At 36.9% G+C, this 223,272-nt stretch overlaps 1 protein-coding gene across 8 annotated transcripts; it reads right to left on the bottom strand.

The window, feature by feature from the left end:
- Nucleotides 1–44,217: 44,217 nt before the first annotated feature.
- On the bottom strand, nt 44,218–155,890 carry ERBIN (erbb2 interacting protein). 8 transcript variants are annotated; one of them, XM_059916493.1, is made up of 26 exons: nt 154,870–155,890; nt 120,220–120,267; nt 114,509–114,706; nt 111,972–112,089; nt 96,679–96,757; nt 95,111–95,200; nt 92,632–92,688; nt 88,197–88,260; nt 86,116–86,190; nt 83,941–84,085; nt 82,561–82,633; nt 81,822–81,951; nt 81,383–81,498; nt 79,819–79,888; nt 72,803–72,902; nt 69,410–69,531; nt 68,222–68,395; nt 67,194–67,379; nt 63,012–63,126; nt 61,047–61,230; nt 57,715–59,263; nt 50,854–50,973; nt 48,297–48,425; nt 47,114–47,206; nt 46,544–46,618; nt 44,218–45,740 (listed from the first exon to the last, which is right to left on the bottom strand). In XM_059916493.1, exons 3-26 carry the CDS (start codon nt 114,695–114,697, stop codon nt 45,633–45,635), a joined length of 4,161 nt encoding a protein of 1,386 aa, XP_059772476.1. In that variant the 5' UTR covers nt 114,698–114,706; nt 120,220–120,267; nt 154,870–155,890; the 3' UTR covers nt 44,218–45,632. The 8 variants fall into 8 exon arrangements, with proteins under 8 accessions (XP_059772476.1, XP_059772477.1, XP_059772475.1 ...); XM_059916494.1 differs by having other exon boundaries at nt 48,297–48,506; nt 67,281–67,379; nt 154,870–155,889; XM_059916492.1 differs by having other exon boundaries at nt 48,297–48,506; nt 68,234–68,395; nt 154,870–155,889.
- Between the last annotated feature and the right edge of the window lie 67,382 nt (nt 155,891–223,272).

Genomic DNA, 223,272 nt, shown 5'->3' with positions numbered 1-223,272 from the left:
TTGCCACTATAAAGCCTGCCACCAAATGCAGTTAATTGCCACTTGACACTCACAGATGGGGTTGTGATAAGAGTCTGCAAACAATTGATTTATTACGGTCTCTGTGCAGTCAAACCTCTCTGCTGATGATAATCTGTATTTGCAGCCTCTCCCCAGCACTAGCATCACTGCCTCAGCTCCACCTCAGATCATCAGGCATTAGATTCTCATAAGGAGCACGCAACCTAGATCCCTCACATGCGCAGTTCACAGAGGGTTCGCGCTCCTATGAGAATCTAATGCCGCCTCTGATCTGACAGGAGGCGGAGCTCAGGCGGTAACGCGAGCAATGCGAGCGGCTATAAGTACAGACAAAGCTTCGCTCGCTCGCCACTCACCTCCTGCTGTTGGCCCAGGGATTGGGGACCCCTGCTGTACAGGATTCTAGTACTGAAGCTGCCCATGCTGCAGAAGCACGGTGGTGGGCAACCACCTACACTGTAGCAGCTGGACTCTGGTGAAACCTTTCCAATTGCAATGATTCTCCATCACCCCCTATTGAAAAATTTTAACATTGTGCCATCTGGCAAAGAAAAATTATTTCAAAGGCTCATCTTTTACACAGAGTTGACAATCAAGGGTAAATTTTGAGTTAAGAGACAGTAGACATGTCTGTCCTGTAATGTGTGGTCATTATGTCCCTGCTCAGTTTTTTTTAAATTCTTACTTTTGTGTTTTAGCTTGCTTTCTAGGTGTTGCCCCTCTGTCTGCATAGACTGATAGTCAACCACTGATTAGCCCAAGGCGGTGCTAAACCACCTCAAAGCAGTAAGGTTCCCCACAATTACCAATGGATTTGTATGTGCGTTTATGAGTATATTCAAAATTCAGGAATCTTTAAGATTTGTCCCAGGTTTTACTTCTTACCAGGCTTCTAGGTCTCCCCGGGCATGCTTGCAGCCTACCAATCAGCCAGAGATGTGTAGAGAACTTGTCTAGCCTCTCTATGGCTCTCTTATTGCCAGGATATGTCCCTATTATATGTCTTGCTGGCCACTCCTCCCAACTAGAACCATAACCTAAGATTAGCAGAATCATGGACTCTGCCCATTCATTTTCTATCAGGTTTGCTGCTTTTATTGACCACACTATGGGGTGGCATTTTCTGTCCTCTGTTCCAAATCAAGTCATCCAGCTCTGGCAGTGAAGCTGCTACTTTCCACAGCCAGCTCCACCCTGGTAGAACATCTGTGCCATTGGAGCAGGAGATGGGATGGGGTTGGGAATGGGAACAGCCCCAGGCAAGAACCCCACAGACTCATATTGCTCCTACCTGAGGTTCAGCGGTTTTTCATAAGTAAGCACTTCTCAATTTGTTTGTCTTTAGTTAATTTTCCAGAACCCTGAAATGGCTGGTTCTGACAATTTTGTCTAGTTGTTTACAGGGGAGAGCATTTGCCAACCTTTTTACTCCACCATGGCCAGAAGTCTCTGCTGGTAGACCTTAAGATGGAGATTTATTCACCTCTGAGAATAATTTCATGATAAATATCTGTCATTACTGTGAGGCTCCTAAGGAAGCAGCAGACACATAACCAAGCTCTAAAAAGCTGAACTGAAGATTTAAATAACACGACTCTCTCTCATTACATTCCAAATTTTCCATGATTTACAAGTGAAGAAACTAAAGCACAGAGAGATCCACTCAAAAAACATTTGTTGAGCACTGACTTTATATCAGACACTAGTCTAGGTTCTGGGGACAGAATAGTGAACAAAATAGTCCCTACGCTCATGGTAAAATTTTAGTGAATTAAATTCTGGAGACTAAGAAACTTGTCCAAGATCACATAACCAGTGAGTGATGATTCCAGTCTGTTTGACTCCCAAGCTCTTCCCACTTCTCCATAATGTCCCTTGTCTAAGTCTGTTGGGTTGCTATAACAAAGTACAATTGACGAATGGCTTAAAAAAGAAAATTATTTCTTATAGCTCTGGAGGCTGGGAAGTCCAAGATCAAGGTACCAGCAGATTCAGTGTCATGATGAAGACTTCCTTCCTGGTTCACACATGACCATATTCTCACTGTGTCCTCACACGGTGAAAGAGACATGGGAGCTCTCTAGGTTTGCTTTTATAAGGGCACAAATCCCATTCATGAGGGCTCCACCTTCATGACCTAATCACATCCCAAATGCTCCACCCCCTAATACCATCACACTGGGAGTTAGGATTTCAATGTATGAATTTTGGGGGATACAAACATTCCGTCCTTAACACTCCTCAGCAATAACTTAGGTGTGAATAATGCTTTTCAGCATAAAGTGAACTTTCAACAATTTTACCTTGTTAGATCGTCAAGGGAAACCTGTGATGTAGAAATTTTAATGAAAGTTAAACAGAAGCATAAAAGAAGTATTTAAAAAGAAAAGCATACCCAAGACTTAAACACAGGCTTTCTAACACCTAATTATTTCCCTTAGTCATTAAAACATAATTTTTAGAGCAAAAACCTTATTTGATGAAAAAATTTTTGAATAGGTAATACATGCATATAATTCAAAACTCAAAACCTACAAAAGGGTATATAATTCAGTTACTTAAATAGGTACTCAAAAAGGGAAGATATAGTTTAAAAGTCTCTCCCAACCCCTGTTTCTCAGACACCTAGTTTCCCTTTCGTGGGAGAATAAATTGCATTGCTTGTTTAACATCCCTCTTGGCCAGACACTCAACTAGGTGCCTAATAGGTCCTAACAAAAGTAACTCAAAGTAACCACATACACATAGTACAGTGTTAAGACCAATATAAAGAGAGTTGGGTTTTTTAAAATTAAAACAATACCTGTTTATTTCTCAGTCATGCTATCCATCCAATGTGCCAGGGAATTCTGTTCATTGTAGTCCCCAATGTATATGAATATAATCTGACATGCGAGATAGCAGAGGGACGATTTCTTAGCCTTTAGTATAGAATGTGGTCTTCTAATGAACTGAAACAAATTAAAGGAAAATATTTTCATCTATTTCAATAAGCTTTGGAGGAAACATCAAAGAAACATTTATTAAAACCTCTAAGGAATAAACATTCTTATATAATTTATTCCCACAGAGATTCATAGGAATATTTGTAAATTTTAAGGGCAGAAATTTTATATTCTTACCCTGGTTGACTATTTAGACCTAGCTGTCCTTCTTGAAAACTTAACAGAATAATAAAAATTGAAGCAGAATTTTCCACTATGAAATACTCAAAGTTCTTCACTCTGCTGTCAGGAAACTGTTACTAGAGATGCAACATGGAATGCAACATGGAATGCAACATGTTAAGGAATGCAACATGATAAGCAATGAAATTTTTAGTGCAATAAGCAGAAGAGTCAAAACGTCCTTCTTTGGCAATGGTCTGTTTGTGTTCACAGCTTGTCATGCTCCCCAAATCTCCACATGTTCACAACCCAGAAGCTCTTTGAACCCCATCCTTCTGGGTTTTTATGGAGGCTTCATTACATAGTCATGATTGATTGAATCATTGGTCATTGGCATTGATTCAACCTCCAGCCCCTCTCTCCTCCCCAGAGGTGGGTGAGTGGGTGGGGGGGGCACTGAAGTTCCAATCCTCTAATCTCATGGCTGGGTTGCCTGGCAACCAGCCCCCATCCTTAGGTTACCTAGATGCTTTCCCCAAAGTCGCCTCATTAACATAACAAAAGATACCTTTATAGCTCTCATCTGTTAAGAAATTCCAATGGTTTTGGAGCTCTGTGCCAGAAAACAAATAAATGTTTCTATTATAAATCGCAGTATCACACCTACCCTAACAAGAGATTTGTATATCTAACTGCCTCCTGGTCATCTCCCCTTGAACGTCCAAAAAGTTGTTCAAACTCAAAATGTCCAAAAGTGATCCATTTTTATTTCCTGATGCCCATATCAAACTTGCTGCTCTTTTGCACTTGTCAACCTCTCAACTTGTATATATCCCTTCCAACCCTTACCCGCCATGCACCTTATACTTTAGCCTTGTCAGGCTACGTCTACTTCCTACAAGGTACCCTACTGTTATTCACATTTGTTGCAGAATGACTTTTGCACCACATAAGTGACTTAATGCAATTCACAGTTCATTGTCCCTAACCCATTCCTGTGAGTTAACTAATGCTTGGCACTTACTGCTGCATGGACACAAAGGAAAAGATTGATGCCCTAAACGCTCAATTCCCCATTCTCTCACTCCTGAATCCTGGCTAGAAGGCTATCTGGGTTCTGACAATTCTTCCTTTGCAAGGGATGCCACTTTCCAGAGTTAAAATGTTACTTGTGCCTCTGGACTCTGGCTTCTCAGATCCCAATCTCACTCATCCCTGTGAAAATTGGAGGAGTGAGGTTGGACCTTAGGGCACCATCCTACCAGGATGAATACTGTTCTAGCTGTAGCCACCCAGCTCCTGCTCACAAACCCTCTCCCCAAAATTGATACAACAGAAATAGAAAAAAATAGCTCTCATATATTTCCTCATATGATCTATACAGGAAACTGGGGGGGGGGGGGGTCTCATTAGCAATGGTATAACTACTTTATGTAGGGAGACAAGTTCAATAAACAAAAACTTTCTTCTGACTTATGAGGACCAGTAAACATTTATTTTTTGATTCATGATACATTTTAGCAGAAACATACTCCCAGTTTTGCTCCAAACATTATTACAGCCTTAGCTTTTGTTTTTCTGAGAGTAGAAGAACATTTATAAAAGAAATAGGCATACTCAGGCTGATGCTTTCTTTATTATTTTCCTTCTAAAACGCCGAGTTAGGTAACCACAAAACAGAACTTTAATAAATATCTTCCAAAGACTATTTGCCTTGCTTTCACAATACTGCTTCCTTGATCAGGAATGCTGCATCAGTTTGATGGGGCTGCTACAACAAAGTACAATGGCTCCCCCCTTATCTGTGGTTTCAGTTATCCAGGGTCACTGCAGTCTGAAATTATTTAATGGAAAAGTCCAGAAATAAACAATTCATAATTTTTAAATTGCATGCCGTTCTGAGTAGCATGACGGCGTCTCACACCATCCTGTTCCATCCCTCCCAGGATGTGAATCATCCCTTTGTCCAGCATATCTCACTCAAATAGTCACTTAGTAACCATCTTGGTTATCAGATCAACAATCACAGTGTTGCAGTGCCTGTGTGCAAGTAACACTTATTTTATTTAATAATGGCCCCAAAGTGCAAGAGTAGTGATGCTGGCAATTTGGATATTCTCTTACTGTGCTTAATTATAAATTAAACTTTATAATAGGTGTGTATCTACAGGAAAAAACACAGTACAATATAAGGTTCAGCACTGTCCTCAGTTTCAGGCATCCCCTGGGGATGGACTGTATCCCCCATGGATGAGGGGGGACTACCATACCACAAACTTAAGTGGCTTAAACGATAGAAATTTATAATCTCACAGTTCTGGAAGCTAGAAGTCTGAGATTAACATGTCAAAAGGCCTAATCTCCCTCTGAAGGCACTAGGGAAGGACCTGTTCCACACCTCACTTTTAGATTCTGGTAGTTCCTTGGCTTTTGGCAGCGTTAACTCCAATATCTACATGGTATTCTCCTTGTGTGTGTCTGTGTGTCCAAGTTTTTCCTTTTTATAAGAATACCAGTCATATTGGATTAGGGGTTCATCCTCTAGTATTAAACCTCATTTTAATTACATTGACAGTGACCCTATTTCCAAATAAGGTCACATTTTGAGGTACTAGGGAATAGGACTTCAACATATGAATTTAGTGGACACATGGTTCAACACATAAATGCCTTCCCTCATTTGTTCACCTGGAAATGCCTGCTCGTTTTTCATGGCTCACAGCATCTTCTGTGAAGCCTTTCCTATCTCCTCTGGGGATTATCAACAATCCCTTCCTTTGTGGCCACACTGGGCCCTGTGCTACCTCTATCGCATTTATTTATTTTCTAACCTTTCTTCCCCTACTAGACTGTAAGTTGCTTGTGGGCAGGGACCTGTCTTGCTCATGTTTCACTCCTTAGCTTCTAGCAGAGTGCATAGCACATAATTAACGCTAAGTAAATATTTGCTGATTGAATGGATGAGTGGATGAATTGGGTATAGGCCAACTTAAATAGGAAAGAAAAACAAGCTAAATCCCCAGAATCTGTTTCAAAGAAAGAGATGAACTCACAGAACTTGTCCAATCGGGCTCGGCATTTGAGAGAAACTTGTGCTGTTCCTCAACGTAAATTCTCGTGGATCTAGACCTATCCAACATAGTTACCACTAGCCACATATAGCTATTTAAATTTAAATAAATTAAAATTAAATACAATAAAAAATTCAGCTCATCAGTCACACTAGCCATATTTTTTTTAAATAAATTTATTTATTTTATTTACTTATTTTTGTCTGTTGGGTCTTCGTTGCTGTGCGTGAGCTTTCTCTAGTTGCAGCGAGCGGGGGCTACTCTTTGCTGTTGTGCGTGGGCTTCTGATTGCGGTGGCTTCTCTTGTTGCAGAGCATGGGCTCTAGGCGCGTGGGCTTCAGTAGTTGTGGCAGGTGGGCTCAGTAGTTGTGGCTTGCGGGCTCTAGAGCACAGGCTCTGTAGTTGTGGTGCATGGGTTTAGTTGCTCCACGGCATGTGGGATCTTCCCAGACCAGGGCTCGAACCCATGTCCTCTGCATTGGCAGGTGGATTCTTAACCACTGTGCCACCAGGGAAGCCCCACACTAGCCATATTTTAATGTTCAATAGCCACTTGTGGCTATTGGTTATCATATTGCACAGCACAGATATAAAACGTGTCCATAATTTCAGTAAGTCCTATAGGACGGTGCTGGTCTAGAAAATAAAATACTCTCAAGGAGATAGTCCTTCTCAAAGACACAATTCAATTTAACAGTATTAATTCATCTTTTCCTATAAGACAGTACATGTTTGGTGTCAGCAAGAAACAGAAAATGAATACGATTACTGTGATCTTAAGGGACTCACCATTTATTAGTTCAGTGAATTTGTTTAAAAATGTTTTACTAAGGAGAAATTTGTTACATTTGAAAAATCATCTACCAAAGCAAACAAAAGTAAGGAAAGCTCAGGAAATGTTTTACCAATGAATAGACAAAATGCAAGAAACATTTAACAAGGATGTAGAAGAACTAAAGAGGAACCAAGCAACGATGAAAAACACAATAAATGAAATTAAAAATACTCTAGATGGGATCAATAGCAGAATAACTGAGGCAGAAGAAAGGATAAGTGACCTGGAAGATAAAATGGTGGAAATAACTACTGCAGAGCAGGATAAAGAAAAAAGAATGAAAAGAACTGAGGACAGTCTCAGAGACCTCTGGGACAACATGAAACGCACCAACATTCGAATTATAGGGGTCCCAGAAGAAGAAGAGAAAAAGAAAGGGACTGAGAAAATATTTGAAGAGATTATAGTTGAAAACTTCCCTAATATGGGAAAGGAAATAGTTAATCAAGTCCAGGAAGCACAGAGAGTCCCATACAGGATAAACCCAAGGAGAAACACGCCAAGACACATATTAATCAAACTGTCAAAAGTTAAATATAAAGAAAACATATCAAAAGCAGCAAGGGAAAAACAACAAGTAACACACAAGGGAATCCCCATAAGGTTAACAGCTGATCTTTCAGCAGAAACTCTGCAAGCCAGAAGGGAGTGGCAGGATATACTTAAAGTGATGAAGGAGAAAAACCTACAACCAAGATTACTCTACCCAGCAAGGATCTCATTCAGATGTGAGGGAGAAATTAAAACCTTTACAGACAAGCAAAAGCTGAGAGAGTTCAGCACCACCAAACCAGCTTTACAACAAATGCTAAAGGAACTTCTCTAGACAAGAAACACAAGAGAAGGAAAACACCTACAATAACAAACCCAAAACATTTAAGAAAATGGGAATAGGAACATACATATCGATAATTACCTTGAATGTAAATGGATTAAATGCTCCCACCAAAAGACACAGACTGGCTGAATGGATACAAAAACAAGACCCATATATATGCTGTCTACAAGAGACCCACTTCAGACCTAGAGACACATACAGACTGAAAGTGAGGGGACGGAAAAAGATATTCCATGCAAATGGAAATCAAAAGAAAGCTGGAGTAGCAATTCTCATATCAGACAAAATAGACTTTAAATTAAAGAATATTATAAGAGACAAAGAAGGACACTATATAATGATCAAGGGATCGATCCAAGAGGAAGGTATAACAATTATAAATATTTATGCACCCAACATAGGAGCACCTCAATACATAAGGCAAATACTAACAGCCATAAAAGGGGAAATCGACAGCAACACAATCATAGTAGGGGACTTTAACACCCCACTTTCACCAATGGACAGATCATCCAAAATGAAAATAAATAAGGAAACACAAGCTTTGAATGATACATTAAACAAGATGGACTTAATTGATATTTATAGGACATTCCACCCTAAAACAACAGAATACACATTTTTCTCAAGTGCGCATGGAACATTCTCCAGGATAGATCATATCTTGGGTCACAAATCAAGCCTTGGTAAATTTAAGAAAATTGAAATCGTATCAAGTATCTTTTCTGACCACAATGCTATGAGACTAGATATCAATTACAGGAAAAGATCTGTAAAAAATACAAACACATGGAGGCTACACAATACACTACTTAATAACGAAGTGATCACTGAAGAAATCAAAGGGGAAATCAAAAAATACCTAGAAACAAATGACAATGGAGATACGACGACCCAAAACCTATGGGACGCAGCAAAAGCAGTGCTAAGAGGGAAGTTTATAGCAATACAAGCCTACCTCAAGAAACAGGAAACATCTCGAATAAACAACCTAACCTTGCACCTAAAGCAATTAGAGAAAGAAGAACAAAAAAACCCCAAAGCTAGCAGAAGGAAAGAAATCATAAAGATCAGGTCAGAAATAAATGAAAAAGAAATGAAGGAAACAATAGCAAAAATCAATAAAACTAAAAGCTGGTTCTTTGAGAAGATAAACAAAATTGATAAACCATTAGCCAGACTCATCAAGAGAAAAAGGGAGAAGACTCAAATCAATAGAATTAGAAATGAAAAAGGAGAAGTAACCACTGACACTGCAGAAATACAAAAGATCATGAGAGATTACTACCTGCAACTCTACGCCAATAAAATGGACAACCTGGAAGAAATGGACAGATTCTTAGAAATGCACAAACTGCCGAGACTGAACCAGGAAGAAATAGAAAATATGAACAGACCAATCACAAGCACTGAAATTGAAACTGTGATTAAAAACCTTCCAACAAACAAAAGCCCAGGACCCGATGGCTTCACAGGTGAATTCTATCAAACATTTAGAGAAGAGCTAACACCTATCCTTCTCAAACTCTTCCAAAATATTGCAGAGGGAGGAACACTCCCAAACTCATTCTACGAGGCCACCATCACCCTGATACCAAAACCAGACAAAGATGTCACAAAGAAAGAAAACTACAGGCCAATATCACTGATGAACATAGATGCAAAAATCCTCAACAAAATACTCGCAAACAGAATCCAACAGCACATTAAAAGGATCATACACCATGATCAAGTGGGGTTTATCCCAGGAATGCAAGGATTCTTCAATATACGCAAATCAATCAATGTGATACACCATATTAACAAATTGAAGGAGAAAAACCATATGATCATCTCAATAGATGCAGAGAAAGCTTTCGACAAAATTCAACACCCATTTTTATGATAAAAGCCCTGCAAAAAGTAGGCATAGAGGGAACTTTCCTCAACATAATAAAGGCCATATATGACAAACCCACAGCCAACATTGTCCTCAATGGTGAAAAACTGAAACCATTTCCACTAAGATCAGGAACAAGACAAGGTTGCCCACTCTCACCACTATTATTCAACATAGTTTTGGAAGTGTTAGCCACAGCAATCAGAGAAGACAAAGAAATAAAAGGAATCCAAATCGGAAAAGAAGAAGTAAAGCTGTCACTGTTTGCAGATGACATGATACTATATAGAGAGAATCCTAAAGATGCTACCAGAAAACTCCTAGAGATAATCAATGAATTTGGTAAAGTAGCAGGATACAAAATTAATGCACAGAAATCTCTTGCATTTCTATACACTAATGACGAAAAATCTGAAAGTGAAATTAAGAAAACACTCCCGTTTACCATTGCAACAAAAAGAATAAAATATCTAGGAATAAACCTACCTAAAGAGACAAAAGACCTGTATGCAGAAAATTATAAGACACTGATGAAAGAAATTAAAGATGATACAAATAGATGGAAAGATATACCATGTTCCTGGATTGGAAGAATCAACATTGTGAAAATGACTCTACTACCCAAAGCAATCTACAGATTCAATGCAATCCCTATCAAACTACCACTGGCATTTTTCACAGAACTAGAACAAAAAATTTCACAATTTGTATGGAAACACAAAAGACCCCGAATAGCCAAAGCAATCTTGAGAACGAAAAATGGAGCTGGGGGAATCAGGCTCCCTGACTTCAGACTATATTACAAAGCTACAGTAATCAAGACAGTTTGGTACTGGCACAAAAACAGAAATATAGATCAATGGAACAGGATAGAAAGCCCAGAGATAAACCCACGCACATATGGTCACCTTATCTTTGATAAAGGAGGCAAGCATATACAGTGGAGAAAAGACAGCCTCTTCAATAAGTGGTGCTGGGAAAATTGGACAGATACATGTAAAAGTATGAAATTAGAACACTCCCTGACACCATGCACAAAAATAAACTCAAAATGGATTAAAGACCTAAGTGTAAAGCCAGACACTATCAAACTCTTAGAGGAAAACATAGGCAGAACACTCTATGACATACATCACAGCAAGATTTTTTTTGACCCAGCTCCCAGAGAAATGGAAATAAGAACACAAATAAACAAATGGGACCTAATGAAACTGAAAAGCTTTTGCACAGCAAAGGAAACCATAAACAAGACCAAAAGACAACCATCAGAATGGGAGAAAATATTTGCAAATGAAGCAACTGACAAAGGATTAATCTCCAAGATTTACAAGCAGCTCATGCAGCTCAATAACAAGAAAACGAACAACCCAATCCAAAAATGGGCAGAAGACCTAAATAGACATTTCTCCAAAGAAGATATACAGATGGCCTACAGACACATGAAAGAATGCTCAACATCATTAATCATTAGAGAAATGCAAATCAAAACTACAATGAGATATCATCTCACACCGGTCAGAATGGCCATCATCAAAAAATCTAGAAACAATAAATGCTGGAGAGGGTGTGGAGGAAAGGGAACTCTCTTGCACTGTTGGTGGGAATGTAAATTGATACAGCCACTATGGAGAACAGTATGGAGGTTCCTTAAAAAACTACAAGTAGAACTACCATACGATCCAGCAATCCCACTACTGGGCATATACCCTGAGAAAACCATAGTTCAAAAAGAGTCATGTACCAAAATGTTCATTGCAGCTCTATTTACAATAGCCAGGACATGGAAGCAACCTAAATGTCCATCGACAGATGAATGGATAAAGAAGATGTGGCACATATATACAATGGAATATTACTCAGCCATAAGAAGAAATGAAATGGAGGTATTTGTAATGAGGTGGATGGAGTTAGAGTCTGTCATACAGAGTGAAGTAAGTCAGAAACAGAAAAACAAATACAGTATGCTAACACATATATACGGAATCTAAGGAAAAAAAAGAAAAAAAGGCCATGAAGAACCTAGTGGCAAGACGGAAATAAAGACACAGACCTACTAGAGAATGGACTTGAGGATATGGGGAGGGGGTGGGGTGAGTTGTGACAGGGTGAGAGAGTGTCATGGACATATATACACTACCAAATGTAAAATAGATAGCTAGTGGGAAGCAGCCGCATAGCACAGGGAGATCAGCTCGGTGCTTTGTGACCACCTAGAGGGGTGGGATGGGGAGGGTGGGAGGGAGGGAGATGCAAGAGGGAAGAGATATGGGAACATATTGTATATGTATAACTGATTAATTTTGTTATAAAGCAGAAGCTAACACACCATTGTAAGGCAATTATACTTCAATAAAGATGTTTTAAAAAAAAAAATGTTTTACTAAGGAGAAATTTGTTACATTTGAAAAATCATCTACCAAAGCAAACAAAAGTAAGGAAAGCTCAGGAAATGTTTTACCAATGAAATGCTTTTTTACTCACTATTGGATTATTAAGTTGACAACTTAGATACCTGTAAAGGTCATGGTTATCATGCACACACGCTGATCACTGTGTCAGAGGTGGAATAGGGCCACATTTTGATTTAACATACCTGTGTCCAAACTGAGACTTCTTAAATAAGTGTTTAAGAAGAATTTAAATACACATTTAGGGAACTCCCTAGCGGTCCAGAGGTTAAGACTCGGTGCTTTTACTGTAGCCGTGGGGTGCGGCTAAAAAAAAACACACATTTAGTATTTAGCTGTGTTCTAGAATCTTATGAACCACAGTTAAGTCAAACTAAATTACATTTTTTTTTTTTTAGTTTATAAACAACCTCAGGAACACCTTTACTACAAACCATCAGGTCAGATGGGAGCTGGGATCTAGTGAAAAGCTAGGGAAAAACAGTTTTCCAATGACATATGGCAGAGCCCCCTCAGGCTTATAATTAGACCATAATAAAACCGAAGGTCACTTTATGTGTCACAGAGGGTGTTTGTGCAAACATTCAAGATGATCACACTGAATTCAAAAATGGATACATTTATTAACTTACAGATAAAGTTAAGGACATTGGGGAAATTAAGAGAAACCATTTTGTATGGAAAATAAGTAAATTTCTTGCATAGTAAATTTGAAACCATACTTATAGAAATATTTCAATCCTTTTCAAAAGACCCACCTTAAATATCATATTTGGTTTTGAATTATATACAATGCCTGCTTTCCTTTTTCCCAGCTTTATTGAGTTATAATTGACATAAAACATTGTGTACATTTAAAGTGTACAAAGTGTTGATTTGATACACATATATTGTGAAATGATTTATCTCCCATAGCATCAGCTAATGCCTCCGTAACATCACCTAATTACCGTTTTTTTTTTTTTTTTGTGGTAAGAACATTTAAGATCTACTTTCTTTATTACATTATTTTCCTGTTTTTTATTTTTTAAATAACCACATGTTCTAAGTGTACATTTTTGTCAAACTTTGCAACAGTTATTTCATACAGATATTTAATACTTAAGTTATTGTGTACTTTCTTGATAAGTATTCTGATTTTCAAGGATTACTTTTTTGGATTATCAAAAAACACGTTTGAATTTAGCATTAAAAAAAAACTTGGCAAACTTTCAAGTATATGAAACAGTTTTATTAATTACAGTCACCAAGCTGTACATTAGATCCCCAAAACTTATTTGTCTTATAACTGGAAGTCTGTACCCTTTCACAAATATCTCCCCATTTCCCCCACCCCCCTCAGCCCCTGGTAATCACCATTTTATCAATGTTTTCTGTTTCTATGTGTTCGGCTTTTTAGATTACATGTATAAGTGATATCATACAGTATTTGTGTTTGTCTGACTTATTTCACTTAGCACAGTGCCCTCAAGGTCCATCCACATAGTCACAAATGGCAAGATTTTCGTCTTCCTACTGGCTTCTTCCACACACACATACACATACACATGTATCTCACATCTTTATCCATTCATCCATTAACAGACACTGAGGTTATTTCCGTATCTTGGCTATTGTGAGTAACGCTTCCATGAACGAGGGAGTGTAGATATTTTTCAAGATCCTGATTTCATTTCCCTTGGGTATATACCCTGAAGAGAGATTGCTGATAATTTCTTAAGGAGCCTCCATACTGTTTCCCATAGTGGCTGCACAAATTTACATTCCCACCAACATTGCACAAGGATTCCCTTTTCTCCACATCCTCGCCAAAACTAGTTATCTCTTACCCTTTTGATGACTGCCATTCTAACAGGTGTGAGGTCATATCCTATTGTGGTTTTGATTTGCATTTCCCTGATGATAACTATGGTTGAGCATCTTTTTATGTACTTGTTGGTCATTTGTATGTCTTCTTGGGGAAAATGTGTATTCCATTCCTCTGCCTATTTTTTAATCATATGTATCTTTTGCTATTGGGTTGTATGAATTCCTTATATAATTTGGACTTTAACCCCTATCAGATATATGATTTGAAAATATTTTCCCCCATTCTGTAGGTTGTCTTTTCACTTTGTTGATCATTTCTTTGGCCTTGAAAAAACTTTTTAGTTTGATGTAGTCCCATTTGTTTACTTTTTATTTGGTTGCTTATGCTTTAGGTTTCATATTTTAAAAATCATTGCCATGACCCATGTCAAAAAGGTTTTTCACTATGTTTTCTTCTAGCAGTTTTATTGTTTCAGGTCTTATATTTAAGTCTTTAATCTACTTTGAGTTAATTTTTGTGAGTGGTATAAGATAAGGGTCTAATTTCATTCTTCTGCATGTGGTTATCTGGTTTTCCCAACACCATTTATTGAAGAGAGCTTCCTTTCCCTACTGGGTATTCTTGGCTCCCTTGTCAAATATTAGTTGACTGAATATGCGAGGGTTTGTTTCTGGGCTCTTGATTCTGTTCCATTGGTCTAGGTATCTGTTTTTATACCAATATCATACTGTTTTATTACAATAGCTTTGTAGTATAGTTTGAAATCAGGAAGTGTGGTGGCTCCAGCTTTGTTCTTCTTTCTCAGGATTGCTTTGGCTATTTGGAGTCTTTTGTGGTTCAATACAAATTTTAGGACTATCCTATCTCTGTGAGAAAAGTTCATTAAAATTTTGATAGGGATTACATTAAATCAATAGATGGCTCTGACTGGTATGAACATTTTAACAATATTAATTTTTCTAATACATGAACACTCATATCTTTCCATTTTTTGTGTGTCTTCCATTTTTTTATCAAAGTCTTGTACTTTTCAGTGTATAGATCTTTCATCTCCTTAGTTAAAATTATCCCTAAGTATTTTATTGCTTTTGATGATATTGTGAATGGGATTGGTCTCTTTGTTTCTTTTTAAGATGTATTGTTATTGGTGTATAGAAATGCAACTAGTTTCTGTATGTAGATTTTGTATGCTGCAACTATACTAAATTCACTGAGTAGTTCTAACAGTTTTTTGGTGGAGTCTTTAGGATTTTCCATATTTAAGATTATATCATCTACAAAGATAATTTCACTTTTCCCTTTCTGGTGTGAATACCTTTTATTTCTTTTTCTTGCCTGATTTTGCTGGCTAGGACATCCAGTCCTATGCTGAATAGGTGTGGTGAGAGTGGGCACCCATGTCTTGTTTCTAATCTTAGAGGAAAAGCTTTCAGCCTTTCACCATTGAGTATAATGTTGGCTGTGGGTTTGTCATATATGGTCTTGATTATGTTAAGGTATGTTTCTTCTATACCCAATTTGTTGAGTGTTTTTATCATAAAAGTATGTTGCATTTTGTCATATGCTTTTTCTACATCTATGGAGATGGTCATATGATTTTTTTCTTTCATTCTGTAATGTGGTATTTTTGATTTTTGTATTTTGAATCATCCTTGCATCCCAGGAATAACCCCACTTGATCTTGGTATAGGAGCCTCTTAATGTGCTGAATTTGGTTTGAATTTGTTTTACTGATATTTTGTTGAGAATTTTTGCATCTATGTTCATCAGGGATATTGGCCTATAGTTTTCTTTTCTTGTAGTGTTCTTGTCTGGTTCTGGTATCAGCATATTGCTGGCCTCATAAAATGAATTTAGGAATGTTTCCTCCACTTCAGTTTTTTGGATGAGATTGAGAAGGATTGGTGTTAATTCTTCTTTAAATGTTTGGTAGAATTCTCCAGTGAAACCATATGGTCTGGGCTTTATGTATTGGGAGGTTTCGGATTACTAAATCAGTCACCTTACTAGTTATAGGTCTGTTCAGATTTTCTGTTTCTTCATGATTCAGTCATGGGAGTACCTATGTTTTTTAGAAGTTTATTTCTTTTAGGTTATCCAATCTGCTGGCATATGATTATTCTTCTCTTTCCCAAGTCAGTTCATAGAATCTAGAAGAGGTAACTGCAGTGCCCAGAAAGGCTGGGGAAGCTGGTGGCTCACCCCATTCTGTTTTTCCTGGCCTGGTGAGAGGAACTCTTTCTAGCTGGCAAATTCCCTCTTGGTGCTGAGCTGCGCCGGCTTGGGGAATGGGGTGATGCAGGCAAAATGAAGCTGTTTTCCTCTCCCTTTATGGGGCTATTCTCAGGTCTTTTGGTCCACTGTGCTGCTAAAATTTCTTAAGTGAACTCCAGGGCTCTTCTTGTTCATGGATAGTTAGCTCTTTGTGGGGGTTTGTCAGGGGAGCCCGTGGATGGGGTCTCCTACATCACCATTTGGGCCTACAATTCCTGCTTTCAACTTCTCTGCTAATTGTTGTTGGTCAAATATTTGCTATCATGTTTGATAATGACTGACCCGAGATCACTTTTCCCCCTTAACATTTAGAAAGACCACATAACAATTACAGAAATTTTGGTAATAGGTCAAGGACTTTCTACAGAGCCACATTCCAGTCTTTATATAACATTTCTGTAGTGGCAATCATGGGGTACATATAATTTTATAAATTGCCTTTTCCACTTAATGTGATGTTTATCTATGTTGCCTTCCTATTTTTCTATGTTGCTTTCTAATCTTCCTAATTATCATTTTAATGATTTATACAGTAGACCAAGTACTTGGTTTATTTAATTAATTATTCTCATATTATTGCCCATTTGGGCTGCTACAGTTTTTTGCTTTACATGTAGTACTGCCATGAACACCAAAAGAACTTCATAAGGTTCAGTGACATGAGGGTTCTCACTTTTGTCTGACAACGACCAATTCAAAAGCCAATATTCTAATTTTTACCCTGTCTCTTTTATATTTAGCAGAGTTTAAAGCAAATTAGACAATACAGGCTTTTCAAAATTGTCTAGAATTAAATAATATCCACATTATTTATTATTATAGAAGGCTTCTTTTTCTGGATTTTCAGAATGATGGAAAAATTTAGTAGATTTTTTTTTTTTGTTACTGACCAAAATAAAAGATGCCTAGGGAATCTTAAATACAAATAAATGAACATTTTATTTTTCTAAAGTACTAATCCAGTGGAATCTTTCCCTCTGTTTAAATGTTTCAATACACATTAGCTTTTGCCAATGTATTTTATAATAAATGCTTGATAAATGAAATTCTTAGCTTATTCGTATTAGTATCTTCAAAGCGGTAGCACAAATAATGATATTTAAAAATGGAAGATTAGGTACTGCTGTATAACGTTTTCTTAACACAGTAGCAAGAAAGTTTTCAAAACTATTGAGGTAGAAAAGCTGATGTTCTGTACCCTGACATCTGTACGGTTGTCTAAGTAATACTTGAAAAACGTAACAGGTTAAATCCAATTCATTTTTAAACCATGAACACAGTGATTAAAGTAGAGATTGTTTGCCTTTGTTCCTAAAGATAATGAAACATGCTATTGGGCTGTAAAGAAACTGAGGATAGAGAACAGATGGGATTTCTGGCAAAGGGCAGGCAAGTCTGAGTGTCGGCAGCAGGAGCCGGCTAATGCTCTAGCATGTGGTGCTGATAATACCTCAATCAATTAAAGAAGTGCCATCCAGGATTTGCCAGTCAGAAGACATCTTAACTAATTTTTTTAAAATTTTTTAATTTAATTTTATTTATGTTTTTATACAGCAGGTTCTTATTAGTTATCCATTTTATGCATATTAGTGTGTACATGTCAATCCCAATTTCCCAATTCATCACACCACCACCACACCCGCCACTTTCCCCCCTTGGTGTCCATACGTTTGTTCTCTACATCTGTGTCTCTATTTCTGCCCTGCAAACCGGTGCATCTATACAATTTTCTAGGTTCCACATATATGCGTTAATATACGATATTTGTTTTTCTCTTTCTGACTTACTTCACTCTGTATGACAGTCTCTAGATCCATCCACGTCTCTATAAATGACGCAATTTTGTCCCTTTTTATGGCTGAGTAACATTCCATTGTATATACGTACCACTTCTTCTTTATCCATTCGTCTATCAATGGGCATTTAGGTTGCTTCCATGACCTGGCTATTGTAAATAGTGCTGCAATGAACATTGGGGTGCATGTGTCTTTTTGAATTATGCTTTTCTCTGGGTATATGCCCAGTAGTGGGATTGCTAGGTCATATGGTAATGCGTTTCTTTTTTTTTTTAATTTATTTATTTATTTATTTATGGCTGTGTTGGGTCTTCGTTTCCATGCAAGGGCTTTCTCTAGTTGCGGCAAGCAGGGGCCACTCTTCATCACAGTGCATAGGCCTTTCACTGTCATGGCCTCTCTTGTTGTGGGGCACAGGCTCCAGACGTACAGGCTCAGTAGTTGTGGCTCACGGGCCTAGTTGCTCTGCGGCATGTGGGGTCTTCCCAGACCAGGGCTCGAACCCGTGTCCCCTGCATTGGCAGGCAGATTCTCAACCACTGTGCCACCAGGGAAGCCTGGTAATTCTATTTTTAGTTTTTTAAGGAACCTCCATACTGTTCTCCATAGTGGCTGTATCAATTTACATTCCCACCAACAGTGCAAGAGGGTTCCCTTTTCTCCACACTCTCTCCAGCATATGTTGTTTGTATATTTTCTGATGATGCCCATTCTAACTGGTGTGAGGTGATACCTCAATGTCGTTTTGATTTGCATTTCTCTAATAATTAGTGATGTTGAGCAGCTTTTCATGTGCTTCTTGGCCATCTGTATGTCTTCTTTGGAGAAATGTCTATTTAGGTCTTCTGCCCATTTTTGGATTAGGTTGTTTGTTATTTTAATATTGAGCTGGATGAGCTGTTTATATATTTTGGAAATTAATCCTTTGTCCGTTGATTCATTTGCCAATATTTTCTCCTATTCTGAGGGCTGTCTTTCATCTTGTTTGTAGTTTCCTTTGCTTTGCAAAAGCTTTTAAGTCTCATTAGGTTCCATTTGTTTACTTTTGTTTTTATTTCCATGACTCTAGGAGGTGGATCAAAAAAGATCTTGCTGTGATGTATGTCAAAGAGTGTTCTTCCTATGTTTTCCTCTAAGAGTTTTATAGTGTCCAGACTTACATTTAGGTCTCTAATCCATTTTGAGTTTATTTTTGTGTATGGTGTTAGGGACTGCTCTAATTTCATTCTTTTACATGTAGCTGTCCAGTTTTCCCAGCACCACTTATTGAAGAGACTGTCTTTTCTCCATTGTATATCCTTGCCTCCTTTGTCATAGATTAGTTAACCGCAGGTGCGTGGGTTTATCTCTGGGCTTTCTATCCTGTTCCATTGATCTATACTTCTGTTTTTGTGCCAGTACCATATTGTCTTGATTACTGTAGCTTTGTAGTATAGTCTGAAGTCAGGGAGTCTGATTTCTCCAGCTCCGTTTTGTTCCCTCAAGATTGCTTTGGCTATTCGGGCTCTTTTGTGTCTCCATACAAATTTTAAGATTTTTTTTTTCTAGTTCTGTAAAAAATGCCATTGGTAATTAGATAGGGATTGCATTGAATCTGTAGATTGCTTTGGGTAGTATTGTCATTTTCACAATATTGATTCTTCCAATCCAAAAACATAGTATATCTCTCCATCTGTTTGTATCACCTTTAATTTCTTTCATCAGTGTCTTATAGTTTTCTGCATACAGGTCTTTTGTCTCCCTAGGTAGGTTTATTCCTAGGTATTTTATTCTTTTAGTTGCAATGGTGAACAGTTTTCCTTAATTTCTCTTTCAGATTTTTCATCATTAGTGTATAGGGATGCAAGAGATTCCTGTGCATTAATTTTGTATCCTGCAACTTTACCAAATTCATTGATTAGCTCTAGTAGTTTTCTGGTAGCATCTTTAGGATTCTCTATGTATAGTATCATGTCATCTGCAAACAGTGACAGTTTTACTTCTTCTTTCCCAATTTGTATTCCTTTTATTTCTTTTTCTTCTCTGATTGCCATGGCTAGGACTTCCAAAACTCTGTTGAATAATAGTGGCGAGAGTTGACATCCTTGTCTTGTTCCTGATCTTAGAGGAAATGCTTTCAGTTTTTCACCATTGAGAATGATGTTTGCTGTGGGTTTGTCGTATATGGCCTTTATTATGTTTAGGTAGGTTCCCTCTATGCCCACTTTCTGGAGAGTTTTTATCATAAATGGGTGTTGAATTTTGTCAAAAGCTTTTTCTGCATCTATTGAGATGATCATATGGTTTTTATTCTTCAATTTATTAATATGGTGTATCACATTGATTGATCTGCATATACTGAAGAATCCTTGCATCCCTGGGATGAATCCCACTTGATCGTGGTGTATGATCCTTTTAATGTGTTGTTGGATTTTGTTTGCTAGTATTTTGTTGAGGTTTTTTGCATCTATATTCATCAGTGATATTGGTCTGTAATTTTCTTTTTTTTGTAGTATCTTTGTCTGGTTTTGTTATCAGGGTGATGGTGGTCTTATAGAATGAGTTTGGGAGTGTTCTTCCTCTGCAGTTTTTTGGAAGAGTTTGAGAAGGATGGGTGTTAGCTCTTCTCTAAATGTTTGATAGAATTCACCTGTGAATCCATCTGGTCCTGGACTTTTGTTTGTTGGAAGATTTTTAATCACAGTTTCAATTTCATTACTTGTGATTGGTCTGTTGATATTTTCTATTTCTTCCTGGTTCAGTCTTGGAAGGTTATACCTTTCTAAGAGTTTGTCCATTTCTTCCAGGTTGTCCATTTTATTGGCATAGAGCTACTTGTAGTAGTCTCTTAGGATGCTTTGTATTTCTGCGGTGTCTGTTGTAATTTCTCCTTTTTCATTTCTAATTTTATTGATTTGAGTCCTCTCCCTCTTTTCCTTGATGAGTCTGGCTAATGGTTTATCAATTTTGTTTATCTTCTCAAAGAACCAGCTTTTAGTTTTATTGATCTTTGCTATTGTTTTCTTTGTTTCTATTTCATTTATTTCTGCTCTGATCTTTATGATTTCTTTCCTTCTACTAACTTTGGGTTTTGTTTGTTCTTCTTTCTCTAGTGCCTTTAGGTGTCAGGTTAGATTGTTTATTTGAGATTTTTCTTGTTTCTTGAGGTAGGCTTGTATTGCTATAAACTTCCCCCGTAGGACTGCTTTTGCTGCATCCCATAGGTTTTGGATAATCATGTTTTCATTGTCATTTGTCTCTAGGTATTTTTTGATTTCCTCTTTGATTTCTTCAGTGATCTCTTTGTTATTTAGTAACATATTGTTTACCCTCCACGTGTTTGTGTTTTTTATGTTTTTTTCCCTGTAATTGATTTCTAATCTCATAGCGTTGTGGTCAGAAAAGATGCATGATACGATTTCAATTTTCTTAAATTTACTGAGGCTTGATTTGTGACCCAAGATGTGATCTATCCTGGAGAATGTTCCATGTGCACTTGAGAAGAAAGTGTAATCTGCTGTTTTTGGATGGAATGTCCTATAAATATCAATTAAATCTATTTCGCCTATTGTGTCATTTAAAGCTTGTGTTTCCTTATTAATTTTCTGTTTGGATGATCTGTCCATTGGTATAAGTGAGGCATTAAAGTCCCCCACTATTATTGTGTTACTGTCGATTTCCTCCTTTATAGCTGTTAGCAGTTGCCTTATGTATTGAGGTGCTCCCATGTTGGGTGCATATATATTTATAATTGTTATATCTTCTTCTTGGATTGATCCCTTGATCATTATGTAGTGTCCTTCCTTGTCTCTTGTAACATTCTTTATTTTAAAGTCTATTTTATCTGATATGAGTATTGCTACTCCAGCTTTCTTTTGATTTCCATTTGCATGGAATATCTTTTTCCATCCCCTCACTTTCAATCTGTACATATCCCTAACGTCTGAAGTGGGTCTCTTGTAGACAGTGTATATATGGGTCTTGTTTTTGTATGCATTCAGCGAGCCTGTGTCTTTTGGTTAGAGCATTTAATCCATTCATGTTTAAGGTAATTATCGATATGTATGTTCCTATTACCATTTTCTTAATTGTTATGGGTTTGTTTTTGTAGGTCCTTTTCTTCTCTTGTGTTTCCCACTTAGAGAAGTTCCTTTAGCCTTTGTTGTAGAGCTGGTTTGGTGGTCCTGAATTCTCTTAGCTTTTGCTTGTCTGTAAAGCTTTTGATTTCTCTGTCAAATCCGAATGAGATCCTTGCCGGGTAGAGTAATCTTGGTTGTAGATTCTTCCCTTTCATCACTTTAAATATATCATGCCACTTCCTCCTGGCTTGTAGAGTTTCTGCTGAGAAATCAGCTGTTAACCTTATGGGAGTTCCCTTGTATGTTATTTGTCGTTTTTCCCTTGTTGCTTTCAATAATTTTTCTTTGCTTTTAATTTTTGTCAATTTGATTACTATGTGTCTCGGCATGTTTCTCTTTGGGTTTATCCTGCGTGGGATTCTCTGTGCTTCCTGGACTTGGGTGGCTATTTCCTTTCCCATGTTAGGGAAGTTTTCGACTATAATCGCTTCAAATATTTTCTCAGGTCCTTTCTCTTTCTCTTCTCCTTCTGGGACCCCTATAATGCAAATATTCCTGCATTTAATGTTGTCCCAGAGGTCTCTTAGGCTGTCTTCATTTCTTTTCATTCTTTTTTCTTTATTCTGTTCCATGGCAGCAAATTCCACTATTCTGTCTTCCAGGTCACTTCTCTGTTCTTCTGCCTCAGTTATTCTGCTATTGACTCCTTCTAGTGTATTTTCTAGTGTATTTTTCATTTCAGTTATTGTATTGTTCACCTCTGTTTGTTTGTTCTTTAATTCTTCTAGGTGTTTGTTCTTTAATTCTTCTAGGTCTTTGTTAAACATTTCTTGCAGCTTCTTGATCTTTGCCTCCATTCTTTTTCCGAGGTCCTGGATCATCTTCACTATCATTATTCTGAATTCTTTTTCTGGAAGGTTGCCTATCTCCACTTCACTTAGTTGTTTTTCTGGGGTTTTATCTTGTTCCTTCATCTGGTACATAGCCCTCTGCCTTTTCATCTTGTCTATCTTTCTGTGACTGTGGTTTTTGTTCCACAGGCTTCAGGATTGTAGTTCTTCTTGCTTCTGCTGTCTGTCCTCTGGTGGGTGAGGCTATCTAAGAGGCTTGTGCAAGTTTCTTGATGGGAGGGACTGGTGCTGGGTAGAGCTGAGTGTTGCTCTGGTGGGCAGAGCTCAGTAAAACTTTAATCCACTTGTCTGCTGATGGGTGGGGCTGGGTTCCCTCCCTGTTGGTTGTTTGGCCTGAGGCGACCCAACACTGGAGCCTACCCAGCTCTTTGGTGGGGCTAATGGCGGACTCTGGGAGGGCTCACGCCAAGGAGTACTTCCCAGAACTTCTGCTGCCAGTGTCCTTGCCCTCATGGTGAGACACAGCCACCCCCCACCTCTGCAGGTGACCCTCCAACACTAGCAGGTAGGTCTGCTTCAGTCTCCTATGGGGGTCACTGCTCCTTCCCCTGGGTCCCAACACACACACTACTTTGTGTGTGCTGTCCAAGAGTGGAGCCTCTGTTTCCCCCAGTCCTGTCAAAGTCCTGCAATCAAATCCCGCTAGCCTTCAAAGTCTGATTCTCTAGGAATTCCTCCTCCTGTTGCCAGATCCCCAGGTTGGGAAGCCTGATGTGGGCCTCAGAACCTTCACTCCAGTGGGTGGACTTCTGTGGTATAAGTGTTCTCCAGTCTGTGAGTCACCCACCTAGCAGTTATGGGATTTGATTTTACTGTGATTGAGCCCCTTGTACCATCTCATTGTGGCCTCTCCTTTGTCTTTGGATGTGGGGTATCTTTTTTGGTGAGTTGCAATGTCCTCCTGTCGAAGATTATTCAGCAGTTAGTTGTGATTCCGGTGCTCTTGCAAGAGAAAATGAGTCCTTCTACTCTGCCATCTTGAACCAACCTCTTCTTAACTACTTTTTCTTAAAGCCAAGAGCAACTTCATTATAACCCACTATGTGGCCAAGCAGCCAATTTACGGTTCACTTTTGACAGTTGGCTGATGTCAGTTTTTTGAAGAATGTATGTTCATGCTTGGGAATGTTGCTAATGTGAAATGTTGTAATTTGTACGATACCGAGTCACCATCTGAACAGCACCCGCATAATTTATTCATCATCTATAGATATTTATGGAACTCAAATGCTGAGTGCTTTAATATGTACATAACAAAACTTTTGTTTTCAAAGCTGATTATGCTGCAAGTTAGCATGGGGCTTCCTGTGAAGGTCCATAGCTCTTCCTCCTGCAGCTTTCTTCACGGCATTTATCACTTTCTTTTCATACTCTCTCCCTCAGTAAAAACCAAAGTCATCTTTACAATGGCCTGATAGGCCCTACACAAATGTCCCATATATATCTGATCTCATGACCTATTTCTCTCTGATTCCCTTCATGCATGGATGAAGTGTAAAATTCCACTGTAGGGCAACAAACAGTCCTTTCTACTGTGCTGAGTACCTACTGCAAAACCAGTATACCAGAGTGGATATAAAAGATTCTTCCATCAAGGGGTTTCCAATAGTTTCGGAAACAAGACTAAATAATACACATGACAATATGTGAATAAATAAGTTGTTACTAAATTTTGTGGTATAAATTTTAAATACTAAGTTCTAGGAAAGTTCAGAGTTCAGATAAGGCATGATGAGGACCATCTCCTTGTGTCCAGTTACCATGATGACAATAACAAACTGAAGGCCTCTAACTCTTTCTCTCTCCCACTACTTTTCTTGAGTACCAGGTGGGCATTTCTAAATGCTCCAAAGTAAGCAAGTGCAAGACAATTTATTATTCCTGATTTCAGTTAGTGGCTTCACCACCTATTCTCCAACTCCAGCCAGAACTTGGAAGTCACCCTTAATTTTGCCTTTTAACTGCCTCCTCACCCCAGTCTGCATCTTGTTAACCTGGCCCTTCCTAAGTATGTTCTATATGTAGATCCCCTTCTCTAAACTTCCATTTCCAGTACCTTGGCTGGTGCCAATGTCATCTCTGTTTTGGGTTTTACAACAACCATTTAACCATGTCACTAACTCTAAGCTGTTTACCCCAGCTACTGCTACCCCATCCGTTTTATATACAGCAAAGTGATCTTTCTAAAGTTCAAATCAAATGATTTATTTCACTCACTATTGTTCTCAGAATAAAATCCTTTGCATGACATCAATGGTCCTGTTTGTTACACATCTTTCCCAGGTGATATTCTGGATGCTCTCAGGTCTGATGGAAGGGAGTGAGTGCTCTTCCTATCACCAAATCTAACAAGGCCCATTAGGGCCAGTATTAATCAAGTGGGTCTGATCAAAGGGAGTGGAGTGGGGTCGGGGGAGGAGAAACTTTGGAAATGTGGTTCTAGGCACAAAGCCAAGACCAGGGTTTAGGCTCTTAAACAGGCTCCACGCCAGCACTGCTGCGTAGTGTTAAAGGGGTCATGGGAGCAGAAATAGAAACTGAACTATGGCCAGATGTATTAGGTGTCTATTGCTGTGACTACAGACTTATCAATTTAAAACACCACACACGTATTATCTCACAGTTTCTGTGGGTCGGGAGTTCAGGCACAGCTTGGCTGGGACCTCTGCTCAGGGTCCCACAGGTTGTAGTCAATGCGGCTGGGCTGCATTCCCATCTGGAGCTTGGTGTCCTCTTCCAAGCTCATTAAGGTTGTTAGTAGAATGTAGTTCTTTGCAGTTGTAGAACTAAGGCCATCAGCTCCTAGAGGTTGCCCCTCTCCATAGGCAGTTCACAATATGGCCACTTCTTCAAGGTCAATAGGAGAGCATCTCTCTTGCTTCAAGTCTTTCTTTTAGAGAAGGCCTTGTGTCCGCCTGCCTGCCAGTCTGTCTGTCTGTCTGGCTCCTGACTCTAACATATCTCTTTAATTCTGTAACTCCTTCATCTTATTATCCCTTCTTCTCTCATACTAGCTATAAAAATACATTATGAAAAAATATTTTTTCTTTCCTTTCTTTCTTGATAACATGTTGAATGGATAACATGTCATCCATTAACTATTACTACTCCTATTTCACAGATTGGGAAATGATGCACAGAAATGTTAAAGAACTTCCCTAGGTTCACACAGCCAGGGCTGGCCAAATGGTAGCTCTGGAATTCAAGACAGCTGGGGAGGGGAAAATTGGATAACCTATGTCCTACTCACAGTGACCCTGAAAGAATGCATGGGAAGGAGCAGCTGGAGACAGAAGTTGACTTTCTCTGTAGAGGTGGACATGTGGGTGTCAAGAGAGAGGGTATTGACAGTAATGATGTCAACCTGGGGTTTCCTCTGAAATGTGACTAAATCTCACTGGTGCTTGCCATTCAAACAGTATCTACATGACAGAGACATTGCGATCACATCCAGTGTGAGGCTCTTGTTACATGGAGGATCTATGAATGCCACCCTTTGGAATGAAAGAGGGATTATGAAGGACAAAACAGTGCACTTTTAACATGATCTAGATAGAAAAAAAAGGGCATGCATATTATACTTGTGGAGTGCATCGTTAGAAGGCATAGTGTAAGCAGCTTTTGGCAGGAAAGAGCTCTTTGTAGGAAAGAGCTCCCTGTAGGAGGCACTCTTTTGTCTTGGCACTAACCTTAAACCTGGCATCCCTATGCTCTACTCATCTCCAGCCCTAGCACACCTTTCAAATCTTTTGATCACACAATACCTTGCCCAATCTGTTGGTTCTTTCCGTAGATCAAAGAAGTAGAAATGAAGAATAAGTAATTAACAGATGACCAAATCGCTTCCCTAGATTTCCCTTCAGTAATCTCATGAGCAAACTGTGTGAACAAGATAGCATCTAAAGAAAAACCACAAGAGGTCAACAAGCCTGCCCACAAGCCTGCACACAGTGGGGGATGGTGACGACTCTGACCCCTTATCCCAATAATTTACTGAGATTATTTCCCTTTTTCCTTTTAAAAATTTTCATGGGGCTTCCCTGGTGGCGCAGTGGTTGAGAATCTGCCTGCTAATGCAGGGGACACGGGTTCGACCCCTGGTCTGGGAAGATCCCACATGCCGCAGAGCAATTAGGCCCGTGAGCCACAACTACTGAGCCTGCGCATCTGGAGCCTGTGCTCCGCAACAAGAGAGGCCACGATAGTGAGAGGCCCCCGCACTGCGATGAAGAGTGGCCTCCGCTTGCCACAACTAGAGGAAGCCCTTGCACAGAAATGAAGACCCAACATAGCAATCAATCAATCAATCAATCAATCAATCTTTAAAAAAAAAAAAAAAGTTTTCATGGCCAAGCAGAGTTGATTTCTGGGGGACACCAAGTCCATCATCTCCCCAGATTGCTGGCATTCTGATTAAAGGCAACTTTCCTTTCTACTAACATTTTTCTCTCTCTCGTGTATTGATTTTCTAGCACCGAGGTGCTGGACCTGACTTGGTAGCGATAGCAACTTCATTAGCTTGCAGAATAAGGATTCAGAAAGACCTCAGTAGATACAAATGGTAAACCTCAGCTCACAAAGAGAAATTTAATAGTAATAAGCATAGGGTTCTGCCTTTGGACTTGACCTCTTTCTTTTAAATTGTGGAAAAATTAAATTAAATCACATAACCATTTTTAAGTGTATATTTTGGTAGTGTTAAGTTTATGTTGTTGTACAACAGATTTCTAGAACTTTTTGACTTGCAACATTGAGACACTATATTCAGTCAACACTAAATTACCCCTCCTCCCTTCCTTTAGCCTTGGTAACTATATTTTCTGTTTCTATGATTTGACTACTTTAGATGCTTCATATGAGTGGAATCATACAGTATTTGTCCTTCTGTGACTGGCTTATTTCTCTTAGCATTATGTCCTCAAGGTTCGTCCGTGGTATTGAATATAACAGGATTTCCTTCCTTTTAAAGGCAGCCATAGTATTCCACTGTTTGTATATACCACATTTCTTTATCCATTCATCTGTCTATAAACATTTGGTTGCTTCCACATTTTGTCTACTGTGAATAATGCTGTGATGAACATGGGTGTGCAAATATCTCTTTGAAATCCTGCTTTGAATTCCTTTGGATATATACCCAGAAAGGGATAGACAGATATATATACATATCCCCAGATTGCAGGATCATATGATAATTCTATTTTTAATTTTTTAGAAACTTCCATACTGTTTTCCATAATAGCCGCATGATTTTACATTACCCCTAACAGGACAACAGAGTTCCAACTTCTCCACATCCTCTTCAACACCTGTTATTTTCTGTTCTTTTGATAGCGGCCACTCGGTGGACATGAGGTGGCATTTCATTGTGGTTTTGATTCGCATTTCCCTAACGATTAGTAATGTTGAGCATTTTTTCATGTTCTCATTGGCCATTGTTATGACTTTGTTTAATTAACATTTTTAAAGTGGATCACAGAATGGTGAGCCAAGGTTCAACAAGGATCACAAGAGAAATTGAAATAGAAAAGTTTATTACAGGTTTTGGAGGAAGTAAACTGCATGCCTCCAGGGGTCACAGAGGGAGGTCAAGGCAGAGTGCAAACAGAGAGGCAGAACTTGGGGCACATGCCTTTATTAAAGTCTGTGGGTGGAGTGCTTTGGGTTTCCTGGGCTAGGGCTGGATCAGTCAATTCAGAGCAAAGGAGTGGGGTTTCTATAAGCCCCACAGGGGTCATATCTAAAGGGCACATAAGGCATACAGGCACTGGGAGGCAGGGAAGAATTGATCATAGGCTGTTGGGGAAATCATATCAGGACTTGTATTTCCTTGTGACTTTGTGGCTGCAATCTAGGACATGGGCTTGCATGGGGAGGCAGGCAGAATTTATGGTCCCTGCAGGCCACTTGACCAAACAAAATGGATGCTGAAGCAGCAATACCATGGAGTAGCTTAGCTAAACACTCAGCCATTCTTGGGAGAAATGTCTATTAAAGTCCTTTGCCCACTTTTTTAAAAAATTAATTAATTTATTTATTTATTTATTTTTGGCTGTGTTGGGTCTTCGTTTCTGTGCGAGGGCTTTCTCCAGTTGTGGCGAGCGGGGGCCACTCTTCATCGCGGTGTGCTGGTCTCTCACTGTCGCGGCCTCTCCCGTTGCGGAGCACAGGCTCCAGACGCGCAGGCTCAGTAGTTGTGGCTCCCGGGCTTAGTTGCTCCACGGCATGTGGGATCTTCCCAGACCAGGGCTCGAACCCGTGTCCCCTGCATTGGCAGGCAGATTCTTAACCACTGCGCCACCAGGGAAGCCCCTTTGCCCATTTTTTAATTGGGTTATTTGTTTTTGTTGTTGTTGAGTTGTAGAAGTTCCTTATATATGCTGGATATTAACCTCTTGTCAGATACATGATTTGCAATTATTTTCTCCCCTTCCATATGATGCCTTTTCATTCTGTTGATTGTTTTCTCTAATGTGGAGAAGTTTTTAAGTTTGATGCAGTCCTGTTTGTCTATTTTTTATTTTGTTGCCTGTACTTTTGCTGTCATATCCAAGAAATCATTGCCAAATCGAATGCTATGAAGCTTTCCCCTGTTTGCTTCTAGGAGTTTTATAGTTTTAAGGCCTTACATTTAGGTCTTTACTTCATTTTAAGTTAACTTTTATATAGTATAAGGTAAACGGCCTAACTTTATTTCTTTTGCATGTGGATATCCAGTTTTTCCTTAACCGTTTGTTGTCCTTTCCCCATGTGTAGTCTTGGCATTCTTGTAAAAAATTATTTAGCTGTATATGTAAGAATTTATTTCTGGTCTCTATTCTGCTCCATTGGTTTTTACATCTATCTTTATGCCAGTCCACAGTTTTTTTAAATTAATTAATTAATTTTTGGCTGCATTGGGTCTTTGTTGCTGCATGCAAGCTTTCTCTAGTTGTGGTGAGTGGGGGCTACACTTCGTTGTGGTGCGCGGGCTTCTCATTGTGGTGGCTTCTCTTGTTGCGGAGCATGGGCTCTAGGTGTACGGGCTTCAGTAGTTGTGGCTCGTGGGCTCTAGAGTGCAGGCTCAGTAGTTGTGGTGCACAGGCTTAGTTGCTCCGCGGCATGTGGGATCTTCCCGGACCAGGGCTCGAACCCGTGTCCCCGGCATTGGCAGGTGGATTCCCGACCACTGCGCCACCAGGAAGTCCCACAGTCTTTTAATTACTGATGCTTTGTAATATGTTTTGAAATCAGAACATCTGAGGCCTCCAACTTTGGTTCTCCTTTTTCAAGATAGTTTTGACTATTCAGGTCCCTTGAGATTGCATATGAATTTTAGAATGGTTTTTCCTATTTCTGTGAAAAATGCCATTGGGATTTTGATAGGGACTGCACTGAGTCTGTAGATTGTCTTGGGTAGTATGAACATTTTAACAATATTATATTTTCCAAGCCACAAGTACAAGGTGTCTTTCCATTAATTTGTATCTTCTTTGATTACTTTCAGCAATATTTTATACTTTTCAGTGTACAAGTCTTTCACTTCCTTAGTTAAGTTTATTCCTAAGTATTTTATTCTTTTTAATGCTTTAGTAAATGTGATTGATTTTTGGATCCTGCAACTTTACTGAAATTGTTAGTTGTAATAGTTTGTGTGTGTGTGTGTATAATCTTTAGAGATTTTGATATGTAAGATTATGCCATCTGCAAACAGAGGTAGTTCTCTTTTCTAATTTGGATGACTTTTATATCTTTTTCTTGTCTAATTGCTCTGGCTAGAACTTCTAGTACTATGCTGATTAGTAGTAGTGAGAATGGGCATCCTTGTCTTATTCCTGATCTTAGATGAAAAGCTTTGAGAGCTTCACCATTGAGTATGATGTTAGCTGTGGGCTCTTCATAGATGGCTTTTATTATATTGAGGTAGTTTCCTTTATTCTTCATTTGTTGAATATTTTTATCATGAAAGTGTGTTGAATTTTGTCAAATGCTTTTTCTGCTTTTATTGTGATGATCATGTGGTTTTGGTCCATTTTATTAAATGTGGTGTATTACAGTGATTATTTTCATATGTTCAACTATCCTTCATTCTAGGTATAATTCCCACTTGGTCATGGTATATAAACCTTATATATGTTGTTGAATTTTGTTTGCTAGTATCTTGTTTAGGATTTTTGTGTCAATATTCACCAGGGAGATTGGTCCATACTTTTCTTATCTTTGGTTTTTGTACAAGGATAATGCTGGCCTCATAGAATGAGTTTGAGTGTGTGCTCTCCTCTTCAATTCTTTGGGAGCATTTGAGAAGAATTGGTATTAATTCTTCTTTAAATGTTTGGTAGAATTCTCCAGTGAAACCATCTGGTCCTGGGCTTTACTTTACTGGGAGGTTTTTGATGACTACTTCAATCTCAATCTCTTTACTAGTTATAGTTCTGTTCAGATTTTGTTTCTTCATGATTCAGTCTTGGTAAATTGTATGTTTCTAGGAATTTATCTATTTCTTCTAGGTTATTGAATTTGTTGGTGTATATTTGTTCATAGTTATCTTATGATCCTTTTTATTTCTGTGGCATTAGTTGTAATGTCTCCTCTTACATTTCTAATTTTAGCCACTTGGATCTTTTTTTTTCCTTAGTGTAGCTAAGGTTTGTCAATTTCATTGATCTTTAAAAAAAACCAACTCACGGTTTCATTGACTTTTTTCCTACTGTGTTTCTTTTTTTAAAATATAAATTTATTTATTTACTTTGGTTGCACTGGGTCTTCGTTGTGGCACGTGCGCTCTTCGTTGTGGCGTGTGGGCTTCTCTAGTTGTAGTGCACAGGCTTCTTTAGTTGTGGTGTGTGGGCTTCTCTAGTTGTGATGTGCGGGCTCTAGAGTGCGCAGGCTCAGTAGTTGTGGTGCACAGGCTTAGTTGTGGTATGTAGGATCTTAGTTCCCTGACCACAGATCGAACCCGGGCCCCCTGCATTGGGAGCACGCAGTCTTAACCACTGGACCACCAGGGAAGTCCCCTTTCCTATTGTGTTTCTATTCTCTAGTTCATTTATCTCTGCTCTAATCTTTACTATTTGCTTCCTTCTGCTAACTTTGAGTTTAGTTTGTTCTTTTTCTAGTCCCTTGAGGTGTAAGATTAGGTTGTTGATTGGAGAGATTTCATCTTTTTTAATTAAGCATTTACCATTATAAACTTCCCTTTTAGTACTGATTTTGCTGCATCCATAAGTTTTCATACCCCATTGGTTGTTTACGGATGTATTGTTTAATATCCGCATTTTTGTGGATTTTCCTGTTTTTCTTCTGCTATTGATTTCTAGCTTGATTCCACTGTGATCAGAGAAGGTACTTGTATGATTTTTTTCTTAAAATTTCTTCTCAAATTTAAGATTTATTTTGTTGCTTAACATGTGGGTCTATTTTGAAGAATGTTCCATGTGCACTTGAGAAGAATGTGTATTTTGCTGTTGTTAGGTGGAGTGTTCTATGTTTATTAGGTCTGATTGTTTCATAGTGTTTTTCAAGTCTTCTGTTTCCTCACTGATCTTCTGTCTGGTTGTTCTATCTATAACTGAAAGCAGGGTATTGAAGTCTACTCCTATTGTTGTTTTACTGTTTCTCCCTTCAGTTCTTGCAATGTTTGCATCATATATTTGCGAGCTCGAATGATAGGGGCATATCTATTTATGATTGTTATATCTTCCTAGTGAATTGACCTGTTTATCTTTATATAAAGACCTTCGTTGTCTCTCATGACTCTTTTTGTCTTAAAGTCTATTTTGTCAGAGGTACAGCCACTCCTGTTCCTTAGGTTCCTGTTTGCATGGAATATATTTTTGTACGCTTTCACTTCCAGCCTATGTGTGTTCTTAGATATAAAGTGTAAACAGCATATAGTTGGATCTTTTTTATCCATTCAGCCAGTCTATATCTTCTAATTGGTGCATTTAATCCACTTACATTTAAGCTACTAGTAGAGGACTTACTATTGCCATTTTGTTAATGGTTTCCCATATATCCTATAGCTTTTTTATCCCTCCTTTCTTCCCTTGCTACCTACTTTTGTGTCTCATTGATTTTAACTTTTTATAGTGACATGTTTTGATTCCCTTCTCATTTCTCTTTATGTATATTATTTAGATATTTTCCTTGTGGTCATCATTGTAGTTAAATTAACTATAAAAGTTTTAACGATCTATTTTATACTGATAACACCTTTAATTGTATATAAAAACTCTACTCCTGTATAGCTCTGCCACCCCTTCTTAATGTTATTTATGACAAAAATTAGCTCTTTTTATACTGTGTATCCATTAACAGAGATTTATAATTGCTTTTGTTTTAAAAATTATTTACCAGATATTAAATGATTTACACACCTACATTAAATAATACAAGGTTCTATATTTGTCTATATATTTTCCTTTACCAGGAGTTTTATATTTTCACATGGTTTTGTGTTGCTGTTTATCATCCTTTCACTTCAAGGACTCCCTTAAGCATTTTCTGTATGGCAGGTCTAGTAGTCATGAACTCCCTCATCTTTAGTTTATCTGGGAAAGTCTTAATTTCTCCTTTGGTTTTGAAGGACAGTACTTGGCTGGCAGGTTTTTTATTTTAGTACTTTTGAATATATTATCCCACTCCCTTCTAGCCTGCAAGATTTCTACTGGGAAATCTGCTTATAATCTAAAGGAAGCTCCCTTGTATATGGTGAATCATTATTCTTGGGCTGTTTTCAAGATTCTTTGTCAGTGTCTTATGACAGTTTGATGTGTCTTGGTAAGTCTTTAGATTTATCCTAGTTGGAGTCCTTTGAGCTTCTTGAATTTGTGTGTCCATTCCTGTGTCAGATTTGGGAATTTGGGGCCCATTATTTCTTAAAATAGATTCTCTGCTGCTTCCCCTTTCTTCTCCTTCTGGCACTCCAACAATGCATATGTTTTTCTGCTTGATGGTATCCCGTAAGTCCCTCAGGCTCTCTTCATTTTTCTTTATTGGTTTTTTTCCTGTTCTGCCTCAGTAATTTCAAAATCCTGTCTATGAATTTGCGGATTCTTTCTTTTGCCTGGTCAAGGCTGCTGTTGAGTCCCTCTAGTAAATTTTCTTTCAGTTATTGTATGCTGTTTCAGAATTTTCATCTGATTCTTCTTCATCGTTTCTCTTTGTTGATATTTTTTGTTCATGCATCATTTTTCTGATTTTATTTAGTTGCCTACCTGTGCTCTCTTTTAATTCATTGAGCACCCCTATAATGATAGTTTTGAATTATTTGTCTGGTAATTCATATATCTCCATTTCTTTAGGGTCACTTTGTGAAGATTTCATTTGTTCCATTAAATGTGCCATGTTTCCTTGTTTCTCTGCATGTTTCTTGTTGGGATTTTGGCATTTGACAAATCTGTCACCTCTTTCAGACTTGCAGTTTTGTTCTGTATAGGAAGGACTTTCTCCATTCAACCTGGTTAGAGATTCTGGAGACCTCTCAAGCATTCTCTGTGGATGCATTCTCTCTGGGCTTGTGTGTGTAATCTCCTAAATGAAGAGTTTAGCTGGTTTCTACTCAGGAGTTCTCCCTCTTGTCTGTCTGCACTACTGGGACTCTCTGGTGGTATAGTAAGCAATGATACCACTGTTTACTGGAGCTCCACATGTCTGTCTGTGGTACTGCACTCTGGTGTGTGATAATTGTCTTTGTTCTTAGAGATCTGCAAGTTTGCACCTTGTTCCTGCCTGTGCTTGGATTCAGGCAAGAAAGAAACCAGTCCCTCATACGGCACCCACTAAAAGTCAGAATGTTAGGTGTATGGGCTTCCCTGGTGGCACAGTGGTTGAGAATCCATCTGCCAATGCAGGGGACACGGGTTCGAGCCCTAGTCCGGGAAGATCCCACGTGCTGCAAAGCAACTAAGCCCATGCGCCACAATTACTGAGCCTGTGCTCTAGAGCCCACGAGCCACAACTACTGAAGCCCATGCACCTAGAGCCTGTGCTCCGCCAAGAAGAGAAGCCATGGCAATGAAAAGCCCGCGCACTGCAATGAAGAGTAGCTCCTGCTTGCCGCAACTAGAGAAAAGCCCGCGCGCAGCAACAAAGACCCAACACAGCCAAAAATAAATAAATATATTAGAAAGAAGAATGTTAGATGTATGTCCTACCCCTTTCTCTCCCCAGGGAGTAGATGGGAGTTGGGGGTTTCCTCCCAATCACACTGCACAGCATGAAGGGCTCTGGCAAAATAAAGTGTCCCAAATTTTCCTACCAGGATTTGATACGGTTGTTTTTGCACTTGCCTGAGGTGCAGGAATCTTTTAACTGGTTTCTTTCTCTCTCACATAAGTATTTGACCCAAGCACTGTTGTTAAATCTGTGTCTCCACAGAGGAATGAGGGTCTAGGGCTTCCTGTTCCACCACCTTGCTGATAACATTCTGGGCTTGAGCCTCTTTTAAAGGTCTTATCTGATTAGGTTGGGTCCATACAGGATAATCTCCCTTTTGATTCATTCAAAGTCACCTAATTAGGTATCTTAACTTCATCCACAAAATCCTTACAATTATGCCATATTCTATTGATTAGAAGCAAGTCACAGGTTCTACCCATATTCAAGGGGAAGGGATTACACAAAGATGTGGACATCAGGGGTCAGGAATCATGGAAACTATGTGAGAATTTTGCCTATCACACTAGTCCTATCTTAGTTGGTGGTATGGGTACTTACAGAGAGGCTAGAGCCTAACCTCAAGTGCTTCCACGACCTATATTAAATCTTGGCATAGAAGTGTTTTCTGACCCCACTTACTGGTAAAAATGGGACTCTTGTTCTGATGCCAGCCTCTTCTCTCATTAGCTAAGGACCTGACAAAGGCTAAAGGTACATGAGGTAGGCTCTTATAAAAGATTTTATTTTCCAGTAAATGACTACATTTAAATTTCCTGGTGCTTCACAACCCAAGAGCTTCACTCCATCATTCCCTGAACGTTCCACGTCTTCTGAGCCTTTGCTTGGGAAGTCTTAGGTATCACTGAGTTGTACAAAACAGAAACCCACTCAACTGAGCTTCAGAAAAACATGAGAGGATTTTTAGTGTGGATCTAGAGGAATCGCTCAGAATCCAAGAATATTAATTGGGTTTTATCAGTAACTGAAACCAGTAACTGGAAATCTCTCAATCTCTGTGTAATGTTACCTTCTGGATCTACTTCATTCTTTCTACTTTTTCAGCTTCTCAAAGCATACAACAGAAAATGGCTTTGTTACAACAGAAATTTTAGCACCTACTTACCATGTTTATACAAGTCTAGTACCTGCTCTTGTCTAGAATCACTACCCTAATTTCACATTCTTGAGAAAGAGAATCTAATTAGTCCAATTTGAGAAAGAGGTACAATCAATTACGACCAAGGAGATAATGGTCCACCAGGTTGATCTCAGCTAAAGCCTCTTATTAGTTCTGTAAAAGTTTTGTTAAATATATAAATTATTTTCTACATTATCATGTGTGGAAAAATAAATTTGTTCTCTATTTTTCAAATATCTATATTACATTTATTTACTTATTTATCTAATACTTTATATCATGTTAGATTAGCTAGAATCCCACTACAGTACTGAGTAGTTGTGGTAATGATCAGTATCTTCCTTTTCACTGTGTTTAGTGGGAATGCTTCTACAATTTCACCAGGATGTTTTTTTGATTTACCTCCTGACCCATTAGTTGTTCAAGACTATGTTGTTTAATGTCCACACATGTGTGAATTTTCCAGTAAAGGTGTTATCAGCTTAAAATAGACTTTATATCTCTACGATGTTTTATGGGATCTTCATGGTAAGCACAAAACAAAAATATACAGTAGATTCATAAAAGATAAAGGAAATCAAAGCATACCACTATGAAAAATAATGAATTCCAGTGGTACTGGAGCAGTTTTTAATCTAGGGCTAATTGTCCCCCATTACTGAGGCAAGACTATTCTGTGTACTCTACCTGATGCCTATGAATCATGAGGCTTTCCACACTTGCTGATGGAAATGGGCATTTTTATTCACTTTTTGTGAGCACAGGGCACTGTTACCTCAAATCCTTTCAGGCAATTTTTTATCCTGCCCTGAGGACTTTCCTCACACATGTGCTGATCAGTACTCAGCTGAATTGAAAACGGGGACCCTACACAGATCTCTGGAGTTCTCTTTCTGTGCAGCTCTCTCCACTTCATTATTCTGCCCTGTGAACTACACCTCCCTTGGTGTCCTGGACTCTTGAGCTCCACCTCCTCAATTTAGGGAGTCTGCCAGGCTTGCCTGGGCTCCCCTTCCATGATCCATGGCCTGGAAATACTCTCAAGGTAGTAGTAAGCTGGAGACAATCGTAGACCTCACCTCTTTTTTTCCCCCTTGTCCCTCAGGGATCACTGTCCTTCACTGCCTGATGTCCAGTATTTGAAGATCATGATTTCTTATATTTTATCTGTTTTGGGTTATTTTAGGAGGGAGGATAAATCCCTCCTGGCCAGAACAATCAGTACCAACAAACTTACTCCGAAACACACATGGAAAAATAAAAATGTACATATACCCGAGCCAATTTTGAAAAATAGGAGCAAAAAGGGAAGATGATTCTCTGAGTGTTATCCCCATACCATAAGCATCACCTAGGAACTTGCTAGAAATGAAAATTCGTGGGCATCAACCCAGACAAACTTAATCAGAAGCCCTTTAGGTGAGGCCCAACAAGCCCTCCAGGTGACTGATGTGGCAAAGCTTGACAATCACTGATATATACATATATATATATATGAAGTTTTAGTTAAAAAAGAAACATAGTACATAAAAGCAAATATAGAAAAATCTTAATGGAAGACTCTAGATGATAGATGTTCCTTATAAAGCTTTCAAATTTGCTGGAAAAAAAGGTATAGGTATAAGAACAGAAAAACAGACCAGAAGAACACTATAGAGAACTCAGAAAGTCTGTGTATACAGAGGTATTTGATATACAATAAAGATTGCATCACAGATCAATAGAAAGAAGTAGGCCTGTTTAGTAAATGATGTAAAGAAAACAAGGAGTTGATCCCAACATTAGGCCATATACCATGGTGGACTCTAAATGGATTAAAATCTAAATAATAAATATATATATCTAGTAGAAATGTGAGAAAATAGCTTTTTGACTCAGCAATGGGGAAGGCTTAAGAACAATAAAGCATAATGATATACTTTATTGTTGACAAATTGATAGATTCGTCTTCATCTATGTTAAACTTTTTTGTAAACAAAATACACCATAAACAAAGTTAAACAGACTGGACTGGGAACACATATTTGCAAATGTCCAAAAGGAAAGGAGAGTAATATCAGGAATGGACAAGGAAATACTACAAATCAGCCTTGAAAACATCAGAAAAATGGGCAAAGGGAATAGGACAATTACAGAATGGTAAATCTTAATGGCTAACAAGTATACGTACTTGTCAAACCACGGGTAATTAAAGGAATGAAATTTAAACCAATGTCAAAATACAATGTTATATTCATCAAACATGCAAAAGTTAGACAGTCACATAGTACTATTTGCAAATGTGGGGAAATGAGATCCATGTTAAGCTAGTGAGAGCATAAACTGGTGCAGACTTTGTAGAAAGTACTTTTAGTGGTATTTTGTGAAATTAATAGTATCTATGACCTAGCAATTGTACTCCTAGGTACATATTCTAGACAAATTTTTACACAGGTTCAAAAAAATGAAATGAGGATACTCACCACTGTGGTGTTTATGGCAACACGGGGTGAAGTGGAGGCATCAAAATTGTTCATCACTATAAAAATGGATAAGTCAAATGCAGTGGAGTCAAACTATAGGTATACACATCGTGTGACAAAAAAAAAAAAAAAATCTAGAGCCTGTTGCATTTACTTGTATAAATAAAAAACACACATAATACTGAATGTCTATTCTTTGTATAATCATTATTCACCACATGAATTCCAACTTAGATTTTTTCTAATATTTTACATCCACATTATTTATTATCAATACTAAGGACACTTATTTCTGCTCTACTACAAGTGGTTTTGGTCACATTATTTCTTGGATCCCAAATTTACTTTTGAGATTAAATTTTCATTTTATTCCAATATTTCCCCTGGTACTTCTTCTGGAAAGGCTATGGTGGGAGGTAAATTTTGAAACCTTGAATTCCTGAAACTGTATTTTGCTTTCAGACTTAAATAACCTTAAAGTTTTGGATATATTGCTTTACTGTATCCTTGCATTCAATGATGCTGATGAAAATTGTTAATCTGATTTTGTTCACTTTGCAAGTAACTTCCTTCACATTTTGGAACTTTGCATGGTGTCCTTTATACCTGATCTGAAATTTCACGAAGATCTATTCAGAAGTGTGTTCATGTTACAGTTTTTGTTCAGTTATGAATGGACCCATTGATCTGAGGACCTATGTTGTTCTTCAGATCTAGGACATTTTCAGTATTTTTTCTCATTCTGTATCTATCTCCTGCCTTCTCCCTTTGAACTCCTATTGGATCCAAGTTGGAACATGAAGACTTTTCATGTCTCACTTCACACTATTTAATTCTTTTGCATTACATTTTATGGAACCCAAATCTAAGAGAGAGAGCTGATTTGCTCTTTAGGTGTACACTTCCTACTTAGCACAGTTGTTGAATTTGTGACAAATTCTACTTTACATTATGAAGATATTTAAATACTTTCATAAGTTTCAGAAGATACTGCTTTCAAATAGTGATTTCTTTGGTGACATTCTTCATGGTGTTGCTTTTCTTCAATTGTTCAGTAACTTTTGTTGTCATTGTAGTATGAGCTTAACTGCAGTAAGCGAATAACCTTCTCAAACTACCTGCACTGATGGTGGGTGAAGGCGACATTACACTGGGTAGGCCACGCCACTTCAAAATGGCTGCACTGTTTGTTTTTTTTTTTCTAATCTAAGCATCCATACTCATTGCTCCTGCCTTGGGCCAGACATCTCCTGCACATTGCTTGGCATAAAAAAGGTGGTTGTCCTAACCAATTTCTCATGATGCAGCACCCATCACTAGAACTCCTGCTTGATCCACTGTGCTGTCTCTACTTCTGAGGTATCCCTGAAGCCAAATTCACCTTTTGTGATAGAATCTTCTGGCCCTATCTGCTCTGTCTTCCAACAATTCCTTGAAGTTTATCCAGTGCACACCTTTACTTTCTAAAACTTTGGAAATTACTTTCACCTATCATAGTATTAAATAATCTTTTGTCACTTCTAGGGATATGGATGGGAAGGGGAGCATGAAGGATGAGCCAGTGTGCAACCTTGAACAATTTACTTTGGGAGATAAGCCTGCACATGGTTCTTGGGAAAACAAATGCTCCTTTGAAGGATGATCCAAATGTGAAAGAAATGTTTTAATATCCATTCTGGGATGGCATTAGTTCTGAGTATTAGGTTTGGCCCTTCATGAAGATGGAGAGCCCTACAGTCATCTACCTTAAGAACTCATGCTCCACATACTAATTTTTCTTCAATTTTATTTCTTCATTTTTAGCTTATTTTTCTTTAAGTTTCCTGACAAGGAAATTAGTTGGGAAGAAGAACACATAAAAAAAAGATCCTTCTAAAGCTCTGCCTTGGAGGAACAAAATTGGTTTGATTAAAGTAAGGTCAGTTGAGGAAAAATATTTATTGACAATGTTCTTCATACAAAACAAAAATAGCTTTATTGAATCACAGGGTTGGGGGGAGGAGAGCATAATTTTATAGCTTGTATTTTTTCATTTATGAGTGATACATGAGCTTTTCATATTTCATCCTGAAATCAGATTGAGGGCTGACTGAGAAGCTAGGTTGGCCAGATGAAATCCCATGAAAGATTGTTAACTGTCCCTAGTTGTTATATTTGAAAAGGGAATTATAATAGTAGCATCATTTTTCAGCCTCTTTCTTGAAGAAGAATCCCATAGAGAAGTTCAGGAGTACCTTAATCATTCTCTAAAATAAGACCTGAGGAAACTCTACTGAGGTATTTTCCCCAAATAAACCTTCTCAGTTTAGAATGCTGCTTGGATTTTAGGACTGTACATTTTTGGAGACCGTAAATTTTAATTCTGCAAATTGCTTCACAAAGAGAATGCTAAGTCCTGAAAAGAAAATGGCATTCTCTTAAGATTTTTCCAAAGCTATAAATGACTGTGTTTGCACCCCCCTGGGCTTAAAATTCTGCAGAGGTAAAGAAACAGCAGCTTTAGATATAAGATGGTCAATCTTTTCTGAATTCTATTATTAGAAACAAAAGGATTACCTAAAGGTTTGAGCTGGCTACTTATATAATCTAGATTACCTTTTAAAAGTAATTGCTTATTCCACTACTGGGCATATACCCTGAGAAAACCATAGGTCAAAAAGTGTCATGTACCACAATGTTCATTGCAGCTCTATTTACAATAGCCAGGACCTGGAAGCAACCTAAATGTCCATCGACAGATGAATGGATAAAGAAGATGTGGCACATATATACAATGGAATATTACTCAGCCATAAAAAGAAATGAAATGGAGGTATTTGTAATGAGGTGGATGGAGTTAGAGTCTGTCATACAGAGTGAAGTAAGTCAGAAAGAGAAAAACAAATACAGTATGCTAACACATATATACGGAATCTAAGGAAAAAAAAAAAAAAAAAAAAGGCCATGAAGAACCTAGTGGCAAGACGGGAATAAAGACACAGACCTACTAGAGAATGGACTTGAGGATATGGGGAGGGGGTGGGGTGAGATGTGACAGGGTAAGAGAGTGTCATGGACATATATACACTACCAAATGTAAAATAGATAGCTAGTGGGAAGTAGCCGCATAGCACAGGGAGATCAGCTTGGTGCTTTGTGACCACCTAGAGGGGTGGGATGGGGAGGGTGGGAGGGAGGGAGATGCAAGAGGGAAGAGAAATGGGAACATATTGTATATGTATAACTGATTCACTTTGTTATAAAGCAGAAGCTAACACACTATTGTAAGGCAATTATACTTCAATAAAGATGTTTAAAAAAAAAAAAAAAAGTAATTGCTTGTTCCCTTGTTCATAATCAATTATGTGTATTCATTAACTCTTTTAATGAAACAAAATTAATTTTGATTTCAATATATGGTTCGTAAGAAATCTATTTACTATACATTAAACCAAAAGGATAAGCTAATAAGTACTTCAACAAAGAATGAAAAAAATACTCTTTCAAGTAGATGTGACTGATCACCAATCCTGAACTAAAAAAACATTTCCATCCCACAGGCTTCCTTCAGAAGTAAAAAATAAGGTAAACCTACACTTCTTCCATACCCAGAAATACAAGGGATTAAATGTTCTTAAAGAATTTTTCAAGTATATACACAGCTTCAAGTCCAAAGAGGTCAGAAAAATATTTACAAATATGTAGGGAATTTTAGAATTTCATGGACTCAGAGGAACCAATGATTCCTTAATGAATCAGCATAAAACTTCAGTTTGTGTAAACAATTCTGTGCTGGACATAAAATTTTTAACGGTTTAAAATTTTAGGGTGGTCAATTTTAAATGCTGTTACTAAAAATAAGACAGTTTTGGTTTTGATGGTTTGCTACATAATACTTATTAAAAATAAGTATGTCGGGACTTCCCTGGTGGCGCAGTGGTTAAGAATCCGCCTGCCAATGCAGGGGACATGGGTTCAAACACTGGTCCGGGAAGATCCCACATGCCGCGGAGCAACTTAGCCCATGCGCCACAACTACTAAGCCTGCGCTCTAGAGCCTGCGAGCCACAACTACTTAAGCCCACTTGCCTAGAGCCCGTGCTCCGCAACAAGAGAAGCCACTGCAGTGAGAAGCCCGCGCACCACAACGAAGAGTGGCCCCCGCTTGCCGCAACTAGAGAAGGCCCGCACACAGCAGCGAGAACCCAATGCAGCCAAAGATAATAAATAAATAAAATAAAATAAAATATTAAAAAAATAAATAAAAATAAGTATGTCAATTATGGGCATGGGCCTTAACTACAGATTACTCAATAACATATAAACTAAAAATGTCTTTTCTATTTCCTCAAAAGATTTAAATTATTACTCTTTTATTCAAATTTTGAAATTTTATCATTACCAAAACAAAAATTCTAATGAAGAATTCTTGTTATTTAATTTTAATTTTCCAGTATTTTAGAAGAAAACTTTGGCTATTAATTTAAGTGCAAAACTATTTTGCTATTAGTTTTTTAAGTTATGTGTCATGTTACTCATCTTGTAACAAACTTTCTTACTTGACTTTGTGTTACGAGAACATTAAAAGTTTTTTAAATTAACTAGAATAAAATACTAGTGCATATAACATTTGTTGCACTTGTAATATTTCAATATAATGTGCAAACAACTAATTTAAGGTTAGATCATTGATGAATCAATTGTTCTTTGTGGCTTATTTCCTTTTCCAAAATCACAGTCTGTGTATCTGATTCAAGGTAAAGAAGTTGAAAATGTCAGAATTATACCTATTTTTTGTATTCCTTATTAACAGCAGAATGTGACTGTGAAAAGTTGATTGAAACCAGTAAAAAATGATTGGAGTAATTTTAGAATGCCAAAATTAATATTTTAAAATAAACTATGAATAAAGGGAACACCAAGGCTTGTCTTAAAGAAGCTGTTTGTCATTTTTTAAAGAGATTACAACACACATACAATAAATGAATTTTATCAAAATACAGCACATTTTTTCTACTATATCCATAAAAATCAATTACTATGTAAATAGTACTGAAAATCAACTAAAATGAGTTAAAATTTACAAAGAGTTGTTAAAGGGCTTCAATCAATATTATTAAAACTATACAGTACAATAACCAATTGATAACATCTTGAAAGAAGTGCAGTATTGGAGTTCACATCTTTTTAAAAGTACTGCCTATTTACTCTGACTAGCAAGAAACAAACGAGTCCAACTCACTTTTGCAAAAATAATGTAGATTGCTGTTTTCGCTAGTCTTATAGAAGACTTAACCTTAAAACAAGGTTGAAGAACAAAGCATAACAGATTCAAAATTCCAAAATTATACTTCTTAGTAATTAAAAATGAATTGCAATAACTGAATATTGCTCTAATGAAACGCTCGGACTAGCCTCGACTAAAAACAGTTATTGGTCTTCTATGGCACTTTTTTCTGGTCCAAATAACCATGCATTAATTCTTACCATTGCATGTCACTCAAATTTTATTTGATTACATAGATAGAACAAAAACAAAATTAATGGTCTGAACAAAATTAATAAACCTCTATCAAATAATTGTTACACTAACGAGGAACAAAGGCAGTTGGTGGTAAAACACTATTACACTGATACACTTAGAAACCCTTTAAAGACTCTGAAGTGTCGAGTTCACATTTAATGTTACCTGTAGGAACAGCCCTTTATCTGAACACCATTACACACTGGTAGGCCTCAAGGACCCATCCCTTTGCTCTACAACTCTCCACAGCAATTCTCTATCACTGTGCCAGTTTCACAAACTTGCTTTGGTTTCCTAGCTCCATGCGTACTGTTTCCTTTTACTTTACCAAGGCAATGTTGAGGCCAAACAAAATCAAGAGGCTTTCCTAAATCTTCTTACATTTTGTGTTACAGCAACACAATCTTAAAACTGGCCATTTCAATTTCATTTGTTGCTTAAAATAAAAATTATAAATTAAGATTAAAATGGAGTACTAATTATAAAACAGATTGCAAGTACCACCATTTGCACAAAATCAAGGAATTTCTGCATCACGGAAAATGCATGGACCAAAAAGAAAAAAACAAAAAGAAGGAAAGAAAATGCATGGACATGCATCTACAGAAGAGTTAAAAATTTCCTGTGACTAAAAAATTGAAACTTGATTCACTAGTAGCAAATGTAGAGTAATGGCTATGACAAGAACAGATCCTGAAGAGCTCATAAAATGCAATTATTGTCTTTTTTATTTCTTTAAAAAGACATCACATTTTTTATTGCATTATTCTATTAATAAAAACACATTAACAGCTGTTTTTTTCATTCTTTGCTTCCAGATTTTTATAGGAAATAACTGTTTTAATCTGGCCTTGGAAAGTGAACCCACCAGCACCACCTTCACCTACTCACTCTTCAATTCAATATGCACATAGCGAAAGCCAACACTTCAAATCTCTTGCCCACATAAAAAAAAGTTTCAGCAGAAAAACACTAATACCAGTTGAATAAAAATAAGGGCATAAAAGCTATGAGATAGATAGCTCTGCCATCTGTCTCTGGGCTACAATCAAGGCTAACTAGAGCCTTGCACAGAGTTCAATCGTGTGTATGAAATCCAAAAATAAACCTACACTCTATACAAAAACAACATACATTTGTTTTTGTAGCCTTGACTGCTATGTTTAAAAACCTAAAGTTTTATATGGTATGAATTCAACAGTCTCCCCTATATACTGTACAGTGGTTCTTTCCCTCTAACCACAAATTCCATTATCTCATTAATGTACAAATTTGAACATATTTGAGTTCTTTATATATAAAAATAGTCAAAATATTAATTTCCCCTGCAAGTATCTTCCAATAAATCTTGCTGTCTCTCCATTTTTTAGTCCACAGCTCTTATGAGGAAACCTCTCGTACAATGATGAGTTCTACTGTGTTCTGGAAAGTTTTTAGCAAGGACACTGCTTGTCCATGTTCAATATTGATAAAACTGTAGCCATTAGCCTAGAAGAAAGAAGAAAAAAGCTTAAAAAAAAATTTCATAGTCATTTATTTGCATTTGTGCATTTAAATTTCTGCCAGGTCACAAACCTGGCAGAAAATAAGAATCACTTTGGCAATTTAAAACAACATCTAGACTCCTGGGCCCTACCCCATCTCTATGGAAATAAAATCTCTGAAGGTGGGACCCAGGAACCTGTATCTTGCCCACATTTTCAGATGATTCTTACGTAGCAACCTGACATTAGGAAGCACTTGTCTAAGACAGTGTCAGACATGGTGTTGTGTGTATACGCTAAGGTGCAACTGAGGTCACCAAGCTGCTAGGGTAGTAGAGGTCAAGGCCTAGTCTTCCCATTGCCTAGGAGTCACCAGATCAAGGACACTACACTTCTTATAATTTAGGCTAAACATTTAATGATGTTTTACTATACATCAGACACACAGTTCTAAGTGCTTCTTGTGAATTAAATCCTTTAATTCTTGTAACACACAGAGGAGATTCTTTCATCATCTTATTTTAGAAGAAGTTAACATTCGTAAACTTAAACAAAAGGCTAAGATATATTCAAAAAATGCTAAGGTTTATTTAAAAATATCAGTATGATCTTCCAAGGTACAAGGTGGAAATATTTTAAGCTATGAAAGCACTAGAGAGCAGCCTATAAGAAATGCCACTGTTTTCATCCACAAGTATTTAAAGATAACTTCATAAAATGCTTACTTTCAAACCTGGCATTTATAATCCCTTGATGAGGAGGGCAGATGTTATAACAAAAAGTAATAAAAAAATGTATCTTAGTTACCTGAATAATTTTATCACCTGGTTGCAATAATTTTGATGCTGGTCCTTCAGGCTGTACCCTTGTTACAAATATACCCTTTAATAACAACAAAAAAGATAATTATTTGATGGAAAGCAGTATGCATAAATAAAAGAGTACCAAGGAGCAATCTTTTTTTAAATAGTATGCAAATATTTGAATTGTGGTGCAAGTTTTCTCCCTATCTCCTCTGAATAATATTGTGACCACGCTATGTTATTTGTGCTTCTGGTAATTCGTACTTTAGTGATTTTTATTAAAGTGATAAAAAAAAAAAGTTACTTCTACAGATGTGAAGAAAAGTATTAACAATTAAAAAATCACTTCACAATATAATGAACATTAAAAATTTTTGGTTAAATTTGTAGTCCTCAATTAATTTGAGCTGATCACATTTCAAAACAAAAAACTGAACAATACAGCGGGAAATCACAAGTGATGTCTGTGTAGATCTATATAAATATCTGTTAGATTTTTTACTTATGCATAAAAGGTACTCATTTTGTGAATAAAAATTAATGGGCATTTCAAGGATATATAAACAAAACTCACATCATCATCAGGTCTGAATGGGTTTCCTCTTCCCCCAACCCCTCCTGATATGCTAAATCCAAGTTCTGGATCCTTGTCAACTCTCACTCGAATCTGAGTTAATATGAAAATAAACTTATTACTAATAACAGAAAAAGCTACAATACAATAATAACCACACTGGTAAATTAAGTTCAAGAAAACATAAATATGTAAGAATTCACCTAAAATAAGTATTCGGGCAGATGAAATGAAACTACAACGTGAAATATTATGTTAATGAGTTAGTGAGTTAAAGGCACAGCTGGGATTATAAAGCATAGCTCCTAAATTAATCTATTGCTATCTTATGAGGATATGCAACCAATTAATGTTGACTTTATATATTTTGGACAGCACGGACTTTAATGACATAGAGCATACACACAAAACATGTATTTTATTATCAGTTTCCATTTGTAGAACATCTAAATTACATAGTATTTCTGACTACTGGACGTTTCATAAGACATCTAAAAGATCCCTGGGTGGTTGTTGGATATTAACTCATTTCCTAAATCTGTTTATATGCTTCAAAGGAGTTGGGATTGATGATCAATCAATACTATTTTTTACAACCAAGCTATAGAAAAAGATGCAAGAACTAAACTTTTGTTATAAAACACTCCCTTTTCCCCAGAGACCAAAACAAAATGAATGAAGCATTTGTTCTCTAAGTTTCTAATAATATTATTTTATTAATAAACTATCAAAATACATGAATATATGACTGTCGACATTTTATGTACTTTGTAAGATTTAATTCGCAAAGTAGTTTGGAGACTATAGTCCAGTTTCAAAAGCTAACTATCAAATAACAATTAGCAAACTATAATACGCCATTCAAGTTTAATGGTCTACTATTTTTATTCCTGAAGAAGGTCTGATTACTGGAGTATCATCATCAACCAGTTTTGGAAAAACCACCACCTTAGGAAAAAAAAAATCATGCCCTCAATACTATCCTATGTCAATTAATCAGAACAGGGGGGATCATACAGTCAAGTTAAACCACAAAGTTTAATACCTTATAAACTTAACATGAAACCAAGCCATTAAACAAAACAGTAAAAACTATGTTAAAATTCTGTATGGATTTATTGTTATAATTAAATAACCTATAAAATACATTAAAAGCTTAGTCTCATATTCCAAATATTCTTACCTCTTGCCTTGCCAGTTCATGGCCTTGTCTAGGAGAACAATGGGGCTGTGTGTATGGAGGCTGGTGGGCCACTTTCAGCATCAAGTAATCAATTAGTTGTTCTCTAGAGGGATGCCTTGCCACAGATGCCTGAGGAAGGGGGTGATGTATTTGACTATAATTTGCCTGAGGCCTGAGAGGCTGGCCCATCTGTCCATTACTCAAAGGCATCTAAGAAAAACATGAAGTCTCTTAAAATGACCAATAATAATGCCTTGTTACAAATATTTGGATTTTCTTCTTGGAGCAATACAAAAGCACTAGAGTTTAACATTCTAAATCACACAGTATCATGCCATGTGTGCCATTTTTACTAATTTTACACTTTTAAAAGAAAAAAACCTGTTAATGTCTTAATTCTAAGCTTGCCTGAGTGCTCGCTAATAGAGTCACTCTTTAAAAGTTTCTAATTAAAGTACATCATATCTACATTTAAAATTATTTGCTTTTCTGTAAGCTTAACCCAATGTTAAAATGGTAAACAGTATGTCAAATTTTAAAATTTAAGTAAGCCCATTAAAAGGGCATCTCTTCCCATACTATAATCTCTCACATATACTCAAAAGATGCATTTGCTGATGCTTTTCTTCAGAATGAAAGTATAAGTAGTTTTGTGGTAGAAGTTTTTCATAATCTGAGTATATTCTTCCACCTCTATTCCTTCCTCTCCAGAATTAAAAAGCCAATCTATCTATGCAGTAGAAAACTGATTTATTCCTCGTGTGTGTGTGTGTATGTGTGTGTGTATCAAGTTAGGAATTTTTAAACTCTCTAAGTATTAATTCCATAGACTGTTAATCACAAAAATTAAAACTTGATATTTTATTTTGCTTTTCACAAGCTAAACAAAAAACTCCAGATTATTCTGTTGCTGTTAAAGAAATATCTTTGTCTTAAAGTCTCTTGTTTTTTAGACTTAAAAATAACCTTTATGGAAATGTGATAATAGCTTACTCTGTTAGTGTGAGGAATCTATCTGAAAAATAAGAGGTTATATTTACATTACAATATTTGCATATAAAGAAATTTTTGTGTAGAAGAGGAAATAAGTACATTTAAGCGATTCAGTCATTTAAAACTTCATTGTTAACTATTAACCCACACGGAAATTACAGAAAAACTGTGATGATTTGAGTCCCATTTCCCTAAAATTATCCAAAGTAGAAAAGTTTGGGAAAACACTATGGCAATAGTTTCAGAACTATGTATCTTCTTATGTTCATCTTGCTGAGGAATACAAAGTTTGGTTTTGGTGAGTAATATTATTACTTAAAAAAAAAGTTCTCTTTTTCACTGTATTATACCTGAGAATTTAGTTAATTCTGAAGCCTGGGAACATACATGGGTGTTTCATGACAGGGCACAAAGATATTATTCTCTCACAAATTTTATGTTGGTTGGAGAGAAGAGGTGCTATATTATCTCTTTTTTAAAAAAATTGTGGTTGTTTCCCACTTGATCACTGTAGATTTGAAGCAATTAATCCACCTAGGAGTACTTAAATAGTTGTGCAGTTATTTTATTACTTTTGCAAAACTCTGTAGACATGCAGATTTAATACCTTTATTCCTACATGCAGATTTAATACCTTTCTCCTGGGGAGAATACTCCAGACAATAACTACTTCTGACCCATTCTTAAGACTCCCTTACACCTAGAACTTGGACATACCTGAATGTGTAGAACACATTCTACATCAGTGTTAAACATAGCCATGGAATATACTAAACTATGATTAGCAGATAACTCAGGAGAATAAAAAACATAAAACAAACTCAGTAACCCAAACCATAAAATGGATATTAAAAAGAAAAAAGAAACTGGATAGCAGAAAAAGAAACTCGACAGCAATTAAAAGAAAAACAACAAAAAAAGGGTAAAATAAATAAATACGTACAAACTTATATGGCTGGATTCCTACTCTCAAGAACAATGTAAAAGCTTATATAATACATAACTATGCTTCACAATTATAACTGGTTATACTAGGGATATGGGCTTAGTTAAGATGAAGAACAGCTGAGGAAAATACTAAAATTATCTATCCAGCATTGGTGACAAAAAAGTAAACTAAATGAGTGATGCTTTAGTTATAAAAGTAGTAAGAATACAACCATCATCTATTCTACCATATACAAAAGTCTTTCAAGGTGATTTCTAATTACATTTAAAGTATGTTAAAATGCCTTCATCCTCCAATGAAGAATTTAAGACAGGTTCATATTTAACTCTCCAGAGAGTTTTACTATCAGGAATGCCAAAAAGTAGGAGATACTACAGAAATCCAAAGATAACAAAATGATTCTTCAGTGTGGAAGAAATCATGGAATAAACTAAGAAACAGCAGAGTGAAATTTTATTTCATATTTCTCAATTATTAAAAAAAAAACCTTACTAATCAAGAGGTAAAGGTCCTCAAAAAAGCATTTTCAGCGTTAAAGCATATATGATATTTCTAGTTCAAAAGTTGTAAAACACAGTAAGCTCACAGATACTACTTCATTCCCTGAGCACCTACTTTCATCAAGCTGTCTGGAAGAACATCTTTGTGACTAAGTGTAGCTGACGGGTAGTTCTGCTGTCCTGAAATGAATATATCATCTTGACAAGGATCTCCTGCACAGGATGTCTGGGGATGCTTCAAATGAGGGGGAAATAAAAAATAAACAAATAATGATCTTTAAGATGTGAAACCAAAATGATGATGACACTTGAGAGGAGATACTGCTAGACAACGGAAAGATGAAGAACCAAATCAAACATTACCATCATAACTACCATCGATATTAGCACCTTTATAATGGGTGTTAACTAGATTTATTTATTTATCATTGTGGTAATCACTTTGTAATACATACCTATATCAAACCGTCATTATGTATACCTTGAACTAATATAATGTTATATGTCAGTTATATCGCAATAAAACTGGAAAAAATATTAGTACCTTTAACAGTCTTTCAAAGTTACATGGCAAAATGTTTGTTCGTATAATGTGTGAAAAGTACATATGAATATATACTGTTAAGATATTCCTTTATAATACTTTTAGTTTTATTTACAGTAATACCTAGCTTTTAACACTTCGAGCAATAAATTTAGTTATTAATCCAAGTTAAGAGTCCCAAATTTTAAGAGCAACTAAAATATATGCACTCCTGTTGAGCACAGCAAAAAGTTTTTCGGTAAAAAAATTAACTGCTGTTTTTTTTAACAGCATAGTGTCACCCAGGATTTCCTTATTAATGATGAGCAATATCAATAAACACACAGTCTTATAAAACTTGCTTTAGCCTAATTCTATCATACTAATATCAGCTCAGTATTTTCAAAAGCACTGCTCTGATGAAATGCTTTTAAATTTTATTAATTAGAGTTCATATTTTTATACATCAAATAACATCCTAACATTACAGTTTATCTCACTGATACCTTTAGAGACAAAACAGACTCAATATCTCATTATCTCTGAGTATTTCTTATAAATATGCTAGGAAGCAAGATGCTTATTTTTCATCTTAATTTAGTTCTAAACACACCTAGCTATATTTTAGAAAACTACAGAGATTGTGATAAATAGCAGTATTGTTACCTTCAAAACAGTGTATGGCTGGCAACACATATATGCAAACTACATCATCATGTCGAAAAAAAATAATCTGAAATCCAGTTCATTATGATATGCCACAGGATACATGTAAATCTAAGGGCTTATAATTTAGTCTTAGGAACCATATCTGCAACAAAGCTATCATGTGCAGTTTGTTGCTAGTTCAAACCATGGCTTAGCATTTTTAGATGTAGTTTGATCTGATTTTGTTTATTTATACAATGAATACTTTATTTTCCTTTTCCGTTTCTGAGATGTGCTTTCAGAATGCATAATAATCAACTCAGCTCACAGCTTGAAGTTTAAACTCAAGCGTGAATGTATGACTATTTCTTTAAATGAACAAGTGCATTATGGATGAAAAAGTTAAACGCAACAGACTCAAAGACTCTGACTTGAATAAAAACAAGCAAAAGATATTACTGTTCAAGAATTTGTAAAGAACAATTGTTCCACATGACTATAAAGATTATCCCTGAGCTAATAAAAGCCCCCGGTCTTTACCCCATGGCTTCAGCTGGAATGAGTGCCAGAAATGCAAGGCTTACTTGCCATCATCTCCTCTCTGTTTCAAACTGCTAAGTTACAAAACGATTGTTGCCACTATTATGTAACACAGAAACCAGGTGGTGGCAGGTGACAGAAGGCAGAGCAAGATGGGTGAGGCCCAGCCAGAACAAAGTGAATCGAGGATACTGCTCCTATCCTAGAATACAACAGAGTTAAGCCAGGAGTATATTAAAAAGTAGTAGGAGATTGGGGGTGGTGGGGAAGGAGACACTCAGGAAAAAGCAAAGGATCCAGAAGCAGGGTCACTATGGAAATAAAACTATGGGGGAGAGAATACGGCTTTACAAAGGGAGAAAGGTCTTTTCAGGATGGAGGAAGAGGGGCAGAGGAAATATCCACTTAGAGGCCATGCTACCACCTCAAGTTGTCACAGAAAGAAAAATCTTAAAACAGCCACGCAGAGTTGTTCTGTTCTTTCTCCTTTTCTGTCATTCTTATCCCCTACCCTTAACTTTCATTAAAAGAATAAACCTTTCTTCTTCCCCACTAATGATTATGTGGGTAATAAAGGATTTGGGTTTTGCCTTTTCACTGGTACTTAATGCAATTTCTCCAGGCTCACATTTAATCATATTCTGCAAATTATGATTAAACTTAGTTACAAGTATTTATTTGCCAACCCTCAATCACTAAAGTGAAAATTATTCTTTCCCACAACCCCTCTGTGTATTACACATGCCATAGCCTTAAAACCTTGAGTTAGGGAGAGGAAGCTAATTTTAAGAGAAAGCACTGCGAAGAAAAAGAATTTTTCAAAAAACCTCTTAGATTCCTATCGCTCACCTCTTTTTATATAAGAGCTGACTACATCCTTAGTTACGACCACAGAAACTTAAGAGATAAAAACTAAATCAGCTTTGCAGAGTTTCAGAACTAAGCCATGGAAGAACTGGGGGGTAAACAAGATATTTAACCCACAGCACAAATTTATTTTCCAGAATTGTTAAAACATTAAAATGTGGGTTTTCTTCCTCTTCTATGTACTAAAGGTACTGATCTCCTACAGGCGCTCACTCGAAACATGTGCCCACCAGAGCCTCTTCCGTCTGCAGTACTCAAGGCAAGACTGCCTTGGCTGCCACGCAGACCCCTAGAGCTGCCGTAGTGAAAGTGGCTTACAGCAGTACAACTGCAATTAAAGGACCTGGACAGCATGCTCTGAATAAAGAGGGGCAGATTTAACAGAGATTAGTGTAGCGTGCAAAATTCACAAGACATGTTATGTACATAGACATATATACAAGTAACCCCGATACCACGCAGAAGTATCAGGCAACACTGAATTTTCAGTGCCAGGCAACACTGAATTTTCAGTGCCATTGAAAGAAATTGGCACTATTTACCATATATTTACATGAAAACATACATGTACACACATAAATTATATGTAAACCCAACCATTCACATGTTTAAACACCAAAAAAGAAAGTGCAAACATACAGCTGCTTTTATAATGCTGTTATTTCTTTTACTCCTAACATACCTTATTAGAAGGTTGTCGGAAGATAGGAATTGATGTTATACCCAGATATATCTGTACGTATGTAGTTACACACAGAACACAAACTAATTTCTTTATGAAGACAAACTTCACCAACATTCAGTTATTTCTAAGTCAAAATGGGTTTCTAGAGAGTCTGCTTCATTTTATAGAAATTAATTCTGTCTTATTAAGTAAATGGAGAGTTTAGACATACATAATACAGCACAAAATATATTTGCAAAAAAAAATACCTGGCTCTTGGCTACTGCAATTTCTAATAAAAATTATCTTCCACATTTAGGAAAATGTCTTAACATCAAAGAAAAGTTTAACATACACAGAGAGTTTTAGGATATAACATTTAAAAAAGGCTCCTACTGCTTTACAATTACCAGGAAAAAAATTTCAATAAATCTAGAAAATGCACATGTAAAACTTTTTTTCCCGTTCAAATAGGTAGATATTAAAGATTATTATATTTTAGTAGTTAGTAGTGGCTTTGCTGCTTAAACTTGAAGAACGCTTCAAGTTTCACTGATGGAATCCTTCCACGACTGGGTTTACTATAAATGCCTAATTGCCAATCCCAGAGCTGCCTGAGAAATGTACTTCAATAAAAGCACTGCCTGATTCTCATTGTTCCTGCTTGTTTATTCCCAGAGTTAACTACTGTTCTTTCACATGTGGATGCTTTTAGTCATGTCCCTAAACTTTAAGGGTCTGATGGTCAAACCGAGAGAAGCCATATTTTGGGCATGACTTATTAGTAAGAAATCCACAAATCCACAAATACTTGTTATGACATTTACAACAAGCATTTATATATATGTTATGACATATATAATAAGCATTTCTGTATTACTCTTAGGAAATACAGATCTTCTCCAGATTATGAAGTTGATCTCTAATACCAAGAAACATTAACGTGACATTCCAGAATGAAAAGATTCTGTAAAATTACAATGTACACGTTTAGTTATTTTGTGGATTCTGAAGTAAAGACTAAAGAAAAAAGTTGAATTTAACAGGCCAGGCCTGTACTTTCCCAAACCATCTCACAAAGAATAAGGATTTGGCAGAGGCAGTTCAGAGGTTCCCCAAACACCTGATTAGAATGTAAAAATAAATTATACACATAACCACACACACAGAGAAACATTTCAACAACACACCCTCACGTGTTACACACAGTTTTAACGTGTCAACTTGAGTGGTCTGATTGACCCTTTTTAATAATATGTTGATCTTGGAACAAAGCCTTTGCTGTCACCTTTGAACATACATGAGGTTTTTGTAAATATTTCACTGAGTAAGAAGGCTAAAGTTTGGAATAGGTCTGACTTTGAATTCAGGCTTGTACAGAGACAGCCACATAAAACTGCACTCTGTCACAACATCAACACATTGTGCAAAGCTCAATTAAGTGCTGGGTAAATGTCCTGGGCACTGTTTTTCACTACATGCTAATAGCTGTATAATAGCAAGTGAACATGGAAATCATCATGTTTTGTTAATCATATTCTGGTTGAGTGCTTCTTATCAGTTTTTAATATAATAAGGAATATTGGCAAATGCTGATATTAGAAATAATTTTAATTTTGAAATAAATTTTTATTCTTTTTCAATCTCTGTTGATTAGTTTAATTAAATAAGTCTCGAGATTTCTGAGGTGGGATTTATTTTATACATTTGTGTTCCAGGTACAGTTTGCTGCAGTGGCTGGGAAGGAGGGGTTACTACTACAAGGTTAAAAAAAACCAAGTAAGCTTCAATAACTTATCTCTTTCTGTGTTACTACTAAACTCCTCAGCTGGGCAAAGTAGCAACTTTTCCTCTAGAGGTAGGGCAGGCATTGTGAAATCCCCTGAGGAAAATTTTCAAATGTCTACCACGCCATTAGAATTATGTTTAAGGGAGAGAGGAGGAGATGCAGAGGAACAAATAGAGATCTTCCATCACAGTCTAAATCTTGTTGCCCTGTGTCCTCAAAAGGCTTTTCCTAATTTCACTGAATTGATTCTCACCTATAAATTACCAGTGAGCACAACAGGGAAACTACTGTCATGCATTCTCTAAGCAATCATACGGTGAATTCTAAACATGAGGTTTAGAATTTAGAGAGATACAGTGAACAATGAGATGGCTGCTACTGCTTCCTATTTACTAAAGTCCAGGCGTGTCTGTGTCAGACAGGAAAGTAGTGGAGAATAGCCATCTGAGATGTCAACTAAAAATATAATGATAACCAAACTTATCTCTTCCTCCAAACCTGCTATTCCTCTTCAATATCCAGTTAACAGCAGTCCCCAAAAACAGTTATTCAAGGTACCGAACTCAAGCTTAATCCCTTTTCCTCAATGAATGATTACAGGAATATTCCCATCAGAAGTAAACTCTTATAATCTATTTCAGAACTGCCTCTTGAATTTGTTCCTTTGCCTCAATTCCACTGATATATTTTTCATTCCATTTATTTTCTGGACCATTAGACAGCCTCATAACTCAATCAACTTGACTATAGCCTCTTCCTCCTCAAATCCAGTTCCACACCATCACCAGAAGTTTATTTATAAAACAGTTATGTTACTCCTTTGCTTAAGAATTTTCCAAATTCCATAGATAAGGCACACAAATTTAAAGAGCCTCAACAGTATGTAGAGAATTACAGCCGAAACAAAATGGAGAGCTGACAACGAAGTCGCCTAATGCTATAGATGCTCAGCTACTTAAAGCTAAGAACAGAATTAAAAAGAGATAACAATTACAGACAGAGGTTCAAGGTGAATTGACATAAGGTATTAATCACATTTTAGACACTGATTTCTTAAAAACTTAAAGAATTTTAAAAAGTAACGATTAATTGAGGTTGTATACATTCAGCTGTTTTTAAAAATATCTTATATCAATAAACAAAGTTAAAATAATCCTTGGGTAAAATCCACTGAGAGATATGAAGCTAAATCTTGAAGAATGAATATGCCTTGGGCCATAGAACTGCCCCAAAGTATCAGTTTTAAGCATAATTTAAAAAAAAATTTTATCTCCTTTCAAAAAAGGAATATCTATACATAAGGTTATAAACTGAACATGAGCTTATTTCCAAACTACACTACACTAGAGCCACAGACACCTGAGTTCAAATAGGTCAGAAATGCAATTCAGGAAAGTCAAGAGTAAATGCCATGCCAGAAGCCATTCTGAGTCAGTGACAGTGTTAGTCATACAACATGAACTGGGGAAAAAAATCTTAGGTGAAAGATATACATTTACAATACATTTCTTGTTATTCTGTTAACTATATGGTAAATTGCTATTTCTGTAAACATATTTACATAATTAATTATTAATAGACGAGAGCAGGAAGCCAGAAAATAACAGAGGTAAACATGTATATATGTGTATTATTTGTAGTATGGCACAATCTAAACGAGATACACTCCTAAATATATAAAATGAAGGTAAGCCCATTAGAAAACACTAAGGAGTAAGAGAAGGGAAAGAAGTTTATATTAACATCTCAACTGTTTTGAGACTGGGTAATTCTAAACTTGGACCTCTAATCTCACTACCAAGGAAAAACTCCTAGAATATAGGTATATATTCAATAATTCAGAGTATCTTGTTTCATCTAGTTTCAAAAACAAAGACTGCCAAATATTTTAAAGGAAAATTAGTAAATTCATAAATAGGAGAATGAAAAATTCATGTTTAATTACCTTTTCTAACTTTTTGGCCTCAATGTGTCGTAGTACTTGTTCTCGCCAATCGTGAGGAACTTTACTTTTTCCTGGAGGATCTAATAATGAATGTTCAGAACCAACCCTTGCATTTGTTCTTTTTGAAGGACTAGTCCGTGAATAATTGAAATCACTAACTGACATAGTTCTCTCTGGTATTTCACTAAAAGAGGGTCGAGCACTCTGAGGCCTTGATGCATTTGGACCATCAATGCTGTATGTTCGCGCAGAAAGAGGTCTCTGTGATCCTGACATTATTGGAGGAGTTCTTCCCACTGAATGTAACTCTCTGCATGATAAATAATCTCCTTCAGGAACTTGGGCCCGCCTTGTGGGACCTGGCTCACCAAGATTTACAGAGGCTGTAGAGGACACACTACTCTGTCGCTGAATCGTAGTTCGTGATGATCCAGGAATGAGTCGGTCATTTGGTGAGATGGCCCACATTTCCCCATGTCTTCCTGGACCAAGTCTCTGATGTAAATGGTATCCAGTATTAGCTCGAACATTGTTATGATTAGAGAAATTCATATTGGCAGAATGTTTAGCATAACTGTGATTTTCTGTACTCTCTGATCTAGGAAAGCGCTGCGGAGGAAAATTGACATGGTCTACTTGGGGATTTTGTTTGGAGTGCCACAAAGTGTCCTTGACTGTAGCACTGCTACTGTACTGGATATTATACTGTGGAGGACCATATATTTGAGGCGTGGACTGTGGGCCACTTGTTGTGGGGCCTCTTATCATATTTGGTTCTTCAGGATTATGATTTGAATCAAACTTGAAAATTGCCTTTGTACCTGCTATTAAATCAGAAGATGAAGAAGAACCAGTAAATACTTGCAATGGTTGATCATACAAAAGCGTAGCTGACTTGCTCCTGACTATATTTTTTCCATCAATAGTAGATGTTACTTTAACTGTTGCACTTGGCTGCTGAGGTCCATTATCACTAAGAATGTCATAGATTTTTAGCCTGCCAGTCTCCATATTAGTTATGCTATGAGATTTCACAACAGATCCAATTGGCCCACTTCTCTGAGGGGAGAGATCTTCAGTGCTTTTGGAAAGACCCGCATCAACAGAAGAACTGGTGTCATGTGGTTCAGTCCTCCTAGGAGACTGTGGAGTTTCCTCAGAACGTCCATTTACCTTATTTATGCATTCAAGAGTAGGATACTTGTTTCCATTATCCAAGTGCTCAGCCTCTCCTTTGGCATTATTGCTGAAAAAGTCTGTTTCAAGCACTGTATCCTCTGTCTTTGATCTTTCCACTATCTCTGGTTGAAATGTATCATTAGTTACAAGTTTATTAAGATTCATATTGATATGGTCTAATTTGTGAGATTCATCAGATGTGGTTGTTGAGTCAACACCTTTTTCAATAAGAACTAATCGCTCTTCAATATTCAAATCATATTCAGGTAAGTTAAAATCTTTTTTATCAGGAACCTCGGTTTTTTCCTCTGTTGAATGATTTAAAATATCTCCATTTTGTAAAAGGCTGTTAAAATTTTCATCTTCTTGCCTAAAACAAAGAAAATTTTATCACAAACATCATAAAGCCCAGTTTTCTTAGTAATGGGGAACATTAACAACTAATTAATTAATGTGTAGGTACATAAAGATAAGAGCATTGATGGGAGTTACAGATAAAAGGCATTTATTATCAAGCATGTAATTTAAAAATATTATTGTAACAGTCAAATAATATAGATTTATATTAAATGGAGACAAGGTAAAGCATACTAATTAAAATTCATAGATAAGATTAATTTTCATCAATATCATCAATCTATCACAATACTTTAATAGAGCTAAACAATGAAGAAAAATGTGCTTATTATGTAATGAAATAATTCTCTTCTACTGCTACATTTTTTCATGACTGTGTTAAAACATGAAATGCTTGAAAGATGGGCACATACATGGAGAAAAGGCCAGTGAGTTGAACAGTTAAGTAAAAAGCACAGAATATTATTACAAATAATTCTGAAACCTCACATTATTGATCAGTTAATCATATTAACTAAGTAGGTATTATTAGATTCAAATATATATAAGGAAATTATACAAAGAACTAAACAATCACTCAAAGATCTACAAAATATGAAGAAAGATCAAAAAAGAAACTAAATCTAATCATTTTTCTGTGTCTACACTGTATTTGGCAAATATTTATAAAATGTACCATTCCAAAATTATAGAAGATATTTTATTTCTATTTGGTGATATGAAAACATATTTGTGTCCTCTTTGTAAATATTCAAGTTACGTTTCAACAAATTCTTTAATACTGATCTTCCCATTAGGTAACAGAAAGTATTACTAGAAATACAACAAAAAAGGTGTGGCTATATCCCTTTCTTAGCCTTTATTTCATTACAAAAAACATGACTTAGACTAAACTACTTCCCAACAGTATCAGTAAAATTTTACTATTTGACAAATTAATCATTATCTTAACCTCTAAGAGGTTTTAAAATTAATATTTTACCATACTGATCTTAGCCTCAAATTCAGAGGATATAAATGATTAATCATAACTACAACTACATAATAGTTAAACTCAATTTGAGACATAAAATTCATCTTTCTTTTAAAGCAATGCAAATCAATACACAGAAAAATTTGACTTAAATATGTCTGGAATTTAAGAACTATTTAACTCTAAAAATTAGTTAACAATATCCATACAATAAGCTTTACATTTAGTAGTAACCCAAATCTTCCTATCAAGCACTCTAGCTGATACAATAACATGAAGGTAAAATGGTATAGTCTCACTTTGATAACAAAATTTGAGAACCCTAGTAATAAATTTGTTTTAAAATTCACCCAAATTCCAGCCTGTAGGAAGTAAATCTTGTTTCAGTGAGTTTGACCTACAAATTTAACTCTAAACCAAAAATACAGCACTAATCAGAAATATTTGATTGAACCCTTTAATGATAACCCCCAAAGTGACTTTGCATTTCTAACTCTAAAAATATCCCTTTTAATTTGAATTATTCCAAACAGGCTCTTTATGTTGTAATACCTAGAAATATTATAAAACTGTTCAACCTTTTAATGAAGAGAATTAGAATATATTTTAAATCTTTTCTCCCCCATTTAAAAGACTGATTTAAAATGGAAATGTATAAAAGCTAAATAATTAGTAGTAAAGTGGGGAAGAAACCATATACTGCCTGAACCATTTCTATAATATTAATTTGTAAAATCTTTTATGTTTTAATAATATATATTTATTTGCCTTACCACTTCTATTTATTATACAAATAAATTATTTTGTTAAGATGTTCACAAACCTGATTTTGGAATTAATACCAATATGCGTTTGTTTCACTGGAGAGCAGAGTGAGGTATCTTGACTACTATCAGTATTAAGAGAAACTGAATCAGACATCCGAGATGGAGAAGAACAGTTGCTGTTATTCTGATTGCTATTGTGTGTAACTTCATCTGATAAAGAATCTGTATCCTTTGTATCATCTGAAACAAAAAAAAACTTAAGCTTTGATAAAGCCAAGAAGAACTTCCAGTGATGACAAATGGCATTTATATTGTCCTGATTCAATATATAAGGTAAAGAATTCTATGGTTAAGAAGATAACCAGAGGCTCACCTCTGAAAACTCAGTCCTAATACATAAAAAGATTAAAGAATTTAAAAATAGTGATACCTTCAGTTAGTTTGTTTGTTTTTAGTGATACCTATAGGTTTTTAAAAAAATATGACCAATGTTAGTTACCCAGAATTTGATTTAGTTTAACTACTGACAAGATGATATCACACAGTGTTTAAGGCCATCAATTAGTTTTAGTGAATATGCTTTTCCACACATCTTTAGTTTTAAAAAGTCATAATAGTAAGAAACACATAGTACAGTTCATAACCTTGGTAAACTTTTCTGGGGTAGAAATTATTTCATACATGTATGGAATTGTTTTGATCTATTCTGATAATAAAAATGAGCAGCACAATCAACCAAAAAACAAACACCAAACAAATCCAGAAATTTTCACAAGGTCAGTTTTCCACTTTTTAAAATCATTTCAAAGAATTGTATATGAATAGTGAACTCTCAATATGTGAGATGGATTTGTAACAACTACATAAACAGAAATAGACAATATTCATATTCCATTATAGTCAGGTAGCATAAAAAGTACTATTTTTTTAAAGTAGTAATAAAAAGATAATAACTTAATATCTTTACAACCCTAAAGGCTGTTTTTAACTAACTCAATTCTAGCCAGATCATAGAAATAGTACATACAGACACGTAGTCATAGGTGATTATATGAATTTTTTGCTGTTCCAAATATCTCAGTTCAAGTAGTCTGGATTGTGTTTACAGTTGAAAACAGTAGCACATGGGGCTCTGTAACTTCAACTTTAAGGTATTTGGGTTTTGGATTCTGAATTTTTAAAATACTGTTAAACTATATGGCACTTAAGTTCTCTCCTAGATATATTCTTCTTCTTCTACCTCCTTATCATGGGGCAACTGTGACAATTAGATAATAACATGTATACTATTTAGCACAGTAATTAACAATTAGTAACAAATATCAGTGCCATTATTATTATGAAACCCCAAGCTATCCTCCAAAGGGCCACCTTGCTAGTAAGTTTCATTAATGCCATAAAGGTAAAGGCTGGATAAACCTCTGGTGGAGATAATGTAGAGATGTTCAGACATTTGGTGGAGAGGAGTGAGGGAAGGATAAAAGGAAGGGATATAGAGACTCTTCAAGTTCTCTTTCCTTTCCAAGAGTCTGAGATTCCATGTCAGGTGGGGGTGGGGGTGGGGATGTTAAAAAGAAGTACTGGGAGAGATAAAGTAACAAGCAGCATCTGTTATACATCAGGTACTATGCTAGGTCTGAGTGCACTAATCTGATATATTTGAGAGTCACAAAACCTTTCATTAGCCTCATTGTATGCCTAATATATACACAGACAAAATTAAGGAACGCAAAGATCAAACAGCAAATAAGTGGTAGAGATGGAATCATAATCTAGGCTTATTTGCCTATAAAATCTATGCCATGTAAGTAAACTTGCACGAATGAGGGAAGAGAAAAGATCCATCAAGATTTTTCTTTAAAAACGAGAGGTAAGGAATAGACCTCTTAGAAAGGCATGTTTTAAAAATTGTTTCTAAAAAGTTTTAAATAACATAATGACATTTACTGAAATTTATTTGAAAAAATGTATAAATTTATTCAGCCCATTTCTATTCTTAGTGCTTTCCTTTAACACCTAACCTTTTTTGTTATTACTAAGTGCTACCACTTTGGGCTGGTTAATAGAGGTTTCAATTAATGGTGGTCGCATCTCTGCCATTTTCATCTCTTCATCAGAAGAAAGTTCTTCAGATTCCTAATTTAAAGAAAAAAGAGAGAAAATATTTACAAAAATAAATTTTGGTTTCTTTAAATATTAAGTCATAAGAATTTCAAAGAGAAACAAATACTTAGAACAGGTAAAAAAAAACCTTTTTAAGGTAATAGTGAATAAAACTAGTATATGACTTAAATTTTTCAAGACATGGCTGTAAAACTATGAAAATTATTAACAGTACACCAAAGTGCCTAAGGTATAATTTTCTGTGCAGTCCTTAATCCAACTGTATTAATGATTGGTATGTACCTGGTAATATGTCAAGTGCCAGAGAAACAAAAATGAGTAAAACACAATCCCTGCCATTGAAAAACTCAAGTTTAGTGAAGGTACTCTAACAAAAAGTCTATTTCTAACCCTCAAATTTATTCCTTCAAGGATCACTGGGTTCCAAGGAATCAGAAGGACTGAGATGTTCTTCCACCAAAATGGATTAACGGCAATTTTTGCCCAATTTGATTTTTTTCTCTGATATTTGGCAACTGTCCCAGACTATCTACCACTGAGTGCTGTTAGCACACAAAAAAGAGACCTTGTCGTCAACAAATATTAATAGAAAAATTTTAACACCGTATATAGTGTATATAAAATCAGATCTACTGCAGGTTAAATTATTCTTAGTTAATATGATGAAAATAAATAAAAGCTCTTAAAAGGGTGTTCTATTAAAAATACTAAGATTTCTAGGTGCTTTAAGAGTGCCATAATAAGACATGAACTGGAGTCAGAAAACTGTTTCAGTAAAAAGGCCAGAGAGTAAATATTTTACACTTTGCAAGCCATACAGTCTCTTGTTTCAACCAACCAATTCTGCTGCTGTGGCACAAGAGTAGTCACAGGCAATATGTAAATAAACTACCATGGCTGTGTGCCAGTAAAACTAAATTTCATCTAATTTTTCACATTTCACGAAATACACTTTCTCTTTTGAATTTTATTCAACCATTCAATAATGTAAAAGCTGTTCTTAGCTTGCAAGCCACACAACAATAGGCAGTGGGCTGGATTTGGGCCATAGGCCATAGTTTGCCAACCCTGTTCCAAACTGCACTACAACAGAGTTAGACTGCTAAGTAGATTAGGGAGAGAATGTAAATTGGATTTAGTTGAAGGGTGAGTTAAGAGGGAAATGACATTCTGAGTAGGGGAAAGCATGGAAATAAGAAAAAGTATGGCAAGTCAGCTCCATGCAGCTGGAACTTAAGATAAGTGGCAGGAGACAGAAAAGGCAGACTGGAACGGATAGTAAAAGGTTATGCTCTGAGTATGAACTCAATTAAGTATGTATTGGTCATTACTGAAAGTTGACAAGTCAGGAACTCACAAGATCAGATTCTTTTAAAATAGTAACTCTGGTATTAAAGATGTATGAAAAGAAAAAGAGACTGGCAGAAAGGAAACTAGCTATACTGATAGTCCTGAAGAAAAAAAGACTACATCTGTCCTGCAATGGCAGTGATGGATAGTAAAGAAAAAAAGAATTTGACAGAAATTTTGCAATTAACAGGACTTGATTGATAGAATGAATGCGAAGAATGAGATAAAAGGACAAGGAGGTCTGCCTTAATCTTTGACATCTGCAGCATTTAAACTGCTGACCAGGCCTTCTCCTTCATGAAATTATATTACACCTGGGCTTCTGGGAACTGTAGTCTCCTAAATCTCCTCCCACCTTTCTGTTTCCTTTGCTCATCTCAATTAATCTTCCTGCAGTTAGCTCACATTCTTTCCTTTCTTACTCTTTCTCCCTGGATATTGCATTTTCTCCAATGATTATGTTTAATGTAGATAATTCTGCTAAAAAGTCTTCAGTGGCTCCCTGAAGACTACAGTGTAGAACATCAAGTCCAAACTTCTTAACAGAGGTATTAAGGGCTTCAGAATCAGGATCCAACCTACCTTACTAATTCTATTCATATACTATAACCCCTGACATGTTCAGTCAGATGGAACATGCTCTTTTCTACATTTTCTAAATACCATGCTTTTGCTCTCATTATTCCTTCCATTTCATTCAATTCTCCTATTTCTGCTAATTGAAACACTTCAAAATACAGGTTAAATGCTTCCTTCACCTTAAAGCATCCACGGTTCTTCGTAGCCAGAAAATATACCCTTTCTAAATTTCTGTAGCACTTAATACCTCCAGCAGTGTATGAAGGGAATATAAAATGGTGTAATCACTTTTGGAAAACTGTCTGGCAGTTTCTCAAACAGTTAAACATAGAGTTACCATACAATCTAGCAATTCTACTCTGAGGTATATACCCAAGAGAAAAGAAAACATATATCCACACAAAAACTTGTACACAAACATTCAAAGAAGCCTTATTTATTATAGCCAAAATGTGGAAATAACCCAAATGTCCATAATGGATGATTACAATGAAATATTATTCAGATATTAAAAAATGCATGAAGTATCGATTCATGCTACAATATGAATAGTCTTGACATTATGTTAAGTGAAAGAAACAGTTACAGAGACCACATATCAGATGATTACATTTATATGAAATGCCAAGGACAGCCAAATCTAGAGATGCAGATAAAGTATATTACTAGTTGCCTAGAACTTGGCGGCATGGAGAAGTTGTAGAGAGACAACTAAGAAGTACCGGCTTTCTTTCGGGGTAATGACAATGTTCTAAAAGTGACTGTGGTGAGGGCTGCACAACTTTTAGTAAACTGAAAAACCACTGAACTGCACCTTTTATTTAAATGAGTGAATTGTATAATATATGAGTCATATCTCAATAAAGCTGTTTTTTAAAAAAAAGTTAGTTTTTATTGATCCATGGGAAGAATCTCTTTAAAAAAGTCTCAGATATTCAAGAAAAAGATTACTTCATAATCAATGACAGATGCCTAAAGAAGTCAAATAATTGAAGTACACCTACAGCAACCTTTTCATTTTTTTTTTAAACATCTTTATTGGAGTATAATTGCTTTACAATGGTGTGTTAGTTTCTGCTGTATAACAAAGTGAATCAGTTATACATATACATATGTCCCCATATTTCTTCCCTCTTGCATCTCCCTTCCTCCCACCCTCCCTATCCCACCCCTCTACGTGGTCACAAAGCACCGAGCTGATCTCCCTGTGCTATGCGGCTGCTTCCCACTAGCTATCTATTTTACGTTTGGTAGTGTATATATGTCTATGCCACTCTCTCACTTCGTCCTAGCTTACCCTTCCCCCTCCCTGTGTCCTCAAGTCCATTACCTATGTCTGCGTCTTTATTCCTGTCCTGCCCCTGGCTTCTTCAGAAGCAATTTTTTTTTTTTTTTTAGATTCCATACATATGTGTTAGCATACGATATTTGTTTTTCTCTTTCTGACTTACTTCACTCTGTATGACAGACTCTAGGTCCATCCACCTCACTACAAATAACTCAATTTCGTTTCTTTTTATGGCTGAGTAATATTCCATTGTATATATGCAACCTTTTCATTTTTAAGTTACAGAAATAAAAGCAATTGCCGTTATGAATTTTACAGAATTAGAACAACACTGCCACAATCTGATTTACATAGTAGGGACTTCCCTGGTGGTCCAGTGGGTTAGACTCCACACTCCCAGTGCAGGGGGCCCAGGTTCGATCCTTGGTCAGGGAACTAGATCCCACCTGCATGCCACAACTAAGAAGCCCACATGCCGCAACTAAGAAGGAGTCCGCATGCTGAAACTAAAGATCTTGCATGCCACAACTAAGAAGCCCACATGCCGCAACTAAGAAGGAGTCCGCATGCTGAAACTAAAGATCTTGCATGCCACAACTAAGACCTGGTGCAACCAAAATAAATAAATATTTTTTTTAAAGACATAATTTACATAGTAAAAATTTTATACCCACTGTACTCCAATGTTTAAGCTTAAAGTGATAAATGAGTGGTATAGCAAATATTATGAGATTTCTCAATGGCAAATGCATTAGCATATTTTCTGCTATCAGTATCAGGTTTCTCCTATCTTTAGTTAGCAACAATGAAATATTAAATTCTTACCATTTATCACTACTCCAGAATAATCATAAAGCCATACCTCAAAAACATCATCATGATTAACAATATGCTTCAAGTTCTCAGAGGCTTTCATATTTGCAGTCACTGGTGGATTCCCAGGACTGACCTCAGCTTCAGGTTCACTGGTCTTCGGTATAGAGTTTCCTATCATATACTTTTCTCTTTCATCAGCTTTGCTTCTTACTGGAGTAGTACTTTCTGAAGTCTAAGTAAAAGAAAAAATAAAGAATTCACATTCTTTATATCTATTCTTGTATTAAAGTTCAGATGAAATTTTAACAGTAATTTAGTATCTTCCTATTCTGGATAAACTGAAGAAACTTTAAACATGGAAATCTGTAGGACTCACAGATAAAATGCTCATTTTGGGAACAGGTGGTCCCAAAGGTCCACGAGCCACATTAAACTTTACAATTTAGCTGAGGATACATTTCATCCTAGAAGTTGCAAAGCTGGTATTTATGAGTGAGTCACTTAGCTCAGCATGCTCAAAATCAGGATGGCTAGGTATTTTCCTGCTCATTGTGGAATATATAGTAACTCTAATGACATGATATAACTTCTGTTTCTGTGATACAGTGGCGGGGGGGAGGGGGAGGGAGTCCATTAAAGGAACACACAATTTAGGGATTAGTGTAGGTTTCAGAAACATCCCGAGGAAATGCCAATTGTCTGTCATAGCAATTACATTTAAAATTAAAACTGGGTAGAGTGGATCAATATTACCAGGGGAAAAAGTATTTCTATAACAATGAATTTTCTGACATTTGTTACCTTATTCTTTGTTCAGGCAATGATTTTTCAAAGGCTATGCTGACACTCCCCTGCCCATATGGACAGTCTGTAACCACACTGAAGTGGTAATAATAGCAATTAGGGAGTTTGCTCACTACTATAGCTTTTAGTTCAGGTATTTGAGAACACTGCCCTAAGTTTGGAAGTACATTTTCTTGTAAACAAAAAGGATCATTATATCATTTATCATTAAAAAATTTTAAAGAACCTGAAACAGGTTTTGGTCAATGCTTTTGAATTGAGTTTTCTAACCTTCACACCCACATCATTATTTACAACTTGCTGATCTTCATGTGGTTTCAAATCTTTTCCAGAGTCTTCATTAGTCTCTTCATCTTTTAATCTATGTACAATGGTTTGAACAGTTTTAACCATATTCTTAAGCTCATCTGGGTATGGTGTTGGATATCTCTTTAAATTTCCCTCCTAGAGAAATAAAATAAGCGCAATTTAAAATACAGATAAATATTTCTTTTTTAAAATATTTTTATTGCAGTATAGTTGACTTACAATGCTGTGTTAGTTTCAGGTGTACAGCAAAGTGAATCAGTTATACATACACATATATCCACTCTTTTTTAGATTCCTCTTTTCCCATATAGGCCATTACAGAGTACTGACTAGAGTTTCCTGTGCTATACAGTAGGTCCTTATTAGTTATCTACAGATAAATATTTCTAATGTCAATCTCAAAATTTAATCTATAATCCATCTTAATTACATTGCTCATAGGGGTAACTGTGAAGACAGATGATAGGTCTTTGAAAGCATTTTAGACTCAATAAAAGTATGGTTTTATCGATAATCGAAAACTTCACAGTTACAGATTTCAATGTTTTAAAAGCTTTTTTTTTTTAGTAGACTTAAATATATTCCATTCGGAGATATATGGTGTGGATATTGCCAACACCACCTCTTGGCTTTGAAACAGATATACGTTTTCCAGCTAGATGTTTATGCAAACATACATAAAATTCCTAGATTATTATGACTTATGTGCTGGGAACCAAACACTTCTAAGGTCAATCTAATTATCATTTTCTGGGATTCAGCTAGTTTTATTATATAAGGGGAAAAAATTACATCCATAGTAACTAGGAAATGTGTATTTGCTACTTCTATCACTGCAACACAGTCTCACAAAGAAACAAAATGTTCATATCAAAGAGTTCTTTATCCCTATAATGTATATAAATAAATCACTAAAGAAAGGAAAGGGGGAAATAATAATCTGTTTTTGTCTTATATTTATACACACTATGGAATTTGGCTTTTAATCACATAATTTTATATTGTTCTCGAATACTTTCACATGATAAATGTATTGGATTAATAAAATTTCAAGTGCCTTGAGGGCAAAATAGCACAGATTAGCTATATAGTACCCAATACATATCAGCAGACCTGTTTAAAATTTGAAGGGAAAAAGAATAGACTCACTCTAGGAGGTGCTTCCCTTTCATCTTTGTCTTCATCACATTCAAATGCCACTTGAGCCCGCTGTTTTCTCTGTTCCTCCCACAATGAAGGATTAAAACTTTCATTATCTGATATGAACATAACTAGAGAAAAACAAACAAAACCCCACTGTATTTTACTATAATTATGAAAAACTATTACTTGCTCATAATTTTCTTTATGAGATATGTTCATTAAGATAAATCAAGACCGGTCAATGTCAGCAGCTATAAATGCTACACTAACAACTAGGCTGTGTTTCCAACATTTCTTCACAATATCAATGACATATCTTTTCTTCCTTAAAGCTGATTTGTCTTGTTTTGTTACCAGAAGGATTCCTGAAGAGAATATAACAATTAAGACACTATAGATATGTGATTGTGTGCAGTTCCCTACAAAAAGTAACATGGTAATATGTAAATTATTTCGTCCAGGTTCTGGCATTCAGAAACCTTCCTAATTCCAACATTGTTCATTATGTACTGGGGGAGGGGTGTTAAGTCAGAAACAGGGAAGTATTTTGGTAAAAAATGACTACCCTGATGGCATGTAATTACATCTTTGCATGAAACATTATATATAGCTTTACTACGTAAATAAAGTAATTATAAGATATTCTCTATCAAAACTAAGGAAAATTGAAAATTTAACATAAACTCAACACTCACATATCCTGATATCTGATATTAATATTAAAGATGTGACAACTGTCACATCTTTTTGCTTATTAGGCAACTAAAAAAAGCTAAGGCTTAAAAAATTAATCCACCTGACTATTATATACCACCTTACAGAAGTTTGTGTAGTACAAAATAAAATCACAACTTATTTTCTGCCCATTAGAAGAAAACAACAGAAGGGATTAAAAGCACCTAAAATTAGTTAATACAAAAACTGAAATTCCTGGAATACCCAAATATGGTCAGTTTGATTATTTATGCAAAACTAGCATAATTATCATTTATTTTTAGCCCTTATTTTGAGCTTCTTACCCTTCTTTAATCTCATATCCAAAGAATGCCATGAAACCAAATACTAACAACAGTAATAAAGCTTTGAGATTCACCTTCTTCTTTGTTTTCATTACTTGACTCAAAAATTTAATTGCTTTGTGTTGTTGCTTAATATTAAATGAATTAGAATGTTTGTTCTTGTTTGTTTGTCCAACGTGGTTCAAACTCCTGGGAAACCCTATTGACATACTTTTTGTGGTATACTTGGAAAGGCAAGCAGAGTCAAGCAGTTTCCAACAAAGTCTATTTCCAGGATTGAGAAGATTTCTCCTCCCGTCTTAGGCTTTTTTGTTACCAGAAGGATTCCTGAAGAGAATCTAACAATTAAAACACTATAGATATGTGATTTTGTGCAGTTCCCTACAAAAAGTAACATGGTAATATATAAATTACTTCATTCAAGGTTTGGCATTCGGAAATAATCTTCCAAATCCCAATACCGTTCATTATGTACTGGGGGTGGGGATGGGGGTTAAGACTCCACCAGCCCAGCCCAGAGATCTCTAAGAGTTTTAGATTACATCAAAGCAATTTTACACCAGAATTTTTTCAGAACCCCAAGGAAAACTTTTACCATGCCTCTCACTCCTGTCAACTTCTGGTCACCTACACTTTCTACCCTTTAGTGTAAATCTCACATCTTTTGCGATTCAGGGCATCAGGTAGTAACAGCACTTTTTCTGCATTTCAGATGCCACTAGATCTGATCACACTGGCATATTCATTGAGGACTCTAGTATTTGCCTAGAGTGTTTCTCTCTACCTATGACCTGCCAAAATCCTGAATGATGAAAATGTGTGATGACCCCACCTCAACCCTATAATTTCATAATTCCTTGATGCCCTCAATCCCAATGTCCATCTGCATTTCACCCATGTGATTCACAATCATGGTAATACTCAAGACCTTAGCTTCTGTAATACTTTTCCACCTCCCTGACCACTACACTTGTCCTTCTAAATCATTCACTTCCTTATTATTGCTGGTAAATGTCAAGTTCCTTAACCTCATTTCTTTTTCTTTCTGTAAAAGCACTCTAGGTTTTATTTCCTTCTCTATTCATCTTAGATTTCATGATATATTATTTCCACCATTCTCACCTTTCTTGCCCCCTTTCCTTAAGTCATACCTATGCAATAAGTCCGTAACATGGTACTTCAATCACCTACCTTCTTTGCCCTGGAATTTAACCAGAGAAAAATGACATAACCTTGTTGTTTAGAACCACTGCAAATTTATGGTATTCCCCCCTTTTTGCTCCATCTTCAATGCTGCTCAGGAATTCTATTTATTCTAAGTCAGTCTGCTCTGCCACTCCAAGTCACTACCACTTCCCTCAAATGCCCTTCCCCCAGTTTTTAGAGGCAATTTTCTCTTTGACTTCACTGAGAAAATAAATGCAATGAAAACCCTCAGACTGATATTGTTCCCCGATAACCTTGTTTTCCTCAGTTATAAATTTATTGTTAGGTGGATCCATACTTCCCCTTTTTCCTGTTTAAGACTGATTCCTCTAACTAGGCCCAAGATACCATGCCTTTTCTTTCAAATTTATTCATTATCCCCCCTTACATCATAAGCTTCTTGAAAGCAAGGATTTAAGATCTTAAATACTCAGATCTGAGACTTCCCTGGCGGTCCAGTGGTTAAGACTCCACGCTCCCAAAGCAGGGGGCGCAGGTTCGATCCCTGGTCAGGGAGCTAAGATCCCACGTGCCATGTGGCGCGGCCAAGAACAACAACAACAACAAAGACCAAAAACTTAGATCTAACACAATGCCTGGCAAATAGGTGGTAATAAAAATGGAATGAACTAAATGTGAAGCGTCTACTCTCGAAGTATTAAAAAATTCCGCCTCAAGGACATTGTTTTCTAACTCATCTATTTCTTAGAGACACTGTGATAAAGGAAAAAGCTTTTCTTGCAGTTGAAAGGAAATTCACCTGCCTGACCATACCAAATGTAGTTTCTGATTCAGTATTATAAGTATACTAGTTATAGTGCTCTCCTTGTAACACCCATAGTGAAATACTTTAAAAAACACATGAACTCTAAAAGGACTCAGAATATTATAAACTTATACTTTTCTGTTGAAGCCTCTCCCACACTAAAATGCATCTAACAAAATCAAAGGAGTCATTTAAGGAAACATATAGTATACATATACCTCTAAATTCAACTATCTATAATGCTGAGATATTGCCTTTTTTTTCCCATTTTCAGAGAACTTCATTAACCAATTCTCCAAATTTTCTTCAAATTAGTAAAAGTCTTTGAGACTTAAAATTCACTTTACACCTTTGCTGTAATTTGTCAGTATTTGTTTTTTAAAAGAAAAGAGATTCTTAAATTCCTACCATCCTCAGTCCTTGGTTGCTGAGGGAACATGTAGTTAGTAAGCACCATTTTCTGGGTCTCTGAATCAGTCTCTTTTTGAAGAGGTATCAGGGGTTTGGACTAGGGAAAGAAAATAAATGTTTAGTTTTCAATAATCCTAAAGCAAATACATATCCAGCAATACCTCTGAATAAGTACTCACCATTTTTTCTATAAAGTATCAATGTGTGGGTTACCCCAAAAAATGTTTTTAACATACATAATAAAACTTTAAGATTTGAAACAATATACAAATCTAAAAAATAAAATTTAGCTTTTAATACAAAGCAAACTCATAATGTATTGCAATTATCACTGATCATCCATACAGTTTTAAAAGTTCTCATATATTAAGTACATCCACAGTCCAATAATTACTTATCATAGTGATTTTAATAACGCCAAAAACTAAGCCTTTCCATTTTATGTTATTTTGCCCCTTCTAGTATTCCCCTTTGGGAAGATGCTTTTGTAGAAATGATTTAGAAGGTTTAGTCTAGTTATCTGCAGGTTTATTTTAGCTGAAAACAGAGTACTTAAACACTAAGTTGTAACCTTCTCTTTTCTGCTGTGTCTCCTTTCTCCATTAAAGATACCACAAGTTACTAAGTGGCAGAACTAGAAAACCCAATTATTTTGGACCTCATTTTTCCTTACGACTCTTTTCCTAACTGGTTATTAAGTGTTTTCAATTTACTTCTTAATATAACTCATACTTTTGCCAGCCTACTGACCTAACATCCTACCAAGCCAAGCCTCGGCTAACTCCAGACAAGCAGGAACTACCCAATCCCCCCCTCACCTGCCACCCTATCAATTAATTCTTTGGACTTACTCTTGTGAAAACCGTGCAGCTAGTTAATGCCATCCTATAATCTTACTCCCATTCAAACATTTCCTCTGTGCCCCCATCCTTGTTTCACAGTAGAGATACTGTCCTGCATCTCAAACATCTTCACTGAAAACTTTCCTTGACCTCCTCAGATAATGAAAATGGTAGATCTACTCCTTTCCCGAGGACAGCACTTCCCTGAAGCCTTCTCAGATACAGGTTGCTTCTTCTCCCACACCTCATAAACCCTAGTTCAGGAGGTGGAGTTAGTGTTTACAAATGCTATGAGATCATTACTTCTCTCTCAATTATAAACTCCTCTTCTTTTGAGGGAGATCAAACCCTGCCCCAACCATTCTAGCTCCTTTCCTAATAGCCACTGACCTCCTGATAGTATCCAACTATTTCTGACTCTTTTGTGCCAAATCTTTCCACAGTAATGGGTAATTCCATAGATATAAAATGTAGATGACATAGCCGTACTTTCAGCCCAGTGATTTCTCAGTAGATGAGGAGTGGGTTAGAACGAGGAAAGAAGTCTACCTAGATAGACACAATTATCTGGGAGGGAGCTCCCTGGTGGCCTAGTGGTTAGGACGCCGGGCTTTCACTGCCATGGCCTGCGTTCAATCCCTGGTCGGGGAACTGAGATCCTGCAAGTCACATGGCATAGCCAAAAAAAAAGGAAAAAAAAGAGAACATCACTAAATGTAACTACATAGGTAAATATAAAAGACAGTTAAAAAAAAACAATTATCTGGGAAGGGGAATTCCCTGGAAGTTCAGTGGTTAGGACTCCAGGTTCGATCCCTGGTTGGGGAACTATGATCCTGCGTGCCATGCGGCGCGGCCAAAATAAATAAATAAATAAATGAATTTTTAAAAAAGAACGGTAAATTCTATGTTAAAAAAAAAAGAATGATCTGGGAGGCTTTTAAAAACTAATCACACCCCTGAAAAAGTTCTAAAATTAACTGTGGTAATGGTTGTACAACTCTGTGAATATATTAAAAACCACTGAATTATGCACTTTGTAACAGGTAAATTGTAGAGAATGTGATTTATATTTCAATAAATGTGTTATAAGAAAACTAATCATCTGTTATTTATTGAGTGCAAAGGCAGAAAGAGACTTGAGAACTATTTACGAAGCATCTCCATTCCCTAAATACTTAACTCCAACGATCTTTATTACTATTTCATTTTAGATACTCATTCTACTCCCTTGCCATAATTCCTACAATATAACCTGTTAATGTTCTTTCTCTGAAATATAAATTCACTCATTCAGCAAGTGTTTAGTAAGTGCCTCCTATATGCAAAGCACTATGACAGGCACTGGGTATAGACTGGCGAGCAAACCATCTTTACTGATTCTGCAGAGCTTACAATATATGAGAGGAGGGATAGCGATAACAAAATAAATTACAATACAATGTAAGAACTAGGTAGAGAGGGTATAAGGTGCTAAGAGAACACAAAGCAGGAGGTATTTGCTTACCAAAATCTTGAGCCATGAGGAAAGCATTCCTGAAAGAACGCCTTCCTAGATGAGGATGAGCACATTAACCAGGTAAGAAGGGGGAGGATGCAGAACTCACTTGAGGAAATGAGAATAAAGATGTAAGGGGAGGAGGTGAAGCTAGAGGATGAGCAGGCATTTTAAGCAGGTAGTGCTAGAACAAGATTAAAGGGTCACTTGAGTTGCAGTGTGGTTCTGAATGGAACCAGGGTGATAAGAGATAGGGGCTGTGCCAACACCCGAGGCAGAGACCTATCAGGAAGCTACCTCAATAGTCTAAGCGAACACTGTCCAATAGAGATATAATGTGAGACAAAAATGAGAACCATAGATAATTTACAATTTTCTGGTAGCCACATGTTTCTAAAAGGTAAAAAGAGATTAAATTAATTTTGATAATGCATTTAATTTAAACTTATATATTCAAAATATTGTCATTTTAATGTGTAATCAATAATAAAAATTGTTGATGTGATTTTACATTCTTTGTTCATACTAAGTATAGAAAATTCAGTGTATATTTTGCACTTACAGCACATCTCAATTTGGACTAGTCACATGACCATGTCTATTGCACTGGACAGTGCAGGTCTAACTGAAAGATGATGGTGGACTGTATTTAAGGGAAGGGGGAGCAGGGATAAAGCAAAGCACAAAAACATCTGATATATTTAAGAGTTAAGACTAAACAGAGCTTGGTGATTCATTGTACTGAAGTACAGGGAGAAACAGTAGTTAAGAATTGCATTCCCAGGTCTCTGTCTCCAGCAAGTACTTTTTATTGATCTAGGGAACCCAGGAAAGGAAAAAGATTTGGAGCAGATGAAATGTTCAGTTTTAGGTTGGTTGAATTTGAGACATCTAGGGGGGCAATGTTAAGTAGACAGTGAGTGTGAAGTTCAGGAAGGAGAACTGGGCTGAAGACAGTTGTTAGGAATAATGATGATATAGTCAGTAATTGCATCTTTCCCAGAGGAAAGTATAAGGAAAGTAACTAAAGCAGAGCCTAGAGCACCATGAGGGGCACCAACATATAAGATACTGGCAGAAAAAAAATTCCTGAAAAGGGAACTAAGGCGTGGTCGTCAAAAGGACAACCAGCAGAGCATGGTAACATAGACACCATGCAGATCTCTCACTTCATTGCTCCTACAAGACTTGCTCATCAACCCCACCAAGACTGCCACTCTCTTGAACTTTTTACTTTATCATCATCATTCTTTCCTGTCTTTGCTTCTCTTTTCATATCTGACTATATCTCATTATGACCACTTTCCTGCCAATTATCAAGACCTTGCTGCATTGTCTTTCTCTTGCACCTGGGTTGGCAAAGCTGCAACCCAGAATTATTCTAATTGTGTGCTTTCTCTGTATCACACAACTGAGCAAATTAGTACTAACAATAAGTCTGTGGTAACAAACTTCAACAGACTCCCAATGTTGCTTGAAAATTCTTCTAAACTTCCTAAATTGTATTCTGAAGAAGATATAATTTTCAAAAAAATTTTTTTTAAATAAAAATAGGATTCAAGAACTGCTAAGAGTTTGGAAACTGCTACATTCTAAGAGTTTCACCATGTAGATTATTAGCCCTCCCTCTCAAACTTCATACCCAAGATCCCTTGAAGAATGTAAGAATCCCTGCCAGAGCTTTTGATTCCATCAGCTTCCACTCCAGTTATCCATCACTCTCTAATATCCTTAATCTCATTCTCCATAGAGCCTCTTTCCAACAACCTATAAACATGCTCTCTTATCTTGTCCCTAGCTACCAATTTCTTTATGTTCCACTCCTGTTCTTTCTTATCCAACCTTCTTAAAAGACTAATCAACATTCATATGTCTCCATTCTCTCATTTATTTATTCCGTAAACTACTTCAATCTGGTATTTGACATATACTTCAAAAACTGCATTAGCTATGGTCAAGATAAGTTGGCAAGATAGGTATAACTTGCCAAAATATAATGGATATTTTTCAGACTTCATGTGAATGAACCTCTCATTGGCATTTATCCTGTTGCAACTCCTTCCTTTAGGCCAGCTGCTTCACCTTTAACGTAAAAACACCACCATATAGTTTTCCTTGTAAAGAGCGGCCATAGGGGTATGGCCACTCTTTCTAAGCCTATTAACCCACCTGCCACTTAAATGTTAGTATTCCTCAGGATTAATCTATCCCTAACATTTAAAAAAATAATCTGATAATAACCCCTTTTGACAAAATAATAAAAAGCTATGAAACCACTTTCAAGAAAAAGTGATTAAGATGATGGACTGAACACACATCTCTTCTCATGTTACAAGTCTTTTAAATACATTTTACAAATGAAAGGAATAAATCTATAATAGTACTGGGGAAAAAATCATGCTTTCAGGAGCAATTTTGAGAACCCCTGGAGGTTAAAAATTAAGAGAGTGGAGAAACCAAGAGCACAGAAACCACAGCCGAAAACAAGGCGATGGGTTTGGGTGTGGGTGGGGGTGGTCCAAGGCCACCTGAACTGTTCCATGCGTGCCTACCTGGATACACCAAAGGTACTTCAAACTCACTAAACCTAACCAGAACTTCACATCTTCCCATAAACAGATTTCTTTCTCTTGTGGTTCTCTATCTTGGTTATGGTATCAATATCCACCTAGTCACTCAAGCCACATCTCTGGGGCTCATCTTTGCTTTTACTCTTCCTTCTCACATACATGCATTCTTCACGCGTTCCACTGATGTGACCTTTTAAGTTATGCCCTAAATAGACAGTATTTTCCCGGGCCCTGTTATCATTACTCTACTTCAGCCAACACTTTCTGTTGCCTTGAGTATGGCAATGCCCTCCAATAGGTCTTCTCTGGCCTTCCTGCTTGGCACCACGCCCTGCTAAATCCATCTTCCATAATGCAGGCTGCAAAGCCTTTCTAATATATCAGTCTGATCATGCCACTTGCCTGCTCATATGTTACACAGCTTTCTTATCTCCTGTAGTAGGGCTGACATGTAATCCCAGGACCACCTCTCTTAAACTGGTAACATATATGAATAATTGACCATGACTATAATGACCAAACATCCAGGTTGCCTGGGACATTCCCATTTTACACATGCTATTCTGACACTTATCATAAAGGCCCCTTTCACTATCAAGTGTCCTAAAATAGACAATAAATTACAGTCACCCTAATCACAACAATTTTCCACTGAGCCTGAATATGACCTTAGAATCCTTTAAAAAAATCATAATTTATCAAAGTTGACATGCAAGATTAAAAAAATCTATTTGCCATCCTTGAAATATAATGCAAGTTCCTTTGTATGGCATATGTGATCCTCCATGACCTGATCTGTGTCCACCTCTGTGGCCTCACATCCCACTCTTCCATCTCACAAGTTATGCTCTAGTTATAAAACCACTTGTAGCGGTACTGAATATACAACACTGCTTCACTAATAAGCGCTTAGGCTCATGATATTCTTTCTAACCAGAACACTCTTCCCCTTTCTTTAATCCTATTACTCTTTTTTTTTTTTTGAAAGGAGCTGTAAGTTATTTTATTTTTTTAATAAATTTATTTATTTTATTTATTTTTAGCTGCGTTGGGTCTTCGTTGCTGCGCATGGGCTTTCTCTAGCTGCGATGAGCGGGGGCTACTCTTCATTGCAGTGCGCGGGCTTCTCATTGCGGTGGCTTCTCTTTGTTGCAGAGCACGGGCTCTAGGCGTGTGGGCTCAATAGTTGTGGCTCACGGGCTCTAGAGCGCAGGCTCAGTAGTTGTGGCGCATGGGCTTAGCTGCTCAGTAGTTGTGGTGCACAGACTTAGTTGCTCCGCAGCATGTGGGATCTTCCTGGATCAGGGCTCGAACTCGTGTCCCCCTGCATTGGCAGGCGGATTCTTAACCTCGGCGCCATGAGGGAAGTCCCAGCATGGCTCACTCTTAATTTCATTTGAGAATCTGCTTTACTGTTCCCTTCTTCAGACAGATACTTCCTATATCACTCTATCTAAAATAGGATGTTTACTCCAACCCTGCTATCAGGGTTCCAATAGCAGGGTTGTTCCAATGCCTATCAAACTTTATTTTTTTCTGTAATTCTGAAACATTATTATGTAGTTACTTATTTGTCCTTGTCTCCCATGAGAATGTAAACTCAATGAGAATGTAAGAAGATTCTATTTGCTTCATCAGTATAACTCCAGCTCCCAGAGCAGTTCAGGTCCTACCGTAAGCTTTCAATAAATGTTTGTCAAACAAAGGAAAGTCCAAGGAACAAGTCTTAATTCCTTAGAAATACTTCTTCAAGGTTTGTCAAAGTGCTTGATTAGAAGCATACTTTAAATTATCAAATTTATACAGATATAAGCCACAGAGAGTCTCTATAAAAATGTTAAAAAGTTAGGGAGATTTCTGTCCTAATCTATCTTTTTACAGATATAGAAGTTAGACAAGCTCCAAAGGACTTACCGTTCATGAATCTACACATATTTCACAAAAAATTATCTGTATCTAAGTATTTTCCAGTATTTTCCTTATACATATGTCTTTACATGTGTACCAGATTAGAACTGCTGTTAAATAATCCTAAGTAAATTAGAATGCATAATCATATAGAATAACTGGAATTCTATCAATTTACAAAATCAGAATGTCTACCTGATTATCTGAGAGCCACATAGCAGTCAATTGCTGTAACTTTGTAAAGCTAAAGGGCAAATTCTTTAATCTGTGGGAAAAAATACAAACAAAAATTAAACTTTAAAAATGAGAAATGTTAAAATGAGAGCTAGATCTAATGGTCTTCTAAACAATGTTATATTATTGCATATGAAAATAGGAGAAAAACATTTAATTCAGGAGAAAACCCAGTATAGGTCTTTGAACAGGATATAAGACAAAATACTATTCAGTTTTATAAGAATTAATTTTAAAAATATAATTCAATTGAATCAATTTGATTGGGGGAAAAAATAGATAATCTAATAACCTCAAAAAAAATTATCTGCTAAGAAAAACTGGTAACTATCCCTACCTTACTGCAAAGGCAAGGACAAATTAAACAATGTCTCATAAAATTGCTTTGGATGTTTTACTTGCCTTTACTGAGAACAAACTGTTATAGGAACCACTCTGAGTAAGAGCTTGTTATAAATACTGCACTCTTTTTATTTCATTGTGACCCAGCACTTTCATACTCAAGAAGACTATCTTAACACTATAATGAGTAAAAACAAAGTAATAGCAATACTCAGTAGAATGCTAAATTGGAACAGCACCCTACTTAAACCTTCTGTCTTATGCCTATCTATTCTATGCCTAACTTCCAAGGAACCTAGGGAATCTAGGTCTCTAGAAACCTAGGGTGCTGGAACGTAGGGCTCTAGTTTTAGGGGACAAAGTATGGGCTGAAACAAGAATTTAATTTTAAAAGGGATTTAATTGTAAGGATTTAATTTTCAACCACACTGGATAGCTATAATTAATAATTTAAAAGGGGGGGCAGGGACAGTAGTTCTTCTTAAATAAAATGGAACAGTCTGAATACGCTAACTAGTCAGAAAACTGAGTTTACATTAAAGCTCTATCTTACAAGCTATGTGAATCACCTTAAATCTGAGTCGTAATTTTCTCCTCCATAAAATGGGAATACCCATTTATTATTTTATAGGGCTGTTTTGAATACTTTGTAAGATACTACAAAAGCAAAATGTAAAAATGCTCTTACAATGTTCTTTTATCACTATGAGTATCTTTACATCAGAAAAAATTATGGACAATCTGTTAACTTAAACATTGTTCCAATTTGTGATCTATTTTGCTCTATACCTTGGCTGTGTTGTCCAAAATTATTTGAGTGGGTGTCTAATCACACCTTTGCCCAGATTAATACAAGGAGTAGATTAGATTAAAAGCTGCTTTGTTCAACAGCAGTATTAAGGTGAAGATCTGACTTTAGAAATAAAAATGGCTACTATAAGGAGATAATTAAGACTATATAGCTAAAGTCAACATAAAATGAACTGTGACAAATAACCACAGTACGATAATTAACATCAGGTAAAATTAAATCATTCTTTCAAATGAAAAGTCTACACAAAAAAACAAAAATATATATGAAAAGAAAAACATGCATTACATTTTCTAACACATATAATGAAATTTTAATTTCATCCAATAGATGTCTTCTACAAACCAAATGATGAATTACACTGTTACAAACCTATTGTCACTCAAATTAATGACTTTTAATTTTTGCATATCACCCATTTCCTCTGGAAGTGTCTCAAGTTTATTGGAATGGAGAAACAGCACAGTTATATTTTTCCAGCTTCCAATCTGAAAGAGAAACACAGAATTGTGGATCAAAACTTCGCCTACTGCTTAACAGACATTAAGTGAAGCATCATTTTCAAAAGTTATAAAAAATACTCTTCTCATTTATAAAAGGAATTATATTTTCCCTTTTCAACTATTAACTTTCATGTATGAAGAAAAGTATTTAGGTATCTCTTGAAAATCAATATAGCTAATTATTATTCAGAAAATAAATAACTTAGTTACAAAATTATTTCTGAAAGAAAATAAAGAAAACCACACTGGATAGCTATAATTAATAATTAGAAAAAATAAAAATTCAAAATAAATTTTAAATACAGTACCTCTGGGGGTAACTGTTGTAAGTAATTATGATCTGCAGCAAACGTTCTTATATTAGTAAGCTGCCCAATAGATGAAGGCAAAGCTTCAAGTTCATTGAAGCTACAATCCAGTTCTTCTATTGACACTAACCTTTAATTAAAAAAGAAAGCACATATTTTAACAAAAGGCCTGTATATCATTCAAAACTTAAGAACATATGACTATTTGAACTTGACTTTAACCAACCTAGAGAAAATCTACTTCCACTAAACTAAAGTTCACCTATAAAAAAATCAGCCTGGGGCTTCCCTGGTGGCGCAGTGGTTGAGAATCTGCCTGCCAATGCAGGGGACACAGGTTCGAGCCCTGGTCTGGGAAGATCCCACATGCCGCGGAGCAACTGGGCCCGTGAGCCACGACTACTGAGCCTGCGCGTCTGGAGCCTGTGCTCCACAACAAGAGAGGCCGCGATAGTGAGAGGCCCGCGCACCGCGATGAAGAGTAACCCCCGCTCGCTGCAACTAGAGAAAGCCCTCGCACAGAAACGAAGACCCAACACAGCCAAAAATAAATAAATAAATTAAAAAAAAAAAAAAAAATCAGCCTGTCTTCATTATAAATAAACCCAACCTGCAACCAACTGCTTATTTAAATGTTTTTGGAATCTCCTTTAGATGTTAACAATTATCTGAAAACAATATATGGCATGCTGAACCGAAAGAAAAATCTTCTAGTTCTATTAATACACAAAAATCTTACCCTCCTACAGAGTCTGGTAGATACATTAACTGATTTTCATCTATTTTAAGAGTTGTTACATTCTTCAATGAACCTATTGAGGGAAGAAATAATATAATTTTCCATCTTGAACTAGAATCAAGTCAACCAACAGTCAATGTGAGCACATATAACATTTGACATGAATCATAAAGAACTTTTAAAAACCAACATATCTAAAATAGATACCACCCCAACCCCACCAACTCTCTATTCCCTCACCCTGTATTTACAATGTTCACATACATACTACCTCTTAACAGTAGTGTATATTTATCGATTTAACCCTCACTAAAATGTAAGCTTCATAAAAGTATGTACTTTTTGTCTCCCTCTGCTCACTGTGGTAGCCATGCTCCTTAAAACAATGCCGTGATGGCACAGTGAAGATACACAATACAAACTTATGGTATCAATGGATTAAAGAAGTGGTACTATGACCGTAGTTTTCTTAAGTGTATAACAAACTATTCTACATATTGTACGTATACTAAATACTAAAACAATAAAAATGGAGTTTAATTTAAAATTAAGTGTTGAATAAATTATGGTAGAGTTTGCAAAATGTAACCTGAGCTAAAACAGTTATGCAATTCAATTGAAAAATATGTAAAAATAATTCTGATTTTTATATTTAAACAACATGAAGATGCCAAGATTTAAGTTTTTGGTTCTTTAAGATAATTCAATTTCCTTGATGCATCATCAGACAAACAATTACACAAACACAGTTGACCCTTGAACAACACAGGTTTAAAGTGCACGGATCCACTTACATGCAGATTTTTTTCAATAGTAAATACTACAGTACTACATGACCCACAGTTGGTTGAATACATGGATGCAGAACCATGGATAGGGAGGAAATGAATGCAGATACAAAGGTGCAACTATACATTATATGAGATTTTCCCACTGTGCAGAGGGTTGGCCCCCTAAACGCCATCGTTGTTCAAGGGTTAACTGCATAGATTTTCGTAGGATTTTGCTTATGTGGCTGTCTTCTTGTGAGTCTAAAATGTAGTTAAGATTGAAAAAAGTTACTAGATAATGGCCACGATCAAGAGTTAAACCAAATTTGGGTAAATTAAACTCTTTTAAAGAATTTAAACTTTATTGCAGTGATAAAAATGACATTTCCTTAAAGTAAAGAAAAACAGTAATGTCAACAAAAGAGTAAATTGTATAACTGATCACATCAGAAAAAAATTCAAATAAGATCTGTGACTTCAGAGAACAGTAAAACTATCTCATAACAAATAAAATTTGATATATGGAAGCTCTGAATCAAGCAATGGCATTAAGTTTCTCATATTTTATATTAGCAAATATTAATTACATGATTTAGAGAGCAATACAAACCAATAGTCTCAGGCAGTTGTTGAAGTGAATTACTTGATAATAGGAGGTCTTGAAGGTTTTCACATGCTGAAATTCCTTCTTCAACCATTTCAATATTATTTTTAGAAACATCCAAATATGTGAGCTGTTTCAAGCTACCGATAAACTGTAAGTAAAAAAAAAGTAAATCTAATGACTCCATCAACAGTAAGTGGTGAAAAGTTTAGATAATAAACCTAATGCCAAGTTATAATTTAAAATTAAATGTTTATATGAGAGGATTCATAATTTTTTTTTAATGCTATTAGTAATGTATTCAGTAATAAAGCTAAGAGCTCCTACTAATGTTAGCCCAGCAAACATATACTTTTCTTTGGGAACTTAGCTGCCCATCATTTGCAAGGAGGAGAGCAAATATGGGGATTCGTATGGCTTTAGGTCTGAGAATGAACACAATGTCAGCTGCTAAGAAACTACATGGAAAATAGCTTACTTCAACAATTCCCTGGGCAAAATGAAATAAGATATAAAGTCAACTGCAACCGCTGGGAAGGACACACTCCATGGCATTAAAAGAGACTGACAGTTGACCCTTGAACAACACGGGTTTGAACTTCACAAATCTACTTACACATAGATGTTTTTCAACAGTAAATACTACAGTACTATACTATTTGTGGTTGGTTCAATCTGTGGATGCAGAACCGCAGATCCAGAGGAGGAACCCCATAACAATGAAGGAATCTCAGATAGGGAGGGCTGACTATAAGTTATACACAGAATTTTGACTGCACAGAGGGTCAGTGCCCCCAACCCCTGCGTTGTTCATGAGTCAACTGTGTTTTACAAAAATTTATTACAGAAATTTTAAAATTTCAATCAAGAATGTGTTGACAAACCCAATCAAAAAATGGGCAGAAGATCTAAATGGACATTTCTCCAAAGAAGACATACAAATGACCAAAAAGCACATGAAAAGATGCTCAACATCACTAATTATTAGAGAAATGCAAATCAAAACTACAATTTTGATTGTACAAAACCGGATCTACAAAAACGGTTTTGATTCTACAAAACCGGTCAGAATGGCCATCATCAAAAAATCTACAAACAATATATGCTGGAGAGGGTGTGGAGAAAAGGGAACCCTCCTACACTGTTGGTGGGAATGTAAATTGGTACAACCATTATGGAGAACAGTATGGAGGTTGCTTAAAAAACTAAATATAGAACTACCATATGTAGCTCTATAAATATGGTATAGATCCAGAAATCCCACTCCTGGGCATATATCCAGAGAAAACCATAATTCAAAAAGATACATGGGGATTTCCCTGGTGGCGCAGTGGTTAAGAATCTGCCTGCCAATGCAGGCAACATGGGTTCAAGCCCTGGTCCGGGAAGATCCCACATGCCGCACAGGAACTAAGCCCATGTGCCGCAACTACTGAGCCTGCACTCTAGAGCCCACGTGCCACGAGTACTGAAGCCCGCATGCCTAGAGCCTGTGCTCTGCAACAAGAGAAGCCACTGCAATGAGAAGCCCACACATCGCAACAAAGAGTAGCCTCCGCTTGCCAGAACTAGAGAAAGCCCATGTGCAGCAGCAAAGACCCAACGCAGCCAAATAAATAAATTTATTAAAAAAAGATACATGCACCCCAATGCTCACTGCAGCACTATTTACAATAGCCAAGACATGGAAGCAACCTAAATGTCCATCAACAGAGGAATGGATAAAGAAAATGTGGTACATATATACTACGGAATATTACTCAGCCATAAAAAAAGAATGAAACAATGGCATTTGCAGCAACATGGATGGACCTAGAGATTGTCACACTGAGTGAACTAAGTCAGACAGAGAAAGACAAATATCATATAAGGACCTACTGATTAGCACAGGGAACTCTACTCAATGCTCTGTAATGACCTATATGGGAAAAGAATCTAAAAAAGAGTGGATATACGTATAGGTATAACTGATTCACTTTACTGTACACCTGAAACTAACACAACATTGTAAAAAAAAAAAAAAGAATGTGTTGACAATTTAAAAAAATGTAATTTGCTTCTATCTAACAGTATTAAGTAATCATTTTTAAACTAATTAAAATTTATTTGAAAATGTATAATTCATAAAAATGCAAAGGATAGACAGCAATAAGGAAAGTCTTTAAAATTTGATATACGTACCCCTGGAATAAAAGTCAGTCTATTACCATCCATCCAAAATTCTTTCAATCCACTTAGCTGCTCAAGTACTTCAGGCTATTTAGATCGGGGGGAGGGGGGAATATATTAATTTACTTGAATACATTTAGTTGGCAAAAGAAGCTCCCCTGGGAATTTCTAATGATAAGTTTCACTTTAAAAAATTAGGAGGAGAAAAAAAAAGCAGAGCCAAGACTCAAGCCTTTCCACTATATTATAGTTATTACACAAATATTACTAAACAGATATTCCATAACAGATTACATAAAACTCCTTTAAGCTTTTGATTACATAACAGGCTCAAGTATTTATACAATTAATAAATAAAACAAGACCCATTACTTTCAAGAATACAATAAAAAGATACTCTCAATCATTATCTGTAAAAAGATGTAGACTTTTAGGGAATCTTAAAAAAAAAAAAAAGAAAGAAAGAAAGATATTCTCTGATGACCTAGAGGGAGGAAAAAAGAAATAAGGCAATATACATCCTAAAAGTCTAATAATAAGGGAAAGGTAAGTAAACCAAGGCATAATCATATGATAAGCATATTATGTTATCTTCAGCTTCCTGCAATTACATGGTAGAATACTGTTCATAACATGCTGTTGAGGACCAAAAAATTTAAAAGATGTAGTGGACTTTGGTATTCAGGCAAAATTTGCTCTTAGGTATTCACCCTTGGAGGCTCTTCTGAATGGATCCTTTGAAGATATTTCTGTCATCCCACAAACCTGTGTCCAATCATTGACAGTATGATGGCATGGAGTGTCATCATATCTAATCACCATAATAACATGAGTAATACATAAAAGGCATGTCATTCAGATTTACTGTTAACATTAAGTATAGATAAGAATTCTAGGTTTAAATTGTATTAAAAGAAATCTCTTTCTGTGCTTTACCTGTTACAATTCTAATAGTAATTTTTTTTAATGTGTAATGTTGGAAGATGGAAATGGTACAAAAATTAATGATTCTGAATGATGCTCTGATTCATAAAATAAACAATAATTTAGAATTTTCAAATAGTTAATATGGAAATAGATTAATACATATAAGACAAATATTGAGAAAATGTACAATAGTTAGATAATTTAGGAAGCACAGAATATTTATTCATTTTTTCTCAAGGAGTAAAAACTTCTACAACACAGAGTAAAAGTCATCATATACCAGCTTCAATTAAAATATCATAAAGAATATAAAATAGCATATTTTAGAAAAAAACATGTGATACCCAAAACCACCATGCTCCTCCAGTGACTTCAGCTGAAAAGCTGTCTATTTAGCGAGCAAATGTACAATACAATATCCAAAGGGCAATCATGCAGCTGGCAGTGCTGAGAAATTCTTGTTCTTAAGACTATCATTTGGAACTTAACAGCAATTTAAAAAAAAGAGCTTGTAAACATAATGTAAAAATTTTAATGATGATGATATTATTGTTAATGAATTCCTCTTCAAAAAACTATCTAGCTTATTTTTCTGAGTTCTCTTGGAGCAATGACTGAAGACAAAAAAACTGCTTACATACTTCTTTCCTTTTTGATTTAGCATCATACTACTTTGCATACAAAGCAAAAACACGATCCTGAGGTCTCATTACCAACTTGAAAATAATAGTTGTTTCACTCAATGTTTTCCTTTTAGCTATTAAGTAAAATTATAGAGAAGTACTTTATCACTGAGTAAATTCCTAAGCAATACTCCCATGGAGTTATTTTTGACTCACAAGTACTTTTCCTGATGCATTCTAGTCTGATGAAACTTTTACCCTTATAATCTTTCAAAGTTTCTACTTCCTGTGCCTAAAAACTTTTAAATACCTTTTCTATGGGTTTCTCATTAATTTTACATTTTTACCCTCACTCCTTTCAGATGTTGTTATCTGTTTAATTTTCCCTGTTAAAAAATTTCATATCTTGTCTCCCTAAAATATGTGTATATCTTTACCCAATTTTATACTTTACAAATACAGAGAAATAAACACATTAATTTTCACATTTTGCTCTTGATCAAATGAAAAGACTTATGGATAGTGAGGGTGGTGAGAACTTACCACTTCTGTGAATTCATTACTTCCCAAATCCAGTCTTTCCAGCTGGGTCAGTCTATTCATGGTTCTATGCACAATGGATTAATAAAGAATTAAGTATACAAAAATATCAATTACATGGAATCTTTTAAAATTTATAGTGTAAAATATTCTTATGTATTATCTAATAACATACAGGCTTTCAAATGTTGATAAAATAAAAATAATAATTTTCTAAGAAAAAAGTCATATTTAATTTCTAAATAAAATGAAATAAGTTATCAATTATTCTCTAATTTTGCCTTCTCATCAGGTTATTTCTATTCTTAAGAAGTAATTGCAGTAAATTTAAACCCCCAGTCCAGAATACGAGTAATCGATTTTCCATTTTTTCCACAAAATAAATTTTCAGATAGTATAAATTAACTAATGATTAGATTGTTTGGCAGCTTCATATGAATTACCATTTTTCAAGACTGGTGATATATTTGTAAAACTTTAAGATAATTAACTGAAAATTAACATTCAAAATTCCAAGAACAGTAAATATTACTTTGTTCCCCACATTTTCAAATTAAATTCAATATAATTCAAAATAAAGTTTTACATGAATCACAAATATAATTTGTAGACTGCATTTATTTTAAATTAAAGCTACAATATACCATTTTTAACTTCCAACTTAATACCAACATATCTCTGCAACTACAGAAACTTGAAGAACGTACAAACTGATTTCATGATGAAATAAACTAAGTTGTATTTTTATAGCTCCTTCAATGAAGGTACTTTTTTTTTTGTTTTGTTTTTTGTTTTTTAATTAATTAATTAATTAATTTATGGTTGTGTTGGGTCTTCGTTTCTGTGCGAAGGCTTTCTCTAGTTGTGGCAAGGGGGGGCCACTCTTCATCGCGATGCGCGGGCCTCTCACTGTCGCGGCCTCTCTTGTTGCGGAGCACAGGCTCCAGAAGCGCAGGCTCAGTAATTGTGGCTCACGGGCCCAGTTGCTCCACGGCATGTGGGATCTTCCCAGACCAGGGCTCGAACCCGTGTCCCCTGCATTGGCAGGCAGATTCTCAACCACTGCGCCACCAGGGAAGCCCAATGAAGGTACTTTTTAAACTAAACTAATTTCTAATTAATTCAAACACATATTTATATTCTTAAATTATTATTTTTAGAAAAATCTATTATTTAATAGGTTGAGGTGCTACCAGCTACCCAGATAAGGAACTACATTAATTTTTTTTCTAATCTTTAATTTTTAAATTTTTTTTTGGCAATGCCGCATGGCTTGCGGGAGTTCCCCAACCAGGGATTGAACCTGGGCCACAGCAGTGAAAGCACCAAATTCTAACCACTAGACCACCAGGGAACTCCCTAGGAACACATTAAATTTTTCTAGGATATGACAAAATGATGGCAAAATACAATCTTCATATTATCAATATATCAATATGTTAATTAGGAAATTAACACCATTAAAGACCAACAGACTCCTTAAATTATGACACAAGAACACAGATTATTTTTATTGTCTCTTGAAATTCAACAAATTAGTAATAATAAGTAAAATAAAACTTGATTAAATTTATCTGGCTTTTTAGTGAAAAAAAAAATAAGAATACATATCATAATTGTAATGTAATTATGTTACTGACCTACCATTAGAGAAAGCTAATTTTCCCTAACCCTTCTATTTAAAATATGCCATTCTATCAACACTAATTTAATTCATCTCCCAACATCAATTTTTCTCAAAGCTGCTTTATTTAACTCTGATTTACTGAGTGCCTATTCTCAGGTTCTATGAGGTACTATAATTCTACCTCCCTTACTCACATCTGTCTTTGTCCTGAAAACCTGTAAATTAGTACCAATTTGCTTTATAACAAAGCGAAAAGGTGTTTCCAGGATCTTTCTCAAGAAAGATTAGATACTAACTCCTATGTCCATAATACTATACCAGGCCAACGTTTGAGAAAGGTAAAGAGGGCTGTGAGGAGGGGGTAAGATTGAAAGAAGAAAACATGGTCTTATTTTTCTTAATTCAGTATTCTTATAATGACAAGATAACACAGAAAATTCACATGCAGCAATTAAACACTTTATATCAACAAGGGTAAGTTATTTTTTAAAAAGGGTACAAAAGAAAAGCAGTGCACTAGAAAATTCAATTACAAACAATATCGTTAGAAATTTAAGTTTTAAAACTGATTTAGGAAAATGTGAATGACACAGATATGTAATAAAAAAGAGGAAATACACTGTTAAATTCTAAAAGCATCTCCATCGCAACTTGCTGTAGCTAACACTGGCAACTTTGGTCTTACTCATACACCTCAAAAATCTATCTAAGGGCTTCCCTGGTGGCGCAGTGGTTGAGAATCTGCCTGCCAATGCAGGGGACACGGGTTCGGGCCCTGGTCTAGGAAGATCCCACATGCCGCGGAGCAACTAGGCCCGTGAGCCACAATTATTACTGAGCCTGCGCATCTGGAGCCTGTGCTCCGCAACAAGAGAGGCCGCGATAGTAAGAGGCCCGCGCACCGCGATGAAGAGTGGCCCCAACTTGCCACAACTAGAGAAAGCCCTCGCACAGAAACGAAGACCCAACACAGCCATAAATAAATAAATAAATAAATAAATAAATGAATAATTTTTTTAAAAAAATTAAAAAAAAAAATCTAAGACACAAAATTTCATCTTTTCATTTTCATTTCATTTTTACGTCTATTCATTTAAGATCCAGCTTCCTACTTCAAGGAGAAAGTAAAAACAATATCCCTCAAATTTCATCCTGTTTGTCTCTAAAATTCCTTTGTACTTAACTCATTTTTACCTTCTCTTCTGTCTCAGAGGAAAAATATACATCCTTTGTGTTCTTTGTACTGTGCTCTCCAGTATTATGATGGTATTAAATTTCATTTAACTGCGTATTTAAAACAGCTTTCCCACTGTTCTAATCTTGGATCATAAAAAGGTCCACTCACATAACCTGAATGCACATGACTTTCCTAACACGTAAAATTGTGGCCTCTTTATAGTTTGTGAGGCCTCAAATATTTTAATCATGTCTTAAAAAGAAAGCAGTAAAGAATTATATTTGCAAATACACTGAGAGAGCCCAATCTGAAGTTAAATAAAGACTTAAAATAGAAGGAGTTAAAATAAGTGAATTACCTATGATATCAGAGACACCATATTAATTGTAGGCTTAGATGTTTCAGTAAACAATTTACACCTTGTTTATTCAAATCTCTTAGCAGTCAAGTTCTGAGCTAAGGAGTCATCAATGCCAATACCAAGTCTGTAAAAATGTAAACCTTTTTGAATTTTAATATGGATAATTCCCACTTTAATTTATACTCACAACCATCACCATAAACTCTAATCAATCCAGTCTTCTGGGAATCAAAACCAGATATGCTCCTTGCCCTCAAAGCCTTACACTCATGGGGGGGTGGGGGTGGGGAGGAGGAAGGACCAAGTACATGTGCCCATGGGAATATGCTGGTCAGGTAAGACAAGAGTAAAATGTATTTTAAAAATTAGGCTAATGCAGTAAATGTCATAACAGATATAAGTAAAATGCTACAGAAGTTGAGTAAACAGAACAACTAACTCCTGGAGAACTGAAGATGCTTCTATCAAGAGGTGACAACTCTTGACAAATAAACTACAACAGGAGTCTGAGAAGTTTTCTGTAAGGGTCAGATATTTTAGGCTTTGCATAAAGTCTCTGTCACAACTACTTGACTCTACCACTGTAGAGCAAAAGCAGCCATAGACAATATGTAAATGAATGAATGTGGTTCTGGTGAAACTATTTACAGTAAGTAGGCTCTGGGGCAGATTTAGCCAGTCTGTAGTTTGCCATTACCTAAACTGTAAAAATGCAGCAGTGAATCAGGGTGTTTTAAGACATTTCTTCAATAAATGGACATAGACCAGTGCATTTTGAGTTTGTGTATCTGTTTTAGTTTTATCTTATTTGCTCTTGGACTACCATCTCCTCTTGATGTTAGCTTACCAGTAGGGGGCCCTCCATCCTATTTCCAATTTACAACAGACTAAAACCAAACAAGTTCTGAAAACTTAGGAGTTACCAGACTTTACATGAAGACCTTATGAGTCTCTCTAATGAGTACTATGTAAGAGCTCTAGTATAGAAATGGGGATCTTTATTTGGGACTCAGGTGGGCTTTACATACTTATTATTCTGACCTTTGTCACACAAGACTGAGTTCCAGAGAGCTATGAAATCACTATTAAATACCAACAGATATACAGATTTTTATATTGAACACCACTAATTAATATACAAAGACCACAAATGTCAGTCTTTTAAAATAATTTTCACTCACATTTTAAGATATTAAAAAGTTAATATTTCTCTAAGGATTTAAGAATTTAAAATTCTAAACTAAATTTCACAAAGGATAGCACCTTTACTTACTTTGGCAACATTTTCAACTGGTTTTCTCTAAGTTCTAATATCTGGAGTTTAGTTAATCTGCAAAACAAATAAAATAAATCAAGCATGTATGACAAAGATAAAGAATTTAATTAACAAATTAATGCAATCCTCTAAAATTTTAAAGCAACCAATATTTATCATGTAATTACAACGTGCAGAATATTGTATTAAAAATTACACAGAGGGCTTCCCTGGTGGCGCAGTGGTTGAGAATCTGCCTGCCAATGCAGGGGACACGGGTTCGAGCCCTGGTCTGGGAAGATCCCACATGCCGCGAAGCAACTAGGCCCGTGAACCACAACTACTGAGCCTGCGCGTCTGGAGCCTGTGCTCCGCAACAAGAGAGGCCGCGATAGTGAGAGGCCCGCGCACCGCGATGAAGAGTGGCCCCACTTGCAGCAACTAGAGAAAGCCCTCGCACAGAAACGAAGACCCAACACAGCCAAAATAAATTAATTAATTAATTAATATTTTTTTAAAAATTACACAGAAATATGAAAGAAGACTATTTTTGCTCCTCAGAATTAATTGGGGCGGGGGGGGATAAACACTTCTTGACATATCCAAAGCACAAAATAACTGTCCCCTAATATCCATCCTAACGAACTTCATGCATTTTTCTGAAAAAAACCTCCCCAGATTATTAGTCATTAGTAGATTACAGAACAATAATTTAACTCTAGGGTTGAGCTCTGAGAGAGAAAAATAAAGAAACACAAGGGAACATGGAAAAGGAGAAAATCCTCTGGCACTTCAGTGATGCACATTCCAATAAAATTAGAGGATAAATGAGCAGATGAACTGGTCCAGAGGTGCTCACTAATGCTACAACAGCAATCATATTACAACATACAATGTATGAAGTCAGCAGGCTGTATACATTAAACTTACACAGTGTTACATGTCAAATACATTTCAATTTTAAAAGGGGTCCAAATACCAGATACAGAAGAGAAATCTGACAAGTACATGACATGCATATAAGTATACACATACATACACATGTGTGTATATACATATATGTGTACATACATACATATATATGTGCATGTATGTAAATATATAAAGCATTATAACGTGGTTCCCACAGGACAGTCACTGGGCTGCAATGACACCCAAAATTCTTTTTTCTTTTTTGAAATACAATTGACAAACAACATTGTTAGTTTCAGGTGTACAACATAATGATTCGATATTTGTATGTACAGTTGACCCTTGAACAACATAGACATCAGAAGTCCAATGGGACAGAGTAACCGCTTGAGCTAAAGCCGACCCATAGCTGACCCTTGAACAACATGGGTTTGAACTGTGCAAATCCACTTATACACAGATTTTTTTCAACAGTAAATACTACGGTACCACACGATCTGTGGTTGGTTCAATCTGCAGATTTGGAACCTTGGATACTAAGGAACTACGGATATGGAGGGCCAACTATAAGTTATATGTGGATTTTTGACTGTGTGGAAGATCAGCACCCCTAATCCATGCATTGTTCCAGGGTCAACTATATTGTGAAATGGTCACCACAAAAAGTCTAGTTAACATCTGTCACTATACACAGTTACAAAATTTTTTTTTTCTTGAGATGAGAACTTTTAAGATCTATTCTTTTAGAAACTTTCAAATACCACACAATACAGTATGGTTAACTATAGTCACCATGTTGTACATTACATCCCCATGATTTATTTATTTTATAACTGGAAGTTTGTACCTTTTGACCACCTTCACCCATTTTGCCCACCCCCGCCCCCTCACCTCTGGCAACCACCAATCTTTTCTCTGGTATCTATGAGCTTGGGGTTTTGGTGGTTTTTTTAAGATTTCACATATAAGTGAGATCATATGGTATTTGTCTTCAAGACAAAAAGATGACTACCATATTAACATGTATTTGGATAGCATTTCCTCTAGCAATTAATCTAAACACAATAATAATTTGATACCTATTGTTCATTTACTGATTCATTTTTCCATTAGAAAAATTACTCAGGGACTACAGTATGACAAGAGTCGGTCTAAGTTCAAGCAGGGAGCAATGGGGTGGACCCCAGAAACACATTTTTCTTTTCTCCAGAACTTTGATTCCAGTGAAGACAGATAAACCAATAATTAGATCATTTAAAAAAATGTGTAAGTGCTAAGAATAAAGCATTCTATATCAAATATGCAAAAATTATCCCAATTTAAATAAACTCCCTAATTTTACATACTTTGAAACCAAGTGTTAAATTACGTTTTTCTTTTAAATTTTCACTGCTTATTTCTATTTGGGAAAATAAATTCCAAGACTAACAAGTTCTGAAGAAACTATAAAAACGACAATGCTTGGAAATAATTACAAAAGAAGAGCCTATGAAACTGTAATTAATAGTATTACTAAAGCAACTTGTAGTTTTGTAAACTTTACAAGAGCTAACAAGAGAAGGTTTTAGAAGAAACTGTAACTTACCTGCCAAAATTAGCTGGCAAGAACTCTAGGAAAGCGTCATTCAGATATAACTGGGTTAGGTTTAACAGCTGAGAAAATCCATCAGGAAGCCTAGGTAAAATAAACCAGAATTTAAATTTAATTCATATACAGAATTTTAGTCTCTTATTAAAACCTGTCTAAGAAACTGTCTAACCAACACATGTTCTTAACAGATAACTGTCACCTCTTCACTCTTATGAGTGATCCTCAAATTGAGATTTGCCTTTTATAATAACTTACCTGTTTCAATGTTTACACCTTCATCATTTTGTAAAAAGGAAGTAAGGCAATATTTGTCTCAATAAGATAAAATCTGCACATAACAGTCAACTATGAATGAGCCACAACACACAGAAATGTATTCAGGCCATGACTATGATATCGGCAGACACTCTTGAAATTCACCTTATCTAACACCAATCCAAGGGACTAGACAAAGAATTCTAAACTTTGACAGTATTGACTTTTGGGGCTGGATAATTCTGTGTTGTCAGGAGGCTGTCTTCTGCATTGTAGGCTGTTTAACAGCAACCCTAGCCTCTGACCCACTAGAAGCCAGCAGCACTGTCCACCACCACAAGTTGTGAAAACCAAAAAATGTCTCTAGAATTTACCAAATAGCCATAAGAGCAAAACAGTCCTTATTTGAGAAACACTGGTTTAGATTATTTTCAATTTCAATATTTGGTCCCTAAATAATCAAATAAAGATTGTATAATTTTATAATGACCAAATGGAAAGAAATAATATTAAAAGCTGAATGACATTTAAGATCATATAAGAACCTATAAGTAGCTTTACTTTTATTTCCTCTGGCTTACAAAAGAAATTACAAATCTAGAACTTGATGCTAGAGGAATATTTTCAGATGAAGGTAAAACATCATCTTTACATGTTTGTCCTTTACATGTTTGCCTATGTTTGGAAAAACTCGTTAAATACAATACTGTAATATGTGAAAGCTGGTTTCAACTTTCAACTTAGCTATACTAAGCTATGCTTCACACTATTCACCTTTTGCTTCATCATTCCATTTTTGCAAAATTTAACAGCTTTGGTCTAAGAAAGCATTCTGCTTAAAGGCATTACCATCATAAAAGAATATATGTGACCTCTGATATATAGTACAACCAATCACATGGCTTTTCTCTTTTTTTGTTGTTTTTACCTTTTTGACCTTTCGGTTTCTTTTATTCTTTTCAAAAGTTTGAGTGTGCCACACACATTGGATTTGCAGGTGAAGACATTTTTATATTGTGCAAGTAACACTGAGCTAGGAGACCTGGATTCTAGTCTCATTTCTGACATTTACTATCTTTGAGACTTGGGGAAAAGCACTTGCCTTATCTGTATGGATGTCAAATTTACCTCTGTAATATATGGAGTTAGAAAGAGTAATTAAAAGGCTCCTTTTTAATCTAACTAAAATTTTGTGCAGATTTCAGATTGGTATTAACTGTTCATTAAAATGTAGAAAGTAATATTCTACTATATCATACTTGCTTTATTCACAAAGGTAACTTTTAATTCAACAGAGAAGAACTCACTTGGAAATAGGATTTACACTGGCCTCCACAACTGTCAAAACTTTACAATTTTTTATATTTTCTGGAAACTCCTGTATCCCTAGAAAATGAACAAATAATCAATGATCAAGTGAAAAGAATCTATTACAAAGGAAAAAATCATAATGATATTAATAATTAATGTACACTTTTCAGATTCAAAATTTACCAACTGAGCAGATTCTTGATAAATTGACAACACCAACGTCAAATGAACAGAACCATCTGCACAACAATTTCTCTTCACTCTTTTGCCTCTTTATGACTAGTGCTAATTATCTTGTTTAGTTTTGCCTTCCTTTCCTTTTCCCAGCTCTTCTGAAAATCAGTGCCTTCTCTATGTGGTATTAAGGACACAAAATTCAGAACAATTACGCATTCTTTGTTTTTTCACATAAAAAGAGGCATTAATTTTTTTTTAAATTTTTATTGGAGTATAGTTGATTTACAATGTATCAGTTTCTGCTGTACAGTAAAATAAGTCAGTTATACATATACATATATCTACTCTTTTTCAGATTATTTTCCCATATAGGTCATTACAGAGTATTAAGAAGAGTTCCCTGTGCTATACAGTAGGTTCTTATTGGTTATCTATTTTTTATATAGTAGTGTGTATAAAAGAGGCATTACTTCTTAACTGCTGGGCTCCAGACTGAGCTGGTCCCTAATACATACAGGATAACAAAGCTAAAAGCAAAGCTGAAGATAGAAGAGGTAGAAAATATGTATCAGATATGCCAGTGGATATGCCTGACGCAGTTGTACACCAATACTTCTGTAAAATACAACACAAATGTGACAAGTCAAATTATGGCAGAAGTTTCTTAGCACTTAATTTTATCTCTTCAACTTATCTTAGCAAAAATATAGCAACAATAATTTGTGAACTAGCAACAATCCATAGAGAAACTTTAAGTAGTACTGTTCTAATCTAGACTAGAGGAATGCGAATTAATAACTTCAAAAAATATTACAAAAATTCTGTGTTATAAAACTCATTCCTCCACTAACATAACATGAATATCAAAAGGGCTGACACTAGAGGATTATTTAAGGCTCTTTCAACTTCATTGATGTATGATTCTAAGCAAGTTTACCACAGTGCCCAAGTATAGAATTTCAGATAATGAAAAAATGAATGATACAAAATCAACTGGCAAATATTACAGTAATAACTGATCAGTCAAAACTCATCAATGGATGCTAAAATTAGTGGGTTAAAGAATGAAGAAAAACAGTATACATTTATATAGTCTCAAAGTTTCTCTCCCCAAAATACTTATTAATTTTAAGAGGGGGAAAAAGTGAAGAAATCTCATAGGCACCACTTAAACTGTTTCAAAGTTAGCATCAGCAGTTCACAGCATCATCACGGGGCAACTAATCTTAAGACGCACTGAGAAGGGGTGCAGCATCTACTGTCGTGTTCCTGCCCCAAACACCCAACCTGAATTGAATCATAAGCAAACATCAAACAAATCCAAATTAAGGGAAATCCTATACAGCTGGACAGTAATCTTCAAAACTCTCTGGGTCTAAAAAGATAAAGACAAAGAAAAACTGAAGAACTACCCAGGTAAGAGGAGATCAAAGAGAACTGACTGTGATAAATATCCAAACCTACTTCACACACACACACACACACACACACACACATAAACTGGAAAAATCTGAGTAAGACTGGGGGGCTGTATTGATGTCAATATTATTACTGTTCTATAATAACTGCAAACATTACCATTGGGGGAAACTAGGTGACAAGTACAAGAGTACCACTCTGTAATGTTTCTTAAAACTGCATGTGGATCTACAATTATCTCAATAAAAATTTCAATTAAAAAAATCTGGGCTTAATGATTCCTTAAGGAAAGGTTTTATCATTGTTGTTTTATTAAAATTCAATTTCCCTAACAGTTTCAAGATGATTCTTTTTTTTTTTCAATTTTAGCTTAAGGAACTTTTGCTGGAATTTACAGAGTTCATGTAAAGCTTCAAATCAGCAAATGTTAACACTGATGGATATCTAATGATATTAAGGAATTACTGTTAGCTGGTTCTCTTTTTTTAAATGTGATAATAGAGAGTTTCATCTTAACATATTTATACATGAAAGAGGTTGTCTGATTTGCCTTAAAACAATCAGAGGTGACAAAACAGGAGGTATAAATGAAACTATAACATACTGATAAATTTTGAAGCTGGTTGGTAGGCACATCAGGTTTACTGTATTATTCTCTCTACTTAGATAACAAGATTAGCAAAAAAGGACTTTAAAACAGCTATTGTACTTAAAGGGAAAAAATGAACAAAATGGGAAGGAAAAGATTAAATGTAAGAAACAGAAACTTTACAAATGATAAATACAATATGTGAATGAAAAATCCAAAGGACAGGATTAAAAGATTAGTCACTGTAGGAGAACATGTCATAGAGACAGGAAGACATGGTAACAGAAAACAGCCATTCTGAAACATAGAGGGGGAAAAAAATATATGAAAACCCAGGGATACATGGGACAATGTAAAGCAGATTAATATATATTTACCTATCTTTAGAAGTTTGCTTATCAGGCACCACTAAGCGTACATGCTCTGTGAGGGGAGAATCTTTGCCTCTCTTGTTCACTACTGGAATAGGACATGGCACATAGTTATCAGTGTCACTAGATAACGTCCAAATTCTTTTCCAGGGTGGTAATATCAATTTTCATACTACAGTACCTATTTATATTCTTGTTGACATTTGATGATGTCTTTACTTTTTGCTAGTATAAGGGGTTGAACCTCACCAGAAATAATAGAAATATTAATTAAAACTAGATATTTTCCTGATATTTCCTAGAGATGCTGAACACATTTTCACGTGTTTAATATCTATTTAAATTGAAATACAGCTGATTCACAACATTACGTAAGTTTTAGGTGTACAGTATAGTGATTCAGTATTTTTTACAGATTATATTCCATTAAAAGTTATTACAAGGCAATGGTTATAATTTCCTGTGCTGTACAATAAATATATCCTTGATGCTTATCTATTTTATACATAGTAGATCATATTTCCTAATCTCATGCCCCTATCTAGTCCCTCTCCCCTTCCTGGAGGAATCAAGCTCCCTGACTTCACACCATACTACAAAGCTACAGTAATCAAAACAGTATGGTACTGGCACAAAAACAGAAATATAGCTCAAAGGAACAGGGTAGAAAGCCCAGAAATAAACCCACACACCTGTGGTCAATTAATCTACAACAAAAGAGGCAAGAATATACAATGGAGAAAAGACAGTCTCTTCAATAAGTGGTGCTGGGAAAACTAGACAGCTACACGTAAAAGAATAAAATTAAAACATTCTCTAACACCATACACAAAAACAAACTCCAAATGGATTAGAGACCTAAATGTAAGACCAGATGGTATAACAATCCTAGAGGAAGACATAGGCAGAAGACTCTTTGACATAAATCACAGTAATATCTTTCTGAATCCATCTCCTAGAGTAATGGAACTAAAACCAAAAATAAACAAATGGGACCTAATTAAGCTTAATTAAGCTTTTGCACAGCAAAGGAAACCATAAACAAAACAAAAAAGACAACCTACAGAATGAGAGAAAATATTTGCAAACAATACGACCAACATGGGATTAATCTCCAAAATATATAAACAGCTCATACAGCTCAACATTAAAAAAAAACAAACAATCCAATCAAAAAATGGGCAGAAGATCTAAACAGACATTTCTCCAAAGAAGACATACAGATGGCCAAAAGGCACATGAAAAGACTCAACATCGCTAATTATTAGAGAAATGCAAATCAAAACTACAATGAGGTATCACCTCACATGGGTCAGAATGGCCATCATGAAAAAGTCTACATAAAAATGCTGGAGAGGGTGTGGAGAAAAAGGAACCCTCCTCCACTGCTGGTGGGAATGTAAATTGGTACAGCCACTATGGAGAGCAGCACAGAGGTTCCTTAAAAAACTAAAAATAGAGCTACCATATGATCCTGCAATCCCACTCCTGGGCATATATCCAGAGAAAACTATAATTCAAAAGGATACATGCACCCCAATGTTCACTGCAGCACTATTTACAATAGCCAAGACATGGAAGCAACCTAAATGTCCATCGACAGAGGAATGGATAAAAATGTGGTACATATATGCAATAGAATATTACTCAGTCATAAAAAAGAATGAAATAAGGCCATTTGCAGCAACACGGATGGACCTAGAGATTATCATACTAAATGAAGACAGATAGAAAAAGACAAATATCATATCGCTTATATGTGGAATCTTAAAGAAAAAAGATACAAATGAATTTATATACAAAACAGAAATAGATTTTTTGTAATAAGCTACAAGGGAAAAGATCTGAAAGAGAATACACACACACACACACACACACACACACACACACACACACACTTACATATAAACACGCACACAAATGTATACGTATAACTGAATCACTTTCCTGTACAACTGAAACTAACACAACACTGTAAATCAACTATACTTGAACTTAAAAAATCTTTTAAAAAGGGGACTTCCCTGGTGGTCCAGTGGTTAAGACTGCGCTTCCACTGCAGGGGGCATGGGTTTGATCCCTGGTAGGAGAACTAAGATTGAGCTAAGATCCTGCATGCCGCATGTCACAGCAAAAAAAAAAAAACTCTAGCTCCATCCACATTGCTGCAAATGTCAGAATGTCATTCCTTTTTACGGCTGATTAATATTTCATCGTGCACACACACACACACATATGTATAAAACATGTCTTCTCTATCCATTTGCTGATGGACGCTTGCATTGCTTCCTACTGATCATTTTTATTTCTTCTGTGAATTCTCTGTTCACTGCACATTTTTTATTGGATTCTTTTAATTACTGATTGTAAGCATTCTTTAGAAATACTAGTATATCAAATGTTTTCTCACAGCCTGTCATGAATTTTTACTTTATATTTTGTCATGTAGAAATTTCATTCCTTTACTGCTATGCTTTTAATATTTGAATAAGACATCTTTTCTACTCCGAAGTCGTAAAAATATTTTTCTACATTTTTCTAATAATTGTAATTTTTGTTTTTCATATTACTTAATCTATCTGCAATTTATTTTAGTATATGCTATGAAGTAAGGCTCTCTTTGTTTTTACTATTTCCCATATAAAAACACTGTGCCAACACTTATGAAATATTTGTTTTCCTTATTTCACTGATTTGTAGAGGCATTTCTGTGTGTCATATTCCATTTGTAGAGGAATTTTTGTGTGTCATAGTCCATGGTTATGTTTCTGGACAGTCTTTTCTGTTACCCTCTTCTACTGATCTATTCCGTAGTTTTATGTCTTCCTGTTTAGATCATACTGCACATTTTCTGTTAAGTTTATTTCTAGAAATGTGTGATAGATGGATTACATTAATGACCGCTCACTACTCCCTATTACCACTCTCTGAATGTGATGTACCAGCTCCTCCCAACAAAATGCGAAGTATAATTTCCCTAATCCTGATTCTGGGTTCAGCCATGTGTTTTGGTTTGGCCACTAAAATGTTAACACAATTGATGAAATCAAGGGTTTAAAAAAGCCCTGCCTAATTTCCACTAGATCTCAGGTTCCCCTACCTGTCCTATGAGGACATGCCTGGGATGCCTGGGCTAGCCTGACAGAGAATGAGATCTACAGCAGAGCCACTCCTGTCATCCCAGCAGAGAATTTCCAACATTTTAATTTAAACAGTCTTTATCTATTTCTGTTATTAAAGTTTTATTACCCTTATAAACTGAGTCAAGTACTTTCCTCCCTTTCTAATCTCTAGAATAGGTTTTATAAATTAAGGATTATCCCATTCCATGAAGGTTTGGTCCAACTTTTCCCTAAAATTAGGTCTAACAGTTTTTCTGACCACTAATTTGATTTAGTATTTTCAGTTTTCTATTTCTTCTTGAGTTGATTTTGGAAATTTTTCATTTCATGTAAGTTTTAAACTTTAGTGGCTTTATAGCATTCATTTTCTTTTGAGTGAAAAGTCAGTTTTAAATAAAATTATGGTAATAGGGATATGAGAGATGCTGCTTTTTGGAGGGAATGAGGGTTAGGAATTTTCTTAATGCTGAAATAAAAACTTGACAACCCTATTACAAGTCCCCAAAATGGAACTATTGATCTACAAAGCATCCCTTTACCTGCACATTTAACACTTCAAATATATATTTTAGGGCATTTATACAATGAATTACTTAATAGTATCTGTATGCTTCTTATATTACTGCTAATAGGTCTTATTTAGGCTGACTCAATTCTCTATTCTAAACACATGTAACTACTTAGTATACTGTACTTTTGTACAACTCGTTAAATTTGACTTACCCACTAATAATAACGTCCATATTTTTTACACTAATTTTTCTTCTTTCTTTTCTCTCATTTATTTACAAACAAAATATTTAGTGTTACTGAATCCTATAAATTTAGGAGTTAAATTCTTATCAGTTCTTCAACTAACAAATAATTTGCTTCAAGTGATAATTCTACTGAGGATACATTAAAATAACTCTCCTAGGTGGCAGGCCCTAAGGAATATCTGGTAGCAGCAGGGCTCCCATGGCAGATGTGGTAGACACTGAAGAATAGGGCAAAAAAAGGAAGGAGGTTTCAATAATTATGAAAAAGTTGCAATGAACTTTAAAAAAAAAAAATCACTATATTTAATTTCAAATGACATGTATTTCATTTCTCTTGAGTAAACACCAAGGAATGGAATTACCAAGTTCATTATATGTCTATTGATGTGTTGAATAACACTGATTTATTTTCAAATATCAAAATTGAATGCCCAGAATGAGTCCCACTTGGTTGTGGTGAATAATTCTTATCATAGGGGCTTCCCTGGTGGCGCAGTGGTTAAGAATCTGTCTGCCAATGCAGGGGACACGGGTTCAAGCCCTGGTCCGGGAAGATCCCACATGCCGCGGAGCAACTAAGCCCGTGTGCCACAACTACTGAGCTCACATGCCACAACTGCCGAAGCCTGCACGCCTGAAGCCCGTGCTGCGCAACAAGAGGGGCCACCACAATGAGAGGCCTGCGTACCACAACGAAGAGGAGCACCGCTCGCCACAACTAGAGAAAGCCCTCGCACAGCAACGAAGAACAAACACAGCCAAAAATAAAGAAATAAAATAAATAAACTTATAAAATAATAATAATAATTCTTATCATATACTTAAAAAAAAAATTCCACATCTAGAGGGAAGGTGGGAGGAGGACATTCTACACTGTCCTCATTAGAGCCTGACTTCATTTTCATACTCAGCTTTACATATCATTTCATTGGTTTTTATTAAAGTCTATAATGTATCTTGAAATAGTCTATGTAGATGACATTATTCCAAGAGCTGTAATATTTTTAGTACATGATAAAGTCTATCTAAGGAGAAAAAGACCAAAGACTACAGTATGTTCTACTGACCTAAAATTTTATATGGAGAAAGATAATTTTAAGAGTTCTAGGACTTCCCTGGTGGCACAGTGGTTAAGAATCCGCCTGCCAATGCAGGGGACACGGGTTCGAGCCCTGGTCTGGGAAGATCCCACATGCCGCGGAGCAACTAAGCCTGTGCACCACAACTACTGAGCCTGAGCTCTAGAGCCTGCGAGCCACAACTACTGAGCCCACGTGCTACAACTACTGAAGCCTGCGTGCCTGGAGCCCGTGTTCCACAACAAGAGAAGCCACCGCAATGAGAAGCCTGGGCACCGCAACGAAGAGTAGCCCCCGCTCACCGCAAATAGAGAAAAGCCTGCGCGCAGCAACAAAGACCCAACGCAGCCAAAAATAAATAAATTAATTAATTAATTAAAAAAAAATTTTAATGGACAGTAATGCTTATATCATCTTCCACAAATACATATACTTCATATTTTTCAAATTTTAAAGTACTATATTTCATAGCATGTGGTTTATAAAAAATTAACCAATAAATATCTATGAAATAGTAACTCTAATTTCAGATACATGGTAGTAATTTTTTCCTAAGCAAGTAGTTTTGAAGTGCTCACTGGTTTCCTGCTTTTACAAATTGCTAGCAATGTATTCACTGTGATTTCAATTCTTACCATATATATGTTCAGGTTCCAAATCTGTATCTCCGGTTCCCTCCTCTCTCCTTAACTCCAAATAAGAATTTTCAAATGCCCTTTAGGTACTGGTCAGGTACCTTAAATAAAACATGTCTCGAACTGAAATTACTTATTCTCTATATTATTCAGCAAATATGTACCCATGCTATGGACTGTAGATACTGAGACATAGTTTCTTTTCTTGAAAGCTAAAATGTAGCAAAAAAAACCAAATATTTTCATTCTATTGGCTTCCTTCCTTCCTCAGTAGTGTTCCTTCTCAGTATCTTTTGTACCTTTCTCTCTTTCCTCCATATCTCTTAATGTTGGGTTGCCACCAGGGCTCGTTCTTTAGTCCTCTTTCATATTCATGCCCTTGTTGACTGTATCTAATCTCAGGCTCTATATACCATCTACATGCTGGCAATTATCAAATATGTATAGCTAGCACATTTCCCTTTCGACTGAACTCCAAACCCCTAAGAACATCTGGATATCTTAAATGTAACATGTCCAAAAATGAGCTCCTGATTTTTTTCCACTAAAAATTACGAGTCCCAGAGATGTCCCCATCTCAGCTGGCAGCACTCTATCCTTCCACATGCATAGACCAATACCACTGAGATCATTCTTGACACTTATCTCACATCCCACATCCCAACCATCATAAAATCTTGTTCACTCAACCTTCAAATGTATCTAGAGTCTGTCTACATCTCACTACTTCCACCACTATCACTAGAGGCGACTGAAATAGCACCTAAACTGGTTACTTTTCACCCTTGTACCATACTGTTTCTACACATAACCAGAGTAAACCTTTAAAATGCAAGTCATTTCATGCTCTGAATGACCTGACTCAAACTCTTCCAAACGATTCCATTTCACTGAGAGTAAATGTCAAAGTACATACAAATGCCTACCAGGCTCTACATTATCTGCTGCTCCAAATCCCTACCTTTCTGACCTCTATTCCTATCACTCTCCCATCTTGCTCACTATATTTTAGCTACCATAGCCTTCTGTTTCTCATACATGCTATGGATACTCACACCTTATAAACTTTACACTGGCTGTTTCTTCTTTCTGGTACATTCTTACCTTAGAAATAAATCTACATGGCTAACTTCCTCATTTCCTCAAGTCCTTGCTCAAGCCACTTTCTCAATGAGGCCTACCCTCAATGCTTGTTAGCCTGTCTCCAAAGAGAACTCTTTTTATCCTCGTACATAAAGTATGCAGAACCTGAATTTTATCATGAGTTACTTAATTCTCTAACAATTTCAGCTACCTGTTCCTTTTTCATTCTCCCTTAACTTCAGTAGTGTTCCTTCTTTGTCATATACTCTTTTTATAAGAATTTGACTCTTGCTAAAACTCATTAAAACGAAGATACTATAAAACATGGCTATCGAGGATATGGGGAGGGGGTGGGGTGAGATGTGACAGGGTGAGAGAGTGTCATGGACATATATACACTACCAAATGTAAAATAGATAGCTAGTGGGAAGCAGCCGCATAGCACAGGGAGATCAGCTCGGTGCTTTGTGACCACCTAGAGGGGTGGGATGGGGAGGGTGGGAGGGAGGGAGATGCAAGAGGGAAGAGATATGGGAACATATTGTATATGTATAACTGATTCACTTTGTTATAAAGCAGAAGCTAACACACCACTGTAAGGCAATTATACTTCAATAAAGATGTTTAAAAAACAAAACAAAACAAACAAAAAAAAAAACATGGCTATCCTTCTCATATTAATCTATTTTGGTTACAGAAGAGTTCTCCCTTTACTGCGAAGAAAGAGAAAATACCTCCTGAAATCTAGGAACTGGCCTTGTACTATCAGCTAGTCCTTGTCTTACTATGAACAAGCTGCATTCAAAGGGAGGTCTTAGTATTTTCCTGTTGAACTAAGCAATTTCACTGAATACCAATATTAGACGAGGCCATTCCTTAACCATGACAGATCAAGACAAAAGCAAATTTGTAATCATGTCTTGACAAAGATAAAATATGAACCTTGTCCAAGCCACCCCTTATCTTAATGAGTGACAGCTGCTTTTTTACTGATTATAGTTTTAGTCTTGCTCTAATCTGCCCTCCCTATAGATGAGATTTATTAATATTCTCAATCACAGAATTACTCCTACTTCTTGACAGCATTCCATCCATAGCAAACCCTCATATTCTTAAACCTTCTTCCAATCACCAAGCACAAGCCCAAATCCTATAAGTCTTTTAGCACCCCCTGAGACTCCCCTTCCATCCCCATGGCTCAATCACATGTAATCCTGGTGATCTCTGTTTGGAGGGCATCAACACTCCTCCAATGCCCTAAATGTACAATATAAGTTAATAGTGGCTCCTTACTGTTTCTGTATTTTAAAGGCTAAGGTAATTAAATAGTACAGAATGTAACACTGAGTTCCAGTCAAAACAGGCTAAAGGAGAAATTGCAAACTCAGATGATTATATTGGCTAGGGGATAACAGGTGTATGGTTTGGATCAGTTATAACACAGTGAATGGTAAGGCCTATGGCAAGGCACAGTGACTGCACACCCCACTTATAGCCTACATTAACAACACACTTAGCAGTGACCAGTGATCACCAGCCTACATTTTTTAACTTCCAGGTCAGTTTAACACATGGTTTTTCTTCTTTCATTATCTTAAATAAGCTGATTTATTAAAACAGCTGAACTTAAACATTAACTATTAAGCAAATTAGCAATTTTAGAAATTTTAAAACACAGAGAAAAATAGTGACTTCCCCAGCAATCTATAATTTCCCTTGTAATCAATATAACTTCTTTGAACTTAAAGTGAAGAGGCTTTTCCAACATTTTGTCCCCAATCATCAGATTTTCTCAGGTTCAAGGAACTGCTTTCTGTTCTGACCCACAAACTTTCAACCCATTCTTTCTGGACTTTTGGACTCGATTTTTTTAAAAAAGGCCTAATTAACCTCTCTAGCATTCCCATATCAGACAGAAAGATCTGAGCCACTCTTTCTGGTTTCTTTGCCTTACAATTCCTAGCTTTTAATCAGTGTGCTTATATAGAGAGAATTAACAACTAGATAGTCTTCATTTCTTTTCTCTCTCCTCTCCATCAGCTTTCTCTATCAACCCCTTTCGCAAATTGTTTTAATCATCATCCCTATTGGTCTTCTCAAGAAGACAGGCCATTTGAACACAACGGATGATAATTTCTCTAACACCAGTTGCTATCTGCAATCGCTTGCAATAGCAGCTTGGTGAGCTTTTCATTTCTTTAAAAATCTAACAACAGGGCTTCCCTGGTGGCTCAGTGGTTGAGAATCTGCCTGCCAATGCAGGGGACACAGGTTCGAGCCCTGGTCTGGGAAGATCCCACATGCCGCGGAGCAACTAGGCCCGTGAGCCACAATTACTGAGCCTGCGCGTCTGGAGCCTGTGCCCCGCAACAAGAGAGGCCGCGATAGTGAGAGGCCTGCGCACCGCGATGAGGAGTGGCCCCCACTTGCCGCAACTAGAGAAAGCCCTCGCACAGAAACGAAGACCCAACACAGCCATAAATAAATAAATAAATAAATAAATAAATAAAATTTAAAAAAAAATCTAACAAATCAAAACTTTAGACCTGAAAGGAAAGAGCAAATTAAGACTCATAAACTAACACTCTAGTTTTATCGTAGAATATAAATGATAAAAAAAGAATTCCATACAAAATGAATACAAATATTAATACCTTAAATTTATATACATCCTATACATAGACTAGTCCACAATTTGGTCGGCAGTCTCATGAGGCAAGACGGGACGTGGTAATATTGATAATATTATGTATAGTCTAACCGAGAATGAGATTAATTCCCCAATATAACAACAGGGCAAATAAACAGAGAAGCAATGATTAGGGTACAATTCTTCTTTTTCCTAAATAAATGTTTTAATCACTAAACCATGTTACTTGGCCAGTTGAAAAACACTGGAAGAAATACGTGAAAGATCAGAAACTAAGAAAATGTGAAAGTAAAAATCCTAAAACAAGTGCTTTTAAATAAATACAGCTTGCTGAAACACTAATAAAGTATGCCACAATGTTTCCTGCCTCCTTCCAAGCAGGGCACGTAGATAATAAATATGAAAGCAGCATCTGGTATATTAAGATATACTAGAATATTATTAGATTGAACTGATAAAAACACCTAAAAGGAAAAAATAGTAGAGCTTGGATACAAGATTAAAGCATCTTATGCAAGATTTAACACGATGAGATGTTGTAATATAGAAAAAATTTAGGGGTAATTCAATTTTCTCATTCAGAATATAAGATGAAACTCCCATCTATCTCTAACATAGTGGTCATCTTAATACTAAATGTAATTTTAATACTTCCAAAATCTGATAAACGCTACTTTCATTTAGCATGCTATCCTCTCTTTTAAGCAAGTTGTTACTTAATCAAATACGCAACTAGCAAAACTCAAATTTCTCATAACCAACCACATCAACTATAATATGCATGCTATTTTCTTGTTTTCAGTAACGCAGCTGGAGTTCCCTGGTGGCCTAGAGGTCAGAATTCTAGGCTTTCACTGCCGTGGCCCGGGTTGAATCTCTGGTCGGGGAACTAAGACCCCACAAGCCACAAGGCACAGCCAATAAATAAATAAATAACATAGACTTGTATAAACATACACTTTAGGGTTACATATTACAAGTTAGTTAAAATAATCTCAACTCTCTAAAAGTAAAGTGGGTTAATTACATCAGTTGTAATGATGACTATCAGATTAGGAATTAGGAATACCAGAATTTTTATCAGTCAAGGTAATGGTTCCGACATTATCATAGTTTCTTGTCTCTCCTCACTAGCTTTTTTCACCATCAATGAAATGCGGTTGCATTTAGACATCAGTTTAAGACCAAAAAGAGAAAAAAAAAGCCAAGGAAACAAGTAAAAGGCAAGGGACTGATTCTGCCATTTAAAAAACAGATGAGGGCTTCCCTGGTGGCGCAGTGGTTGAGAATCTGCCTGCCAATGCAGGGGACACGGGTTCGAGCCCTGGTCTGGGAAGATCCCACATGCCACGGAGCAACTGGGCCCGTGAGCCACAATTACTGAGCCTGCGCATCTGGAGCCTGTGCTCCGCAACAAGAGAGGCCGCGACAGTGAGAGGCCCGTGCACCGCGATGAAGAGTGGCCCCCGCTTGCCACAACCAGAGAAAGCCCTCACACAGAAACGAAGACTCAACACAGTCATAAATAAATAAATAAATAAATAAAAGAACGTGAATTTCTTAAAAAAAAAAAAAAAAAAAAAGATGAGATCACATAGAGAAGAAAGGAATAGATAAATCAACTTAATTTTTAATGAAAATAAATTGTAAGGTTTTGTTGGCAACAATTACTAAAGCCATTCTCTTTCAGGGCAGAATATTCAAGTGCTTATCCTAAATCTTTTGGTCACATAGAAATTATCTCCAACTCCTCAAAAACACAAGCTGACACAATTGTACAAAGCAGGTTTTCAATATAAGCAAGAAGGAACTGCTGAAACTAGAATGAAAAAAAAGAGAAACACTACAGTTCAATAGGTTGTCTACTCAAACACATTATTCTTCAAGAAGTTGCATGAAAGTCTAAGATATTAATTTAATGATGCTGCAGGGCCATAATTGCACCATTCTCAATTTAGAGTAATAAGTCTGGAGTTAGTGCATTTTCAGGAGGATATATGTAAGCGTGTTCATTATTGAGCCAAGTAATAGTTTCATATCATGAAGACTAGTTACATGGGTTACTAGCCTCTCCCAGGCGCATAGAGTTTTATCAATAACATCCAGGTTATTTCAGGTCTCTTTCCTTACACCTTAACATCTCTCATTTTAAAAGACCAAAAAGTAGAAAAGATACCCCTTTGGAGTGGAAGGTTACACTTGATGACTTCTAAAGTCACAACAGTTCCGAAGTTCTATAACACTACTTAACTGTCAGCATATGCAGAGCACAATGTAATGGATCAAGTTCATTTACTTTGGAATTTATCAAGCAATACTTGCCACTCTATTAAGCACAAGGAATGGAAACAAATTTCAAACTGCCCTTAAAGAGAAGTTTCAAGCTGAGGAAATTTATTTAACCTAAAATAAAATCATAAGAAAACTCACACAAATTAAAAACCAACTGACCCGAACTCTATAAAAATGACAGTATCACAAAAACATGGGCAAACTGTTCCTGGTTTTGAAAGATCAAACAGACACAACTGAATGCTATATGTGATCTTTAACTTGAAGGTGGGGGTAGGGTGAGCAAATAGCTAAAAAGGGCATTATTAGGCAACAGGGAAAATGTGGTGTCAAATTTCTTGAGCGTGATAATGATATTGTGGTTATGTATAAGGATTTCCTTGTTCTTGGGAAATGCTTATTCCAATATATTGGAATATATGCTCATTCTAAAATTTTCAAGTGTCTACTTCTCTCTCCCTCCAAGGTAAGCACTTAACATTTTGGAATATATTTTCCATACTTTCTTCAACGTTTATCAAACTAAACAAACAAAACCACGACTGTGTGCCCCAGGAGAACAGTGACCATGTCCTTTTACTTTTCATCATTAATTGTAATCCAACTCCTAATAAAGTATTTGGCACAGAGTGGTCTCTCAATAAATATTTGTTGATGTTCAATTCGTTTATGTTGCACAACTTTTTTTTTTTAACCTTTACCACTACACTGTGAATATTTTATGTCAGCATTGATGGAGCTACATTACATTCCACTCTTATGGATGCATCAAATTATGTAATCAACAACGGACATTACAGTTAGTTGTTACTAGTTTCTCACCATCACAAACAGGGCTGTAAATATATACAAAAAAAAACAGATATAAGGATATATAAATATGTACATGCATTTACCCACAGCATTTTAATTAAACAGTCATTTTAAATTGTTTATACTTACTCTCTGCCTTTAAGTTCTCATAGATCATTTATATATATATGAAAGCTAATTATGATAGTACATTACAATCTGACTTTTTAATTCTATCTTTTTATTTGCTAAAACACAATAGAAATTTTAATAATATAACATGTTCCCAAGTACAAAAAGTTAGGGGGAAAAAAAATCTCACCATTCTTGCTGACATCCAGTTCCCTGAGATTAATGAGATTTGCAATAGATGCTGGTAATGTTGTTAAATCATTATCTGGCAAACTCAGTTTGTGTAGAGACTGACAGTTAAAAAGTTGCTGTTGAAACAAGGTAGAGAAGGATTTTGATTATTCCTTAAGTTTCCTTAAATATTTCATTGATTAACCTTTACACAAACAAATATTATTAATGTCATTAAAACTGAATGAGTTATACCTACACAAATACCAGGGAAGATCTCTTATTATTTTATGCTATTATGGATCTGAACACAGTTGGACTACTCAGAATGATTTCTATCCTCACACTTCTGCCCTGGGTGAAATGCACTTAGTGAAAACAAGTATATGGTGTATTTCCTGCTAAGGTCATAAAAAATAAGTGGCTGTTAAATATGGTAAACTTTGGATCCTGTATTCCAAGCATCCTTATTCCAAAATGAAAGTTTATATAAATTAAATTCAAATATGTACAACTGATTTTAAATGACTTAAAATATAGAATTCTGATTTGGGAGAACAAAATAAATAAGGGAGCAAATATACTGTTATGCTAAAATCACAATAATGAAATGTGACCAAAATATATTTAACCAAAAGCAGTAAGTAAATGGGCTACTTCTAAGCCCCACACCAAAAAACTGTACAGAGCATAGAGGATTTTTAGGGCACTGAAAATACTGTTTGACAGCATAATGATGAATACGTGTCGTTATATATTTGTCCAAACCCACAAAATGCACAACACCAAGAGCAAATCATAATGTAAACCATGAACTTTGGGTGATTATGATTTTTCAACATAGGTTCATCAGTTTTAACTACTCTGGTGGTTTAACCACTCTGGTACCACTCTGGTGGGGGATGCTGATAAGGGTGGAGGCCATCCATGTGTGGGGACAGGGTATATATTTGGGAAATCTCTAGACCTTCCTCTTAATTTTGCTGTGAATCTAAAATTATTCTAAAAAAGAAGAGTCTTTAGAAAAAAACAAAACTGTGTGCAAGATGGCACTGAATAAGTCCTATTTAAGAAGAGCATTCTTCCAAAAATGGAAAATTGCTAGGCATGATAAATGATTCAGTTATTTTCACTATCATAGCAAGCCTCTCTCTTTTCAACACAGTCCCCAGACTGAGACCTTGCTGGTGGTGATTAGAAAAAGGGACTAATTTTAGTCTTCCATTTTCTCTAAGAGAACTAGCTAAGGAAGATAAATTACTTGCTGAAAAACAATATACAAGGGAACAGTCAATTATAAAGCACCCTATTACAACTTAGGGGAGAAATTCATGAACATGCAACCCACAACCTTTAATATTTTATCCACATCTATATACAGATTTCTTTACAAGACAATCTTGGATAGCACTGCTTTCAAAATGATTTTACCACTGGCCACCCAAAGAAAACCTTCTTCAAAACACTGCTGCCATCCAGTGTGTATATACACACACACACAAATCTAAAACAAATATTTTAAGTTACAATAGATACATGCAACCCTCTTTATTTTCTACTCTATGACAGTTAAGGTTGCCAGATAAAATACAAGATGCCTGATTAAACTTGGGTTTCAGATAAACAATAATTTTTTAGTGAAAGTATGTCCTATATACTGCATAAGATACACTTATGCTAAAAAATTATTCACTGTTTATCTGAAAAGTGTAATTTAATTGGGTGTCCTGTATTTTTTATTTTCTAAATCTGCCAGTCCAAATAATAGTTCATTATTCGGAAATGCCCCATATATTAAATTGATTTTTATGAGCCACTAATAAGTCTTTACCCACAGCTTGAAAACCACTGTTGTGTGGGTGGTAAAGCTCTCTGACAAAACTATCGTAGCTTTCCGCGCAACAATAAGAAACTGAGTAGAGGATGAAGATGGGTTAGAATTTAAGGAAAAAAAAGTAGCCGCCACTAAAAAATTTTAGCAAAGAAGTTGTTAATGTGAGATGATGTTTCATGGCAACAAACCTATTTTCTCCTGCTAGTTGCTCCTACATTTCAGAAACGTTAAGTCCTCCAAAACTTTTCCAAACAAACTGAAATGGGGAAAACAGAATACTACCTCTACAAAGCTGTTAAAAGCAAAATTCTGATGTGATAACTGAAAGGACAATTTATCCTCAATAACTACAATGTAGATCAATGTCTCAGGAAAACTAGAAAAACATTAATTTCAATTCTTTGTCTAGTTAAATCTATTGGCTGCAGAAATTGTGCAGTCTTATTGTCTACCTTAGTGGCTAAGGTACTGGAATTAAATACAAAATTTTAAATTATTTGCACAAGTATTTAAGCAATTAACTTGAAGAGATAAAGGTTAAAAATTCTATTTAAAAAAATTTGAGTCATGTTGCACACCATAAGGTGAAAGTAAACCAGAAAAAGGGGAAACAATGCCCATATATATATATATATATGCAGCATTATGGTAACATTGGGAATATCATATTTATAGGCATAAAAATAACCAAAGGCAATTCTTGAAAGACTGGATTAACATACCTTTGGAAGCTCTTCAATCTGATTAGCATCTAAGTAGAGCTCCTCCAGAGTTTTTTCAAAAGTAAAAATCTCTTTGGGAACCTGTTCCAAACTGCAATGAGAATAATCAAGAGTAGTGACGGTCTCCTCTTCTCCTCGTAGACAACGACATGGTACCAACCGCACAAACAAACTTCGTTTTGTAGTCATTTTTAGACACTGCAATATACAAACAAAAATAAATTTAGTAAAAACATGTATTATAACAATTTTTCAAAACAAATTATTCCAATTCAATTCTCACAGTTTACATATCACAGATAAATATCTCCTCCCCAACACACACTAAATAGAATGCATTTAACATTGCTTTACTATCAAATTTTATATATAGTGAACATCAAATTAAACTCAAGCACTTCTGTACTTCACAAAATGATCCATTAAGTAACCAGTTATATGCTTCTATAAGCATATAGACCTGCCTCCCAGAGTAATGAAAGTAAAAACAAAAATAAACAAATGGGACCTAATGAAACTTAAAAGCTTTTGCAGAACAAAGGAAACCATAAACAAGACGAAAAGACAACCCTCAGAATGGGAGAAAATATTTGCAAACGAAGCAACAGACAAAGGATTAATCTCCAAAATATACAAACAGCTCATGGAGCTCAATATCAAAAAAACAAACTAATCAAAAAATGGGCAGAAGTCCTAAATAAACATCTCTCCAAGGAGGACATACAGATGGTCAAGGGGCACATGAAGGATGCTCAACATCACTAATTATGAGAAATGCAAATCAAAACTACAATGAGGTGGGACTTCCCTGGTGGCGCAGTGGTTAAGAATATGCCTGCCAATGCAGGGGACACGGGTTCAAGCCCTGGTGCAGGAAGATCCCACATGCCGCGGAGCAACTAAGCCCGTGCACCATAACTACTGAGTCTGCGCTCTACAGCCTGCGAGCCACAACTACTGAAGCCCGCATGCCACAACTACTGAAGCCCACAGGCCTAGAGTCTGTGCTCCGCAACAAGAGAAGCCACCACAATGAGAAGCCTGGGCACCACAACGAAGAGTAGCCCCCGCTTGCCACAACTAGAAAAAGCCTGTGTGCAGCAACAAAGACCCAATGCAGCCAAAATTTAATTAATTAATTAATTAAAAAAAAAAAAAAAAAAACTACAATGAGGTATCACCTCACACTGGTCAGAATGGCCATCATCAAAAAATCTACAAACAAAAAATGCTGGAGAGGGTGTGGAGAAAAGGGAACCCCACTGTGGAGAACACTATAGAGGTTCGTTAAAAAACTAAAAATAGAACTACCATATGACCCAGCAATCCCACTACTAGGCATATACCCTGAGAAAACCATAATTCAATAGGACACATGTACCCCAATGTTCATTGCAGCACTATTTACAATAGCCAGGACATGGAAACAACCTAAATGTCCAATGACAGATGAACAGATAAAGAAGATGTGGTACATGTATACAATGGAATATTACTCAGCCATTAAAAGGAATGAAATTAGGTCATTTGTAGAAATGTCGATGGACCTAGAGTCTGTCTTACAGAGTGCAGTAAGCCAGAAAGAGAAAAACAAATATCGTATATTAACACATATATGTGGAATCTAGAAAATGGTACAGATGAACCTATTAGCAGGGCAGGAATGAGACGAGACATAGAGAATGGACATGTGGACACGGGGGTGGGAAGGGGAGGGTGGGATGAATTGGGAGATTAGGATTGACATATATACACTACCATGCGTAAAATAGATAGCTAGTGGGAACACGCTATAAAGCACAGGAAGCTCAGTTCAGTGTTAGGTGATGTCCTTAGATGGGTGGCATGGGGGGGTGGTGGGAGGGAGGTCCAAGAGGGAGGGGATATACGTATACATATAGCTAATTCACTTCGTAGTACAGCAGAAAATAACACAACACTGTAAACCAATTATGCGCCAATTAAAAAAAATATTTTTAAAAAGAACCATGCTTTATTAGTCTGCTCATCCTCAACAAGAAAAACCCTAATACAACAAAGATATTTCTTTAATTTCTGACTAAGAGCTGTTTCTCAATTAAGAACTTGACTCTATGCAGTTCTGAGTAGAAAGTGGGAGTACAAAGATATTTTCAGGTCTCCTAACCAGCCATTAACTTTCCTGTAACTCTCCCACATCAAAATTCCAATCTATGCCAAGTATATTTTGTTTCAATTAATATTGTTCTTTTAATTTTTCTACAGTTTATAGGTCTTATATGTGTATAAGGTTACACACTAGAGAAGAAACTTGCTCCAGTAAAGTGCAGACTTCATTATTTCGATCTAACTGTGGGGAAAGGCTCAATTCTGAATTAGTGAAAATTCTCAAGGCTAATTTTATTAAGAACACAACGTTCATACCGAGGTTAATTCCAACGAGGAGGCTAACATTACACTAGCAAAGAAAAGCCTACGTCAATAAATGATTGCTAATTAATGTTATCAATTCTTTGTAAAATAATAATAAATTCTTGCCCTAAGCAGAAGACTCTATTAGAGTATTAGATTACTTCTACCCAGAGCCAAGGCTAGGTTGAAGCCAGTGCAGCAAATGCCTCAGGCACGTGCGCGTGCATGCGCGCACACACACACACACACACACACACAAACTCAGTAATCAAATTAAATATTTTAATGCAATTTCTTTTTAAAAAATCCAAATCACTGAAAAATAAACCATTAATGACCAAACTGGTAAATTTAAAAATAAAGACAGAATCAGTATGACTAATTTTTTTTCTTTTGCCTCAGGCTCCAATATGGCTTTGCAAGGCACTGCTTCTAACTCTTCAATTATATCATATTCTTAAAGAGTTTGACAATAGTGTAAGTATTTCCCTTGCAACTTAAAAAAAAAAAAAAAATCTGACTATTCTTACTTACCATGTGTGCCAGGCACTGTGCTAAATTCTTTATATAAACTGTATGTTTCAGGACTTTCCTGGTGGTCCAGTGGTTAAGAATCCGCCTTCCAATGCAGGGGACATGGGTTGATCCCTGGTCGGGAAACTTAAGATCCCACATGCCGCGGGGCTACTAAGCCTGCGCGCTGCAACTACTGAGCCCGCATGCCACAACTAGAGAGCCCTCGTACCACAACAAAAAATAAAATAAAATAAAATATTAAAAAAAAAACTATATGCTTATTCTCATTTCATCCTCATGTATCTTTCTAAGGCATGTATTATTATTATCCCTATTTTTCCATAAAGAAACTGATTCTGTGCTTGTAGTGCACTATACTGCTTCTCAATATATAATGATATACTTGAACTCAGATTCATGAAATAATTCAAATATCAATAGGTCTTTACTACATACTTCTCCTTTAGGGTTTACAAAAACAAGCTGCCGATGGGGTTCAGGACATACCACCCCAAAATATGGCACCCTAACATACTGAATATTTTAAGCTAAAGGAGTTTGATGAAACAGCAGTAGCAGGAAGGTCACTCTGACCTTCCACGCCCTTCTCCCCTGAAACAGGTAATAAAATCCTCCTGTGAAAGGTGCCCTCCCTATACCAGGAGGTATCTCTGAAGATGAAGGAAGAAGAATTCTAATGAATAGGACTTGTTAAATCTCCCCCAGTTTACTACACTTACTTCATACTCTTTGATCTATCGTATTTCTACACAACTGTCCACTTCATCAAACATGGCATAAAAATACTCAGGTTTAACTGTTTCTTTGGGTCTTCCTTTCCTTACAAAGGCTCCCTGTGTCACTTAAAACTTACATTAAATAAATGTATATATTTTTCTCCTTTTAATCTGTCTTTGTCAGTTTAATTTTCACACCCAGACAGGAACCCTAAGAGGGTGAAGGAAAATTTTTTCCTCCCTTACACTATGATGTCAAACATCAAATGTTTCTATCTAAAATTTTTGTCCCATGGGGATGTAATGTACAGCAAGGTGACTATAGTTAGTAATACTGTACTGTATATTTGAAAGTTGCTAAGAGAGTAGATCCAAAGCTCTCATCACAAGAAAAAAAATTGTTACTATGTATGGTGACTGGATGTTACCTAGACATATTGTGAGGATCATTTTGCAACATATACAAATATTGAATCACTATGTTGTATTACTTGAAACTAATACAATGTTATATGTCAATTATACCTCAATAGAAACAAAAAATTACTTTGTCAATAAAGTTTACTGAATATGCTTAATCTATGTTTACATGAAAGTGTATTTTACTGATAAGAATAAGCAGTCTTATTGATCTAATAAGAATTTAATCACTAAAGGGGAATTTAGCTTATACTTGTGTGTTTAATGAGATAATAAAAAAAGATTCTAAATACGAATATACACTTTCTTTTTCAAGAGATTCTAAGACTTCAACTGATAATGAGTTAGGGGGACACTTAAGAAAAACGGGGAAAAAACTCTATCTGCTCTGTCCAATCTGGTAGCCACTAGACACAGTGGCATTTTAACCTGAAAATTCAAGTTAAATCAGACAAAATTTTAAATCTGGTTTCAGTCACACTGACCATATTTTAAATGCTCAATAGCCACAGGTGGCTAATGGATACCATACTAAATAAGAGAAGATACAGAACATTTCTATCACTGCAGAAAGTTCTAGGAGACAGCACTAATACAATATTTCAAACTATTATTCTGGTTCATATTATAACTACTGCATGCTTATATTTATATAATATGATAGTATGCAATAACTTGCAAGATATGGCCTAAAAAATCCATTTTCCAGAAATCATAATGGATTTGGAAGTATAACTCCCAGCTGAGAATAATGTACATGAAATGTTATTACCAAATGTACATGGTTTAAGAGTGTAGGGACTTCCCTGGTGGTCCAGTGGTTAAGACTCTGCACTCCCAATGCAGGGGGCACGGGTTCAATCCCTGGTCAGGGAACTAAGATCTCGCATGCCACACAGTGTGGCCAAAAAAAAAAAAAGTGTATTTATTGTACTATATTTATTTAAATCATCTGTGCAGGGCACTTGAGGTAGGAGGCAATTTACAAGGCAGAATAATTGTTAATAAAGGTAAAAAGACTTCCAAGACTTTTCTGTAGTGCTAATCATACTGCAGAACTTCTCAGAAGAGACCATGAATTCAGAAAAAGAAGATTAGACACTTAGCTCTAGGAAACTGCAAAGAGTTTACATCTCAAGTGAAAACTTCCCCAAAAAAACAAAAACAAAAGAAAACTTCCCCCAAAAAACAAAACAAAACTTCCTGTGGACAGAGACAGAGGAAAGAGCAATTTAGACCTCAGAATAAATTCAGTGGGCCTGAACCAATACAAAAATGGATCCCAATTTAGACTAAAAACTTCTGATTGATAAGAAAGGAGGGGGACCTTAATTATTGAGGTCAGAAGAGGAAAGTACCGTATGAAAGGGAATGAATAACAAGACCCAAAGAGATCCTCCCTTACACAATACTACAAAGAAGTAATAAACCAAAGGGAGAAAGACTGGCCTGATGGGAACAGGAAGTGATCAACATGGGACCGCTAATTAGAATTTTAGTGTTGTGATATAAGAGCCACTTAGAAATCAGACTTAAAACGGCAGACACAAAAACATTCTAATCAAATGGAGGAAGAGAAGCCAACCAAAAAAAAAAAAGGCATAATAACTCAAACATTTTCTAACAAAAGAAATTAAAACTACTTACCACTGGGTTGAATTTATCTCCCTGATGTTTCTTAATTGAGCCAACATTCTATGGAAACCATAAAAAGAAACAAAATTAACAATAAAAATAGATCTTTATGACTTTAAGGAATATCTCTTCTAATTTCTTATTTACCTCAAAATGTAAATTAAAATTCTCAATAATTCAGCCCCATAAACTGACACACACAAATTTGCTAACTTCTAAATACATAGCTACCTTCTCAACCAGTCACTGGATTTACTGTTCATAATACATTTATAAACTATTGAGAGCCCTCATCTATATCAAATAATAAATACCTCCCTATCTACCATTAAAACCCCATTTATTTGCGCTTACTGAAAATTAATAAAGTTTTCCCAAGCAAATAAACTCTAATCACCAATTATATTTAAATTTAGTAATTTTTGATGGTTCTATGTAGCAGACACTGTTAATTGTTTATCAGTTTTTTTCCCCCCTTTCCAGAATTTTCCTTATTCAGGGTGGTAATGGACCCAGCTAAAAACCCACTTTTGAGCTTTCCAAGAAGGGTGAACAGGTAATGGATGACACAGTTAAGATCAATGACATATACTTAGAAGTCTACTTTGGGGGTGGGATGGGGGTTGGTCCTGGAAAAACATTTGCTTTCCTTATCCAGGGACAGATGTGAACATGTCTACTACTATCCTATGACCATGAGTCAACAAGCATGAGGATTAAAAAGCTACCAAAAAGGCTGACAGAGTAGAAAGACAAAACAAGCTGAGGGTCTCTAATAGCACAGTTGAGTAGCTGAACTACAGAAATATCTGGATTTCTTGGTTTATAAGAAGACTAAACCCCTATTTGTTTAAACCATTGCTAGGTTTTCTGTACCTGTAACCAACACATTCCAAAATAAGACAGCCCAAAACCCAAAATAACAGCATTAACGTATATACATCATAAATAATCTTTTTTTAAAGTTATTAATAAGTATGTGTTTCAGAATTTACAGGGTCACTTTAAATATATTGGGCTATATGTCTCTATGCTAAATTGTTTAGGACTGCTGAGCTGTTTAACCTTCTCCACAAATTCCACCCATAGTACATGCCACAAAAAATACCTTTGCATATATCAAGCAAAGATGGCCACTTAATTTGTCACTCAAGGTACTCCCATATACATAGTAGTCTGGTAAAATGGCATTGCCAGTGAACTGAGATGGAATAAGGCTACAGAAGGAGCAGGTTAGAGAGAAGAGAGAAGGAAGTTTGTGTTTAGAGACTTTAGCTTGAAATACCTGAAAGCTGTCCTACTGCGATCCTACATAGGCAGTTGGATATGGGTATTCAGAGATGTGGGGAGAAATCCAAACTAAGGATATAAATTTGTAAGTTATCTGTTTAGAGATAATATTTAAAGTAATGAAATTAGATGAAAGAATCAAGGGCATGAATGTGGACAAAAGAGTACAGATTCAAGAAAGAAAGAAAAGAAGGGAAGGAAGGAAGGGAGGGAAGAAAACAGATTCAATGATTGAGCCCTGAGATATTATAAAAATAGGTCATAAAGAAGAAATAGAACCAGAAATAGAACATTGAAGAGAAGCAGTCAGTGAGTCAAGAGAAACTACCCCCCAACCACCCACCCAAAGTGTGATATCCTAAAAGCTAAACGGAAAAAAATGTTTCAAGGAGGAAGTTATCAACTATGTTAGTAAGAACTTTGTCACTGTGTAATAATGTAAAGGTCACTGATTATCTTACTGGGCAGTGGTAGAGACAAAACACTGTTTGGAGGGGATTCAAGAAATAGGAAGAGGATAATCTGACATAGCAAATACAGGCAACTCAGGTAGTTTAGCTAAAAAAGACATTGGAAAAATAGAGCAGTAGAGAGAGCAGAATGTGAATCAAGAGTCACAGCAGTGGATTTGTAGCCAGATGCGAATAATCTAGTAAGAGAAAGAGATACATTTTTATAAAGAGATTCGGAAAACCATTCATAGACCATCCTAACAAAGTTTCCCACCAGTTTCAAAAAAAGAAGCTGCTCATGAGGAGGAGAACAAAACAAAAGAAACCTCGGGTGCCATGGTACAACTAGCTAAACGAAATTCACTTAGGGTATTTTTTAAACTGCTACAGATTACCGTAGCTTCTCCCTAGAGATTCTGATTTAGGAGATGAGATATAAAACTCAAGATTCTTTATCATACACAAAATGCTGATGTGATACTTTTTTCTAACAGTTTCAACAATAATCAACCCATAGTCAATATTATTTCATCTATACTCAAACCACCATCTTTTCCCCTTTCCATACTTTTTTGATAAACTCTCATTTGGGGGATTACTGTACCAACTGAAAAGTGAAATCACTATAAAGGTTTTCTAAAATACAGTATGTTATACTTCCCTATGGATCTGAAGAGATCACAAGTTATACTTGGCTAGATTTAAGAGAAATCTTATGTTGGAACCATCTTTTTAAATGAGTTCAGAAGTTGAAATGCACAACAAAGGCTCCTCAGGCATGCCCATAGCCATTAGATGGTATTTAGTGGTTGTGTAAGATCATTTTAGTTTAATCATGGCTATCACAGTATTTGCTAATCTGTATTTGGTACAACCTGTGCTTAATTCTGAGGCATTTTATGGACATTATTAACCCATTACCGGTAAGTACATGAATAGTAAACAATGAAAATAGTTATATGCAAAAGAGCAAAAATAAAAACGTAAAAAAACCTATGTAATGAAAAAAACAAATGCTGTATAGGAGCATTTGATTCTGAAAGACAAAAATAACTGAACGTATAAAATGTGCTATGCCTACAACATATACAGCAAGAAACGAGGAAAGGAGGCTGGTGAAATAGCTAAATTTCACACTTACAAGGTCAATGCTGCTGTCTGACCCCTGCTAGCCTAATTCTGATTCAGTAGAAAGCTGAGAGCTTCTTCAACGTCAGCACTGTTAATCAAACTTTCACATCAAACCATGGTTAGCCTAAATATGCCCCCAAAAAAATCTTAATGTGGAATAAAATAGTTGACATACATACTGAAGTTACACAGAGTTCCCACATTTGCATAAACTTCCACTTTATATTTTTACAAATAACTTACATAATAAAAAAGACCTTTAGAGTACAGTTTGGCAATGCATACATCCATATAACCAACAGCAACCAAGATATAAAATCTTTCTATCACCCCAGAAAGTTCCCATGTGCTACTTTCCAGTCAACACCCTGGCCAAGGCAACCTATCCTAAATAAGAGTGCTATGACATTTGTGTACAAATATTAGGAGAATGCAGGCTTCAGTTCTTGTGGGTAAATATGGGAGTGAAATTGCTAGATCAAAGTCTATAAGCATGTTTAATTTTATTAAAAAAAAAAAAGGAATAAACAAACAAGTCATTTTACAAACTGGTTTTATCACTTAACACTCCCAGAGTTCCAATTAAATCCTCACCAACACTCGATATTCTGTCTTTCTTAATATTAACCTATGTAGTAGGTGCGGACAAGTAGCTCGCTGTATTTGTGTTTTGCATTTCTCTAATTACAAAATGGCATAGCAGAGCCTCATCTGTACTTGGAACTCAGTAAGGTGATAAGATACTGGACTCAAGCCTTACATGACACTCTAGTGGGATAAGGCTTTTGGAGAAAAGAGTGACGAATTTTGTATATGGGAGGATTGCAAATTATTGTACAAGAGGATATACTATATTAGAAAACAATTCTCCATGAACATCTCACATTTCTGCATGGTCTGGGTCCACTGAGCAATGTCATTTACAGCCAATTTAAGATGTTTATACAAGGATACATTCCAGATAATAACACTCAGCAACATTGAGACAGTTCAGTGTCCTCTCTCCAGAGACGATTTGTTTAAATTCCAGAGTAAAAATAAGGTTTCTCTCTCTCACTCTCCTGAGAAGGATAGACAGGTCATCAGTGGTCCTATGAAAGATCAGAGTTTCCTAATTTGGGGTTCCCCTTCTGTAATGCACACTACTATCTGTGCAGGCACCATCTGACCCTCACTGTGAAGCTCTATGAAGATTTAGGCTCGGGTAACTGACACAAAATATTGCCCTGGTTGCTGCTTTTTCAGGGAGTAATAAACCCTTTGTTTCTGGTCTAGAAGTCTTGTGTTTTCTGGCAAGTTAACATTTTAACTTGTAAGTAGGGTAAAACCTCAGACTTTACTGTTTCTGATTTAACCAGCGTAACTTAAGAAACATGGCCACGATGTTTTATACCACCTAAGATCAAGAGATGCAGAGTCTATTTCCCCAATCCTTGAATTTGGGCTGAACTGTGACTTGCTTATACCAACTCAATGTGGCAGAAGTTAGGCAAGTAACAGTGCCTATGCCTCACGAAGATTTACAACTTCTGCTTTTACCTTCCTTGAATGCAGCCCTGAGGACATGATGCTGTAATTCTTTGTAGGATAAAAGACCACATGCTGATTCACAAATTCAAGAGCTATATAAATTGCTGTAGTTTTAAGCTTAAGTTTACCAACTGTATTGATTTTTTCAAAGAGAAAACTTCATAATTTGTTCATTTACTGATGGGACATTTTCCATTTCCCTGATTTCACTTTTCTCTATTTTTTCAGCCTTTTATTTATTTTGAATTTGTCTCTCTTTTTCTGACTCTTAGGGTAAAGCTTATTAAGTAATTGATTCTAATACTTTATTCTTCAAGATTTAAAGCTATAAATTCTGAGATGCACTTCATAAAATTTGATATGTTGTCTTTTTGTTGAATTTGTTTAAAATGCTAATTTCCCATTTGATTTATTATTTTACCCATGAGTTATTCAGAATCATCTTAATTTCAAAACATTCAGGGATTGGGAATTCCCTGGTAGTCCAGTTGTTAGGACTTGGAGCTCTCACTGCCGAGGGCCCAGGTTCAATCCCTGGTTGAAGAACTAAGATCCCACAAGCCGCGTGGTACAGCCAAAAAAAAAAAAAAAAAAAAAAAAAAAAAAAAATTCAGGGCTCTACTAAACCTCATTTTGTTACTGATTTCTAATTTAATTCCACTGTAATCAGAGAAAATAATATTATGATTTCAAGTCTTCACAACATGTTGAAGTTTTGACAGCCCACATGAGATCTACCGAGGTGAGTGTTTCATGTATATTTAAATGTCACATTCTGCATCTCTTGGGTTTAGTGTTCAAAAAATGTCAGGTTAAATTGATTGAGAGTGGTGTGCAAATCTTCTGTACCCTTACTAATTTATGGCATTCTTTTTCTACTAATTACTGAAAAGTACTGAAATCTCTAACCGTAAGTGTAAATATGTTTTATTTCTGTCAATTTTTATTTCATGTATTTTGAATCTCTTATAAAGTATCAATAAATACACATTTGGGGTTCTTGTACCTTCTGAGGAATGGATCCTTTTAACATATAAAATGTCCTTTCTCTCTGCTAATAATCCTTGTCTTGAAGTATAGTTTGCCTGATATCACTATAGCCATAGGAACTTTCTTTTGATAAGTGTTAATGTATATTTTTCCAACTATTACTTTTAACCAAATTTGTCTTTAAAGTGCCTATTTGTATGAAGCATATAGTTGGGTCTTACTATTTTATCCAATCTGACAATTTCTATGTATTGATGGTAGGCTTAGACCATTTATATTTAATATAATTACCGGTGTGATTTAAGTTTATTACATTACTATTTATTTTTTATTTGTTCTTTGTTCCTTTTTTTCCTGCCTTCAAATATAGTTATTTTTTTCCTATATTATCTCATTTTATGGACTTTAAGCTATACATATATATTTTGTGGTTGCTCTAGGAATGTACAGTATGTATTCTTAATTCATCATAGTCCACCATCAAATAATATTATACTATTCTAATTATACTATGTAATTTTATATATGATGTAACAAATGTAAGAGTATAATTTATTTATGTCTACTCTCGCTCATATTTCATGCTATTGTCATAAATTTTACTTCTACATATTATAAAATCCCACAATTTTTTTTGTTTTACACTATTCAACTGTCATTTATATAAATTTAAAAACCAGAAAATAGACTTTCATATTTATTCACACATTCACCATTTCTTAGTCTATTTCTTACTACTATCAAGCCCATCTGAACAGTTTTTTTAAAAGATACTGCATTTTTCAGTTCTAGAAAACATCTGGTGTTGGTACAAAGTTCCCAATACTCTCCTGAAATACTCAACCCCTCACATGTTATCCTGTAAATTGTTTTAAAATCATTGTCTCCTAACTCATTGACTCCTAACTCTGGGTCATCTAATAAGTCTGGTTTTGTTAACTGTTTTCTCTTAATTATACAATCATATTTTCCTTTTTCTTTGTATATTTCATAATTTTTCACAGTATTCTAGATGCTTTTTATAAAATAACAGTTGAGAACTGAATGTAATATTGTTAAGTTTTACTTATTACCCAGAGAGTCTATGCTCTTCTCTCAGTTAGGATGAATGATAATTCAGATTCCTAGTAGAACCAATTTGAGCTGGGACTGGCTGCAGCTTTAATTAGAGTGAATTCTTCTGTGATCAATTCAACCCCCAACTTCCCATCTCCAACCACAGCCATATCTTTTTGATCTTGTCAAAATTTGAGATAGGAAGAATTTGGGCTGCAATTCCAGATATTTTTGGTTCGGTTTACCTTTAGATTCAACCCCAGCAGTGTCCCATAATTCAAGAACCATTAGAATTTGCAGAACTATACATTTCTATAGGTTTTTTTCAACTAAGCCTCTACTCCTCTTTATGGCAAAATTCAAGGTGGATAAAATTATCAGGTTTAATGATTTAATTTTGCCTTTGGGGCTCTGTCAGATTCCTATCCCTTCACAAAAGCCCACACTGTCACTTGAGGACTGGATGATTTATATTCATCCCTTCAGTCTTTCCATTTATGGTAAGTCCTGCTTCATCCTATACTGAAATCTGGTTGGGAAACTGCCACACTCTTGACTCACCTATGAGAGGTTCATGTACCTATGGAAATCAGTTCACTAAGGCTTCCTTGATTCCACTGATTTTTTGCTAGCTCTATTTTTTTTTTTTAAGTGTGATTTTTATTCTTTACAGGTTTTTCTTATTCTTACCAGGGGACCAAAAAATTTTTGTGCCTTCCTATATGCTAACTAGAAGCAGAAATACTAGGAGAAAGTGCAATAAAATTTCTGGGGAAAAAACAAACAAACAAACAAAAAGAAATACTAGGAGATTTCCAGGGTAGATAAAACAGTTCTCTTTATAGAAAAGATACTCCCATGGAAGATAGCCAGTCTGACTCACCCCTTTGTGAAACAAACTTGGTCAAGGTAGAAGAAAAAACTTCAGAATTCTCCTCCATCTCAGTTTAGAAGGAATGACAATTTATGGAACAAAAAGAGGGCCTAATTATTTTTACAGAAAAATCTTTCATTCCACAATTAGAAATAAGACTACAAATGCAAACATCCCAGCTAGAATTGGTTTATTTAACTCTGAAAACCTAACATTAGATCATTCTATAATCAGAGGGAGGAAGCAGAGGGAGAATGAGGAAAGAAAGCAGCTCAGTATGGCTCATAACCAAACTCAGAGAAGGTGAAACTGTGCCAAAAAGGAATACTGAAGGTCTGTGAGTAAATTTCAACTTTTTCTAACACAGAGTTCGTTCTGTTATCTTCAACAATAAGTCAATAAAGCTGTGCAAAGAGACGTTTGTTGGCAATACGCATCACAAACATATATTCACAATGATGTTGTGCTTATTTAACATGGTAGGAAATTAAATCTTGGCATTATTTCAAACTTAGAAATACTTTCTCATACAGTCTTGACCGGATTCTAAACTATTCCCATAACACAATCCAGTGGCAGGACTAATTTCTTCGTGTGTATTCCCTTATTTCTCTTTACTTCCTAGTATTCATCTCTATGCCAGAGTAAATCCCAATCTTCTTAGTTTCTGCTAATGACTTATAACAACTTCTTTTCCTCCTTGAACTCATTACACATGATTTGGGGAGCCTTGACGGGTACAGAACAAGATGCTCAAATAAACCAAGGAGAACCCTAGTTCTCTAAGATATTCTAAGGAACAACTGATTTTGATCACATGCAGAAATATAAGACACCGAGTAGGTGTTATTTTTCCTCCCATCTTAAAAAGGACCTCTCCTGAGGATATCTCTCCAGTTACTAACCCATTTCTCTGCTCCCTTTTACAGCAAAATTCCAAACAAGTTGTCTATATGCACTGACTTCAATTATTTCATCAACAGTTCTCAAACCCACTCCAATCACATTTTTGTCCCAATCACTTCAATGGAAACTGTTCTTCCTAGATCATTAATGGCCTACCTATTGCCAAATCCAACAGACAATTCTAAGTTCATCTCTCACTTGACTTAGTGTAGCATTACTCCCCACTACTTTACCCATTTTCTTCACTTAGCTTCCAAGACACCACATCCTCCTGATTTTGTTCCTACACCACTGGCCAGACCTCAGTCTCCTTTGCTAATTGCTGCACTTTATGTCAACCTCTTAACACATTATAGTGACTGAGAATACAGATGTTGGCCCTCTTCCCTATCTATACTCATACCTTTGGTAATCATCCAGTTTCAAATCTTGAAATATTATCAACTCTTTCAATACTAAGTACTCTACCGACACCTGTCTTAGTTTGGGTTCTCTCAAAAACAAAGGCTGAGGTAAAGACTTGAATGCAGATAGTCTGTCTAAGAAATGACCTGAGGGAGCAGTGAGAGTATGAGATATGGAGGAAAAGCCAACATAAGAAATGGTATATTATCAAAGTCATCCCTAAGGACAACTGGGGTTCATTCTACTTAAACTCCCTGAGACAGGCGCACAGGAGGTCTCAGAACTGTCTGCCTATAGGATGAGAGGCAAGCTGTTATCCATCTGCTCCTGTCTCCCACTAGTTAAGGACTGCTTCTATGGACATTAACTTTCCCAAACCACAAGCCCATGCTTGCTTTCTGGTCTAGATGGCCTCCCACAGCAGAGAAATCGCTGGGGCTCACTTTCACTAAAAAGACAAATAACAAAACTTAACAATGGGCAAAGGTTTGAAGAGGCATTTCTCCAAAGAAATACCAATGGCCAATAAGCACATAAAAAGATGATCAACATCATCAGTCATTAGGGAAATATAAATCAAAACCACAAAGAAATAAAATTTTATACCAACTAGGGATGGTTACAATAAAAAAGGTAGGTATCAGGACAGATGTGGAGAAATTGAAACCCTCATACATTGCTGATGTAAATGTAAATTGTTGTAGTCACTTTTGAAAAACAATTTGGCAGTTCCTCCAAAAAGTTAAACATAGTTACCATATGACCCATCAATTCCACTCCTAGGTATAAAACCAAGAGGACTGAAAACACCTGCTTTCAGAAAAACTTGTAACTAATGTTCATAGCAGCATTATCCATAGTGGCCAAAAAGTAGAAACAATCTAATATCTATCAACTAATGAATGGAGAAACAAAATGTTTTATATCCATACAATGAAATGCGTATTATTCAGCTATCTAAAGAGATGAACTACTGATAAAGGACACAACATGGATGAACCTTGGAAACTTTATGCTATGGTAAAGAAGCCAGACACGAAAGGCCATATACTGTACGATTCCATTTTTATGAAATGTCTCAAACAGGCAAATTTATAGAAACAGAAAGCAGATTAGTGGTTCAGGGTCTAGGGGCAGTGGGAAACAGGAGTGACTGCTCATGGGTATGGAGTTTGGGGAAATGATGAGATTTTTTGGACTCAGATGATGATGATGGTTGCAGGGCCCTGTAAATGTACTAAAAATTACTGGATTGTACACTTTAAACAGGTGAACTTTATTGTATGTGAATTAGAGCTCGATGGAAAAATAGCTTAAACAAAAGAAAAAATATCAGGACACTGGTTAATGCCACTATGATGTATTAATACAAAAGATTCCAAACTGATTTCCTAATCCCATTCAGTTAGCACCTGACTTTTCATTTCAATTTATTTTACCACCTTCCTTCTCCCTTTAAAACCTTAAAATAAGTTACTTATACGCAACCCCATAATCTAATCCCAACTAAAGTTTTACAACTTTACTGAGCCAAATCCTTTGCTCAGGTGAGGCCCTTTACCTTACCACAGACTCCTCCTTTCCACCTGACACTTCAATATGCTAATTACTTCTTTGTTCTTTAAGTGGCGTTTTAAATGAAGCTGTCTATAAATAAAATGTTTTTATGCAGCGTGTACAGTGCCCTAGAAACTGAGCCAAAGCTGTTGAAAAGCATGACCTGATTTGCAAATCCTGGACACAAGTGCCCTAGTGCTTGAAATTCCACCATTATTTATTTTGGACACTCTCCAAACAACCTCTATTAAAATGCAAATCCACCTGGTGAAGACAAGGCCCTAATTTCTTAAGGTAAATTTCCTTACAGTATTTCCTAAGTTCAAGAGAAAAGGAGCTATAGAGAAGGAACCACGAGCAAAGAGCAGAAAAAGGTAGAAACCAGCAAATGAGCATGTGCGCGCGCGCGCGCGCACCCACACACGCACGCACGCACACACACACACACACACACACACACACGAGAGGCAGGTTTGAAATCATTTTTCTGTACAGCTAATGTGTTTGTTTTGAGGTTAACTTAGCCTAATTATGATTATAAACACCACAAACCTTCCAAAGAAAACCAGATCTTAACACCTTGTTACAGAAGGATTTTAAAAGCTTAATTAACACTTATAAGTAAAAGCTTAAAAATACCACCACTTGATCAAAGTCTTATGTATAAAAAGTTTCACTTTTAGAAGGATTCAGATTAATATCTTAGGTATATTTATAATTTTATTAACTCATTCTAAATTTTAAGTATATTTATAATTTTATTAACTCATTCTAAAAATCTCTTAGGGCTGAAGACATTTATTTTTTAAGTAAAATAGCATTATATATGTAGAGAAGAAGAGAAGCAAACCCAAATTTTAAGCTGCTTCTACTTCTAAATGTCCCACCTATACCTAAATCCTCTTGTGCTTATCTGATAGACAATGTGTGGAATTAGCCTTAATTTGTCAAACATTACTTTTGAAAGTACTTTTTTTAAGTAACAAATTTCTTTAAAATTCTCTGTAGAAAAGGAAGTGGGAAAATGTTGTGAGAACAGCTAAGAACTGCCAGGTGCTTTGTGCCAAATTCATTCACATACTGAACTCTGACATCCCTCTAAATTAGCTATTATATACACATTTAAATATAAACAAAGATCACAGGACAAACAAGAGGCAAGTCTTAAAGCTCCAAGTATAACAGTGTTCCATATCATCAACGATTCTCAATGAATGAAAGGACACCTTAGGTCCAAAAACATCAAGGACCCACATGATAATAATTACACTTTCAATATTCCTGTTGAGAAAACATTTATAGGCATATGTATGAGTTTGGGAGTCTTTTGCAATAAAACCCCATGGCCTATGGGTGGAAACAATTCTAAAATTTCAACAGAGATATTCCACCTATCCCAAAATGGATGACAGGGAAAAATGACATAGACACCATTAGAATAACTTCCCAGTTCACAATGACCCCTTCCTTTCTCCGAGAAAAGGTGACCACAAATCCATAAAATATTACAGTCAATGCAATTTTAAAAAATATAGCCCTTAAGGCAATACAATGGCACCAAAGACAGTCTTTTCAACAGATGGTACCAGAACAACCAATCACATTCAAAGGAATGAACCTAGACACAGAACTTATACCTGTCACTAAAATTAAATCAAAATTGATCACAGGCCTAAATGTAAAACATGAAACTATAAAACTCCTAGAAGACAACATAGAAGAAAACCTAGATGACCTTGAGTATGGTGATGATTTTTTAGATACAACATCCAAGGCACAATGCATGAAAGAAATAACTGATAATAAGCTAGACTTTGTTAAAACTATAAACCTGTTCTGCAATGTGAAGAGAATGGCAGGCAACAGACTGGCAGAAAATATAACTGGCCCTTCATATTCACAGGTTCTGCATCCTCAGATTCAACCAAACTTGGATCAAAAAAAAGCTTCCCTGGTGGCGCAGTGGTTGAGAGTCTGCCTGCCAATGCAGGGGACATGGGTTCGAGCCCTGGTCTGGGAAGATCCCACATGCCGCGGAGCAACTAGGCCCGTGAGCCACAATTGCTGAGCCTGCGCGTCTGGAGCCTGTGCTCCGCAACAAGAGAGGCCGCGACAGCGAGAGGCCTGCGCACCGCGATGAAGAGTGGCCCCCACTCGCCGCAACTAGAGAAAGCCCATGCACAGAAACGAAGACCCAACACAGCCAAAAATAAATAAATAAATAAATAAATAAAATTTAAAAAATTAAAAATTTGACAAAAAATCCCAGAAAGTTTCAAAAAGCAAAACTTGAATTTGCCACAAGCTGGAAACAATTTACATAGTATTTTCATCATACTTACAACAATTTACAAAGCATTTACATTGTATTAGGTATTATAAGTAACCCAAGGTGATTTAAAGTACATGGGGAAGGCTTCCCTGGTGGTGCAGTGGTTGAGAATCCACCTGCCAATGCAGATGACACGGGGTCGAGCCCTGGTCTGGGAAGATCCCACATGCCACGGAGCAACTAAGCCCGTGCACCACCAACTACTAAGCCTGAGCTCTAGAGCCCGCATGCCACAACTACTGAAGACCGCACGCCTAGTGCCCATGCTCTGCAACAAGAGAAGCCACCACAGTGAGAAGCCCGTGCACCGCAACGAAGAGTAGCCCCTGCTCGCTGCAACTAGAGGGAAGCCTGTGCACAGCAACGAAGACCCAACGCAGCCAAAAATTAAAAATAAATAAATAAATAAATTTTTAAAAATAAAAAATAAAGTATATAGGGAAGATATGCCTTGGTTACATGCAAATACTATGCCATTTTACATAAGGGACTTGAGCATCATCAGGTTTTGTTATCCTGGGACAAGGGAGGGTCCTCAAACTAATCCCGCCCCCTCCCCCATATGTGGGAGAACTGTATTTGCAAAAGATACAACTGATAAAGGACTGTTATTCAAAGTACACAAAGAACTCTGAAAACCCAACAAGAAAACAAACAATCCAATTAAAAAATTGCGAAGATCCTAACACTCTCACGTCACCAAAGATATACAGATGGCAAATAAGCACATGAAAAGATGCTCCACATCATAAGTCATCAGGGAAATGCAAATTAAAACAAGATATCACTGTAAACCTATTAGAATGGCCAAAATCTGGAACACTGACAACACCAAATGCTGGTGAGGATGTGAAACTCTCATTCAGTGCTGGTGGAAATGCAAAATGGTACAGCCATTTTGGAAGACAGCTTGGCAGTTTCTTACAAAACTTAATGTACTCTTACCATACAATCCAGCAATCATGCTCTTTGGTATTTATCCAAAGGAATTGGAAACTTATGACCACAAAAAAAACCTGCAGGTGTATGTTTATAGCAGCTTTATTCATAACTGCCACTACTTGAAAGCAATCAAGATGTCCTTCAGTAGGTGAATGGATAAATAAACTGTGGTACATATTCAGAGGTTAAGAAGAAATGTGCTATCAAGCCATGGAGGAACCTTAGATGCATACTGCAAAGAAGAAGAAGCCTGAAAAAAACATACACACATATGTGATTCCAACCACATGATATTCCAGAAAAGGGAAAACTATGGAGACAGTGAATAGATCAGAGGTTTCCAGGGGTTGGGCGTGGAAGGAGGATGAACAGGCAGAGCACAGAGGATTTTTAGGGCAGTGAATCTACTCTGTAAGATACTATAATGACAAATACATGCCATTATACATTTGTCCAAATCCACAGAATGTGCAACACCAAGAGTGAACCCAAATGTAAACTATGGACTGTGGGTGATACTTACGTGTCAATGTAGGTTCACTAACTGCAACAAACGTACCACTCTAGTGGGGGACGATGATAATAGGAGAGGCTATGCATATGTGGGAACAACGTTGTATATAGGAAATCTCTGTACCTTAGGCTCAATTTGGCTGTGAACCTAAAACTGCTCTGAAAAAAAAAAAAAAAAAGTATATTTTGAAAGAGAACAACTAGTCCTGATGTTTTACTTATTATGAAGAAAAGAATGGATGCAGATGAACTGGAAGACTTACAATCTCTGTCAGTGGTACTCATATTCCAACATGGAACCACTTAGTTTTAAATAATACCTCACTCTAAGTCACCTCTTTTAATTATCTGAAAAAAAAATTTTTTAAAGCTAACTCAAGCAAACTGGGACACCATGCTGCCCAAAATTTGACATTTCCTGGGACTATGAGGATTTTTTTTATAGCAGACATGTGATTGGTTATACACTTGGAAATCTTGAAAATCTGTTAAGCCAGAATCATCTGTACCATATTCTTTGGTATTTTAGTGGTCTCAGTAAAGCATTTGCATTAGGTGCCTATTAACAGCTCTAAACCTGCCTCCTGAGGAAACCACAAGCTTTATAATAGCAAGTACCCCTGTAGAGAAGGAATGCTTGGCTAGTCAGACATAAATACTTATCACTTTCTTAATCTGACAATAAACATACCATTCTCTCAACTGATTTCCAGAGCATCAATAAGCAAAATAGAATTCTGATATGCCATTCTTTCATTAGAAAGCAAAATCCTGAAACTGTCTGCTACTCGGCTAGATAAACTCCAAATTAGAACAGTGATGGTTAGAGGAGTATAAAAAATACTGTCTCCGTCTATGTCTATTTTACCCTTAGATCAAGTAAGAGTACCAAAAAAAAAAAAAAATATATATATATATATATATATGTGTGTGTATACATATATGTGTGATATATATGAATATATATAATATTTTGAAACACACTAGCCTATCCTCATGTATGATCCATCTTTGCTGAGTTTTTTGTATATTATACCATCCTATTTTTATTAAAATACATATATATTAAAAAAAGAGCCTGAGAGTCATGGAATGTGTTGTTAAATTACTGTCAACAATACTGTCCATTCATTACTCAACAGCTCTTACATAAGGGAATTTACATTTTAGAAATCATTTAGAAATTAATGCAAGGAAAATCTTTGAATCCTTTGGAGAACTTGAGATGTATTTCTTTACTCAGGGTAATGAGAACCTTGGCTCCCAGGAAGCTTAGCTAAATCTGATGTTCTATCATAGCTAAATTACTTTAACGTTATATATTTCCTCACTCCTTTCCTTGGATCTGATTTTGTATTTCTATTAACTAGTATTCACATCCTATTAAAAGTCACCTTGAATCTTATTTTTAAGAAGAAATAGTTTTAAAAAACAAAGTCAGACTAAACACACAGGGATCTTAATAAATAACTCTATCATATGGTGAAAAAAATAAAAGAAAAACTGTTAAGGCTGCCCTTGAATTATCATTTGAAAATATCTCCAAATAGACCCCCAAAGTGCTAGAAAGTTATACAGAAAGCTAACTGCATAAGTATAGAGGCTGAATGGCACAATGGATCCTGGCAAAAGAATGCCTATGTGTCTCAGCTTATTTGTTTATCAGAATAAAGGTAGGGCTACTTATAGACTAGGAAAGTAGGACCTCAAATATTTATTCTTTGTCCTCACTTGAGCCTAGAACAGTTCTTAGCACAAGGTAGGCGCTTAAATGCTGTTGTAATATCTAACTTCTAAGCTAGAAGAGAATAGAATCTAGATTCTATATTATCCTCCAAAAATCTACCTCAAATCCTTGCTCCTACATGGTAAGCAGACTATATAGGTGAGACACTGTAGTGCAGGAAAAAACTGTACTCCATAAACTGATACACTGGAACCTCTTCACCTTGTATACAATTCAAAGAACTAAACACTCTACTCTGAAGAAAGTGCCTAATACTAGTATATATGCCAATGCCCGGCAGAAGATAGTAGATTAAAAGTAGAACTTTGTTTTTTTAAGGTATGATGAGTAGGTCTAAATTAATTTGTCAAGTATATGCTGAGAATCTATTCATTATGTGTTAAGTACTATGCTATGAAAATAACAGATGGAAACACTATAAAATCCCATCAATAATAAACTACAGCAGAGCTACATAAAATTACAAAACCATTAAAATGCTGTCTTTTTATGCAGAAATGGAAAACTCATAATAAAAAGAGGACAAAGTTAAGAACAATTTTTTTAAAACAAAAAGTATATAATCTTATGCACACATACACAGGCTTAAGAAAAAACTAGAAACACAACAAAATAGAATAGTAATTATCTCAGAGGTGGAACTGCATGTAATTTTTATTTTCTATTTTGAACCTCTCCTTAGTTTAAAAAAATGTCTACACACACAAATATTCCCAACTGATTTTCAACAAAGATGCAAAGCAATTCAATAGAGGAAGAATACAGCCTTTTCAAGAAATGGTGCTGGAGCAGCTGGATACCCAGAGGCCAAAAAGATATCCTTGACCGAAATCTCACACCTTATACAAGAACTGACTCAAAATGGATTAAGATTTAAATGTAAAATGATAGAACTTTCAGAAGAACACACAGAAAATTTTCAGAATACAGGGATAGGCAAAGAGTATTAAGCACCAACCATCAAGAGTGATAAATTGGACCTCATGAAACTAAAAACTTTTGCTCTGCAAAAGACCCTGTTAAAAAAATATTTGCAAACCGCATATCAAGAAAGGATCAGTATCTAGAATATATAAAGAACTCTCAAAATGCAACTGTAAAAAAAAAAAAAAAAACAACTAGAAAGTGGATGAAAAACAAGAACAGACATTGCACTGAAGAGATATACAGATGGTGAATAATCATATAAAGGATATTCACCATCATTAACCATCAGGGAAATGAAAATTAAAATATGATGAGATACCACTATGTACCAGAAAGAACGGATAAAATAAAAAGTAGTAAGAAAGTAAGAAATAGTAACACCATCAAATACTGGCAAGGATGTGGAAAAACTGGATCTCTCATACACTGCTGGTGAGAATAATGCAAACTAGTACAGCCACTCTGGAAAGCACTCTGACAGCTTCTTATAAAATTAAACTACACAACACAGCATTACACTCTTAGACATTTATCCCAGAAAAATGAGAACTTATCTCCACAGAAAAACCCGTACATGAATGTTCATAGTCCAAAACTGGAAACAACCTAGATGTCCTTCAACATGAAATAGTTAAACAAACTGGTAGTACATCCATATTGTGGAACACCACTCAGCAATAAAAGTCAATGAGCTATGGGCTTCCCTGGTGGCACAGTGGTTGAGAATCTGCCTGCTAATGCAGGGGACACGGCTTCGAGCCCTGGTCTGGGAAGATCCCACATGCCGCGGAGCAACTGGGCCCGTGAGCCACAACTACTGAGCCTGCGTGTCTGGAGCCTGTGCCCCGCAACAAGAGAGGCCGCGATAGTGAGAGGCCCGCGCACCGCGATGAAGAGTGGCCCCCGCTCGCCGCAACTAGAGGAAGCCCTCGCACAGAAACGAAGACCCAACACAGCCAAAAATAATTAATTAATTAATTAATTAATTAAAGGTGCTAATAATTTTTTAAAAAAGTCAATGAACTATTACTATAAGCAACAACTTTGATGAATTTCCAGGGAATTAGGCAATTAGCCAATCCCAAAAGTTATATACTGTATGATTCCATTCATACAGTTTTTTTTAATAAGATGTTGCTGGGGTTTTTTTGTTTGTTTTTAATTTTTATTTATTTATTTTTATTTTTGGCTGTGTTGGGTCGTTTCTGTGCGAGGGCTCTCTCTAGTTGTGGTAAGCGGGGGCCACGCTTCATCGCGGTGTGCGGGCCTCTCACTATCGCGGCCTCTCTTGTTGCGGAGCATAGGCTCCAGACGCGCAGGCTCAGTAGTTGTGGCTCATGGGCCCAGTTGCTCCGCGGCATGTGGGATCTTCCCAGACCAGGGCTCGAACCCGTGTCCCCTGCATTGGCAGGCAGATTCTCAACCACTGCGCCACCAGGGAAGCCCCCATTCATACAGTTTTGAAAAGACAAAAAGGGAGGGAGGGAAGTATGGGAAGGAGATGTTATTGTAGTAATAAAAGGGCAACAACAGGGATTCTTGTGATGATGGAACTATTTTGTATCCTATCAATTTCAATATCCTGGTTGTGATACTGTACTATAATTCTTCAAGATGTTGCCTCAAGGGGAAAAAATCTCACTATATTATTTCTTAAAACTGTATGTGAATCTACAATTATCTCAAAATAAAAGGCTTAGCTCCAAAGAGAAGCCCAAAATGCAACATTAATAAACTAAGGGAAGAGAGAAAAATGCTAGCATTTTTACTTTTATTTAAAAAAGAAAAAATTTAGTTAAGCTAACCAAAATATCCAAAAATAATTAGAAGAGTTTATATATTTAAGTTTTAAATAAATAGCTAAGCACTTTTTAAAAGTTACAATGCAAACTAAACTCTTAGAAGAAAACATAGGGAAAAACTTCACGACACTGGATTTGGCAGTGAGTTCCTGGCTATGACACCAAAAGCAGAGGCAACAAAAGAAAAATTAGACAACTGGATTTCATCAACATTAAAAAAATTTTGTGCCTCAAGCCACTATCAACAGAGAAAAAGGTAACCCACAAAATGGGAGAAAATATTTGCAAATCATATATCTGGGTAAGGGATTAACATCCAGAATACAGAGAACTCCTAAAGCTCAACAACAACAGAACAACCAGATTCAAAAATGAGCAAAGACATCTCTCCAAAGAAAACATATAAACAAGCATATAAAAAGATGTTCAAAAATCACTCATCATTAAGGAAATGTAAATCAAAATGATGAGATACCACCTTCACACACATCAGGATAGCTACTATCCAAAAAAACAAAACAAAACAAAACAAAACAGAAAGGGAGTGTTGGCAAGGACGTACTGAAATTAGACCTCTCATTAGACCACTTGTGCTCTGTTGGTGGAAATGTAAAATAAAATAGTACAGGTAACTGTGGAAAACAATATGGCAGTTCATCAAAAAACTAAAAATGAGATTATCATATGTTCCAGCAATTCCATTTCTGCGTATATACCCAAAAGAATTGAAATCAGGGTCTTGAAGAGTAGTATCTGTACACCCATATTTATGGCAGCATTATTCACAATAGCTAAAACATGGAAGCAACCCAAGTGTCCATGACAGATGAATAGTGAAGCAAAATGTGGTACATACAAAGGAATATTCAGCCTTAAAAAGGAAATCCTGACATATGCTACAACACAAATGAACTTTGAGGACATTATGCTAAGTGAAATATGCTGGAACCAAAAGGACAAATATTATACGATTCTATTTTTATGAGGCACTTAAAGTAGTGAAAATCATAGAGAAAATTAAGTAGAATGGTGGCTGCCAACAGCTGGGAGGAAGAGGAATGGAACAGGGAATTACTGTTTAATGCGCAGAGTTGCAATTTTGCAAGATGAAAAGAGTTCTGGAGGTGGATGGTGGTGATTGATGCACAACAATATGTACTTAATACCACTAAACTGTACACTTAAAAATGGTTAAGACAGTAAAGTTTATGTTATGTGAACTTTATCATAATCTAAAAAAAATTTAAGTTATAAATCCAAAGAAGGGAAAACTTCTCAAATATCTGGGGAAGCTTCAGTGGAAACAATGGTACTTGAGCTTGGCTGGATGGTGAGAAGAGGCAAAAAAATAAAAGTATATTTTTTAAAATGTGAGATTACAAATTGCATGCTGCTTTAGTATAACTCTTTCCATGAAACTTCTTGGCTCAAATATTGATGCTTTTCTTTTTATTTGTAAACTGAGCTGTATTGCAGTTATTTCTAAAATTAAAAACAATCATCTATGACAAACTAGCATGTGCCAAAGGAAAAAGAAAAGGTGTATTAACTCAAGGTGTCCTCACTTACCTGAACCCAGAACTTTTTTTCTATAACATCTATTAAAAATATTTGGAAAATAGTGCTGTTCTAGCTGCCAGTTAGAAGTATAGTTCTGGGGAGGGGGGTGAGGAGAAACAAAGGAAAGAAGGATTTAGTTTTAGGGATCTAATGCACAGCATTATGATTGACTATAGTTAACAAGTATTATATACTTGAAAGTTGCTAAGAGAGTAGATCTTAAATGCTCTCACCACAAAAAGGAAAAGGTGAGTATGTGAGGTGATGGAAGTGTTAGCTACCCCAAAGGTAGTAATCATATGGCAATACATGTGTATCAAATCAACCCACTATACACCTTAAACTTACACAATGTTACATGTCAACTGTATCTCAATAAAGCTGGGGGAGGGGGAGGGAAGATGAGAATTGAAAGGAGGCACAAAATAAACATTTAGCAAATTAAAAAAAAATAGTGCTATTCTACAGAAACTATCTACTTCCGAACATACCTAGTAAAATTCTGGTATAAGGGAAAAAAAAGCCAGAGTCAGGAAACCTGGATTTTTTTTTTTTTGGCCACACCACGCAGCTTGTGGGATATTGGTTCCTCGACCAGGGATCAAACCCAAGCCCATGGCAGTGAAAGCGCCAAGTCTTAACCACTGGACCACCAGGGAACTCCCTGGATTTATTTTTTGAATCTCACTTATGTCACTAATAAACTAAATGACCTCTAGGATTTCACCTCTCCCTCTGGGCCAAAAGTTTCCCCTTCTGTTAATTGAAAAGAAAAGAGTGGTTACTTAGACTAGACTGTTTCTAAGTCGCTTTCAGTGATAAAATCCACTGAATATGAGGAAAATATCAGCATTCTGGGGAACGTCTTTCATTTATACCAAATTATCTATTAAGTATATTAAAAGGAAGGACAAGATCAAGGTCAGTGAAACATGTAAATTGACAAAAATAAACTCTAGGGTATAAGCAGTGGCAAAGATCTCTTGGGAAACATTTACTACGTGTATAAACTACATAGCTAGAGAGTTTACTATTATGATCAAATAAAGGACCAAAATAACTATCATTAAAAGATATACATAATACTACTGTGCATCACACTAAATACTAAGAGTTCAAGGAAAATGTTTGTAAGTAGTAGTATTTTTCTCAGAAATAAATCAAAAAGCAGTAAAGGAACAAGGTTCAAGAAGCCATTCTCATACCACTTAAGTCACCTTCGAGAGGCAGTTACGGGGCGGAACAGTGATAGAAGGATTCTACTTAAATCAACCTCAGAATTTAGCAAGTTTTCTTGTTCCCTTTCCAATTCCCCCAGCCAGACAATGCTAGAGAAAGAAAGTGTAGTATGATTAAATGGAAACTCCTGGGCAATCAGACTGCTATCCTAATGTTGGAGGATGATCTCAAGCAACAAAAGGAAATGAGGAAACAGACATTTCTCCAAAGAAGACACACAGATGGCCAAGAGGCATATGAAAAGCTGCTCAACATCACTAATTATTAGAGAAATGCAAATCAAAACGACAATGAGGTATCACCTCACACCAGTCAGAATGGCCACCATCAGAAAATCTACAAACGACAAATGCTGGAGAAGGTGTGGAGAAAAGGGAACCCTCTTGCACTGCTTGTGGGAATGTAAATTGATGCAGCCACTATGGAGAACAGTATGGAGGTTCCTTAAAAAACTAAAAATAGAATTACCGTATGACCCAGCAATCCCACTACTGGGCATATACCCAGAGAAAACCATAATTCAAAAAGACACATGAACCCTAGTGTTCACTGCAGCACTATTTACAACAGCCAGGTCATGGAAGCAACCTAAATGCCCATCGACAGATGAATGGATAAAGAGGATGCAGTACATATACATACAATGGAATATTACTCAGCCATAAAAAGGAACGAAATTGGGTCATTTGTAGAGACGTGGATGGACCTAGAGACTGTCATACAGAGTGAAGTAAATCAGAAAAACAAGTATTGTATATTAACGCATATATGTACAATCTAGAAAAATGGTACAGATGAACCGGTTTGCAAGGCAGAAATAGAGACACAGATGTAGAGAACAAATGTATGGACACCAAGGGGCGAAAGCGGGCAGGGGGTGGTGATGGTGGAATGAACTGGGAGATTGGGATTGACATATATACACTAATATGTGTAAAATAGATAACTAATAAGAACCTGCTGTATTAAAAGAAAAAGGATATGAGGGAAGAATTTTACAGTTAAAATGATAGGTTACTGGGACTTCCCTGGTGGCACAGTGGTTAAGAATCCGCCTGCCAATGCAGGGGACACGGGTTCGAGTCCTGGTCTGGGAAGATCCCACATGCCGCAGAGCAACTAAGCCCATGCGCCACAACTACTGAGCCTGCGCTCTAGAGCCCACGAGCCACAGCTACTGAGCCCGCATACCACAATTACTGAAGTAGTAGTTGTGCCTAGTAGAGGTAGGAGCCTGTGTGCCTAGATCCCGTGCTCCGCAACAACAGAAGCCACCACAATGAGAAGCCTGAGCAATGCAACGAAGACCCAATGCAGACGAAAATAAATAAATTAATTAATTTAAAAAAAAAAAAGATAGGTTACTAAGTACTTCTCAGGATGCATACTAAATTATAATACATGAGACTATACAATTTAATATATTTATAATTCAATTTTCACAAAAGTGCTATTACTTGTTCATCTATAATTATATACCTAGAAGATATACCACACCATCTAAAAATCTATTAGTAATTTTTAAAAAGTCTTCAGTAGAATGCAGTAGGTAATAAATAATTAAAATCAATCTCCTCCCTCCATTTAAGTATCCAGATAAGAATACAATGAAAGAAATAGCCCCATTCATAACAGCAGCAGCTCTCACCTTCCCTCCATTAAGTTTTTTGGAAATAAGCTTAATGAAAAAATATACATAATTCTTAACAATAACAAAAAATATGCATACTAATAAGAAACATGGATATGACAAGAAAAAAATCATAAAATCCACTGAAGGGCATAAAGTATTAAATAAATGGAAAATTTACTTTCCTAGAAAGAGATAGGCTATTGTAAAGGTATCAGTTACTTCTTAAACTATCTATAAATTCAAGCACTCTCAATCAACATACCAACAAGAAGTATTTTTAGAACTTAATGATTCAAGTTCACCTGGAAAATTTTTTCAAAACTAGAGTAATAAACTGACACTTCCAGCTATTAAGCATACTATAATGAGGAGGGGTGGAAAAATCAAGTGAGCATAGTATTATAACAAAAACACAATAAATAAAAAAGAAGACTTTCATATAGATTAAGTATATTTGGGAATTTTCTATCGATAAAGATAGAATTTTAGAAGTAAAAAAGATGATTTTTTCAACAAATGGTGTTACAACAACTGGTTAGAAATTTGGAGAGAATCAATCTAGATAATTATTTCACTCCTTAAGCCAAAGTAAGAAAACTTAGATTATTATTTTTATAATCTTGGCATTAATCCTTTCTAAGAATACCCTTAAACCCAAAAATGCACAGACTGACAAATATGACTACATTAAAATTTAAACTTCTAAATAGCAAACACCATAACCAAAGCATATAAGTAACAAGTCAACTAAATCCATGTAGAACACAAAAAGCATACAAATATGTAATATTCCTAAAAGAATTTTTACATTTAACTTGCCAACATCACAGTTAGTAAGTTGCAACCTGACTCCAAAGCCTATGTTATATATATACTATACTATGCTGCCTGTCTCAGATTTGCACAAGTACTTTAGCTAATATCCAATTTGTTCAAGAATGCTCATAAAGAGGTACTCTCATATACAACTGGTGGAAGTATAAATGGATACAAACTCTTCAGAGAGAATTTGATTCTATCAATTTCAACTACACACATAGCAAATGCACTTTAGGTATTTATCCACCAGAAAAAATTCATACAAGTGTAAAAATTTACATGCAAAGAATACAAGAATAAACTTATATTCTGTACAGCATTGTCATGTATATGAAACAAAATTCATATTTATGGCAAGACAAGAGAAATTTAAATGTAAAATTTTTCTCTGCCCTCTCCTCACACTGTGCATTGTGTATCCACATTATGCATTGACGAAACCTCCCCCATCAGCAGGAATACCTGCTCAACCATAAACAGCAACATTCTGCCAGCATCAACACGACAACTCAAAGGATACCATTCCTTCTTGATCTTGTAAAGGGTCACATGACCCACCACAATAGCACTTAAATCTGGATTATGTAAACTGTCAATAATTTATCATACAGCCCTCTGTCTCAAAAAAAACTTATATACTATGTGTTGACTTCTAATAGGTGGAATAGTTCTCAGAGCTTTCTGAGATGCTCTTCCCAGGTTATAATCCTCAAATTTGGCTCAAATATAATTTTCCAATTCTTAGATGGACTGATTAATTTTTCATCAACATGTATAACAACCTAGAAACAATTCTAAAGCTAATTAACACATATACATACCTACTATATCCCCTTATATATAAATGAAATATATCTTCCATTTTTATTTAAAGATACTTACACATGTACACACATGCACACTTACATGTTGGAATACATACAGAAGTCTTCAGAAGAATAAAAAACACACTGAGGATCTCTGGGAAGTGGAATTATAGGGAATTTTCATCTTCTATATTATAAATTTCTGTATTTGAATTTGTATAACAAGTAAGAAAAAAAAAATTAAGGTAATTGTTTTAGCCCTTTGCCTAACAAAAGCCTCTCAGTGCTTGTACCTTGTCCAGCCCTCCAAGCCTACCCTAAAGTATGTCACTCTATAGATACCTAAAAGATTGAATTGATAGAAACGGTACTGATTTCAATAACCAAGTTCAAAAAAGATAAAGAAGATAGACAGACTCTCAGCGTTTCTGGCTTGGGAACAATTTTCAAAAGAAAGAGCATACAGGACATTATGCTGCTATCAGGTATCTCTGACCCATCGAACTGCAACTACTATACACAGTCTCTGATATTCTTCAGCTAGCCCCAGGACAATTAACTAAATCTTTTCAAGTCCCCAGAGATTAACAGGGCACCCAAAGAATCCGTTTGTTGCCACCAGGATCCTTATCTTTTCCTAAAAGACTGAGAGTAAATCTACTCTAGCCACAAAAAGATATCCCAATATGCCTCTAAAATCACTTCCAAAATCTCCAGGGATGGGGGAAGTCAAACCAACTTATTCTAGACTGGGTGATAGCCTTGGCAAGGAGATTCATTTTTAGATTACACGTTTCTTGTGTTGGCCCTAATACAAATGACACAACTTTCTCCCACCCCAGCCCACAGCATTCTAGAATTGGTCTAAGGTTTGAAATTCCAAGGACACAATTATCAAGAAAATAAGATACATGCTCCAAACTTTGGGATTATATAAACAATAAAACCTTCATATGGAAAAATACAATTGCACCAAAATCACTGCATTCATACTAAAATCGAGCCCCAACATTATCTCCACAAGGAACCTATCCAACATAGACCATAAACGTACTGATTCATTCCATCCACCTTTCATATAGTAACCTTGAATTGCTAAGGAATGAAATATTTCACCTAAGTATATTTTACCATGTGCTACATTTTAGAATTTTATCCCTTTAGAAATACGTCAAAAATTAACTGGACTACAGGGACTTCTGGCTGAAAATGTCTGATCAAATGTTTAACTCATCTCCCTCACCAAAAAAAAAAAAGTACAGAAACAAAACTAGTTCTCACTATCAGAAAAAAGTTACAAATATGGAAAGGGAAAACACTAGAATGAACTCTGTGGTGCTGGATTAGAACCAGAAGTACCATTGCGAAATCATTCTATATTTACAGAAATATAGATGTAAATGTGAATGTGTACGTGTGCGCACATAAAAATATCCCCTACCTCTATATGCTAAGAAGGCCAGGTGCAGCAACACCCCAAGAGCAATGAGCACAAGAAGTGCCCCAATCTTGGCTTCTAAGTACCATCTTCCACTAAAAATAACTGGAGCAAGTTTGAAGTTAAGTCTGGAACAGCATATTGTGCTAGATACAAAAAAGTGCTCAAAGAAGGAAGAGGTATGTCAAAAAGAAAATAAACCAGCTGGAAGGGGTTCCCACTAGCCTAATCAACAACAATTTAAGTACCAAAATAAATGATAGTAGATTATAACTCAGTGAATATAATAGGTAATCATGAATAGACAGAGATGTAAATAAAGGAATACATTAAAAATCTGATGAGGAACAAAATATTTACATAGTTTCAACACCTAGCCCAAAAATATTTATTAATTACAAATGAGAAAGGAGTACCTTGACATAGGCGATGTCTGGCACTTACAACCTTAATCACATAACCAATTCCTATCAATAGTGGGACAACTGAAATTGCCTGGCACCTGATAAGATACAGGAGAAGAATGCAACATCACTTCCATGATAATCCTGCCAAAGATCTAATAATGAAAATCTAATCAAAATCTAATTAAAATGTCAGAGAAATGCAAATTAAGGGTTATTCTACAAAATAGCTAGAGCTATAATCTTCAGTGTCAAGTCAGTCCCCTGAAAGTAAAGATAAAAACTGTTCCAGATTAAAGAAGACTAAAGAGACATGACAACTAAACGCAATACATGATTCTACTTTTAATCTAAAAGACATTGGGACAATTTGTCAGACTGAGATGTTAGTAATGTATTCTTGTTAACTTTCTAATTTAATAGTTATGATGTTATTATGTAGGAGAATGCCCTTGTTTGTAGGAAATAAACATTAAAGTATTTGGGGGTGATGAGGCATCAGAGATGGACAGCTTACTATCAAATGGTTCAGGAACAAAAAAAACTCTTTGTACTATGCTACTAACTTTTCTGTGTATCTGTCATTGTTCCAAACTTTAAAATATGAAAAAAAAAATTACAAAAAAAAAAACTATAGTGGCACTAAAAAACCTAGGAGGGGTACATCTACAGATAAGAACAGAAAGGAATTTGTAGAGAATAAAAAGTGGATTGGGGGGCTTCCCTGGTGGCGCAGTGGTTGAGAATCTGCCTGCTAATACAGGGGACACGGGTTCGAGCCCTGGTCTGGGAAGATCCCACATCCCACATGCTGCAGAGCAACTAGGCCCGTGAGCCACAATTACTGAGCCTGCGCATCTGGAGCCTGTGCTCCGCAACAAGAGAGGCCACGATAGTGAGAGGCCCGCGCACCGCGATGAGGAGTGGCCCCCGCTCGCCGCAACTAGAGAAAACCCTCGCACAGAAACGAAGACCCAACACAGCCAAAATAAATAAATTAATTAATTAAAAATAAATAAAATAAAATAAAATTTTAAAAAAAGTGGATTGGGGCGGGGGGCGGGGGGTGGGGGGGTGGAAAGGGCGGATGACAACAAAACACATCTGAAGAACCAGATACACAAGACAAGTATAAAGTGGGATCTCCAAAAAGGATAAGTTTTCTTAGCAAGAAGCATTGGAAGAAGTGTGTGTCCCGGGCAGTCAGCCAGGTAATAAAACCATAGTAGAACAGCTGCATGGCTAAGGCCTCCAGCACAACTCTCTGTACTGTGGGAGATCTGACATTTGGACAGTATAACTGTGAAATAGGGGAATATTATCTCCTGAGGGACAGGAAATATGAGTAAGAGGACAAGCTACCCTAAGGAGAAACCCATTAGCTAAATATACCAAAGACAGAAAAACTGGGATTCACTTGGGCTGGGGAAATACACTTAAATGACCAATACAGTATAGTCTGGACCATCATATAAAACTTTACCATGAAAAAATCTAACATTTGAGGAAAAACCAAAAGCATGATGGATATACCAAGCACAAGAACAAACTTCCTATATTGTTAACAGAGCAAACAGAAGTCAATGTAAAAGTAATATATATCCCAGAGATTCAAGAGCTTATGTGTGGACCAAAAATACAACCAAAAAATAAAAATCAACTACTATGAAAATGCAAAGCAAGAGTTCTTAGAAATTCTATTTTCCTTCCCAAAAAAGTAATGAAATAATTGAAAAGAACTGAAGACCAAATTAATGAGCTAAACAATCAAGCCTCAGGATTCTCCCAGAATGAAAAAAAAAAAAAAAAAAAAAATCAAAGCAAGTAACAAAAGCTCCACAAATCCCAACATCCACCTAAGTTCTCAAAGTGTGGTCAATGGGCCCTGGAAGTCCTGGGAGACTTTCAAGGACTTTTCACGGTCAATACTATTTTCATCATCATATTAAAACATCATTTGCCCTTTCCCACTATACTGACAGCAACGGTGGGTAAAATCGCTAGCATCTTAGCACAAACACAGTGACATCAAGCTCGACTAGCACCATTACATATTCCCAGATTTCTTTTCAAATGCCACTTTCACTTAAGTATACCTTTAATGAAGCAGTAAAAAAAATTTTTTTTTTTTTTAGTTTGGTCGTGCCGTGTGACTTGCGAGATCCTAGTTACCTGAGCAGGGATCGAACCCCAGCCCTCTGCAGTGAGTCCTAACCACTGGACCGCCAGAGAATCCCCCTCCCAAAATAATAATTTTATTAAGTCTCAACTCTTCGATACATGTCTTCTTCATATTCTATGTGGAGAAATAGCAATCTTGAGGAAGAGCACTTGTGTATATTACTTTGAGTTGTGAACTAAATTAGCCTTTTTTTAATGGAACATTTTGACCTTAAAGAGAGAATGAGAAATTATGGTTATATAGACTTAGGAATTTGGCACACATTTTCTCAAAAATAAACCAAGTAAGCCTGTAACTTCAAGGGAAAAACACTGACAGTATTTGTTACCAATGATTAATATTCGAGCTTCCAAGTGAAAATTTAGAATTGTGGAAAACTTGTATCTGCCACCCTGAGCTTTACAGCTTCGTATTAAGGACTTCTGATGAGATTACTGGTGACATTAACAACTTTTTTGGTTTTGTTACTGCATAATGAAATGTGTCAACTCTGGGGAAAAAATGTATAACTCAATGAACCTGTATTTCCCAAACAACCAATACACGGTGTTACAAAATCATAAACAGGTGAAAGATTCATTCAAAGTGCAAGGTATACCACGGATTTTCAGATAACAAGAAATGGAAAATTCAGTGATATGGTTTCAGATTCAACACTGCAGCTCTCCTTTAAAAAACTACCACTTGTCAAATGTTGGCTAAAATACCTCTTCCTTTTCCAACCATGTGTCTGTATAATACAGGATTTCTTCATATACTTCAACCAAAACAATATATTGCAAGATTGAATGCAGAAGCAGATATGAGAATCAAGCTGTTTTCTATTCAACCAAACACAAGAGACTTCCAAATACATATAACAATGCCACTCTTTGCTAAAGATTTGTTTTGGAAAACAGGTTTTTTAAAAAAACCTAATTTAATTTTTTTAATTAAAAATATTTTTATTAAAAGAGGGTTACACTAACAGGCAATGGTTTATTATTTTTTAATTAATTTTTAAAAATTTGTAATACAGGAAATATAATAAATATAACCCACATAAACTAAAGCTCTGTGGGGTTCTTAGTAAATTTTAAGAGAGTAAAGGGATCCTAAGACCAAAGAGTTTGAGAACAGCTGCCTTAGGGCTAGTTACTATTACTTGTAATTATACTATGCTATAATAGAGTGAATCCTCCTAAGGACAAATAAAATGTATAAGGCACTCATCCGCAAAGCAAGTTGTCTGAGACTACTCTATTTTTTTTAATTTTTTATTTGTATACAATTTTTAAAGGTTACTTTCCATTTACACTTATTACAAAATATGGGCTATATTTCCCATGTTGTGAGACTACTCTGTTTTCTAAGTTACTCAGACTTCTTTTCCACTCTTCTATTCCCTCACTGTATTGGGTTGGCCAAGAAGTTTGTTTCGGTTTTTCTGCAACATCTTATGAAAAACCTGAACGAACTTTTTGGTCCACCCAATACGATAGGCCCTAGCTTCATGATGCTGTCAGTGTGCTTTCTCACCTCTTCTAGTACATCAAAAAGGCAGGAAACAGCTCAGTATAATCAAAAACAAACGGGCTCTAAATAAGGATGTCCCTATGAATGAAGTCCCCAGATTTTATTACATCTGTTTTGATTACTTAAATGTCTCTTTTATTATTTTCTAGTTCTTCTACTACACTCTATATACCTTAAGTCATAGGTAGATAAATAACCTCCAGATAAGTAGAATCTTCTTTTATTAACTTAACTTTTAGATATTCTTTCCTACTGTCTCACATACTATCAATTAGAAAGCCTGGCGTGGCCTTTATCCAATGGTACCTGGAACAAAATGTGAAGTGAGAAGAATAAAGTGAGTGATAGAATTCCACTCTGCTTATTTCATAAAAACAGACAAAAGGAGGCAATTTCAAAAATTTAGGGACACTGACAGAGAAGACACCTAATTTGGAGGTAGGACAGGAAGGAAAGGAACAAATAGAGAAGGGAGGTACAGAGGTATAAGCTTGTGTGTTTTAAGAGGCCAAAAGCATAATAAAGCAAGAAGGTATTGGGGGGAGGGTTAATTAATATAAGAATACATAACACCATGATATTATCTTAACAGAGGTAAATCTGGTGATATTAAAGAGAAAAAAAGAATTGAGGAAACAAAACATAAATAAAAACAAATACACTGATGAGTATTAGGTTAATACTGACATGTAAACTGAGTTGGAATGAAAAGGGATATACAGAGTTCAATGGAGCTGAGCAAATAAATATTTTCTACTCATGTTTTAAACAACTTTTGAAGTGATAAGCATAGACTAGTAAAGTTCACAAAGAAAAGGGCAAAATATAATTAAAAAACAAGAACTGAACATGAAGAAAATAGGGGAAGTAAATGAAGCTATAAAAATACAAGATAAAGGAATTAGAAGAGAAAGCTGAATAACAGCTAGATTTCTTTTTTTATAAAGACAGAAAAAGTTAAATCTGAAAAATGATGTAGTACATTTCAAGCGATGATAGGCATCAAGAAATAAACAAAAAATAATAGGGAGTAAATCACAGAAAAGTAGAAGGTAGAAGTGCTGAGCTTATTTCCTTAGAAAATTCAAAAGTAGATATTATAGAGCATAATCCACATACACATTTTTCATGGCAAACAGTGTGCATTTAAAAACTGAATAATCGGGACTTCCCTGGTGGCGCAGTAGTTAAGAATCCACCTGCCAATGCAGGGGACACGGGTTCGAGCCCTGGCCCGGGAAGGTCCCATATGCCGAGGAGCAACCAAGCCCATGCGCCACAACTACTGAGCCCGTGCGCCTAGAGCCCAAGCTCCGCAACAAGAGAAGCCACTGCAATGGGAAGCCCGCGCACCGCAACGAAGAGTAGCTCCCACTCGCCGCAACCAGAGAAAGCCCGCGCACAGCAACAAAGACCCAACGCAGCCAAAAATAAAAAATAAATTAAATAAATAAATTAAAAAAAAAAAAATCCGCATGGGACACAGGTTCAAGCACTGGTCCAGGAAGACCCCACATGCCGTGCAGCAGCTAAGCCCACGAGTCACAACTGAGCCTGCGCTCTAGAGCCCGCGAGCCACAACTACTGAGCCTGTGCGCCACAACTACTGAAGCCCACGCGCCTAGAGCCCGTGCTCCACAACAAGAGAAGCCACTGCAACTAGAGAAAGCCCGTGTGCAGCAACAAAGACCTACCGCAGCCAAAAAATAAACTAATTAACTAATTTTTTAAAAAAACCTGAATAATCTATTATGAACAGCTAAACACGGGTACAATATACATTATCAGGAAAGGAAAAGAGAAAGGTATCTTTAGGACTATAACACAGGTGTTCCCAGAAAAAAAAACAAGACATGTGACAAAGAAATGGATGAGCAACGGAAAAAAACGCAAGCAACAAGTCTGTTTAAAGAGAATCTAGGTAAGCAGCAATTACAAAAAAAAAAATTACTTTCCTATCCAACATCGTTAAAATCTGCATAATCCCAAATACTTTGTAAACACTGCCATAATCTATTTCTAAGCGAAAAACAGCTTAAACTCTAAACCATGTCATCTATAAACAATTATTTAAAATAAATGCCCAAATATGCACCTAATTTTCTGAAATTTTCCTGTGTTTCTTAAAGGTATCATTTACTACCAAGAGCTCAATACCAATATTCCTAAAATACCTGAATTTTAGAGATTTACCAATGATACATGCAAAATGTCTCTAACTATAATTATCACTTCATTAATAAAAAACATGCAATAAAAATTTGCTTTCCGTATTTGAACCGCTGTAAGCTTTTTATACATGAAAAGTTTGTAATAGTTTGTTCTCAAACAGCAGGCAGACTTCATAACATAATATTTGAATTAATTAGTTGAAAGATTAAGATTATCACTATGGAATACTCTTAAGTACCTTCAATAAACAGTGCCATTAAGAGCGCATTTTGCGCAAACACCTTGGACGTACTCTAGATTTGCCAATTTAATCTAAGAAAACCCACACAATGTTAACAGTATCCAAAATTTGAAGCCATTTTTAAATATTTTAATTGATTATCATCTTTTTTAAACCTCTTTTCACTGTCACATTTTAAACGAGACTTTGAAAAATATTTATAGTTTGACAATAGTATAAAACCTAAAATTCATTACGTTAATTCAGTGCTAACCTAATAAAATTCTAAGTAAACTGAAAAGTAAATTTTGTTTTGTTAAGGGGAAAAAAAGGACTCAAAGGCAACTACAAAGGTGAACATCTCACTTTTAAAAATGTATTGTCTGCATTTAAACATACTATTGCTCCCTCAAGGAAAAAAAAAAAAAATCAAGAACTATATTTAAAAACAGGGATTTATTTAAGTAGGTATTTTCAAGGGCTATAATAGTTTTTATAAGTAAAATTCACTAATGCAGAGAAACATTTTCGCAAAGTGATAATTCTCTATAAAAGACTTGCTCTATTAAGGTTTTGCTGCTCTGAAGCCAAGTATAAACCATATAAGGAAACCGAAGTTCAATGCCATTTATTTTGTTCCCCTCTTTCAGATGCCCAAGAATAACCTCTTTCGCTGCCTGATGATACGTCCCAAAATCATAAAGTAGATTAGTTATACGCTTTAAATTTCTTGATAAAGCCACTTTTGACCTAACAGGAATTACCTGATGGGTCACAAATCTTACCAACAATTTAAAAAATTAAAAAAATTTTAAAAAGGAGCTCCAGAGACTAAGCTCTAGGGAAAAATTCAAAACAGTACAGAGTAAGACTTAAAAGATTCCCATTTTGAAATATACTTGTGAAATAATTTGATCCTGTCCTTTAAGACCTACCTTTTCTCTTCTTTGAACTAAAGAAAGCCACCTATTTTTCCTTGAGGTAGCATGGGCAAATAAACATCAGTTTATATTTAAGATACACCTACCAACAAAATACCATATTTATTTAATATTTATTCAAAAGCACAGTACTATCTTTCACCTCCCTTTACCACAAAAGTACTGGGGGGGGAAACCAACCTTAAAAAGACACACATTAAAACACCACTGAAGAAACCGTTTGTGTTTGCTGCGACCAAAACTAGTTTCATCTATACAGACTACCGACTGGTTCAGAAGTGTTTACATCTATAACTGACTGGTGGAATGTCCCCCTGCTTCACTAATCCCTGCCCCCAAGGCAGATACTCATCACTTTCTGGGCGGCAGAACCAGCCAAAACACTTGGGCCAACACAAAAATGTAAATACTGTACTATTCAAAAAGCACAGCTGTTTATCACAATCAACGTGATGCCCATGAAAATTGTTTCAAGCGTTCTATTTCCCTTCCTGTATCTTCTGTTCTGAACTGCACATAAGTCCTAACAAACCAAACCACTTACAGGTGTTTACGTTTGTTTTTTAATTATAACTCTCTCTTTGTCCATAATACTTACTCCCTCCTTTTTCTTTCTACTAAGTCAGTGACAAGAAAAACCTAGCCGACAGTTGCTTTCAATTAATTAACCCAACAAGTATTATCAAGTTCTAAATGTCTGAAAGGAACAAGTTATTGAAGAAATGTATTACCCACCTAGAAAAACGACTAAGAATGGCAAAGGTTTTTGGCTTATAAGATCCAAATGAAATATACCCATAAAGGTTGGTACTAAAAAAATCTCTATATACAATTAAACACAAAAGCCAAGTAATCGGTAACAGTATAAACAAATGTGGCAGCCATCTCAGCAGCAGCAAATCCCTCCCCGCAGTGACCTAACTTTCTTCCAAAACAAAAAGTTGCCAGGTTCAGCAACTTAATAAATCAGAAATATACATCGTATATGTTCCGGGAAACTAAAACTTCTGGACCTTGTGCCGAACAAAGGCACTCCTTCCTCGCATTGCTGAAAACTTTTCGACCCACCGCACTCTTACAACCTCTTCTAAAATAACCAGAGTCCAGATGGTAGAAGAGGGAATAAAATCAGTTCTACTATTCAGCACCCAAAACACTATCCAATTCGACATCAGAAAGGGAGAATCTAGGTGAACTTCAGAAAAAGTGAAAAACGCTAAAGTTCCCTCACTTTCCTGGCCCGGGAGCTTTGTGACTCGTAGACACTTGTGAAAATTACCTTTCGGTCGGGCAGTGTCTCAGGGCCGCTTTTTCAAGGCTTCGCCTGACATGATTTCCTTCCCTTCATTAGTCACTTCGGATCCAGCCGAATTTCTCTCTCTGGTGAGAGCGGATGTGAAGTGGCCTCCCGCAGTAGGAAGAGTAGGTGGCTTTGGTGGGGGCTGGGACGCAGACTGGTTTCCTGGTCTCGAGTTTTGCAGGAGTTTCCCAGACCCAACTAGGATCTCCGCCGAAAAACAAAAACTTTTCACTCGTGACACCGCCCGGAATTACCGTGCGAAACTCACTTCCTGCCGTGGCGAGCAGCAGGATCCAACTCGGTCCAGGGGAACCCGGAAAACCAGCTCCACGCGCGCCGGGGAGGGGGAGGGCAGGGGGCGTCAGCTGCCAGCCTGGGACTCCGGGCGACCCGCGCGCCCCGACACCCGACGGCGGCCGAACCTGGCCGGCGGGGGGCGAAGACACCGCCGGGGTGCTGGGCGAGCCTCGGCCGCGCTAGGCCGCCACCTCCTTCTCGCCGCCGCCCCCGGAGCCGGGCGGCGGGGTTATTGTCTCGATAGCGCCTGCCGCGCCCTTCGCCTGCGCCGCCGCCGCGGCCGCCCCGAGCTAGAGCCGAGGGGCCGGACAGGCTCGATGGCGGCCCCCTCCCCGGGCCGTCCGTCGGGCCGTCCGTCCTTCCGTCCGTCCCTCCCCGCTTTCCCTTCTCGCCCTCGAGCCCTCTTCTCCTCCCTCTCCCGTTTCCCCGCCGCCGTCCCCACGCTCCCCTCCTCGTTCTTCTTCCCCGGCGGCGGTAGCTCCCCCGAGAAGCGCAGGGGGTGGGGGCAGGCGGCGGCTTCGTCTCCTCACGAGCTCGCGGGGCCGCGGCAGGGGCCGAGGCTGCGTCCCGCGCCACCGCGCCACATTCACTCGAGCGAGAGACTGCGAGGGGCGGGGAGGGGAGGGAGGGAGAGGAGAGAAAGGAGGAGGAAGGGGGCTGGGGCGGAGAGGAGTTACTGCCTCACAGGCCGCGGCGGCAACAGCGCCACCGCCCCGCCGGGGAGGGGGGAAGAGGCTGCGCGCGGCGGCGGCTCCGCGGCGGGGGCGGGGGCGGGGGCGGGGCAGCCTCCCGCGGGCTTCGCCCCAACCGCCAACAGTCTGGCTGGAGGCCGGCGCGAGCCAGTCACCGCACGCGGGGGCGGCGCGGGCCGACGTCGGTGGGGGGGGTGGGGCTGCGGGCCCGGGGCTGCGGGCCGGGGACCGGGGGGTGGGGCCGGCGGCGGCCAGGGGTTCGCTTGCGAAGCGCGGCATGAGGCCCGCTCAGGCCCAGGCCTGGGAGGCCTTCTTGCGGCTTCCCGGCTGCCCAAGGTGGGGGACTCGGATGAAGCCGACCCCGGCTGACCCCGCCCAGCCTGGGAGACTGAGAGTCCCCAAGCCTCCTCCACCCCAGCCGATTGAGTTTCTTATGTACGACAGAAATCGGTGCGAAGGGTTCATGTCCAACCCGATTTTAAGGCTGCAGGTATCTCTTTCAATTGCAGCACTCCAACTTCCTCTAATGGCACGCTCAGTTTGCAAGAAACCACAGCGGCAGCGCGGTGGAGCTTCCCACGCCAGCCCTTGCTCCGAGCTTGCTCGGACAGCAAAGCAGCTAGGGCTCCTCCAAGTCTCGACCTCACACCAGCGGGGAGACAAAGCTGGCACTGGGAGGGGGAAAATGGCCCGCGAAATTGCCTCAAGATAGTGCCTTTGTTAGAGGAAACATTGGATACACTCCGAACGCAGCGTAGGCTTCCAGCCCCGGCGGTTTCGGTGATGCAGTCGTTAAATTACGCTGGCCCTAGTGAAACTCAGCCTGGCAGGGTTTGCGTTTATTGCGGAGAGAGCTGCTTAGGCATTCTATCAACACATATGGCATAAAACGCCTCAACCATAACATTGCAGTTTTTGCAGTTACCGCTTTAAATATGTTAACAGACAAGACGGCCTTGTTTTACCCCGAGAAGGAACGCAATAGATACGAAACAAACCATTCCCCGCCCCCAGTCTCTGCTGTACTTAACCGTGTACAATGACGGTAATTAGTCTCTGTGTCCCTGAAGTCACTGCTTCAGTTCTTCCGTCTGTGTTCCAAAGATAATTATTTATTACCAAGTTTGAATAAAGAGCTGTATGCCCTACAGATGATTTTTGGCTTCCATCCAAAGGAAGGAGTTGATAAAGTCCATCAAAGAATTATTTACCAACGTGAGTTGTACGCTAGTGATAAACACTTGAAATAACTCCAAAGATATTCAAGACATTCTGTTAGGGGTGGGAGCTTTTAACTACTTCAGAACTGGTAGAATTAACATAGGTAGTGCCTTAGCCCAGGGCAGAAGTTGAAGGTTCACAGATAGTACAAAGTGTTCAGGCTTATTCAGTGCTGAACTAGAGGTAAAAGCATTAAGCTGGAAGTTAGAAGAAAAGGCAGCCAGGTATGCTAGTAAGCTAGTTATCCATTTTATGTGAATATGAATCTTGGCAATTGTATGAAAGTTAGCATATAAACTATTTTTAATCGACACAAGAAAGATTTCCTACCCCACTTTCAAAAACTGCTTTGAGTTTGACCGGAATCAGTGGTATAGCTCTCTCTCCTAAAGCAACCCAGGATGGAGAGTCTCCCACACCAGCGGGAGACCAGGTGGATGGTGAAATTCCAATGTTGCATTTAATCTCAGGTTGATTCAAGACCCCTTTAAATGTGGCATCATAGATTCAAGTAAACCTAACCTCCCATTCCCCGCCCCACTCCCAAACCTAAATAAATAGGGCTGGACCAGTCCCTAGGCTAGAACCTGCCCTGGCCCCCAGCCTTTTTTTTTTTTTAACTTGGACTCCTGGGACCTATCTGACTGATTACCATTTAGGCTAGAAAAATACCTATAACCAAAAACCCCTCCTCCAATTCACCTGAAATTTTGCCACTAGAGTGGCAGACCATAAGTAATAAATAAACCACACAATAAACCCTTTGAGTGGTTTATTTCTCTAGCACAAAGCCATAATCCTGGAAAAGGTAATATTTTAAGCCTTATTAGTCATTTATACCACTTCATCAGATTGTTTCCCCAAAGCAGCTTTTGGTGGGAGGGAATATAGAGATAGCATATGCTGATGTTGAGTAGGTAGGAGAGGGAAATGCAGTTTCATTCTTTGGGGCCATCTACAGAGAGTAGAGAAGTACAGACAGTAAAGGGCCCCTCATTTGATTGTTAAATAAGTCCTACTTATACTGTAAGAATGAACCCTAAAACACTGGCCTTAAGAGGATGGAAGCCAGGATACACTTATCAATATTACCTATTTGAGGGCGTTCCCTGGCGGTCCAGTGGTTAGGACTCAGCACTTTCACTGCGGGAACCACGTTGGATCCCTGGTTGGAGAGCTAAGATCCCCCAAACTGTGTGGCTCTGCCAAAGCAAAAAAAAAAAAAAAATTACCTATTTCGACAAATATTTCTTTAATAGCCCCTTGGTAAAGTATCTTCAGCAGGAATTCTACATCCGTGCTCACACAGAAAGGTGAAATGACCAGCTATATGATCAGGGTACTCAGTAATCAAAAGTAGTGATTCATCTTAATTATTCATCGCTTACTACTTAGTTCTAACTCATATGAGCAGAACATACAGATATAGCTAAATCTTCCATTTGTTCTTTTTATACAAGGCATTTCTGTTCTGTGCTTTACAGATTAGTTTCCTTTGAAAATCCTCCTACAGTTGAACTAATATGGACTTAACGTTTCTTTCAATTATGATTAAAAGGAGAACTAAAACCCCACTTTAAACAAGGCTGCCTAACTGTGATTCTGTAATAATTAACTGAATTCCAGGACCACCTTGGAGAGTAAACTAATAAATATTTGTTGATAATATAGCTTAATCTTCCCCATTGTGATTCTCTAAATAATTCTCTGTGAAAGTAGGAATTGCTTCTTAGGGATTCCCCTTCCCAATGGCTGGGTTCAGGAAAGGGCTACTGGAGATAAGCCACATACCTGAAGGAAAGCTTTAAGGCCTTAAGCATTCCAGGGAATGCACACAGCAGCCATCAGGGAAAAAAGCAGAGTTTTAAAAAGGATTCCCCTGTCATTTCCCCATGCCTGCCCAGCAGCTGTGCAGAAGCATTGTGCGGACAAAGTTAGCAGAGGGCAAGGAAAAGTTTAGGGTGTTCCTTCTTCTTTTCTTTTGTTCTTAACACCTAGTAAATAATTGGTTACCTAAAACCAGTTTTTATCACAGCAGTTTTGGGAAAACTTAATCTTTGGGCTAGAATAGAGTTAGATTTGAAAAAAAAAGTCTAGAAGCATTAGATTAAGTGGATCAAAATGCATTATAACATGTGTTTTTAATAGGAATTGACTTTCCTATTTTCACTTCCATCTTAGCCCCTAGATAGAGAGGGCAAGAGGTTAGGGTGGCAAGTGTGTGGGAAAGGGGCGTTTGGGCTCAAAAGAGGCAGTACATACAGGAACTAAAATTAAGGATTTTATAATATATTGGGAATGGAATCATCCCTCCCATAGCATATTTCATTCTTTCAGACATATTTTCAGTAATACTTTATGAATCACAGGGAAGTCTGCCTTGACTTATGAAAAGCTTTTTTAAAATTTTGAAGTTTTGCCCCCTACTATATGCTTGATAATTTTTTTTCTATCCTATACATTTTGTAGCCTATCAAAGTTAAAATTTTCAGATGTCTTATGAATTTTTTTAAAGTATGGAGAAAATAAATGGTGCATGGTGATTATTTTTGTGACCTCTGAAACAAGACTGCTTGAATTAGAAACGGCTACTGCGTAACCTTGGTCAAGTTCCTGAATAGCTATAAACATAAACTTGAGCTTCCTCATCTCTAGAATGGGGACTATAATACTAACTGTCTCATAGATTATTGGGAGGACTACATGCGACAATACTCATCAAGTGCTGGGCAGACTCAAAAGTGTTAGCTGTTATTAGTAGTACAATTAAAATGCACTGATAATATGTACCATGCTGCCACCATTTCTAAGGTGACCATATAGTGTATCATCCAATGTAGAACACTTCTGAGAGTGAAAGCAGACATTAAAAATAATTACACAGGGACAAGAAATGTAAAACCAGGGCTGTCGCTGCCAACTGAGACAGTCACCCTAATAATTTCCAACTTTATTACCATCTTCTGATCCACTTCCCCTTCAGATCTTCCCTGGTATGAATAATAATGTTTCAATCATATTACAATATGCACACTTCTTTCTAAATCATAACAATATTAAATCAACAAAAGGTTAAATACTGCTGCTTATTGTCCTTCGTAGCAGGCCTTCAACTAAGAATATTTTCTTTGGGTAATGAAACTACTGTTTTCCTACTCATTTAAGCCCACTTATAACTTTACACTTTTTTCTATAGTATTTTGTTTTTAAAAAAAAACAGTTTAACATCAAACATGCCATAAAAATAGCCAATACATGGGTACTATGCTGTAGTAAGAGGCTAAATGTCCTGCTCTAAAATGCCAACTATGTTCCATAAAACCTTGTTTTTTTGTTTTTAGTTAAGCAGCATATCATTCCTTTTTCATAGTAAAAGTAAATCATCTCTATTTGTCGATGATGGCCATATCATAATCAGAATACTGAGTAAATCTCACCTAAATCTGGTTTAATCAGTATTTGGAAAATAATATATCTCAACTGGATTTTCTAAAATAATTCTGAATATACTTTAACTCATACTTTCTTTCCTTGGAAAGAAATTTATTTTCTAGGAATTGACTGCAATTATCCTTCAAAAATGCTGATCTAAATAATAACATATTTTAAAATGTTTCCTCTCCTGTTTTCATTGTCCAATCCCTTTGTTTTTATGCCATTAAATTTATGTCAACCATCAGATTAGTCATAGAGTATTTTAGTTTTCTTAGTTTTTAATTACTTTGAATTTTCTTGTTCTTCTATTTTTCCTTTAAAACAGATGCTGAATTTCCCTTCCTTCTACCTCGGGAAACTCCCTCTGAGGGTTTTTGTTTTCTTATACAAAACTTTATATAATATATTTTTCATATTTCCTGCTATACACCATACCAAACTATTAATAGAAATGTCATTTCTTTCCAAAAGGTTTATACTTCTTTATGTAGAAATAAATACATAGAGAAGAAATAGCCTTCAAATATTTTTATAATTTTCAATGTAATTTTTCTTTTTCATTCTTGACATTTTATTTCATTTACCTGATTTCTAGCCACGCTTCCTCATAGATAACTGATATTTCTATTTTGTCTTCTGTAATAATGAAACCTAGCCAATAAATTCTTTCTTGACAACACTGTCATCTTTCAGAAAAGTTCTGGCAGAGGCATTAGCATTTACTAGCTGGTGACCTTGGAAAAATCATTTAATCTCTCTGTGCAATAGTTCATGATCTATCAGATGGAAAATAAAGCTCTGTCTTACCTACCTCATAGGGTTATTGTGGGCACCAAATGAGATGATGGACACGAAAGCATACTACATAAATAAAAGCTATTTTTTTCCCTTACATCAGTAGTGATACATTTCATCATTATCATCAATAAACTATCATAAGCCATATTCAATGTCCATTGACTTAGTGGCTCTATGATATGCATACTTTAGATTACATATTAAATGTGGTGTCTATTCTCTATAAAAGTCTATATCTATAAGAGGAGGTAGGTATAAACTCATCAAATTTTATATAAAAATTCAAGACATTAATTCAGATGCCAAAAATTCAGAAGTTTTAATAATTCAGACACTGGATAGATTTTACACTGTGAAAATGTTGCTAGGCAAATTAGAAGTGTTAGTTTCAGGGAGAGTGTTTGGCCTACTTAAAGAAAATAAGCTTTTAAAACTTTAGAATCTCAAAATTTTCAGTAGTGGTTGAATATGCAGGAAGTAGACCTTAGAAGTCATCTGGTGTCTATTCCCCTCCATTTTATAGGTTAGGGAACTTAGATTTGAAGACTATTAGCAGAACCATAATTAGAATCCAGTTCTCTTCCAGTTCAGTCTGTGTTTAGTGTATACACTTTGCCACCACATAGTAATCCAAATATGGGACAACCAGAAACCATCAAAGAAAAGTTTAATAGACAGAACTACAATACTTAAATTTATAAAACTTCTATGGATAAAAGACACAATAAACAAAGTTAAAAGACAAATGACAGTTTGAGAGAAAATATATATTAGAAACAATAGCTAATATCCCTAATATATAAAGAGCTCTTATATAATAAATCTAGAAGAAAGTAACAATCCAGTATAGAAGTACTTACAAAATATGTAAACCAGCAATAACCCCGCACACAAAATAAAAAGAGCCAATAAACATTTGAAACATGTAAGTGCCTTAAAAACCAGCATAATTGAAACTCTAACCAGGTTTTGCTGTTGTTATTGCAGTTGGGATGATAGTTCCTTTCCAGCAATCTCAGTGAGCAAAAGGAACTCCAGTGGGGTGTATCAAAGGGTACTCCTATGACCTTCACAGAAAGGGAAGTAAGCCAATCAGATGACAAGTAAATGGGAATTCCTTGTCATTTGAAACATGGTCCCAGAAACTAGACACAATCTTTTTTTTTTTTTTTATAAATTTATTTATTTTTATTTTATTTATTTTATTTTTGGCTGCGTTGGGCCTTCCTTGCTGCATGCAGGCTTTCTCTGGTTGCGGTGAGCAGGGGCTGCTCTTGGCTGCGGTGCACAGGCTTCTTATTGCGGTGGCTTCTCTTGTTGCAGAGCACAGGCTCTAGGTGTGCGGACTTCTGTAGTTGTGGCTCTCGGGCTCTAGAGTGCATACTCAGTAGTTGTGGCGCACGGGCTTAGTTGCTCCACGGCATGTGGGGTCTTCCGGGACCAGGGCTCGAACCCCTGTTCCCTGCATTGGCAGGCGGATTCTTAACCACTGCGCCACCAGGGAAGCCCTAGACACAATCTTTTTGGTGCCACTGTCCATGAATGTGTGTAGGGAAGCTCAGCAGCACCACCCCAAAAGGGTCAGACCTGGGCATATGCTAGTGAGCCCCTCTTTGGGTGTATTCCCCTAGGCCAGACCACCAGGCTTCTGGATATGTATCTGCCACAGTCTGCCAAATTCCAAAGATTATACACTTTGGAAACCATGGATTTTAAGATTGTAGTTTCCTCAAATAAGGGCTGAACATGGTGAGATGGTAGCAAATTGTTCTAGCAAATCAAAAGTACTGTTTGGAGGGGGGAGGGGTTGTGATAAATTAGGAGCTTCGAATTAACATATACACACTACTGTATATAAAGTAGATAACCAACAAGGACCTACTGAAGAGCACAGGGAACTATACTCAATATTTTGTAATAACGTATAATGGAAAAGAATCTGAAAAAGGAAAAAAAATATATATATATATCCATATCTGAATCACTTTGCTGTTCACCTGAAACTAACACAACATTGTAAATCAACTATACTTCAATAAATTTTTTTTTTTTAAAGTGCTGTCTGTGTAACGCGTTTAAGGCCCTGAAAGGAATTAACCCCCAAATTCCCCCAGGTCCATGGAGTAAGTTTCTGTTGGGGCTGGAGAATCTTGTGAAGGGACTAAGGAGGCAAGTGCAGGAATAGCCCAGGAGTGAGGAAGGGAACGAAAGGAAGCCTCTCTCCTTCTGCTCTGAAAGGGGAACTCTCTCAACCCTTCACACTTCTTGGACTTGCTTCCTGTCAACTATTATAAAGGCAAATAATAGAGAATAAATATGGAATCAGGTAGGGAGAAGATGACAAAAAAGTATGCTTAAAATAATTTCTTAAAAAAGACTAATGCAGACCTAAAACTAGGAATAGAAGTAAAATATTTTTAAAATATTGAAATAAATTTGTAGGAAACACAACAGATTAAGGGAGAAGAAAAATGAGAGTTAAAAATCACTAAAAGAGCAAGTAGAGAAAAAAAATTTTGTTTAAATTCTCTTAAAGCCAGAAAACCAGATTCGTTTCAGTATATTATATACGAGGGGGAAAAAGTACAAAAAAAAAAAAAAAATCACATCAACAGTAAGAGGAGTGTGGATAAATTAAACAAACAATCTAGGGAATTCCTTGGCCGTCCAGTGGTTAGGACTCTGCGCTGCCACTGCAGGGGGCACGGGTTTGATCCCTGGTCAGGGAACCAAGATCCCACAAGCAATCTGCCAGCGTGGCCAAAAAAATAAAAAATAAACAATCTATAATACATCCCTATATCTTTCTTTCTCTCTTTCCTTCTCTCTCTCTTTCTCCCTTTCTTTCTTTCTTCCTTTCTTTCTTCCTTCCTTTCTTTCTTTCTTTCTTCCTTTCTTTCTTTCTTTCTTCCTTTCTTTCTTTCTTTCTTTCTTTCTTCCTTCCTTCCTTCCTTCAATCAACAGTCGTGAATTTGTTAAAAAGAAAGAAAACAGCTAGAGACAGTTCAGTTTCTGCATGAGTCTGATATTCCCAGGAAATGGGGTCCTACTGCACCCTGGAACCAAGGGGTACTCTGAAACTGCCTTGGGACACCTGGAGGCTCATGGCTTTCTCATGGCTTCTTAGCTACTTGTGGAAGCAAGTACAGTCAGCGTCCCTGGTCCCGCATCTGCGGATAGGGAGGACCAACTATCCTATGCCATTTTATATAAGGGACTTGAGCATCCATGGATTTGGGTATCTGCAGGCATCCTGGAACCAATCTCCCACACGCCCCACCCCAGCGGATACCAAGGGGTGACTATATCTGACTTCTATAGCTGATCCAAGCGACACAACCTGGCCTCCAAAAACTTCTCCGAAGCTTTCCTCTCCCTCCTCTTCTTCCATACATCCTTATCAGAATGATAAATTATGTATCCAGTTAATAGATAACCTCCTGCACAAGACCACATAGGTAGGAAGTTGTAGAGCTGGAATATGAACCAAGCAATCTGAGACCAAAGCGTGCCAACTATTCAATTCTATGCAGTCCTATAACTATGTTTAATACCTGTACCAGTAGATTTTCCACACCTTATATAAGCCACCATTTCCACTTTTAGTCATCGGGGATTTTTTTTTCATAATTCACAACCTTCTGTCAAATAAAAACAAAAGCAGCTTTAATTTCATCTTGAAATACTTCCTGTTTCTTCTTCTTCCTCTTCCTCTGCTCCTTTGAAACAAAAGCTGGTCCCTTGCTTTTCTTCTTTTTTATCTCTCTTTCTATTATAAAGGCAATGTGTATGCATTGTTGAAAAGCATACAAAATAAGAGGAAAATATCCCATCAAGTACAAACAACTAAAAATAAAACCCTGATAATGGTGTTATTCAAGTGCCTGAGTATAATTGTAGAGACTAGATGATTTCAAAATCTTTTCTCCAGAACATAATGCTCATTTTTTTTAAGCAGTAATAAATGATTGTACTAGATCTATAACTAGAGTCACACATTCTTTTCTTTTTAATTAATTTTTATTGGAGTATGGTTGCTTTACAATGTTGTGTTAGCCTCCACTGCACAACAAAATGAATCAACCATACACATACAGATATCCCCTCCCTTTTGGACTTCCCTCGCATTTAGGTTACCACAGTGCATTAGGTAGAGTTCCCTATGCTACACAGTCTGTTCCCATCAGTTGTCTATTTTATACATAGTATCAATACTGTATATGTGTCAATCCCAGTCTCCCATTTCCTCCCATCCCACCCCTTTCCCCCTTGGTAACCATACATTTGTTCTCTATGTCTGTAGAGTCACACATTCTTTATTCATGGGACTGAAAATGAGCCATTCCAATTTAGTACTGCAGTAGTTTACCTTGAAGTGATAATACTGTGCTTTCTCTTAACCTCATTTATAATCATCCCATCTCATTTTACCAAAAAACAGTTGCATTGGAATCTTGCTGATAATCATTCTTTACATATATCTAATGGAATAAAACAAAAATAGAGTAAGCATGGTTTCAATACTGATATGCTAAGTGGTGTCTACCACCTTGGTGTTCTTCTCTTTTCCTAAATGTATATATTACTCATTGATACTTCTGAGCCACTCGTAGAGAAGGTAGTTTAAAAATCATTACCAACATAAATTTTCATCCACAGACTCTACCTTTTACTTTCTCACACCACCTCATTTAAAGTCTTTTGTGTTTAAAAGTATGTAGCCCTAAAGGAAGGTATTATGTGTTTCATCTGTTGCTCCAAAAGAAGCGAAAAACTAGACTATTAACCCGCTGTGTAATCCCTGCACAGACTACAACGCCTTTCAGTGGGAAGCCAGGCTCTGCCAAGAGCAGGGAGGATTGCAGTTTAAACATTACAGGGTCAAGTTCAACATTTGTTCCATTCACAGAACTCCCACTGACATCAATGAGCGTTTTGTGCAGAGTAGAATTTCTTCCTCAGTTAAATGATTTCTGTAATGCCTTCTATTTTGCCAGAACATATTCCACAAAGAATGTAATAAAGAAAATACATGTAGTACTCCTTTTTTTTTTTTTTTAGGTCTACCCTTGATTTCAATAAAATGTCATCTACAAAAAAGCATTTTTCTTATAGTACATGATTTAAAAGGTAAATAAGACATTTTGCAGAGAATGGAAAGACTTTTAGATCATTCTAAACTCATCTGTTTGCAATTTTATATATATATATATATATATATATATATATATATATATAGTTTTGCCTGCAATATAAAAATCACAACTGAATTCAGTCAGAAGGCTTTGAATCTCTGAAATTTCATGCCCTATGATATATCATTGACTGATTGGGAACATGGAGTTCTTAAGCTTATTAGACCAACGTATGTGGAACTAAATATCAATTCCACAGATATTCCTAGGTAAATAAAGGCTGATAAACAGGAAAAGTGAAGGCACTGAATTTTATATTTTATATAATGGTTGGAAGGATAGACAGTCTATATTAGTGAAGAGTCTGAACACACAATGTAATTTTTTGTTGTTAAGTAAAACAGTAACATCAATGAAAATAAAGTATTTTAATAAATGTATATTAATAATTTATAATTAGCCCATTGCTTACATGACTTATAATTTTAAGGGACCTTTAAGGGAAAAGAAAATGTTAGAATATTAAAATATTAAATTAAAGGGAAAGAGAATATTAGATTTTCTTTCTTTGCATAGCTATAGGAATTATCTGTAACATTTCTATCAGTTCGGGAAATTACACATTAATTTACATTAGGAATGAATTTCACCATAATTTAAGGTCATCTTTGACTTTTAAGATTTAAAAAGAAAATTTGAAGCTTCTTATAGACACAGAAATCTGGTGTGTGTTTTGCTAAATCTTCAGAAATATTTTAAAACAGATTGGATTCCAAAAATCATTAGTATTCTATAAAAAGCTTTGGCATGACACATTCATACATCACATAAGGGAGATGCTCCTATTTTTCTGTTGCTCAGGAAAGTTTTTAAAAAGGCAATCTGGGGAAGAAGAAAACTGATAGAAAGTAAAAACAAAATGGAAAACAAAATAGGCACTCTGGCTTATGCAATGACACCCTCCCTGTTATCTCTAACTATCGCCCAACTGCAACACTTTAGAATGAATTTTAGTTTCTACAGAGGTTCCATTCCTCCTACAAACTGTAACTATACCAAGCCTTTCAGAGAATCACGAGGTCACCCCAGCTTACTACAACTTATTAATGGTGTGCTCACCATTAATAAATGCAGTAAAAACTTCCGAGGAATTTAAACATGTATCAGATATGACCAGCATTTGTGGACCCAGTACTGGTCTGGGCTTTCACATGTGACATCTCATAAGGTAATTTAAAAGATACCAAGTTATGAAGTTTTAGATTATTCTATAAGCTGTATGGGAATTTCAGAAGGAATCTGTTGTTCCATGGTCTTAGGAATCAGAAAAGTCCCTGCTTATGAGTAACCATGATAAATAGACTGTCAATTCTTTTGTGGTCTTTTGAGTTGAGGACTGTTCACCAGATGTGTGGGATGATGTGGCAGTTTTTAAATATGTCTGCAAATTCTTTGGCATTCCTCTAACCAAAAATGCAATCTATGAATTCTCTCCTTGAAAATGGGCTGGCTTTTTCTTCTGCTTCAATCATGAGAATACAGAGGAAATGACACTCATGAGAATTCCCAGGTGAGGGCATAAAAGGCAATGTGCTTCCACTTTGTTCACTGGAATACTGGCTTTTGAAAACATCAGCTACCAAGTAAATACTCTGTCTGCCCTGAGACCATTAAGTGTGAGAAAGATCAAATTCACCCACATGGAGAGGCCCTATGACTACCTTTAGGAATTGAGAAAGAGAGAGCTGCCTGGCCAGTCTCAAGCTGTTCCAGCCTTTCTTGCCATTCTGCCCTGCCCTGCCCCTGCCTCTCACTCCCCATTCTGGTACAGCTCCAGCCATCAACACATGAGAAATTGTGAGAGCCAAGACTGCCCAGACAAGCTCTTCCCAAACTTCCAACCCAGAGAAAATATGAGATATAATATGATGATTACTGCATTTAAGCCTGTGCATTTGGGGATGATATGTTACATAGCAATAGTAACCAAAACAGATACAATTTTTTTTTTAGTTTAAAAACATTTTTTGCGGTGCCTGGGGTCAGGGTGGGTTGTCAAGGCCTATCGTTTGTTAAATAACTCAAGTCTTCGTTTGAAGAATCATTAAGTGCATTTACTGTTTAAGTTTTGGATTTTTTTTTCTTGACAACATATCACATATTTTATGAGAAAAAAAAAAACATTTTTTGTATTGAAAAATTTCAAATACATTCTAGAGTAGAGAGACTATACAATAAACTTTCATGTACATTACACAGATTCAACACATTAAAATTTTTGCCACATTTGCTTCATCTGTTCCCTCTTTTTTTTTTCTTTGCTGAAATATTGTAAACTGCATCCCAGACACTGTGTCATGTCAAGTGTCATATGATGCTTTGGCATGAATATCTAAAAAAATAGACATTTTCTTACATAACCAATATGTCATTATCACACTTAACAAAATTAACAGTAATTCTCTGGCATCATCTAAAATCCAGACCATAATCATATGTGCTGATTGCCTCAAAAATGTGTTTTTACAGTTCTTAGAATAAGGATCCAAACAATGTCAACACACAGTATTTAGTTGCTGTGGCTCTTTGCCTCTTTTCTTCTAAAAGAGTCACTCCCTCTCTTCCCCTTACCCTTCTGCCATTAACTAGTTGCAGGAACCAGGTAAGTAATCTGAGGAATGTTTGTTTTCTTGTGGTGTCCTTTAACTTGCTCCTTTATCCCCTGCAGTTCCTGTAAATGAAAGTTGGATCAAAAGAATTGATTAGATTCAGAGTCAATTTTCCGCCCCCAGAGACACTTGATAAGTGCTATATGCTTTGCAATGCATGACATCAGGAGGCACACAATATCTGGTTGTTCTACTTTTAGAGATGCTGAGATTGATCAGTCATGTGCAGAGGGCCTTATTATCCCTCATGGTAAAGTTCTCATTCACCTTTCAACTAACAGTTTCATTCAATGGTGATTGTTGCCTGAGTCAAGTATTTCATCATTGCTACTGGAGTGTCACTGCTTCTAGGCCTTTTCAGTAGATAGTAGTAGGAAATATCTGTACTTGAAAAGGAAAAAATACTGATACTAATATTTATAATTCAAATATGACATTGTAACAATGTAATCCTGTAGGATTTTTTTTTTTTTTTTTTTACTTAGGTTCTTTGACTTTCTTTTTGTTTCTCTTACACTGAAAACTTTGTTCCTAATGTCAACATAGTTACTTATTTGCATTAATCTATAGTATATTTTAAATAGTTTCAAAATAATAATAGCAATATTACCTCTTCCAAGTAGATACAGAATACAGTTTGTGATTTCTTTGTACCTCTATTTGTTCTTAGAATATGTTCTGGTAAGGTGTACCCTTGAAATATTTTTCTTGTATCTTTTTAGTTGTGTCTTTTTGTGTTACTGACTTTATATTGAGTTCATTTGCTTCAATTCATTAATTTACTGTGGTTCAAGTTAGGTTTTTTTGTTTCAGTCTGTTTTGAATTTTTATAGATTGATTTAAAGTTTTTAAATTTTCATTTTAGAATATGCGAAATATTTATATACATTACATGAACAAACTATATAACAAGATTTATTCAGAGAAGTCGTTTCATTTCTTTTCCCACTACCCTGTTCATTCCTTTTTGAGATAGTCATTGTTAGGTTGGGTTTGAGTGTTACGTTTTTAAAAGATTTTCATTTACTTACGCTACTTTGAGAGACTATGAGGGATGGCGATTAGACTTTAGGCTGAGTTACCATAGGATTTCTTAGGATCATGACAGCTGTAGATTGAGGAAGAATTAGTCTTCAGATGAAGTGGTCTTCATAAAAACAAGTCATTTTTGCCTTTCTCTCCTCACTGCTTCCCTATCAAAGCCTTTTTTAAGTGGAGAAGTAGTTCTCTGCCTCTCTTCTTAATGGTCATTTGCCACATCTGCTGAAATGTGCATTACTAAGTTAAAAGATTTCTTTTTTTTAATGGCTAGAAAATAGAACTCATAATAACATTCCATTTTACATGTATATGTTTGCAAGAGGAAAACTAGTGACATGATATACCAAAATATTAATGTTATTTGTGAGGAGTGACATTTCAGATGATCTATTTTCATTTTTATTTTTATCTATATTTCCTAATTTTCTATAGTAATGATTACATACTTGAATAATGTTAAAGGGACATGTGCTTCCCATTATATAAAAAGATTTTAAAAACCGCTTAGGGCTTCCCTGGTGGCGCAGTGGTAGAGAATCTGCCTGCCAATGCAGGGGACACGGGTTCAAGCCCTGGTCTGGGAAGATCCCACATGCCGCGGAGCAACTGGGCCCGTGAGCCACAACTACTGAGCCTGCGCATCTGGAGCCTGTGCTCCGCAACAAGAGCGGCCGCGACAGTGAGAGGCCGGCGCACCGCGATGAAGAGAGGCCCCCGCTTGCCACAACCAGAGAAAGCCCTCACACAGAAAGGAAGACCCAACAAGCCAAAAAAAAAAAAAAAAAAAAAGATAAAAACCGCTTAAAAATGACTACATAAATTATTGTTAGGTATAGAATTTTTGCTTGGGATGATGAAAAAGTTCTAGAAATGGATTGTGGTAATGGTTGCACAACATTGTGAATGTACTTAATACAGTGAATTGTACTCTTAAAAATGGTTAAAATGGGCTTCCCTGGTAGGGCAGTGGTTAAGAATCCACTTGCCAGTGCAGAGGACACGGGTTCGAGCCCTGGTCCGGGAAGGTCCCACATGCCACGGAGCAACTAAGCCCATGTGCCACGACTACTGAGCCTGCGCTCTAGAGCCCACGAGCCACAACTACTGAGCTGGTGTGCCTAGAGCCCGTGCTCCACAACAAGAGAAGCTACTGCAGTGAGAAGCCTGTGCACCTCAATGAAGAGTAGCCCCCGCTCGTCACGACTAGAGAAAAGCTCCCACGCAGCAATGAAGACCCAACGCAGCAATAAATAAATAAATAAAAAAGAAGTTACTGATGATATTTGAGCTAACAATTCAGTTGACAGGTCAGGCAGAAATGCTCACTATGTATCCATTTGAAAAAAAATGGTTAAAATGGTTTTATGTTATGTATATTTTACTACAAGTAAAAAAATAAAGCAGGTAAAAAATTACTCCAGATTATCCCTAGTATTAAATTAAACTTACTAAATACCATGATCTTGCCTTACTTCAGTTATGCTCTGTAACAGGTATCCAAAACATTATTACTTGCTTGGTGTCTAGGAATAATAAATATAAACATATTTATTGAGGGACTGAATAAGGATTTTACACACAATATGTCATTTAATATTCTCAAAAGTTCATGAGATAAGTACCATTATTATCTCCATTTTGAACGTGAAGTTAAGGCTCAGAAAGCTGAAGTCATTTGTAAAAGTCCACTCAGATAGTAAGTGGCAAAATCAAGGCTTGACTCGCGGTCTGTTTCACACCAAATCACTGCTCTTAACTACCAAGTTATAGCAGTTTGACTATACTGGCTCTATATTGCCATATGGGACTTACAACACAGCATCTTTGTGATTATAAAGTGTTTCAAAACTTTCCAGCTATGGGTTTACTTAAGAAGTCTCCCACATTTACTTTTAAGGTTTTGTGTTTCTGCTATGTTTAAAATTGGTTAATTGAGCTTTCATGGAAATCATTGCAGTGATTATAATTATTTTTATAGTCATGTCAAATAATGATAATCATGGTACATTTACTCTATTTTAGCTAGAGAAAGAGTCAACAAGAAGGTACAATTTAGGATGCATCTTGAACACATTTTTCCAAGGTGGGGTCAGCAGCTTTCTGGAAATGCCAGAAGAAAAAAATCACATAATTATCTTTCTACACCCAGTACCTTCCGAGTCTCCAGGCTCTGGAGAGAGGACCAGGGTTCAGGTTAGGCCTGAATTTAAGACACATAGTCGCAGATGGACCTAAAGATTATCATACTAAGTGAAGTATGTCAGAAAGAGAAAGAAAAATACCACATGATATCACTTATATGTAGAATCTGAAGACACAAATGAACATATCTATGAAACAGAAACCATCTCACAGATACAGAGAACAGACTTGTGGTTGCCAAGGGGGAGGGAGCATGGGGGAGAGAAGGATTGGGAGTTTGGGATTAGCAGATGCAAACTATTATATATAGGATGGATAAAAAACAAGGTCCTACTGTATAGCACAGGGAACTATATTCAACTATACGTCAATAAAATTTAAAAAAAAAAAAAAAAAAAAGAAAGAAACCTCACACATTTTCCTTCCAGCTTGGAAACTTAAAGTGTATTTTGTTAGTATATTCCCAGGGCAGCACACTGGTCCTAAGACCCACTCCCTACTTCTTCCTCATACTCCAAAATCATCAGAAGTGAGGTCTGGTTAAGAGTTGGTAGAATTTGGGCCCCCTCCTTTTTTTTTTTTTTTCCAGGCATGGCTTAGAGCTCCTGCAGGGATCCTGGAACCAATCCATTCCTTTAGATGCCATTATGAATTTCAAATCTGAACACCAGTCCTGGATGTACTGTTAATAGCAGCACATTTCTTTGGGCCTTTCAACTGGCCCTTTAGACACTGAAGACTCAACTTTGGAATGCAGTAAGCTACCTAGGGTTTGAAGTGCAGACGAACAGCCACAAAGTGAAAAAATGTCTCTACAAGAAGCCAGCTTATAGCTTTGCATTGTATTGACTTAATTTTCCCAAATAAAATTTAATTTATTTGTTTAAAAGAAGAAATGCTGTTTCGAGAACTGTTGAGACAAATGTAAATTTAAGAGCACTATAAGCTCACTTCTGAAAGAAGTGTGAAAAGCAATTACAAATTATCAATATTAACAAAACTTTTAGAATGAGGATGAGAAAGTAAGGTTCATTCCAAGAATTTGTCCAGTCATACAGAACTGAAGTCTGAGCATGCAAGTAACTCAATTAATCAGGGTAAAAAACGGAGACGAAATAGGCCTTTGAGGTATGGAAAGAATACATAAAAATTGGATGAACATTCAGAAACCAAAATACCCAGAGAACTGACCTTTTTGAAGTCCAAAAGATTTGACATTGAGAATATTTTCCACACTCTTGGTTAAGACTCTATGGAATGTTCTTCACACAAATTTCTACTGCCCATAAATATGCCTCAGCCATTGTGCAAATGCCCAGCATTAGACATTCTCCTTTGAAAAGAAGAGGTGTCTCCCACTAAAAGGCATGCATGAGGAATGATGAATGTATAGCCAGTCTCCATTTTCCTTGTTCATAGAGGAAAGCTGTGGAATAGAGAATCCAAAACAGAGGATAACCCCCAAGTAACTCATACTTTAGTTTGAAATGTACTTGTTAATTGTAAATCACTTCCCTATTTTATCCTTATTTACCAGGATTTCTCAACTTTAAGACTACTGACCTTTTGGAACTGAAACTCTTTGTTGTGGGTACCCTGTGCATTATGTGATGTTACCAGCATCCCTGGCTTCTATCACTAGATGCCAGTTGTGACAACCAAAAATGTCCCCTGGGGAGGCAAAATCAGTCCCAGTTGAAAAGCACTGATTTACACCAGTATCAAAATTAGTTTGTTATTTCTGCTGGCACATATCAGCTAGATGGGAGGGAAAGTGGTCTAAAAGACTACAAGAAGAAGCTGGCCCAGGAAAAAGAAAATTTATTGCAGATAATTTGCAGTGTAGATAATCAACACATAATTTATGGAAATTAAATATAGGGCTGGGACCAACTTATTAGAACCAAGGTTCTCAACTGGTACACAGTGAATGATTAAGGTTGATATAAATACCGGACTTAGTTATAACCACCTTCCGGCCGCCAGACCCCAGCCACTGAAGATCAAATCAGTATTCCTTTTATAAAACTGAATTACTTGATACACATTGTGCAATGAGAGCTTGCTTGTTTTTCATTCATTGACAGCTGGTCTAGCAGAAAGGCTGCCAGATGCTTGGGTCATGCAACCAAATCTCAAAAAGCAGATTGGACCTGAGAAGATATAGAGGTGATGAGAAGGGATTTTAAGAAAGAAGTAGTAATCACTTCTAACTTAAACATAAATTTGATGGTGTTGCTGACGCATTTAGGCAAAATATGGTTTAGTCTCCTTTACATGCCTTGTATATATTTTATGGACAAAAATCTTATTTCTATCGGAAAGACTTAAGCAGGACAGTATATGAGTTAGTACTCTGAAGACCAGTACTACAGAATACAGGCTAAACTTCCTCATGCTTCCTAATCACTACCTCCCCCAAGGATACCGCTCGACTGATTCTTAACAGCATAGATAACTTTTGCCTGTTTTTGTGATGTATTTAAGTGGAATAATATAATGTGTGTTATTTTGTGTCTGACTTCTCTCACTCGACATTATTTTGTGAAATTCATCCAGGTTGTTGTGTGTAACTGCAATTTGTTTTTTGTGATTTTTTCGCTGCATTTGGGTCTTCTTTGCTGCGCGCAGGCTTTTCTCTAGTTGCAGCGAGCAAGGGCTACTCTTCGTTGTGGTGCAAAGGCTTCATGGGCTCTAGGTGTGCGGGCTTCAGTAGTTGTGGCATTTGGGCTCAGTAGTTCTGGCTCGCTGGCTCTAGAGCTCAGGCTCAGTAGTTGTGGCACATGGGCTTCGCTGCTCTGCGGCATGTGGGATCTTCCCGGACCAGGGCTCGAACCCATGTCCCCTGCATTGACAGGCGGATTCTTAACCACTGCACCACCAGAGAAGCCCTGTTCTTTTCATTGCTATGTATTATCTCAATGAGTTAATATAACACAATTAATTTCTCTACTGTTTGGTTGTTTCCAGTTTGGGATTATTAAAAATAGAGATTCTATGAACATAACACAGGCTAGAAAAGGTACATTTTTAAGGAGACTACATCTGTTAATGCATTTCTTCTTGTTCTTCCATTAATCACACTGACTGGGTCCTGAACTCTGTTGTGTGTGAAGCATTTAACAAAATGTTGTACAGATATGCCTGTGGATTGGGAAAAAGTTTACTCAGTTGTACTTATATCAGGTTCAACAACCATACTCTTTGCATGTTCAGCAACAGATTTCTATCTACTTAATCACCTAGAGACAAAGCTAGGGTTAAGAGATATGTCTTAACATATCAAGGGGTGGATCCTTGAATCTAAGTGTATGCAAGAATTTTAACAGCTAATTTAATGAAGACCTCTGAAAAAGGCATTTATTGTACACCTAACACAGTACCTGGCACAAGGACAGCACATATTTATTGAATGAATGAATAGATGAATGGATGGATGCCAAAGTGGGACAAAGTCAATATGGTTAGTAAGAAAAAAATGTTATTTAAGAAAATTATAATATTAACAACGTAAAGTAGTTTGCCCAAGAAAGAGAGCCAGAAAATGGATGAGCTGGGTTCTGAGCTCAGGCTGTCCAACTTCAAAGCATTTTGCCTCTAAAGCAGGTAAAATGATCAGAAAAGAAATGCTAATAAGGATGAATATAAATTCCCAAATTTAAGAGGAAAAAATAAATTGTACAAGTGCAGAATTGTGTGCTGCTAATAGCCACAGTTCATATAAGAGACCCGATGGCTTTGGTTGACCACAGTCTCAGCTGAGCCCACAATGTAATGCACCACTAAGAAAGTGACTGCTGTCTGAGGCTACATTAATCAACACAGAATATCCTGTTTGAAGCAGTAAAAGTCCCGTTCAAACCAGCTCAGCACCTTTCATTTTTCTCTCCCTGACCAAAGTCTTGGATAGGATGTTGTAAAAAGATTCAGCTCCTTGTTCCTGTGTTTCTGTGTTTTATTGTCACTGGAAACATATAGGCTTCACTTCATACAGACAAGAAACCAAGAACAGATTTTAAAACTCCAATTTAACCATTCTGGATTATTAATCTTTTATTTCAGGTCCAATTCTTGCCCTCTGACTATTCCCCTTACGTGACATTTTGGATTGTCTCTTACTTCTGGTTCACACTTACATGGGAAGTGGCCATTGAATGTCTGTTTATAACTCACAGGCCCAAGCCAGCAAGGTTCACTCCCACAGCCAACCTAAAAATCCTGGCCTTGGTCAAGCCCTGTACTGTACTAGTGTGGAAAGGGGACTTACTCTATGATGGAACATTGTGTTTAGTCACGGGAGTCTTGCAAAGACAGATATTGATAAGTAAGGATATAAGATAATCAAGATGATGAAATATCTAGAAACACCATACCACAACTGATCTTAGCCAAAAGACAAAAAAGGAAGTGTTATCCAAGGAAAAGCTGAAGAAACTGAAAGAGTTTTACCTGGACAAGAAAAGGCAATGATGTGCGGTGGGCATGATTGTGCTCTGCATGTGAATAGCTGTTATACAGAAAAGGGAATAGTCTTAATCTTATTCTATAAGTAGGAAATGCAAAAGGGTGGAAGCTTTTAGGGGGCACTTTGGGTTAATGAGAGGAAGAACTTAACAATTAAGAGGTATCTATTGCAGTCATGTTTACACACTGAAGAGAAGGTACTGTCCTTTGAAAAATTCAGAGGAAGAGTTGGCTTCAGGCTTGAGAGGAAAATGGAGTAAAAATAAAACAGAGGTAAGGAATCCAAAACATATTTGAGTCACTTTAAATCTCCAGAGGTTGGAGTGTTTTAGGGTCAATTTCTTGGAAGAGGTTGGTTTTTTAAGTATTTTGGAGAATAGAATGGAGATGAGGGACTTCCCTGGTGGCTCAGTGGTTATGAATCCGCCTGCCAATGCAGGGGACACAGGTTCGAGCCCTGGTCTGGGAAGATCCCACATGCCACGGAGCAACTAAGCCCACGAGCACAACTACTGAAGCCGCACACCTAGAGCCTGTGCTCCGCAACAAGAGAAGCCACCGCAATGAGAAGCCCGCGCACCGCAATGAAGAGTAGCCCCTGGTCACCACAACTAGAGAAAGCCTGTGCGCAGCAACGAAGACCCAGCGCACCCAAAAATAAATAAATAAAATAAATAAATTTATTTTAAAAAATAATTTCTAAAAAAAACAAGAATGGAGATGATTTTCAGGGAAACAGTGGTAGACTGTTCAACACAATACAGATGGGGTTGAGAGAAGAGAATATTGGGTGTAGTAAGGGGCTCTCTATGTGACTAGAATTGAACAAGAAGTGTACAAAAGGTTGAAAGGAAACAAAATTCAAGACAGTGGCAGAGCAACTGATAAGTCTTATTCTAGCTCTCAAGGTATTTATAAAACACTTTAGGTCACAGAATCCTAAAATTTCCTAAATGTTTATTTAAATGTAAAATAAGATCTGCTTATCTGGAAAAGAATTATTATATTGTTTACAAAAATATACTGATATGTTATTAAAACATCACGTCATTGAATAATTTGTCAAAAAGTTTATGAGAATATTTACAGACCTGACTTCTCTAAAGAAAATATTGAGGGCTTCCCTGGTGGCACAGTGGTTAAGAATCCGCCTCCCAATGCAGGGGGCACGGGTTCAGTCCCTGGTCCGGGAAGATCCCACTCGCCATGGAGCAACTAAGCCCGTGAGCCACAACTACTGAGCCCGTGTGCCACAGCTACTGAAGCCTGCACACCACAACTACTGAAGCCCGTGTGCCTAAAGCCCATACTCCGCAACAAGAGAAGCCACGGCAATGCGAAACCCGCGCACCGCAACAAAGAGTAGCCACCACTCGCCACAACTAGAGAAAGCCCGCATGCAGCAACGAAGACCCAATGAAGCCAAAAATAAATAAATTTATTAAAAAAAAAAATCGAATATCAAGATACTATGCTATAGGGACTTCCCTGGTGGTCCAGTGGTTAAGAATCGGTCTTGCAATGCAGGGGACGCCGGTTTGATCCCTGGTGAGGGAACTAAGATCCCACATGCCACAGAGCAATCAAGCCCTCACGCTGCAACTACTGAGCCTGCGTGCCACAAGTAGACAGAAGCCAGTGCACCACAACGAAGAGCCCGCCTGCTGCAACAAAAGATCCTGCGTGCCACAACTAAGACTGGATGCAGCCAAAAAAGTAAAATAAATAAATAAATATTTTTAAAAAAAGATATTATGCTATAACATATGTTTCTTTATGTACAGCACATCTTTGGGAAAAGATACAAGGAATTGGTAGTAATTACCTCTAGGAGGGAGACCTAAAGAGCAGGTAGGTGTTGAGGTGGGAAGGAGAATTTTCATTTCATACCTTTTGAAACTACTTTAAATTTTATAACATATTACTTACTCAACTTAAAATTATTAATAAAATAGTAATCTTTTATTCCTGCTTAAATCAATATCAAAAGTTTGAAAGACTCTATATACATTTTCCCATCGATCTGACTATTGGTTTTAATTTCCCTCCCTTTCCACATAATTTGGATCCTGTTTTAACATGTTCCTTTTGACAAGGAACATGGCTAAATAAAATCGCTATTTGATCTAACTTGTTATTTGAGGGCAAGCCCTTGAACCAGACTTATCTTCTTTTCCTTGCTATTGGTCACTGTGGCACCTAGATAGGAAAATTCCTGAGGCAGATGTGACTAGAAGTAATGTAAGTGAACACCTTTCAATGTGTCCAGTCTTCTCTGTTCCCATTGCAACTACCTTAACCTGGGGCATCACATGATCTCTCATGGTTACCTCCATAGTCTCCTCACTGGCCTCTCTATCTTTAGTCCTTTCTCTCTCCAATTTGTTCTCCACATTGTGTCCAGTGATCTAATCATGTTACCATCATTTTTAGGAAGAAGTCCAGACCTCAGCCTTTCAGGATGTGGTCCCTGCCGGTTCATCCTCATCTCTTGCCACTCCCCACTTCTATGCTCCAGCCTTCCCATCCTTGGCCCTCTCTTACTTCTGGAATGGTCTGCTACATCATCTTCACCTGGCTAACTCTTATTTTTGAGTTCACATAGATATCACATCCCCTGGAAAGCCTCTCAGCCCCCCAACTCTGGGTTAAGAAACCCTCCCAGGTACTTCCAGAGCACTCTGTACTTCCTTTCATTGTCTATTATTTCACTGCACTGGACTTACTTTACTTTCCCTGCTTCCCACACGACTCTCACCTCCATGAAGACAGGGACGGTATGCATGTGCTCACAGATATACCCCCAGACTTTAACACAAATCTTGGAATGGATAAACACTTAAGTCAATTAGAGGAATATTCAGGAGAGAGGAACTATTCTTTCTTATGTGTTGAAAAATAAGATTATCATATTTGGTAATGAAGACTCGTCTGACAGGAACATCAGACAAGAGGGATCTTATCAGTTTAATTTATTAAATTGTGTTAATATAGTTTTGTTCATGAATATTGTCTTTACTGAATTCCTGGAAGGAAGACATTAGAATGTTTCCTCTAGTTTGAGGGTATATTTGTGTCCAGGACATGTATTAATAAGGCTGGCTCTTTTATTAGAGAATTCTATGGTTTAAGAATACCTGGATATCTAATTGTATTTGATTAGAACTTCATTAAATTTTCCTAAAAATCACCTTTCGCTCGCCACTGCTCTTTTTCTTCTTTTTAAAAAAATTTTTTTACAGTGGGTCCTTGTTGGTTATCTATTTTAAATATAGCAGTGTGTACATGTCAATCCCAAACTCCCAGTCTCCCCACCACCACTCTTTTTCTTATAGCTCCTACATCTCCACAAAATACTCCTAAATAACATCTTTCCAGTTTATAGTATTTTATCCTAATATGAACACATGCTTTTTACCTCTGAATAAAATAGTTGAAATTCAATTCTTATAAAATAATACACTTGTAGTTTCTCAATTTTAACATGACAAAGATTTTTTTTCTTTACAAGGAAGAAGCAAACATGAAATTAAATGTAGCCAGCAATATTGAGACTCATCACAATTTCAGATACGTTATAATCTGTCTTAAGTACACGCATATACACATGCAAACATTCATTTGAAGAAAAAAATGAAAGAAAATACAGCAAAATATTAACATTGCTGGGATGTAGAATTATGATTAATTTTTCTTTTCTTCTTTCACTTTTCCCCAATGTTTCTACAAGAGGGAGGGCTACATTTTCTGCATCATCAACAAAAATTAATAAACTTTAAAAAATAGGTTGTGTTGTATTGAACACGTTTTCTGCTTTTCTGCCAGATGCTTGAGGCCTCTGAGTTCTAAATGAAATGAATCTCAGAAAATGAATTAGCGCCTCTGACCTAACTGCACATTCTAATACAAATAGGACATTACAGAAATCACTTTCTGAGAGCCTACAGATAGTACTAGAGTCTGTGACTAATTGATTAAATTTGTTAATGGTGGAAAACTTGTTTAGTGGGTGTTCAGTAAATGTTTTTCTTTCCTTCTCAAGCTCGTGATGCCCAGGAAAAGAACAAAACAGCTCAGGAACAGTGTTTTCCTTCTATTTCTTTTACCTGTAACATTTCTTGCCCAAACAAAAGTCTCCAGATCTTACGGATCCCTTTTCTTTATAAAAATGTAAACAAACAGGCTTCCCTGGTGGCGCAGTGGTTGAGAGTCTGCCTGCCAATGCAGGGGACACGGGTTCGAGCCCTGGTCTGGGAGGATCCCACATGCCGTGGAGCAACTGGGCCCGTGAGCCACAACTACTGAGCCTGCGTGTCTGGAGCCTGTGCTCCGCAACAAGAGAGGCCGCGATAGTGAGAGGCCCGCGCACCGCGATGAAGAGTGGACCCCCGCTCGCCGCAACTAGAGAAAGCCCTCGCACAGAAACGAAGACCCAACAGAGCCCAAAAATAAAATTTAAAAACAAAAAAAATGTAAACAAACATCTTGGAAAATGGCACTTTGAACAAAGCAAAGTTAACTTCAGTTCTTGACAGTTTGCTTGAGAGCTGCCTCACTGGTTCACAGGAGCACTGAATTCCCAGAAGGGACAGGATAGAGGTTTTACCTTAGGAGAAATACACCATACAATCCACATTTGTACATCTCAAAGCACTTTTTGAAAAGCTTATTAGGTAGAAGAAACATGGGGAAAAGCATGGGCTCCCTCAGTTAGTAGTACAGAGCTCCCCAAAAAGAAAAAACTATTTTTTCCTGTTTAATGATTTCTTTTATTGAAGTATAATTGATGTATAACATTATATGTTTCAGGTGTACAACAGAGTGATTCACAATTTTTAAAGCTTATACTCCGTTCACAGTTATTATAAAATATTGGCTATATTCCCTGTGCAAGAAAATATTCTGACCTACTCACCACATGGTCATTTAATACTTGCCTAATCCTGGGCACTTAGCCTTGAACTTAAAAGCCTGTAAATTCTGATAGCAATAATGATACACTGCTCCAGTGTTGTCTTTTTGATTGCATATTTATATTTTTTTAGCCATTTTCACGAAAGAAATCAATTGCTTTTTTAAAAATTAACCAATTCTTTTTTCCCAACATACCTCCATGAAGTAGCTCTTACCCACCTCCATGGCTCCAGCCACCATCTCTATGCCAAGGGCTCCCCGTTCTACATCTCTTGCTCAGATCCCTCTCCTGAGCCCAAGATGATCAACTGCCAGCTAGATATAACAATTTGGATATACCAGAACCACCTTGTGCTGTATATTCAAAATTTATCATCTTCTTCCCATACCTTCTCTCATCTTTAGTTTCCTACCTAGGTGAATGGCCTTACCATTGACCTAGTTTCCCAAGCCAGCCACCTGTCATCTTTGATCCATCCCTGTCCATCATTTCTCGCATCCAAATGCCAAGTCTTGTTGCTTTTACTTGCTAACATATCTCAAATCACTTCTCTCCATCACCACTGCCACTAACAGTCCAGGCCATTTCTCACCTCAGTTACTGCAAAAAGCTTCCAAATCACTTCCTTGCCTTTGGTCTCTATCCTCGAAAATCCAATCTACACCTCGTGGCTAGAGTGATCATTCTAAAACACAAACCTAATCATGTCTCTCTCCTGCTATAAATAGATAGTACTAGATAGCCACTGCCCTCGGAATTAAGTCCAAATTTCTCAACCTAGCTTTATAAAATTTTCATGATCTGGTCCCCACTAATTTCTATAGCTTCATACCCTCCAATCTCCCCTTCTCCCAAACCTTGCTGTAGTTGTGAGTTTCTTTTTTGTGGGCTCTATTATTTCCTGGTCTTTGTCTATACTACACTCACCACTTGGAACACTCTGGTTTCCCTGCATCACCTGATACTGGTTATCAACTACACTCAGTCTCAGATCTCGTTGTAAGTGCCATGTTCCCCAGGAAGCCTTTTCAGCATTACACCCACTCTAGACTAACGTGCCCCTTCTTACTCCTGACGCCCCATCTTACTCTCGCATTTTAATTTTTTGTTTATTTTTCTGTGTCCCCCTACTAGATTGTTAGCCCCCTAAAGACAAATACAGTATCTTGTTTACCTTTATATCTCTTGTAAAGTGATCTTGTCTTGCAAAGAACCCACTGAAGTTCTGGAACCAGTAAGCAAGCTCTCAATTAACATTTGTTGAGCTAATGAATAAAGCAGGAGTAACAGGTTTCCTGGCTACTAGAACTTTTATAAATAAAGTTTGAGTTACACTGACTGCTTGCATTAGCAAGTAAACCTTCAGACGTAGACCAGATTGGGGAAAATCAGGACTCTGACTTTTGATGGAGGGCCTAGTCTACATTAAGTTCCCTCATCAGTTTGAAGCATGTGACTTAAAAAGCTCCTAATCCCTGATTCTGACAGAAGTAACTTCACCTTTAAAATGGGTTATAAACTAGGCAAAGTGAGTTGCCTATTCTCTCCTCTGGAGCATTCTTCTAGGGATTAGATGGTTTCAACCTTAGATTCCAGAAAAACAGATAGGCAAGAGAAAATGAAGATTACTGCTAGAGAACAATGCAGTGACTGAATTTCTGAATGCATGGATTGAATAGTTGGAATATTTTTATGGGAATATACCAGAAACAGAGGTGAACAAGAGACAATGCCCCTGCTGAATGAAAGGGAAGAGTCAGACAACAAGCAAACAAATAAATCAACAAGATAAAATCAGAAAGTGATTAATGCTATGATGTCAAAACAGGGTGATGTGCTAGGAGGTAAGGGTGGGAGGTGGCTGCTGACAATAGGGGGTCAGCAAAGGCCTCTTTGAAGGGGTGACATTTGAGCTGAGATCTGAATGGTGAAAAGGAGGCTGGCATGTAAAGAAATGAAGGAAGAACAATCCTGCTGGAAGGAATAGCAAGTGCAAAGACTAAATCTGCAAGTTCAAGGAACAGAGGTAAGAACAATATGAACGAGGGTGCATGGGTGCAGATGAGAGCAAGGAGGTGGGCAGGGGCTGACTGAGCAAGGCCTATGGCCTGTGGTGGGGAGTTTGGGTTTAACCATCAGCACACCGGGAAACCACTGGAGGGTCCTCACACGTAATTGACTTTACCTGAATATCTTTGAATTTATAGACTGAGGATGAAGGAGTTAAAAAGTGAAAAAAGAAAAAAAGTAATTTTTTAACCTCTCCTATTTAAACTAAAACCATACATCTGTGTTTTTCAGCATTTCAATACTCAGAATGAATTGCTGACATATTAAAATGCATTTATTATATATTTTATTTCCTTAATTGAAGGAAACAGAATATCCCTGTCATTAGTGAGTCTAGTTAAAGAACCAATATTCCCTGCACACTTTTATTTTTTCACCGTTCCTACCCAAAGGGAGATTAGAAAGTAATTTTGTTTAAGAACTAAAATTAATTACTAATTTTAACCTGTTCTGCTCCCATGTGGTTATCACAATTAAAATCAGAATTTATAACAGTCACATCCAACCAGAATTCAGGTTTTAAAACCTTTCATTCTAGACCTTTAAGTGAACAGCTGAAATCTTGAAAATCTTCTCTGTTTAATTACAATTTACACAGACTTTATAGTGAAACTATGAGGTTTAAAGGTGAATTGAATCTGAGTGCAATTAAAAAGTTGTTTGGACGGCATTCCTTGCTAGGAAATGTTATCTACATAGTGTTTGTTGCTGATTATAAAGCTTGGTTTGTTATCTATAAATCAGAAACTTTATGTGGTTCTGTCAAAATTAAAATGTAATAATATACTGTAGGACTGAAAAAATATTTTTTTTCCCGAGGAGCTCAAAGCACTTCACCAATGTTTTCTCATTAGTCCTCACCATTTCCCCAAGGTAAGCAGATGGAAAGTGTTATGCACATTCAATAGATGGGGGAACAAGGCCAAGAGAAATGAATGAACATGCCCAAGGTCATAGAATACGTCAGAGGCAGGGGAGGGATGAATCTCAGGTCTTCTAATTCCCAGGGATCTGGCATTTTGTAATGTAGGGCAAGGTACCAAAACCAGTGCTTGTTTGGTTTGGTACATTTACATTTCCATGTATACAATTATAGTGAACTAATAATAAGACATCTGTTCTAGGGCATATCTATATTTGTTTGGTGTTTACATTGGCAATAACTCTTAACTGTTATTTTTAAATGAATATATTTGAGGGGTCTAAAAAATGCGGTAAGATTAAAATATTTATTTCATATATTGCACGTGCGTTGTCTGCTAGGAACCTGTCTGGCTATACGATCATTTTGCTAAAGACAACATTTGTTGCCTGCTATTTAAGGAATCAGAAATATAAAAATACACACACTCACACAAACTTCATTGCATCATTTTCTCATGGAATGTTTTTCCTCCATAATAGGATATTTGAAACTTGTGGGCTCCTAGAAAAAGTTAAACTTGTCTAAGCTTTGGATTTTAGGTTTTAAAGTTTATATGTCCTTTCATATTAGTATATATTCGTACTTCTTTGCCTTTTTCTCCCTCTTCCATGTCTGAATCTTTATTGTAAGACGATTCCAAACACATAAAAGCATAGCAAGATAGTACAGTAAACCTCCATTTACACCCTGATTACAATTATATGTAATTATAATTATAAAAACTTTGCAACCTTTTTTGCCTCTGCTGAACTTTCAAAAAGTTAACCTCAGACTTCAAGTTATCTCACTCCTGTATACTTTACCTATGAATCTCCAAAAATAAAACTTTAAAATCATAGTCATAATGCCATTATCACACCAAATACTTAAAAATAGTGCCTTTGTATTAACTAAAATCCATTCCTTAATAAAATTTCTCAGATTGTTCAAATCAGGATCCAAACACATGGCATTTGGTTGTTGTTCCAGCTCTCTCCCTTTTTCTTCATCCACTGCTGTTGACTACAGTGGGCTCTCCGTATCCGTGGGTTCTGCATCTGAGGATTCAACTAACCATGGATCAAGAATATTTAGGAAAAAAAATTCCAGAAAGTTCTAAAAAGCAAAACTTGAATTTGCCACGCACTGGCAACTATTTACATAGCATTTACAACTATTTACATAGCATTTACCTTGTACTAGGTATTATAAGTAATCTAGAGATGAATTAAAGTATACAGGAGGATGTGCGTAGGTTATATGCCAATTCTACACCATACTAAATAAGGGATTTGAGCTTTCTTGAATTTTGGTGTCCTTGGGGGTCCTTGAACCAATCCCTTGCAGATACCAAGAGACTGTAGCTGCAGAAATCAGTTAAGTTGCCCTGAAGAATGTCCCACATTCTGAAGTTATCTGTTTGCTTCTTTGTGGTATTATTCAATTTATTTCTCTATCTCCCATATTTACTAACTCTAGAGTCTTGTTTATATTCAAGTTCATTTTAAAAAAATTGTTGCTGCAAGAACACTTCATGGAGGTACTGTGAGCATTCTATTATACCATATGAGGAGGCCCACAATGTCTGGTTGTTCCACTCTTAGTAATGTCAAGATTATTAGAGGGTTCATACGGTGACAGGCTGATTCCTCCATTGTTAAGTTCCCCATCAGCTTTTCAACCAATGGTAGCAACCATAGATGATCTTTGCCTGAATCAGTTATTCATGGGTTTCAAATAGTTATTTCCTATCTTTCCTTTCACATTTATTAGTAGAAATTCTTCTGTAAAGAAGAAACTTTCCTCATCAACTAAGCCTGTTAGGTTAAAGAAGGTATTAATTCTTAATTCTTTCCTTTTATTTGACAAGGGGTTGGTATCCTAGGTACATTCATTGGTGTCCAGTGAGGTAGGTTTCAATTAATTGCATTCATGATTTTTCTTGATACTGAAATTCATGCACTGAATTTTTATTTCTAACAACAGCAAATAGTGAAAGAAAGTAATACAGGTGGAGTACTTGCTACATATAAGTTTTGGGGGAAATCAATGGAACAGCACATAGACCTCTGTCTCTAGTACAAAGTATTTCACCATCTCAACCGAACTTTTGCTTTCTTGGGTTTTCTTCTACTCATGGGTATGAATGGGATATAGAACCAAAGAGGAGGGAAAAGCAGAAAAGAAGCCAGGTAGAAACAAGAGGGGGAGAACTGCGATTAATGGTCCAAAGCCAAGTATACTGGAAAAAAAGAAATACAATTAAACAAGCATTTCAGGAAATACTTCTATACCATCCAGGATCTCTTGAAGGGAATGAACAACTACAGAAAGTTCTTTTTACCTCTGTTCAAGGCATATGTAATGAGCTTTATCAGTATTTTGCTTTAATAATTGTATAATTAATTGGTGAAAGTAGTTAAATGGGGAGATGCTGGTGACCAGGACTTCTTGCAACACCGAAATCTTTCACGCTGTATATCAAAACAAGATCACTAGGGAGAAATACCCTTATAAACTCATGAGCCAAGGTGGATTGTACTTTTGGCTTACCTATGAGCCCGCAGGGTTTGTGGACTACTAACATTAAAAGGGAACATAGTCCTGTTTACGCAGCCACCACAGGCCTAACTGGTTGGATAACTCCATTCTAATAACAACCCTTTATTCTACAACAGTATATTTTTTATTGTAGGTGTCAGAGATAATTTTATCTTTTGTTCATGTACAAAATGAGGTCAGAGACTAGCTTTCAGCAATGAAATTTTTAACATTTTAAAACTTTAACATTAGAGACATTTACATAATATGAGATATTTACAAAAATGTAAAAGGTAAGGTTAATTCACAATATTTTTTGAATGGTCCAACAATTCATGTTGAAAATCTTCCCTCAGAATAAGAACACTTTGTTTTTAGCTCACCTTCCTGTAATGGATATTAATCCCTTAAGGTGTAAAAGTTTTCTCTGCCCTGCCAAGTTACACATTCTAAAAATCAAAGCTTATAATACAGCTTGACATTCCTCAAAGATAAACAGCATTAGGGACAAAGGTTTTAGAATATTTAAAGACAAGGTAGGAGTAGTAAATTACTGACCTTTTATAGAGAACAGTCTTAAATAGTGTCTTTTTCTAAAAACAGTTGAAAAGAATCTTGACACTCAATTCTGCTATCAAGTTAGTGGTGGCCCTTTTGTGGAAAGTTATCCAAAGGTTAGACTGGGAAAGTTTGAATAATGAGTTCCCAGAGGTTAAAGTGGAAATAATTGATTTGGGAGTCTTGACAGTATTTCTCATTCAGTAGCATATACATTTGTGGATGGACAGATGAGAGTGCACATGAAGTGTAAAGATCTTTGTATCACATATTAATGCCCACTAGGGATAATTCACCATGCAAGAGGTACTAAGCAATCGAGTGACTTGGATGGTTGATGTCAGTCAGCCTATGTCATCTGCCAGACCAGCTCGGGTGTGACGGGCACATGAACACAGAGCCATGGAGGAAGATGGAGGCTAGGTATGAGCCCGAGTTCATGGGCTGCCACTTGCCAGATCTGATCTAAGTGTCACTGCCAAATGGGCAACATGTCAGCAACAGAAACCAATGTTGAGTCACTGGTGCAACACTATCCCCAAAAAGACAAAAGAGCTACTCGGTAAGAAGTTGAATACACGGGGCCCCTTCCACTCAGTATTTTCCTGATAATAAGAGGTAAATATTCTGGCTATATGTTAGCTTTTCCTGCCTACAGAGCCTCTGCCAGTGTAACTATCCAAGAGCTTATGGAGTGTTTGCTCCACCAACATGAGATCCCTCATAACAGCTGTGAGACCAGGGGACCCACTTTACAGCAAAGACAGTGTGAGAGTGGGCCCATGACCATGGAATTCTCCTGACTACTTATCACTTACCATACCAACCAGGAGGTGCTGACCAGATAGAGAATTGGAATGGCTTGCTAAAGACATGCTTAAGAGCCAGCTCAGAGCCAATACTTTGTAAGAATGGGGCATCACCTTCCAGGGTGCAACATCTTCACTAGGAAAAATTCATGAGACTGAGAACCAAGGAATCAAAGCAGGAGTGACCCTAGTTACCATCATTCCCAATAACCCACCTGGGGAATTCATGCCGTCCATCCCCATTACATTTGGCTCTGCAGGGTCAGAGCTTCTGATCCCCAAAGAGGGAATACTTCCCCCAGGAAACACAATAAGAGTCCCATTGAACCATTAGCAGGCTGTGCCTGAGCATTTCAAGCTCCTTGTGTAGAGAGACCAGCAAGCAAGTAGAGGAGTCCCTATTTAGAGAGCAATAATTGACACTGATAGTCAATAGGAGGCAGGGCCTCTGTTACACAACCGGGGCATGGAGGAACATGTTGTGGAACTTAGGTGATCTACTTGAACACCTCTTGCTATACCCTCGCCAAAGCGTGATGATGAAAATAGATGAGAGAAGTATCCCTAGCCAGAGAAGGGCATAGAGACGAGGAGCTCATTCCCCTTAGGAATGAGAACTGGATCATGCCACCATGTAAGCCACCAAAGCCAGCAGAGATGCTGGCTGAGAACAAGGGGGCTCTATAATGGTTAGTGGAGGAGAGATAGAGTATCAGTTGCAGGGCCAAGACCAGTCTCAGCAGCAGGGGGTATTGTTTGTTCCACCAGCCTTGCCATTCTAAGGAAGAGAGGCCCACTGGACGCACAGGAAGCGGTGAGTCCAAGCAGCACAAGGAATAGTCTGGGAGTGCAACTGCCAGATCTTGCAGATTGCCTCAGCTGCAGAGATCCACCTTACCCAAGGTCACGTCTTTCTGGGGGTACCCATATCCAATGACTAATGGAGGTGAGAAGATAAAGGCCTGGCTAACGTGGCCCAGTGTGGGACAACTCGGGGAGATGCTTTCAGCTCCAGAGCTCCCCAAGGAATGGGCTGACGCTGCCAGGCTTGCATCGCAGCTTGACTTCTCTCTCTGCCCAATTCTTTTTCTCCTTCTCTAATAAATATCCCTAACACTAAGCTCTGCCTCAGAGTGCACCTCCCAGACTACCCAAACTGTGAGCACCAGTTACAGAGAATCCTGCTGTCATGAATCTTCCTCCGTCTGCCAACTTCTTTTGTTAGTCATGTCCACATGGGGCCTATAGATCGCGCAGGCAAAGTTGGCCCCTGGCTTCTCTGTGCCACCACAGCCCTAAGTTTATTCCTTTCATTATAGCACTCACTATGTCGTGCTGAATTGTCATTTATGTCAGAGTGTCGCTGCCTCTCCAGACTGTCAGTCTCCCTCTTGAAACCAAGAATCCTTTCCTCACCAACCTTTGTCTTCCCAGTGCCTAGTGCATAATCAGTGCTCAGACAACGTGGTTGAATAGTAATGAATAAAGGAGAAGCCTTAACTTTCAACGAGGTATTTCACTCCTTCTTGAAGTCCTAAGCCCTTTATGAAATGACAAAAAAAGATCTTCATTAGAGTGTCTTCTCTGTTTGACACTATGTCAAGGAAAGTCATACTGATCACATCAGAATTTATTTTCCCTTCGTGTTGGGTATGAATCAAGTGACTAATGGCTACCGGCAGCAAAGCAGCCATAGATTTTCCAAGCAGGGGGAAAGGGTGAATGAGCTCTGCCTGCTCCTCTGGTCCACATCCTGGAAGTCCCTACCTTTCTGCTGACATAAGAAGCTGTTGTGTACTGAGAAGCTGATTTTCACCAAGCACACGGCTAGGTCAGGGGTCAGACAGGAAAGACAGTCCTATCCTAGAAAGGCTAATCTAATGAGGAAGACAGACGGGTAAATACAGCTTGGGTGTAGATAAGCCAAGTTCTTCCTAAAACACTTGTAGACAGTATCAATACCAGGATGAGAATGAAATGTGAAGTATTCTTTTTTTTTTTTTTTTTGGCTGTGTTGGGTCTTCGTTGCTGCACGCGGGCTTTCTCTAGTTGCAGCGAGCGGGGGCTACTCTGCATTGGGGTGCGCGGGCTTCTCATTGTAGTGGCTTCTCTTGTTGCGGAGCACAGGCTCTAGGCACGCCGGCTTCAGTAGTTGTGGTGCACGGGCTTAGTCGCTCCATGGCCTGTGGGATCTTCCCGGAGCAGGGCTCGAACCCCTGTCGCCTGCATTGGCAGGCGGATTCTTAACCACTGCACCACCAGGGAAGTCCCGGATTCTTTGAAATGAAATAATAAAAGCCGAAAATAACTAGAGTTTCACTGGAGCTACACACCCATACCCACCACCAATCCCTACCTCCTCAACACACACACATTTTCTCCATAAGTAAGTGGCTAAGGAATCACGAACCTTTCCAGCAGAAGATAGTTGTAGAAAGGGCAGGTTACTTACTGGGAAAATAAATTAATGACGAAGTGATAATGAAGAATTTGTGCATCAGAAGCTCTAGGAGGATTGTACCAAATATGAACTAAGGGATCAAAAGGGGATGCCAGAGGGCTCATGTTCTTTCTTCTCTCCACTTTGAGGGGGATGTGGAGTCAGCGGATAGACAGAGAAAAGAGTGGATTCATAGTTCTTTCTTATAAAAGGAGAAGCTATCAAAATAGTATTATCCAACAGTTTTCCTTTTTTTTTTTTTTTAATTTTTATTTATTTATTTATTTTTAATTTATGGCTGTGTTGGGTCTTCGTTTCTGTGCGAGGGCTTTCTCTAGTTGTGGCAAGTGGGGGCCACTCTTCATCGCTGTGCGCGGGCCTCTCACTATCGCGGCCTTTCTTGTTGCGGAGCACAGGCTCCAGACACGCAGGCTCAGTAATTGTGGCTCACGGGCCCAGCTGCTCCGCGGCATGTGGGATCTTCCCAGACCAGGGCTCGAACCCGTGTCCCCTGCATTAGCAGGCAGATTCTCAACCACTGCGCCACCAGGGAAGCCCTATCCAACAGTTTTAAATGCACAGGATAGGAGGAATAAAAAGCTTTTTACCAGGATATCAATTAATTACTTACACATGGAAAAAGAATAAAGTGTCAGAAAGCGAATGCATCTTCTGGAAGACTAGAACAAGAGCTGACATCAAGATAACAAATTTTACACTAAATTAATGTGCTGCCCTTTGTCCACAATAAGGATGCTACAGCACTACCACCCTCATCAGCAGGACTTCCTCTTTGAAGAATAACAGTGCATTTGACCTAAACCAGTTCTACTCTTTGACTCCTTGGTCAGGAGTGAGAACAGTAAGCAGGTTAGGAATTAGCAGCATCTATTGTTAGATATTCACAGAAGATCACATGCTCATGGGAGAACCCTGTCTAGGCAAGTGTCACTTTCAGAGGAATGTAATAAGGGAAGATGCCAGAAGATAAATGGAACATAGCTGCGATGAAGGCAAGATGGAAAATGCAGTTATCATCCAGGTGCCTACTGCAACACTCCAGGAAAGTCGCTATTAAGCTTTGGTCCTAAAGCTTACATTGGAACTGTAAGTCTTACAGCTGGGTAAATGGTGGGGAACCAGAGGCCACTTCTCCTCTGACCTAAGGTCTACCCTGAAAGCATGCTCTCTCCGCTGAGCCCAGAACTGAATCTTGGTTTCCTCACCCCAATGGGAAAATGAGCCAAGGGGAGATAAGCCCAAGGAAAATTAACCATTTGAAAGAACATAGACTAACAACATGGATGAATCTCACAGACATAACAATGAGTAAAAGAAGCCAGACATAAACAGAGCATACTGTATGATTCCATTTATATCAAAGTTCAAGAACAGCAAAACTAACATATGGTGATAAAAGTCAGAATAGTAGTTATCTCTGGGTCCCGGCTGGTGGGGGTGGTAGACACTGCCTGGGAAGGAATTCAGGGCATCTTTCTGGGGTGTGGGAAATGTTCCATATCTTGATCTGGGTAGGGGTTACATGGGCGTATCCAATATGTAAAAATTCATTAAACCATACATTTAAATTTGTAGACTTTATGTATGCTACACCTCAAAAAGTAGAAAAAAACTACTTATTTTTTTTTAACATCTTTATTGGTGTATAATTGCTTTACAATGGTGTGTTAGTTTCTGCTTTATAACAAAGTGAATCAGCTATACATATACATATAAACCCATATCTCCTTACTCTTGTGTCTCCCTCCCACCCTCCCTATCCCACCCATCTAGGTGGTCACAAAGCACTGAGCTGATCTGCCTATGCGATGCGGCTGCTTCCCCCTAGCTATCTATTTTACATCTGGTAGTATATATAAGTACATGCCACTCTCTCACTTCATCCCAGCTTACCCTTCCCCCGCCCCATGTCCTCAAGTCCATTCTCTACGTCTGCGTCTCTATTCCTGTCCTGCCCCTAGGTTCTTCAGAACCTTTTTTTTTTTTTTGGATTCAAAATGACTTATTTTTAACTCCATTTCTTTTCCCTTACACACACACACACATACATACACACACACACACACTCACAGCACACAAGTTATATAGCCCAAATACCCTGAGTTTATATCTGAGCTCCTCTTCCTCAGGAAACAGAGTGTGGTAGGGAGGGACAGCCTGGCGTTTCCCCTAGTGGTTGGTGCCAGGGATGTAGCAGCACATAACACAGTCCCAGACAAGGGGGCTGAGTATGGGTAGAACTTCATTTCCTGAAACTTGGGAATGAGGGGGGCAGATCTGGAACCCTAAAGGAAAGGGGTATATACAGAGACAAGACTAGGTACTTACAGGAACTAAAGAAACTTGGTAATGAACACTGGGGTGCATATGTTCTTTCAAACCAAGTTTTTCTCAGGATATATGCCCAGGAGTGTAATAACCTAAAAGGGAATAGAATTTGAAAAAGAATAGATACATGTATATGTATAACTGAGTCACTTTGCTGTACACCTGAAACTAACACAATATTGTTAATCAACTATACTCCAATATAAAATAAAATAAAATAAAATAAAATAGAGAGAGATACTTGGCCACAAAAAGCTAGACCAGAGCTCTTTCCTGCCTGGAAGTTGCCAGAAGAAAAGAGGATCAGAAACAGCAATGATTTTGTAGAACACCCTGGAGCTAATAGCCAGGTTCAATGATTCCCCTGGTCTAAGAACAGGATTAGCCCCAGAATCTGCAGTGGAATTAAACTACAGGTAAGAATTGTTCTGTGGCCCCATTTTTGTGAAAGGAGCCAGAGCAGTCATTAGAAATACCATCTGTAGCCAGAGAAACCAAAGGAAACTAACTCTCGCCAAGGGATTAACTTGAAACCTTAGGCCCATTAGCATTGTATTTTAATCAAGTGTCTTCCAAAGAGGTAACGGGCACTCAAAACAAAAGCAATATTGAACCTTTTCAGGATATGAGACCTTGTTCATTACCTTTATAGCTTTATAGCTTTCAGATTTGAGAAAAATGTAATGTGTCAGTGGCATAGTGCACATAATGGGATGGCAGGATGGCATCTCGCACTGCAATCAGTAGATCCATGAATAGAAGCATGGCTTGTCTCAGATGAGACATAGATGCTATTGTAACCAGAAGGACAGAGTGGCTCTCCGTGCAGTCATTTAAGGACAACGCTAACCATTTTAGCGTGCAGAGACAACAATGCCGTCAGAAACAACAGCTGCATCAGAGAATGCACTACTCATCAGAGACAAGCACCGAACTGGGTAACCAAATAGAAGTCCAGTAAGTAATTTAGAGATTGTCCCAAGGTAGCTACTGGTCTTATTCATCAATGCCATTTATTAGAAGCATTTTTTTTTCAGCCTGGACAAGAATACATGTTTATGAAGGTGAAAATACTACTCCCAGGGATAGGAACTGCTGCTGGATTTCCCTTCCTGAAATACCATTTCCAGGAAGCTCCTCCTCTGCTCACAATTGTTCATGGCTCTTCTTTCTGACATAGCAGATATGCATCATTTTAAATGGTTTTCAGGATACTCCATTTCCGGCCTCATTCTCTGTAGCAATATTCTAACTGCTTAAGTGACTCCTGCTTTGACAAGTTTAGAAAGCATTTGCTTGTGCTGTTTCCTTACTTGGGCCACCCTCTCAGCTTCCCTCTCATCTGTTCAAACCCTGAGCATGATGCAGAACCCATTTCTAGATTCCCCTTCTATGGATGTGGAACTGTTCTTTATTCAATCAACCTTCATTGAGTTCACCAAGTCCCTCAGCCCTTAGCCTTCCCAGACAAATTAACCCTTCATTTTATAGGAAAAATCTTTTGGTTTTTGTTCTTGTTTGAGGTAGTCTTTTCCAGGACCTTAGAAGCCCAAATATGGCACCTATCCTACCTTCCCCCACCAAGAAGAACCCTATTGTAAATTTTTGTGGAAGAGTTTCTCTAGAGTATATACCTAGGAATGGAATTGTAAGTTGTAAGGTATATGCAACTTCAACTTTACCAAGTAATTTCAAACTGTTTTATAAAGTACTCATATCAATTTACATTCCCACCAGGGAAGTAGATGTTGAGACAGAGATTTCGTGCAGCAAGTTTATTAGGGAGTACTCTTAGAATCAACATGTGTGGAGGGGAAGGGAATGAAGCAGGATTGGACAGAGGGAGAAGTTGGACTGTGATACAATCTCAAGGAAAGCCTCAGCTCACCCGACCAGGAGCTGTGAAGCTGAGACACTTCGGAGTTGACCTATTTGGGCTAGAGGGCTAGACCATTATAATCCCACATGAACAGGGAGAATACATAACTTAGGGCAAGACAATTCTTTTTAGCTGTTTTATGACACTTTGTCATAAATCAATTTTCCGTAATGTGTAATTTTGTTCCTGGGCTCTCCAGTCTGTTTGTCTATTCCTCTACCAATACCATGTTGTCATAATCATTATTCCTGCATTGTAGCTATAAATCAATTTTGAGAATATTCTTAAAATATTGAGTCTTCCTATCTAAAAAGATGGTTTATATTGAAGTCTTCCTTAATGTCATTCAGTAAGTTTATAATCATCTCCATATAGGCACTTTATAATTTTTATTGCTATTGTAAATGGTGTTTTCCAACATCTTGCTGCTGGTGTTTACAAATACAATAAATTTTGATTTTTCTCTAGCAATCTTACTAAATTCTTTTATTAATTCTAATAATTTTTCTGTAGATTCTTTTTAGTTTTCTGGTAATCACATCTATTTCATATTATCGAACTGACAACAATACATTTCAATAATAATTCATTGTAATACAAAGATGTCTAAAAACAAAGCTAATTATTCCCCTCCTCCCCTGCCACAGTCCACATTCTTCATCCTCCTGAGTTTCCAGCCTTCTGTGCTTTTCTCCTTGTTCATTCACTGTGTGTACCAATATGCAGGGGGGTTTGTGGGCTTTTGCTGGGATAGAACTATAACAAACATTATTCGGCAACCTGGTTTTTTTCACCTGTCTATTTTGAGGTTCCCTAACTCCACCTTTTTTTCTAATATCTTTATACATTTTGCATAAATGATCTCATATTATGTATGCTGGCCGGGGTTTTGTTTGTTTGTTTGTTTATTTGGTTGGTTGGTTTGAATGCTTCACTCTTTAAAGAAACAAAAAACTGATTGTGGTTAATCAGCAGACCAAATATGAAGGATTTGACTCTCAATCAAAAGATTGCTGAACTAGTTACACATATAAGTTTTAAGGTTTTTAAAAAATTTTTATTGGAGTGTAGTTGATTTATAATGTTGTGTTAGTTTCAGGTGTACAGCAAAGTGAATCAGTTATACATATACATATATCCACTCTTATTTAGATTCTTTTCCCATATAGGCCATTACAGAGTATTGAGTAGAGTTCCCTGTGCCACACAGTAGGTCCTTATTAGTTATCTATTTTATATACAGTAGAGTGTATATATCAATCCCAATCTCCCAATTTATCCCTCCCCCAAGTTTTAAGTTTAAATAAAATATTTAAGGCATCTATGTATCTTATTTAAATGATTCACACTTTGACCTTTTGGATTACTGGACACAATTAGAGTTATACACTGATGAGGGACAAAGTCGGTTTAACTATAAAGTACTGAGCAGACACACAAACCAAACAAGAAGGCATGCTGAGAAGAATACGTTTTAGGCCTCCAAAGATAAAATAACAATCTGACTTTATTGTTCTAGGGTAATGTACTGTATCAGGTGACTCCAGTTGTTTCAATGGCACTGTGCCGTACCACCCAGATCATATCTGTCCGGTGGGATTAAGTGGGAACAGAAACTGATCCAATCAAGCTGCCAGTACCTTGACTGAAATTTGAAGGTTGTAATGTAGCAGTGATTTTGGACTGGAACAATGTGAGGAACTAAACATAACAAGACTTGGTCACTCCTGCTATGTCTTTGCAGTAGAGCATTCTATTTCTATGACAGTTTACAAAGTCCTATTACATCAAAATTCTAGAACACATGGAGCTTCTGTAGAAGCATGATGTGTTATCTGCCAACAAGATATTAAACAAACCAAATTCGTCTGGTGTTTTCTGTAAATAATTCATCACTATTGTCTGGCATCTAGTAAGTATTGATGACGTTTGTGAAAATAGAATTCTAGGAATGACCTATCCTATTTTCTGTGATTTCACTGAAGAAAGAACATATTGTTTTATTTGTATATTTCATCTCAGTAATGTTTTACTATTATAATTCCATATTAATATGTTGTTCTTGGTACAATGAAGTCATAGTACTTTCCAAACTAAGTGATTTATTATTTATTTGAAAGTTAGTGGTATATTTCTTTCATAATCTTCATTGTCACCATTAACAATAAATATGAAGTGTGTATCACATAGAAAGCTCTACTACACAGAGTTTAAAGAAGGATGCTAGAATATATGGTGTGCAGTTTCGGTCATCCAGGATTTGACCATCTAGATGGAGAGAGGAGAGGTCAATAGATGAAAAAAAGATAATCATAATGCCAGCTTTTTTGAACTATGAATTACTACGTTCTGGTATTGTGTTAAGTGCTTTTTATAATTATCATAATCTTCACAATAACCTAATATGATGAGTGGTATGTCACCATTTTACAAATGAGAAAACTAAACAGAAACTTGAAGATTCATTTCCTCATTTGATAATGATCACTTCTTGAGTATCAGATATTATATAATATAGGAATTCAAGAGAGGGTGAGAACTACTTGATCTGAGCTTCATAGCTTGGTTGGATTTTAGTGAATAGAGAGAAGGAGAGAGAGCATTCTAAGCAGAGGACACTCCCAAAGGCTGAAAACACGAGAGCAAATTTGGTGAGAATAGTTGGGCTCAAGTGAGTATAAGTAGGAGACTGAAGGTGAAACTCAATTCTATCCACAAACATTTCTTAAAGATTGGCAAAAGTGGAGACAAATTGTTGAGTGCTTTAAGTATAAAGCTAAGGAGTTTAGACTTTGTTTTACAGAAGGTGGTGAGTCAAAAGTGATTTAACATGTGTTTAAATTATGTAAATTATAATAGTAACATGTACATTAAAACTATACAGGGACTTCCCTGGTGGCACAGCAGTTAAGACTCCACGCTCACAATGCAGGGGGCCTGGGTTTGATCCCTGTTGAGGGAACTAGATCCTACATGCCTGCCACAACTAAGAGTTCGCATGCCACAACTAAGAAGCCCACGTGCAGCAACTAAGGAGCCAGAGAGCTGCAACTAAGGAGCCTGCCTGTTGCCACTAAGACACAATGCAACTAGATAAATAAATAAATATTAAAAAAAAAAAACAAAACTAAACAATACAAAATGTAGAAAGAATAGGCAAAAGTTCTCCTCCCTCCCATCAGACCGTAATTTTACTTCCCAGAAGTAATCACTGTTAATAGTTTGGGTATTACCTTCCAACCTTTTACAATTAATAAAAATATAGATTTACTTTTAAACATAAGTGGAGTTATACTATACAAGCTTTTTGGCCACTTGTTTTTTTTTTTCACTGAGTAATGCATCATGAACACCTCTGCATGTTAATACATGCTACGAAGACCTTTGTACCGCTTCAAGCATTTCAAAACTTGGATGCACTAAAATGAAAAAAATCTAGAAAATATACGTTAACATAACCAATGTTGCAATAAATATCTTTGGTTATCTTCCTACACTTGTCCAATTATTCCTTTAGGCTAAATTCCTAAAAGTGGAATTGCTGGATATACACATTAAAACTTGATATAAATTTTCAAATTGTCCTCTGAGACAATTGTATCAATTTATGCTCTCAAAGGGTGTTTGAATGCTTTTTTCTCTGTACCTTCACCAATACCAGATCTTATCAACAGAGAAGCTTTTTGAGCGAGAATGTGACATGATCATAGCTGTGGTATGTGAAGTAGCTGGCCTATTCCAGATCATTGTTTGTAATGCATGATTCATTGTCTATTTAAAGTCTTAAAGCCAACAACTGGGTAATCAGACACTAAGGAAATGAAGGTTTCTAATGTATTAGGAAGGTGACTAAACAGAATAAATCTCACCTGGCAGAAAACTAATCTTATTGCTTTAAAAAGTCAGTGGTTCTCAAATCTTGCTGCACATATAAATCATCTGGAGAGCTTTAAAAACTATCAGTGTCTGGGTCCTACGTCCCAAATTCTCATTTAATAGGTCTGAGCCTGAGCACTGAGGTTTTTTTTTAAAGCCCCTTAGGTGATTCTAATGTGAACCACAATCAAGAATTCCTGCTTTAACCGACAAGGGCTTAATTTCAAAAATATAAAAACAGCTCATACAACTCAACAAAAAAAAAAACCAAACAACCCAATCTAAAAGTGGGCAGAAGACCTTAACAGACATTTCTCCAAAGAAGACATACAAATGGCCAATAGGCACATGAAAAGACGCTCAACTATGGCTAATTATTAGAGAAATGCAAACGAAAACTACAGTGAGGTACCACCTCACACCGGTCAGAATGGCCATCATTAAATACTCTACAAATAACAAATGCTGGAGAGGGTGTGGAGAAAAGGGAACCCTCCTACACTGTTGGTGGGAATGTAAGTTGGTGCAGCCACTATGGAAAACAGTATGGAGTTTCCTCAAAAAACTAAAAATAGAGTTGCCATATGATCCAGAAATCCCTTTCCTGGGCATATATCCCAACAAAACTTCTCCTCTTGTTTCTACCTGGCCTTTTTCCCTCTTTGGTTTCTACATCCCATTCATACCTATGAGTGGAAGGAAGCAAAGGAAAAGATTTGGTTGAGATAGGGAAATATCAATACTTTGTACTAGAGACAGAGGTCTATGTGCTGTTCCATTGATTTCCCCCAAAACTTATACATAGCAAGTACTCCACCTGTATTATTTTCTTTCACTATTTGCTGTTGTTAGAAGTAAAAATTCAGTGCATGAATTTGAGTATCAAGAAAAATCAAGAATGCAGTTAACTGAAACCTACTTCATTGGACACCAACGAATGTAACTAGGATAACAGCCCCTTGTCAAATAAAAGGAAAGAATTAAGAGTTAATTCTTTCAATTACCATATGATCCAGCAATCCCACTCCTGGGCATATATCTGGACAAAACTATAATCCAAAAAGACACATGCACCCTTAATGCTCAGAGCAGCACTATTCACAATAGCCAAGACATGTAAACAACCTAAATGTCCACTGACAGATGAACGGATAAAGAAGATGTGGTACTTATATACAATGGAATGCTACTCAGCCATAAAAAAGAATGAAATAATGCCATTGCAGCAACATGGATGGAACTAGAGATTATCATACTAACTGAAGTAAGTCAGAAAAAGAAAGACAACTACCATATGGTATCACTTATATGTGGAATCTAAAATATGGTACAAACGAACCTGTCTACAAAACAGAAACAGACTCACATACATAGAGAATAGACTTGTGGTTGCTAAGGGGAAGGGAGGTGGGGAAGGGATGGACAGGAAGTTTGGAATTAGCAGATGCAATCTATTATATATGAGATGAATAAACAACAAGGTCCTACTGTATAGCACAGGGAACTATATTCAATATCCTGCGATGAACCATAATGGAAAAGAATATTAAAAAAAGAATATATATATATATATATATATATGTAACTGAATCACTTTGCTGAATAGCAGAATTTACACAACATTGTAAATCAACTATGCTTCAAAAAAACCCAAACCAAACCAAAACAAACAAACAAAAAACTTAGCTCAAATAAGGATGCCAGTGTCACTGTGGGGAAAAAAAAAAAAACAATTCCTGCTTTAAATGTTAATTTGAAAAGCTTCTGAACTCCATGCCCACCCATCTCACAAAGATGCCTGTTTCTTGAGACTCCTGGAAAGTATGATATAGGTTCTACGTTTGGGGGATGTCTCACTAGATTCAAACCAGGCACTTTATAGTAATTGTCTGAAGAAATTTTTATTTCTTTTGTTGGCAAAGACCCTGGATTGTATTCCAGGGCTTAATTTCATTTCTATACTTTAAGCCACAAAGACTAAGATGCATAAGTATTCTTGGGCTTGAGTCAGACAGTATGTTAGGCCTCAGGTGAATTAAATAGAGGCCTGGTAAATCTGCAGAGAACAAACAAAATAAACATCATTCTTAGAACAGTCCTTGGAAGATGAAATGTACAAGTTAGAACAACTTTGGCCTGGCTGACATGCAGAGGAGGCAGGATTTACACAAGGCAGTATTAGCAGAATAATGAGTGACCTGGGCCAGTGGAGAATTTTTCTTCAAGTATTTCAACTGTATGAGATCTAATTTCTCCCATCTTATTACAATATAATCTTTAAACATATTCATTGTGATTAATAATATTGGAAGGAAAATCCCATAATATTTTGAGGAATGAATGTCCCCTCACTTTGCTGACCAGGAGAATGAGTCATTCACTTCCCACAGACCTCAGGATATTTTGGTGCTCTGTGTCAACCCATCACTGCCAAGCAGCAGCTGACACTTTAAAGTGAACTTCTCCCCTTCACAGATGGAAACTGAGCTCTAAATATTGGTATTCTGAGTTTTACATTTGCCTGGGTTGGTAACTTTCTAGGTATGATAAGAAGCAGGTTGCCGATAAATGGCAGCAGAACATCATGCCTGGGGTTCATTTCCTGACATCTCACTGGATACTGGATGGCTCAACCCAGGGTGTGATGGTAAACTAGCTCTCTGGGGTGGAAGCCAGGTGTGAGGGGGTTGATTTGCAGCATTTGCCAATTTCTGTGGTGTAAATACTCCGATCATTGCTGATTTTAGGCTACCAAGTTTTAAAAATCAGCACTCAAACTGCTGAATATTTAACAATTGACTCTCTCCAGCTGGCTCCAGCATGCTACTGGTTCTACCTCACTAAAAACCAGAAGTCTTGGTTTTCTGGTGGGTAATTATAGATTGACAGCTAAAATATAGTGTAATTATTAGACTTGAGGCCATTTTGTTGTTCAAAATTCAGCCCAAGTGAGCAGCAAAGCCCAGTACTGACCTAGATCACAAGTTTCACAGTATCTACTTTCAAAGACTCTAAGGGTCTAACAATGTGAAAGCTCAGCCATTAGCACTTTAGAAAGGTTTACTTACATGAATATTTATAAGAATTATAGTCTAAAACAAAATAGTTATTTTGGGCTGGGACCATGGAATGGATTGAAAATTAAAAGATATTTAATCTAATAACTAAATCAACTTCTCAGCAGTAATGGCTGCATGCTTGACCACACTCCTTTTCTCATGAAGTTCAAATGCTCTTTTAGGACTGAGCGGCTGTTCCAGACCCCATTTTATTTGACCCAAATAAGAGTTGTAATCTCTTTGGAAGAAAGGACTCCTCTGTTTCCCTTGTGAAGGCCTATGTCCATCAAGTGGATGGCTTCTAGAATAGAAGAGGCACTGACTGACCTGGCTCCTATCTGGACCAGTCCCGTCTTCCTAGAAAATGATGATTTTTATACACATGTATGTAGGAGGTAGTCATTATTTTTATTAGCACTGTTCCTGCAAAAATATCAGAAATGTGTGTGTAAAACATGTCAGTAAATAACTATTTGAAATAATCACCTGTATGTTCTTTCTATACCACCATGTCATAAAAGCCACTTAATGTTATTAACATACAAAAATAATAATAACACCTTGCATTTGTAGGGAGGTTAAGAGCAATCTGGAGTCTGAACAGACGTTAGCTCATATCCTCACTTGTACCCTCAATTTGTAAATCAGTATCTTCATTTATAAACAAACATAAAAATAGTAACTGTCTCATGGGGTTATTGTGAGGATTAAATGAAATCATGTAAATGAAGCACTTAACATAGGCTTGATGTTCAGTAGATGCACAATAAATCAAGAAATTATTTTTATGCTGTTATTCTTTTGACCTTTTGCAAAGTTCTTTAATTAACCCAATCTCATAAGATCTTTTACTATAGTCATGTGAAGTATGAAAGGTAAGCATTATTATAGCCCCTTTTAAAAATAAGGAATTGAATTAAGAATTTCCCAAGCTGCTAAATGGCAGAGCGAGGATGTGCTTTTCATTGTGTTATGTATAATAAATAGCAGTAAAACTGATATTCTAGTCAGAAGACTTTTTCATTCACGAATAGGGTAAATATTTCTAGCTACTGATTTGGGAAATATTATTATACATTGAAAACAACCACAAATTTATTCTATTAGTAGCAGCAGCAGCAGAAACTATTTCTAAGTGTTTTCTATGTGCCAAACACTATGTTAAACACTTTCTATGTTTCATCTCCTTCGAACCTCAGAATAACCCTCTATAGTAGGTATTATATCCCTTTCACAGATAATCATAAAAGCTAATATTTATGCACTTGGTCTGTGCCAGACATTGTGCCAAGTATTTTAGATGCATTAACCTCATTTTACTCAACCCAACAAACTTCTGAGATAGTGAGTCACTATTGTTATTAGTATTCCAGTTTGCTAATAAAGATAATATATAGACGAATTTGCTGATAGAATTATAGAGCAGGAAACTTTTAATTAGACATTATGTCTGTGTAATTATTTAGTTTAAAGGTCCTGCCAGAATTATCTTGCTAGAGCCAGTCCCATTAAATATAATCATTGAGGTAGACATCGGAAAGAAAACAGATGTTGGGGCAAAATTATGTTCAAAGTGTGTTTGTGCATTCCTTTGATACTACCCCCCAACCCAGAGTTGTAAATTAAAAGATATGCTGTGGAAAACAAATTTTGGGGAGTCATTGTATTAGTCAGGTCCTATCCAGTTTCAGTAGAAATAAGTTCAGTTTGGCAACTGCACCCTTTAAACTATTCTTAACACCTGGTAACTCATCATAGCCGTTCTGAAGATAAAAACGGTGATGGGGTCAAAGAAGGATGTTGTTTCAGGGCGTATGTTGCTAATAATAAAACAGTCTCTCTGCAGGAAGTATACACAGACAGCTCACAAAAACAGGAAAGTCACTCAGGAACCTGCTGTAAAACTCCTGGTCTGAACTCATGAAACTGCCCTAAAGTCACACGGAAGGGATACCACACATTAGAAGTCAAAGAGAAGAGTGCAGTTTTTCTCACACTGTAACTCCGACAATACTGTATTTTCAATCACGTGAAGACTGATCTAGGCAGAATAAGGAATAGACCCTTTTACACCAAACCCATCATTTTTCAGATAAAGAAACTAAGATCACAGTTGGATATGATGGACATCTAGTGTTTTTGCCTGCCCAGAATCTATTTCCCCTTTTGGTAATAATCCATCCCATGGAATTTTCTCTGGTACTCCTCCCTGACGCATGATCTTTGGGTTTGGAGAGGGCCGATCACACCCCCTGTTCCAGGGGTGGGCACAGAGCAGGCATAGACAAACAGGGTGACAGTAGAGCATTCAGTGACAGGCATGAGGCAGAATCTGAATTGATTTAATGCAGAGGTTAAAGTAAATCCAAGACCACACAGTTAATGCCAAAGTTAAAGACTATATTCCAAGGCCAATGCTCTTTTCATACTATGATGCCACATAACTTCTGTAAGTTTTTAAAAATTCTTACTAATTTAAAAAATAGTTGTGGGTTCCATTTCATTGCTAATAAGCCAGACTGTCTCAGGGTCTATGCTACTTCCTGTTCATATATTAAGTACCTGCAACATATGCCCCCATTTTCTTCTATTTCCTTAAAGAGAGTAATAATTTATACCAGGGTATGGAGAGGACAATGATAGTTTACTTTATATTCAATTTCCTCTAAGGCCATTAAAATATTATATTATGCCCCTAGGATACCACTGTATATTTTATTCTATTAATGATTGTGGTATGGTTTACAGCTATGTGAAAGAGGGGCTAGGAAAGAAATGGGGAGAGTATAGTATTCCATGATACTTACGTGGTTGCACTGTACTGACTGCATTATAATTCCCCTCATACCTTAGTTTTCCCATTATGGGGGTAAAATTATATTTCAAAAATAAGCTTATACTTTTCTAATAATCTAATTATTCACAGATCAATTATCTGTGCTTCAAATTATGTTTTACTCTCTTACAGCTGTTTCTATTTTGGCTATTAGTTTCCTCCTTAATTCTGCTGGCAGAAAAAGATATGAGACTCAAATTAACCAATAATCTGCCTATCCCAGGGCGTAATTTTCCTAAGAGCGCCGGTGTGAAAGGATGGCTGGATCAGGGCTGGTGCATCAGGGCTCCCAGGAAATCAGTGAGCAGTGAAGAGAAGGTTTAGGAATTACCCAAATCAATTAACTCTATCAATATGGTTTTTCATTACTTCAGGAAAATTAGAGTCAGCATTTCTTAAAATTATATTTGGGAGTCACACACAAAATGTCTGAGCTGAATTTCTTATCTTCCCCTTTCCAAAACAGTTATACACTCTACACACCCATATCTGTCAACCGTTCCTCACTGCCCACATTTAGTAGTCATCAAGTACTCATGTGTTTTCGTCACCATTCTCATACTGCTACAACAAGTGCTGTTTGGACTAATCGTTTCACAGTCACAGTCTCCTCTTCCTCCCTTTAATCCTCCACAAAGATCTTTAAAATCACAAATCCAATCCTGCCATTCCCCTGCCCCACCTCCATCTCCACTCAAAATCATTCGATGGGGACTTCCCTGGTGGCACAGTGGTTAAGGATCTGCCTGCCAACGCAGGGGACACAGGTTTGATCCCTGGTCTGGGAAGATCCCACATGCCACGGAGCAATTAAGCCCATGCGCCACAACTACTGAGCCTGAGCTCTAGAGCCATTGTGCCACAACTACTGAAGCCTGCACGCACGTAGAGCCCATGCTCCACAACAAGAGAAGCCACTGCAATGAGAAGCCCATGCACCACAATGAAGAGTAGCCCCTGCTCGTTGTGACTAGGGAAGGCCCGTGTGCAGCAACAAAGACCCAACGCAGCCAAAAAAATAATAAATTCAAAAAAAAAAATCATTTGGTGGTTCCTTATTTCCTTCAGGATAAGACCCAAACTTCTTAGAATGGCATTCAAAGCCTTTCAGGATCTGGCATCTGGCTATCATTTTAGCATCCTCTCTCACCAGCCCCTGTACACTCACTGACTTCACTTCAGTCACACCAAGCTATCTGAATTACTTAGCTGCAGTTCTACAGTCCACTCTGCACAAACTATTGCCTCTATCTGAAATACCTTGACCATTTTTTCTGGGGTTGATTAATTCACAGTTGTCTACAAAAGAGTTTGTATGGTGTTGTGGCTTTGGTGTAAACATGAGACTATTTTTATATATATGCTTCTACATGTAGAGTGTGTTTCTAGAGGAATACACAAGAAACTGGTAATATTGGTTGCCTCTGGAAAAGAGAACTGTGAAACTGAGTTGTAGGAATGGGAGAGAGACTTTTCACTAGATGCTCTTTTGTGCCTTTGCAATTTTGTGCTATGTAAACACACCAACAATTTGACTAAAGCTGAAGATATGTCCACTCTGTGACCCAGCAATTCCACTCCCTGGTATATACCCAAGAGAAGTGAATGCATATGTCCACCAAAAAACATGTACAGGGATATTCATAGCACCTTTTCTCATAATAGATAAAAACTGAAAACAACACAAAAGTCCATCAACGGGAGAAAGGACATATAAGTTAAAGTATATTTATTTAATGAAATACCATGTAGCAATGAAAAGAACAAACTATGATATAATCCATCAGGGACGTAGTGTTGAGCTAAAAGATCCAACATAAAAAAGTAAATAATGGATGATTCTAGTTATTTCAAGTTCAAAGACAGGCAAAACTAATCAATTGTGATAGAAACCAGAATAGTGATTACCTCAGGCAAGTGTGGGGCATGGGGAGCTAGGAGGGTAGGGTGAGAGCATATTGACTAGGAAGGGATAATTCTGGGGTTGTAGGACTGTTCTGTATCTCAAGTTGGGTGGTATATGGTAAATGGGTGTATACCTGTGTAAAATATACATATTCAATGGGATAGATACATATGTAAAATATAACTGAGCTTTACACTGTACATTAGCACTTTTTATACTCTATGTATATTGATAAAATTCTTCAGAGTTTTAAAAAAACATAACAAGTATACATAACCAATTTGAAAAAAGTAGCTAAAATAATTTTTAAAAAAAATCTCACCCAAATGTCAAATGATTTCTCCTTTTGCGTTGATAAAAGTCAGTGCAACTTCCATACTAAAGGTCAATTAAAAAAAAAAAAAGAATAGGAAAAATAGTAAGAATTTCCTTAAACTAAGAGAAAAGAGAAAAGTTCAAAGCAACTACTGATTGTAAGAATAAAATTTTGATTAAACCAATTATAAAACAAACAAAAAACTCCCAGAATTTTCCATCAGGACCTTACAGCCTCAAAGACTATAATGGAATGCTTCAGCCCACCAGGGGCAAAAATGTTCTTTTACAAATTTGCTAAGCAACTTTTAGAAATGTAAGTGAATAAGATTCAGTTTAGACTAGCATTTTATCAGGGAACACCATGGTAACCTGGAGAGAGAGTTCAGTTTTCGGGAAAGTGGAAGCTAGAAATGGAAGTGACAAGTGCAATATTGAGTAAATAAGGTTTATCTGGTCCACAGAGAGGCAGAACAATGGTGATCTTTGTAGGTAAAAGGACAGAAAACCAAGTAGTCAAGAGAAAGGGAAAGAAGCAAGGAAGAGAGAGGGCTCTAGGCATTCCAAATATTTACAAGTGAATTTAAAAAGGTATGTGAAACTGTAAAATAAGCTGTTTAGAATATAACAGATGAGCTGGAGAATAAGAAAAGGGAGGGGTAGAGTCACTCAAAGTGAAAGCAACATTGCTGCTTTTTAGAAAGACTCCTTTTCAGTTCAGGAGAGGCAGTAAGGTACCAAGAGGAAGTGTTTAGGTCAGCCCTCCCCACTCCCAAGATTTAATACTCTGAACATCTAATTTGTCAGGTCTTTTTCCTCTTAATAAGTTTTTTTTTTTTAATTAAAAAGAGTCTCATTGTAGAAAATTTGGAAAATACAAAAAAATTTTAAGGACAGACCAAAAATCACTCAAGAGATGATCACTGTAGCATTTCGGCATAGGACAATTTCTAATTGGCAGAGATCTGCAAAAAAAGGAGCAGGTCAGAGGCCCTCCTGCCTTAGGAACCCAGATGAGTTTATTACTGGAGACGTGTCATTTTTATTTTATTTGTCCATTTTTTCACTAGAAGCTCTGTGAGGGCAGAGATTTTTGTCTGTGCTGTTCATGGCTGTAACCCGGTGTCTGGCACGTAATAGACACTCCAGAAATATTTGTTGAATTAGCTATCTTTTTTTCCACACTTACTTATGAAGATTAGTGTCTATTTTTTTTCCCTTGATTATTAAAGCACTTAAAATCCTTTTCACGTTCTATTTCATGACTTTATCAGAACAAGCTAGTTATTAAATGAAAATGTCTATTGAAGTTTAGGAAAATGTCAAAAGTAAGCAAAAGCTTCATGATTCATATTAATATCACACTATATTTCTTCTGTGATGCCCTGCTGTGCACTGTCCCTGAATGCTCATAGAAACAATTCCTTCCATTCCTTATGTTAATCTATTGTCCACATAACTTATTAAATAGAATTTGAAAACGAATTTAACATTTAGGGCTTTGTAGCTCCTTTTTCCTTAAAAACCAGGATTTATTTTTAAAATGTGAGTTGGAATATTAAATTTTTTCCCCCAAATTTAGGACTTGTCTTTGAACCGTGACAAATGATGGAGAAGATTCTATGATGCTTAGAAGTAAAGGAAGTTAAGAATATTGAATATTCTTGTAGTAAAAATTTTCAGGGAGGGCAGATGGAATTAATAAAGCTTGAAATGTAGCCAGAATTCTGTAGTCAACATTCCCACTCTTGGAGTTATTGATAAAACGAGACCCTTGGAATCTTTTATAATAAGAGGTAGCCAGGGCCTTTCAACCATTCCAAGGCAACCAAGGCCTCCAGGGGCTACAACACAGTTATTTTGGAAAAAAAAAAAAACATGCCACATAGTTAAGTGAAAGGGGGTTTTATTGGTTCACATAACTGGGAAGTCTGGAGGAGGAATTAAGCTGGGCAGGCTGGGTCCAGGGGTTTTCACAATGTCAGGGTTCTCTCAGCATCCATGTGATCAAGTCTAGGAGACCCATTGGTCCTACTTGGATCATGTACTCTATGCTGGATCATTGATAGTAACCAGAAATTAAGACATTTGAATTGGCAGGGCATGGGCAAGGCCTGGGCCACACACCCTTCCATATAAGGAACAAAGTGGGATCACTCTCACCCAAACCAAGTGAAGAAGTGGATTCTCCACAAGGGACGTTCTGTCAGCACATGGACTGGCAAAGGATATTGTGACAATGTTGAAATCACCTGAGCCCTGTGCTCCTGGAACACAACCCCCTCATACATGCACCCATTCACCTTTGTGTTCCAAGAAATGGCTTATGGCAAAAACCCTTACCTACATGACTTAGATAAGACTCATGGCGACCCCCTTGTCTACCTATGACAAGGCCAGACATAGACCCTCTAAATTCCGATTCTTTGTCTCAAACTGATTAGCTGAACTGTTGGTTCCACTGACCAAGCTGGACAAAATGTCAGCTAACTCGACTTGAATAAACTTTAGTCAGGCTTCTCTCCTTCTCCCTGAACTTGGTCCTGGAACTCAGCCTACCTTTGAGCGTGAGAACAAGGAATAACCCCTCCTAAACTGTCACTTCTGACAATCAGCTGACCTTTGGGGAAAAATTCCCTGATCAACCACCTGATGACTCCACCTACCATCCCAATCCCCCACACCTGGTTCTTTCCATCCTTGTTTACTCCTGGCTATAAAAGGACTAATCATCGTGACCTTTGAGATGCTTGCAGATCTTATGGCCTATGATCAACACACTCTCCCTACTGCAATAGGCCTCCACCCCTTGTTGCAATAATCCTTTTGAATAAAGTCTCTCCTTACCTCAGTTTGTATTTGTGTTTTATTTGACACTGGCCAGACAAAACAATAGTCTACCACAACACTCTATTATCCAGTATGATGGATCTTGAGGGGATTAAAATTAACTATACACCTCCTTCCTACTCTCAGTTTTGAATCAATTGAGGAATAGAAATGGAAGCCCAAATCAGGCAGGTAAGAATTCAGAATGTCATCTTAATTGAGGGATGAATGGATAAATAAAATGTGGTATATACATGGATTGGAATATCATTTAGCCCTAAAAAGGATGGTAATGTTAACACATGCTACAGCATGGATGAACCTTGAGGATATTATGCTGAGTGAAATGAGCCAGTTACAAAAGGACAAATACTGTATAATTCCACTTATCTGAGCTATCTAGAGTAATCCAGTTAACAGAAACAGAAAATATAATGGTGGGTTGCCAGAGATGGGAGAAGGGGAGAAATGGGGAGTTGTTGATTAAGGGGTAGAGAATTTCAGTTTTGCAAGACAAAAAAAAGTTCTGGAGACTGTTCACACAGCAATGTGAATATAAATAAAACTACTAAATTGTACACTTAGAAATGGTTAAGATGGTAAATTTTGTTATGTACTTTTTTTACCACAATAAAAAATAATGTTTTAAAAAGTTAGCTTCATTACTAATAAAGCTGGTTGGAGAATGTGACATAGATCTGTGGTCATATGGCTCAGTAATACTTCACTGAATTGAAATAAATAGCCTTAAACTTCAGGCCTTTTCTCAGGGCAGGGCTTACTCTAGTAAGCTTATCACAAAAGTCTTCAAGGACAGGCCGTTCTGAAAGAACGAAGGACTGAGTGACACATTAATAATTTCTTCCTTCAGTCTTACCAAAGAAAGTGTTTTTTCCCCAAGGAGCGAGTGAGCAAAGGGGGAGAGGCCTGAGGGGTTGTCCTGAGGAGTGGACAGATCTGAGGGGATAAGCATTTACTCCTAACCAGTCCAATACAAGAAAAACATAGTAGAAAATAGACTGGGAGGGAATATGAAAAACTGTGAAGTGTTTTGTAGTTTTGTTGCTAGGATAACAGCATTTGGAGTGATCGTTCTCTTCTCAAAACAATTTTATTGGTATGCCTTTTTTTAAAAATATAATTTGTTAACATTGAAAGTATCACATTTATAATAATTTGATGCACTCAATTTATTAAATGGCTGAAAGGGAAAAAATAAAAGGGATTATTAATGTACAGTTCACATTTTATAATTATCTTAACTATTTTCTGGCTTTTTGTCATGTCAGTCTCATTAATACTATCAGTGAAGCTGAACAATTTTTCAAAATGCTTTTAATTGATATTAATGCCAAAACAAGAGGATAATTTTGCATAGTAAAGCATACATCTGACTTATATGTTTTCATTTGAAAAAGAAAGACACTTCCTTGGGCATCAAAACTTCAAGGTCAGATACAAGTAAATTAGATATATTTGACTGGATATATATATTTTTTAATGTGTAATTCAATTCACTAGAGTACTGGGACATTCTTTTCCACATCTCTCTGGAGAAGTTGAGCAGTTTTCATTTTTCTAGGTTATCAGATGAGAAAACAGCATATTAGGTTATGTGCTTGGGATCTTATATTTGGGGTGTGAAATAGCTGAATTTAAAACTATATACTCCTCTCTCATTAATTTGTGGTGAAAGGACTATCTTAAAAAGTTGCAGTTATTTGCAATCAGATTTTAAAGAGAAAAATTTATTCACATTGAGTGTAAATTATGCCTCAATCTAAAAATTTAAAAATCATAAAACAATGTTGGGGGAAAAATTCCTCTGTAGGAACTTCAGACAAATAAATGAGCACATTCAGAATAGGCTGTGGTATGGCGCTTTGGATAGTATAAAAACACTTTGCATCTTTTAAAGAAAGATGGATACTGTTATGTCAAAAGAATGTATCTCCTCTATCAACCCAAAGCACATTTGGTTTGAATAATTTCTACATCCTTAGAGACATTCTCTCTCTAAGGAATCAATCCATTTAGGAAATTACTTCCTAGAACTTGTACTAAAAAATGAAGAGGCCTTATCTATCACATTTGCTTTGAGGGGAAAATGGTGCACTTTAGATAAAACAGTACAGTGACCAAAATACCTCCCATCTGTCAACTTTATATTCCTCTCATTTAGTTTCACATCATGCATGTTGGCAAGATTCATAGGAGAAAAACAGCAAGAACCAATTTTTACCATTCCTGAAAGCATGCCAATTTGGCACGGGTGTGTAACAATGGGCATTCTCATACACAGTAAGAATGTCAACTGGTTCAGCCTTTCTGGAAGGTAATTTGGCAATAAACAGGCCATCAAAAATTTAAATATGCATATCATTTGCCCCAGAAACTCAACTTCTGGGAATTTATCCCAAGTGAATGAACTGGACAAACATGTAAGACATACATGCCTACATGAAGCATCGTTTACAACAAGGATGAGTTAGGAACCACCTAAATCTTTTATCATTGGCGGACTGATTAAATACATTATGATATATCTACTCAATGGAGTACTTTGTAGTGCATTAGAACAATTATGAATACCTGTGTTTATTGTTATGGAAAAGTTACAAAATAGCATATATAATCTGTGTTGTAAAAATTTTTCTATATGCTTAGGGAAAAGCCTGGAAGGGTATATAGCAAAATATGGTTTTATCTCTGAGTTGTGGGGTTTCAAATATTTTTTACTTTTTCATTCCTTTTATGTTTTTTGAAACTATACCATGAGCATGTGTCATTTATTTAGTCATAAAATACATGTGTTCTGGCTTAAAAAAAATTAAAACATCAAATTAAACAATTGTTTTTCAGGGGAAAATATTTGCAAATCATATATCTGATAAGGAATTAATATCCAGAATATATAAGAAAACTCCTACACCTCAACAACAACAAAAACCCCAAACAACCCAATTTAAAAATGGGCTAAGGACCTAAATAGATACTTCCTCAAAGAAGATATATATAAATGGACAGTAGATACATGAAAAGATGCTCATTATCACTAATCATTAGGGAAATGCAAATCAAACCCACAGTGAGATATCACTTCACACCTATTAGGATGGTCATTATAAACAAACAAACAGAAAATAACAAGTGTTGGTGAGGATGTAGAGAAATTGGAATCCTTCTGCTTTACTGGTGGGAATGTTGCTGTGGAAAACAATATGGCGGTTTCTCAAAAAAACCCATAAAATTTACCACTTGATCTAGCAATTCCACTTCTGGATATATACCCAAAAGAACTGAAAGCAGGAACTTGAGCAAATATTTGCACACTAATGTTCATAGCAGTATCATTTACAATAGGCAAAAGGTGAAAACAACCCAAATGTCCACTGACAAAATGAATGGATAAACAAAATGTGGTATACGTATACAATGTGATATTATTCAGCCTTAAAAAGGAAGGAAATTCTGATACATGCTACAACATGGATGAAATATGAGGACATTACGCTAAGTAAAATAAGCCAGACACTAAAAACCAAATACTGTGTGATTTTACTTATATGAGCTATATGGAGAGGTTAAATTCTTAAGAGTCAGAAAGTAGGATGGTGGTTGCTAGGGGGTGGGGGAGGGTGGAATGGGGCGTTGCTGTTTAATTCATATAGTGGTGATGGCTTCACAACAAACAATGTAAATGTACTAAACACACCGAACTATACACTTAAAAATGGTTAAAATGGTAAAGTTTATGTCATATATTATTTTACCACAATTTACAAAAAAACAGGGAACTATACTCAATATTTTGTAATAACCTTTAAGGGAAAAGAATCTGAAAAAGAAAAAAAATATATAATATCCATGTATATATAATATACATGGATATTATATACATAACTGAATCACTGTGTGGTACACCTGAAACATAATATTGTAAATCAACCATACTTCAGTTAAAAAGAAAACAACTGTTTTCTACATAGAGGTATTTATTTCTATCATGACTAAGGAAGATCTAACTCGTCAGAGAAATATCTATAGACTTTAAAAAACAGAAAACATATATTCATTTCAATTCATATTCTCTGGGACTTCGTTGGTGGTGCAGCAGTTAAGAATCCGCCTGGGGCTTCCCTGGTGGCGCAGTGTTTGAGAATCCGCCTGCCAATGCAGGGGACACAGGTTCGAGCCCTGGTCTGGGAAGATCCCACATGCCGCGGAGCAGCTGGGCCCGTGAGCCACAACTACTGAGCCTGCGCGTCTGGAGCCTGTGCTCCGCAACAAGAGAGGCCGCGACAGTGAGAGGCCCGCGCACCGCGATGAAGAGTGGCCCCCGCTTGCCGCAACTAGAGAGAGCCCTCGCACAGAAACGAAGACCCAACACAGCCAAAAATAAATAAATAAATTTTAAAAAATTCCTATTCTCTTACACATTGGCCTACATTGGAAGATATGTGACATTAATCCAAATTAATAGGAATTGAGTTAATCCTCTTTGTTTCCCTCAATCCAATTAGGTTTATTTATATGTGACCCTTATTTCTCCAGATTGTACCAGATACCTGAAAGACGAGGAGAGACTGTGGGGTAATGACAGGCAGATACGTACTCCAGATATGTCAGCTCTTTCAGCCCACCCGAAGTAGTCTGGCTTGTAAGTGATTATAAATCTTCAGATTCTCAGAAGTAGATGTGGGCTTCCTCCATTTTGCGGAGTCCCTTGTGGCGGTCCTCGCCTTGATCCAGCTCTTGCCTGTGTTAAGGCAGCCACCAGCAGAGTGGTCTGTTGTCTACTCTTCACTGTCCCCTTTTCTCCTGAACCTGGTCCCCGCCATTAAGGACTTTGAAGGCAATGTCAAGGTGAAATATAGACATCCCTAAAGCGCTTCTACCTTTTGCAGTTTCTTTTGTATATTGGGGGTGTTCTGACCAATAAAAGTCATATTGACCATCTTTAAATTCTCTGGGGCCTCAGGATCTTTATCTGTATGATGCCTATAGGTTTTATTATTATATTTTTCGGTTTAATTTTTTTGGCCACACCTTGTCGCATGCGGGATCTTAGTTCCCCGACCAGGGATAGAACCCGTGCCCTGTGCATTGGGAGCGCTGAGTCTTAACCACTGGACCACCAGGGAAGTCCCTGTATGTTGCCTATAGGCTTTAAAAACCCTTTTTAGAAATTCTGAAGAATCCTCATTTGGTTTCTGTCATACCTCCTGTACTTTATTAAGGCTTCTTTGTTTTGGCATCCCTCTTCGCAATCCCCCAAGAATGCAATCTTGATAATGTTCAAGTTTTGGCCTGTCCCCAGCATTCACATCCCAATTGGGATCAGCTGTTGGTATAGCTACATTTGCTGCAGCTCCTACGGGGTTGCCAGGGGTTTCTGTACGAGGTGGATCTGCGTCTTCCCTAGCTTTATTGAGCACCATTCTACATTCTTCTGAAGTGAGGAGAGTATTTAATAAATTTTTAAAATCTGTCCAGGTCGAGTTGTGGGTTGCAAATATCGATGAAAAAATATTTTCCATTCTCTTTGAGTCATCTCTAAAAGTTGGCATATTGTTCTCCTAATTAAATAAATCCGAAGTTGAAAAGGAGGAGTGGGACCCAGATCAATCCCATTGGCGGCCCAGTCTCAGCACTCACACCTGCATTGGGGACTTGCCTTAATGGCTATTGTCCCCCATGAGCTTGGGTAGCTCTCTGGCCATAACGAGTACCCTGGTGGGTATGAGAGGAGGAGGCCATTCCTATTTATCTGATCCTCAGAACCTGAGGTGGGCGTGGCAGGGGGGATCAGCCTGAGGCTGTGGCTTAGGCGCTGCAATGAGGGAACAGCAGCTCCATGGCATGGGGGGTGGAGGAGGAGCAGCTGGAGTGTTTGAATCAACAGCAAGTCATCCTCCTTCTCATTAAAATCAAGCAAAACAGGTTTCTTTGCCTTCTCTCCTGTTGTACCCTAACCTTACATCTTCTCTGCACAAATTTATTCCGATACAATAACACAAAAGACTGTACACAAGGTATTTCATCCCATTTTTCTTCCCTTTACAAAATAAATCCAGCTGCAAAAATTGTATGGTAATTTAAGGATCCATTTTCTGGCCATTTTGCTCCAGAGTCTAAAGGATATGCAGTGTTAACAAAGAATACCATCTTTTAATTTTCTATGGATTCGTAACTGAAAGTCACCCCGTTTTGGAGAAAGCAGCCTAGAAGGGATGCAAGAGAGAACTGAATTAACATTTCCCATTTGGAAGGGGCTTTGCTTCCAGGTGGTTGAAGCAATGCAATCTCTCTACAGGTCCTTGCTATTGGGCACCAAGAAGCTCAATCCCCTATAGCCCATTCTTTTTTTTTTTTTTTAACACCTTTATTGGAGTATAATTGCTTTACAATGATGTGTTAGTTTCTGCTTTATAACAAAGTGAATCAGCTATACATATACATATATCCCCATATCTCCTCCCTCTTGCGTCTCCCTCCCACCCTCCCTATCCCACCCTTCTAGGTGGTCACAAAGCACCGAGCTGATCTCCCTGTGCTATGCAGCTGCTTCCCGCTAGCTATCTATTTTACATTTGGTAGTGTATATATGTCCATGCCACTCTCTCACTTCATCCCAGCTTACCCTTCCCCCTCCCCGTGTCCTCAGGACCATTCTCTACGTCTGTGTAAGACAATTGGACATAGAGGGGCCAAAGCCTGGGGCCTCTAACCTGAGTATGCAGTACCTTAGCAGATGTAATAATCATTACCCACAGTTTCACTCTCCTATTCTCACGGATACTTAAGTTTACAGAATTTAGCGTATACTTGCAATTAGCTACATGGACAGAATGGTTAAGCACTATGAATAATACAGCAAAACAGCTCGTTGAAAAATAATTTATTTTCTGAAAATAAAGTCACAAAGTTAGGTGTGTACACACACACAGAATATTTTCAGTCTCAGCTTTGGAAAACTGGGTCCTACTTGCTTTTGGAAAAGGCCTTATTCTCTATGGTTAAGCCATTCATGGTTAATTGGAATTGGTCATTCTAACCATCTTTTACAGTGTATATCATGAAAGTTGGAAGCTTGATGCTTTCCTGGTGTCTGCATGAAGCTGGTAAGATGGGAAAAGTTTAAGATCTGCCTGTCATGGTTAGACAGCAAGATGGACCTGGCTGCAAAAGTTGACTCCAGAAGCCTAGCCAGCTGGGACAGGCAAAGCTACTTATGCAGTGTTCAAAGGAAACAGTCATGTTAATTCCAGATATGGTGACCACTGATTTCCTAATAAAGCAGGCTGTGTACAGTACTAGGAAACCCAGACGGTACTCACTACTCAGGACTCAGACTAAAGGGTGAAATAGTGGCAAGGGTTAGAAGGATAGGGAAGGGCTTAAGTCTGGGATAATTTGGATGTAGAAAGCAATACAAAGCCCACTCCATCATAGGCAGGGAGCGGGAAGAGATGGTAACATATCCATAATCATTCATGTAGATACCTTAAGTCCAGCTAACAATGTGAATACCTAGGGACTAATTAGTCCCAGGGATTATCATTAGAACACTAATAGTTGGAAGAACTCACATTCTTTCAGCACTCCTGCATGCTTTTCATATCACTCACACACACACACACACACACACACACACACACACACAAAGAGAAAGAGAGAGGTTTATTGCAAGGAATTGGATTATGTAACTGTGGGGGCTATGTAGGCAAGTCTGGAATCTGCAGAGCAGGCCATCAGGAAGGGTAGGCTGGAAACTCTCAGGAAGGAGTTGACATTTCAGTCCACTGGCAGAATTTCTTCTTGTTTAGGGACCTCAATTCTGTTCTTAGGCCTTTCAACTGATTGGATCAGGTTCACCCAGATTATGGAGTGTAATCTCCTTTCCTTAAAGTCAACTGATTGTAGATGTTTATCACATTTGCAAAATATCTTCATAACAACACCTAGATTAGTATTTGATTGAAGAACTAGGTATAGCCTAGCCAAGTTGACAAATAAAATTGGACCATCACACCGGTTAAATATCATTGAGTAGCTGTCAAGTATCTGATTTTAGATTTGGAATCTGAGCCTCTGAAAGGTAATGACTGGGTTTTTTTGTGTTCTACCATGTCTCCCAGAGGGAGACAAATACATTCTTATCATCTATGTGATTAATGTTCCTAAGATCTTAAAAGTGTGGGAGAGACAGAACCAGAGATCTGTCTTGTATCTCAGAGATGTATAAATCTGAAAACAAGTGAGACTGAGCCTTCTGGTGAAGAACTCACTGGGGCCAGCTGTGGAAACTAGGTAGGGCAGAGATGAGGGGAGGTGGCATAATTTCATAAAAAGATGACAGACTTTGGAATCAGACCCACTTGGGTTTGAATTATAGCTTTACTACTTTGCAAATGCTGAGAACTTAAGCAAATTGCTAGTTTAAAAAAAATTCCCTTTATTAAGGTATAATTTACATACAATAATAATGCACCCATTTAAGTGCATACATCAATGAGTTTTAACAAATTTCTACACCTGTGTAATCATGCACACAATTGAGATATAGAACAAGTTGCTTGTGCCCCTTCCCAGTCAAATCCCCCTACTTGCTTTCTCTCCCTATTTATTAACGTATTCATTTCAAACAATATGTATTGAGCACCTACTATGTGTCAGGCATAGTTCTGCATTCTGGGATATAGTAGTGAATGAAACAGACAAAAATAGCTGCCATTATGTAGAGGGAAACAGAAAGCAAACAAAATATATAAAGGAAATATGTGGTAGGTCACATGATGATGACTTCTACAGACAAAAATATGGGAAGTAACTGGGGCAAGTCAGAGTGGGGGTGGGGCACATGCTGCTCTTTTCAATAGGGCAGTCAGGGATCACATCACTAGTGAGGTGTGTTTGAGCAAAGATCTGATGGAAGTGAGGCATAAGCAATGTGGATATTAAGACCAAAATGTTCCAAGTAGAAAGAACAGCAAGTGCAATGGCCCAGAGGTGAGTATTGCTGGAAAGTTTGAGAAATTCCAAAGAATCCAGTGTGGTTGGAGTGAAGGGACAGAGGTGGAAAACAGAAAAGATAAGAGAAGTAAAGAGGTCCAGGTATGATAAGGCTTTATAGTCCACTGTGAAAACTTCACCTCTTAATCTTAGTGTAACAAGAAGCCATTGCAGAGTTTTGAGCACAAGTGTGACATCATCTGATATATTTAAAAGGATCACTCTGGCTACTGTGTTGGGAATTGACTATAGGGCCAAGTTCAGAATTAACATAAACTGTCTGATATCTAGTATTGATTAATGTTCAATACATTTTAGCTATTTGGAGGTTATTAACTTCTTAGTACAAATGATGCTGTGACCTCTTTTTGCTTCTTTGTTTTTGTATAGTGCAAATATGGATTCATTCATTTACTCAACAAATACTTGTGAAGCATGATTGTGGTAGGTGCTGGGTAATGAAAGTTGACGTAAGAAAGATAAGATTGCTGCAAATTCATAGAAACAGAAAGTGAATGGTACCAGGGATGGGGGAAGGGGAAAATGAAAAGTTGTTGTTTAATGGGTACAGAGTTTCAGTTTTGCAAGATGAAAAAGTTCTGGAAATCTATTGCACAGCAATGTGAGCACACTTTACTGAACTGTAAACTTAAAAATAGTTAAGATGGTAAATTTTATGTTATGTGTTTTTTTTACCGCAATTAAAAAAAATTTTTTTAATTGATATAAAAATTAAAAATTTTATTTTAAAAAGCAGAAAACAGATAAGACTATTGTTAGGGGAGTTAATAAATTAATATGAGAAATATTAGGAAGGAATAAGTACTTATGATGAAAAAAATGATGATGTGCTGTGACTGAAGGGCTACTTTAAATTAAAAAAAAATTAAGATCAGTAAAAAAAAAAAGAAAGTATGACCCTGTTTATATAAAGATGCATCGATATTTAGGTGTTTGCTGCTTGTCTAGACCCTACTCAGTTAAAAGAAATATCCCAAATAAAATGAAAAAGTCTTATTTCTTTTATTCCCTAGGTTGTAGAACCAACTATATAGTTTAAAAAGGAATGCCTTTTTTTCTTACTAAAAATAGATTTGTACATATATGTTACATGTATGCATATGTATGTACACACACACATATATATGCTTGTGCATATGTATGTGTACATATGTGTACATGCTATGTTAAACAGAGAAATGCCTAGTTACTTATCCAGCATCCAGGTAGTAAGATGTAATTTTGGGTGACTTTCATTTCATTTTTGTACTTTTCTGTATTGTTTGAATTTTTAAAATAATAGGAATGTAATATTTTCTTGAAAAGAATAAAGCTACTTTAAAAATTAAAACTACAACAACACAGCAATACAGTTCTGCTGTATGAACTGATGAATGTGAAGTGCTTGGAACATGTCTGGAATACACAAAATGCTAAATAAGTATTGGCTGTTTTCATTCTGATTGTTACCATGTGGCAGGCCCTGGTCTAAGTATGTTACGGTATTTTTCTCTCTTAACCCTTACAGATACTACACGTACTGAGACACAGACAGGTTATGACAAAGATCACATAGCCTTTAAGTAAGGATATTATATTTTACAGACAAATATCTTTTAATTCCTTTAACATAAATGGCTATTTATAGTCCCTTGGTCCTGTACTTGTGTAAAAACTCATTGCTAAAGATGTTCTTAACTGATACTATAAATATGTGACTGTTTTATATGATTCAAAAGAATGATGTGTAAATTTTCATAAGGTTTCTGGAAGTATCTATTACTTTAAAATAAATGAGCTAGGGACTTCCCTAGTGGCGCAGTGGTTAAGAATCCGCCTACCTACGCAGGGGACACTGGTTTGAGCCCTGGTCCGGGAAGATCTCACATGCCGCGGAGCAACTAAGCCCGTGTGCCACAACTACTGAGCCTGTGCTCTAGAGCCCGTGAGCCACAACTACTGAAGCCCATGCGCCACAACTACCGAAGCCCGCACACCTAGAGTGCATGCTCTGCAACAAGAGAAGCCACCACAATGAGAAGCCTGCGCGCTGCAACGAAGAGTAGCCCCTGCTCGCTGCAACTAGAGAAAGCCCACGTGCAGCAATGAAGAACCAACGTAGCCAAAAATAAATAAATTTTAAAAATAAAATAAATGAGTTAAATAACTCTACATTCTAAGACATACATAATTCTTATAGTAAACAAAAGATTTGTACCTCAATATATGGAATCTAAAAAAAAATAAAATGGTTCTGAAGAACCTAGGGGTAGGACAGGAATAAAGATGCAGATGTAGAGAATGGACTTGAGGACACGGGGAGAGGGAAGGGTAAGTTGGGATGAAGTGAGAGAGTGGCATGGACATATATACACTACCAAATATAAAATAGATAGCTAGTGCGAAGCAGCCGCATAGCACAGGGAGATCAGCTCGGCGCTTTGTGACCACCTAGAGGGGTGGGATAGAGAGGGTGGGAGGGAGACGCAAGAGGGAGGGGATATGGGGATATATGTATATGTATAGCTGATTCACTTTGTTATACAGCAGAAACTAACACACCATTGTAAAGCAATTATACTCCAATAAAGATGTTAAAAAAAAAACTTGTACCCCAAACTTCATAGCAAAATCATTAATGATAGTACCAGTTTGCCCTTGAATAGTAATTTATAGTTTCCAAAGCACATTCACATACATTGGCTCATCATGATCTCCGAAAACCATTGAGTGAACTAGGAGGGCAGGGAAGACAATATCTCTGCTTACAGTTGAGGAAGTTGAATCATATATGTGTGCTTCATTCAGTAAGAATGTCTTTGGCCACAAGTAAGAAAAAACCAACTCTAACTGGTTTAAACAATACAGAACTAGATTGGCTTGCTTACTTGGAGACCACCTTGCCCAGAGGTGAGGTGGTCTTTGACATAATCTAGCTGCACTGACTCTAATGTTTTTAACTCTTTTGGTTCTGCCCTTCACCAAGTGTTGGCTTCTTCTTCAGCCTCATAGTTAAATGGCTGCTACAGTTCTGGGTTTCACATCTATACCAACAATGCCAGAGGAAAAGACCCTTTCTTTCTGTAGCTTTATCCTGAGAACTAGGGAAGTGTCCTCAGATGTCCTTAGCAAACTTCTCCTCACTTTTTATTGGCGCAAGTTAATTTATATGACCATCCCTGAATCAATTATTGGCAAGGGTCTTGGCATAACCTTTAGATGAATCAAGATACCTGGTGAAAACCTGGGCTCTGTTAGGAAGAAAGAAAAGGGGAAATGATAATGCATACTGGTTGAGCTCCACAACCTTGGGATGAGCAGTCAGGAGTCTAACCAAACTCTTAGATTAAGCCTTGGGGCCAAGAGTACCACTGAGGCTAAGATGGCAGGACTCAGGCCCCTTAACTCCCATGCTTTTCATATAACAACCTCAACTGTTTCAGATTTTCATTAGATTAGGATGCTCCTTTTGGGCATTTATGGGGGCACCCAAGGGGCATTCTTAAGCAAAAAGTTTGAGTGTGGGAATTCCACATGCCTCGGTTTTGCAAGATTGCGGTCGGATGGATTGGCAAAAATTTACTTTGAAAGCTATATTCTGACAAATCTCTCATATTTTAATAAAATATTTCAAGCCAATAAACAACAAAGCTTTAAAAAATCTTATACCATATTTGCATTGGATTTTTAAAGAAAAAAATTGCAGTAATAGTTGAAGCTCCCTGAATATCTTTCCTACATCCCCTTCTCCTTTCTCACTCACCAGAGGGAACCACAGTCCTGAATTTGGTGTCCATTTTCATGTGGACGTTTTAATACTTTTACTACTATGTATAGATCCAAGATATCTAGTATTGTGTTGAATATATATATGTATATGTATATAAAGTTTTATTTGTATATATATATATAGTACCCCAAACATATTCTTCTGCAATGGTACTTTTTGCTCAACATTGTTCTTGAATTATATCTATATTGATATATGTAGCTTAGTTCACTCATCCTCATTGCAGTATAGCCCATTGTTCGAATACACCACAATGCATTATCCACTCTTATGTCGGTGGGTATTTTGTTGGTTTTCACTGTCTTACTATTCCAAACAAAGATATTGTGAATGCTCTAGAAGACATCTCATGGCACACATGCTGAAGAGTTTGTCTCGTGGTACATATGTTGGAGTG

This window comes from Balaenoptera ricei, chromosome 3 (assembly GCF_028023285.1).
Source record: "Balaenoptera ricei isolate mBalRic1 chromosome 3, mBalRic1.hap2, whole genome shotgun sequence".
NCBI lineage: Eukaryota > Metazoa > Chordata > Mammalia > Artiodactyla > Balaenopteridae > Balaenoptera > Balaenoptera ricei.
The sequence above is the reverse complement of the archived record's forward strand: the minus strand, read 5'-3'. Positions and strand labels throughout refer to the sequence as shown.

Coding starts and splice junctions, on each gene's coding strand:
- ERBIN (XM_059916491.1), bottom strand. CDS start 114,697: ATGACTACAAAACGAAGTTTGTTTGTGCGGTTGGTACCATGTCGTTGT. Junction 81,952..82,560: donor CTACCAGACTCTGTAGGAGG/GTAAGATTTTTG, acceptor TTTTAATTAAAG/GTTAGTGTCAATAGAAGAAC. Junction 48,507..50,853: donor TTCCAGACAGCTTGATGAAA/GTAGGTGCTCAG, acceptor TGTTTTTCTTAG/ATGCCTTTGAGTAATGGACA.